Raw genomic sequence first — 288358 nt, 5'->3', positions numbered from 1 at the left:
CATGGTGTTTGTTGAAATTGCTGAGTCATCACATTTAATTTACCAATGTATACTTTTAATCCAAAATTGTTGCCATCTTCGTTCATCACCGACCCTCTTAGTATACATTATACAGTATTGTTATTAATATATTATTGTAATTTATAAAAGTAGGGTCTTGACAGTTTTATAAATTGATTAAAATTAAACGGTTTTAACATGTTCATTTTCTTCTTATATTTTAAATAAGATGGGTGTTCAATAAATTAGTGATAATGCGATACATTCTCCAAGGAAAGAAAAAATAGAAATATTGTCAGGCCTGCCCAAGACATTACATATAATAATAATAAAGAGAGCAATCAATTCTTTTTGTTTCCTAAAAATAAAAGGTATTTGTTTGTGTCACGTTGGAACGTTTAGAAATTGATAATATTTAACTTAATAAAATATATTTCCTTGAAAAAATTTACGAAGAAATGAAGATTTTTATAGAAGGTGTCCATAATATTATAACCATAAAATGGGTATAAGAAAAGTGTCAGCGCGCAGGGTGCCTAGAATGCTTTCTGAAGAGCAGATACATGAAACGAGGATTTCATAAGGTTGTTTGGATCTGTTACAACAAGATCTTCACTGATTTTGGCGTGATTTATAACTATAGACGAAACATGGCTTCACCATTATGACCGATGATAACGAATAAACAGTCAATGACTTGAAAAAGACCATCAACTGGTCTGATCATGGTCTGTTGTACTAGGACAAGCAAGCTAGGGGTGATAATGAGGGAATACCATACTAATGTAGTCACTATTACGGGGACTTTGTATGCAAGACAAATAGCAAAGTTGCGTGGGGAAATACACAAGAACGGCGTGGCAAACTCGTTAAAGTTGTTTTATTTCACCAAGATAACGCCCTCGCGCACAAGTCCAGAGTTGCGATGGCTGCCATTCTAGAAGCTTTCGAATTTATTGAAAATCCGCCATACTGGTCCTAGTTCCTAGTGATTTCTACCTATTCCGCGGCTAAAGCATGCCAGGGGGTCATTAGGGGCCATTAACTTGAAGATGACGCAGTCAAGTTAGTTTCGCTAATTTAATAGTATTTTTTTACCAGATCAGGATGATGTTTTTAACAAGGGAAATTTATGTTGAGAAAAAAGATATACAAGTATATATGACTACACAGAAAAATAAAATAATATTAAATTAAATATAATATTATCTTTTTATTGAACGCCCTAGCCCTATACCGAAGGTATCTGGAACATACACTTAAATTCTTTTAATATAGATAACCTCTAGCTGAGACATATATCTAGACTCTAATATCGATAAAACAAAATACAAAGTATAGACAAATATCTACTAGCGCGTTCGTAACCTTTTAAAGCACCTTAAAAACCAGAACATGTTTTAAGCCTGATTCACGCTACACCGTGTCTCGACCGGGCCGTGCCCCGGCCGGGGCACGGTCTAACATTATTGATATACTTTTGTATGAAGTAATTCATGCCTGACCGTGGCTCGGCCGGGGCACGGCCGGGGCACGGCCGGGGCACGGCGTTGTAATGTCGGTGGGTATTGTTTCCCGGCTCCGGCACGGTCCGGCCCCGGCACGTCGTAACATGAACGTAGGCGCCCGGGCACCCAACGTCAAATCTTAGTGAGGTTGAATTTTTTCTATGTACGATAAATATGGCTTTTGAAATCTTGTAATTTTTTTGGTTAGATCTGGTTTTAATTTTTCAAGTAAATGAGTAAAGCATTCTTTAGATATTCTAAAATAACCATAAAACTTGCTCTCGTCGTATATTAATTCTTTGTAAAGTAAAGAAAATTCCCCTTCTGCTTCTCGCTTTCTCCAGGTTGGATGTACACCCGATCTTCTTTTAGTACTTTCGCTTCGTTTTTCTAATACTTCGTCATTGATGGCAATTGCAATAGCTGCCAATTCAAATTGTGAAAATTGCATAATTACTTAAGCGTCAAGTCTATCGACAGATGAAATCACTAGCTGACAAAAACAGATATAGTGGTGCAAGCACGTACGTGCGTACACCCAAACAGCCCGGTGTAACATGAATCAATGTCCAGGACGGCGCACGGTGGCCGTGTCTCGACCGGGCCGTGCCCCGGCCGGGGCACGGTCTAACATTAATGATATGCTTTTGTATGAAGTAATTCATGCCTGACCGTGGCTCGGCCGTGCGCTTACCGTGCGCCGCCGGAGCACGGCCGGGGCACGGCGTTGTAATGTCGGTGGGTATTGTTTCCCGGCTCCGGCACGGTCCGGCCCCGGCACGTCGTAACATGAACGTAGGCGCCCGGGCACCCAACGTCAAATCTTAGTGAGGTTGAATTTTTTCTATGTACGATAAATATGGCTTTTGAAATCTTGTAATTTTTTTGGTTAGATCTGGTTTTAATTTTTCAAGTAAATGAGTAAAGCATTCTTTAGATATTCTAAAATAACCATAAAACTTGCTCTCGTCGTATATTAATTCTTTGTAAAGTAAAGAAAATTCCCCTTCTGCTTCTCGCTTTCTCCAGGTTGGATGTACACCCCATCTTCTTTTAGTACTTTCGCTTCGTTTTTCTAATACTTCGTCATTGATGGCAATTGCAATAGCTGCCAATTCAAATTGTGAAAATTACATAATTACTTAAGCGTCAAGTCTATCGACAGATGAAATCACTAGCTGACAAAAACAGATATAGTGGTGCAAGCACGTACGTGCGTACATCCAAACAGCCCGGTGTAACATGAATCAATGTCCAGGACGGCGCACGGTGGCCGTGTCCCGGCCGGGGCACGGCCCGGTCGAGACACGGTGTAGCGTGAATCAGCCTTTATGCGTATGGTTTTTGCAGGCGAATACAGCGTTCGTGTCCGTTAAATTGTTTCTAGATAATGTTGATTAATAATTACTGCTATATATCTAACTATGCAAGTCAAATAGGACAGAGAAATCCAACGAAAACAGAATGTTCACCTGTGTGTAATTTTAGCTTGGATTTGATATACGGTGAATGCTTATTTTAATAACTTTTATCTAATTTATATTTTATGATGTTTGAGATCCACAATTTCTACATAGAAACTTTGTAATTCAAAAACTTTTTCAACTAAGTATTTAAACTGTTTACTATTCCATTTTATGCAAAACCTCGTGTTACTTTGTTTTTTGAACAAAGAACACAGATTAAAGGAAACTAATATCTTCAGAAGTGACATTTATAAACTTTGTTTTTCGCAAATATCCTTAACTTGTTAATCACAATGACTTTTTACAGTTTCCCAATTAACGTCGTAACAAAAAAAGTAATTAATACTTGCAGTATTTAATGATAATATATGATTAAACATGAATACAAATTAATTCACAGTCTATTATGTATTAAAGGTATTGCCAGAATACCTATTAAAGATATTGCCAGAATATTCGAATATTCTTTCGAAATATCACGAGCCCGGTTATAACGTCAAACAATATCTGGATTCTGGATCGTAAAAATATTACAACGTAATTAAAACTATTTGTTGAGATTGCTGGTTAGACACAGTAATTTTATCGTAAAATATTTATAGGTTTATGATAGACTAGAACTTTTAGAATTTATACTTTGTAACAATGTTGGCATTTAAAAGTAAAGAAAGTTCAATGTTTGTTCTATTTTAGGATTATTTTATATAATAACTTTTTCTATATTTTAAATGGCTTTAACAAACTTATTTTGCTACAATTAAAAAAAATATTTCTATAGAAAAATAAATGGGCCGTGCTGAACGATAAAATACTAAAATGTTATTTATAAATTAAAACTTATCATGTATGATGTAACATAAGATGTGGATAACGAATAGTTAAGGAAAAGATGTGACGTGGTATTGACAACATTCAGGTTGTAGATAAGTTATTTTATTATTTATGAAAAACATCTTTAAAGTAAAACGAGTCTTATGATCTCTCGTTAAGGGTTACATCTTATGTTTATTTTTTAAGTATATTGAAATCTTTTATCAGATTTAATTACGTAATTTGACCACAATGATTTACTTTAAATTAAATATGTATTTTAATTTATTACATATTATCAGAGTACCGGTCTATTAAAATATTTTTAGATAATGGAAGATGAATAATCTACAAAATTTTTAGTCATAAAACACATCTGAAGAATTAGTAAGTTTGGTTGAAGAATTTTGGGTTCGAATTGAATTTATTTTTGGTTTAGTACTTATTTAGGATCGCTATATATAACATAACAAATCCAGGGCACAGCTAGTAAAACATATTCAACATTTACGGTTAATATAACCCACAAAACAATATCTTAGATAATGTCTTTAATAATCTACACCTAAATAAAGACGCAATGCGTCTATTTGTTTACATTATGCATCGTAGTAGGGAATTTTCCGATATCAAGGCATAATTTATATTATGATAGACTGCTTGATAAATAGGAATCTTACACTCGACTTGTTTGGATTGACAAATTTAAGCTGTATGAGATTATTGTACGCAAATTACTTCTAATAAGATTTCCAGAATTTTTATGAAGTCTTTGAGAGATAATGTGTGTGTGTGTAATAAGTATGCGGGTCGTGCGTAATGATCATCAATACGTCATCAAATTCTAAAGCGTTCTTTTCACGTGTTTGTACATTGAAAGACAACGTCGAGAGTACCGTCATAACTTTTACCTGACGCAGAGCGTATTGTCTTTCTTTATTGACACTGAGTTAAAGTTAAGTTCGTTGACACGTTAAATAAAACGCAGGACCTATATTCAGCTACCCATTGTAAATTAAACGTAAAATATTTTTATCTGTGTCCCACATATCAATAAGCTGTTAAGATAAAAAGGGGCACGGCATCGCGTCATTTCATTGATGAATGATATCATAATATTAATTTGTTTAGAGCAGAAACTTGATTATGACGTCATAGAATGTGGACAGATTTTGCAATGATGTCAAAGGGAAATTATAAAATTTTGTAAACGAAATTGAAACGTTATTCTACAAACGATATAGATGGCGCTGTTAAGCAATAAAACGCGGTTGTGAAGTGATTTCACATTGGTATAAGAATATTACGATCGTTTTCATCTGTATCGCTTCTCGGCCTTAAAAGTCAGATAATAATATTCAATTCGTCTTCTTGTCACATAATTTTCGAATCTAAAGTCTAAACGACACTAAATATTGTGTGTGTGTCTCACTGTGTTATTAAAATCTATACATTTTCTTATCTGTAACACAAAAATATTCCACTTGATTTGCGTGGAAATTATTTAGTATTTACTATCTCTCAGCTAATTATAACATATATTATCTTACGCAACGGCAATTATAATTAACCGGCCCACTAACATAGCGCCACTGATAACCTAAGGTTTTAATCCCGTTTATATAAAAAACAATATTTGCTATTCGAGAACAATCCGTCCCAGGTTCGTACTATGAAATAAATATATTAACTGGATAAAATCTTTTATCGTAGTACTTTTAAAATTTGTTTCATGTAAACCACATTCAAATGTTTCAATACCATTTCGGCATAGATCCTCCATAAACTTGAAATAAATATATAATTAGTGACTTAATCAACTCTCGGATAAGTTAGATTTCTGACGAAATTGGATATGGTGGATAAATTAACTTCGTAGGAGTTGACAATATGTATGTACATAAACATACATATTGTATATTACACTACCTGCCCCCGCGAACTTCGTTTCGCATTAATATATTAGGTACCTATTTCTTTTACTTAGCCTACCTTTTTAGTACCTATGTAGCAACATATGCAACATTTTGCTATGCTACCCAATAGACTGTTTGCTTTTACGAATAAAAAGATAAGTACTAAATAAAACAAAATTTATTAATTGAGTTCAAGGAATAAATAAAAAACTTACTCGAACTGGTCCAGCCGTCTTCGAGTTTTGCGCTTTGCAACATATTTTGCATAATTGCACTCTTCTAAAGTAGTATTTCATGTCATTCGCTAAACTTGTGTTTAGCTAGCTTTTAATGTTATGAATATAACTATCCAAAGAGGGCGCGGCCGCAGAGTTTGTTATCTTTGGAGTAGACTCTTGGGCCGTGGGGTTCAAGTGCACAGGCGTTAATTAAAGATTATAGTACTGGTGACCCCAGAGCTGGTGCTTTCCTCGCTCAACGAAAAAGTATCGCAATACAGCGAGGAAATGCTGCGAGCGTTAAAGGTACACTGCCACAGGGATTAATAATAATAATAAGAGGTTGTCCCCCTTTAGGTCTGGGCCTCATATTTCTGAATTTGTTTCATGATCATTTTTCAATCTATTACGTGTAGGTGATCAACCTCCAGTGCCTGACACACGCCGTCGACTTTTTGGGTCTAAGACATGTCGCTTTCCTCACGATGTTATCCTTCACCGTTCGAGCGAATGTTAAATGCGCACATAGAAATAAAGTCCATTGGTGCACAGCCGGGGATCGAACCTACGCCCTCAGGGATGAGAGTCGCACACTGAAGCCACTAGGCCAACACTGCTCCCACAGGGATTAAATTTTTTAAATTTGTTTTAATTTTCTATGTATTTTTTATATTACTAAGAAAATTCTATATTATAATTTATTTCTTACCGTTCAGTTGGCTCATTAGTGCCAGTTTATAAATTCCGTTAAAATTTAATTAAATTGATTTATATGATCAAAATATATTTTTTAATGTATTCAAAAAAAACACACCTTAAATAGTCAGTCCTATCATTTGTCAGCCAAAAGCAAGATTAAATTGGCTAAAATTGCTAATTCAATTGATGTTTTAATTTGTTTTTTATATTAATTGATTCCTCAAGTCCCTGTATTGCTATGCGGAAGCCGAGTGAACCATAGAGACATAGAATATGGCAACTAGTTCAATTAAAATAATTGTTTATCAAGACACTACTATAAAAACAAGGTTTGTTATCACACACTCATTCAATCATACAAATACGGTATAATTAAATGAAATCATGGATTTTAATGTCATATTTGTATCAGTATTCTTTATCCTCTAGTGCGATGCTGTAGACCAATACAATCGGTCACTATTCGATAATTGGTATTAAACTATTGAATGTATTTTCTTTAAATGTATGTATGTTTCATAATTCTTTGGTATTTTTGAACGCAAAGCAACGAGTAGTACAAATTACTATTAGTTGCTTTGAGGTTAAATAAATTAGCAAATTTTCAAGCGACTCTCCGACTGGAACCTTTTTTTAATTAATTGATATCTTAGTTGTACAATAGTTATAATATAGTTTAGGCGACAATTCCTTTGCCTGTTATGAAATCAATTATTATCAATTACATTATTTCTGCCTATATGATGTTGGACAAAGATGCTTTGCATACCATGAATCGCTGAAAGATCTAACCAATCAATATTGGATCAACTCAGAGTTCATACGAGACTCAACAACATGCTATAGAAGATAACTTACTATGGTCATATCACTCGTCGCGAACCAGTTTACCTGGACAAGCTGGTTGTCGTCGGTAAGGCAAAAAGACGCGGGGCAGATCGCCAACCTTCTGGTTTGACCAAGTCACGATTCCCCCCATAACAGCGGGGCTAAGGGAAGCTAAAGACAGAACAAAGTGGAGAGATACTAGACTACTGCACTACTACGCTTGTAGCGTTACCTAACTCGGAATATAGAATTTTACAAATATTACCTTAAATATCTACATTTGTTTAATTGATACTAGGCAAGTAGGTGATTAGCCATCTGTGCACACTCGTTCATTTTTCGTCTTTAACATGGAGGAATTCTCACGTTTTCCTTCATTGTATTGTGCAAATTGCGCATGTGTTACATAGCATGAATTGAATAGAAATCTCTTTGTGCATAGTCGGGATTCGAACGCATCCGGAAATGTTTGGCTAAGTAAGTATGTAACATAACAAAAAATTGTTTTTTATGACTATGTAGTTGTATTTTTGTTATAAATTTATTTTAAGCTGTATTAAGTATGTAACTAAAAAAAACTTCGCGAGTTAAGTTCGGTGGAGGTTGTTGTATGGAGATGTTTAAATAAAACTCTTTGTTTGAAGCTAGGTAACAGCTGACTTTAATTGTTTAAAATATGAGCTTATAACTAACACAAAATTAGGGGTATAGGGTTTGCGACTCTAAAAAAAAACCAACTTGGCTTATTTAAAGGTTCATAAATCTAAATGACACTTATGTTATTTAGACATCAGAAACGAGAATGTTAAATTACAATTAAAGAGTGGTTTAGTGTGGTACAAACTAATAGGCTCAATATTGGCTTCAAGTGAACAATCATCGTATGATTGTTCACAATTAACTCGCGCTACAATTTTTTACGTCTCGGCTTAAGATTTCTGTATCTACAAACTTTCATTTGTTTTTTCTAAAAATCAAGTACATGATCAGCCCCACACGCCGGCGAGTTTTTGGGTTCAGCAAACATACCTTACATGCTCACGATATTTTCCTTCACTGTACGAGCAACTTTTCCAAGGACCAAGGGTCTCGACACCGAATGGGACAAAATCATATTCGGAGCCTATACCCCTATATATACATTCTTTAGCTCGTTCAGATAATTCACAACTTCTTCTATCAACTATATCTCTTTATCACGTTTGCATGTTTTTGTTTCACATGTATTTGGCAATGGGCAAAAGCTTTTATATTATCGAGTGTCTAATCCACTGGTATTACATTGAATGTCACCGACAACAATGCACATTGTTCTGCGTTTTGAGTACGATGTTTACATAATACTACGAAAGTGCTCTAATTGTATAAATTTGAGTCTCATCATACCACAATCACTTTAAACATTACATTTGAAATAATTCTATATATTTTGCCGTCTAACGAAACTTTGAATTGCTATAGCCGTAATTTGTTTCCATATTATAGTGCAAGTCTTAGTATCATTAGCTTATTATAATTGATATAGTACCAATCGATTTCGATAAAGATTACTAATAGACCAGTCATTATAGACATTCGAAATCGAAAATTTGATAATAATTCCAAAAGTTTTCAAACTTCGGTCAAGTGAATGGTACATTGGGACGACAATAAATCTCATTTTGCAACCTTGTCCGCAGTCCGGAACATCATAGCAGGTTGCAAAATTTTATAGTTTGTTTTAATACCACTCCCGACCTTACATCAAAATTTGAAAACTTTTGGAATTATAATGAATTAATTGTCTTGACTGACTGGACTATTAAACGCATATGCTACAATAGATTTCATAGGATCATGGAGAATAGAAGTTTTGTAAACTGGCACAAAAATCTTGGTTAACGCCTTCCAAATTGCAACAATTATTCCTCGGTCGGGAATTAAAGAAGTGAAAAAAGCCTTCTATTCAGTTCTAGTCAAAACTATTATCAATATGAACAATAGATATTTTATGATCAATTATCATAATTCCGTAATACTTACGTAACATCTCTAATCTCGACAAAGATGACAAATTATTTTCAGGCACGTTTTCTAGTGATGTAACAATAATTGCAACTAGCGTCCTGCTTTGGTTTTCGATTCCATAGATAATATTTTTCGAATTTGAAAATGGAACACATCCTTTGCATTGAGGTTGATTTAAAGATAGTATTTTTGTAGCTCACCTAAAGTTAAGTGATACCGTGTTTACAATGTCAGGTTACCGGCCTTTTGAGAGAGGTATGGTCCTAAGTATACAATTTTTCCTAATAATCTCTTATAAAAACTTTATTCTATTAAGCTTCAATAATGCTATATATATGTTATAAGTTTTATATATTTTGAACTAAATCGGAATTAGTTAGTTTTTACTTGTTTCTATTCAATATACAAAAAAAATCATACAAAAAAGATTTGTTTAAATTACTGATATTGTAAATAAAACTTATTCTTATTTTTGTATCTTCAAAGATGATTTAGCTCTTTAAATATTTAATATTTTGACAATTTTTGCCTTATCACCCTAATTGATAGATTCATCCATCCATTGGATTTTCTCAATTAACTTTAATTATTATTAATAGTAGTTTCCACGTTGTTGTGCTAAGGTTGGACAATTGAAGGTAAATGTTTTAGGTTATATCTCTTATCAAAGTGCCTATTAGTATTACATATATTATTATAGCACCTGATTATCCTCAAACATGTACTGTGTGTAACTTTGTAGAAAGTTAATTTATTATGTTCGTTAATTATATTTTTTCTTTTCCAAACATTAAGTATTGCGGTACAATTCTCTACTATGTGTTTTACCTTCAAGTGAGCGGAATGGAGTAACATTAGGAAAACTGTGTGCAATCATAAAATAGCAGTTTTCGCAACATGTTTTAGTTTTATTGTCAACCTTCACTATTTCTGGTTGGATATGTAATTCTGCGGTTTATATTGAATATGGGTGTATAAATAAAACCACGAAATGACATTTCAAAACGCATTTACTTTTTTATACATTTATCATCAGGTAATAAAGTTCTCCGCTGAGCGGAAAGGTACTCGGACACAGTAATAAATATTCTTATGCTAAATCAGTCTAACAGTCGCGCCGAGGGCGGGGCGCCTTATCCTAGTATCACAGATTTGTAGAGCGGTGGGGCGGGGGGTGAATCGAACCCGCAAGATCGGGGCCTGAGGGGGCCCGCGGGGCGGCTGGGGCCCCAGATGCACCGGTCACTCGTCCGACGCAGAAGACAGCTGCGTGCTGCCTCCAGAACTGAAGGAACTGCGACACGCCCCCTCTGATCCGTTTCCCGACACTGAGGTGCGGGTCTCTCCACTCTCTCTTCTCTCGCTGGTTGGGGTCAACGTTCGCAGCAGCTCAAGGGCAGCACGTGCGCGTTGACCGTCCGCTGCCGCCGTTGACGCAGACGTTCTCTCCCACGCGCTCTTCTCGGGAAGCAAAAGTCGCCGAGCTTCCCGCTGAACACGACGCGAGCGCAGCGCAAATAGGAATGGTGACACCGCTGAAGCGAGTAACAATAACACTAACGCAGGAGTCCGTCCGCAGGACGCTAAGCCTGGCGCGACTGCTGACACAACAGCCACTGCCGCGTGCGGCACATGCAACATCACTAGTGCACCCGTCAATAGTCCCACTCGGGCTGCACGAGATTCTTCCCTATATCTAAACAATGATGCATTCGATATTCGACACCGGATAGACGTAATTCTTGAACCGTTGTTTGAAGGCGCTGGAGTACATGTTTGCACTGCTAGCAGAGGCACAGCAAGTGACGGCGCAGAATTAACCGCTGGCAAACCTTTTCTCAAATCTTCATTCGATTTTCCCTCCTTTCGAGAATTTCTCAAGCTTGCAATAGAGGGACAACGAAGCGGTCTTTCAGGTGGAAGAAGGAATGGACCAAATTTGCGCTCAGCCTCTACTACGTCTTCTGGCATATCTATTTTGAGAGTCAATCCTTCGCCTTCCTCAATGACATCAGGCAAATTAATATGAGGTTCATGTAGTTGAAGGGCACTAGCACCTTGTGCTCTGGCGCGTAGGCCCGAAGACCTAGCCGCACGATAAATTCTTGCGTACATGATACAAACTATAGCCACTGGGGTGAGGATACCAGCTATTAAATAGACGATGTAATACGCTAATTCCGCTGTTTGAACAGCCGGCAAGGGGTAGTAGTGTCGCACAACAGCAATGGTGGCGCGAGAAGACGCCGCTAAGGCCGCTATCAGCCAGGTCGCGGCGCACAGAGCAGCGGGGCGGCGCTGTAGCAGCCGCGTGTGGCAACGAAGGGGGTCGGTGACTGCGTGATGCTGGTCCACGGAGATAAGCATAACAGCAAGAAGTGCTGCCAAGCTATATGCCGCGGCGGCCGCGTCTCCTGCCTCGATCCAACCCTCTTTCTCCCGTGCGGTGTGCTCGCCAAACAATGCGGGCGCGAGCAGGGATGTCGTTACCAAATTGGTAGCCAGGAGATTGATGACAAATCTGTAACAACAAGAGAGTTTACTGAGTAAATTCATAACAAACTGAACATTAACGAAGGAAAACAAGCGTAGCAGTTTCAAAATATTTCCCTAACTCCATGGGAAGTGAAAATAGGTGTTGACATCATAAATCCTTCAACGAAGAGGACGTCAATTGGTTTTAGTGAATAGGCATCTCTGTTACATCATTGTCCTCATATGTTGAAATAATACCAGTGGATTAACGTTTTGGTTTCGTAAAGCAACGTGATGTTATGAGGCACGTTGTGTTATGATCGAGTAAGCTATTAGGATAGATTTGGATTGATTAGTTATATTGATAGTTATTAATGGAATGAGTGCATTGTTAATGTTCGTTTAATTTGTAAACTGTCGAAATTTTAGGTATAAATAAATTAAATTTCCCATGAACGACGAAGTAACTTAGTTATGCAATAAGAACTATTTTGTGATATTTTAAGAAGTCAACATTTAGCACCATTTCAAGGGCATCATAAATAATATTGCGACATATTTGAATTTGTTAATTTATATAAACGCTTACATAAGTAACCAGTTCTATGATATTTTTAATTTAGTCTTGTTAGACTTAATTCATAAAGTAAACTTTCTTTAAACGATTGAACATCGAAATAAAAATGTTAACTGTATATAAATATTATAGAATTTAGGGAAAGTGATGACGCACTTTTTAAAAATTATACTTGAATATATTTATTATTAGAATAAAAGTTGGTTATTTAAAAGTCATAAAAGAAACATGTTGCACAAGCTTTACAAAATTTTGTCGCGTCATGTCCAAAGGCTTCATCAAGCGTCAAACATAAATGAATTGTTCTTGGCTAAAACGAGTTCGTAAGTTGTTTATAGTCAAAAAATAATTGTAACTGTATAGGCGTTATAAAAGGGTTATAGTGAAAAGTTATTATTATTTTCATTTTTCTTTAGTCCTCCAAAATATGTTTATAGAACTTCTCTTGTATTCCAGAATACCATTTCATTAAGACAAGTCAAAGGCAAAAATCATTTATTCATGTAGGTAACACAATGTACACTTATGAACGTCAAAAATTAAATATACATAAAATGCTTCTAATTTTACATTTACTGCCAGTTCTCAAATCAAGGGCGTAAAACGGAAGACAAAAACTGGCAATAAACTCTCCGCCAAGTTTTTTGTTTTAACAAGTTCTATCGTATTTAAAAAATATACGCATAACTCATCCAGAATGTTCCTATTTACATATGCAAGAATGACCTTACTGCTGTGAGTTGTGACATTGGTTCCAGGACCTTCAAACACCATTAATTTGAAAAACAAATGTAATATATTCTAGGAATATATCATGGCAGGCGGAATCATTTTTAATCAATCTGTTACCAGTTGAATAATGCTATTCTGATTTTATTTGTGTCATATTATGCTGAGCTTTTTATCGTGAAGGACGTTGAAGATGATGATGACGTTGAAGATACGTCAAGTATATTTTAATTTATACAACGAGATTGATCTTTCCCTGTAATTAATTAATCTTTATGAGATTTCAAGAATGAGGTTTACATATAACTGTGAAGATAATAAGTCCCATTTTAAAATAATTATTTTAGATTTACTATGGTTAATATTTATTTTTATAATATATATTTAACGAACAACACTAATTATACATAGGTATTTGGAAGGAATATCTAATTGAGGAAGAATTCTCTTACAGCTATTAACTGCCAAATTTTGCAATCTGTCAAGGTTATCTTGGCCTAATAATGTACTCTCTAGTAACTAATATCATAAATTTATCTAGAGATAAATGTCGAAATAATTTATTACTTTAATTTCTTTTGAAGTACACTTCAGACTTTTATATTTGAATGACAAATATAAACACGACTTTGTAAAAATTGGGTCAGTGATAAATTGAATACTTAATGCTAAATTCAGAAGAGTTTAACATCAAGTAAAATTTTGATTTGACTTGACATTTTTAAGTAAGAAACAAAGAGATTTGGTAATTTAAAATTAAATTATAAAAAAGCATAGACTATTAGCATATTTTGTCTTAATAATGCAGGATGGTGAATTATGTCGAGGTCAGCATACAAACTCAAGTACGTGATTTAAGTATTATGTGAATAGGTTTTATAACTACATAACGTGAGTTTTACGATCTTAGAAAAGTACACACTCGGCTGAAAATTAAACTAGATATTCATATGATAGTTCTCGTAGGCATATGTTTTAAAATTGTCTCATAAACTTACTACAAAGCTCAATTATGTAATCCATGCTTTTGTCTTTAGAAATAAACATAATAAAAAATCATCTTATAATTAGAGGATTGATTAAAATTTAATCGCGCTATTGCTTTCAATTTAATTAAATCTCACTAAAGAGTTCGTACACAATAAAATAAAAATAAATATGTATGTAATTAAAACTACAATTTATCATTAATTTGTTAGCAACATTATAAGCAGTCATTACATTTTGTAATCAGATGTTTTTCCTGTTTAACGTATTCATAATAGAATATTCCAGTATTCAAACAATCAAAAAAATCGTATACATGTTTTCCGGCTGTCAATTTAAGTGACGCTATGATCGTAATAAAACAACCTAAAATCTCGTTTTGTTTTAAGCAAGTACTACTTATCTCCTACTAAAATCCATTAGCTAGGCAGGACCTATGGAATATAATACCTAAGTCTCGGAGGCGCTACTAACATCTTTCAGTACATATTTATTAAACAGGCTATGTATTGACTAATATTAATAAGATCATGCATTTTCTACACTAGATACTTAGGCATTTAATAATAAATTTTAAGATACTTTAAATATTATGACTTCATAATTCATTCAATAAGTTCTCTACTCTTCTAGGTCAAAATGCTCTACAACTGTGAAAATAAGTGTGTCAACTCATCCCATTTCAATCAAACCGTTCGTTGCTTTAATATATTTAAATCACACATATTGCCATTTCATTTAAAAAAAGGAGGCAATAACAAATCAAAACTGTTCTTGATGGAAAATTTTATACTGCGAACTTTATATCGATATCAAACATAACAAAACTTAAAAATAACTTGTGTTATATTTATTTATAAACACAATCTCACGTTTTAGTGTTACAAGGACCGGCAAACCCAAGACGTCATAGCAAAAAAACATTCTTGGAATGATACGCATGTTATTAGTGCCGTTCATAATTGATAAAACATATATTAAATATATATAGAGTATATTTAAATATTTCTTTATAGGATAAAGCAATCATTTTATCTTAGCGTTTATCTATACCAAATACACAAGTGTTAATACGCAAGTCGATTGACGGGAAACCCTAGTTATTAAAGTGTTCAAAGTCTAATCTTGCCTACACGAAAGATAAATTACATATTATTGAATAATAATGTGATAAACTTGAACACTTTTAAGTATGAGTATTTCTCTAAAATCATTACTATGTAAGTTTTATAGCGCGATATAATGTTACGATTTACTGTTAGCTCAAGTGACCGCACAATTGGGCCGATAAGGTCCTAGCTTTATTTACGTTTCAATATAATTTTGGTACAATAAGCACCTATGTATGTAATGATCTATCCATGAAATATTTAACACTATATGTATATACATTTAACTTTTTTGAGTTACAACACAAACAAAAGATAACAATGTGTTGTCACTACGTAAATAACTTTTTGAAATCATTATTCCAAGTCACCATAATATAAGAAATAACTCAGAATTGTCAATGTTTTATGCTCTTTTTAATTTTTAAATGTTTGCCATAAACAACATCCCGCCAAAAGAGCCAAGGTGACACAACATCCTCCAAAAAGGCCGCGACCAAATTCGCTAGATGGACGTCCAATTTTGTATCCTCTATGGCTTAATGAGTCATTAAAGTAATTTATGTGATTTCGTGGGACTCGGCCCAACCATTGTTTAATGTAGCGGTTAGTCACACATCAATAAATCAAAGCACTCAACTGTCAAACTTGTGACAAGGGTCTAGGCATGGCTTAATTTCTTATTACGAATTTCGTCTATGGTTCTTAATAGTTTCGTCCATTTGTTATCTGTAGGATAGCAATACTTATCATTTTTCATTGATTCCTTTGTATTATAATTTACTGACATTATTACATCACATCATAATATATTATCAGCAATAAAACCGTTAGAACTTCGGCTAAAGAAGTTTACAAAATATGTAGTAGTTTAACAGATGTTAATTATAAACGGTCAAACGTTAGTGCAGATTAGTAAAAGTCGTATAACCGGTTGATCCCACAATGGAAAGGACCCACTCTCTAACATGCCAAACCAAATTTACAAGGTATTTCCAGAAAGTTCGGCAACATTTTTTAATTTATGTATTCAGTTTTTACATGATACGTCAGCTGTTTATTTCTAGAATCGACTTTTCTGCATTTTTGACGTGATTACGTCTTTAAAATCGTTTTAGTCGGGTGACATGTTCAGAAACTTATGCCACACCAAAACCTCACGAGCGCGATCGCAGGTATAACGAGAGAGAGACGGACCGATCTCCCGTCTCATCTCGAGCGCTGCCAGTCATTCCGTGAATGTATGAAGAAAAATGTATATCATAGTCGAATAAGTAAACTTGTCATTTTACACCCGTAATTTATCATCAAAATTGTGAATAAAACGATAGATGTAATTTAAAATTTGAAAAAATTGTTATCTTCATTAATTCCTTACTTCCCAAAAACTTATATCACCAATAAGACGTTATCACGTAAACATCTCGATCGTAAACCTACTTTACAAACAACCAATATTTTTTCACACATCATTAACTTACAGCAATGGTAAATAATACCAATCAAAGTAAAAATAATTATTAAAAGCGCCAAAGGCAAAGGAGGTCTATCCAAAACGTCAATAAAATTAATTGTCTTTCCATCCATTGTAAACAATAAATTCGGGTAGGAACTGACGTAAAATAAAAAGGTGAAGGCTGGGAAAGGCAAGGAAGTTTGAACGACAAAAGCCTGCGCGTGAGTTTCTTTTTCGCTTTCCGGTTTCCGCGTCAAAGATACAATTGTAACAATGGGTGTCGTGAATTCAAATCGACAAATTAAAAAAAAGAACAACTTAATTACATTTTTATAAAAACTTTTGTAATTAATAAAGACCAACTAAATGAATTTTGAACGTCATTGGCAAAATTATTTTTTATTTATCTATTTAGTCTTTGGTTCAAGGAAATTAAAAACTGATAAATTACACGTGAAATAAAAACTTTCCTTTGCCTATAATAATTCAAAATGTAATGTATTTGGAATGTACATAAAACGCTGGTACTGGTTTAATTGTAATTCAAGAAACGTAAAGAGATATAAAGTGTTTGCCAAGAGTTCACGAACCACGAAAAAGTACAAATAATTTTCTTAAGTATTACTACAGTTATGAGTACTTTCACCTTTGCTCCTGAGAGCTCTGTGGGCAATATCGTGTCTGTCCCACGTTTAATTAAGAATACATCCCTACATCTCCTAGGTTAATTTCACTGTTATCCGTTGAAGATTTAATTCTCGCGTAAAACAAAGACGCACGCACAATCACGCTGACCAATCAGATGCAGGAAAAGCAGAATTATAAAATTTTATGAGTACACAGCATTATCAAAAGATCTTTTGTTACGTTTATAGAATGAATTTTGAATACAAACCAAGGATTGGCCTTCTTCGACGATGAACACTGAATAATGTAACATCCGTTAACCAAGTTATAATATCTTAGGTAGGCATAGAGACACTTGGTTTAAATGAATTTTAATTTTGTTGGGCTGATGTTTTAAATAACTTGTTTACGTTAAAACAAGAATATTTTACATAAACCTTTTTAGTCTACGGTCAGTATTGTTAAAGTTTTTTAAGATTTTTATAATTCGTGCTTGCCTTAGAAATTCGACCGTGTCCTCCATGTGCGTTTTAAGCACTCGCCCGGTACCGCACAACCCTCCCAAAGGCCGAGAACAAATTTAAATTAAATTAAAACTTGCCCTCGAACCGGGAATCGAACCCGGTACCCCTCACCTAGCTGCCACTTAATAAGACCGCTAGGCTATGAGGCCCTCATTGTTAAAGTTAACACGTTCTAAATTCAAATGTTACCACAGAATCAACAATTGACTGTTAATGTCGCATAGGTTTACCACAGAGATGACCAATTGGAGGACAGTTAAATAAAGCGTCACATTCGATTCCGGATGACATTATGGGATTAAGAAATTTATGACTATTCATTTAAATCGGAGTATATAAAATATCAGGTACACATACACATACAAACAATCATGCATCGAAATTTAATAGAACTGTCAAAATCATAATTCCATTTGGTCGATGACTAATGAGCAAATTAAAGCTAAGTTTAACACAGAATTCCTAATCGTTTTTGTTCAAAATATATTGCTAAGCGTAAACGCATCAGTCATAGTTTTAGATATCTCCCTCGAACCTGTTACATTACATGTTAGTAGAAAAGAGATATAAATACAGTCGACTCACGAGTGCTTCTCTAGAGAAATTATGTAAATACAAAACCGAACGTAATTTACTTATCATATATCATAAACAAAATTATTTATTTATTATTTAGTTCTAAATATACATACTTCATTTTTTTATCGAATGCATAATGTTTACCGTCTTACAACGATGTTAAGTTAGTTACTTCTGTTTAACGGGCTATTCACGGAATAGGTTAAACTTTAAAATTATATTGTTCAGAAAAACATTCTTTAATAAAGAGAAATTCGAAAAAAAAAACGATTCTAAATGCATAGGCAAAACAAACAAGTGACTTGTATTTCAAAATGTCATTGTTGTATGGAATTGCATTGTCCGTGACTGTGGTTAAACAGAGTTCTAGACAAAAGGCTAGTCTATGGTTTATGCATTGCAAGTTTTAACTAAAAATTATTAAACTCGTATACATATTGAAAACATTTTAGATTTCTCGGACTATGTTAATTCATAGACATATTTTGTTTGCTCGTGATTTAATATAAGTTGAAAATAACTTATAACATGTTTTGATTGAGAGTTCTCCAGCTCGAAATATCATAAAACCTTAGAATAACTACCAAGAATACTGAGTGATTCGTTTGAGTCTAATTTTAGAAAGACAAGTTTCAAAGACTTCAAGAAAATACCTGAAAATTGCGCCAAATACTTTATTACTTCTACAATATACCTACATATTCTGTGGTTGCGTCAATAGCGGGTAATTAGTAATAAAGATGGGCCGCCAGCCAAAATTGGTTTTCAATTGTATTACAATGAATATTAACGAAGTGACGTGAATTCGTAAATTATTATACCCAAGCCATTATTTTTGTAATGCAAAGGAAATAGATAGCATTAATAAATTATGAACCGACAAAAAATAGCTTTCTATGAAAAATTCGTGGAACTAATAAGTGGATCCAATTTGTTACCTATTAGCGACACGCTAAATGTATATTTCACGGTCAAGGTTTTAGCATAAAATGACATTAATTTATTATTTTCTTTTGATTAACGATTCGCTAAATCTATGAGATAAATATTAAATTAACAATGCAAAAGATGCAAGATAAGACCCGAATTTTACATTTTACGTTTTTTATTCTTTTTTTACGCATGAGTTTGATTACGTATAAAAGAAATGTCTGCCACGAAATAACCTCTCGAATGGCCTTACCTTCGGAATAAACCAATGTAATACAGATTATATTTGAATAGTTAACTTCCAATTGGCTGACTAATTGCTGTTTCAAAACCGTTACCTATTAGGAAACATTCAGGAAGTGATAAATTGCAATTTTAGCAGATTTAAGTCACGGCAAAATGTTTTAACGCCTTGACTACAAGCTCTAAAACCAAAAATCTAATAATATCGGTTCAGAAATTAATGATTACTTACAAATATAAGTTTCATATTCTTTAAAAGGTACATATATCATTTACAATGTCATGTAGTTACACATGTGATATAGATGACACAATACCTACGTTTTTTATAAACTTATGCAATAATTGTTACACGACTCATCTTATTTTCCTCTATTGTTCCGCCATATTATGTGAATGGTACATTAATTTTTATTATGTACTCATGAATATTTGTAGTAAAGTCCCGGACTATTTAAATCATTTTATACAGAACAAAATTTCGCTATAATGATCTTCATAAAATAGAGGTCGCACGACGAGCCTTGTAAACCCCAGAAATTAAGCAATTGTTAAATCGGTTAACATTCGTCTATTCCTTTACCCTTTATAAAAAAGTAATGATGTAATTTACCCATTGTTTGATCACGAAACAATAGCTGTAACACCTGTATAATGAATTTATTTATGAGTACATAACTTACAATTTTATGGTTGACATTGTCTATCTAAGAATTTTAAAAAGTGTGGAGTGATTTTCTTGGTATCTATTATTTATAATTTAATATTGCGCTACTGCTATATCTACCGACATATGTAGTTTTTGAAACTATGTTTTAATCTTAGTGTTACATCTAGAACAATTGAGAGTGTAGTTAAAGACAACACGTGCTGAAAATATATTATAATGAACCAGTATGTCTAAACTTAGTTGAATAAATTAATGTTAAAGTGGACCAGTTTCCTATTAGGTTTATGAATCATATCAATATCCAACCAAATTAATTTAAAGACTATCACCGAGCATACGACCTTCTTCAAAGTGACATTTATAAGAAACACATTGTCTGTGGTACAATCCTGAATGAACCAAAGAGGAAAAAGGTTATTGTACAAGTGATTTTGACTCGAATTAAGTCACGCGTACGGTTCATACCCGAAATAGCACTTTGGCTTTGAATGGAAGATCGTCTAACATGTTTCCGGTTATATTCAAATGCAAATTGCAACCAAGTCCCAAAAATACGCGCCAAAAATTTACAGGAACAAATAGATAAGTTGACCTCCAACGAACCTGAGCTTTGTTACCATAGATAACAATCTGCAAATAGGTTGTTTTAAGTATGATAGTATCGATTGGTACGTACACTAATTATGAAATGTATAATGAAATACTTTAAGCTATGGTCAAAAAATTTTAGCCTGCCCATATGACGACAAAAAATATAAAGCCTGAAACGATGAAACAAGTTTAGTGCAAGTCAAAGTTGTGTGACTAAATTATGAATCGCGATATGAAAATCGTTTAATGTGCCATTTCATGTAATCACAACGATAATTTGTATTTTATTCTTCCACATAGCTATTGCTTTACGAAACAATGTAAATAAGCAATCGGTAAACATTCTATGAGCATGGAAAGTGGCATTTGAAAGACAAAGAAAGTTACATCAGTAATTTGTCAACGTGAACTGGTTTGAGGCGGATATGTTACTATTTACGTTCCGTTTTTCAGTCTACAAAATACTTATTATAGGTCATTGAACAAATTGAAACATTTACAATTACTATAGGTTTATTAAATGACAACGAACCTTTGGTTTCCCCTATTACGTTTATTAAAATGATGGCGCATTAAAATGTGATCTAGGAATAAAAAAAACAAAGGCATGGTTTCATAACGACAATGTTACGTGATTTCGTATTCTTATTCAATCCGTATTGTTTACGAAATAATTACAATAATTATAATTACATTTGATTTGTAACCTTGTCCACTGCATCGGAGATTTTTCTTCCTTTCATAGTTTTATTTACACTTCATACAACTTCTGTTTATTAATAATAAATTTTACCAGATATTTTGATAATAGGAATAGTATATCGATTTATTTCAATAATTATTATGAAGTTAATGCTTTCCAAAACCATCTTATATCTTGCAAAATATTTAAAAGTTTAATATGCAGTCGTAAATATTTAATGATCTCTACCTCAAAAGGCAAACGTACTACTTATATGTAATACACGTGTAAAATATATTTCAGTATGGTATGGATAAATGTAATTTATCATTGATCTTCCTTTACAATGTTGCACATCGAAAACTACGCAAAATTCAATTTTGGCGCATAGTCTCATAAACCATTAAATCCAGTAATTCTTATGTTATTGCTAATTCACAAAAGTTGCATGCACATAAGATATAATCTCTCTGTATCTATGAAAATAAAAACAAAATAAATTATCTATGCTTCGTTATTTAATTTCCGTTCGGTGTGTTTAATTAAAACTTTTGTACTTAAGGAAAACAAAGTAAATGTCACTGAACACAGACAATTAATACGAGTTGACAAGTTGCTCTAATTTTCACGGCTCAATGGATTTACTACTAGAAAATTTTAAATTAGTTCAAAAGGACTGCACAGCTATTGTCTTGCTTATTGTTAAATGACGCGTAAGATACAATGCTACCAATCAAGAACTATAATTCATTTCATTGAAATAGTGGAAATATTGCAATACATCAAGTTAAGAACATTAATTGTAGCTATTTGTTTCTATATAATTACTTGGTAAATGTACTGAAAAACAATTGTGAACCTGCTCAAATAACAATTAATTAATGCGATAACCATAGTGTGTCATATATAAGTCTTAAATAAAAAGTTGGACTTTGGTCTTGATTTTTTCATGATTACTTCGGAAAACTGTGCAAAAATCTTTGTTTATAAAAAAATATTAAAAATAAATAAATCAGTGGGGCAACCTACAACCTTTTTATTATCATTAGACTGACAAAATTTAATAGGCAGGTAGATGATCAGCCTCCAGTGCCTGACACACGCCGTCGACTTTTTGGCATTAAGGCAAGCCTATTCCTGACCATGTTTTTTTTCACCGTTCGAGCGAATGTTAAATTCCCACATAGAAAGAATGTCCATTGGTGCACTGCCCGGGATCGAACCTACGACAGGGATGAGAGTCGCCCTCAGTTTACCATTTGTAAAATAAACCTTCACATTGTTATGACTAAACAGAATAAAAATTATATCTCACTACTAGTTCTTGACACAGTTTTAATCAATAGATAATATTCGATGTTCTGCACAATGTCTCTGTCAAGGAATTTTTATAGTCTGTTGTCTGTGTTATTATTGGTTTTTAATCTATCGACCTAATTTTCAGCGTGACCAAGATCTGTTCTTACTATTTATTTACGATTACGCACTCATTTACAACGTACTAACAATATATCAAAAGTTAAAGGTTGAAGTCCAAGTTTAAATTTAAAGAACTAATAATTATGTTACGCCGCGGTGAATAATAAAAGGTTGCTTAATACAATGCCTTTTACTGGAAGATTATTTATTTACTTAATAAACAATGTTTACATTAAGAAAATTAACTTTGTCTAATCTTAGTAAATAATAATAATGTTAATGACCTTAAACATCAATTACTAAAATAATTTTCACAACATCATTAAATCACAGTTAAGATTAATCACAGGTTAATAAATTAGAATTTGAACAGGCAATTGGTTTTTAATCGATGACCTACTATGATAAAGGTATCTATGATGAAGGTATGTACTCTGAAAACGGTAAGACTTTATGTAATTTGGTTTATTAAAATGTAATATTTAACACAAAACTAACGAAGAATTGCGTATATCTTAGCATCTTCCTTGAAAATTCAAAGAAAACTATTGTGAAGTAAATTCTGTCTAGAAAAATATAATTATTTTTTAGTATTGACCAAGGCTCATGGCAAGGTAAGGTTTATCCGTTTTCTAGTAATCAAGTTACCTTTACTGACTTTAATCTTAATTAAACAAAATTATTCATTACTTTTAAATGCAATAAATTTTCCAAATAATATGACCAGTTAAATAGAACATTAAAATGGCAATATGAAAGATTTGAAAAAAATTCAATAAATACAGTTTATACTGTGTATAAAGTAAATGATAAAAATTACAATTACACGGTGGCTAATAAAATGTCGATTACTTCGCCTGTTTATAATGCTTTATGAAAATGTGGAATTTTTCCCACACGTCACGGTCAGACATTACTTTTACTCTATACCTAAAGTGACCAGGCTAACAGCGTTTTTCATAGATAATAATATAAATCCTCTTTGGTTTAAACAAGAATGAATGACGCCATATCAAGATGGCGGTTTCTTCCATAATGAATAGATTCACGTAATTGATTTTAAATTAAAATAATTTCCTTGAATAACACAATTTGTGTAAATTTAAATTATATTTTCTTTATAACCATTTGTTGGCACAACCGGTTTCAAAAGGCACATTTTAATTCTTATTTGACAGATGATTTGTAGCCTTGTTTCGTACCCTCAAACCTAAAAAAATTATTTCAAAAAAATAATTTCCATTATGGAGATATATTAGAGTTATATACATTTAGATTCGAAAATATAAATGTAAATAACCTAAGCTTAGCTTTTAAGGCAGTGTAGCAAGTTATCGTTTTTTTTATATTGCTATAGTGCGATTTATTTACATACTACATTTTTCCGGCTGTCATAATCTAGACTTCCGGGTGATAGATTTTGACAACCGACAAAGACCTTCCCGCTAACTTCATCCTATTTTAGTGCTGCCGATCATTATAAGGCAATACAAGAAACTACATATTTTCAACTTCCGTATGTTTTAGACATTAATCATAAGTTCTTTTCCATAGTTGAAAGATTAGATATTAAATACGACGTTATCGAGAACTGACCGGTGAATACAAGAATTTTACTGTCATTGATAATAAAAATGTATGTAACGTTTGATTATGTACATATAACTATGACTGTAGTAGGAATAATAAACATCTGCTTAAGGTAAATTCATTAAAATTTATCAGTTGTCTACAAATAAAATTAATATTACGAATATATACCATGCGCTGACCAAATGAGCAATTGATAGTGGGCGGATTTTTACTGCGATCTAAATACGTGCAACGTAAAACCCGGAATTGATTTAATGCAGTGATAATTATTTATAAGAGAACAGAACTATTAGTATAAATTAACTTAGCCGTGTTCTTAACTCTACCTTTGTTAAGATAAATGATTTCTTTGTACAAATAACATATTATAATAACTCCTCAAAACATATTTAAATCGTTGATAAGATTACATGTTTTTATTATTCTCTTGGTCATTACCGCTGGTAACAGATAGTACTACGCTACAATTGAAAACTAGTACCTATCTAGGGTCAATTCATGACTCACTACCATGTGGAAACTTTATCAAAGTTCAAAGACCGCGTAGAAAGCGGGCATTTATATATTATGTCACAAGAACTATTTATAGGGTCTAAAGCCAGACCATGTTTTAATAATACAATAAAATCACTGGCGCTACAACATTTTTAGGTCTGGGCCTCAGATTTCTGTATCTGTTTCATGGTCACTTCATCTTTAAGTAGGTGATCAGCCTCCGGTGCCTGACACACGCCATCGACTTTTTGGGTCTAAGGCAAGACGGTTTCTTCACGATGTTTTCCTTTACCGTTCGAGAACGCACACATAGAAAGAAAATCCATTAGTGCACATCCGGCAATCGAACCTACGATCTCAGGGATGAGAGTTCCACGCTGAAGCCACTAGGCCAACACTGCTCTATGTTTAAATAATAACAAGAGAAAAATATCGAAAATATGACTCATCGCAGAACCATCTGTCAAAAACATTAATAGTGGATGACGCGGACTGTGCCGATGTTGCTTTTTGACCACCTTAAGATTATTTGAATTTCAACAGCTAAGCTAAAATAATAACCATATATTTAAACTTCTATTTTGAATTATTCCATCAATTGTCTAACCATTAATGAGTCCAAAACGGTATAATCTATATTACTTTTATTTATCATATAAATTATAAGTTTTTACTAATCCGCTTATCTCTAAATAATCTAAAGAATTTCAAACTCAAGTAGCTTGAAAGCGATAATTTCTTGTCAGTTCATAATGATTTTCCTTTGTATTGAATTGCTCGGGTATTTCCCTTTCTTACTGAACTACCAAAAATCATATGATTTTTTATGTTACTAATATAATTCGGCTATGTCAAAAAAAGAAATATGTCAATACTAAAAGAATTCTTAGTATAAAAAGAAACAGTTTGTCTTGATTTAGAAGTTTTGATTGAATTGAATCTTTGAACCGATTTCGATATTTTTTGCTAATGATATAAAAATGTATTTAATCCTGAGTGACAATGCGAATTTTGACATTTGATTTAGTTTAATATTTTAATTGTATCCATGCAAACGCGTAAGGTAAATATATTTTATTGCATAATACGCTTAAAACAAAAATAGCCAGTTAGACGAAATAAGCGCATTGCCAATTTGTAAATTACGAGACTACATACATCAATTACAAAATTACTACAAAAATTTAACGTTCAGTATTTGCCCAATATATTTGCAATAATGAAAGATAGCATTGACTTAAACATGTACCTACATAGTTACAACACTGCATTGTATTATACGGTCGGCTTAGTGATATTTTTGTATGAATTTCATCGCTATAATTAAGAAATGTTTTTTTCAGTATTAAACAATGAAGATAAAACTAAAACTATGTGAAGACTCGTTCAGAGTTTTCTAAATTCTTAATTTTATGACATAAACAGTCGAGGTGTTTTGTAATAATGATTTTAATGCATATAGTTTAAAATACTTATAGTGTTAATGGTTATATCTTGGAGCCATAAACATTTCAACTTGCGTTACCTACCGGAGTTATAAACCTTGATCGCTTTTCGCAGTTAATACTCGAACTCGTAATTAGGTTAATTTATTTGAGAATATCAATGACTAGTTACATACGAGTATAGTAGTCAATAGGAAAGTGATATAAAAAACACAGAAAGTCAACAATGCTTAAATATTTCATTTAGCATGCATTTATCATTATCTAATATGTATAAATATAAAATAATAAAGTAACCAATTTTCATAAAGAAGTTTTGTATTCACAATATATTTGCGTGTTTGAATGAAATTACAGTTCCTGATTACTTTAATCAGGGAAAAGTGTGAAAAGTAACATGTATGAAGAACGTTTGGAAGATTTTTTTATCAATCTAAATTAGTTACATCTTGTTTTTAATTCACGTACCTATTTTACGCATTTTAAACTAATTACGTTTTCCTTATGAATTATAAAAAACATTTTATTATTAATTTATCTTCACAATAAAGTATTATTTCCAGCTATTTCGCATGAGTTAACCGCACTTTTTCTTTTTAACTGTCGATGAATTTTACTTTTTAACATCAAAGTAGGTTTTAGTGCTTATCCGCGATGACCTTCTCAGTGTTGAAACACGAAATACATTGCAGCATTTGAATGTTTTGTCTTTTTAAAGTTACTCAGGTTACTGTCTTTGTTATCGATAGGCTGTCTCCAGGTAGATACACATCTAATAATAATACCGGGTTTGGCAAAGGCCCAACTGTAGCTAAGTTTGTCAAAAAATTTAAATAGATTTGAGTTAATGTACGCAATTTGTAAATAAAATCGCGTCAGACAGCTTGTATTTTGAAAGTGAAACAAATTTAAGAAAGTTTGACATTATCTGAAATAACGTATTTAGTTTAGAGGGTAATGTTTATACTTTAGAATTAAGATTTTAATTTAATACTGACATGTTAGGGCCTTTTTAGCGTGGGAACTACGAGGGTAAGTAACCGAGTGCATTTTAGAAACCAGTCAGCCTTGAATAAAATCCTGTAATATAGAAATGGTAAGCTTACCGATTTGAAATCGTCCTCAATCCTGGTCGTCGACAGAAAACCAACAGGGACAGCGAGTTGCCTGCGGTTGAAACCAAAAACAGTGCGAGGAGAAACACCTCCTCAACCAGCTGGTGGTTCGTTTCCATTCCCTCAGTCAACGCTCGTCTACTAGACAAGAGTTTAAATTGTTCCATATATTCATCACTAACACTGACACGCAACACTCTCAGTTTAACTGCAGTAATCGCGCAAAGTTTTGAGAACACGCTAAGCCGTTTGGCAGCGTCTTTCTCGTATCGCTGTCCGTTGACAACTGAACTAAACGGCAACGGGCAAATGCTGCCAGTATTACCGACTCTTCCATGAGTTGTTATGCCGCTCAAGCCGAAAAAGCGCTTAATTCAACCGGTCTGCTCTACATTATACTATTATTTTTTTTACTCTTTCACCGAAAGTTGTCTATTGGCACTGGCAGGCTTATCTCATATCTCCTGAGGTATAACATATAACTCTACCACAGCTAGTTTAATATATATATTTATACCAATAGAATTCGGAATTACTTCAATACTTTTATATTTAACGCTATTCTGAATACACGCTTAATTATAGTAAGTACTTTATTAAGTTCAAACTATTGAGAGTACCTACCATGGTTATTGCTCTACATCTAATATTTGTATAATTTCAGGAATGGGGATAATTTTTTTTGCCAATGTGCTTATTCAGTTAATTATTAAGTTAGAAAATCGTAATTATTGTACATATATACATTTTATAATAATACATATTGTATTATAATTTACATCATGACTCATGAACGTAAACCTAAGATGTAACAATAAAAACTTCCTGCGGGTTTTTGCGAGAAGGGACCGGTTAAATGCACAAATGATTTAGGTAGATGATACATATTATTTATGTATATTAATTGCTGTACCTATAACATTCTACTAGCCTACTGTAACAAAAGTTTATTCATTTAATGCATAATTGTTAATTATTTTATTACGCCTAGCTTTGTGACAATAATTCAAACAATGATACACTCTTACATACTTTATTCATTGAATGCATTAAATATTCAACAAGTTAAAGCGCTTTAGCGCCCACGATTCAGCACACATTAAACCAGTTAGTATGTAGTTGCTGAAGCGCTATATTGGTTATTATTCCGGTAAAGAAAGTAAGAAACCCAAAGCCTCATGCCACTTGTGGATTACAAACATGCATTCCGTAAGATCCAAGTCATTCGAACCGTTAAAATTTAAAAATAAAACAACCCTTTGACCTGAATCTACTTTTAAAACTTCACTGTTTATTATGAGAGTAATCTAATGGTAAACGTGTAATAAATCGCTTTGTAATTACAGTTATATTTTGCTGATAGACTTGTGTTATTATTATTTTTATTTAATTTTTTCTCTGATCTGAGTTCTTCTCCAAGATTCATAGCCTAAATTTAATTACTATTATTGAGACCAATTATAAATAATAAGATAAGAGAGATGTAGGCTCTTTAAGGAGAAACCTTATTATTTATATGGTCGGTTTCTATATTCACCGAACCTTCCTGTTTTATGTTATAGTTTCTATCTTTGTTCGAAGACTTAACATGAATTTGCAAATCCTATTGATATAGAATTTGTAAGTACAGCCGAGACCCTTTCGCGCTTTCATAAACTTTGTTGAATTTTATAACTTATTTGTTTCTAATTCTAGGTAGCAATGATAAAACTTAAACAATCAAAGGATTATGTTTTTCTAAACATTAGTTAATGGCACCCATTAGTTACGTTTAGGTGTATTTTTTAAAAGTTTCCTTATCGTTATTATCGTGAACCATTAAGTAATAAATCAATAGTCAATACTAATATTTTAAGTATTTTTTGAGTTAAAAGGTAATGTTTTCGTGACTCGACCATGACCCTTATCATGGAGACTTACCATGTACACTGGAGATATTATATAGCTTAGGGCACTCTCTATTATTTTTCTTAAAGATAATCTTGCTGTTCCCTCTGCCAGAACCAGCTTCATGTTAGGATTTTGAATGATTATGATTTTTTTCTTAGAACAATAAAAATTACATAATAATACGATAACCAACTGTAACTAATATAATATTATATATATAATATATATATATATATATATATATAATATTATATATATATAATATTATATTAGTTACAAAATAAATATGCGTCAATTGTTACTATAACTTTAAAGTTGACTTGGAATTTATATTTATAAAACTGTCTCAATTGGTTGGTCAATTAATTATTTGTTGAACTCTATTATATATATATATATTATATATTTAATATTATATTAGTTACAAAATAAATATGCGTCAATTGTTACTATAACTTTAAAGTTGACTTGGAATTTATATTTATAAAACTGTCTCAATTGGTTGGTCAATTAATTATTTGTTGAACTCTTATAATTTTATGCGGCCAATGTGATACTTTTAAGATTATTTTATATATAAAAACTTAGCTTAAATTAAAATAATGATACCTAAGTATTGCTATAGATAAAACAATAATTAATAGAGAACGAAGCTCGTGTAGGTGGTAAATTTATCATTTCCACTATTTCCGTGGAAACGGTTCTCTGTCTCTTTAGTCTTGGACAATATCCAAAATTGATTGTACACGTTTATTAAAGTGAATGAAATGCTAATAGTTGTTATTTTCGAACAAATTATTAACTGAATTCAATACGGTTTGGTTAAATTTTTAGGTACCTTTGATTTAGTAATTGCTTGTAATTGTACATATTTATTTTCTTACACAATATATTTACTTACTAAACAATTGATAAGCTTTTTTAGAATGTTGTGTTAATCTGTTATATTAGTTTCTGCGATTGCATAGCAACGCCCTTCACACAGTACGATGGATTAAATTGCATGTTTGATTGTCTGGCACGTGGTGAATAACATTAACTAAGGTTTTCCATATATATGTAGAGTTGTATGTTTTATCAATAATAACTAACTTGACTACTATATAATTTTTTCAAAAACCACTATAGCAATTCTGTCATTCTCTCCATATATGTGCATCATTAGTTTGTCTTTGTGTAGAATGGCGCTAAGATTACATTAGCAAATTTATTATTTTTATTTTGTGGTTGCTTGTTAAGTTTTTCTAATATAATTGATGTGTGTAAAATTTGTGATGTCATATTTTCTTGTATAATTTTATGCATACACGTTGTTTTAGAACTTATAAATAAAAATATATCTTAAAAGGTCATAATATTTCTTTGAAGGTTCAATAACTTTTATTTAAACCTTTAGAATATTATAAGAAGCTTCTATATACGTACAATACTAATCGTACATATATTCTGGCATAATACACAGTACATATATAGTACAAGTATTCTGATATAATTTATTTACAATAAGAATACTTCTCAGAGGTGTTTCGTATATATTATCTCTGACAATTCAAAAACTTTGGTTGGCTATTGAACCAATTCCACGATTAGGCCATGGACTGGATTTTTTAAACCCTCCATAATCCCCAAATTTACTAATGAGTTGCAGTCTTTATATCTTGTTTGGCCAATGCCCACGCATCCCACGCATGACGTCATTAAGCTCAATGACCAAAAAAAAATTAAAAAGTGGGAGATTTTCCATTTACGGGACTTGGCTTTGACCCAGACAGCCGGTCATTGTTCTATGAGTGTTCAAATGAACGACAAGTTCGTATGTTTTGCCAAATATAAATTCATGTATAAAGAGTGTCCATCTAAATGTACTATTAATATAATATATGCAACAAGAAATTAAATAAATAATGACAACAAGAATATAGAGGGGGTCTCTAAATAATTGAAATAATTTTTCTTAAGTAATTTACAGTCATCTTTGTAGATTTCTAATGTATATTCGTATTCATATTTTAAGTCTATCAAAGGTCCTACAGACTAAAGTTAAAAAAATATCCTTAAACATTAAAAACCATTTTAAAAACACCATGTAGATTACTGTTTCTATGAGTCATATCCTGGCAGCGATTCTGGTATTGCTCTGATTATAACAATGTCACCTGGACCTTACCAAAACTAGGTCGAAAGATGAACAATAATAGATTGAAATGAATACTACCTATAAATGGATCAAAATGGCGGAAATATTACCTTTATACCTAGTATTTATTCCATTCGTGGTACGAAGGTCCACATGCAAGAGCTAATTCTAATTTCCTTTACTTGGGATCATTAAAATATACCAACGGAATTTAGGTCTATAATGCCCGCCTTCCACTGCGAGCTGAACGGACCCATTACGGACTCCGCTATACTCGTAACGATGATTTTCAAATCCAGGGTTTTACCCATTATAATTAGTTGAAGGAGGTGGTAGCGGTCATGGCGCAACACGTGGCCCAAGGAACTTTCCGTTATTTAATGTTCTGGTCTGAAATTATCTGTTTAGTCTTGTCTAAAATTTTCTGCGCATCTTAATTTTATGCGCACCACCACCACCCACGATGGGTGCCTATCCCACATACGAAACGAAATAATTCTCAGGAAGACCAAGGAAAATAGGGAATCGGCGAAATATGATGTAAATATTGGAGTATTTGAAATTTCTGTGAAATATTGAAAAATAGTAGCGAAGATGAGAGATAAGTGGAAGAATTTGGAGGGGGCTTTCACTCCGTCGGAGGTCGTGTACTAATTAAATACAATTATAACATAACCTTAATGTATTCCTTATTATAGTGCTAGTATAGGTTTTTTTTAATAATGTGACATTTTCGTAATGAAATTCAATTAATAAAAAGAAAATGATACAACTGAATATTAATACAACCTTGCTACTAAGAATGAATCAACTCATTCATGCGAATTATATTTACGTTCATATGTTGTAACTAACAGCGATACGTCGAGGACATTTTCAAAGTAATATTGTGAGCTTCATTCATATTCAACGGTAAAGAAAATCATATAACTTTTTGCTAACATTTAATCAAAAATTTTTTTTAAAGTTCTTAATTGTTGTCAAAAAGTTAAATATTGTTATAAACAGGACGTGACCTTATATTAAACTTCGCACATATTTCTAATTTAATTTAACAAATAGTTATCTTTCGGTGGGCTAATTCTTATTAATCTAATAGTAGAACAGGGGTAAGCCTATTTGCTCCATTTCTTAAAACGTCCACTGACCAGCTAACTAATAACCTACACATTAAATTAAATACATAGACAATGACGTATAGATAAGATGCGCAGGCGCAGAAATTCTTTGCTAATCCCTTATTTAGCTTGCCGCGTCATACCACTTTGGTTGATTGTACCCTGAATATTTCCAACACAGCCTAGATTGCTCGTTATTTTTCTGAGTCAGTCTATTTCATACCTGATCTTGCGTCAGGGAAAAAAAACCTAACACAAATCATTATAAGCTACGTAAATAAGCGTTTTTGCGATGTGCACAGAGTATACGATAAAATCAGATAAACTAATGGGCAATGGTCATAATATTATGTACTAGTCACTAAATATGCATCATATCTATACTAATATTATGAAAAGGTAAAGTTTGTGAGGTTGTAGGGGTAATTTCTGTTTTACGAACCGATTTTGAAAATGCTACCAATATAAAGCCGTTATTTGAGAGTGTCGCAGGCTATAGAATAGTAGTCGGATTTGCAAAGTAAGTTAAACGTCAAACCAAAACGTTTCTTAAGGTGGGAACTGACCAACGTTACGAGGTGTAATGTAACATGTAATGTAATGTTACACAGCGAGCATTCGTGCAGTCAGTACGTCGTGTTACGTCGTGTTTCCCCGTAACACGACGTACTGAATGCACGAATGTTCGCTGTGTAACATTACATTACATGTTACATTACATGTTACATTACACCTCGTAACGTTGGTCAGTTCCCACCTTTAAGGTGGGAACTGACCAACGATACGAGGTGTAATGTAACATGTAATGTAATGTTACATAGCGAACATTCGTGCAGTCAGTACGTCGTGTTACGGGGAAACACGACGTAACACGACGTACTGACTGCACGAATGCTCGCTGTGTAACATTACATTACATGTTACATTACACCTCGTAACGTTGGTCAGTTCCCACCTTTACGAACGCGGCCTTAACGATGAGAGATATATAATTGAGTTTTAGTAAAGGTTGTTGAGCCTGATTATGCCTACTAAAATCTATCTGTCTCTTCGAGATAAACTCAAATCATAATTCACGACGAAGGTTTTATGATTTTTCAAAGTTTACCTGTCACGTGTACACTAAACAATTTATTACACATAAAAAAGGAAGTTTAGTTAAAAGAGTAAGTGCACACCACCCCTGTGTCGTGGGTAGCTAGTCTCTTCCATTTCATATATGTATTAATGATTTAAAATACATGACGTAATAATGTATAAAGTTCTGAATCGTTAGTTTTTTTTATTTTATGATTGGACAATTCACACCAATTGACCTAGTCCCATGCTAAGCTGGTGAAGCTTGTGTTATGGGTACTAGGCAACGGATATACATACATATTATAGATACATGGACATATAAATACATATTTAAACACCCAAGACCTGAGCACAACACCAAATGCTCATCACATCGATGTTTGTCTCAGCCGGGGATCGAACCCGGGACCCATGGATTCGCAGTCAGGGGTACTAACCACTAGACCAATGAGCCGTCAAAGTAGTGAAAATATTATTTTTAAGAAAGTGGTAAAGATGACTTGGCTAGTTTAGAACCGACATCAAAAAACCGGAAGGAGGATGTGCAACTCGACGTGTGCATTTTGTTTGTTATAATAGACCCCAAGAAGTCAAAATCCACGACACAGTAGCAAATTATATTTTCTTTTCAAAGGGGGAACGCTGCCAGTATCTTCGGAACCTTCCCTAAAGTGACTCCTTGTAATAATATATTTTAGTTATTATATTTTAAGGTTAGTTATTGTTTTTAGTTAAGAAAATATTATATATAGTATATTTGATTGTTAAATAAATACTAAAGATAATGTAAAGAATATTTTCTATTCTATCAGGCTGTACGCCAAATGTGCGTAAGACAATATACCTACATATATATAAGGAATAAGGATCGAAAATTTTTACCAGTAGTCCAAATAGTATGCACTTGTAAAATATCTAAAACCTTTTCAACGTCTCTTGATAAAGGTACATGTAATAACGTTTTTAATACCTCTCGTGACAAGTAAATATATATGAATGTAACAAATGCACATTAATCGTATGTTTCGATCACAAAACAAAAATCTCAAAAGTATTGTTGCATTGTGAAGGGAAGGTCAAAGAACCAGTTATAAATTGACTGTATTTTTAACAAGATTAAAATAAGAAAGTAATTAGCTTGAATTAGCAAATTAATCAATTAGTATAATATAAAACTGACCCTTCGAGGTAATAATACCATATTATGACCTCGACCGTCGTCCTAATGTGAGAGTGAGAGGGTAGAGGTGCGGGGCAGAAATGTAAGGCATTTTGCTACTTGCTGCTATGTGGACGAGGTAATTCCAAACCAATACCACATAGGGTCCTTTTAGAAAAGAGGTAACAAACATTCGCCGAGCGTACAACCCTGCAACGAATTCGCGAGCCTCTGGCATTAAGTCTCCATAGGTGATATCACTTAACATCAGGTGAGCCTCCTGCCCGTTTGCACCTGGTCCATGAAAAAATATTATAAAGAATTCGCATAGAGTTGCACATGTTTTTAAATCCGCTGTTTAATATTGAGAAAATCTATACGCTGTAGAGCAGTGTGGCAGTGGGGCTCCAACCTGCTAATCTCGTTTGAGAGAACTACATGATGAACTTTTCTGTCTTCATGTTTTAGCAGTCAGCTCGTACGGTGAATGAAGCGTCGTGAGGATACCGGCAAACATTCGACGGCGTCTGTCAGGCTCAAAAAGTTGCATATTAGAATAAAAATATATTGCGAAACAGATACAGAAATCTGAGGCAAGGACTTAGCCATTTGTTTTTTTAAATTTTGGTCAGCAAGGTAGTAAATTACCGGTCTTTTGTTGGTTGACAATATGTATACCAGCTGCGATTGTTGTCGCCTCACAGTCGAAAAACTACCCTTAAGTACTCAAAGATAACCACAAAAAAGTTAATTGTCTTTGACATGCTATTTTTAATCATTTTTCATTCATTGATGAAAATCCTTTTATACATATACGACGATTTCCCTTTAGTAGTGAAATCCCATATAGCTAGAATAATACCACAGTTTCTTTGACAACACCTTTTAAAAGTTGCATACAAAGTCTGATATTTTATTCATTCAAAAGATTGAATAAATAAAAATTCAAATGAGCCAACATCCGCCTTAAATCATATTATACACATCCTCTTATGAGGGGGATATGTTTACGCTGTGGCAAGTCGTGTGCCACTTGCTGTCACTCACACACCTGGATTATTGGGTAAACAAATAAAAACATTTGTTTTTTAATCAAAGTAAAGTAAACTTAATCCTATTATAATATTTAAAAGGAAATAAATTATACAAATTTATACGTGTACTATATAATATATCTATATATATAAAAATGAAACCCGTTTTCCGTTGTCACGACATCACATGAAAACGGCTTGACCGATTTGTCTGATTCTTTTTTTATAAAATTCCTTGAAGTACGAGGATGGTTCTTACGGAGAGAAAATTAAAAAAAATTGAGTGAAAAAGTCTAAAAACAACACTTTTCTATATTCCCATACAAAATATTCGTAATAATATTGAAAGGCAATTTGAACTTTAATACCATATCATAAAGTTCAAGTGTTAGTGGAGGGGTTCCGGGAAGGTAAATTTTTATTTTTTGAGTTAATGTATTTGTTGTATTATCAACTTTCTTTTTTTTATCTTACTAGCTAGACCGGTGTCCCGAATAGCAGAATAGGTATTTAAAAAAAATAAAGAATCGACTGTTAGGCGGTACGATGTTCGCCAGGCCAGCTAGTAAATTATAATTAGTTTGCAATAACCTCTCCGCCAGTGAAAGCCTACTCCAAGGATCTCCAGGTATCTCTGTTATGGTATCTCTGCATTCAACTCATAGTTAGATTCAAGAATCAAATATTTTTTATACAGGTAACAGTATACACCTTTAATTAAATGATTCTAAATTTAAATAATTTGCATTTGTTTTTAAATCAGGGGAGTAACTCGACGAGAACTGGTAATAAACTCTCCGTCACACGTTTTTATCATTCATTATTTGGTTAATTTCTCCAACAAAATAACCTCGCCATAATGTCTAGATGATTTTTGTTATGGTGTAATGTGTTGCTTAGTGCTACAAGTTTTGGGGATGTGAATCAAAACGTTTCTTCTTCCGCCGTTTATTCTGCCTTATAATTACGAAGCTTATAAACGAGATATAGCAAAAGATAATTAACTTTAAAGGAGTATACATTAATTCAGAAGGGTATAGACGCAGGGAATTTTAAAAAAGCCAATTAAACTTAATGATTCATGGTTTGAATAATAGACAGTGATTCATGACGGAAGGTTAGGTTTAAATAACGTCCATTGTTGTTCGCTGACTTCGGGTTGCCATGACTGTTAAAGCAAGCATTGTACCGATAAAGCAGTGATGTTTCTTTGTTATACCCCATATCCACGGGGTGTCACGTCTCATGAGAATGGCCACTCGTGCGCACTAATGCACCAGGAAGATCGATCTCTAGGACACGGAGCTTACCATAACTCAATTGATGAAGTTAGCGTCTACACGCCTTTTTTTAATCACGGTCAACATGGCCACGAATGATGTGGAATGAACCTTGGCACCACAAGGGCATTCACATCGGCTAATTTGCCCTGATTTGCAGGGATGGGTCGCATCCCCCAACAGGGGTTCATACGTCCAAAAGACCAAGGTGGTTCAGGAGACCAACTCTCGACGGCACAAGCCGCTGTCCAAGTCTTGCAGAAGGCACCCTTGCGCTAGTTGCGGGGAAAACCCCGGGCGACTACTTACTTTACTGGTTACGTACCAGTACTGGGAGTACCAATCGTTAACATTTTAATATTATTGAGCCACGTGTTTAACAACGTTATTAAATTTATTTAGTAAGCTTATACCTGGGGAAATTATTGTTTTATAATTTCAGAAATTATATAGCCTTAGTATAAGCGCGAAACACCACTGCCATCAGTAATAATGTAAAGAGTATATTGAGTTAATTCACGGTTAAACTAGTTTTGCATTTCGGCTATTACGTACTGTAAAGTAGAAAGGAAGTTAAGTTTAAGGCCACTTTATGTAAGAATATATCAATTGCACAAATCCTAATTTTTAACCAATTATTCTGAAGGCAGAGAAACAAAAATGGATATAATCCTTTGGTTAGACAATATTTGTTAATAATAATTGTATGAAAAAGATACGAAAAAATAAAATGAGGAAAAATATATCGACTTAATTATTTCAGTATTAATTAATTTTTCCTTATTAGACCAAATCGTAAAATGACTGCTTCACGAATCACGACTGATTTGAGCGCGACCGCCGCTGCGAAAACCGCTGTGAGAGTTCGAAAAGTGAGTTACAGAATCGCAAGGCAGTTTGATCAACTTCTGTACCCGATATATGTTGCCGATTTTCTTTACCATAAAAATGTTAATAAATGGAAAGACTACCCTGACTACTGGGATCCAACTCAAAATTCAGCACATTTTGACATAGGGGAGTCCAACTTAGCGCTAGCTCTTAGCTCTTATGTCTATGTCTATGCTGCATGTTTCGTGGTAGAATCCGTCAGCGATTGTTCAATTCCATGGTACAATCACTTGTTCATCAAATACTAAAATAAATGGCTCATAAAACCCTGAGGTTAAATAACGACTTCATTAAAATTAATTATACTGAGTGATGCCAATTCGCGTACAAGTGATTATAAGAGTTGTACATTTCCACTTAGGAACGTACGAATTACTAATTATGTACTTTAGTTCTTTGACGTAAGTCAAATTGAATAATTACTTAATTTTCGCATAACTTAAACGTATATAAATTGATTGCCTGCTTACACTTTGGTTTTTAAAACTGATATATCAGGGAGGTCCCAACTCCCATGGAACTATAAAAAATGTGAGATTTATTCAGTAACTATGACCAATTGACCAAGTATTATAAATATTAACGAAAAATACGTTTCTGTGTATTTTCTGTAAGAAAATGGAAGAGACTTTTAGCGCCCATCGTGGTTATGTTCTTCTTATTATTAGTACAAAAACTCTTAATATTAAGAATGTGTATACTAACTAATCCGCTTTTAAATTAGCCATTTAAACTATATAAACGTAAGACCTACAGACAGGGCCACAATTAGATTAATTATATTAATACGAAATATGTACATGTTAAATGAGGCTATTGGCGCCCTAAGCGACATTTTTAATGCAATCCATCTACTGGGAACGCAAGATTGTGCAACAGTTGATAACTACAATTAAAACAATTGCTTTGCACGTGTTATCTTTTATTATCTCACACTCTGTAGTATCACAGATTAATTGTGCTACAATTCATAGCAACACGTAGTAAAAGTGTATTTAAACAGTATATAATAAAGACAAATATGAATTATAGGCAATGGAATCATGGAACTAGGGAAAACTTAAAAAATCGTAAACGTAGTCGTAGTAGCTTATAATATTAAAGTTCTATTTTTTCAAAATTTTTCCGTTTCCATTTAAACAGTAAAACGATTTTGCCCACTTCTTTCCGTTCATAGCAGCCTGGTACATTGTTTTGGGTATCTCACTGTTTTTCATAACAAACTCGTCCGTCTGCCCGCACAAAAGAAAATATTATTATTATTTTTTATATTATATTATTATGATTTCTATCAACTCTAAGTAGGCGGCTCTTTAATAACAAAAATAAATAAAATCGTATACAATCCAAGGTAGGCGTTCCCGAATTTTCAAAAAATACTAAAATTTTATTTGTAAAATAAAAATAAAAAGAAGGAATAATAAAATTCATTAAAACTAATTTATTATCAGAACAAGGATTTTCACATGCAAATACGTGAGTGAGTCAATGTTTTTCAAATAGCAATAAGATAATATTGTTTTAAGTTATTGCAATACTATAAATAGAAATGCCATGAAATATTTTACGTAGACCATTATGCATTTATTCGATGTCATAATTTTATTTAAATGTATGGTTGTTGGTTGGCCCATGTTTTTAATTAAGATGTTATAATAATACATATTTACTTCAATCTGAGCCACCACTTGCAACGGTATAAAGCGCAAATTCCGTCCCAAATGGAGTACTGATCTCATCTCTGGGCGGGTACCAGCCATCCCCAGTCCAGCCCAGCCATCCCCACTCCTTCCACTTGACCGTATTCAACGAAGAGTGGTTCGAATCGTCGACGACCAATCCCTCTCCGAGCGGCTTAATCCCTTGGCATTGCGTAGAGATGTGGGGTCACTCTGCATCTTCTACCGCATTTACGATGGAGAGTGTTCAGAGGAGTTGTTCGGATTAATACCTGCAGCTGAGCTTCATAATCGGACATCGAAGGAGAATATGAAAGTCTACCTGTATCACCTTGACGTTCGTCGTTCCAAAACTGAGCGTTTTAAGGCAGTTTTTGCCGCGCATCACTGTGGAACCAGCTACCCACTGAAGTATTTCCGAACCAATTTCACATAGGGTCATTCTAGAAAAGAGCCGGCAACAGACTCACGAGACCCCAGAAGTCTTGATTGATAGAGTCCAGGGGTTCATATCACTTAACATCCGGTAAGCCTCCACTATATGCATAATATGTATAGTTTGATGCAATATTTGTTCCGGTAATCTATCTACACGTGGTTCTGTATTTTCATGAAACTTCTAAAATATGAAAAATTTTGCTTTGACTAACTATAACGTTAATAGTTAATAGGTTACATTAAACAAAAAATCTTCTGAAATGCGAAAAAACAAAATTCTCGCAAAATGTGCAACTTTCACAAAGTCTGCATATTTGTACGTTATCTAAAGACAAACATAGTAAAAATTGTGATTTCATGTGTTAGTTACACAAAAAGATATAGTTGAGTCATAATATGACAGTAATCCAATGCGACAATGACGGTTGTACCGTAATTATAATAATACTTCAAACTGAAGTTTCGTTTTTTAAAATTTAAATAAAAAAAATAAGTAAATGAAACAAAATTTAATATGGAATGAAACACTGCAAAATAACAATTTCTGCAACATTTTCTATAACGTTTTCAACTTTTTAAATTTATTATAGCCTGGTACAATGTTTTGAATTTCTGGCTTGTTTTATAAACAAAACCACGCCCATATCCGTTAGGTTGTCATGTTGCATAGTAGAAAAATCAATATACGCACACGTTTGCAAAATCACCCTTGTATCGTTTCAACTCTTTTTGTGTATGTTATCCTGGTAGCTGTTGTTTTGGTTTAAAGAACCATTTGCAACTATTCCTTACCTCCTCAGATTTTATTTATTATAATTATTTTTACTTATAATAAATATATTATACTCCCTCTATCAATCAAATAGAAAATGTGAAGATTTTATAAAATTGACAATTACTTTTTTCGCAGGGAATATTATAAAATAAAATGTATAAAATTATCTTCTGTGAAATTTGAAAATTTTAACAACAGCTACACCAGCAAAAATTATTTCCTATTTGTTTAAGTTAAGTATACTTTGAGTTAATCAAAACATTAAAATTGTTGTTTTAAAGTTTTTTTGTTTCTTACAAAAACTACAAAAATAAAGCGATCAAACTCATCGTATATCTTGTTTATTTGGTTTCATTTATTTAGTACAGATATTTACATAATTAATTCATCTAAGTGTTTATAGTACACGTTACCTCCAAGTGTTAACCGAATTAAATAAATAACAAACAAAGAAATAGCGTGCAATGAATGCTTATTCAATTGAGTAACCTATTTAAGGTTAACAGTTTTTGTGTGTTTTTGTTTAATTGAATTCCTTAAGTACAGTTTTTCCTTATAAGAATTGCGCAGTAAACGCATTTAAAGGAGTCCCTAAAATATAATCGCATGTTTAGTGTATAAAATTTATTTTGACAACTTTAACTTCGTAAAATGGAAACAAAATAATTTCTACACAGGTCCAAGGTTACGGTCCAAGTGTTAAAACGTTCTGAGAATCAGTTTTACTATGAAAATTAAAAAATTGCTTAGCTTAGTGATTACTACTGTCATAAAGGAACGAGTTTTAAAACAAATGATTGATTTACATACATTTAGATATTATTTTAGGAAAATAAACCTATTAACCGAACTAATTACTAGCATCTATTAGCATCATTACAAACTATTAGCATCGATGTATAATACTAATAAAGAACTTTCATAGTCTATAGACAAATCAGGTCACGAATGTCTTCATCACAAAGAAGTGAAAAAACCTAGATCACCACAAACCACGTGTTCTCAGAGCATTTAACACTATACCAGTTCGTTCGATTTCGCAACACTATGTGAACAACCTACAATAATAATTAAACTACTAATTGGGTTTGTCAAAGGATATTTCTAATTCTATAAAGCTTAAAAGACAAATGTAAATTTTCCTTTATAAGCTTTACACGTGACAACATCACGTTTTAAAAGGTTTTTATATTAATCATACGTCAGTGTTAAATCTCGTTTATTAAGTTTTATTTGAATTAGTTCTTTTGTTAGCAAAACTCGAATCCTTTTCCTGTACTATGTTTTTTGTATACAAATTATATTGTAAATTTTAAACATACTCTAATGTAATGAAACAATTCAAAATTCAATATCATGAGCTAAATTTTACATCAAGAAGAAAAAACAAACTTATAATATGAAATCCAAAAAGTAAGGTATTTTAAGTTTATTTGAGTAAATAAATACGAGTTGGGGCGTATCAAAAATAGCAAAAGCTCGACCAAAATAAAAACTTTACATGACCCCTCAACAATGACGTTAACCAACGTTCATTTCTGACGTCATTCCTTTTTAAAAATTGCGTATTATAATTATTCAAAGAAATTTCTTACCAAATACGACTTAATGTGCTCTCAGATAATTGCCATGTTCTTAAACGTACAATAATTTATTCTTACGATAATTTCTCAAGTGGGAAACGGGAAGAGTAAGTGATAAACGACGTATTATATTCGCTATTAATTATTAAGTTTTGAAGACTTTTATTCTGCGGTTTCACACGAATACGAAAACGAAAGAAACATGCATTTCCACAAAATAAACTTTGATGAGAGTAAGCTTTAAGTGTTTATAATACAGTAGAACCTCGATAAGATAAAGTCCAAGGGAAACACAAAATATTTTATGTTATAGAGGTTTTAAGTTATCAAGGTTCTATGTCAGGTAAAGGTTAATATAGAGGTATGTACATGTTTCTATGTACCCTTCCTCCCATTTTTACTTGAATGCATCAGAAGGATGGAAAATTAAATATGGAATCATATTTATTCACATTACTTACATTACATAAAAATAAAACAACAACTAAAGGTTTAGTCTACTTAAAAAAATCTGTGATTTTCTTTTGTTTTAAAAAATTCACTGTTTCTAAATCGATTTGATTTTCAATGACAAATAGAGAGGAGAATACATTAACACATTAACTTATGATGCAAGTAAGTCGTTGTCACAAAGCTAACCGCCGCAAAGCTTTGAAGAATTTAGATAAAGCAAACAATAGGTAATGTATTGTTTACGTTAACAATACATTAGTAAACACGTGCAAGCAATAAATACCGAAACCATTTGTTTTGACACTCTTATAAAATGACTCATTCACAAACAATTTTATGTTATAGAGGTTGTGGAAACATTTCTTTTAGTTACTGAGGGCCTATACAGAGATTATTTATTTACGTTATAGAGGTTGCGTATTTTAAGTTATAGAGGTTTTGGGCTCTGATGGGAAGGGAACATAGTATTTTTTGAAGTAACAGAGGTTTTTATGTTACCGAGGTTTACGTTATCGAGGTTCTACTGTATTTATGAAATGAACTGTTTGCAACGACGGTGCTTGGCGTATTCTCTTCTATTAAAAACTTTATAACATCCTTGACGACGCCATTGTCCAAAATGCAACAAGTGGGCACATGGAAATGGCGGAGAACGGAACCCTAAGTTTCTCTTACTGAACTCCTTGGTGGCAAGAGAAAACCCGGTAGACCGAGGCTGCGTTGGTGGGATGAAGTTAACAAGGACCACGAAACAAAAGATGTTCTAAGTTGGACACAAGAGCCACGAGATATCTTGCGATGGCGACAGATATATGGCATATATGCCGGGCCCGTATGGCCCATAACCTTCTCAAGTACCTAAAGTAATGGATATTGAAATGAAATAATTAAGATCAAGCACAATTTAGTCTTTACAGTATTCTATTCTGAAACGCATTAAAAACTCTTTTATTATTTTTAGATGTTAGAAGAAACTAAATAACCATATCGGATTCTTCTGGTAAAGGTAGGCGAATAAAACTGTAATGTGATCAGCAGATAAAGCACTTTAACTTAATATAAAACTATATTTATTTAATTACTCGAAGAATAAAGAATGAAACCCGGTAATTTTTCCACAGATTTAATACAGTCAATTAATCGAGACGTGTAAATCTTTTTAATCACTGTAACTGGACATCACAAAGGTAATAAAAAGTTCAACGTATTACTTGAGTTAATAAATGTAATTTTTAAGAGTTAATTATTGCCGCGATGGTTACATTACTCACGAAGTTTTGAATAAGTAGTCTAGAGGAGTTCTACTTACGAGTTCTAAATGGGACAGTTTGAAGGAACATTGGTAAAACTTTATACTTAAATAGGCTTCGCACAGTTTCCTAACATTTGATTATACAAGTAAAACCGATGAAATATGGCACATAACATATTTAAGTAGATTTATTTCGTAGTTTGATTCATACTATAAAACCTGCAGCTGATTTTCATTATCGGACGTCAAGGCACAATACAAAATACCATCAGTATCACCTCGACCACAACGAGCGTTTTTTAAGGCAGTTTTTGCCGCGCATACTATGAGGAACCAACTGGCCACTGAAGTTTACGAACCAATTCAACTTAGGGCCCTTCAAGAAAAGAGCGTACCAACTCTTAAATGGCCGGCATCGAACTAGCGAGCCTTCAGACAATGGGAGTGTTCATGGGCGGCGATATCACTTAACATCAGGTGAGCCTCCTGCCCGTTGGGCTCTGCTCCTCAATGGCTATAGTCAACAGGAAATCCGTATTTAGAAAATGATCTAAATTCATGATGATTTAATCGTCATGGTAAATATTTTTGTGTATAGAAAGCTAAGAAGTTCTTTTATACGAATGTAGCATTTACCTGATATATTATTAGTAAATTCTATCTAATAAAGTCGCAATCAAGGATTCTTATTGAAATGTATGTTTTGCTAATATTTGTGAACTATGAAGGCAATAGAAACGAGAAAATCTTTTTTCGCCCGCAAATTAATTGACTGTCAAAATAATTTTAGTATAAATTGTGATTAATTTTATTACATGACGCTTCTTATTCGCATTATTCGAATATGCTAGCAATTAAGGCATGTTACTAATTGGCTGACCCAGCTACACACAATTTATTTTCTAGGATATATATGTTATGCTTATTATAAGCTAAAATTACGCCCAGTACTGTTCGTTTAAAATGCACTGCCTTAAAAAAATGCATAGACGAATATTGTAAATGTGTTTAATAATAATAATAATACCACGACGCTACAACAGCCCTTCTTGGCCTCACATTACATCCATTTCTTTGATATTTTTTTATGTTATAGAAAAGAAAGAGCTTTCTGTCTGACAGATATCGAATTGTCAGTTTTTGGATTTGAGACATGCGGGTTTCCTCACGATGTTTTTCTTCAGCTTACGAGCGTTAGATGCACAGCCAGATATCGAACCTTCGACGTTTGGGATGAGAGTCGCACGCTGAAGCTTAGGCCAACAGTGCTTTTGAAATTACGTACAATTTCGGCGTCTTTCCATCATTTTTCTTTAGGGAAGTAGAAGACTAATTTGCCGACACACAGGGGCGTTTGAGACATCGTACAATGGACTTCTTTGGCGCGAACTGTCTAAAGAACGCGAAACTTAATAACGTCATCTGCCTTACTCTTGCGCTATTCAAATAACATTTACATGATAAATTGTTTTATTACGCCTGGATAAATATAACCGAAACTTAATTAATTATATTCTATACAATTTTACTGCGCAACTGCTCACATCTAGACTGAAAAAGATAAAAGTCTTGATAAAATTTTATTGTTATTATAATTTGGGCTTCCGTCTCGCCAAGGACATTCAACAATACAAGTCAATTACACCGAGTCGAAAATAAAATTAATATACAAGATCAAGATTATTCTAACCTTTGTAAGAGTTTTGTAAGTCACGAAAATGTAGTCATAACAAAACTTTACAAAAAACTAAATATTTTTGCTTAAAACTTTTTGAATGCGATTTTTTGACAGAATTTTATCACAGATAGTTTTGACTAATTCAAATACTATACCAAATTTAAGGACATAACATAAAAACATCGGATGACTGAAACTGAATAATACATAGTCTCTTTATCCTGACTTATATTTAAAAACACTGAGATTACAGTATAAAAAAATTTACACAAAATGACTTCCAGTTTTTTTGAAGTCTATTAAAAATGTAATAAATCAATTATTTTTAAGTTGTTGCAGTTAGCATATAAAACCGCAATCCTCGGTATCAATTCAAATAAAAAATCGGTTTACATACAAGAATAGAACAAAAGTTCTTTATCAAATTGATACCTTTTTGTCATATCCGCAGCTAGCCTGTGTTTGGAATATCGTACACACCAAGACAGGGCAAACATTTGACTATCGTTACTCTTTGATGTTCAGTTCAAGGTTTCGTCTACTTGACCTTTCTCAAAGAGACTGGCCAGACCATGGTAAACCTAAGGTTAGACGAAAATATGCGCCCTTATATCAATAAGTACTGGGCATGAGGCATAGCAATACTGTTTTGAATTTTTGAAGTTATACTTCTTTTGGCGCGTTAGGGAAAAATGATGACAGTAAATTTTTTATCTTGTTACGCCAAAGAAGTATAACTTCTAACGCGTGTACATAAGTACACACACGTTTTTTTTAATCTTCTAACGACAGCTTTATACGAATTGATGTATAGACATTATATATTACCTGTTTCGCATGTTAATTAACGCCCAGGTGGTTAAGGAAACTCATTATGTTTTAGTTGTTGTGTTGTCGTAGAATATATGAATAAAAGGAAAGGAATTTATCTTTATATACGACTTTAAGAGATCTCTTTTCATAAGTGCTGTAACCATTAGAAGCCTGACAATTAAATAAGCATCTTCCCAATAATATTAATTCACATGCGTTAAATATCTTGAAAGAGCCTCATACAAACTAAGTAGATGAACTGCTCAATATATTCATGTATAGTAATGTAAATTACATGTAAGTATACCTTTAAGGCGTACATATACAAACAATATGTTACGGAAGTTGGTCGAGGTCATTCCTGTCTATTTTCTGTTAGATCGTTTTACCAGGAAAATGTTAATTAATATTTAATTAATACATGATACACACTCTTGACAAAGTTGTTTTTAAATCGCCCGACTACCCGCCATCATCATAATGCTAAAATATTGTATCTCCTTATTGTGTATTTATTTATCTACATTGTGTATATAATTGCAACTAGATTATTTGAAATTCTACCTGTAATGGTATTAAAATCAGTTTACAACTAAAATAGGTATTTTTAGAAATAACAAAATGTTCGGTCAGATGTGTAAATTTTTTTCCTTTACATCAATTCAGGAATAAAAACCTTGACACGTATCATGGAAATATACTTTTTTTATGAATTACCAAATATGAACACCTGGATGTGATACACGCAAACGTGTTTCGTTACAAAGGCATCGATTCTTAAGATTAATAAATCGAATTTTACGTAAAATACAATTTTATTTCACTATTAATTAGTAGTTATTTAACTAAAACTGAATTTATAATAAATAACTATAACATTTCTATTATATTTCTCTCTATCTTTATTGGATTGCTCTAACTTTCTTTATTAAATTGTCAATTATTATCTCTAAAAAGTGAAAATGAATATCTTATAAACGTAACTTTATTACACGGCTTATTAAACAAAGAACTTAATTTCATTCTTCATTTGTGCTAGACTGTGTGCTAATTATTTTTGGTTTATATTTTTTATACACATTATTGCCCGTTTAAACTTTAAAGTAATTTGTATTTGTTTGTATATACATTTATTAAACATGTTTACATGTCTTATAATTTGACACTTATTTATTAGAACATTAGATTTTTTTTTGTAGCAATGTAAACGTAAGATAATACAAAATTATTTTCATTTAAATGAAGTAGTATAATATACATTAGTTTTTAATAATATCGGATTATTAAACTATTCGGTTTATTTAACTTATTTTCAACTATCTGTTTATACTCAGAAGTCTTCAGACATATCCCCAGGATTGTACACTGTACCTACATATTTATCAATAGCTCATTATAATTGAAAATATTTGGCCGTGACCATGAATTTTTATTGTTCAGCGCTTTCGTTTTGTAAAACATTTATGTGGATCCATTACAATACCATAGACAGTATCAGTAACCTATTATTTAAATCATTTTGACTTGGCAACACCACGTTGTAGCAGGGAGCATTTTTTTGATTTTTGATTTTTGAATTTCAGCATTACTAACTAGAGATAGAACGAATGTATATTTTATTTAAATATTATACTTTAGGCGATCTTAGTGAACCTTTGTATACAGTGTCCATTTTGAGTTTTTATCGTCATCGCGTGCCTTAAGATATTGGCCGGATACTTTTTTTGGTTGAAACATAATATAAGTTAACGAGGGGATACGAGCGCACCGTCCACACTCTCGCGCCCGCGTCCCCTCGTGCCGCCTCGTTAAGAGTGTGGACCTTGCTTAAGAATGAATAATGAAGGAATGTTAAACAGGTAATTGAACGTTACTGATGTTTATTTACGTGTTTACAAGAATGGTAGCAAGCATGGTGCAACGCCATTTTGTCTAGAGAAGCGTTTTGGCGGGCGGGATTTGATTATCTTATAATAATAAATAAATGTAATAAATAATTAGAATGGTTTTTAAAATCTTGTCAAATAGCCATAACGTGGATCGCCTATTATCCTTGGCTTCTGTAAACGGTACTACTTTGAGAAAGACAATATAACTAATTTTCTAAGACACGGTGTTTTTCAATGTTACACCCGTGTTAATAAAATTTACTTTAGACTTAATAGTACTACGTACAGTAAAAGATAAATAAACTTTATTTTAAAAGACATATGATTATTACATTAAAGAATATAGAGGTAAGTCGACATCTATATGCCCTCTCCAAAACGAAAAATGTTTTGTGACAGCTTTTAAGATTTATATCGATATTTATATGGTATGATTGTAGTATTATTTATTAGAGAGTTGAACATCAAAAGTCAAATTCAATTAGATTTTTTTTTTCAATAAGGCAGTTTAAAAAGTCAAAATTACAAATAAAAAATTTAAAAAAATACTAGTTTCCCCTTTCAAAAGGTAGTTTCATATGGAGAAGAATGGACAAGAAACTCCATAGTTACTCTTTTTAAATAGATTTTATAATATTTTGTATACATTGATTTCATAAATATATGAATAAAAAAATAACTATACTAAAATAAAAAAGGGGCATGGTGTTATAAAAAACAGCAGCAGAAAATAAATTATTATGTAGATACATGGGCTGAATTAATTTAATATTAATCGTATTAGGAATTATTGTTTTAAATTGTAATCCATTTCTTTTAAGTATTTTGCACATGAAAACAACACATTTTTGAGAAAATCTCGTAATTGTAATAAGATAATTAATAGTATAATAAATGACTGTTAAAAAGATATACAAACGGTTTATATATAAATCCGGGTGGCAACTACTGAAAAAAATTAACAAAAACTAAGAGATTTTAAACGCAATAAAAATTAATATAAGTAGGTTTTTGCTGATTTAATATCCGGCTCACACTGATGCTATAACGCGATAATACGGTACATCTTAATATTAATTACCATTTCCCCAGGTCGTGATTGTGATGACGTCAAACGGTTTTAACATTACCCAAGAGACGTAATTTTGAAAAATAAATATATATCTCGTTTTGTGAATATTGAATGCTTATGGTTATGCTGATGCTAAGTGATACCGCCTACGGACACTCTCAATGCCAAAGGGCTCGCGAGTGCGTAACCGTCCTTTTGTTACACTCTTATCTTGAAGGACCCTCAGTCAATATGCTTTAAAACTACTTCAATGGACAGTTGTGGAACAACGGACATCGAGGTGATACGGGTGGAATTTCGTATTGTATCGTAATTCGATGTCCGATGATGAAACTCAGCTACAGGTTTATATGGTATATGTCTCGTAACCTCAATAGTCTAGTGGCCACGTCTGTGGTCAAAGTTAATGAGGTTGCAGTCTCAAAAAAAACAACGTCTTTCTAGATCTTGGCCTCAGATTTCTGAATCTGTTTCATGATCATTTTTAAATCAAATAGGCAAGTAGGCGATCAGCCTCCAGTGCCTGACACACGCCGTCGACTTTTTGGGTCTAAGACATGTCGGTTTCCTCACGATGTTTTCCTTCACCGTTCGATCAAATGTTAAATGCGCACATAGGAAGAAACTCCATTGGTTACATTGCACAGCCGGGGAACGAATCTACGACCTCAGGTATGAGAGTCGCACGCTGAAGCCACTAGGCCAACACTGCTCTACAGTTACAGTACGGTTACAGTCTCGAGTCCTTCGTAAAGCCGAAAATAATAATAACGATTTATTCCAACCAAATTTTCAATGATAGCCAAGAATTCTTGAAGTTAACTATGGATCAGGACATAAAGCCGTCCGTTTTGCACCTGTGCTCTCGGTTCTCTCGACGCGTCGTATATCCGTCTCATCCGGGCATGCTTTTATATAGAGAGTGTACTTGTCTGCGTTAACTTATGCACTATAAAATTTCCTGTGTAAATTTTCCATTCATAAAAGGAATTTGCCGCCGATCTGGAAAACGGCAAAAATTTCTCATATATCGTTTATTCATAATTCACACGAGCAACATATTGTAGCGCCACCTACAATTTGTGCCTACGAATCATTATGACGATGTTGTCATACCCAGAAACGCGCTAACGGGTTTATTCCGGCAGCTCAACACCGTACGAGCCGTACGAGCTCTAAATTTCACCAACATCATCTTGATGGTTGGAAGTCTTCCACAGTCCGTTTCACAAGGCATTTTCTTTTGCGAACTAGCGAACTGTGGAATCGACTCCCGGTGGGGGTCTTCCCTCAGAGATACGACCTCCAAATGTTTAAAAATCGAGTGTACTCCTTCCTCAAAGGCCGGCAACGCACCCACAAAAATGGGTGTCTATGGGCTGCGAAGACTACCCTTCTTGGTCGTCCCGAAAGCTCTATTATATAAAAAAAAACCTAAGGATGTAGTCAGCAATATATAGCTATAGCCCTTTATCATGCAACAAGCCTTCAACCTACCTTCAGCCGCAGCAGCACACTGCATCATTCCGACCCACTGAAGCAACATGCCGTATTATCACACACAGTTCCAACTCACTGGAGTCTCCGACATCCTGGCACCAGCCGTTTCAACTCGATTAACCTGCGGTCGTCGGGGAGTACTGTAGCGACCTACAATCTGAGCCTACGAATCACTACTATGGCATCATACCCTGAAACGCGCTAACGAAGTTATACCGCGCTCTAATGATATATTAAACTTCTCAACCTTAGCCACTGGGTCGAGGATCCTCCCTTTAGGTTGGAGGCACCATCCTTTCTCCACAACATACAGAGAAAATATTCCTTCAAGTTTCTGATTGAGACTGTGTCAGAAGATTTTTATTCCTAATAATCTCTACCTATAGAGATTAGATGATAATGAGAATCTCTATTTCTGTTACCGTACAATATTATTTCGACTATGTATTTGCATGTTGTTCCCACGAGAATGTGAGTGTGTGCTCCTATTTCACCATGCCTCCTGCTGATAGAGGACAAACCTTTGTTTGTAATTTATTTTATTACTATTAATTACTTAAGATGTCATAGGAACATGGTGTAATGGTTACAGCTCCTTAATTTTACTTAAGATGTTATGTGGAACATAGTTGCAGCTCCTTACAAACGTTGTGTAAATCAAAAAACTTGGTGATTAAAAAGAGTGGCGGAGAGGTTATTGCCAGTTCTTCTTTTCCGCTCTACGCCCTTGATTTGAGAACTGGAAGAAAATGTAAAATTAGAAGCATTTCATCTAAATTTCTATTTTGACGTTCATAAGTGTACATTGTGTTACCTATATGAATAAATGATTTTGAATTGAATTGAATTGAAATAAAATACTACACAATAACTCAAATTATAAATAGTAAAAAGAGGACGATCCTCCCTCCTAACTGGTTTAAACATAACTGTAGCGATTACGGTAGAAAACCCTGTACCATCAAACAGAAACTTACTCAAATATTTCATTGTTATTTAAGCTTTGTGAAAAATAATTTATGAGCTTGCCACTAGAAAATTTACACACAATTTTATTTATAAGGGTATAAAATATAGTTATGAAATCTTCTAAGTCGGATTTTATTACTTGAAGTTTTTACGAACAGAGACAACCCTAAACTAAAAGTTTAAATACAAATTTGATAAGAATTTATGCCACGTCAATGTCCATGAGGTCTTTGGCAGGCGTGAAACTTTGGTTTAGTTGAAGACGGCCGCATTTTATTACCTTAAGTTTAGTACTGATTGTGTTGAATTATATAACCTATACAAACTGTTAAAAGAATATAAATTGGTTTTCTACTAATCCGAAATAAGAAGGTATTGGTTGGCACGGGCCATTTTATAGATATTAGAACTTTCAGAGTAACGCAAGTCGTCCTTCAATTATTAACTAAAAATATAGTACATATTGCAATAAATCATTTTTTTCAGTTTGGCGTACATAATAGTCGATAAAGACGAAGCCAGCCGTGCGATTCTGTAACTCACTTTTCGAACTCACACAGCGGTGTTCACAGCGTCGGTCGCGCTCAAATCAGTCGTAAAGCAGTCATTTTACGATTTGGCATTCTGATGATTCTGATGAGTTCGAAAAGTGAGTTAGAGAATCGCAAGGCTGAACTTCTTAACTTGTATTGCTCACACTGTGTTCAGAAGAAGCCAAGAAACTAGTAGTAGACTAATTTGAGAATATATTATGTGAAATCAACAAGTTCTTTATTCGAATAACTTTACAATTTTAGTACGAACAAATATTTTCAATAACTTAACTAATAATAAGAATGATGAACTTATATAATGCGGTTAAAACAGAAGCCGATAGATATAGTATAAAGGCAAAATTGTATTGAAATCATAGTTTAAACTAAAGTAGGTTTTATTCCAATAATAATCCTTGTTCTCTAACAAAGTGGACTGTTTGGTGAGTAAACAAGCAGTTCAGTTTAAGCACGCGGCAGTGCACCAATTACTGCACACGTGTATCTTAACCACGTGGAGGTCGTAGACCCTTGGGCTATTGAGGGAATTTCCACTGTCGCTGTGTACAGGACTGGATTCATGGAACTTTTTGAGCCCCTTACGCACGTACTTTAAGTTACAAAAAGAATGTGACACATCTTTCGAACAGGATTGCCAAAATACCTGGTATATTACTTTTATACCAGGTATTTTGGCAATTACTGCTAATGGCGAGCTATTAGGCTTTACGCGTTGAATTGAGCGTCTTTTATTTTTTATTATTATATTTTAACTATGTGTTAGTAATACAGGACTAACAATTAGGCATTATTTTATTGGATTTGGAGTGAAAATTAAGTTAGATCTTGTATGATATCGCAAATTGGCCAAACTTAGGGAGGTTACTTTTAAGTGTGTTCATTCCATGTTTTTACCAATGGCCATTTGTTGTATTTTATTCTAGCAATGACTGAGTTTTTGTCGCCCAATATTCCATGATAAACGTATGCGAAATGTAGCGGAGGTCTGAGAAATCAGTCCTCACCATACATACATATTTATTTTTATAACACTTTGTTGTAAAATAAGAACGTTATTTATATTAGGTATTTATTATCAAATTATTATTGAGTAAATTGAACAGTCTGATTTTCTTTTGAAAAGATATTTTCAATTATCCTACACGAGGCGTGTGAAAATAATTTGAAATTCAATATCTACTGGTCAAAGATATCTATTGCTTATAGAAATTTATCATTTATTACTGAAATTCTCAGACACGAGTGATAAGAAAACTGTAATATAATATTTTTCAAGATTAAAATCTATTATTAGTCTATTGTTAAATAAGAACCAGACTTTATTTTTCATGATACTTTGTTACCATGGTTACTATCGTAAGTCTACATAGTAAAGCTGTAGGTGTAAATACATATAAAATAAAATAAATAAGCGTTTATTCGATCCAAGAGAAGGCAAAAGGAAGAAGGAATGTCAAATAAAAAGATGGGCAGCTGGTCTGCCAAAGAGATGGTGCAGGCTAGCCCAGAATAGAACAGAATGGGCTAAAATAGGGGCCATATGTGTATTGAATATTATTAACATTACCGCTAAAAATTAATCTTCTATATGGTAGACCAAATTTTTAGTTAATCCGCAGTCTACCTTATATTCTCGTTTTACCTTTTTAAAGTATTTTACAATTGCTAACATCATTAGTCCCAAACACTTCGTTCGTTTAACCCAGTCATGAATTGAAAATTGACACACATTAAGGACATGCCATAGATAAAGACTAAAATTACACTGACTTTTTTCTGACAATTGACTTTAACGTTAAACCTCTTTGGGGTCATGTTTGTAAATATATTTGTATCATTCGTATTACTCGGACATGATGGATGTTGCAAGTGGAAGAAATAGTAATATAACATGTTTCCAATTATACTATAATTTTATCTCTAATTTTTGGCCGATATTGGTCAAATAATCCGAAGTATAGACAATTCTATGAGTTTCAGTGTTTTAGTTTTTGTCACCATTCAAGATTCAAGATTCAAGATTCAAAGCCTTTATTTTTAACTAATACAAGAGAACAAAATATAAATGTATATAAAAAAAGAAAAAAAAAGTTTAACAAGCACAGCTGTCCTCTTGTATAGCTTGCCTTTGTGGCACAAAGGCCTCCTCCAACTGTTTCCATTCCTTCCTATCCCTGGCAAGTCTTTGCCACAGAGGACCAGTGGCTTTTTTAAAGTCGTCAGCCCACCGGGCACATGGTCTTCCTCTCTTTCGCTTGGTGTTGTAGCGAGGTGTCCATTGGGTGACTTTTTTCGACCATTTTGCTCTCTGGCCTCTGAGCAGGTGTCCTGTCCATCTCCATTTAAGCCTTTTGGCTCTGGTCATTGCATCTTCCCAGTTGGTGATCCTTCGGAGATCTACAGCTCTTTTCCTATCATTCCGTGTGTACCCTAGTATGCTCCTTTCCATACTTCTCTGGCAAGTCACAAGCAATTAATTACGATAATTGTACAAAATAATTCCCGCAAAAGCTATCGTCAATAACTCAAGGGCCATAAACCCTTAAATTCCAACTATTTTATTTGTGATAAACATGATATAACGTATTATAATATTGAGTCTAATGACAATATTATAACCTTTTAAAGATTAAAAGGTTCATCCAGATTCTGAAGTGATAACTTCTTATGGGAGGGTAAAGCGTTTCGTTACGTAACGCGTTACGGTGCCAATCTGTATAGCTTCTCTTCTCCCCCGCAGCTAGCCGTAATTCGGACAGACGCTTTTCCCTGTCTCTACTCAGTGTTTAGTGTGCGTTAGACATTTATAGACAGTGAGCATATAACCTCAAACTATCACCATTTTGAAAGTGATTATAAAAAAATGATGATCCTCGGAACAATACAGAATTAAATAGTTCAACTTAGCTTAGTTTAAGTTATCATCGGGCGTCCCGACACACACACACATGTTCCTTTATTGTATAGGAGGAAAATTATTTCCGTCGTTTCGACAGAACTACATGTCCATAAAAACAATAAATAATTCAAATGCAGAACTTCCCCGCTTCTTTATAAATAGTCACACTGGAACGATATATGAGCCTGGAAAGCGTAGAAGTGTATTTACATTACATTTAAAATTATCAATGAAACAGAGAGAAATGTGTTTGCAATCTTTGTATAGACTTATGGAATTTCAATATATTTGCAAATTATTTCTGTTTTCCGTATTAAAATGACTACTTTCTGTTGCTTACCAATTACATAAATTAGTGTGCTCTAATAGGTATTTGAGAGCACATGTTTACAATTGAATCGTTGGAAATCGGAAAAGAAATTTTCCTTGATTCTGGCTTACGTAGTTCAGGATATGCCAACGATCTTGTAATGGTCGGAAAATGCCTGGTTTCATACGTGTTCCCTTAGGTGTGGCAAATAATATTTTCTACGTCATCAGACGAGAACGGTGAAGTTCCATAGTATTATTCGACTAGGCAATAACGCGAATCTTGGATTTAACACACATGGGACACAGTTCAATACATTATCGCTTAATGTTGATACAGTACAAAAAATAATAGCGGCAAATCGGTCAGGCGTAGAATACGTTTTACCTACAAAGGAAAATTATCTACAAATAGAAATTTGAGGTGAAGATTTTTATAGTTTAAATATCACCTACGTGGTGTAGGCATATTATAATTATATGCGTGATTTGCATCTGACCATGTTAACCACGGACGCGTCGCGTCGTATTGTCCGTGTTCATATGAATTAAAAAAAAATTAATTAATTAAAATAAAACACGAATTATGAGTAATTATGAATATTAAGGGCAGCGTTGGCCTAGTGGCTTCAGCCACTGCGACTGTTCGACTCTCATCCCTAAGGTCGTAGGTTCTGTTCCCAGCTGTGCACCAATGGAATACTCGCTCGTAAATTGAAAGAAAACATCGGAAGGCAACCGTCACATTAAACTACACAATAATGGATAGAATATTGTTCAGACATACGTGAAGTAACTAAGGAAACACGGCTAAATACATTTCTACAACTGTTTTACTGGTTTGTATCTAGTGGAAGAATTCCAAATGCACTAAATCTATTAGTAAACCAATACAAGATTTGTAGGTTCCCATTTTGAAACGAATATGACGCTCGAAATTCAATTTCTTCAGGAATGTCGCAACAACACAGATTACAAATTGCAATGTTTGACAGTTCTGACAGAAACGTGCTATTGCTCACGTGCTCGCTATTTTGGTGACGTCTTTTTATAATATGCGCAATGGGAAAATCTGTTTAAAACAAAGGGATATCCCTTAATTGTTCTGAATTGCACCCAGCAGGAAAACTTGCACATTTGCCACATAAGATATGAATCTTTTGTTTATTTTTAATACTTTTTAACCATTTTAAAGTTACTTAAAAAATGTTAACATTTAAATTCCGCTGATAGTGTTTACGAAGAATTCATAAGGAATGCGGACAAGTTTTTAGTGTTTGCGTAAACCGCAAATCAAAAGTTTTGTCTAGATTTTTTTTGTTAAAAACCCAAGTGTTTTTACGTCGAGTTACGTGTAGTTTAATATACAAAATAAATGCGAAATAAGTTATTGGTCGGTTAAACCTGGAGATTTTCGTTTAAACAATAAACTACAAGCTCCCACCTTATCAGAATGCCAAATCATAAAATGACTGCTTCACGACTGATTTGAGAGCGACCGCCGATGCGAAAACCGCTGTGTGAGTTCGAAAAGTGAGTTACAGAATCGCAAGGCTGTATTTGTGCTGTGATTGTGTGATAAGTAACAGATGTTTTCAGTACCAAATAAATATAAATTATACTGACATACATTAGTTTTATCAATGAATACGGATTTTCCTTAACACGTAGGCAAACAAAAGCAACCGCATACTCGGCCCTACGAATATGTAGTCATATTTTGGAGTTAATTTTCCTTATAATAAAAATAAATACTTAGGTATAAATTAAAGCAAGCTAACTTTGTAAATTTTAAATTATTTTTATTTTCTCGTATCAACTCATATATTATCAACTATGAATGAGTAGGGACAAGTGCCTTTAATCACAACGCAGACACGACCGTACAAGAGTAATCCCTGGGCAATGACACGGGATTCAAACTCGGCTCTTCAAAAATTTCTAAATATAAACCTATATTTATAAAAAATCGAAATATGTATTTCTAATTAATGCCCGGCGTCGATACCGCGACCTCATGGTCCACAGCATGCACACTAATATGGAAAGTAAAATAATATAAATAAATAAATAAAATAGCCTTTTATTCCTAAACGTAGGGTTACAAGAGATCCCTAAGTTCGGTGTGCCTTTTGGCAAAAGCCTCCTCCAATTCCTTCCAGTGGATCCTGTCCCTTGCTACTCTCAACCAGAATGGTCCCGCTGCCAGTTTCAAGTCATCTTCTCATCACCTGACTTGACCACCCCTACCTCTTTTGCCGTCTCTTGGTTGCCAGAGAGTGACTTGCTTGCTCCATTTGTTAATGGGGTGGCGTAGCAAATGTCCATTTTTGGACGTCTATCCGCGTAAGAATGTCTATGAGTTTTGTTCTTGTTCTATGTATAGGTTAACAAATAAATGGTATAAATAGCGTCACAGATACAAGGCTATTAAAATGATGACGGATTATTAATGGCGTCATTACAGCTATTATCGTGATTTTATAACCGCTTTATATCTAGAAGTAATTTTCACTTATTAGAATTAAAAACAATGGAAATAGTAAACCGGATTTGGTTTTAATTATAGAATGTTCACGACGGCGTAGAATTTATAAAAAAACTATATTAAAATATTATAAACAAATTCTAGTACATGTACCTATTATCTCGTTAAGGTCGATTTACATCAAACGAGCGAATGCTCATTCTATCCCCACTACATCAAATTCTTCTAGTGTAAACAGGCGCAGAGCATTCTTTCGTTGTTCTTAGTGCGTTCGCAAAGATTCTATAGAATATTCTAAGAATGCTCGTTCGCTTGATGTAAACGGCGCAAGAGCGCGCGAACAGTTGCTTAGAGCGTTCTAGCGTGTTCGGACGTGCTCGCGCCACTGAGCGGTCTTTTCAAAGCGTTCTTGTGTTCTAGCGATTGTTTACGTATCTTATCGATTAAATTATGGATTGGTCTCAAGAAAAATGTTTATTAATGATAAAAAATCGCAAAGTCACTGCTAGTTTGTCATATGCAGGAATCGAGTCTCTAAAATTCGTACTTGATTTTCGAATTTTTTCGATGGTCAGAGATAGTAAATGATCAAAATCCTCCGGCGCCATTCTACAAAAGTTTTGGAATTGTCCACTTTCTTCTTGTTTTCGCATATCCGTCATTGTTTCACCTACATTATCCAGTGTCCTTCGATGCATTAAATTTGTAACCCACCAACGTCTCTTCCTTCTTTTATTTTTGAGTTTTCGCGACAAAATAATAAATGCAGCACTTGCAATAATGATATCGCTGTCAGAGTCAGACATAACGAAGCACTACCAATACTAACCACAGAATTGACACGAATGAGCAAAGAACATTCGATCTAGCTTTTGTTTACACTAAAAGATTACGAAAGAATGCTCTCGTTCTAGCTCTAGCTCTATGTTCGTTTGATGTAAATCGATACCTCTAGCTTTCGTTTACACTAAAAGATTACGAAAGAATGCTCTTGTTCTAGCTCTAGCTCTATGTTCGTTTGATGTAAATCGACCTTTATACATATACAAGTCTTGTCTTGTCTATTTTTTATGAATTATGAATAAGGAATAGTATATAGAATAATGGGTGCTTCAGTAAGGGGTTTCTAGAGTTTACACACACGCTTTTTCTGATAAGCGAAATAAAATTACAAGACATTTACTATATATTTAAAGGTTTTAGTTGGCGTCTGGTATATACTACCGATGATTCCAGAACTGGTGCTTTCCTGGCTTAACGAATAAGTATCGCAATACAGCGAGGAAATTCTGCCAGCATTAAAGGTACACTACCACAGGGACCAAACTTCTTAAATTTATTTTAGTTTTCTCTGTCTCAATTTTTTATTATTTATTACATGTAGAATATTGTAAATACTCTATTATGTATTACTATTTGTGTGTTAATAAACACACACATCGATGTATGTTAAAACAATATTTAAATTAAATAGTTAAATCAATACAGAAATATGCCTTATTTTATAAATATGCATTATTGAGGTGTTATTAGACTTAGCAAATTGTGTTAGTTTAAGTTTAAAAAATGTCGTATTCTATAATGTCCGCTAGTTCTATAATGTCATCTATCCATCTTTTCTTTTGTCGTCCTATCCATCTCTTTCCAAAGTCTATTTCGTTATTTCAAGTGTCCATCTTTTATCCCGCGCTTTAGCAATTTGACCTGCCCATTTCCATTTATTGAGATATTATGGCACATTAAATATATAGTAATTTTATTTCCATACATCTGTTAGCAAATGTTTATTGTCTTTGTTGCAGCTGCTAACAAAAATATCACTGCAACAAACTTCGTTGAAAGCTTTTTCTGCGTGTATCAATGCAATTCCACATTATCCTTTGCGCGAATACTTATTCTGGATATTAAAAACACGAAAATATTTGGTAAATTTGGATACTATATTAAGTAATTAAGGTATGTATATATATGAATGGCAAAGCAAATATCAATGTTTAAACTAAATAATAATTAATCGACTAATTTTAAAAGAAAACCACTGCCTATTTTAAATAAATCATTACCGGGACTTTGTTTGCAAAGTGACAGATATTTTTTTTAAATAAATACTAAGATTTTAATGATAACTGTAAGGTTTTAAGCAACTCAATTATTAATGCTTAAATATTTTAAAGGAATTAATGGACAAACGTATTGAAAGAACTACTAATACTTGAAATATATAGCCGACTGGTGATTTCATAACGTTGTCCTATTATGTTAACAGTCATACTCAAAGTTGTTCATTACGTCTTAAAGAAAAGACTAGCGGAAGTGCATTTTCACTTACCTAAAAAAAGCCGCAGGAAAAGGTTTTAAATTACGTATGGTTTTTGTTTAATAAAAATAATAAATTTTAAGATTGAAGGTAATTTAAAAGACAACTCTGTGAGTAACTTACGAGTCCTTTAAAATTGTTAAAAATAAATAATAGTCAGTAAACGATAAATCATTTATGTCAGACCATTTGACTTCAAAACGAGACAGCTAATTTGTTCCAGAATAGGTGTTCGAGTAATCTGGAACGGTTGGAGCACTCGAAAAGCAGGGCCGCGCTATCGTCTTTAGTAATGGTGCTTTTATCGGTTTAGGGTTGTCAATACTGAAGTTTGTATCGATGAAATTATATCTTGTAGACATGCTGCTGTGGCGAAGCGGCTTTTCTGCTTTTTGCATCTATCAAAAGATGATTAAAATATACCTTTATTCACAAGAAAATGAAAAAAAAAAAATGCTTATTATGGAACATAAGATACATATGTTCCACTTATTCCACGTCATTAAATTTGAATTTGTAGGCATCCCTTCTCATCGGCAAAGAAGACAGAGGGTGTAGGCCGAGAGAAAAAAACTCTCGGTACTCTTTTAAAATAGCAAATCAGAATCCATTGGTGGACAACTGGGGTTCAAACCTGTAGGATGAGAGTCGCACGCACAAGCCACTAAGCCAACACAGCTCAACTAAAATTGATGCAATAATAATAATAATGTTATTGTATACGGAACATAAAACTATAATGATAACCCAAATCCATAACATTTTTAATTTAAATTATTTAATGACTCCTTAACTATTTGTGAAGTTTATAAATCATACATAATTTATGTAGGTTCGAACCTTACATAGGTCGAATATCTATTTTTAAAGTTCGCCCAGACGCAGTACAGTCGTATTTTAAAATCCTCATTTTTTCATCGACACTACACATCACTAGCACTAATCCAACAGCACTTGTGTCGAGGTTGTGCACAAGGCTCTCCCAGTGTTGTTTAACATCAGTTCTAACAATTATCCAGTATTTCCTTACATTTCAAGATCTTATTTACTAGGAAGTAGGTCATAACTGTTTTCTATCGATGTCTGAATATATTTACTGTTACACAATGACTTTACACTATCCTAATATTATTATAAATAGACTAAAGTCTTAGCCAAGCAATCTGATTTCGATCTTAGGAGTATATCAATCACTACTAAAATAAATATTAATAATAAAATAACTATTATTTCTACAAAGTATCCATGAAAAAAGCTATGTGCACTTGGATTGGGCCCGTGTGCCCACTGGTGTTCGAACTACCAGCCCTGCGATTCTGTAACTCACTACACTGCCACAGGAACCAAACTTTTTAAATTTATTTGAGATTTCTATTATCCATTTTTAATTATTATTGTTGTTGGTTAAGAATATTGTAAATACTCTAAATTTGTCGGTAATGATACGGGTTGCAGACCAAGAGCTAAGCTAAGTTAGTTTAGCTTAGCTCGCATAGCTGACGCAGTTTTCCATACTTGTGTGCAGACCGCAAACTATGCGAACTAAGCTATGTGAGCTAACCAAAATATGCGAAGCTAAGTTAGTTGTGTATGCCGATGCGCAGCTACACGAGCTAAGCTAAGCCCCTCCCGCTACCCCGCACACCATTTGCACATCCTTCGCCACACTGACTGAGCTTTGGCTTAGCTGTTGGTGTGCACGCTATTTATTTCTAGCTTAGCTTAGCCTAGCTTGCTTGGCATAGCTTAGTTTAGCCTTGGCATAGCTTAGTTTTCGGTCTGCAACCGGCTTGACGATTGCCATAGTCATAGCTGAACTCGAAACTAAATGTAACTGTAATGTTCTGTAAAGGACAAAAAAACTCCATATATTCATAGACAGTTTGGAAATGTGACTATTTTCTATAAATAATTTGGAGGCTGCTCCGACAGCTAGCTTTAAAGTATGGAAACAGATCACGGCGCGGGCGCAGGCAAATTAATGTTAAATCCCACAAACTATACAGCATTGACATTATTTTACTAATCGCAACGATGTTACTGCCCTGTTAAATATAAAAATACAGGTGCGTACAAAAGCTTTTTGATTAATTTTAACCTTATACCCCTTCCAGCGCGAAAGGTTTAGTTATTTTACATTATTAGTACACATTACAGACAATACTACTAAAAAGTAAAAACCGAATAGAAAGATAACGACAATCAGTTTTATAAAAACTTTACTACCAATAAGCAGTGTTGGCCTAGTGGCATGCGACTCTCATCCCTGAGGTCGATCCCCGGCTGTGCACCAATGGGCTTTCTTTCTATGTGCGCATTTAACATTCGCTCGAAACTGACATGTATTAGACACAAAAAGTCGACGGTATGTGTCAGGTACAGGAGGCTGATCACCTACTTGCCTATTAGATTGAAAATTGATCATGAAACAGATTGAGAAATCTGAGGCCCAGAACTATAGAGGTTGTAGCGCCACTGATTTATTTATTATTTTATATTACCAATAAGATCGTGTTTTAGACTCGACGTATTATTATAGATAAGATTTCTATATCTGTTTCTGGATCTTCTATTTTCTTAACAGACAAGTAGGTGGTCAGCCTTTTTGCCACACGCCCGTTGACTTTTTGACCCTAGTGTAGTGCATGTCTCACGATGTTTTACTTCACCGTACAAGCGAGTGTAAAACTTCCATTGGTGTACCGTAGTTGGAACTTACGATCTTAGGGTTGAGACTGGCACCGTGATACCTAGGCTTTTGATTATATTCGAATAAAAAAGGTCAAAAAACACATTCCTTTACATGAACTTACTGAGTTTTATTCCTGACTGTACATATCTGGAGAGGTCGGTGGTCTCGTGGCGAACCGAGGCCGAATTATAAAATTGCCACACGTGACTTTTCCTGCGTGTCTTCCACTGCTGTCGTATCAAGGATCACAAAATTAGATCACACCTCTTTGTTTTGTAAACGAGTAATGTATTGTGATATTGAGATTTTTGGATAACTGCTGTTCTGCGAACGTAGCGGTAACTTTAGCGTGTTTTTGTATATTTTGTGTTAACATTTTTTCTAGGACAATGCTAATGTTTGTATGGGCTAGAATGTTTATAATAGAGGTTTCAGCTTTCTGTTGATTCAGAAACGAATTTATCACTTTTGAACTTCGTGCTTTCCAAGAGATTTTTAGAAGATATTTCTGGTATCTATCAATCTATTAAGAATTTGTTTGTGGATAGAAAATGTAGATTGAACTCCCAACGGGACTGGGGGCCACAATAGAATCCTTTTTTTTATATTTTTTCTTTAATACCCACACATGTCATACGACATTTGGGGCTAAAATATACCAGTTTTAATCTTTTCCTTCTCCAGACAGAGAGCAGAATGTACGGTCGAAATCGCGTAATTAGTTGCTTATACTTTTTTGTAGATATTATCATTTAGTATTGTATATTGTAGTGTATATTTTTTTGTCAATTATTTATGCCTGGAAGAAACCTCTTATTAGGGCTAAGTCGTTGCAAGTAATTTACGTAACCTTACGTGTACGTTTAAGGTAACGAAGTGGAAATAAATATATTCAACATCAACCCTAGGTTATCCATTTGTCCTAGAAAATTTATTCCTAAAGTCACATTCCCAGTTGTAGTAGGCCACGTGAGGGGACATTGCGTCATATTATGAAAATTTTTATGTATGTACATACTAGTACATAATCGTCCAGCCACACGTCCGATTATGCATTCAACCGAGGGTGATATTCTCTCTATAAATGAAACCCGACTTATACAACAGATCAAACACACTACGCAAATAATACGTGAAAAGATTATTATAATATCTGGCTGTTACTTTCAGTCCAGCCTTGCGATTCTGTAACTCAAAAGGTGAAAAGGTGAAAAATCATAAAATGACTGCTTCACGACTGATTTGAGAGCGACCGCCGATGCGAAAACCGCTGTGTGAGTTCGAAAAGTGAGTTACAGAATCGCAGGGCTGAGAAGTGCAGAAGTCGCCCTTTAGTTTTTGACGCCCACGCTTGCAGAAATTATACCTAAAATACCTTTCAGAATTCATAAATTGGTTGTTGTATAGTTAAGACAAGATCTCCAAAAATAACAACAAATAAAAATAGACAGCATAAACACAGAATACTTAATTCATTTGACAGTGTTACGTGACCTATTTACTTATTAAACATAATAGGGGATTCAAGGGCCTCTCATTGTGTAAGGGCGCACACAAACTGCTTTATATAGCCTTTTATATAATATTCGTAACAATAACATTATTATTGATTATACTTTACAGCAGATTATTAGAGGTTGTCTAAACATTTTAGCCGCAAAAATATAACATAACAATTTTCAGATTAACAGTCACGATATTTTCATACAACGGATAGCGTAAAACTTTACTAACTAGTAAAATCACCTTGATTACTAGCTAATAATGTACTATTATAAACAACGTGTCAATAACATTCCTGTGTTCATTACAACACTACTGACCTCTGTCATGAGTAAGGAAACAAAATGGCCGCCATAGATTCCAAAAACAACAAACAACGGTGTGAAAAAGCCCTTCACGTTCTACGTTCTAAAAACAGTTTGTATATTCCCGGATTTCATTGAATATTTAAGATGATTTAGCTTGTACGGACCACTACAAAGAAATACTTTTATATAATTTAAAACAAAATATACTCTATAAAAATTCTTCGATTTTTTTTCATAAAAATTTGTGAAATGGTCATAAAGCCATTTTTATCAGGTAAAGAAAAGTTTATTTTAAACGTGTGGCACTATCAATAAAAGAACATACAGTTTACAAAAGTTATGTATGGAATTGTGAGTTTTAATTCGAAACGATCATGTTTCGAGAAAATAATGTGTTTATTTAACTATATATATAAAAAATTTATGTTGGTTTGTGTACGCTTCAAAAACTCAAAAAGTTCTGAAATTTTAGCATGGTATATAATCCGCATCAAGGATTGTTTTTATCAAATTTTTTATCTTTTTTTTTGTTTTTTTTTTATTTTTCATAATTTTTTTCCACAAGTATTGCAAAATTAAACTTATGTGAAATGTTTTCTTTGTTTTGTTTCTCATTTCTCAACCATTCAATCACAATGTGCCACAGCGAAGCGTAGCGGGGAACAGCTAGTAGACTAGTTTTTAGTTTTTAAACAACCCTACTTATATAGCTCTATATAGGGGTAAAAAAATCCTTGCCAATCCGTACTTCTTAAAATGAAGTCTTATTTTAGGCATATGATATTTAAAAATAGCTCAGACCGACTGCAAGAGAATGCAAGCGACCCTCTATTAATTAAATGGGATAATGAAAGTATGTCATCGTCAACAAAAGAGTCTGTTTGGACGTAACGGGGTTGCCGTATTTCATTGTGTTATATCAGGACAATATTTTGAAAAAGCTTTCAACTTTAATGAGTTCTAGTTTTGCAAGGAAAGATGCATTAAAGGCTTTAAAGTGATCATACTAATTCAGATTTAATACACAACAGATTAATTAACACATTTCAGTGTCTTAATTAGAGATTTACACAAATTTAGAGGTTAAAATTAAAAAAATAGGATAACAACAAAATTCTTTTTGCAGTAGTTTTTGCAAAATTAATTTTAACGAACATTAATTTTGCTGGTAGGTACTTTAATTACTACTTACTTATTGTTCTTTTATTGGAAAACACTACTTACTTACTTTGAGACTACGATTCGCGAAACAATAATTGTTTCAAACTGGACGGCACTGTAAGCTGCTGGTCTAAAAAAAATCCAAAAACAGATTCTTTAAAAATTCCAAACTTCTGAGCTTCCAGACCTCTCATTTGTATTAATATCAACTATTGTTTCGAAACCAAATTTTACTCTACAAAAATTGCTTGATTGCGTGACATAGGCTAGATTGAGGCTAGGCCTTGATTGACCTAGAAAGGTATGATAATGACAAACATGCATTAACAGCTTCTGATAAAACTTATATCCAAACAGTTATTTGGACATTTTCCTGTATCGTAATTCGCAAACAGGTAAATAAACCGTTGATGTTTTGAAATCGGGTCAGGAAGCGTGGCGCGAGCCAAGCCGCTCAATGTATTACGGTTACCTTCTACACGAAATTATATTATTTGAAGTGGTAATTACATAAACACTGTCATAGTAGCAACAGTAGTGGTACGATCATTCAATATTGAAATTGGCTTATTGCTTATTATTATAGCTTGACGGCTTATTGTGGTTAGTACCCCTGACTGCGAATCCATGGGTCCCGGGTTCGATCCCCGGCTGAGACAAGACATCTATGTGATGAGCATTTGGTGTTGTGCTTAGGTCTTGGTTGTTTAAATATGTATTTATATGTCTATCTGTCTATAATATGTATGTATATCCGTTGCCTAGTACCCATAACACAAGCTTCACCAGCTTAACATGGGACTAGGTCAATTGGTGTGAATTGTCCAATAAAAAAAAATATAAAAAAAAATGAGGAAATTTTCTGGTACACTTAGGAATGTTACGGTACTTTCTATATTTTTAGTTCAAGTAACTTTGCGGCAGTCTTCCTGCAATTGTTTTTCAATACAACAAAAACATTTTTTTATAGTTGTCAACATAAAAACCCAAGGCGGTTAAGGTGATATCAGACGGTTCATTTTTTGATCATTTACACGTTTCATTCGGTACATTTCACTCGAAATGAAATGTCTGAACAAAAAATGAAACACGAGTGCCGAATGAATTCATTAGTGAACCGATCCAACAAGGTGATATCAGACGGTTCACTCGGATGATTGTTCACTCGAGTGAATGCTTCAGTTTTTTTCATTCTATGTTCACACGGCTTAGACGAAATGATACAGAAATGAACATTCATTGTTCTTTCTTTTAAATATGTCATCGAATGAAGTTGTACGTCTTGGAAGTAGTTTAATTTGTGATCATTTAATCAAAGAATTGACAAAAAAGAAGCAAAGAAAACGTCGACGGTGGTGGGTGCGACCATGGATTGAAAGAAGAAATTTATTAAAAAAAAAAAGTAATTTATTTTGATCGTTCCACTTGAACACCATTTTGCCGCATGAAAACAATATAATAACACACAGAAAAAAAAAAGTTATAACTTCGCCGACAACGTGATGTCCGTCTCCGTCTCCGTCCGTGAATCCGAATGAACGTTCTCTCAGTGTTCAGACCGTTCATTTCTCGTTCATTCGGAGTGGGAATGAAAGATACCGGATGCCAATATCCAACACTGTTGGATCGGTTCACTAATGAATTCATTCGGCACTCGTGTTTCATTTTTTGTTCAGACATTTCATTTCGAGTGAAATGTACCGAATGAAAGGTGAAAATGAACAAAAAATGAACCGTCTGATATCACCTACAGTGTTGGATATTGGCATCCGGTATCTTTCATTCCCACTCCGAATGAACGAGAAATGAACGGTCTGAATACTGAGAGAACGTTCATTCGGATTCGGCCATTTTATTTCGAGTCCTGTAGCCGACGGACATCACGTTGTCGACGAAGTTATAACTTTTTTTTTCTGTGTGTTATTATATTGTTTTCATGCGGCAAAATAGTGTTCAAGTGGAATGATCAAAATACATTACTTTTTTTTTTAATAAATTTCTTCTTTCAAGCCATGGTCGCACCCACCACCGTCGACGTTTTCTTTGCTATTATTTTTGTCAACTCTTTGATTAAATGATCACAAATTAAACTAATTCCAAGACGTATGACTTCATTCGATGACATATTTAAAAGAAAGAACAATAAATGTTCATTTCTGTATCATTTCGTCTAAGCCGTGTGAACATAGAATGAAAAAAAAATGAAGCATTCACTCGAGTGAACAATCATTCGAGTGAACCGTCTGATATCACCTTTACGCTTCGCTCATTTGATTAACAGATGATCAAGACGAAACGATAAAAAACTAATTGTCAATTGGCTTTTTATGAGATTCTTAATAGTTTGAAGAAATGGAAAAACAGTTTACGTAATAAGGAAATCATTTCTAGAATGGGCTTTTTCTTAAACAGTGCGAATAATCATGAGGTTAAAATGATTCCATTTATCTATTGTTTAGGTAGTACGATAAATGTTTGACGTAATGGCTATGTTAGACTTGGACGCAGAAGAAATTATTAGTAGCTGAAAGAAAAGCTTTTGCAGAAAATCGTAGGCCCGATAAAGAAGATAGAAGCTGGAGACCTGATAGAAGAACCTAACATAAAGCCCAAATATCCACCGGCCGCCGGCCGTCCCGGCAGGTATCGCTGGAAAGACGCCTGGAGAAGGACCAATACGAGCTCCAAGTGCCCGATTGGCAAGCAGTAGAGCGCGATCTACAAAGATGACGTTCTCTAGTTTCGGAGGCCAAGGCTCGCATTTGGTTGCCTTGCCAGCAGAGTAAATAATGGCTATATTAAGTTTAATTAAGTACCTGCAATAAACAAAGTTTATTTTGTGTCTTGATACTTTTTTATGTTGTTTTTTCTAATAGTGTTGATACACCTTGATACTTCGTGTTGTTCCCATAGTAGTGTAAGTTCATGCTTCTATTTCACCGTGACTTGCTCATAGAGATGAAAGGTTTGGTATTCTTATTTATCTATTTTTCATTACAAAAATTAACTGCTTCAACATTTGATGATGAGCATGATGTAATGGTTGCAGGTGCTTACAAAATTTTTGTAATAAATAAATAAAAGTGTTTTTATTTATTTATTACATTTACATTTATTTCTCTTTATTGAGTGTTAAAACACAAACAGAGAAACCAGGAGCACTATTGTGCATCAATAATTTAATATATGTATATAAAATTCTTGTATCACAGTGTTCGTTCCCATACTCCTCCGAAACGGCTCGACCAATTCTTATGAAATTTTTTGTACATATTCAGTAAGTCTGAGAATCGGCTACTATTTATCTTCCAAACCCAAAGTGATAAGGGGTATCCACCCCAAAATTTGTTTTTTTAGTAAATTTTTTTTTGTTTTTATATTTTTATGATAAAACGTACAAAAATACGTACAACCCTTAAAACTATAGACTCTGAGGTTTATGTATAGAGAAAAATTTACTGAACAACCTAAAAAATTTTCATTCCAGAAAACCGAACAGTCTCTGGGGTAGCATAGCAAAATGTTCCATGTTGGTATGTACTAAAAAGGTAGGCTAAGTAAAATCACATTAAGGAGAAACGAAGTTCGCGGGGGCAGCTAGTAATTTAATATAATTGATTTTCGTCATCTATTTCAATATAGACAATACAGCCCATTATAACTCAAACGGAGTTTTAAATCCACAGATTAAAGCGAATTAAGCTTTGTGTATAGGTATGTTATTTAAAGCTGGGGGCTTCAACACATTTACACTTTGTGCTTGTGTAGTGTCTGTGAATAAGCGCGAGGCGTGATGTCAAAGTCTGTCAAACTGAAATACAATCACAAATACATCATGAAAAGACTGTCCGTCTCTCTCGCGCTCGGTCAAGCTTATGAGTATAAAAGAGACAGTTATTGTTTTGCTTTTGCTACTGTTTATGTTGATCTTTACTATACATGTTGATCTTTTTTCAAACATTACCAGGGCAATCTCGTGAAATGGTGCACAATGTTTTTAATTATTTTAAGCATCTTAATAAAAACAGTTTAATGAAAAAATGTTATATTTCATTTGACGTCAGTGCTGAAAGCTGATTTGATTTTTTTTTTTGATTTGTTGAAAGCTGGGTTCACCACCATACTCCTGAATCAAAGCAACAGTCCAAACAATGGAAAATATCTGGATCACCTACTCCGAAAACGGCTAAGGTCGTTTTGTCGACCAACAAAGTCATGGCTAGATGGATCGTATGTCGAAAAATGTAAAATTATTTACACGAACTACTCTTTCACGTTCTTGGTCTGGCTTAGAACTTTTGGATCCACCCTCGTATGCACATAATATTTATATGTATTTGACACATTTTTATTTATTTACAACCCACCCAACCTTACTAAAACCAGAGTGGACTAAAACATATAGCTAGGCAAAAAAATCATATTTTGAAACATACTGTATGTGAAATTGCATTAGTGTGAGTACTGTGAACCCGCCAGCTTTCGATAACCGACCTATACGTCAATGTTCTAAATTCGGTGAGGTTTCAGAAATCAGTACCACAATGCTTTGTCGTTTGATAAATTTACTAATTAATTGCTAATTGCATTAGCAATTTTCAATAGAGAGTTATTAAGTCAGAAAGCCAACGTTTATTGGTAATACATATATAGTAATATTCACTGTAAAAATATATGACTAAAAGCGATTAAATATCTTTAATATACTGAAACATTGTATTGTTTTCTATTGTAGATAGTTATTTTACTTACGTCATAACCTGTCGGCCACAGCTTTTATGACAACATCTTCATAAAATAAATATTATGGAAAGAACTTTTTATGGTATTGCTAGTTTCTTGTCCAGCATATTGGAATACAATTGGGAGAAAATAACAATTCAGTGTATTTGAAAATCAAGGAATATAATATCTCCACTCTTTAAATATCTCCGCTAAATGATTTTCCGTATTTAATAAAAAAAAATTAGCACTTTGCTTCATATGCTAAAAAATTGAATTAATTGTTTCTAGTTATTTCTGAAAAGTGTATACATACTATTTGAATTTTTCTTCAATTTGATGACATGTAATTTATTTACCTTGAAAATAATAATCTAGAATCTGGCTATCATATTAGTATACATTTGATATTATTTTTCCATCATCTGTTGATGCATTAGACCTGTTGAGTGTTTAAAACCCGTGAGCTGCATGACAACATTGTTTTGACGTCATAAACGTGGCTTTGATGGGAAATAATTCAACATTATTGTTCTGTCATAACTATTTGTAAACCTCTGAAGCGTGCAACTCGCGTGCAAAATTGCGTAGCAGGACATAATAGCATGCCTATAAAAGGCTGGGAAGACGCTGCGCTTGACGTGGACGGTAATTAGTCTGATAATCGTTTCTGGAATGTTCTTATTACTTAGGTTTTATTAAATAATAAGTAGTAATATGAGATGAGCGTCGTTGCGTCGCCGTAATGTTTCATTCTTACTCTACGAGAAAGACGTAATTTTTACCTATCATTTCTATGTTCTAAGTGATACCAAACCTTATGTCGTTTTTTATAAGTTTTGTATATTATCTAAGCAATTAATAGTGTAATTTGCTGGGAATAGGAAATTATTTATTTTCTCTTACGGCTATACATTGTTTTATAATGTGCGTCTGTCATCCTAAATTATTCCATCCATCCACAGGTGTCATAGAGCCTTGGTGTCACGATATATCCATAGCCATCTGGATCAAAACAATTCAGTATTACCATGTGTCTGGCAACGTATTGAAGGTTAACTATTTGTCATCTCTCATCAGTTCATAACTCATGGTTAAATAAAATAAACTGCGCAATTTGTGGTATTTCGGAATAGGAATTAGTTTGTGAGTTCCGCGTTTTCTTATTATTTTATCTAATGCTCTAATTCTCTAATGTATTTTTGTCACATCAGCTGTTTACAAAGTATGATGCGAGCGTTTTCAAAAAATACTAACTATACATGACTTGGCATATCTTTTTTTTATAACTTACTTGCTCTAATCTCTGACTTAAACTGTATCTGGGAATGAAACAGTTTTCTTTGTATACAATAAACCTAAGTTTAATAAATTTTTTCTCGTATAAAATTATTTTACATTATTTTCAAATGGCAATAATGCAAGGACAAAGGAGTACTCACTTTTCAGAAATAATATTAACAATAAAACTATCTGAGAAAGACTTTAATTTTATAAGAAACAATTATTCATAATCAATTTAAACCATCTGTTTACCTCGCGGAAGTCAAACTTTTCTTAATTGTTATGGCGTGTTTGTGCGATCTTGAACTCTGCTTTTAATTGTCTGTTGGTTTATATTTGACACAGACCAGGACAAAGTTCAACAAACTGTTTTATACTACTTGAATCAAGGTTTTTCTTAGTAATACGATAACAACCGCGTAGCACGGACTCCTTTACTAATTAATTATTATTGGGCTGAAGTATACCTTTTCCTAAAAAGGAATTAGTTAGGAGAGAGTGATCATTTATATACAAGGAGATATCCTTGTATATGATAATAGGGACAAGACCTTCATTAAGGATCACGTATAAGAAATCCTGAAATAAGTTATTGTCTATAAGCTCTTTTTTATACTTTAGAAGATGACCCGGTGAACTTCGTATCACCTACATATACTTCTGTAAAATGTGGTCAAACCTAAGTACAAAATGTTTATCTAAATTAAATTAAAAAAGTGATACACTGAATCAAATTAAATCTTTCTTTTCCTTTTTTACGGTGTGTAAATATTAGATGATGGTTTTCCGACTCGCGAACACGCGACGCATAATCGCCATGAATTTCGAAAATCACTTTTACACTTTTTTTCTTTCTAAAACAGATTTCATCTAAAAAAACTGCTTTCAAAACAGATTTAAAAGGATTAAACAGACAAATTTCAGTGACAATTTTTATTAAAATTTAGAAACGAACTGTCTTGGAAAATTCAATAATTTATGCTTATTATGTTTCTGTTTTTATGATATATAGTTAATTACTAATGTATTATTATTACACTGTATTAAACGGTGATACCGTTTAAACCTTCCATGAACTTCCACAAATACCTCAAGATCAAAATTAGCCCAATCGGTCCAGCCATTCTCGAGTTTAGCGAGGCAAACGAACAGCAATTATTTTTTTTGTATCTATGATAATAGAAATTTTCACTCTATAATATTTAGTCAAGGTAAATATTTAGTTATATTTGTATAGTTATACTAAGTAGTAAGAACATATTACCAACTAGTAATAACGGTAGGCTGAAACATAACCTCAATTAAAATTTAATTAAAAGATTTGATCCGATTGCATTCAATTTATCACGTTGTACTTTATATGGAATTATAATATAGCCTTTAAAATACATTTACATTTTAAATGCCCTTAGCGTTTCACGCTTTAAAAATTAATTCAATAAACAAACATCAGTCGACTCCTTCCGTCATCGGCTCTTCAGGAAAAACAAACCTTCGACGCTTTCATCGATCATATTCGACTTCCTTTTGCTTTTTATATTTCATGATTCACGCAAAAAATCGGTCATACTGCATTCATAATTATTCATAAGGATTGTGTAGAAGTCGTTGGCATTATCTTTTTACGTAAAATGTCTTCAAAATATTTAAAATAGCAGGAACACATAAAATAGAATTAAACATAATAGAACAATAAAAAATCAATGGGTTTCTTATCTGTCAAAAAATAACATCATCTAGTTACTATAAATTTTTTTTTAGATTTGACAAAACAATCGTTAAGTTAATTCTAATGAGAATGTTATACTTAACACGAAACTGTGATTGTAATTGGACATACGTACGAATCCCGTCGTGTCTACGCGTGTTTTTACGAATCCTGTTGACCAATCACAATCAAACGGAACGAGCCATCGTTTTCTCTTTTCACCCTAGGACATTTACATTATTAACCATAGGCTTTGTAAGCTTTATGGATGTTATAAGTAATGCACGGACATCCTTCTTGTCATGACAATGGAATAGGTTCCTAATGCTTACGATAGCGTGTAACACTGTTTTCCTGTAAATGTTACCTCGTTAAGAATGCTAATGTAAACAGCATCTTATTAAAAACAAACACTTTTTTTAGGGACATTGAAAAATTACTATTTACCAAAGAACTACTTATCACGTCTAACTATTTAAAAGCAAACATTAGCAATAGCTAAAAAGTAAAAAATAAATGTATTTTTCGGGTAACTTACGGCAAAAATAACTCCTGACTCACAGTAAATTTTGTATCTGGAAGTGCAATTTTGCACTCATCTGTCGTTATCGTGTACCCGAGTATTTACGAGGAGTTTTGTATTCCTTGGTACGCTTAAAGCTACATGAGAATTTTTTTGTAAGTGAGCACTATTCTCTAATGACCCCAATTAACATTTAGTGAAACAAACAAACTTCTGAAGGTTTATTAATAGTTAAAAAATGCAGCGCGTCCATTTGGTTAGCCAAATAGACCAGAAAGTTAGAAAAATTTATTTAACATTCTAAATACGTTCTTCCAGGAACTTCTTACAACATTGCAACTTAGAAGAAATCATTTATCCTATAGTTTTGACCGTGACCGAGGCTGAAATTGAAACTAATTGTCAATGTTTTAACCGCTAAGTGTTACTAGAACTTTATACTTATTGACTGTTATGAGTATATTAGAAGCTTGCTGCGTTACTTTAGTCGTAGCCTGATGTTATATGGACTAAAGGAATCCTCAAATAATGGACTATCCAACACTCAGAATAAATAAGCAGCAGAAATACAGTCCATACTTAATAAGTTAGATTCTATGTAAAATTCTTAAGGGAATTTCGGCCGCGCACCACCACCATGTGGAACTAGCACTGAAGTATTTCCGTATCAATTCGAGGGTCCTTCAAGAAAAGAGCGTACCAATTCTTAAAAGGCCGGCAGCGCAATTCTATGATTCTATGTATTTATGCGTGGCGTATCTCAATTTATAAACAAAAATTGGATTCAACATACGGACGTGAATGACCAATAGAATTTCAATTTCAAACAGTAGTTTCTGCGGTTCTCCGACTTCCAACCAAACAAATGAAATATAGATTTTCAGTCCAGTTTAAAGAGACCAGTATCAGAATTATCACTCTTAAACAATTTAACTAAGTTATATATATTATTATTACACAATCGTCTATGTAATTATGATTTTTTATACTACTTGTAGAAGAGGTGAAGAACCTCACCTCGTTTATTTTACTGTATCCTTGACATTACAGCCCAATTTATTTCGGTTTGAACAGTTAGGTTTACAATTCGTTCCGACGGTATAATCAAACAAACGTAATGAACATGGAAAACCGTTATGAAAGGAATCAAAAGATTAAATCAATATAACAAATGCTAAACAACTATCTTATGGGTCAAGTCTCTCAAGGTATAGGCATAGGTGCAATGCAAAAAAGATGAAAGTACAGTTAAATCAGAACTTGCACTAACCCCCACACTAGGATTCCCTGTGTCGTGGGCTCTCAGCTAGCAACTTTGACATACTTATGATTAAAAGTAATTATTTCTACATAACCCCTTCAACTACTGTTGCACAACAAGTATAGTTTCTGTTTGAGTATAAGACATTACAAGATGTTGCTTAAGATTGTGCTGTATAAAATTATGAATCTAGAGTGAAACTTTTGTTAGTGGTTAAATATGAATGGGCTTCTGAAAGAGAAAAGCGTTGGGCGAAGAAAGTACTTTTTTTGGGCGGCTCACATTTCGGTTTGCGTTGTGTAGACTAACCTAATGTCTTATTGTGTCGTACGATGTTGTTATGTAGGTGCTGTTTAAAAAATAGACGAACAATCATCAATCTTAACTCGTTGGTATCTTTGATTTCAAACTATGTAGTAACAATTTGTTATAGCGAGAACCGAACCCAAGATCGGCTCATAGCATTGAGCGTGTAACAACTAAGCCAATAAGGCTGTTTGTATATGATAATACATAAATAATACTTGTAGAATTTAATATATTCTTGGATTTAAACGCATGTTAGAAGTATAGAATCCATCGCGTGTTATTCAAGCAGTGAATTTAAAATTTTAACAAATTGTTTAAATCCGTTTATAAACAACTAAAAAAATACAATATAAATTCAATTGTAGCGTTTGCTTATACTATAACACAATATACGCAACGATAAACACAATCACTCAGCATATAGCGGTGCCGTCTCGACGCCCTATTTCGGTTCTATCTAAATTTATAATCTCAATCGAAAACCGTTTTTGTGCTAAATATTCAATTCAAGAATTCATTTGGGCTCTTCTTTTATGCAGGAGTTGCAAACTGTTTTGTTAACATATTTAGGTGTAAACAGTAAAACATCCACTGTATAATAAATATTTATAATATGAAAATGTTTATAGTACTTAAAAGTCGTCCTTTAAATTATCTAAAGAATGAACGCACGTGTACAAAATCTAATTCACGTATATTAAATGGCTGATTAAATTAAAAGCTAAAAAAGCTTTCCTATACCGATAAAACTATAGTAAACTCACATTATTATGCTTCACTTTAAGACGTTTTGACTTTGTGTAATTGTGGGCGTATTTTTGTGTATTTAAGCTTAATCGGCGTTATTTTAAAACGTAGATGAAAGTTAGAACGGTATTTGTTACCATGTATAAGTACTATTATTTTTATATGGGAACTTTGATTTGCCTTTTATAATAATTTTCTTTTATAATTTCTCCTTTTTTTGTTATAACAGCCTTGATCAAAATGCTTAAAAATCCTTCTTGGAAATTGACAAACTAATTAACTACTTAAACCTAAATTGTTTACAATTTGATGTGAATTTTTTTTGTTAGTTTAGATTATAAAATTTCATCAAACAAAATATAAAAAGTCTTACCTTTTACATGCTGTCACTGTGTAGCTTATATTGACATCAACTTAATGTACAAAAAATAAGCTAACGATAAAAAATCGAGAATGTATTCGGGTCGAAAGAACTCGAACGAAACTCGAAAACATTTCACGGACGAAAATTAGAATAATGGAGCGTTGACATGTTTGCCTGAAAAGCTGTGATTTGAAATTCTATTCACCGTTATTCTAAGTAAATTTATGCCAACGTAAGAGATGCCCTACAGTTTACGTAATTGCAATAATTGAATTACAAACTTTCCAATAACTTCTACAATATATGCCTTGATCTGATATAAAGAAATTTATGCCAAATCACAATGCTTGTGTTTAACTCTGTACAAAAGTTATGAAGAACTTTAAAAAAAAATTGATAAGCTTTCGACAAAAATCTGTAAGATTTTTTTAAACTATGTTAATTGTTAAAACTGGTTATTTAAAAGAAATTTCAGTCACATATAGCATATAATTTCAATAAATATATTAGCTGTTATATATATTAAACATTATAACTGTTTGTTGCAACATATAACAATTATTGTGTGAGATTGGCAATCAAATAAATTTACTTTAATCATTTTGCTTTTACATTTATATTTCTCCACGTGCCAATCAAAACCTTAGAATTTATATTCAAACGTAAAATATTTATTATAATTTTGGAGCAAATTGGAGTATGGACCACCGACTGGGATAATATCAACATTCACCATCAGTAGCACTTTATCCTTGAAACACGTGTATTTGTGATATTTTTAATTTAATTTAGAAACCCGTGTACACCTACTATGTAAGAAATTTGTTGTAACATTAATACATAATGTATCGTATTACCAAAGACATGTTACTTAAATTGTCTTTGTCCAATGTAATTATATATTTTTAATAGGTTTACATATAAATTGCTATAACATAATATCCTATTAATAATAATAACAATACTTAGGGTCTGTTTCACAATGTATGGATAAAGTACCAAATAGCTATGCAACACATAAATTATTTGGAAGATAAAAGTTCCGAATAAGAAACTTTGCGTTTCACAATCATATTTTATCCGGCACATAACTATCCGACACATAAAGAAGATTGTGGTAGCAACACCAAATTCGTATGTTCCGTTTTTTTGTTACGAACAAATAAAGTTACAAAATTCTATAGAAAAACATAGAACCTTAACCTTTTTGTTGGTCATTTAATATTACTTGTAATGAAACGGGCTGTCATTTTCACATGGTATTTTTGTTTGTTAGGTTATTGAGTATTTTAGTACATATTTTAGTTCGGTGCCTTCGGCTTGACCTTTCCGTTGTTTTTGTGATTCGAGGTGGATTCTTTAACTTAAAAAAATGTCTACGCAAAAACGTGAAAGAAGCGTCAATTTCAGCCGGGAAGAAGTTGAGCTTCTAACTTCGCTTGTTGCTGACCATAAAAATATATTAGAAAATAAAAAAAGTGACTCAGTCACCTGGCAGGAGAAAGAGCAGTGCTGGAAGACGTTAGAGGCGCTGTTTAATAGCACAAGTGGGAAAAACTTTCGCAGCGCTAAAACTTTAAAAGCTAAATACGAAGGCTTAAAGAGGGCTACAAGAAAAAAATCTGCCTTGATACATGCTGAAACGTAACGTAAAGGAGGTGGCCCTAGTGCTGCTACTCCTCTTACCCCTATCGAGGAAAAAGTCAAAGACATGATATTGTTGTCTGTCGAAGGAATTGAAAGTCAATTTGACTCCGATCGCATTGGTAAGATATACAATACAAATTACTTTATTTTCTCTCACAAATGAAACAATATTACATACATATTATGATATAATTTTAGAAAGAGAATCTATCCATTCAGTTGAGGCAGACGTTTGTACACAGAAGGAAGATTCTAATGAGGAGCAACCTCCAAAAAGAAAAATAAGTAAGTAATGCTTCAAATTGTTATGCCTCAGAGTTGTTGGTAAGTTAGTCGGACTTTACCTTTTATGTTTCACTTCAGGTGAATGTGGTAGTGCTACCCCAAAAAAATTGGCAATTGAAAAGTGGACCAACTGGAAGCCAAAATCTCTACGTTCCAAAAAACATCCCGCTTTATGTAAGTTATTTGTATTAAAGTAGATTTATTTCATTATTAGGTTTTGCCCATAGTCACCACGCTATATCTAAAACTCGCGGATAAGCCCTAAGTCGCTTTCATCGACACCCACAAGCAAATATTGGGTGGTACTACTCGTCTTTGCTGCCACCACACGGCTAACCAATCAATCTATTTTCAGCTACTCCGAAGATGAAAAGGCCATTCGAAAAAGTTGCTGATTCAAAATTAGAGATTGCGGATCTGCAAAAGAAGATTCTGGAGGTAGAGCTTCTAAATAAGAGAAAGCAATGGGCATTTGAAGAGGAAGAAAGAGAGCATAAAAGATAATTATGGGCCATAGAAAAAAATATGTTGTTAAATAAATTAGAAACATAATCGATTTTGTGCCTGGAGCGAGGATGTATTGTAATAAAAATTTGTATTTTTATTTTAATAAAAGCATTGAATGTTTATTTAATTTATCTCAAAAATTTTGTAATTTATAAAATATTATAGTAATAAAGCAAAATAATCACTAATAAGATTACTTCGCACACTTGCATTTCCCACGTTGTCAATTGCGCTTTGATCAATATCATCAGCAGGTTCATCTACTTGTTGTAGTAGTTCAAAATGTTCATCTCGCATATCAATAGCAATATTGTGCAACACCGCACATGCCACTATCACGGCTTGTACACGAGATACATGAAGCAAAATCTTTTTTGACAAAATGGGGAACCGGTTTTTCCAAACACCATATGTCCTTTCCACCACATTTCTGCTTCGAATTTGAGATTCGTTATATAGATGTGCTGCTGGAGTCGTGGGGTTTTGGAGTGGAGTTAGAAGGTATGAAGTATTTTCATAGCCTTTATCACCAACAATCAAAAGGTTTCCAAATTCTCCATTTATCAGTCTTTGTTTTAGGAATGAATTGTTGAAAATTGTTTGGTCATGTGCTGCTCCTGGCCATCTAGCCACTATGTCTAAAATCTTCAACTTTGCACTCACTACAGTTTGAACATTAAAAGAAAACTGTGACTTTCTGTCTCTCCATTCTTCTGCATTGTCTCCACCTAAAATGACAAAAGTTATATTATACAAACTAGAAACAATAATCGAATAAATAACAAAGTACAAACTACATAGTTTAATAGATATTATGTTTTTATATGGTTATTGGATCTTTTACCTGGAGATTTTATAGGAACATGGGTACAATCAATAGCGCCAATGAGTCTTGGAAATTTAGCTATGTTGTAAAACTCTTGCTGTATTTCTTGAGTATCGGTTGGAAATTTGATGAACTCAGGACGGAGCTGTGCAATAGCCTGTGAAATCAAGGTGACAATGCGACTGGCAGAAGCTTTGCTGACACCAGAGAAATCACCGACTACTGTGAGAAAACTTCCTGTTGCATAATATCTCAAAGTCAATAGTAGACGAGTAATCGGCATTATAACATGATTTCTGAAACAAACATGGCTTAGATTTGGTACATAAGGAATTCGTTGGTTAGGTAAATAGATTCCTATTCCTACTTATTTTGTCTAGGAAAACCAGACACAATAGAAAATCTATTGTTAAGTGGATCCAGCAGCGCTCATCTGGTAGCTAAACCAATCATTGCGGGTTGTATGTATGTAGGTACTTACCTTTCTGTAGGAGCAGAAATTGTTTCTTCAATCATTGAATAAACAAACATCACGGCTCCTTTAGTAAGTCTGAACCGTGTCCTAAAGTCCGTTTCGTCCAATGTCTCCATATAGTTGGTTCTATTCTGAAATACGGGATTCCTGCGCGGTGTTGTGATGCGATCAAAGTATTCATCAAACTCATCTTCAAGAGTTTCAAAAACGTCCATCATATTATTGAATCACAACGTTTTCTTGTCTGACATCAGTCAAACACACTTATGTTTCAGATAAATTGTGCTATTTGCCACTTCATCCGACATATAACTTATGATGGACTTTATGTGACGAATAGCGCTATCTGACAGTTGTGAAACGCAACAATAGTGTTTATCCTACCAATAAGTAATAAATAGCTTATTTGGAACTTATGTGGAACTTATCCGGACATTGTGAAACAGACCCTTAATAGTTTATTATAACATCTTTCATAGACATTAGCTTGTTAGGTCCCTATAAATTAAACTGATAAGTATTACTTACGTTTAACAAACACTTTATTTTTTGCATATATGTACTATTAAAATTACAATTTAATAGTCAACAGAGGAAACATAATCATCTATATTATTATTTAAGTCCTTATTAAATACTGAATAATCATTCTCATTGTCACTGTCTATTAAGCCGTTATCTCGTGTTATAACACTTTGTGGATATGTCATGATATTTCCATAAAACCCAGGTACCCTACCATATCCAGCTAACACATTTAAAGGTAATACAGAAACATATGTCCTATCTGCATTAGTAAAAACTTTCTTCTCTATTGGGTTATCATGAATCTCTGCAATGTTTCTTTCTTCATCATTATTTTTTATTTCACTATCATATTGCATATTATAATTTGTATCACTTTGAATTATATCAGAATCACTTTCTCTTGTTTCTTCGTTGTTTCTACTATATACATTTTTAGATGAACTTAATTGGTCTATATCATCATTATCGGCTTCATCTAAATCATCTTCATTTTGTTCGTATGTAAGACTCTCTGATTTGGTTATTTCTGCACTCATTTTTTCATCAAACCTTGAGCTAATAGACCCTTTGTCGACTTCTTCTGCACTATCATTTGTATCTTCCTGAACTTTATAGCCATCAGATATGCTTTTGCTTAATGGTTTATCATCATCTAAAGTTTGTATGGTAATCACTGTATCATATTGTTTTCCAGCTGCACCCATTAGAACCAAAACAACGTACCTATATCCAGGGCCGCCTTCTACAATACTTGCTTTCAGGTCAGTACCAAAATCGATTCCTGTAACTCTTACATGACCAATAATTGGACCATCAGTTTCTGCTGGATATTTGAGGGCTAAGACCCCTCCTGATACGGAAATCTTTATTTGTTCTGTATTTGCTGTACCAAGCTCTTCATTTCCCACGTCTAATAGAAATATAAATGGATATTTATGAAAAGGAGTGGCTAAACAGAAAGTAAATAAGGATAATAAAAGAACTAGTAACATCGTCGGTTCGCAGAGCACAGTAGGTTGAGAAACAATATCAGATCTTTTATAATCAATTACTTCATGGTTCAGTCACTCAGTTTTTGTTTGGCCATGATCAATCAATGCCGTTTTATTGGATCAGGAAGATGCATTTCTTTTGATGTTAAATGAATAGTCGTTTTTTTAAACCAGCTTTATTAGGTTTAGCGTATATAAATAATTTAACAGGCATAATATCACAATATAATGAAATCTAGCGGACTTTTAGCTAATGATACAAACTTAAAGTATTTTTTTTACATCGTGTACTTACACATTTTGTTGAGACTTATATTAAATGGAAAGACAACGAAATTTTATTTATTAGACTAAAAGCAACATACCCATTCCAAAAAAAACAGTCTACGTTAGACAGGACATAAACAATTTGTATTACATAGTTTACTGTGAAATTATTTAACCTATATAAATTCATACACATAAACTTAATATATTAATAAATGTTCAATTTACAAAAATACTATGTATAGTTACGCAATTAATAAATTATCGTAATAAAATATCTTCTAGGTAACAAATCACAGACTTTTCGATTATTCTAGAGGATATAAAGCGCAACTGTTTAAATAAATTTTTAATTTTATTTGACTCTTACAGTCATAACAATAGAAAATTATACATGAGTTTTATTTATTATAGCCATAAGGAATTTAAAATACATATTTGATTATATATTTATAATTTACATATTTATAATTTAGTGAAATTCTTTGAATAACATTTAGATTTTAAAAACGCGAAGCGATAATATTCTTTGAGGTAATATGACAACATTTTTAACGATATATACATTATACATATTGTTTTGGAAAAAAAAGTTACATACTTACCCAAGAACTTTTTTAATGTTACATATAATAAACCAACTCAAAGTTCTAAGTTATAATTGGAAAGTGCGATTGCTGATCTGTCTCTACATCGAGTAAAAACTTATTAGTATAAATTACACAACACTTCGAAATATACTCACATATAACAATTATCAACTGCAAAGCTTTAATATTTTTGACCATCTACGAGTATAAAGCTTTAAGCTTCGCCAAGAGAAAGCGACAAAACTAATAAATATAATTTACTTATCGCAACATCCCACCCAATGAAAAACTATTTTCCGCCTTTTCCATTTGTTTTAAATCCTCAATTGCGGAATTAATGTCACCACCTTTTTGTCTTTTTCCCGCCCTCGGTGTCATTTCATTGTCTCTGGATCCTAAGTCGGTGTTGACAGATGCATATTCCGAATTTGCCGACGGAACGAAATCGTTGTCATAATTCGTTTGACCGATGTAGCTTGGATCACTGGAGTATGATAAATCTTTAGATGCTAATTTCACTCGAAAATAATTTGTCACGGTACCACAGACCCCCTGAAATAAATATAGACTTTTTAGGAATTTGAATCAGTGACGTAATAAAGCTATTGCACAAAACAATCAATAGTACCTAATTGTAGGTATCATATTAATGAGCATCTTAAAGATACTAATAGAAAGCTCCGTATCACTTATTATTGAAATATTCAACAATATATATTAACTTGTTCTAATTACGTATGTTTTAATCGCATTTGTAGGTTTTCCGAATTCCGATTCAAGTAATAGTGTGTGTAAACTAAGAAATATAAGATCAACGAAAGAATGATGCTCACTATTCTATCAATTATAATTCAACACTAATATATGCATACCTTGAGACGATTTAATTTACTATGAGTGGAATTGAGAATATTCCCTAATTCGCTTAAAGCAGCCGATTCTTGAAGTCCATCGTTTAATATGGCTGTTTCCTAAAATATAAATGTATTCGAGTAAAAACCCAATATTATATAGGTATCTTGTCTGGTAAACATTGTGTAGTAGGAACATCAAATATTATTACCTCTGTTGACTTAATGTCAACTTCCTCGAATTCATTCACATCCAAATATTTGTGTTTTTCTAAAAACTCATCCTTGTCAGGTTTTTGTTGATTGAATAATTCTGCTCGCATACACGCATCTTCATAAGCTTTTAATGACATCTTTGTTCCTTATGGTTATAAGCACAACACGACTAAACGGACTACCAAATAAATTGTACAAGGCATTTTTACAAATAAAGTGATTTTAATGTCAACTGCAATTACTTACTTCGTACTATACAGTATTGATTTTTCGTTTAGAAACCGTATTATCACGATATTATGCATATCTGTATATTACTTAATACATCAAATTATATACCTATGCGCTTTATTTATTAGTAATAAAAACATGATAGGCTAGGCTTAGTATTATATTTCATAAATACAAACAATAAAAACCATATTATACTCTTTGATCTCACTTAGCACTACATTTTCCAATTTAAATTTACCGCCTTTTTCACATGTCACTTTGTTGCTAGGTAGATTAAATACAACAAATCTACGTTTTATTATATTTAATTTTTAAATGTATAACTAAATACTTATAAATATTGTGTTGATTAAATTTCCAATAGGTCAAAATTGTATTGCAATAAAAACTAATTAATATTACTAGCAATATTAACATTATGTTCTCAAGTTTAGTGAATATTTGCTCGAATGACATGTCTGTCTCAAGTATAATGACCTTCGTACGATAGAGATAAAACATATTATAATTTCTTTCCTTAGTTTCCGCCCATTTATGATTTTCACCCGTCATCGTGTTGCTATCTTTTTTTTAATGTTGATAATAACATAACATAATTTCAACGGCTATTCCTTGGAAATATTGTAGAGTAAATATAAATAATAATTAGAGACATGTATGTTTTTTAAACAGTTAAATTTCATATAAATACTGAGAAGTACTAATATCCCTTAATTACAATTGACGTCAAAATGCACTCGGCTCTGTAAAACAGCTGTTAGCGGTTACGGGGCTTTCGGGGGACGAGGAGCATAATATAAGCGGGAGGGGCCGCATTCCAATTACTAGTATAAAAATATTACGAACGGGTAAATGGTAATAATAACATCTGTTGTATTGAAGAGAAGTTTATTTCAACTTAACAGTGTCTATCGAGGTCAAATCTATCGAACTATGGCATCACGTAAGAACTATTTGTGTAATTTTATGATTTTAAGCAGGAAACTTTAAAAGAAATGTGAGTGTTTACGTTGTCAAAATAAAATTCAAGAAAATTTATTTTAAATAAAGAGTAAATGTTATAGTTTATTTTGTTAGTAAAGTAATTGTTTACAATGAAATGAATTTTACAAAATTATTGATATGTAAAACTTTTAACATACATTCTATAAGACTAATAAAAATAGGGTGTAGAAGTGAGTTACTTTCTAAGTAAAGTATTTAATTTCACCACAGTATTCAATCAATTACTAAACTGGAGCATTTTAAGTATGGAGATAACTCTAAAAGTCAGATGGCTGGTTTGTATTTTGTAAATTTACCTTGACTGTATACAGATAAGAGAGAAATTTTGTTATATGAGATAGTAGAGATCTTTTTGCAAATTTTTGCCTTTATGCCAATGAGAACATTATTTTTATATTTTTGGGTAAAGGACCATACAATATTATAATTGTGTTCTGTTATTGTGATGTCCAACTTTATCAAAATTAAATACATGTTCATATTCTAAAATTCAGAACCATTGACTTTGGAAAATATCAGCAAACTAAGAGATGACTTCTACAAATGCCCAAAAAATGAACTTGCGCAGAATGTATGCACAAGGTTTGATCCCTTTGAAGTTGCTATCAGTAAGAGAAAGACGGATACACAACTACATGTTTATAACATCAAGGTAATTTTTGGTTTGTTTATAATGTTTCTTTTCAGTGATATTATATGTTTATTGTACTCTAAAATTTGATAATTTGTTCAATAAAAGTATAAAAATGTACATACCTACTTAAAGTAAATTAAATATGCAGTTACAAATACATAATTGTTTTTATCATTGTGAAATGATTTATCAATACACTTGTGGTATGTTGTATTGGTTTGTGGTAAATAGATATATCACTCACAAGTTATAATTGTAGATAACAAATTAGGTATAAAATTGGTTAAAATATATGTATATATAAATATCATATACATGTATATAAAATATATCAATTTCTTCAAGTATCATATGGAAATAAAATTCACAATCTTTGCAATAAAGCCATTTTCAACCATATACTTTATGCTTATTTAAGCATATTTCTTACCAATGTATAGCAATATTTGTTATTAGTATAATGATAAAACATTTTATCATTTTGCAATATAAACTATCTATAGTGGGTTAGTTTCCCAATACACATACTATATTGTCTGGATTGATTTTAATAAAATTTAATTTTTAGATTACTTTACAAAGTGTTTAACAAAATACAAATATATTTACATACATTTTTTTGGCAACAAAACTATTTATGTAAATTTTTAATACTATATTATAGTGTTATTTTTAACAATATATGTACTTTGAATATTTTACATTAAAGCGCTTAAATTTATTCAGTGAATAAGTAAACATTTATTTGTTCCTGTTCAGTTTAAAGATATTAGTTCAGTTTGTTTAATAAACATAAGTTCAAAGATTGTTCCTGAAAGTATAAACAATTTTTTTTGCAAAATTAAACCTCATAAAATACGAATTTTATAATTGCAGGTTGAAAGTGAAGGAAAGCCGGTAACAAATCAAGAGAACTCTGGTCGCTGCTGGCTTTTTGCTGCTCTGAATGTAATGAGACTTCCTTTTATGAAGAAACATGGCCTGGAAGAGTTTGAATTTTCTCAGAGGTTGGTTTGGTTTGCAATGCATTGCAAAATAATGGTTTTGGCCATTTTTGTAGGTTATTCATACAATCACTCTATTGTGTTAAGTTAATGTTGTATTATTTTTTTTATTTATATGATATTTATGTATAAATAATATAAATAGAAAATGCCTTAGATGTAGGTATCTTGTGTGCTGATTACATTAACCATGAAATTTGAAAGGTATTTTTATCTTATTAAGTAATATTTATCATTAGATATAATATTATCAGTACAACAATATTGACAATCCTCAAAATACAGATAAAGCTAATAAAAGGCTTTTCTTAAAGGTTATCAGTATTTGCTGATAAATTGTTGATGCACGTTTCTACCCATACTAAACATTTGACTCTAAAAAAACAGTGGTGCATAATTATTTGTTTTATTTAATGGGCAAGTAGGCTCTAAGGCATGCCAATTTCCTCACGATGATTTCGAGTGTTAAATTCGCACATATACAGAAAGTCCATCTGTGCACAAGGAACCTATGATGATCAGGTATGATGGGAGAGTCGGTCGATGAAACCCAACACTGCTTTGATAATATGTAAAGATTCATATAAAAAATACTTTAGTTTCTAAACAATGCAGTGTGTTGAATTTCAAATACATATAATAACAATACCAAGGTTTTGTTCCCAATACATGTGGCTACAATGCCTGAGCTTGAATACGTCCTTCCTTTGTTGTAATCATAACTCAATTGAACTAATTTTGTAAGCTATTGGAAGTATGGCCAATGTCGATATTCTTTCAGTTACCTGTTCTTCTGGGACAAAATAGAGCGTTCGTACTACTGGCTCAACAACATTGTGTCAACTGCGAAGCAGGGCGAAACCCTTGATGGAAGATTAGTTAACTTCCTACTGAAGGTAATATTTACTCTTGATAAGATTAGATTTTTATGTTAATTTTATTTTACATTTTAATGCATGCCATATGTACAGAAGTAAACTTAATTAACCAATAAGGTTGCTAAAGCTTAGGTTTCGTAGAAAAGCGGTGCCGTTATCTAACGGCCGTAATGTAGCGTTGGGTGACGTCACCCATACGTTGTCTATAAATAACATCGGAGTAGGTTTCCTAGAGAACGACCGCATTTGCATGACGGCCGTCATTGCGGTGATAAACATTAGTTCAACGTTTTAGCGGTGCCCATATTTAATTAATACAATGAGTGGCAACGTGACTTGGACCAGCGAAAATGATGTTTTTTTGCATTATGTTAAAAAGTAAAGACGGCCGTTAGTTAACGGCACCGCTTTTCTAGGAAACCTAAGCTTAAGCGCGACCATATTCCACATTAACCATGACCATCAGTAATGAAGAATGCTACTAAAGAATATGAACTATTTAAAAATAATGTGTTTTTATATTGCGTTATCTAGACATTTATGTATCTATATCTGTATGTACTTTACATTTTTACCAGGACCCAATAAATGATGGGGGCCAATGGGACATGATTGTTAATCTGGTGAATAAGTATGGTCTCATGCCGAAGAAGTGCTTCCCGGAGTCATTTAGCTCACGGAAAAGTCTGCATATGAACGCCATCATTAAGACGAAGGTATATTTAAAATAATTTATTATTTGTTGTGTTATACATGATCATTGATCAGCGTTGGCATAGTGGCTTCAGCGTGTAACTCTCATACCTGACGTTGGTTCAAATCCCGGCTGTGCACCAATGGACTTTTTTGTAGCCGTTTAAGACTTGCTTGTACAAAAAAACATCGTATCTTATACTCAAAAAGTTGAAAGCGTCTGTCAGTCTGATCACCTACTTGCCTAGTATAAAAAAACAAAAAATCTCGAAAGAAAGATATGAGAGGTATAGACTTAAAATGTTTTAGCGCTGGTTAGGTGCGGTGGCGATTGTTAGGATGATCAAATATATTTAAATGAAACTCTTTGTTTTTTTAAGACATGAGCTCACAAATAACATAAAATTAGGGGTAGTAGGATTGCGATGCTGGATTAACAAAAAAGTAACTTGACTTTAAGGGTTCTTAAATCTAAGTGACACTTATACCTATAAAGAATATAAGTGTAGTCGATCTATCGGACCTTATCGAAAACGAGAATATTATGATTTATGATTGTGGGACAAACAAAGGGCTCATTTTGGCTTCAAGTGTGCGATGATTGCTAAACATTTGGTTTGCCCTTTTAATTATTAACTAAAATATGTATTTAACTTAACTAATTTTGGGTTACATAACTCGCCATACGTTTTTTGTGTTATACATAGTCTAATATCACTTAGAATATTTAAATATTGCTTTGCTATATGTGTCAAAAACAGTAAAAGTAATTAGTTTAACTATTTCAGTTACGCGAATTTGCTAAGGAGTTGCGTGAATTGGTGTCTAATAAGTCATCGGATGAGGAGATACAGGCAACCGTGAACAAACAGATCGCTGTTATATACCACATCGTGTGCACTTGCTTAGGTAATATCGCTTTTATTATCATTTACAAATTAACCAGAATCTCAGCTAAATTAATTTGAAGGTAAAATGAAAGACATTTAGTCTAAATGACAAAGGTTACAACCACAATGGGTTCTATCGCTATAAAATATGTTTTTGAAAATAATGCGAGAAAATATTACTGGAAAAATCCTTCAGGATAACTCTTTAAAAGCCGACCACGCACTTGTGAACCTTCCGGCAATGTAAATGTTCATGGGCGGTGGTTTTATCATATAAGTCCTGTATGATAAAAAAAGCTGGCTTGCTCCTCTCAGGATGCGGTATTTAACAGAACGTACCTATAAAGCTCATAAAAATTCAATCTCATTCCACTAAGTATTCTGTCTCTTTTTCTCTTAGCGTAAGCACAATTTGACAGAGAGAAACGAGTAAAGACTGCTATTTCTTCTAAATGTCCTTTCATTTATATCGAGATAATGTTTTACATAAAAAGATATTCTACTTCAGGAACTCCTCCGGATAAATTCACTTTTGAGTTTTACAACAAGGAAAAAGCGTATAAAAACTTCGGACCACTCACACCGCAAGAGTTTTACAATCAACACATACGTTCACTGTATAACGTAGATGATAAGGTATGGTTTTAAACGGTATTTAAACGATATTCTTAATTTAAATTTGTTTTTTGAAGTGAAACCTCTTTAGGCGCATCAGGGTAATTTATACGAAACGTCACGAAAATGTGCAGCGTTTTTGTTGAAGAAAAGGGAGAGAGTGATTGAGAGATAGAGTGAGAAGGGCGAAATAACCTTATAGAAATTCTATTTTTAAAATTCAAATTTTGTAAAGAGAATTTATGAAAAATTTGTATTTTATATTTTATGCAAAATAATTTGTTGAATTCTCAAATGACGATTTGTAAATTATAATGCCACGTGTTTTTTTATTATCCAAAAAAAAAAGAACTAGAAACTTAGAAATTAGTTTGCCAAAGAAGTTTCACTTCTGACATGTGTACTTTGTACGCACTTTTTTTTTTTAATTTTCTTGTGTTATAGGTGTGTCTTGTCAACGATCCACGGGAAACGAACCCGTTCGGTGGCCTATACACACTGCAGTGTTTGGGAAACGTTGTGGGAGGACGAGAGACGGCATACAACAATCAACCAATCGAGACTCTAATGAAGTAATTATTCTCCTAAATGCCTCCTAAATTATAGTTATAAGTAAATTTTTTAATCTTTGAAAATGTTTTAGAGTTGTAAAGGATAGTATAGCGGGTGGTGAAGCGGTTTGGTTTGGTTGTGAGGTGTCCAAACGATTTGAGAGGAAAAACGGGCTCGAAGATCTCGACGCGTGAGTTTTTTTAATTTATAACAAGTTTAAAGATAATATTTAAAAAATGGGTGCGTGTACTTAAGTACGCGCGTAAGAAGTTATACTTCTTTGCATTGCATTGCATGCAAATAATTACAATTAAATAATCAAAGACTGGAAAAGGAGTCATTATAGTCAATAAAGGTCAGTTTACATTTGAAAAATTAAATAAATAAATATTTATTATTATTCTCTTACATTAAGTGTAACATAAATTCTATTATTATTCGAATGTTGTTTTTAAATTATGTCCAATGCCGTAGAATCTTCCGTGGGCAACTTCATTCTGTTAATTTTGTGTCACGGTGTGCGCGCATCGTTAAATTTCACTCTCATAATTTTTTTATAACGCGCCTAAAGAAGTATAACTTCAAAAATTATAAGTAGAAATAAACACGCTTTTTATTAAGACTTTTGTCATGAGTGCTTGATGATCAGTGTTTTTTTATTATGATTTATGTCGTGTGGAGCAAGGTGTAATTGAATCTCCTTACATATATTTAGTAAAATAAAATAGATAAAAAGAGAAGCGGAGAGGTTATTGCCAGTTCTTCTCGTCCGATCTACGACCTTGATCTGAGAACTGGCAGTAAATGTAAATTTAATGTTATACAAATTTCATACGTTATCTAATTAAATTACTATATTTTGACATCTGACTGGTTGAATATTTCATACAAAATCTTGAGGTAAATAGTTCGTAGAATTGAAAAGCTTTGAGCTTCTTCCGCCAGTGTTTCAATAACAACTAACTTCACCTTTATTGCAGAACACTGCGAGGTGTTTATTTTTGTATAATGTAGATACGTTTTTTTCTTAATTGAATTTTCCCATTCGGAGAAATTTTTAAGATATTCAATCAATTCTTAATCTAATCAATTGCAGGAGACAAAATATATATTTCTCGTAATTAGTTCACATTTCATAACAGTACCCAAACGGCCTTATAAAGCCGTATCGTAACTATGGTAACAAGAATGGCACTAACTCCACGTTTTATAAAGCCAAATGAGTTTTGAAAAACGAAATCACATTTGAATATTTTCTTTTAAGCCAAGACTACAAGCTGGTGTTCAACACAGAGGTGCAAATAGGTCTCCAAAAAGCTGACAGACTGTTGTACGGGGACTCCTGTATGACACACGCGATGGTCTTCACGGCCGTGGGTACAGACGTAAGTATTTAATTATATTTTAAGCTATTGCATAGCTTTTATCGCGAAACTTTTAAAGAAGTGGAACTTCTTTGGCAAACTTATTTTTAACCCTTGTTCATATTTATACAAATCTAAAACTTTAGATTTCCGAGACTTAGAGGGAGGGAAAAAGAAAGATATGTTGGGAATTTAATGAATTTAAAATATTAAGTGTCGAAAATTAATACGAATTATAAATTTAAAATTTATTTCTCGTCATTAATTTAATTTACAATTCGTCATTTGAGATTTCAATAAATTCTTTTACATAAAATACTAGTATTTCATAAATTCTCTTTACGAAATTTTAATTTTAAAAATAGAATTTCTATAAAAAACTTTTTTTTGAACGGATTGAAGTCATAACTTCAATGTATTATTATAAATTTACAACTATTTAAACATAATTTTAAATTTATCCGACGTTTGTAGTTGTAACGTTAAATAGTTGTAAATTTATAATAATACATAACTTCAATCTGTTCAAAAAAAAGTTTTTTATTTAAATGTATAAAAGTTATGTCAATCAAAGACAATACTAATAGAATTTCTATGAGGTAATTCACCGTTCTGACTCTCTCAATCGTTCTCAATCGCTCTCTCCCATTTCTTCGACAAAAACGCTGTACATTTTCGTGACATTCCGTAAAATTTATAACTGCATTAGGCGCATGACCTAAAGAAGTTTCACTTCAAAAACACAATACGTGCATGTACATCAATGACAAGTGTGCACAACATTTAAATTGAGACATTACAATTATAAAAGAGAAAAGAAATAATACAATAGAATAAGAGACAATAAACTAGATTAAGAAGTACAAATATTAAATCAAATATGCCATTTAAAATTTTAATATATTTCTTCTTTGCAATTGCTTAGCTTAAATAGAGCTTATAGTCAGATTACTTGAATATTGTTTTCCAGGAGGCTGGCAACCCTCGTAAGTTCCGAGTGGAAAACTCGTATAGCGATAAGGAATACGACAAGGGATACTTACTACTCACTGAACCGTGGTTTAGGGAGTTTGTGTTCGAGGTTAGTATATTTTATATAGAAAACAATAAACATTCGATATCAAAAATACGACTCGCATAGGGAAAGATTATCCTATCTAGAAAGATGTAATATGGGAAAATTCTACAAAATATAGAGTGTAAATTTTATGGTCAGTTCTATTAATTCATTTTGGCTGTATAAAATGATCTTTCTCTTTACATTAGTTTTATCTTTATCAAGATTTAAAGTAAAATTAAAGACGGAAAGTTTCAGTCAAAAATAATTTATGGTACTCTGTAATATCAATACCGATTTCAATTATGGTTTTATTATTTAGTAATCAGGTAGCACTCTAAAGGCAAAACCCAATTTCGATGCAATTCATTCATTACAGTAGCGCTAGTGTCGCTATTGTGCAGTAAAATATGGGAATAGAATTCTTATTTTATTAAAGTGGTAAGCTTGGTGATAATCATTGCATATATTTCCAGGTGGTCGTAGACAAGAAGTATGTACCAACTGAAGTTCTGGATGTATTTAAAAAGAAGGCCGTGGTGCTGCCCGCTTGGGATCCAATGGGCACTCTCGCCTGTCCACTTTGCTCACAATAATTTTGTAAAGCATATCTTTTATAAAATGTAATAAAATAAAAAAGAAGAAAGTACTTTTATTTAAAGCTAGCTATCATTAAAAACTAGTAAAATTGGTGCTGCCTTGAACAAGACGTCAAAAATGTAATTATGAACGCTATCAAGTGTCAAACTTCATAAAGCAATAATTTCATGTTCTTTGTCTATTACGGTTAGAAAATCTTCAGATTCTCTAATAGTGTTTGTAAGTAGAGTTAAAACTTTGCCTTATTTATAACGTTTATAATTCTTTCTTGTAACGTTACTTGCTTGTAAATAAAGATTTTAAATTTTTAAAAGAATGTATCTAGGCACACAATGTAAAATCCATTGTCATTCCCAAGAGTGAACAAACGTAGATTACTCATTGGACGTCTTCTACAACCTGTATTTTTGCCATCTAAAGTGCGACATACATTTCTTGGCCGGTAAGCTCGCTGTTATGGAAATTTAACCTGATGTACAGATCTCCCTAGACTTAGTTCAGGGGCTCCAATCTATCTATATATATAAAAGAAAGTCGTGTTTGTTACAACACTTATAACTCGAGAACGGCTGGACCGATTGCCATGGTTTTTGATTTGTTGGATTTGTTTCCATCCCGAATAGCAGAATAAGCAATAAAATATCGGATAAGTTATCGAATAACAATAAATTAATTAATTAATTTTACGAATGCAAAAACCATATGGTGCCATCTGTTGACAAAACTACGCATCATTTTACGTCGAATTCGTGTCAGTTCAAGAAATTCCGATCTTGAGGTGAATGAGGAGATGCATAACCATGCTTTGATCCTGATCAAAAGATGTTGGATATCAGAAAGTGCTTAACATGCAGTATCACCATATTGACGCTAGAGAGAAGATGCCTAATGTGTAAAACTGCCATTCTTCTTTCGCAATGGCAAGCAATAAAACATTTCTGTATTTGCAAAAAAGTTGTATTAATGTAATACTTAACATTAATGAAATCCTAAAATAAGTTAAATTAAAGTAACAACGATATTATAAGGTTGTAGGGCGGAACGAAGTTAGCCAGGTCAGCTAGTATCTGATAAAAATGAAACTTGTTATTGAATAAAAAATTTTGAATTATGTTTTAATTTGAATTAGTATTGCCAGTAAATAAACATTAGTATAACCATTTTAAGAGGAATAATTTGAAGTGATGCAGGCTAACTTAATAATTTATTGAAATGTCTTAATAAAACATTGTATGCTAGAAAATACAGTTATAGGCTTAAATAATTTAACAGCTGATAAGATAGGTTTTGTTACCCGTAGTAAAATAATATACCGAATATCTTTTAAGACAAGGTATCTAGGCTGGGTAGGCAATAAGGATCAGTCTATAATTGAAACTTTTCAAGTTTCTATATATATTGCTCAAAACAATTAGCGGAACAAGATTTTTCTCCTTTCTATTGCTTAAACTAAAATTAGATTTAAATTAACTTGTACGCTATTTTTTACCTTGTTAATTTGTTAATTACTACAATTAATAAAAAAATTCAATTTGTATTTTTTTTTATTAAAAAAAAATAAATGTGCATTGTAGACGAAAAACTAATTAGTGATAAAAAAGGTCCATCAAAGAAATATTCTTATATCGTCTGAATATTCGTCTTTTGTGACTTTCAGTAACGTGTGTGGCCTCCATGAGCCCTAATCACGGCTTGAATATCTCCTTGTGGAATTCGCTCCTATTCTTCAATCAACGCTTCAGTGAGCTGCTGCAGTGTTTGAGGTGCAATCGGACGCTTCCGGATGCGCCTGTCAAGCAAGTCCCAAATGTGTTCAATTGGATTTAGGTCAGGGCTCATGGAAGGTCACTCCATTACACGGATTTCCTGCTGTCGTAAGTAACCTGACGTGATGGCTGCAGTATGCGGCCTGGCATTATCTTGCATTAAATGAAAATCTGGGCCCATACCATATGCTGCGGGCCAAACATGATCTTCGAGCACTTTTTCAATGTAAGTTTGAGCACACAAGCGCCCGGGAACAACGACGAGATCTGTGCGCTGGTCCAAACTAACTCCGCCCCAAACCATCACAGAGCCACATCCAAATTTGTCATATTCCTGGACTGCTGCTGCACTGTATCGCTCGCCTGGGCGTCTGTAAACACGGAGACGACCATCGCAACGTGTTAGACGGAATCGTGATTCGTCAGTAAAAAGCCTCCAATGTCGAAGTTGCCAATTAGCGTGATTTTGCGCGAACTGTCGGCGAGTTTTATTTCTATGTTGAATTGTTAGACGCACAGCCCGAACTGGTCGGCGTGATCTCAAATTGGCTTCCAACCTATTTCTTACCGTCTGGTCGGAAATTTCTGCACCAGTAGCCGTCCTTAGTGTATTTTGTAGATCTCTTGCAGTTGTGGTGCGGTTACGTAAAGCACAGTTGACGATGTAGCGATCTTGCAAACGTGTAGTTTTTCTCTTTCGACCTTGACCACGCCTTCGTGAGTATTCTCCCGTCTCACGGTATCGCTTCCAAAGTCTGTAGATAACAGAAGGGGCTACTCATAGATCATTTCCTACATAACGCATAGTTCGACCCTCTTCAAGCAAAGCTATAGCTCGGGAGACATGCAATTCAGTCAGATCTGGCATTATGACCTAAACTCACTCGCTTCAATGAATAACAATACTCAAAAGGCTCACTTCAATTTCTATTAATACTCAAAAGATTGAAAAAAACTACTTAAAGTGTGTTTTCTGTGATTAGAAAGTAATGAAAACTCAAAGACGTCACATTGTTTTTAGGTGTTTCTAGACACACTGCCACTTTATAACAGCCCGAGCTGAGCTGTCAAGGCCCTAAAGGCCAACAGCGAGATCCCTTTCAAAAAAAAAAAAAAAACTGCCACTTTATTATAGGACTGCTAACCAAAACGCCGATGCTCTTTTGTTTTTTATTTTCTTCGACAATGCCTTAACATTATCTAGTGGCCAGTAATAATTAAAACCTTAAGTAAAAAGTTTAGTTCTACTTTAAAGTTTTGTTCCCGTAATACGCGTTGCAGACCAAGAGCTAAGCTAAGTTATGCCCCGTATTCATGGGAAACATTTGTTGAGCAACAAAGTTGAATCAACGTGTTGCGGAGTTGCTGTCAACATGTTGCTGGCAACACTGCGTGTTGCAGAGTTGACAGCATCATGTTGACAAGCTCTCGCGACTCGCCCGACAAGCGTAAACATCAGTTTAGCGACAATTGTTGACGTGTGTGGACGAGTTTGCAACAGTTTATAAACATGGCAGTAGTGTGGAGCAATGATAAAATAATGCAATTAATAGAATTATTTCAATCAAAACCATTATTATGGGATTGTTCTATAAAACAATACAAAGATAGAAACAAAAAGAACGATGCATTCGAAGAAATTTCTCAAGTCCTAAATATACCCAAAAAAGACGTAGAAACTAAAATACATGTACTGCGTACTCAATTTACTAGAGAGAAAAAAAAGATGTCGGCAAAAAAAACTACAGGCAGCGGCGCAATAGAAAAATGTAAATGGATTTATTACGAGCCATTGGAATTTTTGTTATGTGGTGCAACTACTTCTGGTGAAACGGATACTATGAATAAAACAGTAAGTTGTTTTTGTATATAATTGTTTTATACTATTGTCTGTAAAATTATTACAATTACGCTACATTATTTTGCCATGGAACTCTTCCCTCTGGAGTTATAAAGTAATCGGCAAACTGTTCTCTAATACAAAGAGCTGATTGTGATGCAGGCCTGCCCCGTCTTTGCAAATCAATCATAGGAAACGAACTTAGTTCCCTTCGCCAAGAACCTTCTAATAGGTTACCTTCAGAGTCTTCAAAATCAAAAGTTTGTGGAGGTGTATATATGGATCTGGAAACTGAGTTACGTCTTAAGAAGTTATGTAAATATACACAAGCAATTACCACGAGTTCACAATTGGCTGGTTTTAACGGAATAGGTTTAGTGAATACACGGAACACCACACATAAAATGCCAAAAACATTTTCTATAATCCTCCTAGCTCTTGATAGTCTGTAATTGAATATACGCTTTTTGTTCCCACGTTCATGAATGCCAGGATATGGTTTCATGATGTTCTCCGTTAGCGCGAAAGCACTGTCACCTACAATTACATACGGCATTTCTGTTCCGCCTTGTGTTATTGGTTCAGGCCGTGGCAGTTTAAGTGAGTTTTCTAACAATGCATTATAAAACGGTGTTTCTTGAAATATTCCACTGTCGGACGACCGACCCTTAGCTCCATAATTTGCGTAAATAAAGTTGTAATTGCCATCTGCAATTGCCATAAGTACCATGCTGAACTGATTTTTATAATTGTAGTATTCACTTCCAGAATTATTTGGCGCCACAATCATAACGTGTTTCCCATCAATGGCCCCAATGCAATGTGGAAAATTCCATCGTATTTCGAATTCACGACTTATTTGTTTCCATTCTTGTTCCGAACTTGGAACCTAAAAAATAAATAAATATATAATAAGATAATAATTTACAGGTAGATGAAAACAATGCACTTGAAAGTGGTATGGAGTCAGAGCCATCTCAATCACCAAGGCCGAATGCTACAACATCTACATCTTCGAGGAAAAGAAATAAGACAGATGAATCAAATGAAATATTAGAGGTTTTGAAAAGTGCTAAAAAAAAGATGGATGAAAGGGAGAAGAAGGATCCATTTGATATATATGGTGAATATATTGCTGCTGAATTAAGAAGTGTTAAAGATGACCAAGCCGTGACACAGGCAAAGTACCATATTAATAATATACTGTATGAATTAAAAATGGGACGATATAATACATATGGATATCAAACGGCATCTTCTCATCCATCATCAACACCAAATAATGTTCAGGAAACTGAAATAAGGGAAATTGAGAGACACGAAACAAATAGACTAGATGCATTACGAGACGAAACAGAAGATTCGGCTATACTAAACTTAGTTAACTATCTCAGTGATGAATCAACGCAATAGCATACACTGTTTTTTTTTTGTGTTTTTTAATTAATAAAATACTTGATTACACAAATAGTGTTCTTGTACCTTGACATATCCTGCTAGTGAGTTAATTAGTTCTTGACATACATCTGGTATAATTTTGCTAATCAATTGTTTTGATACTCTGAATGTGTATGAAAGAGAACTGTATGAATCTCCAGTTGCAAGATACCGTAATGTAATAGCCAGCCTCGTTTGAGGTGAAACTGGCTGACGAATATTTGTTTCCCTTTTGGCTATTGATGGACCAATCATTTCTAGAAGATGTTCGAAATCACTTTTCGACATTCTCGTAAAGTTACAAAATGATCCATCTGTCATTCTGAGGTCACTCATCAAATTTTCTCTTTGCAAAAGATAATTTCGAATCCACCATCTTTTTCTCTTTTTTTTATTAGAGATTCTATACATCTGATACAGAGAACACAACAACACTACCTCCTCGGGCAACATTTTAACGCAGACTGGCGTGTGGACAACCTGTATTGATTTAAACATAGTTGCTAGCAACATTCTCGCCGCTCACCAACAATGTTTAGCAACTGTTGCTAAACAAATGTTTACCATGAATACGGGGCATTAGTTTAGCTTCGCTCGCATAGCTGACGCAATTTTCCATACGTCTGTGCAGACCGCAAACTATGTGAGCTAACTAAAATATGCGAAGCCAAGATAGTTGTGTATGCCGATGCGCAACTACACGAGCTAAGCTAAGCCCCTCCCGCTACCCCGCACACCCTTTGCACATACTACGCAACACTGACTGAGCTTTGGGTTAGCTAGCTTAGCCTAGCTTGCTTGGCATAGCTTAGTTTAGCCTTGGCATAGCTTAGTTTTCGGTCTGCAACCGGCTTAATTGTTTTGAGCAGTATATAAATAAAACACAATTTTGATGGAACATTTATTTTCATACATTACATTAGAAGATTTTCAAAGTCAATAATATCTTAATAGTTAGTAGCATTATCCCTTGAAATCCCATAAGAAAAAAAACATTGTGTGGTTAAAAAATCCAGAAAATGATTAATCATTTAATGAACACACTTATCAACTCATATGGCAAAAATGTTAGTTTTACGAAATGTGAAAAAAAAACACCATTTTATAAGCATATTTTAATCCCTCTACGAAAAGTGCGTATCGATACAAATTGATAATGATATCAAAATACTAAACTACATGTAACTACACATATTAGTTTTCTAGAACAGTCTGAGATAAGGCTATTGCGCGTGTACTATTTGTTAAGCTTTTGGACCAAACTCTGCTCTCTATGAACAAAAAAAATAGTGTTCACCTCATTCTTACTGTAGAAGTAAGTAAGTAAGACAAGATTTTGAGACATTCTCTACTAATTGTTTAAAAATAAAATTTATAACGAGACATTATAAATTGTTTGATTTTTCCGCTAATCGTTGACCGAGTTTGTACATTTGTACAATTACTTCAGTCGAACGAAATGTGGGAAAATAAATAATACAAAATAGCAAAGCTTGGCCCCAATTACCTAGAGATGGCGCAAAATATTTGTTTTCAGGACATTATATAACGATATATTTAAAACACAAATGAATATTTTGGGTTAAATGAATAAAATCCAGTTATCTTAACGCTTTGTGACTTGTTGCCACGAATCGGGGTCGCGAGCTGAAAAATAACAATATTTTAAAATTTACCCATTTTAAAGGTATCAACATAAAAGTCTTAAGTATAAAAATATCTGACAAAAGATAAATAATCTAGTTAGACCTTATAATATTTATTTCGAATTTACAATACAGAGCTAATTTAAGATCTAGTAGACTACTTCTTGACCTATTGACATAATTGAATTTATTGTAGAAAGCAACCAAATATTAAATAATTAATTCCTGTGTGAAGTGACCTATTTCTTTAGCTTTCAAAAATTATACTAATAATATATTTATAACTCACGTTTCTCTTCCCGGCGTGGCGGTGGACGGGAGTCACGATCTTCACGACGCGGTCCGTCTCGATCCATACGTTTTGGAGCATCACTGTGAAAATAATGTTCACATTTAAAAATATAATTAACATATTTTAACTAGAAATGAAATAGTATTTTTGTTAGAAGAGTGCAATTAAACTGATTATTTTTTATAAATAAGAGAGTTAAACTGTATCACTACAAATAAAACAAAAGCCAAATAAATCAATTAAGAAACGTTATTTTCCGTTATAGTTTACATAGACTTTACTATTAACGGAAAAAATATAAAATGCCGTATCCGTTTCTTACCGGTCGTCCCTCCTTGGCGGATCCCTGTCATCGCGTCGCGGGAAGCGATCACGGTCATCGCGACGCGGTGCTTCGCGGTCACGGAATCCTTCACGGTCACGCGGCGCGTCACGTTGACGATCGTCACGGGCGGAATCTTTGGATCGCCATGTTGACGAGCGCTCCTGAATAAATTTATTTAATTAGATTCATACAGATTATGTATATGTCTTAGATACGGCTTATCTCTATTTACACAGGAGATACAGTAAACAAAGATAACAGACAGAACTCTCATTTGAGGCCTAAGGGGCTACCAATCTTAGGGCTGTCTTTCAAATGCTTCACCTAGCTCTAGTCAAATTTGCTTAATATTACACCATTCACAAAATAATTAACTATCTATGTTTGTAATGCACCACGCATTCATAGTAATTTAAATACAGGATGTAATTTTAAAATCCATCTGGAATCAAATTTCCCATCAAAGAACCCATTTCACATTATTTACGACAAAACAGTTTGATGGAGTACTTTACTTGTCCTAAGTTTAAAATAGCAAATCGAAATTATTTAACAAAATATACAAATTGACAAAATTACCCTTGGCATAATATGAAATAAGCTCATTAGTTGTAAAAATATTAATCAAATTTAACTCACAGAAGTGGCCGGTGGAGGTTCCGCGGGTCCACGACGCCAGCTGTTGCTGTCAGATGCGGGGGGACCGCTTGAACGACCCGTGTAACGAGGCCTGCAAATTATAAATGTTACTTTTAATACGATAAACATCAAACCATCTCCTTATTCATAAATTCTCGTATCACTACAAAAACAATTAACGATTATCTAATTAACGCTTATGTTTCATTTATTAATTAAGTACGTCATTTTTATACGTACTAGTACGTCAAGGTTATGTTTCGGATTTAGAAGGTGTACAACCTATTTCAGATTATAATTAAACAGAACATTGGTAAAAAGTCTGCTAACGTAAGAAAATATTATAAACAGATCATTAAAATTATGACTATAGTCGTATTTTTAATTCGACGAAGCCAACTGACTGTAGCTAATGTCACTTTGTAAAATAATGATGCCATATTTAAAGTAATAGTGATACATTCAGTTCTTGTTCAGTCAGATAAATGAACAATGAGTGTGAATAGTTAATCATTTCAAACTATAAAAGAATATTATTTCTATTTCAAAATTGTATAAAAGTGCTCTGATATAAGTTAGGTACTAGTACTATGTAACTACAATAAGTTTTTTGACGGCTTATTACAAAACGCGGCGCGGCGACTAGTGCCATCACCGATCATTAATTCAGGGGTTTTTACCATCATTCACTTTGTCACAACACTATTTTTATTTCATTAAAAACTGACAACACCGTAAACGTCAGTTGACTTCGTCTAATTAAAAATACGACTATAGATGTGATGTCAGAAGTATACCTGTCCCTCTCTGGTTCGCGGTTGACGGACCTCCATGCTCCTTCATCCCTAGGTCTATCATCTCGGGGTCTTTCGTCACGAGGTCTCTCGTCACGTGGTCTCTCATCTCGTGGTCTTTCTTCTCGCGGTCTCTCTTCGCGTGATCTTTCTTCTCTTGGACCGCGGTCATCACGGGCTCTATCGTCACGGCGGCTGTTAATAGAAAATTGTTAACAAAATAAAGCTAATCTCGAATTATTCTGCATCACATGTAGAACAAAAAGATTATAAAACAGAATGCAAATCAGAATAATAGTGTAAAGACTTCAATTGGATGTAGATTGAAATAATATATTTTAGAACATTGTAAAGATGTTTTAAACATAATATAAGAAACCCATTTCTTTATACAATTTCATGGTTAACTAACGATTGCTAGGAAATTAACAATAGTTTATTCAAGTATAAACGTATCCGTTAATAAAAGATATGTGTCTTTTTTTATTTACATAGCGTATTATTTTAAGCAATATATATTGGAGTTTCTGTTCTGTTCCAATAAAGAAGAATTCTAGTTTTCCATACAAATTTACTATAACTACTACTACTTACTGACTTTACTATCTTACTAGTTCGTGTGATCATTTTCATTAGAGTTTATTACTGTTTAGCTAAAAAAATATCCAGGTACCGACTACAATTAATCTACTATTAAACTTGTAAAAATTACCTGTCATCTCTCGGCGGGCGATCGTCTCTTCCCGTGGAGCGGTCTCCACGAGGCTCGGGCGATCGGGCCGGACCGTCGCGGGGACGAGCTGTAAAAATAAACATTATTATTGTATTGAATTTTCTATGGTAAAATATGCTTATATTGAAGCTTTGTTTCGACATTCTATTAATACTGATTTGAATTTTGTGGCAGAGTAATACAATGTAAGAAAATCATTATTTAATTGATTATTCACAGATCACGACATTTGCGAACCTGAACATATTTTTCTTTTCTTTTTAAAAACCCAAACGTATCTCATTATAAATTTAATATACAATTTTATTAAGGATAATTGTAGAATTGTATTGTATGTATAAAATATATAATACATCACTATTTGCTGTCCATGTACATATTTGTAAGATTAGCTTTTAAGTTTTTAGTCTGTTGTTAATATTTTTTTATATAACATTTGGTTCTGCACTTCTCGCACGCATCATGTTTCTTTTTTTTTTTTAGTTTTTCTCTTTAACTAGGGTTGCCTGGAAGAGATCGCTTATTAGCGATAAGGCCGCCCGTTGCATCCCTTATATTTTTTTTGTATTGTGTTTCATTCTTTGTTTTTTGCAACGAAGTGTAAATAAATAAATAAAATAATACAATTATAAGTGGTTCACTTACAAGGTCTCCAAGGCTCTTTCTTTTCAACTGAAGCTTCGCCAGGTTTATTCCGTCTCCAGGTGGACTGAGTGGTCGTCTTCTGCTCTTCCAACTTGCGAGTGATCTCTTCCTCTTTGGCGCGAGCCTTCGCTTGAACGCGGGCAAGCATTTCCGCGTGTTCACTGAAAATTAATATATCACTTTTAATTAATTATTATAATTCAACAGATAAAAAAGTCATTCCATGAACTAATTATAAGACTGTTATAAGAGACTTTCCTAAAAAAATATAAGTATTGGAATTTAAATATATTACCGTTCCTCCTTTTCTTTCCTCTCCTTAAGCGCGGCGAGTTCTTCTTGTTTCTTTCTCTCCTTCTCTTCTTGTTCGCGGCGTTCCTCTTCTTCCTTCTGTCTAAGGGCCTCTTCCACGGCTTCTTCCTCTAAACGCTTCTTCTCCGCTAACCACTGTAAGGAATTTGAGATTTAAATGAGAATCCAATAAATAAGACTTCACATTACTTATCATTACCATTATTACAATCATTATTATTTTATTGTATTAAGTTTTAAGAGAGTTTATAAGGCTTTCGTTATCCATGTTGAGAGGGAACCTTTTAGCCTGTATATGTATATGACATAAGTGCTTATCAAAATAAAAATTGCAAAAATCGTGACAATAAAACAAATGGCGCTAAAACTTTAGTTACGGTAGATTAGTGTTGGAGTAGTAAGTAGACTTCTGTATCCGTTTCCTTGGTGATTATCGACAGTAGCCACCAAAACAGATTTTTGGGTCTTAGACGTGGAGGTTTCCTTACGATTTTTACCTTGACCGATGCCATCGATTTTATTTTATAAACAATAATAAATGATAAAATAAACTAAAAAATCCAGTAGTTTTACAACCCTAAACAGGTTTTGATCGCACATTGTATATGTTTCTATCAACATTTTTATTTTATAGACAAGTAGATGTCCAGACACATGAGATGAGATGTCCATCCCTACACCGCATGAGCTAGTGCTAATTGGGCACATAGAAAGAAAATTCCATTGGTGCACAGTTAGAACGTATGGCCAACCCTCTTTCTATTTTAGTACAAGACTTAAAAGAAAAACGTACCTCCTGTCTTCTCTCCTCAATACGTTGCTTGCGTCTCTTCTCAAGACGGATTTCCCTCTGCGAGGTGAGTTGAGCTTGGAACTGAGCGAGACGATTGGTGTACGCGGCCCCACGCTCGCTGCGTAGACGCGACATGAACTCATCTCTGTTCGCGTGCATACGGTTCATACGCGTTTGGGTCGCGACGTCGCGGGCACGAGCCTCTGTTTTCAATTAATAATAATGCTGATTTATTTACTATATTAATTAACTACCTAAAGAACATTCAAAGTGTGTTAAAGTAATTTAAAACGGTAAATTTAAAATACCTGCCAATAGTATTGTCTTTTATTAACATAACCTTTACACATTTAAAGAAAAAACTTTTTTGACCGGATTAAAGTTACTTTTTTGACATCCAACACCTTTTGTCTTCAGTCACCGTGACCATGCACGCTGTAAAGCACGCGAAACGTCAGCTAAATTTAAAATTATGTAAAATAATTGTAAATTTATAATAATACATAACTTTAATCCAGTCAAAAAAGTTTTTTCTTTATACCTGCCAATATTAAATATTTAACCTTCAGAAATGCGTGTATATCTAAAAAATTACTAAACCAATTTTGATGAAAGTGGAACTGTTCCCTAAGTTGAAATCATTCAGTTGGCATAGTCGCTTGCCTAAATAGATTATAATACCTTCCTAACCACTTTTTGAAGTTGGTTAAAATTAACTATTATAAATAACTGTATTTTTTCATCCATTCTTAACTAAAATAATACAGTAAAAGTCTTTTACATAACTGATTAGACATTTTATATAGATATATACTTATACATTATTAAATAAATGAAATCACTACTGTTCTAATATCTCTATGGTACTCACCAATAAGTTGTTCAATGCGTTCCTTCTCTTGCTGATCCCAAAAGACCTTGTCCTGTACCTGTTTATCTTCTAAGCTCTTTTGAAGCAACGGGATCTCTTCCAGGCGTTTAGCACGCTCGAAGTAATCGACCTACATAAATATTTTCTGAATTACGACGACATAATAAGATTGACTATTAATAAGATATGGCTTTTGGTTTGCATAATCTTTTAAAATCCAATAATAAATTATTAAAACAAAAATGTTTGTCATCACAAATTGCGTTGCAATTATAAAAATATTTTTGTCATAAATTTTACCTTCTTCTCTTGCGACTTGAGTCTGGCCTGCAGCTCTCGTCGCTCCTTCATCAGCTCTTCAGCCTCACGCTGAGCAATTGCCTCTGCGTCCATCTTTTTAAGATCCTATCAAAGATTGGTAACATTAGCCTTCTAAAATTAAATCGATTTATAAACTAAATAACTATTTTTATCAATCCAGCTACTAGCGTGGTTTAAAATCAGTTTATGACGGACCGTATTTCCTGAGATCCATCTCGCAATAGTATGCAACCAAAGAAAACTAAGGAATCTCTCAAAATTGTTTTTCTATCGAAAGTCATTACTTTCGATGTTTTCATATCATTATATGTACTATGTATTACGTTAATATATACAATTTAGGTAAAGATAGGCCGGTGGTGCGAACAACACAAAAATTCTAACATATGTAGTTCCCGTGGACAAGAGAATATTTACCTCCTCATCCAGCTTCTGCAGAACCTTCTTGCCGTGCATCGTCTGCGAGATGTGGGCGATACGTTCACGCAAGTGTCTCTCCCGCATAGCGGCCAATTCCGACGCATGGCGTTTACGTTCACGCTCTTCGCGCTCTTGTTCCTGGCGCTTGGCCTCGGCTGCTGCGGCTGCGCGAAGTTGCTCTTCTTGGCGACTGGAGAAGGTTAAAAATTAAATACTCATATTGTTTAGTTGAATGATAGAAAAATATGTTTTCTTAATCAGAATTATGATCTACAATATGTAAGACAAATGAGGTTGACATTTAACTTAATTTTCTTGTCAATCAATGTTTAAACTCAAACTAAAAATATCTTTATTCATATAGGTTAACAAGTACACTTATGAATCGTCAGAAAGTTATATTAATTGTAAATTTACATTTACTACCAGTTCGCAAGTCAAGGGCGTAGAGCGGGTAAGAAGAACTGGCAAGAAACTTTCCGCCACTCTTTTTAATCGCCAAGTATTGAGTCATACAAATTGTTTGAACTGAAGCAAATCAGTCCCAAGGATTAGGATCATTTAAGTATTCCTCAAATTTATAAAAACTCTGAATATTAACCCAAAGGTTTGATGGTTGACTATTAAAAGTGCTTACACTTTTAAAATAAATATGATATATTCATAGGGTGAATTTTCATAATAACCTTTATATTAAGACTGAAACAAAACGAATTAACACCAAGAAATGTTCTATGTGAACTGCATTACATACCGCAACTCTTCCTCCTCGCGAACAGTATTCAACCGCTCTATATACTCCTTGCGTTCCTCAATGATCTTGTGGCGTTGTAACACACGATGATGTTCCGCGTGTTTGTTCTCATGATAGTGTTGTACCATTGCAAGACGGGCTCGCTCTCTTTCTGCGCGACGACGTTGAGGGTACAGCACTTGTACTGCGCGAGTAAGAACTTCAGCTGCGCGTACTAGTTGTTCACGAACCTATGATTATTAGCTGTATATAAGTTAAAATGTTCGAAATTTTTGCAAAAAAAATATTGAATTGTTCAATGATTTATGAAACAATTGTCCTAGATATATAAATCTCATATCTTTAAAATGTGTCTAATCTTAATCTTAATATATATAAATTACGTGTCACGTTGTTTGTCCGCTATGGACTCCTAATACTGAACCGATTTCAATCAAATTTGCACACCGTGTGCGGTTTGATCTAACTTAAAAGATAGGATAGCTTACATCTCAATTTATACCCGCAATATTATTTTATTACACAATATTTGTTTATTATTTGATAGTCACAATTCTAACAGATGGCGCTGTGTTGAAAGTACCAACGTTTCGCATAAGCTACAATTTAATGGCATAACCACCAAAAAAGTATGGTGGTCCCCATGACTGGTGTTCTCCTACCGTTTCCCTTGAATAGTTTACTACTATGTAATATAACAAAAACCTTAGCCATAGCAACGCTTGGCCGGCCTGCTAGTTATTTATATATTTAATGCTAACCTGCTCAGCGGGTGTCGCCTGTAGGATGGCGCCGCCGCAAGCTTCGTCTGCGGATGAGCACCATTCATTACCACCGGCTTCTACGCCGAAGTGTACGCACCTTAAAAACGATGTTATAGTTAGCTGTTGGCAGAACTGACCGAGCCAAATCTACTCCGTAAGGAAAAGACTAGCTCACGCTTTATGACTTCACCCTTTCCTTACAAATTAGTTAGATGTTACTTAGTCACGCATGTCGCAGTGATTTTGAAACTAAAGTTCAATAGGAAATTAAAAGTTTTTAACCTTTTTTTATGCTTCATATTTTTTTAATAGTAGTAAAATATATTTTTATTTGAACACTACTAATTATATAATTTGCAATGTATTTCTTAATTCAAACTTTAATATGTACAAATTTAGTGTTAGTACAGTTATCCTAATTTAACTCTTGTGGACATATTGCTACTCAAATAGAAAGTTCTGGCCGCTAAGAAATAGTTATAGCTTCTCTTAAGAAACTTACTTGTTAGCATGGTCAACACGTATCTGCATATCATTATGCCGGACACAATCAACCAGCAGTCGCTCTATATGGAAGAAATTGTCGGTTCCAGCAAGTTCAAGGAGCCGGGAGAACTGAATACAATCATAGCACTGTGCCAATTGGCGAATCAGACGCACTAAGGCCACATCAGTTACGGCCACGGTGTACTGTGCTAATGGAGAATCTGTAAGTAATATTAACGTAATATTAAGCGGCACATTGTATTGTAAATATTTTTAACTGAAGTATTTTTCGCGACTTGCAAAACCCGTCACACCGGGCATTCAAAAATTGAAAAAAAATCATGTGTCCAATTCACACGTGGTAGAAGTGAAACCTTCAAAAACAAAGTTTTTATAATTAAAATATGTAAATTAGACTTTTTCTCTATCTAAATGTAGGATCTTTTCTTTAAAAACATATATATTTTAATATTAAATTTTTATTTATAACTTTAATATCAATCTTTAATTTGGTAAAAACTAAAATAATAAAAGTTTGAAATAAATTCACAAGATCCAACGTGGGATAAAATGAGATAGGAAGCATTATACAGTGTATAAACTTTTAATTAAGAGTAGTACGAAGTTTGCACTTCAAAAAGTTTCTATAACTAATGATTTGTAAATAAAATTGATAAATAATCTAATTTTACAATTAAACTACTTACTTGACTTACTTATTTAATTTTCATCAAATCTGTTTCTTCATTTCAGAAAATGTTCAAATACACACTAATTTAAAGTTTATACACTGTATAATGCCTCCTATCTCACTCTCCCCCACGCCAAATCCTATTAATTTATGTGTCTGTCTCTTTTTACTGTCGCTTTTTTCGTTGCATCCGGTTTGAAATCACAACGATTCTAAAGAAGTTTCACTTCAATATACTTACTAGGATCTTCCTGCAGAGCCTGTACGACTCCCTGTACATTATTGCAGATTGTGAGAGGATTGAATTCCACTTCCAGCCACGAGTAGAGCTGCTGCAGCTGAGGTGACGCCAGCGACACCACGTTCAGACGGACCACGTCTGGTTAAAATTATATTGAATTTTAACTTTCATTAGTCACGATACTTTATTATATCCCAATAAACGTGGTAAATAATTATTTTTTTATATATCAATATTATATACCTCTGAGGCCTACCACTTCACAACTATTGACTAGTAGGAAATGGGATTTATTTCAGAGGCCTAAAACATCTATCAATATTTCAATACAATTTATATTGCAGTCCAGTATTTTGTCTATGAACTAATTGTCCTTGTATGAGAGATGCATATGTGTGTTTTTCTATATACATTGCAAAACATTGTTACGTTTTGTAAAAACAAATAATAATTTACCATTTAAACATAGCAAGGTCTTTATCATTTTTTTTTTAAGTTCAATAAAAATAACTATCTACTATAATGAAAAATTGGGATTGATCGTAGATGGTTGAAAATTAGGGGTTGTATTTTTGCACCATAAAAAAATATATACAAAAAACAGTTTTCCCTTATCTCTTAGGGGGTTAAAAGACAGATAGTAACCGATTCTCAGACTTACTGAATATGGATAAAAAATTCGAATCGGTCGAGCCGTTTCAGAGGGGTATGGGAACAAACATTGTGACACGAGAATTTTATATATTAGATTAATTAATGTCTTGTGTGAATATATATTATATGTTACCAATAGGAAACCTTTATACCTTTCAGCAAGCTGACTCTAGTCGGTGGCTGAGCCAAACCGAGCAGTACAGCCAAACGCTGAGCCTTCTCAACGGGGCTTTTGTCAGTTTCAACAAAACGATCAAACTCTGGATGTAGAGATGGTAGTGGCACTGATAACACCGCCACTAATACTCGGCAAGCCATTCTAAAAAAACGTTAAATTTGTTTTATTCCTATAATACACCATCAAAGATGATCAATATACCCAGAAATGTAAATGAGCTAGTTTATATATGTTTTATGCCATTCTTTGGAGCTATCTAAGCCATTCATTTTTATATATTGTTCAATAAATATAATATGTAAACAATAAACCACTTCCAAATTCTTAGCAGACTTAAATGGTACCAGGTAAAAATGTAATCATTTTATCCACAACTTTTATTATAATACAATCTAGAGAACAGCGCCATTCTTATATTTGTTAAAAAGGATTAAATTAATTATTTTTGATGGTGTAAATATTTGTTCAGGAATTAATTAACACAGAAAATGCATTGCACATTGCCTGTCGCGTCATACCCAATATTATCTACCTCTGAGGCCTACCATTTCACAACCACTTATTAGTCAGAAATGGGATTTATTTCAGAGGCTCATGAAAAAAGTGTATACTTAATATTTTGACCTTTGTAAAAACTGGACAAAAAACACTTACTTTTGCAACTCCTCTTGGGTTATGTTCTTCTTCATCTCCCTTGACAGTTGAAAGAGTTTCAATAGTGCTGCCGCATGGAAAAGACAGTGTCCAGCCTTCCAGAAGACTAGAGCTAGCTTGCCATAGTAGTTAGCCATTGTTTTAGCTACAGGTGTCTTCTTTGACATGTTCATCAAGTTGTGGATGTCTTCTATTGCTTTGTAGGCTTCCTAATTGGAAAATCAGATCACTTATAAAGCAGGTTCAATTTATTCTTACTATTTTAAACTTAATTATAAAATTTTGTTAAGCTTTTAAAATTTTCAACAATTGTCTACTAAATACTACTTTATTATTATCTTCACCTCCATGATGTTTTCTTAAGAATTATTTAAAAATACTACAAACCTGCCACAACTCCATCTGAATTGCACTGTCCAGTTGGAACAGACGGGTCTCCAGATTCAATTGCTGGGTTTCTGGCTTAGAAATGCTGACATTGCCAGTTTGCACCTGTAAACAAAAACATTTTGATATAAATAAACAATATAACAAAATTTGAAACAAAGCTTTTCTAAAATAAAGCTAAATAAAATAGATTTTTATAAAAAAAATTTAATTTCATTTGTACAGGCATAAATTAACACAATCAGTGCATTGATCACTGTTTGTCGCGTCATACCCTATTTAATTTCCCTCTGAGGCCTACCAGTTCACAACTATTTATAAGTCGGAAATGGGATTTATTTCAGAGGCTTGTCGAAAATAAATCAATTTAAAATAGTGTTAAATCTTACGTTGGGTTTGCAGATATCCTCCAGATGCTTTCGTAACTTATCACAAAGTTTTCTAAACTCTGTTTTTCGAGAGTATTTTAGGCAGAACTGAAATGCCATACGAGCAATATCATGGTACAGAGTCTCGACATGTGCGTTAGTACGAAGGAGTTCAAGACACTGGCAATAAGACTCCCATAAAAATTTTACCTGGAAAAAGAAATAATGATGTCACAAGTAACACACATCAAACTACTTATAACACCTTGTAAAAAAAGTAATATATATATATATATATATATAGCATGTTTGACTGCTGGTCTATACAAGCTCTGTTAAAAAAACAAATCAATATTAAAGTATAAAACGATAATCAAAGATATATTTTGTGCAGGTATATATTAACACCAACAATGAAATGTACAGTGTTTGTGGTAACAAACCAACTTTATTATCTACCTCTGAGGCCTACCACTTCACAACTATAAAAGAAAGAAATGGGATTTATTTCAGAGGCTTATTCAATTGAACCAATGAAATTAAATTAATCCAAATTAATAAATATTACAGACTGAAGCTTGTAGTACTACTAACCCATGGAGTAAGTATAGTTCTATCGGAACGATCCTGGGCATCTTCTCCTGAAACAGCACTGAGTAGTATACTTTCAGGTGTAGCCAGATTATCAAGGTCATCAGTATCGATAACAGCTTGAGTTGACTGCTGACGGGCAGCTTCTGTTCTCTCCTCTGCCATACGCAAATAACCTCTGTAAAATAAGTTGCCTTTATATTTGAAAAGTAAATAAAATTATCTCCATATTATATCACTATCAAATTTAGGCTAATCAAGATGTATAAACCCATCACACCTAGAAGCTAAATCAAGTAAGAAAGCGTTGTCCTTTTTGTCACAAAAACAAACTGTCAAGAATTATACATATAACAGTGGTACCTTGACATACAAGTTTTATTTCTTCTGTAACCTTGTGTGTCAAAATTCTCATATCTCAAAACGATTTTCCCCTTTGAAATGAATTATTCCATTCCAGCACCAAAAACACCACCTCACTTGTTTTTGATATGTATATTTGAATAAAAAATTGATTTCACGCTTTAATTCAATAGACATCATCTTCTTCAGACCCAAAAAATTAATATGATAATGATTTGTAAATGAGAGAAACAAGCAAACACACTGAGGTCTAGTCTGAGGTTGGAGAAATTAGTGTAGGGCACCAGTATATAGGTGCCACTGTACTAATATATATTGAGTCATTGTTATTTATTGTTGCTAAATAACGCAATTACCTTATCACTTGCTCCAAAGATCCAACATTCACAGATTGAAACATATTACGATACTGGAAAAGACCTTCCTTAGCTATATGTGACTTGCGAAGATCGACACATAGTTCTAGATATTTAAACATGATCGGCTCTAACACCGATTCTGACCAATTGTAGGCCCATTTCTTGTTCCTAAACACCTCTTGTAAGGTGTCCAAAGCCCTGGAGGGCTTATCCAAGTCCATAAATTCTGAAATTAAACGGCTTGATGTAACCTATAGTCGAATTTTTAATTAGACGATATCAACTGACAGTAGCTAATGTCACTTTGTAAAATAATGTTGCCACATTTAAAGTAATAGTGATGCGTTCAGTTCTTGTTCAATCAGATGAATGAACAATGAGTGTGAATAGTCAATCATTTCAAACAATAAAAGAATATTATTTCTATTTCAAAATTGTATAAAAGTGCTCTGATATAAGTTAGGTACTAGTACTATGTAACTACAATCAGTTTTTTGACGTCTTATTACAAAGCGCGGGGCGGCGACTAGTGCCATCACCGATCATTAATTCAGGGGTTTTTACTTTGTCACAACACTATTTTTATTTCATTAAAAACTGACAACACCGTAAACGTCAGTTGATATCGTCTAATTAAAAATTCGACTATAGACGGCATTTTGGTTATATTATATTTGAGCGACGACAAATCACAACATAAAATATGTCAATACCAACTTTCTTTCAGAATAATAATTACATAAAATTTAGAATTAGGATCAGGGGAGAAAATAAAGCTATATATTACGAAACAGAGGTCATTTAATATTCATGCAACGTGGTAAGATAACAAAAACTACATACCATTTGCCCGTTTAAGGGCATTCTCTGGTCTTTGACCATATCTCGCCATTGTGTATTTGCACTAATCACTTCATTAACAGGATTAGTACATGAAAATCTGTTTTTATGGAATAATAAAAATTATTCCTCTCACCACGGACCACCGGTCTGTCACTACTCACTATGAAGCAGACCAAAATGGCCGACAACGACGTGGTGTGTTTTCAGTTTTGTGCTACCAACTCGAAAAAATAAATTACCCGATCTGTGACATCAAAAGCAACTAAAATCGCCAAATAAAAAAAATAATTACAATATAATTTACTTATTTAAATAAAATATATTATTAATAATCTTAAGAAACCAAAATAATGTACGTAAAATCGTTTTTAAATATTTTAAAGAATTAAATAAAGAATGATTTAAACGATTAAATTAAGCGCCGTTAAAGAAACAAAGCTAAAAGGTATCCGTTTCGTTTAATTTTATATTAAAATTAATACTAGACATTAGACTTTTTTTAATTGGCTTTATCAAATAATCGATTCTCTAACATTGCAAAATATCCATAACTCCAACTTAACCCAGGCAAATTCATGACTGCATTTGTGTATTATTAATAATTTAATGTTTAATTAAAGAGTTAAACTACGTGACAAAAATATAAAAAGTAGTTGAGAATACCCGGAAATATCTCGTATCTTACCTGTGTATGCCTGCCTATATTTAGTGGGAATCTCCTTACGTTGGGAACCCTGACATTTTTTTAGTAAAACCTTTGCATTGGAGTACATACTACATATTTTGTGTAGTATAGTTGGAAGATAAACTAACTGACATTTATTAATTTTTGACCATTAACATCTTTCGTAAAATTTTATCCTGAGTGACAAGCTTATTTGATGTTTTGTTTTATTTATAATTTTTTTCTAGTTTTATCTCATCAAGATATGAGGTAGTTTAAAAGTTAAACCAATATTAATAACAGTCTTTTAAATACAATGAAGATCAAAGTAGACCTCTTTCACACTCCTTTTCTCATTATTTATGTTACCGAAGAATGTGTTAGTTTCTCTGAAGAAAATACTTATTTAAGGTTATTAAGTTCCTTTGGCGATTTAAGGATTGCAAAAAAAATCAATACAGAAGACAGAAAAGGACGTCGTAAAAGTTTGAAGTTTATCCTAAGTGCTTTATACCTACAACCCTTTATGAAAATATGTGCAAATTCTACACTTTTTAGGAGAAATATCAATAATTTATACGAACTTAGCGGTAACAAGAGTGAGACAAGATTTTTAAAATTAATACTAGAACCACCTGATAAAGAAATTCTAGACTATGCTTGGTAAGATTAGTTACATATGTACTTTGCATTTTCTTATTATTCTTTCTACAGTAACATATTTATATATTTACATTTTACTCTGCTTGTTTCAGGAATGAAAGAGTTTCGTATTTAGTATGGAGTAAAATTGAAATAGAAAATGCATTTGCATGGCTATCTACTTTAGGAGGAGCATATTCTGCATTAGGTGACTACTTTGAGCACTGTGTAAGTAAAAAAAAATCCTATCTATCCTCATCCAAACACCATTATAATTTTTGTTATATCATATTTGTGCAGCCTTGTAGCATGTCTGCACAATTCATGAAACCTATTAAGAATTATTTTTAATAGTCTATAAAATTTAGATAATATTTTCCTTTTCAGGCTGAAGAAGCAGGCAGAATTTCTGTTAGACAATATAGACTATCACAAATGCTTGGAGATGAAAGCCTTGCTGCTCGAAGTAAACTATATTCAGCGCTGGCATTTGCACAAACGGGCAACTTGAAGTTATCAAGACAAATTGTTAGAAAAGTTGCAGAATTTGCTAGATCTACTAACGATAAGCGTCTCAATAGGATGTGTCAGGGTGTTTGGGCTAAACTGAAGTATCTACGGCAATTAAGTCAGGGTAATGTAAGGGCAAAGGTGTAAATAAATAATTTATTTTTTATTCCTACATGTTCATTTTTTATGCCTATGCATCCTGTAAGTTTATTCGTAGAAGTTGTATCATTTAGATATAACTTGACTGTTATTAAATAACTATGAAAAAAAGTAATATATTCAAAAAGTCACAAAATGCGATCCATTTTCAAAAAATCCTAAAGAAGTTTAATCTTTTTATTGTTATAATATATATATATATCGCCGCGGACTAGCTTAATGAGCTGTTTAATTAACAGCCTTAACTAGCGGCCTGAAACATATTCTGTAGCGTAACAACATTTATTAAACTGACTGGCTAATGCTTAGGCCATTTGTATGATCATGTGACAGAAATATCTGACATAAGAAGTTTGCCGACGCTTTATTGACAGTTTGGAGTAGGTGGCAGAAAGTGGAACTAAATTGAAATGAACTGGATAGGCAAGTAATCTAACGTCATCGATTCAAGTAATTTGCCTAGCTGTTTGATCAACTGGCTGAATATCTTTCAGGCCACTAGTTCAACGGAGCTGTTTAGTTAAAACGCTAGGCTGTTAATTGAATGGCTAGTTAAGCTAGTTGGCTGCGACATATATAACAATAATCGATATTTTAGCAAAACGAACGTATGAATTAACAATCACGTTCGGACATACGTGAGCGCCATTTAAATATGGCGGAACTAGGAAGTTGAGGTGTTACGGAAAACTGTGTTCCTAAAGCCGAGAGTTCTTTAAATGAGAGTCTCAAATTTAACTCAAACCATAATACAAACTTAAGACAAAAAGATTTATTTCCACAAACCTTTATATTATTTTAGTCATCCCCTGCCAAAAACATATTTTTTGATTGCGATGATAAATCCCGAAAATGCGAAGTAAACTCGTTTTATAAATGCTGATTAATTTGTCTGATCTATGGTACAGCTATGTATATGTATGTATCTGAATTTTAATATTGTTAAATGAAGTGTAAATTAAATATCGTACCTAATATAAATTAAAAGACTAAGAAAATTCTCCATCCGTAAAGGCCGATTTACATTATCTTAGTGTTTAGGAGAGTGCTTTAGGATAGTACTTTAGTTGAAACATGTAAACGCTATTTGCTTTAGTAAACGCTACGCTAAAGAACTTGCCTTTCAAGTTGTACTAAAGCACTCTCCTAAACACTAAGATAATGTAAATCGGCCCTTATAGGCGCGTTTATTCGAAATCTCGATACTTCAGTTACATTGTTTATAAATGATCGGAAATAATGAGAGAATGTAAACATCCAGAACAATGGGTGAAATACCTTGTATAGTTTATCTTCACACTGAAAATGAATATAATATTATTATTCAGGGAAATAAAACCTTTATAATAGATGCTATGTAAGCGTGTTTGGATCTATAGTGAGAATTGTTAGCTTCATAATGTGCTAGAAATTCATGAAAAATTTCATGAAAATCGGAATGTATTTGCTTGTAATAGAGCCATTTTTTATGAAGTTCGATTCGGCAGTTTAATTGTTAATAACTGAAACTGCTGAACCGAATGTCATTAAGACAGACCGAGAAAAGGAATAAGTTTATCCTAAATCCACGTGAACAAAGTCACGGGCCGCCGGAGAAAATATAATTTAACAGTTTCTTTATACACTAGAATCGTAGCATAGCGGGTACCTGTCTATTCAAGGACATCTTGTTTCTTCCCGTTGTTTGCACACCTAGTTTATACCTTCAAATTAATATACAGTTACTTCTGCGATTGTCTTGGTAGCTATGTTTTACGAATCCATAATTAAATATCATATACCTATCTTTTATAGAAGCTAGATATTTAATTTATTTTCAACACAAAATGGTGTGTTTGTTGCCCTGTTTTATAATAAAATATAACAAATTGTAACACTATGGCATCCAAGAGGCCATAAGCGAAACAGAGGTAGGCAATTTAAAAGGAAATTGCTGGAAAGACGAAGACCTGGATGAGATTGGATTCCTTATTGTATAAGGAAAAATGGAGGAGGCCTTTGCCCATAGTCACACAGAATCGGTTATCGTGGATTAAGAAAAACAATAACTATAATGTATATATTTTGTATTCTGATATAAGGCTATAAATAAATAAATCAAAGTTCCATTGAGTATCTGTTTACAATATCCTGAACAATACATTGAGAAGTTTATGAATTCGAGATCTGCATTCTGTAGAATTTCCCGAATTCGTAATGGTATTGGGGTTGCCTCTTAAGTGTAAAGAGGGAAATGTAATTTTTCGTTCTTCAAACCATTTTTAATACTGTATCTTTAACTTGCTTAAACTTAACTTGTATAAACTGGATGAGTATTTAATATTTCAAGATTCGTAAACTACTTATTTCATCTATCGAAATCTTTGTTACTGATAACTATTTAAATACCTTTTGCTCCTTTTGGGAAAGCAAAAGTGAAAGGCGTTCCATATTTATGAAACTCGTTCATGCAAAGCCACGGCAAAGGTTTACGCTGCCTTGGAAAATAAATCTATTGCCCTAGATTTTATAATTGTTATATTATCAGCATAACCTACGCAATGCAAAACCCCATGATGTTGGAGAGACAGTTTCAAAAACGCGGTCGTTTGAGAAAGTGTTATTTACATTTTTATTTTTACACCAGTTGATTGGTGACCGTCGAAGTGGTGAGACGTGTTCGCCGTCAAATAAGAACCAGTTCCGTGTTGTGATTAAGTTGAATTCCTAAAAAGAAAGTGGTGTGGCAATTTTTATGATAGTGGATACGAGAAAGCCTAAATATGAAAGTAAGTTTTTTGTATTATTATTTCTTTATCAGAAGTGCATTGACTTATTTCGTGGCATTGAAATAAATTGGTTTTAAGCAAAGTAGAACTTGTTTCGTTAAGTAGAATAGATTAATGTGTTAATTAATAAATGGTTTTGGCGAAAACATCTATATTACCTGTTATAATGGGTATAAAAGTTATTTGAAAATTTATCGATCCTTCTGGAAGTATTTACAAGGGTATGTAAGAACCTCTTTAAGGGTCTTGGCGTAAGATGTCTACATCTGTAATTGATCATTGTTCTGTCTAGGCTCATTAATGTGCCTATCATCGACGTTTTGGTATTAGACTTATCGGTTTCCGTTTGTTTTCCTTCACCAAACTACAATTGGTTCACTGTTGGGATTGGAACCCACGATAATGAGAGCGAGCACCCACTAGGCTAACCCTGATTTAAAGGATTCATACGGATAATATGATGCATTTTTAATTGCCATTGAGTTTATCTTACGAAATTACTAATGACATATCATTTAATATCATGAGCAACACTCACATATTTAGATATGTGATACTTTTTTCAATTTGTCGTTTACAAAGCTAAAGCATCCTATTACTAACAAAACATGATTACTATGGCACGATTTTTAAATTACAGACAAAACCTATATCGTGCTCGCAATAGCCTTATAATAAATGTCGATCTCACACTTCCAACTTCGAATTGATACTAACAACAAAATTTTCTATTAACCTATTTTACTCAAACATGTTATTTATAGACTGCAGTAACTGATATGCAAATTATACGTAATCGAGCTTATTTCCTATTTTCGAATTGTAGAGTTCTAAAAGATAGACTCTAAACATCAGTGGCGTAACAATAGGGTGGCAGGGCTGGCAAAAGTCCACGGGCCCCCGACCCAAGAGGGCAGGGGCCCTTGGATATTGTGTTCTATGGAAGACAGTGAAGTCTCCAATACGCATTGGGCTAGCGTGGGGATTACAGACCATTCCCTCTCGCCTAAGAGAGGAAGCCGATGGCCATTAGTGGGCCATATACAACGTGTAATTGAGTACTCTGAAAATCTCAAAGTTTAATAAAAATAAACTGAGTACAACGTGACGATTTTTACTGATAGGGCCCCATCAAAAGAATTTGCCACGGGCCCCAGATGGTACAGTTACGCCACTGTCAAACATGCTTATAGGGATAAGATTTAGAAACGAGACTAACTATGAATCCAATGCGTTTTTATATACCTATGGAAGTCGCACTTAGCGCCATGTTTTGTTTCTGAAGGATAAGAATTCTTAGTAAGTTTTTCTTTTTTTCACCGTGCGAATTAAGACTTTCATAAATACAAAGTTATTAAGGAATTAATTAGAAACGGTCGTATCGTTTACAAGTCGTTAAAGGCGAAATGCCATAACAAGATCTCATCCCTGATGTAAACAACCTTAAAGGTATGTAGAAAATCGCCTTAAAACGATATAGATGAAAGGCGTAAAGAATCTTGCACTGAATTTCTAAGTTTATGATCGTTAGGTTCTTCTCTTTTTTGGAATTCAGTGGGTGTAGAGTTTATACAAATATTGAGTGTGAAGAGAGGAGTGTATTTTTATTGCTATGACTCTATTTTATCGTATTGTGCAATAATTATTCAAGAGCAGTGTTGGACAAAAAAGTCCATTAGTACACAGCCGTGGTTCGAACCTACGACCTCAGATGCTCAAGCCATGATTGTCTACGTGCGCATTTAACACTCGTGCGATAAAGAAAAACATCTATGTCAATAGATGTTATCACAATATAATTCCAAGTTTAGGCGTGCAAAGAGGCAAACATATACAATATACATGCATGCGAGGACGTCTTCGGACCCACAGCCTAAGGTTACGTGCTAGTGTAAGAATAATAAAAAAAATATCCTTCTTAGTTTTACACTGTACTGACATTGCAACGTTTGCTGGATACAGCTGATAGTTTGCTACACAAATTCTGGGGGCCTACCATGAACTCTTATTGCGAGCCTATTGACAACCTACAACTGAGATGCATCGCTAATTCGTACCATGACATCGAAAAAACGAGATGGTTTAGGTTCCCACGTGACCTTAGCGGTTATCAGATTTCGTTCGTTCAATTTGTATGAAAATCCGTACCATGCCCGCTCGGCTGAACCGAAATTTGACAGTTGCGCCTTCCAACTATGACAGAATAAGCGATTCTAAAAAAGTTACTTTTTGTCCAACTTTTTTGTATCGAAATGTCCAAATAATAGTTAAGAACCTATAAATATGTATAGTATACATACATACTGTATAGTATGTATCTACTATGTCTGTTTCGGATAATCTGAGGTATTTTGAGTTTAGAAAGTGTCATTATAAATTAATTATTAAAATATCGACGGAGATGAGAAACAAGACGGCAATGCCCTTCTACCTACTTCGTAGATATCGAGTTTATAATTTGCTATAGATTAACGACTTTGATTCGTTGAGGATTTTAGTGTACCTAAATATAATAAATATTAATTGAATATTATTGCACAAGCTGTTCAATAATATTCAATTAATTATTTAGGCATGTCTAACACAAACATAATTCCCCTATATATCATATTTTATAATAAATAAGCATGCCATATCAGTAGTAGATATTTATTATAATTAAATTTTTCCTCATTATGTTCATGAATTGTATGATTATCCTCCGCTTTTTGTTGTTTAAAAAAACATAGGTATTTTTCAAATTTATAATGTGTAAATAATAAGCCAGTTGAAAATAATGTAATAACAGTATTTATTTAGTAGATCGAAAAAGGTGTCTTCAGGCAATGTTTAATTGGATATAAACATATATTCATATATTTCTTTATCTCAATTCAGCGAGTTTGTCAGGTTTAAGCTGTAAAGAAGATATAATTATGTATATTATATGAATTAGTTAACGTATAAACTAAATTTGTACAATTTGAAAAAAAAACAATTTGTAAAACTATATTTATAAAACTGAAATTTTGTAAACACCAAAATATTGAAAGCTCCTATCAAAATTTGACGGAAACGTTTAAAAATAATAAGTGTCAACTATCATAGCACCAGAAAACTGTTGAAAATATATCAAAAGAGTAGTTTTATATATTAAATAAATATAGGTATATATATTAAGACATAATAGCTTATTATGATTGATGAATTATTGAAAACAATTTTATATTTTATTTATTTTTAAAGATACATCTGTCAAAGAAAGTTGGACAGTTAAATTTCAAAACTTACATAGAAACCTCAAATAAAATTATCGTTCTTTCATTCGGTCTTGCGATGCAAATACGTTTCAGCTTATAGGCGGTCATGGTACGAAAAAATGCTATTGACTTTAGGTACCTAAACTCAACTGCATCTCAACTGGATTGTTTTAAGAAAGTTCATGGTAGGCCCCCTGTTCACAATATTCGTAGAAACTTGAATAAATTATTAGAATATCACATATATTAATCACACTTAGAAAGTTGTAAATCGGCTTCCATTTAAATATTTAAGAAAAACGGGTTTAAAATGAAACAATATATTCTCGTGTGAAATCTTATATTCATTGTGGTAAGACAAAGGCGAAGAAAGCGTTGCGACAGCGGCCTTTGCACGTCGCATTGCACCAGACTAGTAAATTGTGAATAAGTTATATTTCAGGAATTACGTAATTATATTGTGCAAATGTCAACATCATTATCAGTATAACCCCAGATGGGTCTTACCCTATCCATTATCTGTCGCTATCGCAATTAATGTCCTTCTTGCGTCCAACTTAAAACGCCTAATGTTTGAGGTCCGTGACAAGTCCACCCCGCCAACGCAGCCTCCGTTTACCGAAGTTTCTCTTGCTACCAGGTTGTGAGTAAGGACCTCATGGTTCTATTCTTCGAAGAATTTCCGCTCTAAGCAGGGTCGTCCTTGCTAAGGGCCGGTTTCAGGGCCATAAGTAAGAATTTGTGAAAATCTAGCACGTGATTTGGTTGCTTCGATACGAATATGCTTCTGAGTAATTTTTACAGGCTTTGTAGGCACAGAATACTGGTCGTATACTTGTCTAAGAAAAGAAAATCGAACTATGTACAGGTATACATATGAAACTACTCTAAATATGAAGATAAACAGTATCGAGCTAGAGTCTGTAGTAGATTTTCGCTGAGTGCAGTCACACAGTAACTTCTAGATACCTATATAATAGTATACAATAACACTAAACGAATAGTAATTTTCGTTAGGGACACAAATAATAAGGTCAAATATGGTCACGTGGACGGAAATGCTACTTCTGTGCTATACATGTTATAAATTATTATTGGACTTTGAATGAATTATAGGAGCTTGCAAAAAATTAATATTAAAATTTTAATTGCGGAACCATAACTTTAATTTCTTATTATATTAGTGTGGGACTGTTTTTTTGTTTCATTGTAGTAAATTGTTTATGTAATATGAACATAATAATTGTGTTATAAAAACACATCCCTACTGTCGAAACTTACTTCCTGATTTTGTTTTTGTATCGTCGTGACATCTAACAAAAAAACAAGTAGTCCAGAAGTGATTTAACTTTTTTCTTTTAATTTATCTTTTCTGAACATTAGGAACTCCAGTTACGAAAGAAGATAATGTCTCTCGCTGACCGCAAATGCTGAAAAACAGTTCTTATGTAATGTTAATTATTTTGTAACATTTGCCACTAAAGTAGTTTTATTTAAATAAGAAATTATCATGTGAATAATTGATCGGCAACACAAACAAACTTGCCTGTGTTTGCAGGAGCTACGGGATTTTCTCTCTTTACTAATGAGGATTATGACTATCATAAATAAATTTGAATATAGTGTCGTTTTCGATTCGTTAGATACATCTTTAAACATATTTCACTGGCTAGGTAATTGATCATCATAGATTATTTTAAAAACGCAAACTCATTAGCAAAATCACGCGAGGCTGAATTTAATGGAGGGTTTTTACAAATTGTTAAATGGCATTTATTATATTGCGTTATTCCCACTGCTAAAAAAACTTACAGCTTCTATTACTTGGTTGGTTGGGGATCGCTTATTTTTGTTTAAAATCGCAGATATATCATATACTCGCCTATAAATATTTTTTAACAGATGGGATGTGACAATAAGTATGTATCATGCTGCCCTAACTGTTCCTCAACTTATTAATTTATTTATTGTTTTCTTTGTACCAGTTACCCTGAATTAGAAGGGTTTTATTTGTACCAATGCGTACGTACAAAGTTGTTTATATTTAGTACATAATTTAGTTGTACACTGTAAATCATCTTAATATATAAAACTGTAAAATAATGTATGTATTCTTGATCCACTGCTAAAAGATAACATACCACGAGTTATTTAATTTCAAAATTAATTAAACGGTTTCCTTCCTTTTAATTAACTACATTTAGTTTATTTTTATTCATAGTTCAAAATTGATCTTATTGGACATGAAACTGCTATTGAAACAGAATTGCTGTGCCATTAGTAGATAGTAAGTAATTAACCATACTTAGGTAACTCTGCGTATTAGACATAATATAAGCCATTGAGTAATTATTTTAAACGAACTATTAAATTATTGGCAACGAAAAGTTGGTGTTAAACGTTTAGAAAGGATTATAAGTATAATAATTTATATTGAGACCGGAAACTTCGTATCTTGAAGTTAAAATTAATTGTAAATATTGTACAGGTTAAATAACACTGTTTTTCAACTTCCGTTGCTCATACATTTTATGTAACGGCTATCGTAAATATAATTTAAAGTCAGCGCCGAACTGGTAGGTTAAGTATTTGGTAATTATTTATCTAATAACGATATAATTGACGTGATAATCCAATAATGATTGTAAATTACATTCGTTAAAAAATTAAACTAACAACTTAGGGCTCAATTCATCCTCGCTGCATCTATAATTAAAATAATATGTGAAAACCATAGACGATTTTTAAAGTTGAAAGATAGCTTTCAAACCCCGGAAACATTGTAGTCCATTGAAAAGTTACATTTGGGGTTGCGTTTTTTAGAGGACGCAATTTTATTTATGGAACATGTAGGGGGGGGTCAATACAAGCTTAACTCCAAGTTTGTGGGATTGGCGTGCTTGTCCCCCGGCCGCCATCTTGGATAAAGGGGTCCAAAAACCACGTTTTTGGCTATATCTCCTAAACTATCCATCGTACATAAAACTTGTAAAGACACATTTTGTAGCAAATCGCTGTGTCTACGATTATGTCTATGTAACTTTTTTATCATAAATCCAAAATTCAAAAATTTATAAATAAAAAAGTGATAGCTAGCTACCATTCTAATAACTGATTGATAATAATATAATTATGTCGAAGATTACCATATCAGCAAGTTGTCTGTGGAATAGGCCTACTAGGAATACCAATAACTAAAATTGTAAGAATAATAAAAATAAAAATATAATTTATTTGGAAAATTTGTTTAAAATAAACGAGAGATCTTAAAAGTAAGGTAAAACTGCTGTTTTGATCGGCTTGTCATGAGCATTATTTGGTATTTATATTGGTCTTTTTGTTCTGCTGCTAAGCCTAAATAATTCGTTGGGTGAGTCATTGCAGTTACAACTAAATGACTCACATTTCAAATTTAATAAATATTCATACATCGATCCAGGTCTGCGGTCACCACTTTTGACTATTGACTCGTCATCCTCATGACTACCGCGATAAGCTTTGTAGCTTACGCTCTTTCAACTCTATCAACTTAATTAAGGATAAAATAACATTCAAGGTGAAACATTTGACCGTAAATAGAGCAATAAAAATTTAAGAAACGAAGTTCGTATTTAATTAAAAAAGCGTACCTAAGTAGTGCACTGATAATGTACTTTTACAAAAATAGTAATTATACTGTATTTGTCATACCACATTATTGTTCCCATCTTGCAGTAGACTAAATATATGTTAAAAAAAAGTATATTTTAACCGCATGCAATTTGTCAGTAACACGTTGTAATGAATATAGATTACTTTTACAGTTGCATAACATCAATAAAAACAGCTGAAAGAAAGCTATAGCGGTCTCAGACGTTCGTGGAAGCGGATTGTTCACGCTCAATGGTTCGCATTGCACGCTATATCCTTAACTATGTTGGGATGATAATTTATGATTAAAAAGATAAAAATATATTATGTAAAAAAGTTTCTATGGGTTTCAATAATTTAAATAAGTCAAAAGGTTAGTTATTTTATGAAAAATTCTGAAATAATCTCGGAACACAATATGATTAGGAACTGTTGTTGTGGTCTTTATATTTAAAAAAAAATATGAATTGATACAAGTCAATTAATATTTTTTAATTATAAAGTTACGTCAGTATCAAATAACTCAAAGCTTAGCTAAACTACTCTAAAAAGATTGTTTTGATCATGAATCTAAGTAAACATTCGATATTATATTTACTATACTTTATCAAACATAGTCTTTTATCTTTTTATTTGTGCTAAAGCGTTACTTTACGGCAATTATTGACTATAAACTTATTCCTTTTTTGACCTTCCTTTCAACTAACTCAATTGCGGAATTATAACGCGACATTCATTCATTGGTAATTCTACAATAAACTTTAATTCAGACCTATTAGGTTCTTATCTATCTAATCTTAGGTTCCTTTTACATAATAACACTTATTGTATAAATTAATAATAATAATAATTCAGTGGCGCTACAAACTCTAATCTCATCTCAGGTTACCCTTCCGTCTGATCATTATTTGATTTAAGGCATACCGGTTATTCTTCTAACCACACTGCTGTTTACATAAATTGTAAAGATAAAACCGAAAGTCTATATTATTTATAAAGTTATAAGTTATTTATAAATAACCTACATAACATAATACCTACTTATAATTGCTCATGTTGTTTCCGCGATCTTGTTCCGCTGTCTAAATACCACGTGATATAAACAGCTTATCCAACATTTATGATTTAAGTCCATTATTTTGTTGTTTTAAACCTGAGGCATTTTGAAACATTTCCCACGATTATAACGTCGTTTCGCTTTCACTCATTTGCTAATGCCGTGTTTAGTACACCTATTACCACAGTATGCATAATACTTAGTAGTAAGTGCTTAATTATCTGTGCGTCTTCAGTAGCAAGAGAAGCAACAAATACTCAAGACTTGGCCTAAAGGTCTAGATACCAGGCCATAAACTCAAAAAAAAAAAAGTGTTGTATTCGACTGAATATTTATAAAAAGCTAAGGCCCCGAACTATAGTACCTACAAACATATATACTACAGTAGGGATCATAAATAAAGGCTGCATTTTTACTGTTGTAACTCTGAGTTTTTACACCATATATACTATATTACGCGCTTTTATTTCTTTTTTCAATAAACTAAATGACAATTCTATGAATTTTAAATCAATTTTTGATACTTCAATTGGACATTAAACTACTGACATTGCGTTGCACGGTTACTGTAATAAAAATAACTTTATTAGAGTAGACGAGACACCATTAATTAACTACGTCATAGAGGCCATAGTAATACATAAGTATGTTATATTGTAAACAATGTGTATATGTAACTAAGTTAAATTAGTTGAAACATAGGAATTATCGGTTTCTAATGTCGGCAATTTGCATTTGTTTTACAATTGGTACCTTTCTTCACGAGAAACTTGCATTACAATTTCCTCTGTGGTAAATATATAATTTAAGCCTTATTCTGTAATCATATACTTGCTGTAAGACTATAAAATATATCTGTAATCTATATATATAAAAATGAAACCCTTTTTTCGTTGTCACGACATAACATGAAAACGGCTTGACCGATTTGTCTGATTTTTTTTAATAATATTCCTTGAAGTACGAGGATGGTTCTTAAGAAAAATTAAAAAAAAATGGGCAAAAAGGGTTAAAACAACACTTTTCTATATTCCCATAAAAAATATTCGTAATAATACTTAAAAGGCAATTTGAACTTTAATACCATATCATAAAGTTCAAGTGTTAGTGGAGGGGTTCCGGGAAGGTAAATTTTTATTTTTTGACATAATGCACGAGTAGCAGAATAAGTATTTAAAAAAAATAAAGAATCGACTGTTAGGCGGTACGATGTTCGCCAGGCCAGCTAGTTTAGTTTATTTTCGCGATTTTTCGTCCTGGCATAATCAATACGTCCTGGTAATTGTAAGCACAGGCCACACATGACTCATTGGAGCAATCGGACTTCAAAACCTACCAAAACTAACTGCAGAAACAACGGTCTATGTATTTATCTAAAATACTCAAAAGGGCAATCTACTAAACTGGTTGTACCAACCTAAGTCCGAAGGTTATAAGATCAACTAAGCTTATTACATATTTATGCTTTTTAAATCTTACATTTATAGTATGAGATATTCTGGGAATTAATATCTATTCAGATCATAAATTTGAAACAGAAAAAAAACATGTAAATCCGACGAAAAACATATTTTATGATTAATAAAAAATGCAGAATGTAATTTGAGAACAAGCTTTCGTTAGTTGGTAACTTTCACTTGTGATGTATAGGTGCATAAATTATTTAAAAAAATATATTGAATAAATATGTTTATAGTTATATGTAGGACGTAGGTATATAACAATAATAGATACTGGAATTTATAATACTCGCAAAATTAATGTGAGTTACGTTAAAAAAATATTTGCCAAAGCGGGAGCAGTATTGGCGGAGAGGCTTGAGCGTGTGACTCTCATCCCTAAGATCGTACGTTCGAACCCCGGTTGTGCACCTATGGGCATTTATCTAGTTAAGTAAAACATCGTGAGAAAATCTGCCTTAAACTCATAAAAGTGGACGGCGTGTGTCAGGCACAGGCCGATCACCCATTAAATAACACAAATGATCACGAAAGCGGTACAGAAATCTGAGGGCAAGACCAAGGGTAGCGCCATAGGTTTTTTATTAAAAGCGATAATATAACATCTCAATACATGTCAAATCAAAGACAATAATTTACTTGGGCCTCCATTTTTAATAAGGGTTACAAAAAGCAGTAATTAGTCGATTTAAGTATATAAAAAAATATTCGATTAATCGTTTCCTTGTTAATTATCATATAGCCATGACATATGATAAGACTAGTTTTATCTAATTTACCATAAATTATTAATTATCGTTTTTGATACACATGCGTCAAAGCATCCCACACAATATATTTTGCTACTATACAAGAATCTTCATTACGTTATTTGTGACCACTTAAAACAAGTTTTCTGATACATTTAACATGTTTTAAATGTTAATCAAAACGGAGTTTAGGATGGCTCCAAGAATATATCAAAAACAGAACGCAAAAAACTGCGTGCCACTAATTAATTTTATTGGTATATTTTAAGCTAGCGACGCAATAGGCTTAGTATTTGATTTTTGCGAATAAAATTAAACAATTTCTTTTGAAAATCCAAATTACTGAGAGTGTTTAAAAAAACGTAAAGAAATATATGCGGTGACAAAAAGTAGGTTACAGTCCAAGTACGTATCGCGGTGACATGTATTATATTCTATACTATTGTTTATACAATATAATATATCTAACAAGAACTCTTTCTCATAAAGTAGACAGATATGCCTCACGTCACTCTCACAAATTTCATTAAAAAAATAATGATAATGTAATGACAAAATAGATAGAGATTATTTGGTGACCATTGAACCTAATGTCTGTAATTAAATACTATTGAACTTAATATATCGGTCGGGGTCGTTTTCACTTTCATAAGCGATTCTCACCACGAAAGCGGCATTTCACGCATACAAATTATATATTGAGAATATAGCATTTATGACGTATTCTTTTCGTTCCGTTCGCTACATTATAGTTCTAGTATTATAGTATATATATTATATATGTTTAATAAATAGTGAAAATTTAGAAATAAGAAGGTCGTTGCGGAAAAGTTTACAATAAACCCCTATTCATAATGTATTAAAATTTTATTTAGCAATTATAGCATAAAGGCCGATTTACATTATCTTAGTGTTTAGGAGAGTGCTTTAGTACAACTTGAAAGGCAAGTTCTTTAGCGTAGCGTTTACTAAAGCAAGTAGCGTTTACATGTTTCAACTAAAGTACTATCCTAAAGCACTCTCCTAAACACTAAGGTAATGTAAATCGGCCTTAAGATAGTTATAAAAACGTCCCTGTTAATTACGCACCGCCTTATTTGTAGCACTATCCTTTCCATGTACCTCTAAACAAAAACTACTATGTGAATTGTAATGTTTTTGAACGTACTCGTATTATTTGTTCTGCAAATCTATTGTGGAAAACACTCAAGAAAGTTTCTGTTCTTCTTCTGTCTAATTGAAGGTTTTAGTATTTATTGAAACCATAAATCTTGTTTTGAATGTACATCACGTACCGGCTGACCGCTTGCCAAACACCAATTGTTGTTGAGGTGTGGCAACACCGTCTGGCGGCAAAATTAATCACGTCCGATACAATAGTGATGATGTATGCGTAGCATTATTTATTTAACATAGCTTTTTGTTTTACTTTACTAGATTATCTATTTTTATAAACCTCCGTAATTTACTTTGCACTAATGTTAAGTCTTACACATCCAAAACGCACAAATCTAAAACTTTTCTATAAAATCTATGAGTATCTAATTTTTTTTATCTATGTATAGAAGAGTGGGTAAAGAGGCCGGAGGCTCAGCCTGTAAGTTTGGTGCGCGTCATAAACTGCAATAAAAAACACTAAATTGTGGAACGACGGACGTCGAGGCATCATCGGCGACGATGCAGAATAACTCTACATCTCAACGCAAAGCCAAGGGATCAGGCCGCTGATAATTTTGTGCAGCCATTTTGGATTCCTGACGGCAGCTATTATCAGTTTAATAAATTAATGTCAAGCGATTTGTTTTTTATGTTTATGATGTTATTAGTATGAGTAATTGTTAAAATGTTACTGAATTCCGCCCGATAAGTTACGATAGTCGATACTTACACTAAAACAAGTGCCATGTGAAGTCACCGAGTAGCTGTTATGTACCTTGTCAAAGTAATAACGTTGCGTTTGCAAATGTGCATGACATTATAACGTTTGACTTTCTACAATAGTATGCAATCGGAAGGAACGATCGCACTTAGTTAAATGTCTATATATGACTATATTTTCGTAAAGAATATTCAGGCAAAAGTAAAAATAAATAAGCAACAATAATATCTACAATACTTATAATCGTTACATTACGCATCTTACTAGGAACTCCTAGACGGGCCATTTTTTCACGAAAATGTATAGCTGCAAGAGTGTGGCTGGTAGCATCAGCCCTCATTTACGGCTAGACTATGCAACACTCGGCAATATTTGTCGGAAAATTGTTCGAGTCCTAATTTCAGACTTAAAATCTCTAATTTATCACGCCTATTGAAATATGGTGGAATACACATTTTTCTTAGTTTTTGTGTTTTGACTTTGCTTTTAAAACGCTGCGGCAATGCGTATGAGTTCGTCCGCCATTGGAGCTATAGGTACTAGCCAAGCCATGTATACCGTGTAAAGACAAAATAATTATCCATATACTGTTGCAGAAATATACATTATTCAGCCATGTGCTGCATTAAAACGTTTTGTATTTTCGGGATATAGTCGGCAATGATCTAGCCACATATTTCATTAAAAGTGTAGCCCGTGTAGAGGCTCCTTCAAGGCCGTACATTACCTTTGCAGAAAGATATGGAAACATAATAGGTCCCAAATATCTTGTTTTACTGTAGATAAATGACTATAACTTTGATAACTGAACCATCAAAACCCATAAATTAATACATGCTAACTCTACTAAGATATTACCCTCAATTATTAAATGTATATAATATCTAAAATACTAATGAAGACATGTAAACAGCAGTCTGTAATGAAGTTTCTACACATAATTAACGGTAATTCAAGCCGGGGTTAAAGATTCACGTAGATGTTAATCGTGGCTTGGTTTTTAAGACTGAATAGTAACTGAGCTGAGTTGAACATGGTGAAACCAGAGATCGTGGAATATTTTACAATTTGTTGGGCTCATGTCGATGACTTCTCTTAATGCACACGCAATTGTTTCTTACTCGTTTATTTTTTAATAGCGGGCTGTCCCGGCTTCGCACGACTGGACATTTATTTGTTTTAATATTTTTGAAACAATACTAGGTACGTTAACGTTACCTCAAAGTATTAGTAAATTATTTCTATTTTATGTTCAATAATCATACATGATATAGAAAAAAACTGATTTATAATGTTCATTTCTATTCAAATCGGTCAAAAAGCTTCCATAATTTGTTTAATTACTTAAGATACATTTTAATGCAATCCGATTCTCAAGATTATGTACCATGAGAAATCAACTTACGAAATCGCGAAAGTAAATATTCAGAATTAGGTTTTTTACATAATCTTAAATACCGTGTAAATTGGGTCGCTTTAATGCCTAGTTGCGGTTTAAGCTTTATTAAGTAAGCCATTGCTTTAAAACTAAACACAAAGTATGAGAATTATGTTCTACTTATTAAACCATGGTCCGATAGCCAACGAAATTATAGTGTTATAAGCCATGATAATTATTTAATGATGGTAATTGAAATTAGGCTAAAACGATGTGTCTTCGTGAAGCTACGTACAAACTGTAGATAATGCATTATGATGTCACATAATGAATCCTTCTGATCTCGGCAAGTCGTGAGAAGATGTGACAAAAACTCTAAAGAAAAATTTAAACATAATACGTATTCTTTTATTTGGCTATCTCCAAGGCTAAATAAATTACGCAAGTTACGAAATACTTTTTTTAACATAATGCTATTTTTGTTTACAGATAATATGGTCTGGATTGGCAGTAGTTTTCATCCTGAGCGTAGAAGTGAGAGGGCATGGTAGACTAATAGAACCTCCTTCACGCGCTTCTGCTTGGCGATTCGGTTTCGATACACCACACAATTACAATGACCACGAACTCTACTGCGGGGGCTTCACCAGACAATGGAACAGGAACAACGGTAAATGCGGAGTTTGTGGTGACGCTTGGGATGCGCCTAAACCACGTGCGCACGAACTAGGAGGGCGATTTGGCCAAGGTGTCATTGTCCGCAAATACGCTCCCAGAGACGTCATCAGTATAAAAATCGAATTAACCGCAAGTCATAACGGATTCTTTGAGTTTCGCGTTTGCGAAGACCCTCGAGGTGAACAAGATTGCTTAGACAAACATGTGCTTTTACTCGACGGGAGACATGACTCAAAGTACTACCCCAGAGAAGGTAATAAAATTTACGAAATGAAGTACCAGTTGCCAGAAGGCTTGGAATGTTCACATTGCATCCTGCAATGGAGGTATATTGCTGGTAACAATTGGGGTACATGTGCAAATGGTACAGGAGCGGTTGGGTGCGGTCCCCAAGAAGAATTTAGAGCATGCGCAGATATTGCTATCGGCGATAAATTCACCACAACGACGAAGCGGCCGAGGCCCACTTATGTGCCACCCAGCAGACGCCCCACTACGCCAATCCCAGAAGAAACATCTGGAAGCGCTTGGTACGGCGTCGTTGTCGCAATCATCACGCTGCTCATCGCTCTCGTATTGCTGGCGGGAGTCTACTTGTACTTCTATGGAGGTGGTGTGAGGATAAAGAGCCTGTTAAAATCCAAAGCTGCCCCTCCCGCACCTGTTCCACCTCCAAGACACAAAAAGTTGTCGTTATCTAGAGAAAATCCGCCGATAATCTCATCGCCTAAATTAATATCGGAGTCAGGATTTGAAACTGTAGATTTACGGAAGTAATAGAGGCTGATTTGCAACTACCACTGCCGTTACTAGTGATAAGCGAACATTTTTTATGGGTCGGTTAATATATTTAAAATTATACTCATTTTTGAATCCAAAACTTTTTTTTATAGAATTTATAAATTATTTTTTTGGTATTACTACACCGTACCAGATTTAATGTTCGCTAATGTTAAGTTAAGCTATGTAAAAACTTGTGATTGATTTGTTTAGTGATTATATATTTTTAAAACTTTCGCGGCAATATTTAAACATTTACCTATTTATTCGTAGACGGTTGTGTTTGGTTCTTAATACGCAAATGATAACATTGAATACATAAAAATAATGTATAAAGACAGTACTTATTTATTTTTTCTAAGCATAAGTTATTTAGCTCGAAAGTTTTAATTTTATGTAAGTGAGTGCGCGGATGAATTATTTTAGGTTAAGTATGTCCTGTTTTTAGTATTTATGAAATTAAACGAAAGATTTATGTGGTTGTATTATTTAAATGCTTCTATTGTTCGATTTTTTATAAATGTAGCATATTTGAAGAGAATATTATATGTTTATTTTAAAAGGGCACATTAAAAATTTTATATCATTATATTACATGATACATCTTAAGAACAAAACCAAAAAACGTCAAAAAGAAACAAATTACAGCAATAAACTAGCTTTTTTCCTCTAAACAGGGCTTATAGCCCAAATTCAAGCATATTTTGTGCATAAATCATAATTAACCATTCTCGATTTTAAAATTATAATAATTCGATTTTGATTTTATTATCTATACTAATAGTATAAAGAGGAAAGGTTTGATTTTTTGTTTGTTTGAAATGAATAGGCTCCGAAACTACTGGACCGATTTCAAAAATTCTTTCACCGTTGGTTAGCTACACTATTCCCGAGTGACATAGGCTGTTTCATTTTCAAAAAAATTAGGGTTGCTTACTAAAACTTGAATAATCTAACCCAAGGTGTAAAAAAATAAACAAAAAACTTCCTTCAATCGTGTGCGCTGCGAAAACTATTAATGATAGAACAAAATGATGTATTACAATTTTTCAGGACACATCACTATCTATAAAAAAATGTCACGACAGCATGTCTCTATCTTTTATAGTAACGTCACATAAGCGTCCTTTTATTAATTTTTTTTATTAAAATACCACTGCTAGAAAAGGCTCTTTATTCGTACCTAGGTATTGATCCTTATCAAAATAATTACCAACATAAGCTACAATTTAATGGCATAACCACCAAAAAAGCATGGTGGATTGGTGTTCTCCTGCCTTTTCTCTTGAACAGTTTACTACTATGTAATTCATATACAAAATCTTAGCCACAGCAACGCTTGGCCGAGTCTACTAGTATAAAATATAATAAAATCGAATTGCTTCAATGTCTCCTTCTTTTCCTTCTAACACAAAATTATCAAATGTCATTGGGATAAGTTTCTTATATTTCGTCGAAGGCCTGGATCGTTTTACTGTTGCTGATATTTTTGTATTTGTACACATTGACGTTAAATGATTTGAACATACGGTCAGAAGTAACAAATTTGACACATGAAATTATTGTTTTTCGATATTTAAGCTGCAGCCAGGCTTGGAGTTTATATTTGGTTTAGTTTGTTGATTGCGTTCGAAGCTTAATATAAATTGTATAAAGTCGTGTGTTTGTAGAGAAAAAACATTCTTGAATAAAGTATGTACTTCCTAAGAATCCCCTGGACATCCAGATCTTGATATCCCCTAAATTTGGGGGAAAAACCCCCAAGTTGGCATCACTGACTCAGACGCCCACATGTTGCCTGAATCTGCCACAACGCCGCGCCACTAGCGTTATCCAAGAGGCCTATTCCATGAAAAAAATTGTCTATATTATTATTTTCGTTATATTATTAAAATTCTATAAATAACCAATTAAAAAAATCTGAAAAATGTGGTTCAACATAGCCTAGAGATACATTTTTTCCTAGGGCGTCGAAAAAATTACAACTTATTTACTAAACCATTTTTATTGATAAAAAATGTCGGCTAAGGATGATACTATTTCAGTCAAGCCCTAAAGTAAAATACGCAAAAGAAAACATGAAAACCCTTATTTTATTCCATTTTACTGATTAGCATGGCGTTAAAAAAATTTTAACCTATTTCTTAATTTGTTATTTATGCGCAGTTTATATGCTAGATAGTTCTTGTTCTTAGGATAAATAAAATTGATATGTCAATGTCAATGTCATCTTTGAAAAACCAAATGTCAATTGTCTTTAATAATTTAATATCGTAGTCCGTAGACAATCTCAAAACAAACGTGCTTGAAAATCGAAAAGTTAAATGACCGAAGGATAAAATTAATAAAATACAAGCATAAAGAAATAAACCATGGCTGTGCGGCCGCAGCGAATACAGGATGCTGTTGTGGAACGCCGTTTGCGCCCAATTTACGGTAATATATTAACCTTCATCGATTTCTCTTAATTTTCACCGGGTAATAATTAAATTTTATTTTTGCTCTTAGATTGGTTAGACAATGGCAATAATAAAAAAGCATTACAAGAAGCGGAGAAAGTGCTTAAAAAGAGCCCAACATTGCAGGCAGCCCGTGCATTGAAAGCTCTCGCGTTGTTAAGGTTAGGTAAAACTTCGGAATCCCATGCAGTGCTTGACGCTCTTGTAGAGGAGAAGCCAAGTGATGATACGACGTTACAAGCCATGACAATTTCGTATCGGGAGTCCCAACAATGTAAGTACTAGAGATTTTTCAATAAACCTTTCATTAACAGTTATTCTATCAACCTTTTGTTTCCATCAATTAAATTTTTACTACTAATTTTTAAAGAATAGAAATGTAGATTTCCTTTATATAGATATTTACTTTCATAGAAATAGAAAAGAATATAATAATATAGACTTGTAAACCCTACATTATTTATATATATGAATAACAGTTTTTCTCCCACTTAATATGCCAAATATTTCTAACTTTTTGACTCATTTTACTTTTCTAGTACACAAAGTATGTGAGATCTATGAAGCTGCAGTGAAGGTAGACCCTTCAAATGAGGAGCTTTATTCACACCTATTTATGTCTTATGTTAGAGTTGGAGATCACAAATCACAGCAGCGGGCTGCCATGGCCTTATATAAGTTATTACCTAAAAACCCTTATTTCTTTTGGGCTGTGATGAGTATTGTTTTACAAGTAAGTCATCTGTGATAGTGTAAATACATTGATAACTAAATTCCATCAAATCAAATTTGACAAGTGTGATTTGTAAATAATGTAATATATTAATGTTAAATCCCTATATGCTTTCTAATTTACTGTCCATTTATATAATTAAATATAGATTGAGAATTTTATGTGTAATATATAAAGTTTTGAAGAGGTGTAGATAGTATCACTGATTATACTTTTAGGCCAAAACAGCTGATGATAGTACAAAAAGGGGTATACTTCTTTCTTTGGCTCAAAAATTGGTTGAAAACTTTATAACTGACAATAAAATGGAGGCAGAGCAAGAGGCCCGGCTGTACATCATGATACTAGAGCTGCAGGAGAAATGGGAGGATATACTAAAATTTATAGAATGCCCTCTTTATGCTCAATTAGTCCCTGCGTCAACAACTCAGGCCTGCATACCATATTATAAAAAAATTGGGGAATGGAAAAAGCTAAATTTATTATGCAAAGACCTGCTGTGGGATAATCAAGATCGATGGGATTTCTACATGCCATATTTTGATTCCGTCTTTCAGTTGATGAATAAACCAGATAGTGATAACTCAGTTGATGATTCACCAGAAAAGTGTCATGAGTTTATTTGTTCTATAGTTGAAAATTCATCTGGTCGTGCGTTGAGAGGACCTTATTTAGCTAGGTTAGAGTTATGGAAACGTCTTGCAAAAGATGGTGACCCTACTTTGCTCCTAGGTAGTGGAGTGGCCTTATGTGTTCAATATTTACGGGTTTTTGCGAATAAACCGTGTGCTGTGCCTGATTTAAAACCTTATTTATCTATGTTACCTCAGAAAGAGAGGGAAGACCATAGTAGAGATTTTTTGACTTGCCTCGGATTTGATGAAAATAGTGAACCTGATTCTGTAAGTTCCCCAAAGTATAATTTACTTATTTAAAGGAAGTTTGGTACATAAATATTATATAGAGAATAGGATGGTTAATATAGTTGTCTGAGTAGATGCTAACTAAATCTTAAAGAAAATTATTTTTGTTTGTTTCACATAAACACTTAAATAGGACCAATTTTAATTCGACCATTAAATTTTTCAGAATTATATAATGAACAATTATACTCTATTTGTACCGTAATTGTACTTTGTGTTTATTTATAATTTTTTATTGTATTGAGTAATGCCAATCCGCCTGTATGTACTATAAAAGATATACTTGGCTTCTTTACAAAATATTTTCTTTCCAGATAAAAGATATTCAACGCCACATATCGTGCCTTTTAGCTTGGAGACTAACTGCTCCTATGGGGTCTGCAGAGGAGAACCTCAATGTGGCTGAAATGCTGAGACGGCACTACCTTCGATCACTCCAACGAGGGTTGGTTACCTCAACTGCTACTGAATTCTGTGCTACTGATAGCTATGGCATATTGGCAGCTCATCATTTTTTCTATGCTGGTAAGTTAACTATATAGTTCTGTTTTTAACCAGCTTAGTTTTTATTTAAATAAAGAAAAAATTTATTTTGCTACAAGTACCAAGTAAAGAAAATACCTTTAGTAAATGTTGTTATAAAATAAACTCTAATTTTTATTTAATAAAATTGCGTTTAAGTTTGTCTTGCCTTTAATTTGACTCAAGATTTGCACTTAATTGTGTTATATGTAGTGTCTTTTGAATTTTAGCTGTGGAACAGGAAAACTCAACTCCAATTATTGAGGCCTTGAACCTCCTGGAGCTGGTACTGCATCATTCCCCAGCCAATTTCCATGCTAAACTGCTGCTCATATCTCTTTACCATATATTAGGTGAGTTTTTGAAGACTTTACTTTTTGTTGTTTATAAGTGTATAATAATAGGAGTAAACATATTTTATTATTTTAAACATATTTCATTCTCTATACGAAATATGAGCTCAAAAATCTTGAACACAACAGTTGGTACTAATATTTTTAATAGGCCTGGATAAAAACCAATTTATCGAATAAAATTGATTGTCAAATTTTAACGAAATTTTACGATGCGCGCGCACCGTGACACAAAATTAGCAGAATGAAGTTGCCCACGGAAGATGCTACGGCGTTGGACATAATTTAAAAACAACATTCGAATAATAATAGAATTTATGTTCAAATGTAAACTGAACTTTATTGACTATAAATACTCTTTTCCAGTCTTTGATTATTTAATTGTAATTAATTATTTGCATGCAATCAAAAAATATTTTTAATAATGCCAAAGAAGTATAACTTCTTACGCGCGTACATAAGTACACGCACCCTTTTTATTTCATCAGTCCTCTAGGCTGTAAAAAAAAAGAAATATGTTTTTCTTGTAAATGCCAAAATGTAAATGGCCTGAAGTGAACATTAAGTTACAGATACTATCTATTGATTATAGGTAATGCAACAGCAGCTGATTCGATATACACCAAGCTGGAAGTGAAGCACATACAGTTGGTGTCGTTGGGATGGCTCCACGCAGCGAGACTTGCGCCTGCGCTGGCGTCGCCACGCGCTTTACGATTACTGGCTGATACTACAACGTTTCATAAGCATCACGCTAAGGATGTAATTAAATTATTTTGATAAGAGTCAGACGAATATCGAACTCTAACGAGTGCATAAACTTGATTGAAATCGTTGTTCTACACATTATAAAGGGCGCTGTAATATTTATCATACAATTATTATACACATATTTGTAAAACTCAACGGTAGAGACGGTAGTACTTGGAATATTATGCAATATTTTTTTCAGTTTGGATGTCACAAAATTCTTATCACAACAATCAATGCATCAGAAAAATTACTTTTATTTAATTATTTTGAAATTTAAAATTCCTTAAAAAAAATGAAGTACTCTATCGCCTCCTGTTAATTTGTGTTATACTGGGATGGAATTATACAGATACTTCAGTTAAATTGTATATTTAAATTAATTTAAACCAGCTTAAAAGATATAGTAACCTTTAAAAGGGGGGAAAATTTTAATGTGTATCTAGATGACATAGATTATGTTTTTTTAATGTAAATCAACTATTTCGTCATAGTCGTAGAATAGTGACGAGTCTGACAATAGTAAACTTTACAGGGCAGCCATTTCATGTTAGTTTTTGATCATAACTTTTTTAATTCATGTTCTGTAATTATGAAAATTCGCATACAAGCGAACAATGGGGTTTCTATTGAAACAAACAAAAAACAAAATAAAAATATTAAAATTCAATTACAAAGTTTTCTAGAAAAATCAATAAGCATCTATCATATCCGTCACTTTACCGACTGATTCATTTGAAATTTAAAACACATGGATTTTTTTTTAATGTAGCTGAAATATTTAGTCAATGTAGTATCCAAATATGATAAAAAGTGTATTTCGGATTTTTTTTCAAATCCGTAATTGATCATGACGAATTTTGACTATCTTAAACACTTTAACACGATTTAATTTATTTCAGAGCGTCGAACAAGTAACGTACGCATACAAATTTGGTACGTTTGAAAAAGTATTAGAAGTATGGGAGTGGGGGGGACGTATAGAGTCGTGTGCTTGGTGCGGCGCGTGCGCAAGAGAACGGCAGTTGCTGGCGCTACTTGCAGGGCCATCTCAAGCGCCGCAACATACTGTCAAATTGCCATTTATGCCTACGTAAGTGTTATACGTATAATTTTACGACTATATTTTTTAATCTGATAGCGATCGTCTTCCACTTTTTTTTATGTGCCAGTATGTATTTAAAATAAAAAACCTTTATAATTCTTCAAAGCGTCAACACGTAGCACTAAAGCTTTATATTAGTAAGAATTTAAAAAATACACATATAATTAACACAAACATAATATCATATATATCTATTCTTTTTTCTATTATATGTGTAGGTTAGTGATAATGTTACATGTATGTTGTATTTATGATGATACTGTTCAGTCGTTTCATGTGAAGTTAGTGTTGCTGTCAAAATATAAATAAACCTTTAAAAGAAGATAGAAGTAAATATTTAAAAGTATTAGACTTTTATAAAGCATCGCTTTTTTAATCTTAGTAGTAGCGTTTTATAATTTGAAATTGTTGTAATTAAGTAAAGCTAAATAAAATATTTACAGCGACAACCGCGATCTGAATGCAATTGTGAGCTGGTCGTCTACAGACAACGATCGCGCAGCGTACAAAGAGCGCTCCTTCGAAAAGGACGTTGCGTACTTGCGGCTTAAAGACGGGTTGCTCTCCGCAATAGGTATTATAAAATTATATTAAGATATTTCTTATTCATTAAAAAATATAAGAATTGTTGGGTTTTTTTTAAATATTGTGATAAAAACTTTGATATCTATCTTTCATTTAATAAAATTATTGTTTTCCAGTGTTATGTATAGAATGCGCAGATAATAGGAGTGTAGAAATGAAGAGTAGTCAGTTGGAACAGCTCCGAGCTTGTATTGATGCGTTTGGGTCTGCGCTTGACCGTTGCCAGCGTTTGTATGGCGAGAGAGAGAATCTTAATGTGACCGCGCCTTTGCCTTCTAGAATTATTGGTAAGATATTTTAGTAATAAAAATTATAATATTAAATTTATCATTAATAATATTTTATTTTGTAATATGTGTATATACCATGCATATGTATGTACTGTGTTTTGACGTGATAACGTCTTTAAAATCGTTTTAGTCGGGTGACATGTTCAGAAACTTGTGTCACACCAAAACCTCACGAGCGCGATCGCAGGTATAACGAGAGAGAGACGGACCGATCTCCCGTCTCATCTCGAGCGCTGCCAGTCATTCCGTGAATGTATGAAGAAAAATGTATATCATAGTCGAATAAGTAAACTTGTCATTTTACACCCGAAATTTATCATCAAAAGTGTGAATAAAACGATAGATGTAATTTAAAATTTGAAAAAATTGTTATCTTCATTAATTCCTTACTTCCCAAAAACTTATATCACCAATAAGACGTTATCACGTAAACATCTCGATCGTAAACCTACTTTACAAACAACCAATATTTTTTTAGATAATTTTCTGCGTGAGAGTGTATGAATAGAGTGTCTCATGAATAAATATCGTCAAGAATAAAATAGAATATTAATTAAATATTTATTGGGTAATTGGATTGGGTTTTCTTTTTATTAGGTCATTAATCAATACAGAGCGGTTATAAACATATATTCACAATTATAATGTAACAAAAATTGAATACTTGAATGAATATTTCATAATCTTAACTAATCTAAAAATCCCCAAAATTATTTAGGCCATGGCACCATGATGCAATGTGATGCCTCGATATATTATTTATGTTTTGAATATTTATTACATATACATATATATAGCCAGATTTGTAACAGATTATCATTCCTATAAACATATAACATGTTTTGAAACTGTAAGGTTTTGCATTTTGTCCCTAGGTGGCATTACTAATCCAAAAAAACTTGTTACTTATAAAGTATTTATAAATTTTTTGTTCAAAAAAATTATAAATATTGTTTAGTGTTAAAACAATACTAAGATTCCTTTTTAATTATTAACAAAAACATTGTAGCTTCACTCATAAATTATTTTCTTTACAGCCTTCGTAACATCACCGGTGCCATATCGGGAGTTATATACAAACACTTTAAGAATGGTTTGCGAGCTCTGTGCCGGTTCGTCAAACGCACAAACGTTTGCTGAACCCGTTCGCACAACGCTTGTGAAATCGCGTGAACATTTGGCTGCGTACGCCTCACCAACGCTTTGGCAGAATAGGGACGCTTTGGAGTTCTTCTCAAATTATTTAGAAGTAAGTCAATTAATACGTAGTTAGCTAAATATCAAGAATTAATATGTAATTTAAAATATTCTTATATTTTAATACTTTCTAATATAAAATTCAATAAGTTAACAGCATCACCACGAGTTACTTGTCTTAAAAATTGCTTTCATGCTGAGTCATCAAAATTTATTCAAGTTTTAAAGCCAAAATAACTAGAGACAATTAAAGATGTATAATCTAAAACCAGCGTTAAATTTATTTTAATTTTCAGTTCATAGGCGTAATAACATACCTCCTGGGCGTATGCAACGAACATCTTGCTCCTGCGCATGCTAAGAGAAACAAGAAAAAGGCGAGTCAATCGCCTGAACAAATTCAAATTATAGAAATTCTTAGTAAATTAAACGATGACGTCCAAGAAACAATAGCTATTTTAGAAGATATCTTCGAAAATTGGCCGAAATTTGACTATCAATCCTCTTTAGAAGCCGAATTAGAAAAATTAACGATTTCAAAATATCAAACTCCGGTTGAACAGAAATTGAAAAATGGACTAGATGACGTTCTCGCGGATGTCAAAAATATATTAAAGAATAAAGCGAAATACTTAAAAAGTTTGCAATAGTGGCCTTATGTGTGTTTTTACTCAGGTAGTGCTAGAAGGGATGAGCTTCCGATAATTAATATCGATATTGTATTAATAAACACTTTTAAAATGGTTTTAATGTTTAAATGGGAAAAAATAACTATCTTTCATTGTGTTCATCGAGTGATATTTATGTTACATAAGACAGTTGTAGGCCAGTTTCGTGAGCCTGCTTAAGTTGTCATAAGGTAACCAGAGAACAAAAGTATCGATATTTATATCGCCATCCCAAGTCATGTTTTTGCATAAGTCCTCATACAAAGGTGTGAGCAGGACAAAAGTACAGCTTTAAGACAAGACGTGCATTTTGTTTCAATTGAATATTTATATAAATTAATAAAAACAATATTTATAGGTATACTTATAAAATATACATTTTATTAACACAGTTCGTATCGTTTCCTTGTATTCTAATTTTAGTAAATCCATGTTCTACTACATAATACGTATAATGTCAAACGCGTATTCCATATCTTAATAAATATAAATTACGTGTCACGTTGTTTGTTCGCGATGGACTTCTTAACTACTTAACCGATTTTAAATTAAATATGCACACCGTGTGCAGTTTGATCTAACTTAAAAGATAGGATAGCTTACATCTCCATTTATACCCGCAATATTATTTTATTGCAAAATATTTGTTTATTATTTGATAGTCACAATTCTAACAGGTGGCGCTGTGTTGAAAGTACCAACGTTTCACATAAGCTACAATTTAATGGCATTACCAAGAAAAAAGCATGGTGGTCCCCATGACTGGAGTTCTCCTACCGTTTCCCTTGAATAGGTTACTACTATGTAATATAACTAAAACCTTAGCCACAGCGACGCTTGGCCGGTCTGCTAGTGTGTTTATAAAGTTTAACAACTCTTTGTGCTCGATTACGAGTACATATCATGAGTTAGCCGGAGATAAACATTTAGACAACTATTCAATCAACAAGGTCATAAAAAAATTACGCCTATGTTCTTAAGTACTTGTAGATTAGTTTTGTGTCTTTTCTTAGAGCTTTTAATTTCACGTTTTACAATAAAATAAGATTTTCAAAAAGGATGCGAAACAGTAAGTAATACAAAAAGATATATATACGTAAAAAAAACTTGGGATAATAAGTTTCTTTTTTCATATCTGTTGCTCACATACTAGGCACTTTTAATCCTCCACCAATAGTATTTTGGTTAAATTTAGTAATTGAATTTGTCATTGCGGGTTAATATTTTTAGGACGATCAAAAAAAACCCCAATTACTGACAATATTTATTTACAACTGCAAACATGGAATTTCACAGTACAAAAATATTCATTGCAATCAGTCAAGAGGCTAATATAAAACAGTCTGAAAATACGGAATGCGTTGTAATATGGAATAACATCTAGACTGAAATGTATAAAGTGTATCCGCTTAACTACACATTGAATAAAAACGTAAAAATGAATGAGCTCATGACCAAAGTCTTGGAGTCTAAGTAGATATACTTTATTTTCAGCCTTATACTTAACAAAATGATCGCTGCAATGTCACAGATTAAACTTTACTACTACAAATAAGTTTTTATGCCATTCCAATTCAACAGCGACCATCAAGTTTAGCCCAGTCAGTAGTATGAAACTTAATTTCCATATATGCATATATTTAACTAATTAAAGATTACACTTTATAAAAATAGGATTGGGAGTGCATAAGTTAATTTACTATTGAACATTACATTTCGCTAAATGTTTGCGCCTTTAAACACTTTAATTTCATTAAGAGCTTCCCCAGACACATGATGATTAGATGTATGAGGAAATCCTTAACCAATAAAACTAATGATATAAGTATTAAGCTGCTATACGAGGCCAAACCTATATCGTAACAGTAAATAAAAATCTTTCTACAAAAACACTACACAAAAACAATAAAATCTCTGATATTATTGCACGGAACTTGTCCACTCGAAACAATATTATGCTGAACCTCCCGTGTCTTTATTCGATATTAAATATCTTAATAAATGTAAAGAAAAGATACAAAGGTACAGGTTATTAAGTAGAAACGTGAAAACAAACCAACCGCACCAAGCAAATAAATTAATTAAAAAAACATTATGCACCAAACTTAATCAAATCATAGCCTACATTCGATTGTGCAGAGATTAACGACACTGAATGAAATTTCAATATTTTATTTAATACGCTCAAAACATATAAGATAACTACTAAACTTTTTATATATAAATTAAAAACATGTAATGTTTAATCTCTACAAACATAGATTTTATTAATCAATAAAGTAAAATAGTACTTAAAAAATAAAATGTAAAAATTTCATTCAACAGTCAACACTGAAGATTTCCAAAATCATATCATAGAAAATATGAAAAGAAATCCATCCTTCCATGCATATATCTAAGAACACAACATTGTATATTATTTTTGTGCAAATTATTTTTAATGATACACAAAATCACTAAAATATACAGACAAAAAAGCATATTGCGAATCAAAATCCCTTTCCATAGATTATTATAAAATGTATGTAAACGGGTGAAACTATAGTTATAAGTTGGGCAAAAATAGAAATAAATGACAGACAAAATCAGGAAATAAACGTTATTTTATAGAGAAACTTTTGCTTGCAAAATGAATATCAAAAGTATAATTTATATTTTAGCTTTTATCAATGACGAAAACCTTGTGTGTGAGTGTAAAATAAACTATCAAAAGTACATATTTAAATAGAATCTGCAACAATAATTTAATGTTATGTTTCACCCATTAACACAATCATTAACCTAATTGTACTTTCATATACCTATATTTTTATATCAACACTTACGACTAATATGACAAAATAATGGTTATACAGGATGTTTCAAAGTCGTACACAAAATACCTTGTAAACATCCTATATTGGATATGTAATCAAATAACGACTTATCACATTTTATTATAATTTACACTTACTCGACAATGGAAGTGCTGCAAATACAAAAATTCACATTAGAAAACGTGAAGCAGAAACGTTCACTTGGAAATAATTGTTGATTAATCACGAATATTACAATCATAAAATTTAAAATACATTACAAAATCGATATAATTATATTATTCCGTTAAACTAATAATACGAAAATGATTCGAAGCCTATAAGGAGACATTATAAATTAAAAATTGTGTGCTACAAGTTAATGCCAAAACAGCACATTTAAAACCAGATTTAAAAGTATAGGAATGTATCAGGCAGTGTAAATTCGACTCCTCTATCAACTTCAAATTTATTGCGCATTTAGTCCAAGACGAGTTTATGTTAAATGTGCTATTTTGCTAATTAATCTAACAGTTAATACTTTGAATGAGGCATATCGTGCTGAATAATACATTAAAACCATCACCACACACTTGAAACAAACAATGTTAAATACTATAAATTGAAATAATCTTTTTTTTTATTAAAATCATTCATAATTTGTTTTATTAACATTTTATTTGCAACAGTGTGTCCAAATAAAAATCTAATGAAAATGATGTTTTGTACGAAATATACAAATGTAAGAAATATGGAATAGAACATTAATTGAAAAATAATTCCGAAAGTTAATATACGAAAAGCGTAAGAAATGAATTATTAAATATACAGAAATATATAAATTCGAAATCTCGAAAGCTTAAGATTACGTAAAAGAAAATATACATATACTTTTTTCACATCGGAATCATTCCGGCCATAGAGCATAGTCCTGACAGACGTCACCATAGATAATAATACAAAACTTCATATATACAAGTCAATTCGATTTGGTCCTCCCACGCACAATCACATAGTCCAAGCACCTTATAGTGTATGAAAGATGTCCCTGGCGTTATTCTTCGAATAACGCTTGTAGGAACACTCGCTGAATCAGCTACCACTGTAAATAATTAATAATTTTATTTACCAATTTATACATTAATAGGTATTATAAACACTTAGGTACGAAGTTAATTTAGCGTGAACGATGAATATAATTAAAATATTTCAGTTAAATAATATAGCGACAATCTACGAATGTTGTATAAATATTATTTTTGCCATCAAATTTATCATCGCATTGAAAATGAAAATGGAACATTTTTTTGTTATCCTTCCATATTTTAAAACAATTGAGCATTATCGTTACCCCTTAATTTAAAAAATAAATCGATCTAATTATATTTTTAAGTACCCACTTTTTATCACAGCGTAAACAAACTTTGATAGAAAGAGACAAAAAAGTGCAATTTGACACTAAATGTGTCAAATTGCTATAAATCAGATCAAAAAATTGGTCTCAAAAGTCTTGTTTTGAATATGAGCCTAAAAGGAATGAATGATTAAGTAGTATCCTTACGACAAGATGATTTTATGAAATAAAACGGACGGCGCTGGCTAAAATAAGTGTTTTTAACCTAGGTATATAGAGATTTATTAGACGAAGAGAAAATTTTACATAGACATAGTCTATGTCTATGTAAAATAATAAAACGTGTAAATACATACAAAAACAATTATGAAATAAATATAGTTGACACTGGAACAAACTTAGTTACCACAATTTTATATTTGTGGTAAATCTCAAATAATTCCCGACATTTTGATGTCATTTAAATTCAAAATAAAAATTGTATTCTTAAATACGGGAGACAAAGCGTAATCTGAGGCTTAAACCTTACCTTCTATTAGCCATGGCCCGGCGACGCGCGGTCTGCCTTTGGTGCTCGAACTCAAAGTCTTCCTCAGTTAGGTTCAGCCTTTGCATGTGGTACATGAGGTATTCCTCCCCAAGTACGCTGTCCGGGGGATGACGAAGTACTTCCAGAGTCTCGCATAGGCCGTTCGCTCGTTTTCGGACCTTTGCGGGGCCTAGAGCTCCTGCTAGGACCACTAGTGATGCTTTGAACAAGACCTGGCACAAAGATATTGATTTGAAATAAAAATTCCAAAAAGCAATATTAATGCCATTTGGGCCTTAAAATAAGAATAAATACTTCTTTCGCGAAGACGTAGTAGATGACGTCATTAAACTGGTATTGTGGTTGCTTACTAGGTAAATATTGAATGACATCAATTTTAGGAGAAACGTATTTTTTTTCTCCTAATGCTAGAATCACTGGTTTTACTACATTTTAAGAAGGTACATACTACATTATTGTCAATTGACTATTTTATGGATGATAAAGTTATTTTTTAATTATTTCTTTACATCTTCAGACGTGAAGTAGCGAACGTTAACATAGGCGCGCGACTATCTTATTATGCCTTCAAATCCTCGCTGAACATTGAGAACCACGTCTAAGACCCAAAAATCGACAGCGTATGTCAAGTTTAAAAGGCTGATTACCTCTTTGCCTATTGCGCTTTTTTCCGTAGAGGTAACAAATTTCAAAACATAACTCTTACCTTAACGCCCTCGCACAAAAAGCAGTCCCACACACGTAGCAAACTGTCCCATGGCAATGTGCGCGTTAGAGCGCAAAGAAACCATTCGGTGGCGTAAAGAACTGGCTCCACGCGATGTTTCACCAAGTGTCGGTGGACAGCCGGTGCTGTCCGACGGAGTAATGCGTGGAGGATATCACCATCACGTTGGAGCACCTTTTAATATGAGATTTATTTTTGAAATCCAATTACTAAAAGTAGGTTACTATTATAAAAATAAAACTTTTGTATGTGCTCAAAAACCAAAATTAATAGAATATTTTTATCACTTATAGGATCGTTTGGATATAAGGAGATTTATATACATGTTCATTCCGAGGAATGTTATATCAAAAATCGATGACGTGCAGATTAATGAACCTATTTATATAAAAAAAATAATCAAACATACATTATTTGTCCTTCCGTTGATTCTTCCTTGAAATACTATGAACATAATTTAAAAATATTTTTCCTAGCACTTGTATGTACATTATATGAGCCAGTTATTCGACTATGATATATAATAATTTTGCGCCTAAGACTATATCTCACCTACTTACTAACTATGAAAGTGTATAATTTACACTAACCTCCAAGCCAGGATTATAATATCCACTAAGGTATTTGTCACTAATGCTGACCAGGCACCAAAAGGCCTGTACGGAGGGCATGTGCATCAGAAGAAACGCGGCCACCGGCGCCTGCGCTTGGAAGTAGCCCACTTTAGGGTTTAATACTGAATACGCCTTCAGTACTGAGAATAACTCTTGCTGACTGAAATAAAAAAAAAAACATCAAACAGGAATACAATTATTATTATAATTCATATTACTTATATAATATAAAAAGGCGTAAAAATGATTTACCACTGTATATAAAAGTATTAGAATAAATGCAGATAAAAAGTTAACGCCTCTAATATAATGTTGTATAATAGACATACTAGATGGCGCTACAGCTTTATAGGTTTGGGTTTCAGATTTCTGATTATTTAGTTTCTTTCTAATATGCAAGTTCTCTCCCGCCGTCGACACATCCCATCGAATTTTTGTGTCTAAGGCTGTGTGTTTCTTCTCAATATTTTCCTTCACCATACGAGCTAGTTAACATGTACATATAATATATAGACATAAAGTCCAATGGTGCTCAGAACACAGCAAATATTATTACACGACACGAAAAAATAATTATTTTATTTTTATCCCTGCATTTTTAAATATCTATGAATCAATAGTAGATATATTTAACATGACGTGAGTTAAGTTCGGTGGCGGGTGTTCTAGGGTTGTTCAAATGTATGTTAAATATAACTCATTGTTTCAAGCTGGAACTAGCTTTAGGGTCTGTTTCACAATGTATGGATAAAATACCAAATAGCTATGCAACACATAAATTATTTGTAAGATAAATTGTGCTATTTGACATTTCATCGGACTCATAACTTATGATGGACTTTATGTGACGAATAGCGCTATCTGACAGTCGTGAAACGCAACAATAGTGTTCTTAAATCTAAGTGACACTTCCATACAAGTATATTCGAGCATTTTGTACATTATCGGAAGCAAGAATGTTATATTAAAGTTTATGATAGTGGGAAAAACTTAAGGCCTCAATTTAGCTTCAAATGTGCTATTGCTAACATTTGGTTTATGCTTCTAATTATTTAATAAAATATATATATTTAACTTAAGTAACTCGTGACTCAATTGATAGGTTGAGTGAAATTACGTCATCGATGTAATCCCCCGTATCCTGTTCCTGGAAGCCCCCGCAAGTATATTTAGCGTAGCGCATAGTTTCATATTGATAAGTTTTATGTGTGTGAATCATATTATAATTATATATTATACGTAAAATATTAGAACCCTATTCAGTCAGTGCTATTTATTATATGTATTACATTCTATATAAAACATTTATGCATGGTGGCTATTACTTCTTCTCTATATGTCTATCGCTATTTTTATTTCGATGAATTTTGACGTCTCATTCCTATGAGACCGCGTTTTATACAACTCTTCGTTCTCTTTTATACTTTTCTTTCATACCAAGTCATGGCTAAGAGCTAGCAGATAATATTGTATCGTTCTTGTTCTGTTTATTATGACTTAATTACATTTTTACCATGGTCATGTAATAAATAAATGATATAAATAATCAATCATTACTTAATTAAAACATATAAAAACTTTTTTAATGGTTGACAGTCATTTTAAAAAACAAATTTTACGTATCAACAGGAAAAAGTACGATGAAAAAAGAGTAACATATTTGCATCAACTATTTATGCAAATAAATTCAGAATATAAAAAATAGATCATGTCATAACAATTGTATCAGAAACCCGATTTGTTTACATAAGATTAATTTATGACGCATCGTTTATTAATATTGTTATCGAGTATTTAAGGCGAACGACTGACGAATGAGAGTTTTTGAGAGCCGTTTAATGAATCAAACTCTTCACTATGAAGATCCTTGTTTTTAAGATACATAAAAAAACACACAACCAATTTATTTTTCAATACGACAATCCTAATACGACTATCGAAGAAGACATTAAAAGATCAACCGTGCGATACAAAATGAGACTTCAGCAACACGTCAACCCCCTAGCTTCGGGCCTCTTGGAAACGACGGACGGTGTGTATCGGCTGAAAAGGGCGACACTTGCCGCAGTCTGACAGTTTACGAATTACGGAGGGAATAAAAAAATGATTGGATTTGCGTTCCCTATTTGCCATAATTTCTCATAAAATCTGATAAAAGCCAGGAGGCTGATTGCAGATGGATTTAAAAAAAAATACGACAATACAATATAAATTTTCCTTTTAAAGTGTAGCGTTATTCATTTTTTATTCTAAAGTAAAAGCCGATATAATAGAAGTCAGGTGTGTTATCGCCCTAATGTACGCCGATTTCAGTCATTTTGTTCGTATGACTGCACAAAATGCAATAGAATTAACATCAATAAATTACACCGTCTGATTGGGTCAACCAGACAACTGACCCTCATACATTTCGTAGATGATTTTAAACGCGAAAGTTCTTTACACACCTTACACATTTATTATTCTACACATAATGTTAACTACGGTATTTCATTTAACACTAAGTTACAGCCAAAAAATTAATAAAACTGATTATAGAACAACTGGATTGGAAAACATTCTATTCGCGTGCTATGACATAGTATATATCAAGGAAACATTGGCAAGGCAAGATACAGTTTTGCATGCGAGATTACAATACACGCAATATTTCAAATTGAATCATTACAATTGGTAGCAATTACTTATGAGTTCATAAATTCAATTCCCCCCCACCCCTTCCTCTTGTCAGCAAAAGTAAGCAAATCTCTCAAATAATAGTACATAAACGTATTAATTGTTTGTAGGAATCCTCGAAAATGCATTTCGTTTTCAAGCATACACAATGTGTAAAAAGTAAATAAAAATAATTACTGTTGACGTAATCACCAAATAAGAAAATCATAGAATCACTGGATTTCGTGAAAATAATGATAGGGTTGGCAATCCACTACATATTACCGACTTTTACTTGACGTAAAAGAAACAATGAAGCAGACGTGGAAATGTGTCTGCCACTCTCGGAATACGAGAATTTCATCATGTTCCTTTGGCGTACACATAGTAGCATTCCGAGACATTGTGAAAGATAGTTTCTAGGAATTTTAAAAATAATTTAACGAACACGTATCCGTTGCTTTTCCCGGAATAGAATGAAAGAGTAAAAAACAAAACCTACGAACGGTTTGAAAGTTTTCTTCCTTTTTAAAGATTTCTTTATGCTTATGAATGAAGTAGCCAGTAGAGAACGCCAGAACTCTCCCCAATTTTTGCATAATCTTATAATTTCTTCTTAATATCAACATTTTCCGGACTCACCCATGCCCCTCTTCCCGGATAAACATCTCGTGGTAGGGGAATTGTCGGTGCAGGTCTTTCCTGATATCCTCCATGCACTTGGGGTCCCCAGGCGCCTGGAGGAGTTCCTCGTATTCGTTCGGATGTTTTTCCAGGAGTAACTGACCTCCGCAGAGGTACAGCCAGGCTTTAGGGCGGACTGAGGCCGGAATACCTATAAAATTTTAAATGTAAGGGACTTATTATAGAAGTAAATGGAAGAATATTAGTGGAATAATAGTATGACATATTACAGGCGAAAGACGCGTAACATATAATCGTTCTTATCTGTAATAATAAAAATTTGTCGCGAATATGGCGTGAAGTTGTTAACTGTAACGATGTATTTTATATATTTGCTATTTAAAATTGGGCAGGAAAAATAGAAAATTGGCTGAAAAACAATGGTTTTGTCTATGCTAAGTTTCATAGACTAACCAGACTGAGAAAACCTAGTACAAATTGGCTTTTCCGTGTGTTCCGTGTGTTGTGTAGGTTATGTACTATGTGAAAATACTTTATAATTCCAGTATTCCCACGATGAAAGACATAAGGAGCGTTGCACAACTGTCGGTTATTTACATACTGGAATGAGCGTATAGCTAATTAACTTTATTAACCAGGGCACGATAATTAAGTTGAAAATTTTAATTGAGTCTGTGAAGGCATTGTGACGTTTCATCAACTTTTTAGTGCAAGAATAATTGAAATAATCTTTATGCACTCTTATGTTTAGGCAGCTGAGTCACAGTTTTTATTCTATATGGTCATGGTTTCGGGTTTCTGCATCGACTTCACAGTCGAAATATAGAATACATATTCACTTACATTGCATTGCAACACTTGATAAACCCGACATTTCTTACACCCAAAATTCAACGTGTACAAGCCACTGAAGAAGCTTATATCTATGAAGGCGATACACAAATCATAAAAAAAAGGGTGCGTGTACTTATGTACGCGCGTAAGAAGTTATACTTCTTTGGCATTATTAAAAATAGTTTTTGATTATTTGCATGCAGCAAATAATTAATTACAATTAAATAATCAAAGACTGGAAAAGGAGTCATTATAGTCAATAAAGTTCAGTTTATATTAAAATTAAATAAATAAATATTTATTATTATTCTCTTACATTAAGTGTAACATAAATTCTATTATTATTCGAATGTTGTTTTTAAATATGTCCAATGCCGTAGCATCTTCCGTGGGCAACTTCATTCTGTTAATTTTGTGTCACGGTGCGCGCGCATCGAAAAAATTTCACTCTCATAAATGTTTTATAACGCGCCTAAAGACAATATAACATCAAAAATTATTTGGAAACATAGAACATCATAGAAGGAACAAATTGTGCACAGCCAGAATTCTAACCCACGCCCTGGATCTCCAGTTTAATCTTAAACAGTGCTCCTCAATCTAGTTCATTTGAAATACTTGTATGCTGAAATCAATCACTCGCAAAAGTAACGAGCTCAGATTAGAAAATAATAAAACTCACCTTTCCGACACCTCTCTCGGACTTTCTTGTAGTTTTTGCTCATAAAAGCCTCCCAATTATTAAGCATACGTAGCCATTTCTGTTCTCGCTTCAATATTGTACTCGGCGAAACAGTCCTCTTTCTGTAATAAATATAAAATCCCATATGTATTTAGAAAAAATATCAAGCTCATCCTCCGCACGTAGCAAGCTCAGACGTCGGACGATCTTAAAGTATTAAAGTGAAATTAATGTCATACCAAGTGTATAGCTACTTTATCATAAGCTACCGGTTTAAGAATGCTCCCCTAAGATTTTATTTACAGATTTATAAACAAAACACTAACGTCAAACACAGTGAAGTCAAGGACAACAAGGAAATTGTCGTCAGTATTTATATAAAAACATTATTAATTAAACCAATCCACTCGGACTTTCCTGTGTTGTGGGACAGAAATGGACACAACCATTCACATTCGCAATGATGTTAATAGCAGTAGGAATTCGGACCCACATTAGTCGAATCGACGTTGACGTACCATAACAGTATCCAGCATGTATATTGGGGTTTAATGTTTTAAATCATAAATAACATATGTGTATTTGTGTAATTAAAGAATTTTCTCGGGCTTGATGCGTCATAGGGAATGGTGCGACGCCATATTGCCTAGAGCGTTTAGCGGGTTCTTAAAATTATGAAGGTTTCATTTGAATTTTGAAAGCCAATATTTAACAGAATTAAATATGTATAAAATTTTGTATATGCTCTATAGCCACTAAAAAACAATCTGAAATACTTTTTTAAAACTTTCCAAATACCACATTGTGTTTACGCTATGATAAAAAAAAGAAAATATATTATGATATCGGTGAGCCTAATTCATTAAAACACCTATGCAACGATTGCGATTGATATATTATAACCGACAATGAAGGTGTGCCAAAAGCCGACCCATTTGTGGGTCTGTTTCGTTAATCATTTTAATTCGGTATCATTTCATCATAGGCAAGTAGCCTACGTTTTTCAACCGGAAACGACAACTATTGCGAGTACGATCACCTCATCGAAACTAGCCAAAAAATTTTTTTTTGTATAATGCCAAACTTTCCATTCTCGAATGATATTCTAAATATTTGAGAAAAATGTAATACAATAAATATAAACTATAATTGCATTGCTTGTTGATAGGTTATAATATTATCGCCATAAATAAACAATGCGTCACTGTTTATCAATGAATCGATATATCGTGGGAAGGTAATCAATATAGGTCATTCATATTTCTATACGATAACAATTATTGTTCTATCATTGATTTAGTCATCAATACTAATACAATTATAGTACAAAAATCGTGCGGAAAAGTATAATATATTCAGAATCTGGACTATAGCGGGCCATAGACGGACCCGCATGTTGCAGTCAAGACCGACTGCAATATGTTAAGTGGTCTCATATGTCAAAAACGTAATAGATTTGACATAAGGGAGTCTTATTAGCGCTAAGTCTCCACTCTGAATATAACCTTAAGCCCAAAAATGTCAGCGTATGTCAAACTCAGAATCTGATCAGACAGATATCATCAAAGCCTGAAAATGTGGCTTTCAAATAGAAATTTTATGTTAAAAATAGTTTACACAATTATATGAAGTAAATTTAATTATGTACATACTTCAGAGACGCGGCTTTAATCATGATTTACATATCATTGACCTTCGTCAAATTAATAAATGACTCAAACTGAACAAACTTTGCAGAACATTACAGTATTTATGGTAGTTCACTAAGGTAGTTTAAAATTATTGCGTAAACAATTATTTTTTATTCGACGGCTCATTGGTCTAGTGGTCCGATCCCCGGCTGAGACAAACATCGATGTGATGAGCATTTGGTGTTGTGCTTAGGTCTTGGGTGTTTAAATATGTATTTATATGTCTATCTATCTATAATATGTATGTATATCCGTTGCCTAGTACCCATAACACAAGCTTCACCAGCTTAGCATGGGTCTAGGTCAATTAGTGTGAATTGTCCAATTAAAAAATAAATAAATAACTGTACTGGGTTAAAAGAGGACGTAGTGACCAGTATACGAAAGCGAATGCTTAGTGGATTTAGCTAGGTAGAACGGATGAATGAAAACCGGGTATAAGTAGGATATGCTAAGCAACCATGAATGGTGAAGTCGGGTTGGGTAGGCCTTATCGGACATGGACCAAATCCAAAAGGGACACCTCAAAAGTTCTCCTTAGCTTGCATTGTGAATGTCATGAATGTGGAGGAAGCCAGAGCCACTACTTACTAATAATGGCACTACTAATAGTAGTTAAAAATTACAACCTAACTAAATATCATGCTTAGTTATCTCAATGATCATTTGAAACCATATTTATAATATAACAATTTAGCCAGTGTGCAGTACTCTATAAAGATAAATATACTTTACTATATTATCACAATATAAACTGACGGTAAATCTTATCTACTTTCGAATAAATACAATTAAACAATTAGAGCATGCATTTTCATTTCAAAAACAAGTGAAAGTAATTAAAATCTTTGCGTCTGCATTCAATTCATAATATTTCTCAGAATTTTATTACGACACGCGCTATAAGCCATTGAATGGTATGGGAATGGTTTTTATAAGCAATGGAAAGTAAATATACTGCATTAATATGTTCTAAGCAGGCTTGTGTTAGTAAAATATATATATATATATATATATATATATATATACTAGCAGACCGGCCAAGCGTTGTTGTTTTTGTTTTTGTTATATTACATAGTAGTAAACTATTCAAGGGAAACGGTAGGAGAACACCAGTCATAGGGACCACCATGCTTTTTTGAGGGTGAAACGTTGGTAGGTACTTTCAACACAGCGCCATCTGTTAGAAGTGAGACTATCAAATAATAAATATTTTGCAATAAAATAATATTGCGGGTATAAATTGAGATGTAAGCTATCCTATCTTTTAAGTCAGATCAAACCTCACACGGTGTGCAAATTTGATTGAAATCGGTTCAGTAGTTTAGGAGTCCATAGCGGACAAACGTGACACGTCATTTTTATATATTAAGATAATAAGGCTTTTGTACCTTTCTGTCAAATTGTGTTTACGCTGTGATGTAAGACAGGTGATTTTAAAACGGTTCAATTGTTAAACTATTTATGGCTAATCTTGTTCACTTGGTACTGAACTTCCGCCCTTGCCTACACCCGCATGGTATGTTGATCGCAAAAAGTCTATAATGGTGTACTAGTTAAAGTTATATTTATAAAAATGAACGATTTTCTGTTGAATCAATTCGTTTCCGATCAATCGCTTTTAAGTGTTTTTACCATTTACTTAGCAGTTTCACAAATATTTTCTTGATACGTATATTTATGAAGAAGAATCATTTTTCGTTGTTTTTCTGTTTGTGCTCATATCTCCCTTTCTACAGGTTTTTAGTTGAACTTGTAAAAATGAAATAAATATGACATAATAGTCAAGTTTTGAGTGAATCAAACAACCTATAATAATTTAAAACTTCAATAAAATAAGTCAATTATAATTTCCGCCGATTCTCATTAAAAATCTAGATCATTCCACTTCAAATTCCAACATGAAATATCTGCGAATATTGCAATAGTTTCAAAATCGGAAGCGGCACTTGTAACATTTTATAATTATTGTCAGTGACTTTTGAGTTACCGTAACTGTATAATGCAGGCAGAATCTGAGGCAGGAATAAACTTTAACATTTATTTAAATATAAGCTATTATATACATAAAAAACTATTATTATTATTTATTTATTTTATACATCTAAAACTGCTATTTCAGTTTTAGATGCCGATAAAGAAAATACATTTACTCCTATTAGATAATTTAAACGCTTGTATATATATATATATGTTTATAATAAATACCTAATGCTATTGTTCTGTTTTAACACAACTTTACGCTGCAATATCATATTCACTACATTCAAATTTACCTTACTTCTTTATAAAAGTACGGAACTCCTTAAATATAGCTATATGTACATACATTGTTTTCTCATTAACACTTCAAGAAAGAGAGACTTCAAGAATAAAATCGATACCTATACATATTTGTATAGAAAAATCACAATAGATACCTGCCTGTCGCTATCCGCTGGATGGGAGTTAATCTTAGTGATGTGAGATAAATATATTTTAAATTAATACTTATAATACGTTGATGTAATACGTCTTTGTCTTACATAAAACCCTCATAGTAAGGGTGAGACTTCCACTTGCGAACAATGTGTAAGTGCTATTAGGCATCAAGAGATCGTGTACAAGTGTTGGAACACGGAGCTTTGTTTTTTCGGTCACATTTTACCTTATAGTCTAGAGTCTAGACTCTAGACGATAGGTATGCATCGTTGCTGAAGCGGCGCAGAGACTTCCCCGATTTCCGCAGTTCTTTACTTTTGCATCGTAAATAATGTGTAACTAAATTGACCGAGTTATCTCATGTTTTATGAAATACATTTACTAAATATATAATATACAATATGTTTGATCTTTTTACTAGATTGAATACAAAATAAAAATTTTAATAGATACTCGCTAAAAATACCTATAAAACCAATAAAAAACGCGTTTAAATGCGCTAGCTTTTCACAAATAGGTTCCGAAACTCACAGTTTAAATTAGGTACGCAATACCGAGTTCAACGTACTTTAGATGATATTTCGTCGAGTTTCCTTCATGGTCATTTGACTTGTGAATTCTAAAGCTTTTAAAGTATGAAATTTTTTTCTAATTGGACTTAAAAGGAACTCCAAGTATGAAAATGTACCGCGTGGAAAGTTCATAATATATAATAACATACCAAACAAAGTAGCATAGTAAACATGAGTACACAGAAAGAATTTGGTGTAGTAAATTAAATTTTTTAATTACTAAATAGCCTTGAGACATAATATGTTCTAACAAGATGATATCACTTAATATGCACAGATTTTAGTAGAGAGAGATATGGCCTAGTTAGAAATCACTTAACTTTATTGCTATTTAGATAATTCTATCATGGAATAACACAACAACACACTAATCTGTTGCTAATCTCTTACAATTTTCTTAACAATTTATTAAAGTTTTGGGGAATTTAATACATCAAATTAAACCAATTAAACCCACTTTAATAACAATATATCAAATTAAATGACGTGGAATAAGTGATACTTGTATCTTATATTCCATAATAAACAAAATTTTTGATACTTTAAAAGCCACAGCCAGATTTATTATATATAATTTAGGAAGAAAATGTAAATGGACAGTAAAACTGCCCATTAACATTACAAGAAATTTATAATGGATTGTTAATAGAAGCTGCTGTATTGTTGCACAATTTGATAAGTTTGCACAGTGAATTATTTATAACTAGACATATTTACTAACCTTATCTAGTGATTGAAGGTAACATTAGAACATGAGGTATAACTACGTTACATCCATATAAGGACAGATATAAACGGAATTTATACAACATTAAAATACACTAAAAGAGCAGTTAGCTCAAAACAAAGATATAAAGACAATTCACTAACTCTTAAACCTTACAGATTCTAAATTAGGGCAGATTTCTGTTCTTTACATTAATTGTAGATCAATATAATGTAGATTCAAACTCCTTATTCTTATCAGTCTAATATAATTTAAAGCATATTCTAATTTTTATAAAAAATGCAGGTATAACGCCATGTAAAAACATCATTTGTGTTATTAGACTGGAAAAAACATGTCAAAATGTTGAGTATGCTGATGATTTTATAACAAGTACCATAATTATGCACATTAATAACACCATAACTTACGGTTCTGGACTATATTGTGCACCACCAAAGAATCCATGTCTATCTGGTTGCGTTGTGACAGAAGAGCATATTGATGTTGTATCTTGCTCACCACTAACACTTTTCAAACTCTTCTGTAGTGACATGTTTAGATCAACTTAACAGCTGTATCATCACTATTAACAACACCACCCAGGTACGACAGAGTGGGCGTGCGTAAAAAACAAGACAACTTATTATACCTAAGTTTTCGCACGAACAACACTCCGACAATATACGCACTAAACACTTACGAAAAACTAAAAAGGCAAAACGCGATTATAAAAAAAATGCATAGTATAACATTCTTCTATCTTAGCATTAAGAATTTAAAAGCAAATCCCACGAATTAAAAAACTAAAAACGCCAAAGCCCAAAAGATTACTATAGACAGTTGACAAACATGAAACAACTTGGTTATTAATCAAAGAAAAATGTCAACTTCAAAATACTTATGTCATGTCGTTATTGTCACTTTTGACGGTGAAAAGACAATTACATCGAAATTTTCTACATAATAATTATAAATTTTTACTTAAAATTAAAAATTTTGAGGTTAAACTTAGGAAAAACAAGACTTGTCACTTATTATATATTTATGATTTAAATTTATCCCTTTAATATAGGAGATATATATTTTGTCTTGAGAATAGTAGAAAAATATAGTAAATAATTAATAGCCGTTTCAAGTTTACTATTTTAATTCTTTCGACATGTTCGCTTTAAAAGATTGTTTCATGAAACCACTGGTAAGATTTAATTCATCGTCGGCTGCAACTGAGTTTTTTAATAGGAACCCTCGAAACTTGGAAAGAATGCGTATTGGACGAAAACCTGATGGATATCATTTAGAAAAACCTGGTAGAAAATTCTGGCACAAGTAAATATGCGTTGCGTAAAATGAAAAACCCTTTCAAAAAGGTAGCTGTAAATATCCTTATATTTATCTAAACTTTATTATTTTTCAGACTTGAAGTAAAAGGTTCTAATCGAACAGTAACAGCACAAGTAGTGCACTATCTTAATGGTCCAGTGGTTGAAGCTAAAACTTCAGAATGGGCCCTCAGAAAGCAATTATACAGTATGGTCGACACAAGTGCATATATGAACTTGGGAAGAGTACTTGCACAACGATGCCTTGAGTGTGGAATATCAGAAATATATTGTGATCTGAAACCGCAAGAAGGTAGTAAAATTGAAAAGTTCCTGAAAGAATTTGAAAATGGAGGGATCAATTTGTCAGAGTTAGATGTGTATAAGAATCCACAACCATGGGATCAATTTAGGCCAGAGAAGCCTTGGGAAGTCATAGAAGAATAATGGGCTTTATGTTACAGAATAGAAATTAGTAATACATAATTATTTGTTTTTTAAATTAGTTTTTATGTACCTACTAAATAACATAGTTCAGTAATTAAAGATATTGTTTAGAAATGAATTCTATACAATTAATGAAATCTACATGTTAAGGCAGTCTGTGTAAAGACTGAAATAGGTTAAAAAATTATAAGCTATTTTAAAGTTTTTGTCAAATATTATACAATCATGTTTATGGATACTCCAAGCTATCTGACTATTAATGTTATATACAGCAGGTATGTCTGTTATTCATAAGAAAGTAAAAATATTTAAATAATAGAGTATATTCAATTGTAATAAAATACAGTAAAAATCTGGCAAAACCAACAAGACATGAAAACTAAGTGTTCTGTATGTATTTAATATTATAAAGCTAAAGTTGGGTTGAATGTAGTAATATACTGCTGGTCTGAATTAAAAAAAAAAACATTTAAAAGCTTTTGAGCTTAATTTTTTTGAGAGGAGGCCTGCCAAGCACATCTTGACCGTAGGAGTACCTGTCGAGTGAGAGATGGAAAGATGGACCACAGAAGTGGTGGCAACCCTTTTGAGATTGGACATGTGCTAGAATACCGAAAAGACTGTGTTTTGTGTACTGAAATATAGTTATATCAAGGAAATAGGTGCCCTTCGCCGCTTCGTAACTCGTGTGCCCTTACTTAGTCATTTCAAAATTGTGAAATTATCCTCTAAGTAAATTTTAAAATCTGCACTTGAACCATTTACAGAAGTTAAAGAGCCTTAACATTGCATTTCCCTAAGTAATTGTTTTCGCAATCGTCAAATTTCATATCATGTAGATAGGTGTGATTCGCAGCTCGCGTGGAATCTCCTCGATCCCATTTTTAATCAATTGAAATAAAGATACCTTCACCTTTGAAGATTTTAAAATCCGCAATAGACATACGTGTGCAATTATTATAAATGCCATTAAATGCTCATTTTACAACGGACTTAGGCAGTATATTTTTCGGGCCTGGAACTCGAGCAGCAGAAGAGTGGCCTTCATTGAACATGCGTCATACTCGTGAACGGGTGCACCTTGTGGTGACGGGTCGGACTTGAATTCGTGTATGCGGTGATGTTTGTTATTTCGACTAGAGTCTGGCTAATGTAAGAAGATAACGAAAAAGCGCGGCAAATTCAAATAATTTAATTATCTTCTTTCATTAGCCAGACTATATGTATTTGCGTGCTGTTCCCACGATAATGTAAGGGCGTGCTCCTATTTCCCCATGCCTCCTGCTGATAGAGGACAAATCTTTGTTTTTAATTTATTATATTGTTATTAATAACTTAAGATGGCATGTGGAACATGGTGTAATGGTTGCAGCTCCTTACAAACATTGTGTAAACTGTAAAACAAATAACTTGGCGATTAAGAACAATTGAGGAAACAAACGACGACAAAATTAAAATTTCATGGAGAATTTATTGAAATTAGTATAGCAAAATAATTTAAAGTAATTAAGGGTTTGATTTAGAATTATGTCGCTCTGAAAGTTGTTCGGATGTGGCTACATTATTAGACGAACATCCTCATTTAGGAAAAAAAAAACAATCCGAGAAAAAATAAATGTTTTTAAAAGAAAATAAAGTTATTATCGTTTTTTTCTACCTTTTATCACGTATGAAATACTTGCAAAGTATTACTCTTTTAAAGTTAAAAATTAAAAAAATAGTTCGACACCTTAGCTTTATTGACTACACAAAAGCTTTTGACTGTGAATCCCTAACGACAGCAGCGCTGTCCCGAACAGTCGAAACGGTATGGCTAAAGATGCAAGTTTAAGCAACATCTAGAAGAAAAGGGGAATTATCAAAAAGTATCGTAGTAAGTATTTTCGTTATATTTCTATATGAAGTAAAAACGTGGACAATTCTGCCTCGAGAAAGGCAAAAGATTGATGCTTTTGAGCGGTGGTGCTGGAGGTAAATGTTAAGAATAGCGTGGACTACGTAGTGCACCAATACATCGATCTGTCTCAACTCCGCCTACGGACTCGCCTGTCTACCGTATTATGTCGAAAACAAATCATCTCATATTTCGGCCATACAATTGCGCAGAGGCGACAAGAACTTGGAGAAAGTGATATTGTAGCCTTATCAAAATAATTAATACCTAATTTACCACAAGTATTTCATTTTGAAGGATATTGCCATCGTCGTCATTTGAAGAAGTATCTTATAGTCTGATTTTTCATTCCTTAGAATTCTGACATTTCATAAGTGATGACTAGTGCTACTAACAAAGTTTTCCAGCGAAAAAGGGACAAATGTGACCCATTTCAGGGCAATAAAAAATAAAATGCTAAGTAATATTTATGTTTTACCTACAATAAGGTTAAAACCAAATATTACTTACTCTAGTGATCTAATTGAAAAATAACAAATATTTCTATATCACGAACAATACTTATATCGAATTAACTAATAACTTTATTTTATTCTTTAGTCAGTTTAGTGTGTAATGTATCAGGGAACTTGGATAAAACTATTCAAGTTCGCTGATGAGTCCGCGAGTAGTCTGAGTGATACTTCTTCAATAGCTCAAAACTTTTTCTCTCTCCCTCATTCAATCCACTTACCAACTGACAATATGAAAGTTACAACATACTTCGATAGCGCGTTTTAAGTAACAACTAGCGCCATCTAGATATAATCATGGAAAACCTTATATACTACATATTATATTAAACACCGCACTTAATAATATATATACATTCACTGACAAATAATATGTTTAGACCCAAATGTTCAGACTCGTATTGAAATTTAATGAAAAATGTGCCCGGCCAAAAAGGTTTGTAATCTCTGTCTTATCAAAAATAACGAATTTAAATATCTGTCAAAATTATTTACGTAGTTAAATTAATTTAACGAAAGTGGAATCGACATCAAATTACTTACAAAAACAGAATCTGCACTTTTTGCATCTTAATAAAAAGTCATTAAAAATTAGAATAGTATGTGGCCAATAATTTTTTGCGTTAAACTAGTAAGACTAGGGCACCAGATTATGTATAAAGAATTCATAAGATAGGACCTCTATATTATTTGAGTTAAGGATTATTTTACCACAACGAATTTGCTGATTTTGCAAGTTGCCATTATCTATGAGATAATTCATAATAGTCTCGTAGCCTGTGACAATAACAATTAACAGTTCGTCAATTGTCATATGTCAAAAAGTAATTGATTTTAATTAAGTTAATAAGTTATGCTTTCATGTCAAAGGAACTATGTTTATTGCTTACTTAAAAGATAATACTTTAATTTAATTCTTAATTTCTTAAATAATTGTCATTTCTCAACTTTAGTTTTATTAAAGTTTTTCTCGAAAGACATCGAAAATGGCGGAAAACATAATGGCGTCTGTTTTTTTCTATTTTTATTAGTGCTGACAATTATATACTCATCTCACTCTTACCTATTACAAACCTCCTTAGAGTGATGGGCACGCGTAGCAATCAATATGTCCACGTGACCTGTCGTCAGTCTCGCTCACGTCTCGCTTCATTCGCACCTCTCCTAATTGCAAATGCAAAATGTGGAATCGTTTGGAATTATATAAATTAGTTTCGTACTGTGGTTAAGTTTTCTTGATATGTGATTAAAATGCCTGCGTCAATTGGTGTTAATTTACGCGTTACTGGCCACTGTAGCCAAGGCGGGAGAAAGTACATGGAGGATTTGTTTTCCGTTGCGTATCAACAAACTGAAGATGAAAGGGATTTAGAGTATGCATTTTTTGGCATATACGATGGTCATGGTGGAGGCGAAGCTGCTGCATTTGCTAAAGAACATTTAATGGATTCTATAGTAAAGCAGCGCCAGTTTTGGTCTGATAACGATGAGGACGTTCTCAAAGCAATTCGCAATGGTTACATGTTGACCCACTTGAACATGTGGAAAGAAGTAGGTAAATATCACAGCCAGCTTTAAGTACAAGATGTAGACACTGTATAATCTTTCAGGACGATGTATCAACCTTGTAGAAGATATGAGTGATTGTACTACGAAACCTTACTTGACCTTGCTGAAATCATAATTTTTTATAAAGTACTTTGACATTGAGTCAACAAAAGCTTTTAAATGGGTGATCTTTGTTTTTGGGTATTAGATAATATTGGTTTGCAGCATTTATTACTAAATATTGTTGCACATGTTTTGAATTTTGTGTGGGATTTTGTTCAAGTGAAAGCTGTATTACCAGTTTTGATTTTTATGTTGTTTCATGTTTCCTCTTACCAAAATCTATGAAGTAAAAATGAGGTCAAGTATTGCCAATTAATAACAGTCAAGTATTTGTTTTCCTTGAAAGAAAATAAACAAACAATGGTTTCCGTTTTAAACTCATGTTTTTGAAAAAACTAATTTAAAAATTAATACTTTCCAGAAAAGTGGCCTAAAACAGTTACTGGTTTACCTAGTACAGCAGGAACAACAGCTAGTGTTGCATTCATACGTCGTGGTAAAATTTATATAGGACATGTTGGAGACTCAGCTATTGTACTTGGATATCAGAAAGATGGTAAGCTATCTCAGTAATTTTATAAAATTAGGTTATAGTATAATAAGTAAATAAAGTTATAAAATTAATAGACTTTTAAGTATTTTAGTGTTGTTGTAATGGCAAATAAGTAATAACATTATAATATATAAAACTTTATAACATAATAAATAACAGAAAATTTTATTTAAAGAAGTTTTGTTTAGTGTTCTTAAGCTAACAAAGGCAGTGTATACTCTGTAGTGATGTTGAGGGGCTGCACATTTGCTGGTGTTAAAGATTGTTTGATGTATGGAAATATACATTACAGTATATGGACAACAATGCAAACCAACCAAAGTCTAGTTTGAAATTGAGTAATGTTACATCCTAAGGCATTGATATGTTGTCTATGCTCCGCCATAGCTACTTTTGTTTAATAACCCATATAAACATAGCACCTTAGTCTGAATTCTTACTAACCCATTTACCAAATGTGGATAAGAATGAATATATTTTATTCTCTTAAAGATTGTGAAAAATGGGCAGCCAAACCTTTAACATTGGACCACAAACCTGAAGCCAGTATTGAGATTGAAAGAATCCAAAGATGTGGTGGAAAAGTTGTATCAAAAGCTGGAGTGCCAAGAGTAGTATGGAACAGACCAAGACCTGGTCACAAGGGACCTATAAAGAAAAACACCCCGATGGATGAGATACCATTTCTTGCTGTGGCAAGGTCATTGGGTGATTTGTGGAGTTATAATCCACAGAATGATGAATTTATTGTTAGTCCTGATCCAGATGTTGGAGTCTTGACAATAGATCCTGCTAAGTTTCGGTAAGAACATTGTTTTTCTATATTATAATAATAACAATATACTTATGAGAGATTCAGATATTTTTTTAAATACATTATTTTAATTAAATGAATCAGTTGCCTTGTTATGTACATGAAACATCAGAATAGTTTTTTTGTGTTGAATAGTCTTAACATCTAAGTTAAGACAAGGTTAAGACAAGTTCAGTGTTCTGCGACATCTAAGTTGTTTTACGGAGTTTGCATTTGAGATAAATGTTATATATTATAATAAGTATTAAACTCAATTAACAGGACTGTTTATTGAATTGTTTAAAAATTCTGTAAAAGTTAACATTGTTGTGGTGTAAGTTTGTTCAACAATGGGAAATGGCTTTGAATTCTTTTATTGTACTTTACTGCTGAATTAACTTAGAAATTAATAAAAAAAGTCATATCCCTAAATCTGGATATTGGCAGTGTTTAACACTTTTGTGCCTTTTATAATTATCTGACAGTGGTCCTGCTCCTTTGTTGCACACATTTAGCTCAACAGATACTTATGAAATATAAGGTGTCCCAAGTGGATGGTCAGTCTCAATATCGATTAGCCACCACGGTGGAAATAGCCTGATTTTGACAGATCAATTTAATCATCTGGATTTCTACCACATTTAAGAATTGTATGTAATCTTTTCAGATGTCTTATATTTGGAACTGATGGTTTATGGAACATGATATCCCCTGAAGGTGCTGTAAGTTTAGTACAAGCTACCGAGAAACACAATGAGGCCGCATTAGTGAACTGCGGGAACCAACCTCGGGATTGGCTAAATCCATCTAAAAGCCTTGTAGATCATGCTCTGGAGAGGTAAGCATTTACTTCTTAATAGATTTTAAAAAATTGTTCTACCTACACTACTAAACATTATACACTTTTTTGTTTATATTACTTTTTTTATTTTTTCCTATAATAAAGTTCATACAAAATTAATTAATTATTGTGACTTTACATAAATTACAATTTAGATTCTAGCCTATACAATTGCAATTATTGCTAATAAATAATATTACGTTGACTTAATTCTCTACAATACTGGTGAATACCTTAAACTAAGGTAATGTCCATTTACAGTCTTAGTGTTCTATATTGTTTTGACACTATGTTTGTGTGTCTGAGATGCACTGCACTTGCACTTATATTCACTACACTAGGTTTATTCAATCTTGTATGTTCTAAATAAAGGTTTCTTTTGCATTAACATGTTTTTAATATGGAATAAAAAGTACTATTTGCTGTTTCATCAAAATCTGGTTGTTAAAAAACCTTAACTTAGTTAAATGGGATTTTTAGCTTGTACTCAAATGAGTAATTGCACATTTCTTATTTAGATTATATTTAAAAAAAATGTTTTCAGATGGTCTAACACTAGAATGAGGGCCGACAATACTTCAGTTGTGACGTTAATGTTAGACCCTCCGGGGCCACCTCGCGCCGCCGTTCTCCGTTCCCGGACGGCGGGGCAGAAGCCTCAGTCGCCACTAACACACGCGACACCCTCTCAAACCGTCCCCACAAAACTTGAAGAAAAACCTGAAAATGGAGAAGGAGACAGTCCCGCAAAAGTCCCTCAAAACGGTCTCACAATTATGACGCGCTACTCCGATGTCGACAAACCGGTCCCCTCCACGAATGACGTCGAGAAAGCCCCGCTGCCCCCTTGTGCCACCATTGACGGTAGGTTTACGGTCCCTCGGGAAGTGTCACACGCTGAAGGCGAGAGCGATACAATAATGAACTACGGTAATCCGGCTGAGTCATATTTCATGGCGCGTTTGTTAAATCGAAGTCGCGTAGTGAACACCTTATCTGAAGTATATGACGAAATAGTAAAATCTACCCCGAAAGATCCCTCGGAGACCCGCGAACCCTCCCCGGGACCGACCGCGATACCGGAAGTAAAAACCGAGGAGCGGCCGCCCTCCGGTCCCCGACAATCCCTACCTCCGGAGGAAACTCCCAACGGGGACGCGCCTGCGGAAGCCGACGACGTCAGTATACAAATTAACGAAGTGTCGTCCAGTTCACCCACGGAGGGACCTGCCCGAACGCGGGGGCGACGGTTCCGGGATTTGAAGCGCGATACCCCTCCCAATGACCGCGTGCTTCGTTCGCACCACGAGCCCGAGCCCGAGCCGCAGCGGCCGCAGACGCGTCAGGCCGCCACGAGGCTGCGCTCGCCCGCCGCCCGGCCCGCCGAGCGAGTGGTTATCCTCACGCGACGGGAGCGAAGGCCGGCCGCGCCCGAGCCGCCCGACGAGCGTCGAGCCACGCGCTCTAATACCAAAGTGACGGGTAGCACCAGCGAAGAAGCGCGCGCGACGAGCGTTCCTCCCGCGGCGGGAAACTCCGCGCGCGCCCCGGGGCCGTCGCGGCGGGTCCCGGCGGCGCCCGCCCGCTCGAAGGAGAACCTCGGCGCCCCCCGGCGAGGCCGCGCTCGCGTCGACCGCGCCCCCCCGCCGCGCCCCCCGCGCACTCGACGCGCCGGTGACCACGAGGTGCACTCCACCACGGACGACGCTCGACCGCGTGCGCTGCGCTCCCGCAACGAGGCCGAGCCCCCTGGCAAGAGACCGCGCTGCGAAGAAAAGCCGGCGCCCGACAAGTGCGGCCGCGTGCTAGGTAAGCGCGCGTCGGGACCTTGGGCGCCCTCGCCGGCGCTGCGCAATCGCCTTCGGCGGAGACTCGTCAAATAGTTAGTGATAGTTACCTGTGTGTGTTACAACGGTGCCTTCAGTACTGCCAAAGTACTCTATCGACTGTCGCGGCCCGCGGCCCTCTCGCGGTTCGCGTATCCAAAGATGACTGCGTCGTATACGGTTAGATTTCTGTTGTTTTGTTTTTATTTTTTCGCTAGTTTGCGCTCGATCGGTTGGGGTCGAACGAGTTTGAAACGCCTCGCGGCGTCTCCGTCGTCTCCTACCGATTGCCGCTTTCGTTAATTGTAATATGACGGTAAACGTAAACAATAGTACAAAAATGTATCACATAGTTAAGACGAAAGCGTGGACCAGGCGACGTTAGCCCAAATGAATACATATTTATTTATCTATATTTAATACTAGGATCTGTGGTGTTGCATTTAACTTTAAATTGTGAAAATTTAATTTTCATAGAAAAGTCAGAGGCTACATTGTTGACCGGCTCCAATATATTTATATTGATAAATATCGAGAATTGCTAATTATGTAGCTAGAAAATGAATGCGTCAGGAATTATATATTGTACAACAGTACTGTCATAAAGGAAATACATACATATTTTATATAATCATGAATATTTTTATAAAAATTGCGGAAATAAATATATTGTTAGTGTTTTCCTTTGCAAGTAATTATTGGATGAGGTTATTCTTTTAGAAAAAGAATTATAATTTAGTAAATGTACTCAGTTGTTAAAGAAATTTTCTGTAAACGACGCAATTACTTTTAGAATCTTTATATAAGGGCAAAATTAAATTTTATATTTACGATTCACTCTAAAATAAATTAACATAAGTTTAAATTTAAAAAAAAATATCTTCAAAGCGTCGTTTTTATTGCATAGCCTTCTTAATAATAATTTGCTTACAATGTTTCGTTAACTCTTGGTGCTTTGTCTTACTCTAAATTTTTCACTACTCCATCATTTACTCTAATGCATTGTGATCATTAAACCATTGATTTATGTAAACCAAAAACCGTTATTTTGTTGATTACCCGTTATATAATCATAATCGTTTATTCAATAAAAATTTTATGTAAAAAATTTGCACTGATTCAAATTGATTTAGACTTAGCAAAAACATAAGAGCCAATTAAATTATATTCCTTTTTAGGTACAGCTTGTATCGAAAATGGTTTATTTCAGTATTTGGCTGTTTGTTTAAGGTCCATTATTTACAATTGTATATATAAAGACATGTGCCTCATTTGTTACCGATTTAAACAAATACATAGGTAAAGGTGTTTGATAAAATGAGATATTATGTATTTTTATTAAAAATAAAATTTTATGCAGTGTAAACTGTTAAAGAGTATAATATAATTTATTAAGCTAATTGTGTAAATGCGATTTTACCACGCACTTGTGTGCAATTTTTTTGTAAGTGTGGAAATCCCATAATTTAAATGTAAGTTTGTTTCTAAATTTTTATATTGTAATTGAAACAAGAAAACGACTTGAGCAATGTTTCTCAAGCTTTCTTTGTTTACCTTGTTATATAACATATCGTACACAGCTTAAAAGTATGGGATTTGCATACAATATTAGGAATGCAATTTTTGTTTGATAAGGTGCGATTGAATGTTAAGTTTTAAGAGTATGTATTTGATATTTTTTGTGTGATGGCCTTGAATGTACTAGATATAGTACGCTAACCTTGGGTGAAGCTGAAACAAATTTTAACTATATTAGTAATGAAGTAAAGAATAATTGTAGTCTTTATTTTTTGATTTAAATAAAATTTGTATGAAATTAAACATTGGTTTTATTACTATTAAATAGGCCGCCCAATACAGAACACACATGTTCAAGAATTAGGTACCCTGTGAACTCGTTTCAGTTTTCCCTTCAAAATTTCAGGGTTTCAAACTCCCAAACTCTACTGCACGTAACATTAGATAATTATAGTTGTATGCGGTGTTTACGGTTGAGGGGCGGGATGAATGCGGAAGCTGCGTCACGGTGCGATCCCCTACCGGCATGAATGGCCAACCCGTCCCGGCGCGGCTAGCATCTGTCTCGAACAAACGCCGGGCGCCCACCCTCCTATTCCAACTTGCTAGGTTATAGTTTGAGTGCGCCTTGCCGGCCGGTCGCTCAGTTACGCCACAATCGTAGTATGTGACACGTCTATTTAGAATTACTACGTATTTAAAAAGTGATAGAAATTAGGATTGCAACAAAGTGGTTTTGGTGTTTTAATTGTAAATTATATGCGGTGTTTAGACATGTAATTACGCGGGAAACATTTTTTTTGTCGTTGCGTGCGTTCGGTTATCGATCGGGCTGCACCGCAGTGCAACGGGCAACAATATAATATTGTACAAGGGTTTTGTTTACATCATGATGTGCTAGTCGCTAAAAATACACAATATTTCCTAAGTAATTATTTTGGGATAAACGTAGTACTGAAAATAAAGCAACTGCATTAACTCTTTTATTCCTGGACGAGATCTAAATATAATATTTTATCATACCATTTATGTATGGCCGGATCCTAAATTTCTTTTATTATTAAACATGTCCATAAGAAACCATTCTCCATGTTACGAAACAGGCTCTACCAGTTTTTTTATTTGCTATTGTAACGTATATCCAACAATTTGTTGATTATCTGCTGTCCATCATAATTCATAATGATTACTAGCTAGGTTTGTTGGACTTTTCTTGGAATTATTAGATTATTATTAATTATTAGATAGGATTATTTAGATTTGATACAATTTTTTAAGTAGTTATAATAACGACCAATCATTTTGTTTTAAATCAAATAATCTGAAATAGAATAAATACTAATTTAAAATAATAGTTTAGTTTTAGATAATACAATAGTTATATAGCAAAGATTGGTAATCGAAACAATGTTTTGTCTTACATAAAAGATTAGAGCAACTTACCCTCGACTTAATCACTATCAAAGTCGATTTAATATTCCGGTATTTGTGACGCAAAGAAACCTTATACAAGACTTTACAAAGATCTAAGAAATAATAGACGTTTCTAAGATTTAACTAGAATACTGAACAATGCGTTATTGTGCTTTTCCTATTGTTAGAGAATATAGCTCACAGGACACTTGTCATTTTTAAAAGGACACTTATAACAGTTTTAGCACCATCCATTGTCAGAAAGAACTAGACAGGCAATTTAATGTTAGAGGAAGGAGCTGTTTTAAACTGAGCTGACACTTTATTATTGTAAATGTGTTTTGTATTGTATTTAATTGTACATAAGTTAATCAATATTTGGTATATTGAAAATTCCCTTAAGTTCTTATAAAATGTTTATACATTTTTTTAAAGAATGCTTGCCGATTGAACAGTTGTATATTTTCGTATTTTGCCTACTAGCTAAGTTCTTAAAATATACCTTTCACGAATAATGCGACCTTTTATTCGACGAACTAACAGTTTTCTAAAAAAAGTAAAAAATTCAGGCTCCGTTTAGCAACGGTAGTTTATTTTGTAGTGCTGAGCAACCGTAGGCAATCTTGTGAAAGTTTCGCGATGTAGTTGTTTTTCGCTTAGCTTCGCCCGATTTCCATTGTTGGAGCTCATAACTTATTAGGGTGTCGCTCTATCATTCGTTTTAGTGTAACTGTGGACTGTGATTTTGAAACGTTAGAGTTTTAGGTTAGTTCCGTAAAGTATTTATGTAGTAGGTAGTATGATAATAAAAAAAATATTAATAACAATGAACAGCTAAATTGAAAATAAAATCCGCATGATATGAATATATTAAATAATTTGTATAAATCTTAAAATAATAAATATATTATTCTAAGATTAGATGACTCCCTTATCTTAGAAAACTTAGCAGTGCTGTTGGTTCTATTGGCCTATAGTAAAGTAACAGCGATTTATCGATACGATGCAGTTAATTGCAATATTTCCTACATAATTTTTAATTTAATTTGTCCTATTCGAGTTCGCTTATCAAATTAACAGCTTGTTTTGTGTTATCGGAAATTATTAAATTTTCCTCTACCATTTTAGACTCGAAACCACTTTAATATGTGAATTGTGACGGAAAATTGACGTACCAGTTTATAATGAACGTGAAAAGAGACAAGTGTGCTATTGTGACTGGAAATATGTGGATTAAAATGGGTATGTATTTTGTATCATTACTATATTTTACAGTAAACATTAGTAAATTCTCTGTTGTCACTTATTGTTTGGCCGTGTTCAACGTTTATAAAAAATTGCCAGAATTTACTTAACGCGTATTAATTTACACGATTATAAGTATACCGACTATGTCAGACAATTACATTTCATTTAATTAACTGAAATCGACATTAAAACGTAAATTTCCTTAGATGTCCCTTTTCTTTTCAAAAGAGTTTATATGTTATAATCTGTATAAGTTCTGCACCAATGGATTCTTTATGTGCTTCATTCGGATCGTCGACGGTCAGTCACTTTCCGCGCTTAACCCCTTGGTGTTGCGCAGAGTTGCGTCTTTCTGCATCTTCTACCGCTTTCGCTTTTATCATTGAGCGTGCTTGGAGCTGAGTTTTATCGTCGGACGTTGAGGCGAAATATGAAATTCCACCCGTATCACCTCGACTTCCGTCGTTCCATAACAACGTTTTTAAAGGAAAATATGAAATCTCATAATTCTGGTTTATATCACTACATACACATTTCACCACTTGGCTAAACTTTATAACTCTTTTATATTATATAGACTAAAATAATTTTAATACATACATTAACGTGACGACATAAGTGGGTTAAATTAATAATTTAATGTTAAAATCAAAGTAGGTAATAAATATAATAGTGGATATTTAGATTTTTTTTGTTTCCGAATTCTATTTAATTTATCTAAAATAAGTATAATTCTTATTTTAGATTCTCAGGTAACCCGCCAACAGAGCATGAAGCATACGTAACAGCAATATAGTCTAGCAATAATTGTTTCGGTAATCAAATCCAAAATTCTGTTCTGTGTAAAACATCCCACAGAGGTACATATACAATAAGCGGTAATAAAGTACCGATTTCAATATAAATCGTTAGCTAAACAGGACCCTAATTAGGCCAATGTCTGACCCGAAACGCCGACGCAACGCCTTTCCATACATTTGTGTTTTAATCGCACTTGCTTTCTGTTTACTATTAACCTTAATACTTAAGGTCTTATGTATTGAAGCGTTGAGGACGAACTGAGAATTGACACTGTATACGAATAGGATCTGCAATAATTAAAACAATAAATTTAAAAAAAGAACTTTATTTTCCGTAGAGAAATTCAATTAATAATATACAGACTTAAATGTATACTTTTTCCCAATATGTACTTTTTTGTAAGACGAAAAACGTAAACAATTTGAAATTTTATTGTACATCAATGAATAAATTCATAGTACATGTGTATATAATAACTAAATTAAATTATAAACTTACACTAAAACAAAATAAAAATAGTATAACATTCACCTACGCAATGCCACCCGAGTATAGCATTAGAGTTCTAAATTTAAAATTAAAGCGTTCCTTTTCCTGCTTTCTTATAAAAATAGAAATGTCGGTTTTTACATGATAAATAGCTAGCTTAATACATTTGTCTTTGGACTACACGAGCTTTGTAAAAGTTATTTAAATCACAAATAAAGAAGTTTTAAATGCTCATTATTGATCATACTGTAATGGTATATATGTCACCGTAAAATTGTAAACACCGTTAGATTGTAATATATCTCGTGAGATTGTAAACTGTCGAAAGATTGTGAACCTCGACGAACTGCTTACAATTTAAGGTATTATTATTCGGTAGTTATATGAAATTGTTGGGAAGTAAAATTAATCTGTAATTGACCAAAGAAGTTTGAATGATAACTAAGTTAGTGTAGTACAATCTACCGAATAATAATACGTTAAATTGTAAGCAGTACGCTGAGGTTCACAATCTTTCGACAGTTTATAATCTCGCGTGATAGATTACAATCTAACGGTTTTTACAATTTTACGTTAACATATATACTAAGAAACTGTTTGCTCGACTTGTTGTCCTCCTTGGTTCCAATTCGAAGCCGTACCTGTCTTCAATATTTGATAACCACCCACGTCTTGAATGTTATTTGATTTATTCAATGACTAGTCTAACCACGTGACATCAGTGGCTGTATTATGGAATGCCATAAATCTACAAATTATGCTAGCTTTTTGATACAACAATTCGGTGCGAAAATGAAGTATAGACAAGATTTTTTTCTGTTGTATTTATCTATTGTTTGAAGTATTTGAGCCGCATCGTTGAACGAGAGCTTTCGCAAAAATGAAATCCATAATATAAACTAACTTATATCCGTATAAAGGGTTGGTTTTTATATGTTTAGATAATCTCTTCCTACGCGTTATATTGATTTAATACATTAATTATCATACATTAGCGTTGCCACTGATATGCCTATCATAACATCGTCAACACAAAACAAAATTGTAACTTCATACGCCTTAGCTGCAATATATATATATACTAGCAGACCGGCCAAGCGTTGCTGTGGCTAAGGTTTTTGTTATATTACATAGTAGTAAACTATTCAAGGGAAACGGTAGGAGAACCCCAGTCATGGGGACCACCATGCTTTTTTGGTGGTAATGTCATTAAATTGTAGCTTATGTGAAACGTTGATGACTTTCAACACAGCGCCATCTGTTAGAATTGTGACTGTCAAATAATTAACAAATAATTTGCAATAAAATAATATTGCGGGTATAAATTGAGATGTAAGCTATCCTATCTTTTAAGTTAGATCAAACCGCACACGGTGTGCAAATTTGATTGAAATCGGTTCAGTAGTTTATGAATCCATAGCGGACAAACAACGTGACACGTAATTTATATATATTAAGATTATATATTGACTCTATAGGACAGGATATATACCTACGTATACGTTATGAGAACATTTTTAATCAAAGAAATTTTAACCAGAATAAATAAAAGAGACGAACCTAGAAGAGAACCTAGTTATATAGAAAAAAAAAACTTGAATGTATCAATGCTACAAACGAGGTGTTGTGAGTTGTCTCATGCAATCTAGTAAATTGCATAGAACGAGACGAGACGTAATTACAGTTTTGTGCAATGCATCCGTTCGTCTCGAAAGAACTACCGAGCCCGACTTGTTCATAGACTATAAATAAAGAATAAAAAATGTATCTGATTAATCCTTTGTACCTTTCCATGTGACTATCATAAATGGATGAACCAGCAAGGTCGGTGCAGGGTTAGTGACAGTTGTAATGAACAGAGGTGCCAAGGCGTCTGTGGGCGGCGTTGCGCAAACGCATTGTTATCCTGACAACTTCGCCTTTTGTTGCTTAATTCGATTCTGAGCTTTCTAAATACTAACATTCAAAAAGATTTTACAGCGACTCTAGCGAGCACTATCTGTCAAACTAAGCAGTACATATTTTATTAACTTTTTAAATGTTCAAATTCTCTATGATTGCAACCTTACCCGTACTTTGCACTTTGCAGAATAGTTTAACCAACTTTATAATTGTTTTAAATGCTATTCTTTATTATTATATTTTTAATATTATATTTGTGCATATGAAACTTCAATTGACTACATATTGTTAAACTTAAAATTATGTATTTTATTCAACATATGTTAGTCAAGAATAAAAATAATCTCTTTTTACAACCGAAATAAAAACCTTATCACGCCCACTTGTCGCAACGTATGGCATTCCCTCGCCAAAGTTAGCAGTGACAGGAGAAGCGTGCGAAAAGACACACGGCGGAATAATTCACGTGACTAAAAAAATAAAAGATTTCGATAGTTAATAGATAGTGTACCTGCCACTTATCAAAAGTTAGTCGAGCTGATAAGAGAGGCGAGGATATATTGAGGAATGTTTGAAAGTAAATTTTTCGTTTATAATTAAAAAACTTGTGGTGTGTATATTATAGTTATCGTGTAGTGAATTAGAATTTTAAGTTAAGTATTTAGTGAGTTAAAATTGGATTCCTATCAAGGTTAGTTTTTCAGGTTATTACACACGCTTACGTCTTATCACCTTATCATTTGTTAAGAACCCTGAAAATTGTTCAAGGCGAGCATTAGTTAACTAAAACGCGAGCATTTTGAGGTTTTATAAATGAAATTTTAGTAATTTTTCTTTTCTTTGTATATTATATAGGTTTTACTACATATAATTTATTTAGATAGAAGGAAGTACCTAGCTAATTAGCATGATCAAGATTATACGAAAATAGAGTTAGAATCTCTAGTTCAAGAATGTAAGTTACCACGAACCAGTTCTTTTCGAGTAATATAGAGGACAAGTCTTTATTTTAAAATTAATGTTATTATTAATTACTTAAGATGTCATGTGGAACATGGTGTAATGGTTGCAGCTCCTTACAATCGTTGTGTAAAAAAACATGGCGATTAAAGTGGCGGAGAGTTTATTGCCAGTTCTTCCCTTCCGTACGCCCTTGATTTGAGAACTGGCACTAAATGTAAAGTTAGAAGCATTTCATATACACTTTTTTTTTGACGTTCATAAGTGTTCATTGTGTTACCTATATGAATACATAATTTTGGACCGTAATACAAAATAGCCTCTCGGATGACTGCAATATTTTTTTTCGAATTATACAAACAATAATGTTCATAAAATTTTCTTAGAATAATAGTTACTGGAATATTAAGTTTTATACGTGAGAACACGATACCTTTTATGATACATGTAATGTAACGCCCGTCAACGAGTTTTGAGTCAAGTTTAACTTCTCATGTTACTACTTGGTTTAGAAGTATGAAATTCATTAAGCAGAAAAGGGACCAATATATAGTAAGAAGTCTATTACATATTGGTCCCTTTTGGATACTTTTTGACATTCAACATCTTTTGTCTTCAGTCACCGTGACCACGCACGCTGTAAAGCACGCGAAACGTCGGATAAATTTAAAATTATGTCAAATAGTTGTAAATTTATAATAATACATAACTTTAATCCGGTAAAAAGCGTTTTTCTTTAAATGTGTAAAGGTTATGTTAATCAAAGACAATACTAAGTCTATTACAATATTATAGAGTTGGTCTACAGTATGTCCAGGTACATCAGGCTCAACAAATTCCTGTCCCGGAACCGCTTACACCGCACTACCGCTGCATTGCTTGCTGGGTCGTTCTTATATCTCCCTTCCCATCTCTTGGTTGCCGAGGTCTCAGAGAATTATTCAATTTATCCGTACTTTCGTGTGATTTACCGCTCTCTTACCATAGTACAAGTGGTTAAGCAAAATTTTAGAAACATTATAAGGTTACTTTCTCTTTTATGTAAATATAGACAATAGTTTTTGCAAGTTATTTTTTTAACTTACTTGTCTTGTGTAAACATTTCCAGTCAAAAACTTACTATTGTGTAATTGTTTTAATATTCATGTCTTAATAGATTTATTTGGAGATGAATTGATGTTTTAAATTCACTTAATTGACACATTAATTCATCTCGATCAATGACATGAATTCTATGTCATTGGGCGTGTTTGGCCGAAGTAAGTACTTACTAAACTTAGTAAGCCAGTAAGCATAAAAAAATTAAAGTCTTACAAGCTGACTGTAGCGCTTTTCGGCCAGGACAGACTTACTGGCTTATTATATTGAGTGCATGTGTATCTGAACAATGACAGGTCTGTTCCTGTCCGTTTTGTTTACATCAACAATAAGCAAAATGGCGTCGTATATTAAGCCATACTTACTGCGTTAGTTTTGTGTCCCGGCCGAAAATTTTGTAAGCATAGTAAGTGACTTACTAAATTTAGTAAGTACTTACTTAGGCCAAACACGCCCATTGTCATTTTTATTCTATGTAGAACTTACAGATGCAGCTGTGGTTATCTTATTACTTTTATAAAATGTCGCATTTATTATCTCGAATACGGAAACAAACCTGACAAAGGCGATAACCGAAACTTAATACTTTAATTCTTTTTTATACAAAGAGGGAAATATTACAAGTAAAGCTTTTGTACCGTTTATTTATGTGCATTGAAGTTGTAATAATACCTCTGTTCTTATTGCTTGTGATGTTGTGTAAATTCGACTGCAAAACATTAAAGTGTCAAACTCATTACCTTCACGGAAGAAATAGTGCAAATTACCATATTTTTTATAATTAAATTAAAGATACATTTATTTAGGGCCATGTAAAATTAACTAATTTCTTTGGAGAACTAAGCAATATGCAGTCATGTGATGTTAAACACTTCGGCGTTATAGTATTATACATATTTACATAATATAATACTTATAAGCGTACGGTGTCGATCTGAACACCGCCGCTATTCTTGAAATGAAACTCGTGGAGTGGAGTTATGAATGTTACCGTTTATTGGTCGAACGTTAGTGATGGTGATACAATTATAATACAGCGAAGTAAGCTTACGACTAACGTCCGTCCGGCACGGCTGCTTAAATCTATCTGGTCGTTATACAAATAATAGCCTTAAACTAAACCTAAAACTACCACGCTGGTCAAAGGGACCGACCGGCCTTTCCGCTACCTGCGTCCCGCCGACCGTTTCCTAGAAGAACATCTGGCTGGCAGCTTCGTTCGTCGGCTTTCTTAACTGTATTGTTCGTTGTCCGTAACAGTCTCCCCTCAGCGAAACCTTCCTATGACGTGAAGCTTTCCGTAGGTAGGACAACGAAAATTCATCTGCTAATGCTTGCGCCGTCTTTGACGTTCTTTTGGTAACGTGCTTCAACGCAACTATCTCAATATTATGTACATCTCTAGTACTTAGGCACGTAAAAATCGCGCCCCATGGCTTTTCATTACGGCCTCCTTTTCTAAGCGTATGACACCCATCTAAAAGAATGTGACTCCTTGTCACCTCTGTTATCGATATTCTTAATCGCACACGTATACGCAGTAACCGATTGCTTACGCTTAATCGGCCACTATGATCTTTAAGCTTGCGTAAAAATAGTTGTACGTAAGCTGTGGCTCTAGTCAGCCGTTCATACTGCGAGAATCTCTCTATATCTGGTAAATCGTTTCTGTTGGCTCTCCTTTCGATGACAGTCAAAGTCAGCACTTGTGACTCACAGCTTTCTTTTGGCCATGTTTCTTCAGGCCCGTAAAGGAATGCTAGGCCCACAAACCACCGGTCATTGTTGGTTTTATGCTCCAACGTTATTCTTGTAGCATCATCCGCTACATTTTCCTTGGTTGGAACCCAACGCCATTGCCTAGCATCCGTCGTTACGGTTATTTCAGTTAATCTATGTGCTACGAATGGTGGATGTCTCGTTTTATCATTTCTGATCCACTGTAATACCGTCGTTGAATTCGTCCATAGCACGATCTTGTTTGGTTCAATGCTGTGACCTTCTCTAATGGCCACAGCTAATCTCGCTCCGATAAGGGCTGCCTGTAGCTCTAGCCGCGGTGTACTCTGTGACTTAATAGGTGCCACCCGTGCTTTTGCTGTGATGAGACTGACGTCAATTACATCGGTTTTAATTCGCCAATATGCCACGCTCGCATGTGCTTGTTCAGATGCGTCACAGAACACATGCAATTGTATCTCTCCTCCCCTCGTGTAAATATGCCATCTAGGTACCACTGAAGGCAGTGTTTGTATATTTTCCAACTGAGACACCGACTTTTTAAACTCATACGACTGATCCATTTTTCGTTCAATGCTTTTAAGCCGATTTAAGGCAATGTTATAGCTTTCTGGGAATTTCGTGTTATCAGTCTTCCACGGCAACCCCAGGTAGTAACGCCTTTCCCGTTTCTCTATTGTTGTATTGAACAATTGAACTGCACGTGCGTCGGCACTTGTTAACCTTTTTTTAATATTTATACCCAAGGCATCTATTACAAAACTTTGTTTTAATATCGCCTCTAGACGCTCATCTATTGTTTCTTTGTAAACGTCGCTTTCTGCCGCCTTTTTTATGCAGTGCAAAACACGTTCGTTGTCTTCCATTAAACTTCGTATAGGTGCTGTACCATGTAAAATCCAGCCTAATCGGGTTAAAGATGCAGCCGGTTCATTTTTCTTCTCACTGTATACTTTTCTGGAAACGATGAGATGCCAATTGTCTGCTCCAATTAACAATTGTGGTTTAGCTTCGCCAATAATTTGTTGAAGTGGTAACATAACGAAATGTTTGTAGCGCATATTATCCGCGCTTATTCTTTGGCTACCAATATCGAAATCACGCATCGTTCGCGCTTTCAAAGTGTAATTAGCACCTCCGTCGTAGCATCTGAAAGAACTAACTCCTTGAATTTTCTGCGGCTTGCTTGGCCCGCTCACACCTAATTCGAGGGCAAATTTTTCCTCGATGATTGTAATAGTCGACCCTTCGTCTAATAGGGCATGAGTTTTTACAACCTTACCAAGTAAGACGGCTTGACATTCATCCTTTGCCGTCACAGAGGTCGACATAACAACTTCAGCCTCTGAGTTGGATGTTGATGGTTTCACCAACAATGGTTGTTGTTGTGGCTTGTGTACTACCCAATGCAACAACCTATGGTGCGCTTTTTCACACCCATCAATACCACATCGCTTTATTTCTTCCAGCGCTTTATCAATTATAATCTGCGGTTGCCCATAGCACTGATCTAGTGCGTTGATAATAAGCTCGGGATCGCAAGCTGTACTCAATAATAAGGCGACTGTTTCTTTAGCGGCTCCCGTCAGACATGTGCGTAATCTTGCCATGTTTTCCGCTTTAGAGTATTTGTTGAGCTTTGTAGAGTCTTCATAAGCAACTTTAAAGTAAAGCCAGTCGGAGACATTCCCGTTAAACTGCGGCAGATCTTGAGCATGTCGTACAGGGGGTCTGTTTGTAGCTATTTTTTCAAAGGCTCCGATGAGCCGTTCCATCCCTTGATCTTGGGATCGCGTTCTCGGCATGGAGGCCTCTTCGATAGGTGATATGGGCCGTTCTATTTCACAAGACACATTCTGTGTGCATGGCTTCACGCGTTCTGCGAGCACTGTGTCTTCTTCCCTATCACCCTGAGATAGATTATTCTCGCCGCCATGCTTTCTTAGCCGTTTATCTACCATAACAGTGGAATTGCTTCCTTTCCGCTGTTCTGGCAAGCATTTGACGATCTTCTTTTCACCGTCTGCTCTGGCTAAGTCAACGGCGATTCGCTTCTTTAACAATTTCATTTCAAGCTCCATCTCTTGTTCCATCTCCTGATATTTTAATTCGAACTTTTTTCTTAAATGTTCTTTTTCTAATGCGACCAAGCGTTTTTGGACTTCGTATTCAGCTTGCCTTACACGGGATGCTTTCGACCTCATTGTATTTCTAGAGGTCTGTGATGCTGAACCCAACAACGTTGAATCAACGGCTTCATTCCTCCGTATTAATTCAACTGACTCCCTGTCGTGTGTAATATCGGCTAGTCCACGTTCTAGGACTTTCGATGGCGATTCTAACGGCACGCGTTCTGTCCGTACATCTTCATCGATTTCATCTGCCCTCCTAGCTTGTCGGCTTCTTGTGTTCATTTTGAAGTCGATTGTATTCTTCGCTTCAATGAACTGGTGGATAATGCTTTCCGTCGGCGACCCACAGCAGCAATACGTCGATGCGGCGAGTCACTTTGTACAGGCAATGAAGTCAACCCTCTGCACGTACTCCTGGGATCGCAGGTAGTACTGCCGATGAAAATCTTCCTGGGATCGCAGGTAAAATTTTCCTTCTTCTCGGCGTCAATGCGTAGAGTAATATTCTTCTGGTTATCCGGCTTCTCGAAGGACCAAACTATAAGCGTACGGTGTCGATCTGACCACCGCCGCTATTCTTGAAATGAAACTCGTGGAGTGGAGTTATGAATGTTTTGTTTATTGGCCGAACGTTAGAGATGGTGATACAATTATAATACAGCGAAGCAAGCTTACGACTAACGTCCGTCCGGCACGGCTGCGTAAATCTATCTCGTTATACAAACAATTAGCCTTAAACTAAACCTAAAACTACCACGCTGGTCAAAGGGACCGACCGGCCTTTCCGCTACCTGCGTCCCGCCGACCGTTTCCTAGAAGAACATCTGGCTGGCAGCTTCGTTCGTCGGCTTTCTTAACTGTATTGTTCGTTGTCCGTAACAATACTATAACTCTACTTTCTCTCTCAATCAACTTTTACGACTTAAATCATTCTTTAATAATTATTGATATGTACATGTATAGTGAATATATAACATTAAAAATCAAACATTAAAATGACGAAGCTGGTTATCCCGGATGGATTATTCTAAACCGCCGAGATACTAGTTAGAATTATTAATGAAAACTTGCAGTAATAAATGAATGCTAAAAGCCTGCGTGGGATGCAAGATCGCGGCCGATACCTATGTCATACTCAAATATATTTATGATCTGATATTAATATAAATTATGCATTTGACTGTTGCATGTTTTAGTTAAGTTATTGACAAATATTAGATCCGCTCTAGATCAAAGAGAAGTATTTCTATGTAAAGTACAGAAGTTTTGTGTACATTGCATTTCTGTTCGTATTTTGTAACAACCATCTTTGAACTCCAAAAGTCTATGTTCGCGATAAACGAAGTCAAAAAAAAAGAAACTATTGAGAGACTCATCATAATAAGAGGCTCGATAATCGTGTATTGTTAAGTAAAAAATATGTTTAATCAAAAAGCATTTTTAACAATTAGGTCCAAATATTTCCCCATTACCTTTGTTTTAGTTCAACAAAAGTCTAAAAGAAAAACATTTAATTCCAAACTTTGATCTAGTAACGGCTGTTGGGATGTCAACCCGGCAAAAGTGTATACAAAATTCCGAGAGTATATATATATTTTAAACCAGCCCTGCAATTCTGTAACTCACTTTTCGAACTCACACAGCGGTTTTCGCATCGGCGTTCGCTCTCAATTCAGTCGTGAAGCAGTCATTTTATGATTTGGCATTCTGAAAAGGTGGGAGCTTATAGTTTATTGTTTATCAGAATGCCAAATCATAAAATGACTGCTTCACGACTGAATTGAGAGCGAACGCCGATGCGAAAACCGCTGTGTGAGTTCGAAAAGTGAGTTACAGAATCGCAAGGCTGGGTAAAAAAGGCGATATAATGAACGAGATGTTTTAGAGGAGAGTTTATTATCTCAGTTTGTTACGTCTTAGTACAAATCGATATAGTTCAGATATAAATGAAGTCTTGACACGCTTGACACACTTGACCTTTGTCCTAATACTAGACAGAATAACAAGTTATCAAATAAATTACAAACTAATTCAGTTTTTTTTATGAGTAGTGTTGGCCTAGTGGCTTCAGCGTGCGACTCTCATACCTGAGGTCGTAGGTTCGATCCCCGGCTGTGTACCAATGGACTTTCTTTCTATGTGCGCATTTAACATTTGCTCGAACGGTGGAGGAAAACATCGTGAGGAAACCGACATGTCTTAGACCCAAAAAGTCGACGGCGTGTGTCATTCACTGGAGGCTGATCACCTACTTGCCTATTAGATTTAAAAATGATCATGAAACAGATTCAGTAATCTGAGGCCAAGACCTAAAGAGGTTGTAGCGCTACTGTTTTTGTTTTAATTCAGTTTTTTATTTTGAAGAAAACTCACTTTGAAATTACAACTTAGCCCCATTTCCTATCTAAAACGTTATTACTTCAACCGGATGCGAGTACTAAAGATAACTTGCTACTTTCATTCATAAATGAGCTAATTAAAAAAACTCTTCCATTCTCTTTTATTTAGTAAGTGGTTAAGTGTTAAGTACCTAACTTTACAAACCATATTTATAAAGTCACAAATAGCTGAGCACAGTTTTGTCGCATTTATTGATTTATAATAAGACAGGAGAGTGATAAGGACAAAACAACATAGTTGTGCCTCTAGCCCCCTTTATGAATAAGGGGATAGTACCAGACGCAAATTTTACGGACAGTTAACGACTCTAGTTGCCTATCTCTAGATTTCTTAGTATGTATAATTAGTTGAACGTACATGTTATACCATATGTTGACCAGATTGCCGTAAAATAATGAAGGAATTGTAAAAGTAAATAGTAGTATTTTGCGCGGGGGAGAGTTCGCTTTAAACTAAAAAGTAAAATCAAGAAAGCGTAACAAAAATATTCACGTTTGCAATTATTCATTTTTTATATGGATTTGTGTTACATGGCGTTAGAAGTTATATTTTTTATGTTCTATTTCCTATAACCATAACGTAGAGGTTTATGAAAGCCAGCTACTAAAAGCTGAATTGAACTGCAATTTGAATTTGATTCTCGTTTAAAAGCTTGGCCAGGTTTTGCGCTGTGGAGGAAAGTTTTGAATCGGTTGAAAATCTGCGCGTCCAATTACTGACCAAAATATACTAGGTATTTGTCCCATTTTAGCATATACACAGAGCGGGTAATTTAACTTTAATTACATATATTACAAAACAATTCGAAAATAGGATTTATCATGCGTCGACGTATTTAGTGTGATTGATTTATTTCTAGTTTTTTGTTGCAAAGAACATTTATATGGAAATGTTATGATATCACTTTAGGGTTCAACGTATTGGTATTGGGGGTGTGCCGTGTAGGTGGGGTGTTTAGTGTGATTCGTATGATGACGCGGTTTGATTACCATTATATACTTCAAATTGTAATTTTAACATATGCAAAGCGTGCTATTCTACATTTTCTGATTAATAGGCGAGTAGCATACATAAAAATCTAGTGCCGTAAATGCTTGATAATTAAATGCGTTTTATTAAATCTTTGAGCACCTTGGCACCTTAACAAAAACCTCTTCAATATTGCACTCTTTTTATAAACAATCCCATTTATGGAGAATATTCGATACTTATTAAGTGAAAGGATTTAAAAATACAAATTTCACGGCTTTCCTCATTTCTTATGGCCCTGTACAATGATTTCAAGAGCAGTTTCTTTGGGCACTTTCCTTTTTATGGCTTGTTAACACGCAACCTTAAGTCTAATTATTGACAGTATTTTCCATGAGAGGATTCAATTTTTTTATATAAAAGTTATTTATGCGCCTGGGGCGAGGTAAATCAAAATGAAACTCCAAATATACAAACAAATGTATTAAATAATCGGTTATTTTAATTTGTCTATTATGGTCACAACCATAATAGGTATTACTTATAACCGTAATATGCATAAAGCAATTAAATTCGGTCCATACTGGAAAAATTATAAATGGTAATAGAATAGCGGCGATTTATAAAGTTGTAATTGGTAGTCCGGAGTCATCAACATTATATTGCCTTACTGAGCATACCAATCATGGAGAAGATATCAAGATCCCATATGTTTTTCATAATCGGGAGTTACTTAACAATAAGTTACGTCTCTGAATCTGAGGATTAGCGGCTAATTTAGCTGGAGGAAAATTAATTTTTGTTTATGGTACTCTTTACCCACTGGTATTTATACACTACATATCTACCTATATATATAAAAATGAAACCCGTTTTCCGTTGTCACGACATAACATGAAAACGGCTTGACCGATTTGTTTGATTCTTTTTTTATAATATTCCTTGAAGTACGGGGATGGTTCTTACGAAGAGAAAAATTAAAAAAAATTGAATGAAAAAGTCTAAAAACAACACTTTTCTATATTCCCATACAAAATATTCGTAATAATATTTAAAGGCAATTTGAACTTTAATCCAATATCATAAAGTTCAAGTGTTAGTGGAGGGGTTCCGGGAAGGTAAATTTTTATTTTTTGACGTGTGACAATGTATTTGTTGTATTATCAACTTTCTTTTTTTTTATCTTACTAGCTAGACCGGTGTCCCGAATAGCAGAATAATTATTTAAAAAAAAATAAAGAATCGACTGTTAGGCGGTACGATGTTCGCCAGGCCATCTAGTATTTTATAGAATATATTCTTCCGATTTTCCACAGACACTACTATTAACTTGTATTAGTCTTTATTTTTTGACAAGTTAAGTCGATAGATTGACATGTTATGTCTGGCGGCGAAAAGGGAATTTGTAAAAAAAATTGCCAATTATCGCCAAGATTTTAATTTTTCTGGAAAACATTAGTACACAAACAATATTGAGATTAACTTAAAAGTAATATAATCATTAAAAGGAACCAATATGTGGACAGGAGTAAGACGAACTCGAGAGTACAAGTTTGTTGTGGTAAAACAAACATATTTAATATAGTAATAAAAAAAATAATAAATATTTATTAAATACCATTAGGTAATTGATAAGTTTCAGATAAGATAACAAAAATTATGGATTAATAATTGCAGTTTTGAACGATGCATCGAACCAAGTAGATTGTTCTTAAACCGGTGACATGAATTGTGATAGTGTACGTTCTAAGAGTCCTTTCGTTGTTATGTATTTTATTTTACACCTAACTTTGAAAATTGTTTAGTGCTCAAATAATGTTCTACATTTTCAGATCGAAGAGGTTATGCAGCAAAGGGCGCCTGTGGTGCCAAATAATATAAAATTCCAGTAAGTTCTTATAACCTTTTATTGAAATACGATTGTTATTACTAGATTTTGTATGGTTTTAAAAGTACAAAAAAATCTAACTTAATCTTGTTACCAGCGCCATCTAGTTAAATTTGAAGTAACTACGATAAAACAATACTACTCGTACATTGCACTAGGTTATGTATACTATTTTAATATAGAAGCGCATTGGGGATATAGCTCAGTGGTAGAGCATTCGACTGCAGATCGAGAGGTCCCCGGTTCAAACCCGGGTGTCCCCTAAGTTAATTTTTTTTTTCTAGGCAACCGCAAATTCCGCAGGCGACTCGAAGAGGTTTAGCAGCTAATTTCTTCAAAGCGACATTTAGTTCACGCAGCAAGGCAGTGCCTGCTGCATCTTCGTATACGGTTGAAGAAACTAGCAAAATAGGCAGCGCGGAGACCAAACCTGTTACTAGAAATCGCCCTAGGACAGGTGAATATTAATTTTATTTAGGAATCCATTTTTATTATAACTTGTTTGAAGTTTAACTTGTTTTGTTCATTAGGTCTCTCCAATGTCTTGAACTAAAAGGTAAAAAATAAAACTAGATACAAAGTAGTAGGTGCTTTTAACCCAGTTTATATATACATAGGTATATTCTGTTTTCTTCACATATGATGTCTTTTGAATCAATATGTAAGATTTTTCATTAAACTTAATTTTTGTTTATTCTAAGCTCCCATCGATACAAAACTAAAGAGGCGAAGCGGTGAAAGACCTCAATTAGTACTAAAACCTGACAACACTTTAGACCCAGCAAGACCTCTACGACACAAACCAGTAACCCCTGAAGCGACCCTAAAAACCCCCGACAAAAATGACTTAAAGTCCACAAACGTTGTTTTGAAAATAATTAAAAAAACACCGCAAAAACCGGTGCCAAAAGTACCTGACAGCATTTTGCCGCCATCTTTGAAGCCGAAGAATCAAGAAAAAACTCAACTTTCAAGGACGAAATATGTAAACAATAACAGCGTTTGGATCAACGCTAATGTCACAAAGGAGAGAAAATCACCTTTGAGGTAAGTTGACTTCTCGATATCCATTTTGATTTTATAGTAAGTTCATAAACAATTGTATTGTGCTACTGATTATGGTACAAATCTATAGATAGTATATAATAATATATACTTTATCAATCAGGGTCACCTTGATCTTGATTTTTAATATTATGAAACTATAATGTAATATTTTATATTTCCCGCCGTATTAGTCGTCAGTTTTAATTAACATTAGATTATAAATGCTCCGCTTTAGACATAAGGTCCAATTTAAGTTAGCATGGGATTATTGTCACTTAATACTAACTTGATTCATACTTCATAGTTCACACACGTGACGCGGTTTTTTACAATCCTATTCAATTCTTTGTCTCTTTTCCACACCCAGACTTATATATACTACGGTATAGCCATCTCTTCCTGACGGTCGGAATGTTTTCCTAATAGTTATAATGCAGCAACGTTAAATTGGTACCGCGAAGTCGACGTTATCAAAACTATAGTAGGGTTTTAAATTTAGTTGCATTATCTAAAAAGAAATGCACGACGGGTTCAAGCGAACAACTATCAAGTTTGCTTACTTCGGTTGGTCGCGGACGTGTCCGGTCGAGCCGGTGTTTTTAAACGAACTTTTATTTTTTAAACGAACTTTTTAAGTATGGTGTGTGTTGTGTGATCAGTTTTGTGTTTGTTGTATACGGTATTGTTGGATGTTGGTACAAGAAGTCACTTTACAAGTGTAACCCAGATGTGTTACAAATAAATTATGCCCAGTTCTTCGTTCGCTTTCTTGTAAGCGTTTGATTCCGAAGCAGCTGATATTTTGTTGTGAAAGTGATTCCATTACTGTATATTCTTTATATATGTATTTATATTGATCATTTACTTTGTAAACTTAAAGAGTTAAACTAAAAAGAATATTATAATTATTAATTGCTATATTCCAAATCCATAAAGGGATATCTTTAAAGATAACCAACCAAATATTAGATAATCAATGATGTATTGAGGCATTTCAAGGACATCAAAGTAAGCGTTTCATAAACCGAGGATTTTTTTCTAAGAGTTGTGCTAAATCTGTTGTCTAGGTCAGAGACATTATTGAATGTCTTAAAGTAACGATTTCTTTTAGGTTCACTGCACTATCATTTCTATTAGGGTTGGCTCTAGTGATTTAAAAAAAAGTAAATTAGTAACAGTAGTAGATATATAAATATGTAGATAGTTACTCTACGGTATGTTGATACTTAATACTCGCTTTAAACGTGTACGGTGATTATAGTGTACCTTCCTAGTACCGACCTATTGGTTACCTGAGAATTGTATGTTGAAGATATGAAAATGAAATTTTAATAGTACGTTCTTTTAGACAGTACCGCTTGAAAATGGCACAAAAAATACTAAGCCATGTTTAGTTTGAGACATCCTTGAGACATGACACAGATTAATGGACGTTCGACAACTATCATGAGGGACTCTTAAATTATTATTTACGAGTTGAGACGCGCCTATGATTAATATAAGTCTCGCAGGAAAACGTCCTGGTATAACACTTTACTGTTATTGTATTATTTGATTTGCTTATGTATAAAGGAGTCTTTAGTCTTTTGTTCGTCTAACTGAACTTGTATAAGATTATATAACAGTTAAAACTGCGCACCTTACAATCAAAGTACTATTTAATTAAATGTTTAAGAAACTTATATAAATTTAAACATCAATTTAAATTTTATAATTTTTATGAGTTGTTGAACGCGATAATCTGAGAAACTACTAACTTCAATTAAATTCGTGTGTTTAGTTGAATAGTTGGTAGCCTGATTTTTAATCACCTAAAATCTATTAGGAAAAATTTAAAATACCATTCGTTTAATTGGATTAAACGGATTACAATGCAATGGCACGATAGAAACTCGTAAGTCTCCAGACAGCATTGTGAAACAGGCTGGAATCAAATTGTTATTGATCGAATAAAACATACAGTACGAAGGCTTAGCTAAGGAAATGGAGGTAGACTATATATATGTACTGACTTCACATGCAACAAGACATTACTACTAATTTAGGATAGACTCTTTTCGTTGTAGTTCGTAGTGGACTCCTTTTGTCGAGGGAAAAACGTCCTTATATGAAAACCGTCGGTTACCACTAGATGATGTTCTTTGCAGTTATACATTTATTATATTAAATGACAAATATTATTTTATTTGTTATTATAATTGGAGAAATTGATCTATTAGAAACAACGCTTATCTGTATTATTTAACCACGTGTCTCTATCTTACAAATTGCAACATTTCTTAAGATTTTATTGCCGGATGGGACGTGATATTTATTAGGCTTGATTGCAAGCTGTGAATATAAAGGAGACGTTCATTTGTATGCTGAAAGACTGTCAGTTTCCGCATAACATATATAAGTTAGTATGATGTACAAATCACCTAAAAAGTACAATGTCTAGATCGAAGGATATGTCAATAAATTCTTACCACGACAACATAGTCGTGGAAAAATCACGTATAAAAACAGTAAACACGCAATTGACAAGCATACATTGCTATAGTCTTTGGTACGCCGATATGGCATCTTGATACTAACGTTGAATTCAGCTATTGTATATAAATTTATTTGTAGTCTAATCACCTCCATATGCAATTGCGATTATAATGTAATGCAACAATTGTACTCCCATTGATGTACTATAAACTAGATACACGGTAAAACGGTGGTTAAAAACAATGTGTCATACTTTTGGTGACTAAGAAATATGCCGTAAAACGATAATGTTATTGAAATATGATTTTCATCAGAACATGTTACATGACTTTTGAATTTGGTCGAACCTTGTTACAATGGCATTTCTGCGCACAGTTGTACAAATACATACCGTTTATTCGTTATCGAATATAGCCTATTTGTTGGTGACGTCGATAAACTCTTCGACGTTCTTAATTTATTTTTAATTGGAGCTGTGTTACTGGCTGGAAGTGAATTGTTATATCGTTATATGCGATTATAAATATTAACTCGTATGCATTTCATACTTAATTCGTACTCGCGGCGTTAAAATTTTTGTCGTTTCACTAGTATTAATTGTCTGCAACTATCTGTAGAGTATTATATAGTATTTTTATCTTATAACATAGCAAGAGCCTAAATAAAAATATTATGTTACTTTCGCTAAGATATTTTTTTTTAATTTTTTGTTCACACTACCACAATAAAGAATATATTTGCGTCAATGTGTGTACAAGAAATCTACGCAGATGCATTTCCTCTCATTGTATTTGTGATGATTATCGTGAGAAATGTTATTCATAACTTTGCCAATTAAAAATGTATGGAATACCTTGATATTAAAGCATTGTTTAAATCAAAACGTCTAAAGGGTGTTACAGACATCCTAAATAAACAGTATTTTTTAAATTATCTCTTTAACACAAGTGTCAGCCCTATGTGTTGAACAGTTTGCTGTGCATTTATCTATGCTCTATAGGTTTCATGGTCTTTATAAATGAGTCTGATGTGTGATAACCTTTAAAAATCCCCACGAGGTATATATTGTTTCACTACCAAACATTTAATAAAGTCGTTTATGGTGATAGCTTTATTAGCCAGCTGACATAAAAAGTAAGTGGCCTACTGAGCTACAGATTTATGTATGAAGGGATATAAAAAATCGTACCACCACAGTATTACTGCGGCCGTGACTGGTCATTCACCCGTGTAGGGTTAACGTATTAGGTTAATTTGATATTGTTTGATTACATTTATTTATTTAGATTTACCTGATACAATTAATATCGCGGCAAAATTAGTTTCTATATTGTTTTATTTATTTATTTATTACAGTTCACCACATCATATGCAATGTTTTCTAAAATACATGACAATTATGGTAAAGATAATTAGTGTTAGTAAAATTTTAATTGTAAAAATAATAAAAGTATTTCATTTCCAAAATTAGATTTAACAGTAAGTTTTTGCTTATCAATAAGCATTAAATATTCATAAATCAGCGGTTTTATGAATATTTATTGCCATATGTTACAAGATATTTTCAGATTAATTATTGCTGTTACTGTAGGACAGAAAAATATACTCTTACTAGCTGGCCTGGCGAACATCGTACCGCCGAACAGTCGATTCTTTATTTTTTTTAAATACTTATTCTGCTATTCGGGACACCGGTCTAGCTAGTAAGATAAAAAAAAGAAAGTTGATAAGACAACAAATACATTATGTCAAAAAATTAAAATTCTCTTCCCGGAATCCCTCTACTACGCTTGATATTAAAGTTCAAATTGACTTTTAAGTATTATTACGAATATTTTGTATGGGAAGATAGAAAAGTGTTGTTTTTAGACTTTTTCACTCATTTTTTTTTTAATTTTTCTCTCCGTAAGAACCATCCTCGTACTTCAAGGAATATTATAAAAAAAGAATTGGCCAAATTGGTCCAGGCGTTGTTGAGTTATGCGCTTACCAACACATTTTGCGATTCATTTTTATATTATATAATAGATAAACAATTTTTATACTTGAATTATATTAGTAAGCCCTAAACAAACTTGTTTACTAACTTACAAAAATATTTAGTTACCCCTAACGAGAAGGATCGGTTTAGTCATTGCTAAAAATAAATCTATCATATTTCATGTCAAAAAAGAAATGATCGTTCAAAATAAGTCAAGGGAACTTAAATAATTAATCCTTAAACACGTGAAAATCCATGCGTTTTTAGTGTATATCAATTCCAAGAATTTGAGCCCATCAAAATTTAAATATTCATGGGCGCAGGGTGTGGTGATTCCCCTTTATTTGCGTGGGGGAGTGTCCGCACAGGATAGAGGATTGAGGCGTAATTGACGAACGGTGTCGTAATTGAAATTCAAATTTGGAACGATGATTGGCGCGTTTTTTTATTTTCACAAGAGACGTTTATAATTTGAAGCAATTAAAATTTAAAAAAAAATTCTTACATATTTAACTAAACCCCATCTTAGATAGCATTTAGACAAATTCTTGCACGTTTTAATACTATATCGACTACAGCTGATTATTTTCAAGTCTTGCTCGTACGACTTTGTTTTAACGTTTAAATAAGAGACTATAAAAAATACTTTACAATATGGGTACATAAATTAGGATATAAATATAGAAATGATTTTATTTTTTTTCGATACCTATATATATACGTTAAATGTCAATAATTAATATTTTATAAATATTATGTACATAGTACATCTATGTAGCTATAATTAATGTTTCAAGTTAGTTACAATTTAATATGGTTGAGTTGTTTGATTTGATTGGTTATACTGTAGTAAATTTTCAGCCTTAAATGTAATTAGCCGAGTCTGATACGCAATTTTTACCGTGACGATGTCTAAGAGCGTATAATTTTATTTATATAATTCATAGAAAGGTTTTTAATAATATAAAGATACTAAATAGGTATCTATAAATTCTTTTGTTATTGTTATACCTCCCTCTGGCATGATGATGCCGCGAGAAGCTGATAACATTGTAATCTCATATCGTATTTCTGATCAAACTGACTGACATATTTAATCATTTGTTATGTAAATATACGCAACTGTTTATGTCTATGAATAAATGCAGTTTCCTTGTAATCATGTATATATACGCCAATATACAATATCAAAAACGTATACTTTATATTTAAAAAATAAAACCGTATCAAAGTTGATAAGTTGAGATTAAATTCTGATAGAGATTAAATAATGATTCAATATATTTTAACTACAATAGTTATAAAACATAAGAGCGATCAAGCCGCCCGCTGCACCATATTTTTTCAAGGACTTTATTATTTAATTCTGATAATAATAAAATTCTTTTCCTTATTTAATAATAATAATGTCCTTTTCGTTTAATACATTTTTGATACGAGTTATGACCGTCAATTCAACCCATAATTTTTCACTTTCAACTATTTCTTGATTAGCGAAACGAACAATTTTTTGCAATAAACATGTACGTCTTCCTCTTATTTGACCTTTTGGAATTAACTGTTAAAAATAACACGGTAATAATCCATTAATCCATTTGGGATTAGAGATTTTATGTGAAGATAATAGTGCAAACAATCTACGGTACATTGAGGTTTTCACTTATCTATAAATAGTGAAACAGCAATTTCCCCTTTTACGCATCGTTCATATTTAATTAATACGTTTGAAACTGTAAAATGTCGCCAAGTTATAAGACGATGTGTTACGAAAATAGGTTTGTTTATTAATAAAATTTCAGTAGTAATTTTAAATGTAATAATACCTTAATTAATCGGTCGCAAATGTAAGATAAAATACGTAGTTTTTTTCCTTATAAACACACTGGGAAAGATTATGCTAAAAGACACTCGCACTTATGTACCAAATTTATACCACTAAGGTAGTAAGGTACAGTTAACCAGTATGTCCTACAAAAACGGTGTCTTCTATATGATTAATTCAATACCTAAAATCCATCTGTGGCTCTGTACTTTTACGATTAACAACAATCGTTCTACGTCATACATTTGTCCTAAATTGTTGACTTATGTTTAGTGACCGCATCCAACAATACTTATTACTCAGATCACGAACAAAGTCTGACCGTTACGATACGCGAACGAATTCGAAAACGATGCAATAAATCAAAATGATGAAGTTCAAATCATTGTTCCGTAGAGGACCCAGTCAGGGGAAACAGGAGACCCTCAAGGGCGCTCCCTCTGTGTCCAGTCTCGACTCAAAACATCATAAGGTTGCCCCAGCCAGAGAAAAGACCCTTAAACTCTTTGGGTCGAAAGAGAAGCTAAATAAAGCGCACAAGAAGAAAGATTTGGGAAACAATAATGCCCTGCTAGAGGAAAGGGAAGGTTTTGAGTATGACGATGGACAACGAGGTGATTATGGGAGCGCTGAAGAGTTTGGACTCGGTTCCGTAGATGAGAGAGGATCTCAGGAGTGTATCAGCTTGCCGGTCAACTTGAATGAACACATGCCGGGCTTCCAGGACGTCGAATTGAGGCCGAGGGTCGCTTCCGAGGTACACTTTGCTCCTTATTGCTAAAGAAAAAAAAACTGTATTTCAACGGTTACTCTTCACTTCTCTAGAGCCTTTTAAGCTGTAGATATGTTTTGGTTGATCAGTACTCTGTTAAAGCGACCTATACAAATAGTATGCGTTTTGTTTGTTTTGATTAGACACTTAATAAAATGCACCAATTGCAAATTAGTTTATTAATTTGTTTGCTTAAGACTTAACTCTCTTCTTTATCAATGAAGTAACTATATTAGTAGTATTAGTCCTTTTTTAGCAGTGTGTGCTCATATTATTAGACAAGTGAAACAAAGTAATTAGGTTATTTATAGTCCAACTTTCAACCTCTTTGGAGCGAGGATGTAGCCAATTGTTTCCCAAGGCAATCAAAAATCGGTTGATTGGGTGAGAAAATACAGAAAATTATCTATTTATAAGTTTAAATTATCGACTGTCATTAAGACTTCTTCTGTTTCAGGCCTCGTTGACATCAGGAATACGTGAAATAGAGTCGCTGAGAAGGGAATTGGAAGAAAGTAGCATGGAGAGAATGGCGCTCCAGGCCCGGGTGGATGAGTTACTGGAGAAGGATGGGGAAGCGGAGAGACTCAGGGCAGAGTTGGAAAGGATCAGGGTACGCTTAAATACAGCTTATAATAAGATACATCATTTAGAATTGAAACTGTTACATTATATATAATATTAACATATGATATAGGTATACAAAATATACACCACTTAAGATAGCTGCAATGTTTGTTGACATTGACAAATTTTCGCGAATCTTTTATGTCTTTAAACTTTTAAATACGGCCATTAGAGCAATAGAATCAAAACGAAATTCTAAAATCAATTTAATCAAATTTCTTAGTGATCAATGATCTAATTAATTATTTTTTTCCTATTAAGAAATTGTTTATAATTTATTAATAAATTACAGAACCAAGAAGCAGAACGCGAATCCGCGTTGGAGCGGTTAGCGGACGAGAATGGCGCGTTACGCGCGCGTCTTCGCGGCGTCGCGCATTCGCCGCTCTCTGACAGCGAAAAACGTCAGTTACTGCTTGCGCCTGCGCCACGACGAATGCATTCTTCTGCTCCTGCTTCTATTGCACTCGCTCATAATGTAAGATTTGTATATAGTTAGTCAAACTGTTTTTTTTTATATATAACACTAATGTCATAAACTTGCTATGTTCAATAGGTTTTTGTCCCCTAAATGAGTTTATGTATTGAACGATTTATTAGATTTTTTTGTTTCTGTATAAGACACACTGCATGACATGCAGGAGTATTTCACAGTTATAAAGTAGCGTAATTCCGCTGTGCGTGATGAATGATGATTTATTATAAATGCATAGCATACAAGTGTACAAGGAAGAAAAATTGAAAAGTAACTAATAATGTAAACAAAACGTGATAAGAACTAAAACGAAATTAAATAATTCTTGACTTGTGCAACGTTATATTTATGTATTGAATATTATAGCAATTTTTAAATTTTTAAATTGTCGTGACCGCGTAGTAACAGGGTCCTAGACCCTGTTAAACAAGAAAGTACTTTGTATAAGAATATATCTATCCTTTCCGTCACATAACAATATCGTTGAGTTCATGCACGTAGCGTTGAGTTGTCGGCGAGAGTTTTGACGCTGCCCATACGGTCTGCGCTTGGACGTTACACCGGTCCTTGCAGACAATGTTGTGGAAACTTTAAGGGAACACTATAAATCTTATTATATATAAATCACGTGTCACGTTGGTTGTCGATTTTAAATTACATTTGCACACCGTGTGCAGTGATCCAACTTAAAAGATAAGCTACATCATTAAGCTTACATCTTAATTTATAGCCGCAATATTATTTTATTGCAAATTATCTGTTGATTATTTGACAGTCACAATTCTAACATATGGCGCTGTGTTGAAAGTACCAACGTTTCACATAAGCTACAATTTAAGGGCATAACCACCAAAAAAGCATGGTGGTCCCCATGACTGGTGTTCTCCTACCGTTTCCCTTGAATAGTTTGCTACTATGTAATATAACAAAAACCTTAGCCACAGCAACCGAGTCTACTAGTCTATTAGTAATTATTTAAAAAATAATAATTGGTATTTTCAGGGTGAAAGCGATACAGGCGATGCAAGCACTCCAGAATGGGATAAGCACTCGTCATCATCTCTTAGCGAGGTATCCGTCGCATGTTTGCAGGACAGGATACTGCAGATGGAGGAGCATCACTACAGGTTAGCCAACATTCTGCAAATGATATCTACCCACAAAAATTCTAGAAATTTGTATCTACCCTACTGTAATAAAGACCATAGAATATACACACTTGTACTCATGCCTGAAGTCATATCAGTTTGTTATGAGTTTCAAGGCAAAGTTTAGTAAACCTGTACCGAAATTCATCCAGATTGGTGCGCATAATATTTGCGTAATTTTAAAGGTTTTAACCATAGTAACAAAATCGATACTGTATCCACGTTTTAAAGCATGTGATTTATTAAAAAAATAATTAAATTATTTTCCTTCATACGTAGTCTATTGGATTATGATTATTGGTGAGTCGTCTCCCAGTGTAAATGTCGTGGTGGTGTCTTATCATTTCACGCCATTTTGTATAAATCACTAGTCATCTTGTTATCGAATCCAAGCTAAACTTCATGGGCTATTTCACATCTACATCCAATAGTGTAGTCGACAAGTTGAAAATGGTACAAAATAGAGATACTGCTCTTAAAATTATGTGCGATAGCTCATTGGATCCGGAATGACGTCTAGAAAAATGTGCCGAAAGCGTGTATTAGCACATAAAAAATTGCAAAAGTTATAGTTAGTTATATTTAATAAACTATTAATATTTAAGAAATTTCAAAAAAAGATTCTGAAAGAGGAGGAAATTTCCAATAAAAATCTCGTAGCTCTCGGAACTCTATCTCCATTATTTATAATTTTAATTTAACGCTGAAAATAGGTCTTCGCGTGACATTTTTAGGATTCGCGCGTGGCGTCAAAAGCGACTACGGCACATTAATTAATTTATTTAAGGTATTGAATATTTTTTTTTAAATTTGAAAAATAGAGTTCCGGGAGCTGAGAGTTTTTTATTGGAAATTTCCTCCTCTTTCAGAATCTTTTTTTGAAATTTCTTAAATATTAATCGTTTATTAAATATTGGCAAAAAAGGAAATGCCATTTTTTTTTCATCTTTAATTGTTTATAACTTTTGCAATTTTTTATGTGCTAATATACGCTTTTGGCACATTTTTCTAGACGTCATTCCGGATCCAATGAGCTATCGCACATAATTTTAAGAGCAGTATCTCTATTTTGTACCATTTTCAACTTGTCGACTAGACTACAAGATGTCAAAACTTATATTAATAGGTCGGGATTAACAAAAAAAAAATGTTAGGAACAACGTGTTAGAAACAAAAAGCGTAGTAATGTGACCCTTGTCATAAACATAAAGGCTGTTGATAGTATGTAGAATCGAAACTATCATTATAATGCCGTTCACATTCTCGGTCCGGTGAGATATTTTTCGTATATGCTTCGAACGAATTACGTGTAGTATGAATGCACGAATTTTTCAGTTAATAATATTTTACCAGACAGGAAGCAGAGCGCGAACGTACTGTGATCGAACTTATATTGTGGATTCAGTTGACTGTTCATATGTTATTGGTATTATTTAAATTGGTTATACCAGTGTGCTTTTTGACATTTTTTGGGCATACTAAAATCAAAAGATTATTTCTCATTGAAAAGCGAAAAAATAAGCAATGCCACTGGAGTATTTCTGAAGCAATTCGACTTAGGTTTCTTCAAAAAAAGAGCGAACCAAATTTTAAAAGACCGGCCACGGACTCGCGAGTCCTCTGGCATTGAGAGTATCCATGGGCGGCTGTACTAAATATCATGAATCCTGTCCCTTTATCCCCTGTTCTATAAAAAAAAGAAAACTGTAAATACTAGAAACGTTGGCAAAATTTGGCATCTATTAATGCTCATTACTTTTAACAGTACAAGCGAAGAGCTCCAAGCGACATTAGCGGAACTGACCGACTTACAATCCCAACTGGCTGACGCGCATGCCGACAATGAGAGACTGGCCGACGAGAAACAAGTATTACTCGAGTCGCTTTGCCGACAGACTGAAAAGCTTGAGGATAGTCGGACTAAGGTATGTTTTTTTAGATTCATTGGTAATTTTTGTATTAAAAATTATTTTACAAGCATTATTCAAGTAAAAATAATGGATCATTTAATGAAATATATTTCTTTGAATCCGTATTTTAAATGTTAGTATAGTTATATCAGGAACTGGTTCGATTCCCATCTCAGCAGTGGATTGATTGCTTATCACTACTTGATTTTATTAAATTATAATATATATATTTGATAAGCTTTAGTTTCATAAACAGACTATCTTATGCAGATAGCTAGCAGGAAAGTAATCTACGTATCTACGCGCACATGTACGTTTTGTTGTAAGTGTCGCCAGAAATTTTAAATTCTTACACTATTAAATGAATATTGCAGGTCGACACGCTTCAAGAGTTACTTTTAAGGGAGGGAATCGAACCGGAGACTCTCGGTCCTATCGACACCGATCAGCAGCTGTTCGCTGTACTCAAGGTAATTTATGCTAATATACACACTTCACTATTGTTATATGAACCATGGCATACTTTAATTAATCTCAATGTCAAATATTAATATGCTTTGTTTTGTATAGATTTTCAAAAGTTTGTCACGCACTGCTTTAGTCAATGGGTTTTAACAGATACAAAAACAAATATACCTTCTGTAAACGAACGTAAACTCAAGCCATAAATCTAACCTTATATATAAAATTCTCGTGTCACAATGTTACCATACTCCTCCGAAACGGCTTGACCGATTTTTATCAAATTTTATATGCATATTCAGTAGGTCTGAGAATTGGCTACTATCTATTTTTCATACCAAATGATAAGGGGTGCGCCCCAAAAATTTATTTTTAATTTTTTAGACAATTTTTTTTTGTTTTTATGATAAAACATACAAAAATACATACAACCCCTAATTTTCATCCCTCTACGATCTACCCCTATTTTTTATTATAGTAGATAGTTATTTTATTGAAGTAAAAAAAATGTTGTCTAGATATAATATAGATGGCAAAACAATGTTTGCCGGATGAGCTAGTTACAATATAATACAGAACTTATTTAGAACGGTTCGGTGGCCGTTGATACACAATTTTATCTTAAAATAACAAGCCGTTAGTACATATCTCATTTCCATATATTCATAACATGAAAGGCACACAATTATTTGTCAGTCGTAAGGATATGGAGAAAATTAGTTTGGGAACAATAAGAGAGGTTAGACTGATAATGTAGTTCGAGTCCGTTGCCCTTACACTCATTGAAAAATGATACAATTGAGGACATAACTAAAAAATAATTGGCAAAAAGGCAATCAAAATGTGACGATCGGCCGAGTTAAGTTAAAATATGTACATCAAAATGTATGAAAATAAAAATACAGTCAAAATCAGATCGAACATCGAAGGGACTACTCATATTTGGTCGTAACAGCCGATGACGTTGTTATTAGGTACCTAATACAGTAGAATTCCGCCGTGGGACCTTTGATTTTGGTCAATAGAACCGGTATGTTGTAAACGATGTCGTCGTAAACGGTTTTGACTGTATGTATTTCAAACAGCCATAAAAAAAGGGTGCGTGTACTTATGTACCCGCGTAAGAAGTTATACTTCTTTGGCATTATTAAAAATAGTTTTTGATTGCATGCTAATAATTAATTACAATTAAATAATCAAAGACTGGAAAAGAAGTCATTATGGTCAATAAAGTTCAGTTTACATTTGAAAAATTAAATAAATATTTATTATTATTCTCTTACATTAAGTGTAACATAAATTCTATTATTATTCGAATGTTGTTTTTAAATTATGTCCAATGCCGTAGCGTCTTCCTTGGGCAACTTCATTCTGTTAATTTTGTGTCACGGTGCGCGCGCATCGTAAAATTTCACTCTCATCCATTTTTCATAACGCGCCTAAAGAAGTATAACTTCAATAATAAGATAATATTTCAGTAATAGTAACCACGGCACTTATACTCTTTACAATAAACACACAGCTCGCTCGCATTTATTTGTTATTCGACGAATTTCACTCGGCTGAAATTAATTTCTTTGAACAAAAGAAAATGCATTTAAATAAATAAACTTTCGTATAATTAATATATATAAAATATGTATTGAAGGTGTCCCAAGAGGAGCGTCGGTTACTGCTAAGTAAGCAGGAACAGTTGGAGGCTGAATTGAGTGAGAGCAAAGCAGCTCTGGAAGATAAAGCCAAAGAGATTGAAGCTCTCACCGACAGGATTAGGTATTTTTATTTTAAATTAGCTTAATTTGAAAGTGTATTCAATAAAACATTGTTTAATAAGCCTGAAACTATTTCTTAACTAGACGTTTCGATAAGTAAGAGTTCTCGCTGTTATATCCGTTAAAGTAGAACAGTGAAATCTCGATACAAAAAAATTCGAGTTAACGAGTTTTTGACTTAACAAGACCTTCGCGATACATATGATTTAACTGCTGAAATTTCGACTTACAGAGGCGCGATTTCTAAGTGTATTTTTCGATTTGAATTTGAATAACAATTCAACTTAAGTTTTGTAGTATATATTTTATTATTAATGTATTTATTAGAAGCCCCGAACCCAAACATTCCTGTTGGATTTTTTTGCTATTATTTCGGGGAATTCCAAGTAAAACGTCATTATGTTTTACTAACTACTTTTTGAAATTCGAGTTATAGAGTATAAATATGTATGTATTATCAATACTTCGTAGGGAAATAACATTTTGTTCGTTATTTTATATAAAAGGCAATGTTTTAATAATTCTCCAACCTTTTTCAAAACTGTTTTTATTTATATATACATTGCTTTTAACAATTTCGATTAGAGATACGTTTTTAAATATGGAATATTTCATTTTGTCATTTTCAAAAGGGCCCTGGAAGGAAGCCTTGACCGAGCCGAAGCCGAGAAGACCCAATGGGAGCATGAGGCTGGATCAGCTAGGGAAGTAGCTGCTGCGAGACAGCATCAGGTCACTACCCTCACTGAATTGCTGGATGCTGCTAAGGCTAAGGTATTAACTATAATTTTTTTTATAAAATATAAATTCAATTTAAATTTATAATTTTTATTTACTATTAGTAACTGTAGTAGGCTTTATACTTCGTAACATTTCGTTTGGAATAAAGAACAACTTCTAAAAAATATTAAAATAAAATAAAAATATTAATTTGACTACAACATTTCAGTTGGCTGGAGCAGCAGAAGGTGCAGCACAAGCCGAAGCAGCATCAACATCAGCAGCGAGGCGAGAAGCTGAAGCCGCATCTGCGCGAGCACACGCTTTAGCTGAACGACTTGCGCACGCGCAACGCCAATTAGATAGAGCGCATTCCGATGCTAGGAAATTGCACGATGATGCCTTGGTAAGTGTTGGTGGTAGGGCTGAAAAGTTTCGTGAACCTCTTGCTTTGGATGTGCACGTAATGCAGTCGTCCCTTTGCCCCTCGATATATTCCGGTTGTGTCTGATATCATTCCCATTGGAATTTAATAATTATCAAATAGAAAGTGCACCTTTCTCCCTCATTTTTAATGCAGTGCGCTACTAGATGTAAGATTTTAGTCCGTTGGTAGACTTTGTTTTACTAAATAAATCTCTGCAAACAGACTTGACCACTAAATAATGCATAGCCAAAAAATTAGCCATCGTCGTCTAGAATACTTCTGCGAGTGTAGTATTAATTTTGAACTGATTTATTACGTTTACTTGAAACGTTTTCGTAAACAGGTGTCTCGCAATAATGCAAAGTCGACCATATCTGAATTGGAGTTCCAGCTGGAACAGATGCGTCAAGAGAAGACCGCTCTGCAGGGGGAATTGCAGACCTTGCAGGAGAACACGTCGGAGCTACAGATTCAGGTGAAAATGTTATTCGAAGTCTTAAGAAAATGTGGGATTGTTCCCTGTTGTTGGGATACATTCAATGACTATCGTTCGTCCATTAAAGGGTAGTTGGAAATTAAATTTAACATATAAATGATCGTACTATTTATTTTTACTTGTTTTATGCTACTAATATTTTTTTAAATTATCAAATATTAAAAATTGAATTAAATTATCGTTAATACCGAATAAGTGTTTATTACGGTTTCGATATTTGTAAATATGTGAGGAACATGTAGTTTATTCTAAGAGTACATTGTCTTCACATATAATTATTTAACAAATGTAACAAAATATTGTAAACCTATTTTAAAAGAGTAAGTGTGGAGTTTCGTGGAGTTTCTTGCCCATTCTTCTCCACACGAAACTACCTTTTGGAAGGGGCAACTAGACAATTAGACCATCTAAAAGTGCCATTTTAGATGGTCTAATTGAAATAAATGATTTGACTTTGACTTTGACTATAAGTTTCCTCTCTTTAATAGTCGTAATTATTCCAGGTACAAGTCGCAACAGATGAAAAACTGGCGCTTATGTCCCGAGCCGGGGAAGCGTTAGCGCGAGTCGCGGATCTCGAACGTCAACTTCAAGACGTACGCGCAAAGAACACGCAACTCACACGAGATAGGGAACGAGACGAGACAGAATGGAAACAGTTCCAAAGCGATCTGTTGATGACCGTACGAGTCGCGAACGACTTCAAGACCGAAGCTCAACGGGAGTTGGAAAGGCTGGTCTCTGAAAACAAAATGGCGCGCGATCGAATCCGTCTTTTGGAGGATCAGATGCATTCGCTAAAAGGTATTTTGATCATGTTAATAATTTCAAATATAAACACACCAATATTGACTGCATTGGGTGAAAGATGTTTGAAATGTTGAACCCGTTTTGAACAAAAGTCTGGTTGAATGAACATGGCTGATGCATGTGCACGATTTTGAAGTTATACTTCTTTAGGCGCGTCATGAAAAATTGATGAGCGTGAAATTTTACGATGCGCGCGCACCGTGACACAAAATTAACAGAATGAAGTTGCCCACGGAAGATGCTACGGCATTGGACATAATTTAAAAACAACATTCGAATAATAATAGAATTTATGTTACACTTAATGTAAGAGAATATTGATAAATATTTATTTATTTAATTTTTCAAATGTAAACTGAACTTTATTGACTATAATGACTCCTTTTCCAGTCTTTGATTATTTAATTTTAATTAATTATTTGCATGCAATCAAAAAGTATTTTTAATAATGCCAAGGAAGTATAACTTCTTACGCGCGTACATAAGTACACGCATCCTTTTTTACATAGTAGGTTATCATTAATTTTCATTTAAAGTTAATTTTATCATATCTCGTTCTGCGCGAGAGATTTTGAAACATTTAGTTAAAGACATCAGTAGTATGTGTAAACACGTACTAAACCAGCATAGTTATGCACTAATATTATGTAAAGCTTTGCGTAGTAGCAATCATAGAACTAACAAATGATATCATCCGAAATTTACCTACTGTATATATGTTTATAATTTTGTGTTTAATAATTCTTTGAATTGCTAAAACAGGTATTAACAGGTCGGAAAGCGATGAACAGTTAAGGAATTCGATGGCTGATAAAAACTATTCAGACGGTCTGGATACACCAAATGGTTCAACCGCTGATATTTTCCAAAATATCAGATCTAGATATCTTTCCCGTGTACACAGTGTTACAGAGTCAAAAGAGAGCATTGTTGATCAAGCTTTTTTTAAAGTAACGCCAAATAAAAATGATGATGGCGCAAATGAAAATTACAAAATGTCTATTGAAAATGTTACTTTAGACGAAACAAATGATGACGAATCCTTTTCATATAGCGATCAATTTTCAGAAGTATCAACACCGAAATCTGCTCGATTAAAGCGTCAAAATGCTTTTGACTTTTCCACTAACAAAATAGTGCGACAAAATGCTATTTATGATAGGGAAGAAGTAGACAGTGGCTCATCTCCTAAAAAATTACCTAGAGTTAAAAATATTTTTAGTAAAAATGTATCAAACATGTTAAATGGTAAACCGAAATCATTTAGCATGGATAATCTCAATTCAGGGGAGGAGTACAAGAATGCGCTTAGCGAATCGACTAGCATTGAATTCTGTGTAAACCGTAGCGCCAGTGATTTGTCGCTGTATTCCGAAGGTTCTGATAGTGTGTTTATATCCCCTTTCGTCAAACATGATATTGTCGTTCGTGAAGATTATAACCGCCAGAGTCCACCTTTGACATTAGAAACATTCAAACCGGTCAAAAATATTATCAGGCTTAATAATTCGAAAGATGAAACAGATGATATTACTGTCGTCAAGGCAGAGTCTCTTCTACCTTACCCATACCCAGATACTGGTAATAATGCTATACAACCTTTTTTTGCTCAACCGTCTCATCTAATAGAAAATGATAAAGTAGAAAGTGATTTTAAAAAAGTAAATGAAGAGATAACCATAACATTTAAAAGTGCACTAGAGCGAATCGAATCCCCAAAAGCTATTGATCATAAAGGCATATCAAATGAGGATATCTATACGTTAAGGCCTGGACCAGTTTTATTAAGTCAAGATATCACAAATGACACTCATCCCGGAAGCCCCCCAAGACCCGAAAGAAGAAAAAACATTATCAAAAAGACTAATCGATATAATTCGTTTGAAGATATAACACCATTTAAAGATAAAGCTTTGTCAAACAACTTGCAGGTTGATAAGAAAAACACAAATGCTTTAATGCAGGCTAATATCGAACAAAACCTATCAAAAGATACGATAAATGATAACGTCAGTTATCGATTAAAAATAAACACTCTCAGTGATTTAGTGCCTACCGATGTGTCTAAACCAATTTCGATAGAACATAGCTCTAAATATGAAAAAGACTTGCCAAGGTTAAACCAACCAGTGAAAACCATTGAAGAAACATCGCCAGTAGTTTTGAGTCCTGTCTTAATACATCCGATATTTTTCACGTCAAGCTTTTTCTCTGGAAAAGAAATTCAGCAGAAAGAAAAAAAGAAAACGACAATATACTATGATGACACAGATAAAGTTTTAAATTCCGTAAGTACAATTGTTCCCACAAAAAAGGGAAATAGCGTCAAAAATATACAATCTACGACTGAGCCTTTCAAACCAGACCCAAAAAATAAAAAGACAGGTCTGTACCAGAAGAACCCAAAACCAAAACATCTGGATTTCATTTCTAATAAGAATGAATCGAATGAAAATTTGGATCGATCATCCTATTCAACAAACGCTAACATTATACCAGTAGTTAAATTGTCGAAATCACCGCAATGGTTAGTAGATAACAAATACTATCAGCCAATGGAAAATGTCCCCTTTGTCATAAATACAGTTCAATTCTTCAATCCCCACTCATATGAAGCAATCAGTCTAAAAAAAGACAAAAACATTAAAAGACAAGAATCTGAAAATTACTATGAAGAAATTGGGGAACCGATTAATTACATTATCAACAAAAACGTAGCGGATGAAGATAAAATCTCAACTAAAACGAGTGATGAATTTGAATCCATACAACGTGAGGAGCTATTAAAAGTTCCACGAAAACCCAAAAAGCCAAAATCTTATCCTTCAAAGGTTCCGAATCCCAAAACAACAGACATTATTAAAGAAATGTCCAAAATTACTAAATCTGTAATATCTTTATCCCGATCACCGAGCGCTAATAGTTTGAAGAAACCCTCAGCGATAGGACCGATAATTCAGACTTTAGAAAAGAAACAGCCGGAACCAAGAAAAAGCCCGATCCCATTACGGAAGTTTTCGCTTCAGGTACAGCCAGCAAGTTTAGAAACCAACACAAATTCTCTTCCACGAGACAAAAAGTACCATTGGAACACGTTGGAACACAAAAGGCTGTCGCACCCAATAAGGTCTCTAAATGACACATCGAAACCTCTACGTAAGTTAGGCTTCGGATCGTTCCGTGTGATGTGACGTCGTTAATAACAAGGAATAAGACTTAGCTCTACTATTGGTGTTAGTAAAACAGTGAGAAATAGGACGGTGATTAATAGACTGTCCAGCTCTTCCTACTTCACTCCTTTTGCTATAGTCCTGCAATTTCTCACTATTCTAGGGCAAAATTAACACCAATATTACGGCCAATAAAGTCTTGAAAACGTGTGTTTGTTTTTGGTGATGGTTATGTGTGGTGCAGGAGTTGTAGGACGACCTCATTTGTTTTTGTGTGTCCTTAATGTGAGCTTGCCATCTCGAAATTAAATCGAGGTTACACGAATATAATAGCGCACCGCTTTACTGCTGTTTGAGAAATAGGCCCAAGTAATTATATAAAAGTTTTTAAATTCTAGTCGGCTGCTTATAGCTTGTGACCTAATAATTGAATTACATATAAAATAAAATTGGTTTTATTAAATGATTTTAATTAATGACAGTGATGATATATAATGATTCTGTTTATATGAATATAGTTATTGTTTTAAAGATAATTATTTAAATCACACGCATTTTCGAATATTTTTCAGCGTTGCCTCCGCGCACGGAAGAAGTGTCCACACCTCCACCATTGTTATCCAGCGCATCCTTACAGGATATTATGGCGACTGCCGCGTCACATCGACGAGCTAAAGGTATTTTACATATATTTTTTCAATTTGTTAACATACACACTTCGAAATAAAACCTATTCATATATTCTGGCGTGGTCTGTATGGGTGTTATCTGGAGCGGACGATAAGCCTCCATCAGCTTCTGTTCTGCACATTTTATAGTTCTGTATTTAGTTCTGTTTAAATAGAACGAACTCTAGTCTTTCGACTTGGTTCTACTCTTGGTTTGGCTATGTGGAATGCGAATGTTGTGCTTTTTGAGGAAGAAAACAACATATTCTTGAATATTGTTCATTACGTGTTCTATATTGAATCTTTTTCGCATTTTTACTTTAGCCTCTCTAGTAATGTACGGATGTTTGCAGGTATAAACCGCCAAGATTCGCGTCTATCAGTAAAATCTCTAATAGAGAGTATTGAAAACGCGGCGAAGGCGGCAAAACAATCGCCTGCCACCACTCCAGTCACCGAGTGGCCACAGGTAATTTAGTCTATAGTAAATAGCCATTCTTTCAAAAGATTCAGAAACTAAGCGCTAAGTGTTTCTGTGAGAACAGTTACGGAATACAAAATAATTCTTGTCAAATGAGCCCTTTAAATACAGTATAGGTTTTTCGAATGTATATTATTAGTTAACACAAAAGATTAGAACGTGTAGGTACTTTACACTTTTAAAATTTACTAAGGGGAGGGTAAGTAACACGTCCGTTCCGCACGAAGTCTCGAAAGAATAATAATATTATTATTGAAAACGTCATTTTATTATATATGTTAAGACCATGCTTAATTTTTTAGCCTGATTTAGGCAGTTTTTGAGCAGACACAAACATATTTATCTTTATAATTTAACGTAAATGTCAATTTTGTGAACAAAGTTCTTTTTGACTGTTCTTCATATGTACATGACGTATGTACATAAAAAATTAATATTTAAATAACAAAATTCAAAAATTTCAAATAAAATAATTCACTTGAATGCACACAAACAATTCATCAAAATCAGCCGTATTATTATTGTTCGTACATAATACATATTTATATATAGATATACTGATAACAATTACTTATTTAGGTACAATCCACAACACCAACACCACCAATTAAAAACGGAATTTCCGAAACAACGCCATCTAACGGTCATTCGCCGCCGAGTTTCCCCACAAAGCCTCCTGCGCCGAGAAATAATAGGCCTTCGCCTATTCCAGCAGGTTAGTCTCTATAAGGATTCTAATACATGTCTTACGGATAACGGAGCGTAGAAAGAATAAATGGTTTGTAGATTGTGACCGATAATTATTATATTATTTATATCAATCATTGTTGTAGATATAAATAATAAACCTTATAGTTTATGTATAGTAACTAGAATCTATTATATTTAGAACTATATAGTAACATGTAATTTATAACTAAAATTCTAAAAATATAGCATGTAAGTATTTGCTTTATATTTTCTTTTACAGCATGCCGGCATGAGAATGGCTCTTAAACCTTCGCATTTACTAACTATCTATCTGTTTGTTTGCACATATTCGTTTACTAACTGAATTACATTTTTTTCGATCGAAAAATAAGGCATACTTTACACTATAGTATAGTCATGGTTTGGCAACATTATTGCAGCTAAAAAAAAAGTTTCCTGATTAACGTTAGTTTGTTGTTTTAGTTAAAGTCATATTAAATCTTTTCAATAAACAATAATAGTTTCTAGCTGTTGAACTATATTTGTTCTTATTTATAGACAATTTTACTAGTTATTTAATAATGCCTATTTGTAATTGATCTTGCCTTTCTCTAAAATAGTAATGTTATTTCATCGTATTTATTGTTGAGTATGATAATAATTTGTTTTTAATTTATTTTTGTGTAAGTTGATTGGTTATTAAAATAAATATTAAAAAAATATGTGTTTAGTTACATCACATTTACATATTATTGCTTATTATCTCACAGTTATTTCCTTATTGTTTTTTACACTTTGCGTGAAATGGCTATAATGACATATACGCAAAAAAGCATATCCCTTCCAACTATATGATAGAGAGGAACAACTTCCTCTACGATTTTTGGTCAACCTTAGGGGTCAAAGCAGGCCTTCGAGACAATTAAAAATATTATTAAAATATAAATAGTCGACGAACTGGCAGATATATCGTATAGGTCACAGTAAAATTGTAAAACCGTTAGGTTGTCTCGCGAGATTGTGAACTGTCAACGTACTGCTTACAATTTAACGTATTATTATTCGGTAGATTGTAATCTATCGAAGTGAAACCGTCAAATTGTGAAACGGAACGCACCTCGCGCGCTTAACGGCATACATTCGACAACAAACGAATTAACAAACAAATAAGGTGGCGCGGGGCATATGCCTTTCGTCAGTTCACAATGTCGCGAGATAGATTACAACCTAACGGTATTTACAATTTTACGGTGACATATACATTTCACACTGATCGATCAGGAGACGGCTTATAGTAGTATTAAGTTTCTATATGTACATTCTAACTCTTTCATATGATTTGTTTCAATCACGGTGATGGAAGTTTTGTATTCATCTTGCACTTGTGTATTTCTTTAGCCGGGATGTGACAGTTTCAATATGTAGGTTTTATGCTGAATTTAAAATTATAATATAATAATCAGGTAAATAAATAAAAATTCGATTATATTCCGAACATACCATTCAACAATCGTAATGAATTTTTTGTAATAAACTATTTTAAAAGAGCAGTTATAGGTTCCATACTAATCAATATACCGCTATTTGTTTCTGGAGTTAATTTTACTTTGAATTTGACACATAAAAATATAGTCTATAGTAAATTTTTTTTAAAATAAAAATCCATCCGATAGTTAAATTCTCTTTAAATAATAATTGTCACATCGCGGTTATGGTACGCTTGCTGACGTGTCTAACTGGGGCCAGAGTCGGGCGGTGTGGCGAGCATCGCAAACATTCCCGACGAGCAGCGAGCACTGGCTTCACTGCAGCAGAAAGCTATCGAGTCCTTCGTCAGACGGAACAGCTATGGAGATATCTGTGAGTATCATAAAATCATCATAGTTTAGATGGGAAAAGTATCTATCGCCTTTTAAGGAAGAGAGAGGTGAAGATCCGTGTCTATCAATGTTTCAGTCACCTCATTGTAACCCAGTACTTATGGAACATCGTACTATCACATAAACTTTACACGTCTTGGGATTTGCAATTCAAAGATTGTCTTATTACTTTACTCTACTTACTATGTGATAGACCCAATTTTTGTACATTTTTGTATCGGCCACATTACATAAACATTTTGATTCACATTCTTAGCTCTAAATTTCATTACATACTGACATTTTTTTAATAAGTAATATATTCTTAAGAACATACAATTGTTTTAAGGTGAAAGAAAAGATCCCCTAAACGCATTACAAGTAAAGAACGGAGGATCGAAACGCAACGCTCTTCTCAAATGGTGTCAGCAGAAGACGATGGGATATAACAACATTGATATTACCAACTTCAGGTTAGCTATTTACGTCCAAATTAGTCGGGTTAGTTACACCATAACTCAAAATTAATGATTTTTATTTTGTTGGATTCGTATCATGTTCAGTAGAAACTCGATAAGTTAAGTTCCAAGGGAAACACAAAATATTTTAAGTTATAGAGGTTTTAAGTTATCAAGGGGCTAGTAGCCCTTGATACACTAATGCTTTTTTTAGCAAATTCTTTGATAAAATATAGCGTATTAAACAATTCAACACATTTGGTGAACTAAACTTTTATGCTGTATGTCAGAAAAGTTCTGACATACAGCATAAAAGCGTTCTCCTCTTCCGTTCTACGCCCTTGATTTGAGAACTGAGCATTTCATATATATTTATTTTTTGACGTTCATAAGTGTACATTGTGTTACCTATATGAATAAATTATTTTTGAGTTTTTTAATAAGATTACAAAATTTCAGCTCGTCCTGGAATGACGGTTTGGCCCTTTGCGCTCTTCTACATTCGTACTTGGGCGAAGGTCGTATTCCATATTCTTCTCTCACTCCTAACGACAAACGAACCAATTTCTCTATGGCCTTTGCCGCTGCTGAGTCTGTCGGAATACCTACTACACTGGTAAGTTTCAAATTCTCAACATAAATAAATCTCTACATACAATCAATTTAGTCATACTAAAGTAATCTATACATATATTAACTTATCTTTTATATGGACTACTGTTTTCTACGGCTTTTATATATAAATATATATATATCAAGAATTTAAATTAACCTAAAATTTACGTAAGAAGTTATATGGAATGGCTGGGATAAGCTAAAACCAAAGTCAACCAAAATTTTCAAAAAACTTCATTTTTGAATACCTACTAGAAATTATAGTTTTTTTTTAATTTTGAACCCAATTCTCATAAACTAGGACCATTAAAATAAACCTAGGCACTGGTTTTCGGGCCCTCCAAAGCACTTTTTTACGCTTGTTTTGATATGAATAATATTATGCTTCCTGACAGTTTGACTTACATATTTCCAGAACATTCAAGACATGATACAGCAAGAACGACCCGATTGGCAGCAGGTGATGGCCTACGTGACCAGTATTTACAAGCACTTTGAGACATAGACCCAATCACCACACAGAGGTCAACATTACTAGCCACTTGTCCGACGGTAATTTTTGACGCCAGCTGTCAAATGTGTATTATAAACCGTCAGTTTTGTCTAACAAATATAACGATTCTGTAGAAATTCCATTTCTCCATCTGTTGCGTCAGATATTTTTTGGATATAAGGAAATGACCCTAGTGCTGTTTTTGTGTTTTTTATTACTAGAGGCTGGATAAGTTAGTGACATTGCCTTCTATACGATAAATGGAACAAAACTAGCTTAGGAGAATTTATTTCGATTCTCCGATATTCGTGAAGCTCGTTTCTACTGAATAATCTCTTGTCTAAAAATGTAATTATACATTATAATGATTATAAATATGATTCTCCGAAAATCTTTTTACGCTTTGCATTTTGTGGTCCAATATATGTTTAAGCGGACCATTTAGGTTTAAAAATGTTTCCAAATAAGTTGAATTGATGCCAGCTTATTTCAGGTCTCCGTAGGTTGTATTTAGCTTGATTATTTTTCATAGCTTACAAAAGCAATTAATAATTTTATGGTTATTCAATAATATATTGGACTATGAATAAGCTTACAGGTTTTTAAATAAAACTTGAAGTTTCATATCCAAAGGAAATTATGATAATAAAACTTCTATCAAAAAACCTCCTATTAAAAATTGATAAGATTTCTATTTCTTCATCTCATTTCATATTTATATATAACAGTCAAGATAATATACGGACTCAGGGAAGTGTCAAAGCTATCTGTCAAATGTGACAGATGACATTGACAGATGGTTGGTCGGAACTTGTCTCTGACATTAGTTCAAGAGTTACATAGGCTTCTTATAGAATGTATCAATTTCATTTAAGAACTTCTAGTAGTACATCCAACATTTCCATATTCAATATATTCCAACAGTTCCTAGGTACACTTAACAAGTCCGTCGTTATCTTGATCTATATTGCTTTTGTAAGCTTATGTAAATACTGCCATTAAACATATGCCTTGAGACGGCCTTACGGTGTTGTGTATGTGCAAGGAATTGAATCCCGTCTTTCCAATATAAAGACTGATTGATAGGTAAGATTGGTAGGCTAACATCATAGGAGTGAGATAACTTTAGGGTTGCTAACTAGAAAATAGGTCATGCTAAAATTGAAAATCCAACAAAAATTTTGCTGGCTGTTATGAAAAAATGCTAATTATTTTGGAAATTTGCTATAAAATTTAATTTTATACACGTAGTAAGTTGTAATAAGGTGGCAACCCATAGAAATTGATAGTTGATGTTATTATCTATGTATTTATTAGTGAAACTGTTTTCGATGTCTGTTTATCAAATATTACTGATCTATGTCCATTAAATTATTTACGTAGTTCGTCTTCATATTAAAATTACATGTTTTATTATAAATACAAATTTTTGACACAAAAATGGTTTTAGAATCTTACATGAATATAAAATTGTTTAATCTATGGTCTATTCATTATTTACCATAAGAGTGCCATTTAAAAGGGATTAAATTTCTGTTGTTGTATGGCAAAATGGTGATCTCCCATAAAGAACGCGTACATTTTGTGTCAAAACATTGTAATATAATAGTATATTATATTAATCTTGAAACTAGCAAGGAACAATTGGCTGCAAATTTGCGAAATCAGTGTCTTAAAGTATTTAGATTAAGACAGAACTTGTGTTATGTGCGGCTATTGATATATGGTGTTAACCGAAGTCGGGGTAATAAAGTTAGGTCGTAGAATTTGTTTATATTCGGGTTAATTATACCTGTAGTTGGTATACGCAAGTACGTAAAAAAATGTAATGTTTTCAAGTAATGCCCTTAAAAATAATGCTTCAATATTTAAGAATTTCGTTTAATTCGAATATGTCTTGTTTCCTCTGAATTCGGTTAATATCTTAGTGATATTATTTAAGTTCGCATTATGACTGGTTGTTGAAGCTATAGATTATATATTTTCTGATATTTTGTATTCTGTAAATATAGCTTAAATAAAGTTCCTGATTTATCGAATATCGTTTTTTAATTATAAAAATAAAACCAGATATGTTAAAAAAAATATTGTATATTATTAAATTGATATAAACTAGATTAAGTATTTAAATAAAAATGTCAATCAAAGACAATACTAGATTAAGTATGAAATGCCACTCTTATGATTGTTAAATTACATTTTTAAGGCACTTTTTGCCGCGCACTTTGTGGAGTCAGCTGTTCGTCAAGGTAATTTCCAACTAATTTGACTTAGGTTCCTCCAAGAAGAGTGTACACTTTACGACAGTATCACTTAACATAAGGTAAGCGTCCTGCCCGTTAGCCACCTGTTCTATACCTTTTTAATTATATGAATAAAATGAAATAACCTATAAATAAAGCTTAAGAATATTTATTTACAATAAAAATTACGTTTTCTTTTACTTTCAACTGTTTTCACCACTCCAACACTCCGGGTATGTACTTATCAATAAGACCCTCGTAGTAAGGCCATAAGGCATCGATGTCGGGTACCACTGTGCTCTTTGTGTATAAGTCGTATTGGCTGAAAGGAAATAGGATGAATTTAGAGATTATTTAAATTCTACTTTACATTTTATTTATTTAGTCAATTGTATTCACTATAGAAATTGCGTGGTCCAAATATTTATCCTCAAAGAATTTCCGTAAATCCTAACCAATTGATCAAGTTTTTTTTTTTTGAGTAAGTTGATGCACAGAGCATTATAACATACAACTTACTGCAAAGTCTATTATCTATAGCTACAAAAGCTTCAATTAACCGATAGAACAAATGAGCAAAGTTATGAATATACTTACTTGAATTTGATAACGGCTTCCTTTATTTTCTCATCTTCCCTTTTTGTGAGGTGTGCGTAATCACCGCCTGCATGCCATGGGTAGAATGAATGATATCTGGAATATTAAAAATAATTTCTCGATATTTTAAATCTTGTGGAGAAAATAACGAGTTATTCTTAAAAAAGTTATGATTCTTAAATTATAACTCGTAGAGACGAATTTACTTTTTTAAATCATTATACAGTACCGTATCATCCATAGTCCTTCGACGGGAAACTTCGCTCTATTGTGAACCAGTACACGATACAAATACTCATCGTGGCCCCAAGATATCATGAGATTTTCAATGCCACGATTTGGTTGGTACATTCCGTGGAGAGTGCTGTGAAAATATCAATCTCAAAATATCGATCTAGTATCTATTTAATCAAATTAAATTTTGTTGCGTATTCGTAATAGTAAGAAAAAATATATTTAATACTTTTTCATAGCATCAAACTAAGGTCAAAGGCCAGATAAAAGTTCACAAATTCTGTATGTTTTTAGATATATTAAAAACGCATCCTTCAAATTTGGTTGTATACTGAATATCAGGGCTTAAGTAACATTGGCCTTTCGCCTAATTCCAAATAACCAGGGTTGCAGCTAATAGTTTTAATTAAGCAAAACCTACTTATAATTATTGTTATAGGTGTCAGGGTTGTCCTTGAAGCTGTCATCTCCATAAACAATATTCTTGCCCCATTTGCATCCCACAGCGAACGTGTCTCCTACAACACACCATTGTGGCTCATCATAGAATGCCATAACCTAGAACAACGTAACATTAATTTTATAATTGAAAAGTGACACGAGAGTAACAAAATCTGATTCGCATATAATATACGTCTTACATTATTTGGTAGAACTTTGAATTACGTATTACATTATGACACAATTATTATTTATTACCTATAATATTATCTCATAAATACATCATCACATTTTTAAACAACATTATAAAATAATACAAGTTATAGTTAGTTGTGCTCTGTATGTTAATAACGTATATATAGTTTCCCCCTTATATATCAACATGGAGCAGGAACTATACAGATAAAATTATCGTATAATTATTTAATACGTCAAATAGGTTGTGCTATTAATGATACGGCTTTCTACGATAATCCTATTTTGTTAATAGCGAATTCCAATACATTAAGCAATTGATGAGACGAAGTTTTCGATAAAATCATTAGTTAAGAACATCCACGTTTTGTTATATTTAAATATTCTAAAGAACCAAACATTTTTATGCAATTTAGACGGTTACCTTGCCAACATCATGTATCAATCCAATAAGATGGAACCAGTCGTCATTTGGATGGTCCTCCCGTATCCTCTCTGCTGTTTGGAACGCGTGTACAATGTTGGGCAGGTCTAAATCGGGATCCGATTCGTCAACCAATTCGTTCATTTTGTATAGCGCCTCCTTCATTGAAGCTTTGAAGTGGTTAAACTTTAACCATTTGTCCATTTTAGCTGGAAACATTACGTTATAAGTAATTAATAAATTATAATTAATCAATAGCCTAACACACGCTGTCGATTTTTGGATCTAAGGTATGCCGGTTTCCTCGCGATGTTTTCCTTTATCGTACGCTGATGCTACTAGGCCAAAACTGCTATCCTACTAATATTATTATATACCCAATACCCATGGTATATGACTATGTCTTATGTAAGCCATCATAGCCAAAATAGAGAACCATAACTACAATAAAAGTTGATAATTTATTTCTAATGTACATTTGGTAGTAATAAATTGATTCCTAAATGAAAATATGTAGATACCTTTATCTCTTCTGGTATTTAAAGAAAAGAAAATATGTCTTTCATGCTACATCATTTAGACATATTTTAATCCTGCGCAGATGAAGTCGCGGGCACCACCTATTAAGAAATATAATAGAAACAACTCCTAAGAATATAAAATTAATAACGCAACTGTACCTATCTAACTAAGCAGTGAGAAAACCCACATACTCGTAGAATTTTTAGTGCTCGTGTTATATTTCTTGTTCAACTGTCTATATACATATATTATATAACGTCTGGAACGATTTAGCTAATTATGATCTTGAATTATTTCTACTAGTTTAAGGAAGGTTTAAACGATGGGAAAAATAAATACCTATATATAAGTAAAGAAAAATACTACGGTAATTGACCTTATAAAAAACGTTCCTAGCTGGGAAATGTTTGATGTATTTTATTTTTTTAGAAATAAATATTAAAATAGCTGTTTGAGGTCCGGTCTCTGCTCTGTTTTTAAAATTTTCTATTAAGATCTGACACAAATATATTATGTAAGTGATACGAAGTTCACCGGGTCACCTAGTATTTTAATAAATTATTTTAACTATTAGTGATCCATTTAAAGGAAACAATTTTTTACCGGATTGCAGTTATGTATTGGTGTATTATAAATTTACAATTATTTTACATATTTTTAAATTTAACCGACATTTCGCGTTCTTTACAGCGTGCTTTTTAAATTGTTTCCTTTAAATGTGTAAAAGTTATGTCAATAAAAGACAATACTATAGTATAATAATATATAAGTGATCAGTTCTTTTGTAATTTTCTTATAACCGGCACTCAGTAAAAAAATCCACAGTCATTGTTTCTTTACTCAAAGAAATATTACATAAGTTCAAACAATAACAAACAACAATAATAGCAACATTAACAGTCCAATTTAAATAACTTCTATTTAAAATCTGCTTACATTGCACGAAGTCCACGGTCATATTTGTATGCATTGTGTAATAGGTCCTGCGCACGCGCTCCCGTATTGGATCATTGTCGTCGATGGTATAATCGCGGAAATTTGCAACTGGCTTGTCTTCGTACACTGTCTCCGGCCGCAGGAGAAGTGACGGGTCTATCATACCCAGTGTCTCCTGTAAATATTAATGGTTTAGAAGATTTTTTTGTCAATAAACAGTTTGGCGGCAATTAATCCTATATAGAATTCATTATTAAAATATATTTTTTTATATTACATACATCTAAAATAAGCAAGTTTTATAAAGTATACAGAAATGTATTTTTGTAGGTTTTTATATTTTGAAGATTCCCATATGCGTATCCTTTGCATTATTTTTGAAGTTATACATTACACTTTACTATATTCTGTTCTATATTATATAGTGGTGCTATGTTGAGTGAACCCTATTTTTTTTTGTTGTTGTTGAGTTTAAATACATTGAAAAAAAAACTACTATAAAATGCTCAGATAGTTTAACATCAATTATTAAGTATTTTTACCTTCGTTTTGTATTTATGGAAAAATAAAATACAAAGCATATCCACTTAATTAAAAAAATTACAATATATTCCACTTTAAACGATTATTTACACACAATTATCAAACCTATAATAATGCCTGTAACGAATTTAATCGTAATATATTAAAAGTTATACAACATGCATAAAAATTTAGTAAAAATACTCACTTTAAGTCTGTCCTTCATGGCTTCTTGGAGTCAAAATCACGACTGATGTTCTTTCCTGAGGAGCAGCACTTTAAATGTCGTCAGACATTATCTTTGGGTCAAACATTGCTATTATAATGTTATCATATTTAGATAATTATGGCGAATAGCAAAATTTCCAAACCCATTATGGTTTATTGTTACTTTCATATTTTATTGTCTACGAAGCTTGCTCTTTTAAAACATAACAAAAGATGTACACTACTTTATCAATGATACAAGTAATCTTAACTTTGTCTCATTTATTTTCTATTGTTACTTGAGGAATGCGAATCTGTGTTGTGGTACAGTTAAACTTTTTTTTTTATCGGACCTTTATTAAGCTATCTTAAAAGGTCAGGGTTACCGCAAATAATAAAACGTAATAACGATGTACATAATAACATTATTACGTGAATTGAGATAAAATTATTAAGATATGATATTGAATACCCTATAGAGTACCAACGAATTTACTCGTATAAAGCGTCATAATTACTCATGTTTGCAATAAAACTCTTTTCGTGCTCTTTCTTTCTTTATTATGTTCTTGTACAAAAAGTATTTTTTCATCATATACTACCTCTATTATAACTCTTTACTTAATTTCTTTAAAGAAATTGTAATTACATAATAATCCTTTGATAACTATGTAATTGTTTTATTTAATGAACGCCTTCCTAATGTGTATTACATTAGGAAGATGTTATTAATTCTATTTAATAGAAAAATAGTCATTATATAATTAAAAAAATATATATAGGAATTAATTAACAACAATCATTAAAAAATATAAATCAGTAATTTTGGGTATAGAAAGTAATTACAAGAAAAATGTTAAAATATTTTATTCGAAATTATTTTTAATAGTATTACAGTGATGGTACTTTTATTTAAATATTTTCTTAAACTAACAATAAAAACTATATATTTCTTTGTATTCCCACATTGAATACCTACTAGTAATATTTCTACCATTCGCAAACACCTGGAATATATTTCTCAATCAGTTTCTCGTAGTACGGCCACAATGCTTCGATGTCTGGTATCTTTTCACTTTTTGTGTAGAGGTCGTATTTACTAAAATAAAAATTAACGTTATTATTCAACTCGTAAACGCAACATTACTATTACAGCATTAACATTTTGTTTAAAAAAGCTGGCGGTGTTTGAATAGTTTGGAAGAGCACGTAAAGTAGTTTGTGCTAATTTCCTGATACTCCGGTCGCGGAAAACATTCGTCCCATCCCAATTCAAGTGTATCTACTACGCACACACTATGTAGTATCGTCCCAGGCCCAATAGGACTTGGCCACAATGACCTTGAGAGATTATAATCATAGCCAGATTTATAAGTATGGAAGTGTTTTTGGTCGTATATTGTACTAGAACGTGTTGCCACATTAACTCCGACGACTTCATATCAACCTTGCGATTCTGTAACTCTAAACCATAAACTACAAACTCCCTCCTCATCAGAATGCCGAAATGCGCCGCGCCGCTGCGAAAACCGCTGTGAGAGTTCGAAAAGTGAGATACAGAATCGCAAGGCAGACATCTAAAATCAAAGAAGTACGACTATTTAATCATATTTTACGTTTTACGCTTGTCCTTTGATCCTATTGTATCAATTTCGATGTCCAAATAAAGCTTTGAAAAAAGGAATATTGTACAATTAATAATGACAACCTTGATTGTAATGGGACAGAAATAGCATCAATTGAACGCGTGCCACTGATTTAATGTTTTGTAATTTGTGCCTAAAGACGGAAATAGTGTTTCAGTGCAGTCATGTGTTCTTCCAGTGCCTATTTTCAAAAGCAAATTCATTTATTTTGATCTTCAAAACAAGTTCTAACTTCTAGTATTGCTTCGAGATATCTATTTAAAATCATTTATTATTTAACAATAAAAATGCTTTATTTTGAGTCGTTTTAAATGATTTTTTTAGGACAGTGTTGGCCTAGTGGCTTCAGCGTGCGACTCTCATCCCTGAGGTCGTAGGTTCGATCCCCGGCTGTGCACCAATGGACTTTCTTTCTATGTGCGCATTTAACATTCGCTCGAACAGTGAAGGAAAAAATCGTGAGGAAACCGACATGTCTTAGACACAAAACGTCGACGGCGTGTGTCAGGCACTGGAGGCTGATCACCTACTTGCCTATTAGATTTAAAATTGATCAGAATTATAAAAGATTGAAACAGATTCAGAAATCTGAGGCCAAGACCTAAAGAGGTTGTAGCGCAACTGATTTTTTAACATGATTTTAAACTGTACGACGTAAATAAGTTTCTTAAAAAAATATAGTTACAGTCTATAGGTACATAAAACATAAACAGCCTAAACATAGACATTTTCTTTAAAAACTTACTTGAATTCAGTGACGTATTTTAATGTCTCCTCGTCCTTTTCGTTAGTAAGCTGACGGTATTCTCCACCGGAGTGCCATGGGTAAAAAGAGTGGTACCTAATAAACGTTTAAATTATTAACCTCACTTAAGTCTATAGGATAGCTCCAAAACCTCGTAACTCTCGTATTCATAGCAATTTCGTTAATTCATATGATTTAAGTTAAAGAAACGCTTGCATTGGCACTCTATAACCGAGAACTCCAATGATCTAACGACGAATTTCGATGTAGCGGTGATGTACCAAGTTTAGAATAATATACCTGATCATAACCAATCCTTTTTCAGGCAGCGTACTCTTGTTATGTTTAAGAAATTGATACAGATATTCATCGTGACTCCATGATATCATCAGATTGTCCAGACCACAGTGAGGTTTGTACATACCGTGTGGAGTACTGGAAATAAAATAACGCATTAGACACACTATAAGAAGGAACCGGTTATATTTGGTTTACATTGCGAATAGCCGATGCTTCGTTGCATTAATAATAACATTTTGCTTAACAATATTCACTTATTTACATACAAAAAGCTATAAACCAAACATGGTTGTAAGGGTTAAGTGTTACGTGTTACGAGTAGTCTTTTCGCTCCTGGTTCAGGGGACATTTCTAACTATAGATCAATATTTATTTATATGGACGGCTCATTGGTCTAGTGGTTGAACCCTGACTACGAATCCATGGGTCCCGGGTTCGATCCCCGGCTGACACAAACATCGATGTGATGAGAATTTGGTGTTGTGCTTAGGTCTTGGGTGTTTAAATATGTATTTATATGTCTATCTTTCTATTATATGTAGGTATATCCGTTGCCTAGTACCCATAACACAAGCTTCACCAGCATAGCATGGGACTAGGTCAATTGGTGTGAATTGTCTAATCAAAAAAAAATTATATTATTTTAGTATAATATAGGTACTCGTACGTATCTTTACCAGCATTACATAGCACCTGAAGAAAGAGTTTTATTTACTTTCGCGTAGTCATTCCATTGACTTCAAAAGCACCTTCGACTCGATAAACTACTTATAACTTGAGCGTGCAGAAATGTCATATCCGCTTATAACTTTACATTAATTCCTTCTTTGGGTACTTACTTGTACTTAGGATTGTAGGTATCGGGATTATCTTTGAAGCTTTCTGGGCCGTAGACGATGGCATTAGCCCACTTACAACCCACGGCGAACGTGTCTCCTACTACACACCATTGCGGTTCGCCATACAGCGCCATCACCTAACATAAAGTAACCTTCTGTAGGCATAATTTAATAACGAAAACAATGTACAAAACATTCGTATGAATCTAATTAAGGTAAGATTCAGAGCTGACACTTTACGTACGTCAAAAAACGTTTATGACATATAGGTCGGTTATCGAAAGCTGGCGCGTTCACAGAACTCACACTAATGCAATTTCACTATACAGTATGTTTAAAAATATGACTTTTTTGCCAAGCTATATATTTTAGTCTACTCTGGTTTTAGTAAGGTTGGGTGGGTTGTAAATAAATAAAAATGTGTCAAATACATATAAATATTATGTGCATACGTGATACGACGGTGGATCCCAAAGTTGTAAGCCCGACCAAGAATGTAAAAGAGTAGTTTGTGTAAATAATTTTTCATTTTTCGACATAAGCTCCATCTAGCTCAACACACTTCACTTTTACTTCACTAACTATTCTTTCAATACTCCTCTTAGAAACCCCAGTCGCATCTGATGTCAAATTAAATATAACATTTTTTCATTAAACTGTTTTTATTAAGATGCTTAAAATAATTAAAAACATTGTGCACCATTTTACGAGATTGCCCTGGTAATGTTTAAAAAAAAGATCAACATGTACAGTAAAGATCAACATTTTAGTTTGACATCACGTCTCGCGCTTATTCACAGACACTACACAAGCACAAAGTGTAAATGTGTTGAAGCCGCCAGCTTTAGATAACATACCTATACTTTGCATTAGGTTTCGACTCTGACATCCGTGATCTCTACATTCCCTCTACTCTCTTTTTCACATTTACCTTTCCCAAGTCATGTATCAGGCCAATAAGATGGAACCAGTCATCATTAGGATGATCCTGTCGTATTCTCTCGGCAGTCTGGAACGCGTGTACTATGTTGGGAAGGTCCAGATCGGGATCAGACTCGTCCACCACCTCGTTGAGGCGGATGAGAGCCTCTTTTACGGTCGCCTTGAAGTGGTTGAATTTTAACCATTTCTCGCGTTTTTCTGGTACAAAATATTTTTGAATATGTCAGAACTCTTTTCATTATTCAAAGGACATGAAGACATTTTCTATAATGATACTTTAGTGATATTGACCTAGCACCTTCATACTGCATGCTCAGAGATCAAAAACAAAATATAAATTAACTAAAGATCTATAGAATAATACTATTTATATAAAAATATGTGTAAAATAAAACCTTTAGCGAGATCGACGGTCATTTTGGTGTGCATCTCGTAGTATGTTCTGCGCACGCGCTCCTTAATAGGATCCGTGTCATCAATGGTATAGTCACGGTATGCCTGGATTGGCTTGTCGTTAAATGTTGGTTCCGGTCTCAACAACTGAGACGGATCAATCATAACTACGGGTCCCTTCTATAAAAAACATTTGGTTGTTTTTGTACGAAATTAACTAAATTCACCTAAGCAATTTTATTATTATAAAAAAAACAGATAATATCTCTTCTCTCTATCTCTCTCAGATATTATCTCTTTAGAGATATTTAATTTATTTACCAATAAGTTTAGGTAGTTAAACTAAACTAAATTAAACAAAAAAGATTAGTGTAATAAAAAACTTCTTTTAAAATCGGTATCTACTCTAATTAGGAAGACTATAAAGTCTTTTTAAGGTTCCAGCTATAAACCAGTTTAAAAAATATATTTTAAACATGTTATAACGAACAGGTGTACTTACGTCGGTCATTTTCTTATGTCGTGTTCTTTAACGAGTCTTAACTCGCCAATAAATAAGACGCCATCTCGTTACATTTATATACCACACTCGTGTGATATCTATTGACATAGCATTAATTTTATTTCAAAGATTATCTTAATACCTTTCGGCACTAGTGTTATAAACAAGGGTAAGCATACGCGAACCTAGGAATATTCTAGAAATTATTCATGTGAGAAAATCCTATATATCCTATATTTATAATCCAATCTTGAATATATTTAAACTCTTGCAAAAACAGGCAACCAAGGAAATTGACGCTCCAAGGTCGATTTCAGTAAATTAATTGAAATTTAATCATCTGACGTAGTCTAAATAATTAATTTACTTATTATCGTCTAAATAAAAAGGCACAGTAAAATAGGTAGTTAGGAATTGAGAATCTCCTTTTAAAATTATAAACCGGTTTAACACGTGGTATCTATTAAACTATTTATTTTTCAATTGTCCCCGTTGCGATAACTGCTAAGCTCTTTAGAAACCGTTTGTATATGGCGATGTTCTGAAACTTACAGAAATCCATATAAGAGAAGTTTTTATATTATATTTATTTAGTTTCGTATACCATAGTCCATTTTCCAAATTAAAATTCTTTGTAATGATGTTTTTTACTGCAGAAGGTAATCTAAAAATGCTGCTCAATACCGTCTTCACCATAACACACGCAGGCACACACGGGGCCCGTGCCCAGGGCCTCCATTTTCCGGGGGCCCCGAAGGACCGACAATTTCTCTCACGCATTTATTCTCAAAACATTTCTGACGGGGACATTACACTTTTTTCACAAATCAGTAATCTTATCAGAAGGTATATACTACGCCATTGTAGTATATACTGTACTAATTAATATGGATATAATAGAATACTCAACAGAAATCTCGAAAGAAACCGTTATCGTAATCGTAACCAAAAAACCAGCAGCATTCTAATATCATTAATGACATACCTAATATATCATACTGTATTTGATGACCTATAATAAATGGTCATACTTAGTAATTTTTTAAAATTATAATTAGCTTTTTTTTTACTTTCCAAAAGGGCCCCAAATTCTTGTGTGTCCAATGGCCCCAGCCTAGTTTAAGAGGGCCCTGATGCTGCCTGTCGAATTCAGATGGCAAGGTGTCCATGACCGCGAACTATTACAAAGTCGTAGCTATACTCGTGTCAAGATAACTCCATTATCCAATTGATAAATTGCAATAGACTTTTGGATAAACACAAAAGGATAATACTGGATTATAAGATTTACGGATCACACTTTAATCTAATATCTTATCTATGGCAAATATATTCTATAGAATTCAAGTTTACCGCTAGGCTAATTTAAACATGGTTTTATCTAAAATTTCAGCACCGAATTCTATGAATTATTCATTTAAATGTGGCGTCCATGAAAATATTTTTGTGTAAGAAACTAGTATCTGTTTTATATGTTCAAATAGTTTATTAATATGTTCTTTTCTAATTAAAACACAAGTCCATAAACATTCGTACAATTTGTACAGACATTCACATACAGCCGTATAGTAGTATAGACTACACAGATAAAAATTATTACTGACAATAAAAATCTAGATATAGAATATAATCTTTATTATTTAAGGTTGTAATTTATTATTTATATAATAGTAAATCAAATAAGTTAAATTATATTATAAAATAAAATATAATTTACATCTCTGATTAACAAAATAACCCTTGAAACTGTTATAAATATGGTATTTTAATTTCATAGAACATGCTCAATTTATTTATATTTATATCAACACATTTGAGTTCTAATGTTTATTCATCAGTTCATATTTCACCAGGTTGCATAAAAAATAATAAATTTCTATAATTAGAATTATTTTAATACATATAATAAATCTTAATCTATTCACTAACATCAGATTCAGAGTCCTCTTCACTGTCACTCGACCACTCTCCCTCACTGTACTCTCTGTCCCTTTTCTTTTTGACCACTTTATCTTCCGACTCTTTCACATCAACACTTAACTCCAACTCTTTCGTAGGAGAGGCGTTTCTTAGCTCCTTCAATGTGTTTGTAAGGTCTATATTGATCGGTTGGTCTTCGTCCAAATCGGACTCATGCTGTCTTTCTTTTACCTTTCTCTTACCCTTTGAAGAATGCTTTTTCTCTTTTTTGCGCCGGCGTTTCTTGGTACTGAAAGGAAATAATATACTGATGCAGGTTACATATTTAAAGTTAAATAGGAACGTCTATAGAAAAGTCAACAATAGTAGAAATTACGAATGGTAGTTGATTCATCGTTGGAATAGAATGTCTGTTGTAAATACTACAAATTGCTTTAAAAATCGATGCATTAGAATTAATAATAATACAATTTATTCATAACAAAATATCGTCATGATCGTAGAACAATGTCGGATTTGAAAATAATCCAAAATCCACTTTTTATCATATTTGGATACTACATTGACTAAATATTACGGCTACATTAAAAAAAAATCCATGTGTTTTAAATTTCGTAAGTCAGTCGGTAAAGTGACGGATTTGATAGAAACATGTGATTTTTCTAGAAAACTGTGTAATTTGATGTTATTATTTTTTTTCAAAACAAACCCTTTTGATTGCTAGTATGCCATTTTCATAATAACAGAATATTAATTAAAATAGGTCTGACATAAACTTAACCTTAATGTTGAATTTAATTAAACAAAAAATCGTGTAAGAGTATGAGTGAGTGTATGAGTATGTGAATGGGTGTGAGTGCGTGAGAGTGTATTTGAGTGTCGAGAAATGTTATAAGCGTGTCTGGGTTAGTTTTTGCACAGTCATGCCAAGACATGCAGTAAGGTTTCTGTAGTATCGAAATCGAAATCGGCTAGCAATTAGCTAATTGTCAGCTAACATACTTGAGGGAACTATGAACAATTAAATTTCATGTTAAGAATACTGAACAAGTTAACAAATTTTATTGCTTTTAATAACAAAATAAAACATACGCACCCATCATAATCCGATTCGTCCTCATCCGATGATTTGCTGAAAAGTTATTTACATTTATTATGTAATTCAATATACTCATGTAAAATAGTGAATACGAATATCGATCCCGACGTATTTGTATGCAATTTCGATATAGACTTGCGGTATTTAAGCTTATTACTGAGATTGGGATCGCTATTGAAAGATTTAGGGCTCTGCATACAGATTTCGAGATCAATTTTGAGAAAATTATATATGTTACATTGTGTGCATTGCGCATAATAAATAATGCGGTAAAGACATATTCAGTTTAACACTGAATTTTCTTTTCTATTAAATTAGGTATCATATTATATATCCACATAAATCATATCGTTTTGCTAGACTAAGGTGTCTCTGAGAAATTTCAGAAGAACATGCACTTTTTCATTTGAATTATGCCATTAAACTTTGTAAATATTTTTTTAAATTTCTATATCGTAAAAGTATTCTTAAAGTTAAAAAATAACATTACAAGAATGCTTTTTCTGAGTGAGAGTGAGTAGTACTTTTAATACCGGAGATAACAATTTTACTCAAAAGAAACATATTTGCTATATTTTGTGATGTTAAAAATACCAATAAAGAATATATACCTGCTCTTTTTTCTTTTTCTTCTATTGCGATCCTCATCATCGTTATCTGAAAGAAAATAAAATTAAAGTCATTTTAGACGTAGTTGCATGAATCATTCACAGAAATCGAAACTTGCATTGACGAGAGTCAAATAATGTAAATAAAAAAAAACATGATAAAATCGTCTAAGAAAGCATAGGTCCTACACTACTATAATAAATCAAATTAATATACTTTATGAATAAAGGCTGTTGTCATAAAATACAAATTTAGTAAATAATATATAAAAGCGATAAATCGACCTAACCATATTTCTCTCGCCTCCTTCTCTTCTCTCTTCTACGCCGTTTATCTGCTTCCTCTGCCTTCTTTTTTCTTATTGATTCCAATGTGTCAACCTGCACAAGTGAATATTATTTAGAAGTAAAAAATAGTTTCAATAAATAATAATCAATTCCACTAAGGGTCTTTCAAGAAAATAGTGTACCATTTCTTAAAAGGCAGGCAACGCACTTGCGAACCGGGGCGGTATCACTTAACATCAGATGAGCCTCCTGTTACTCAAAAAAAATCTAGAGGTAGGGGAGAGATAGGGGATAGGGGAGGTCTTATCGGTGTCTGTGGATAGACCTTTGTATGAAAATGACAGTGGACTAAGGCTTGATTTCAACAGTTAATTATTTTAACAGATTTTAACTTACGCCAGTTTTTTAAATAATTAAAAAAACTGTTTGTTATGTTTTAAACACACACATGCATATTTTAATGTTATTTGTACGGTTTTATTTACTTTGTTTGGTTTACATTGATTATCAAATATGAGGGAAAACTCGGTAAAATGGAACGACAAGCATTTCATCCGTCGCCAAAAATGGATTGTCTTCGTAGGGTTTGGTTATTGGGTTGCAGATAGGAGATCGATCGACTGTCACGCTCCGATCTCAGATTGTTTTCACTCTGTGGATTGATTATTGGGTTCGAGCGTTGTACTGTAGGCAACAGTCGTTAAAACCCAAAACAATATATACATACCATAGCACTAGCCAGCGAAGTAGTGGGAAGGGCAGCAGCAGCTGGATCGACTCCAACTTTCTTAAGAAATTCCGCCGCGCGACGTCTTCTTTCCAGTTGTTTGGTTTTATCGCCCTCTGACTCTAATTCACCTAAAAATTTATAAAAATACATTTAAAAAAATATTTCCTGTTTGAATACCACTATCAATATTTTTCGATTTCTGAAATTTATAGTTTCTGACTATAGATAGGATTTTTAAAATCTTTAAATAATAAACATAGCATTGTTCTTCTTTATATCAAACTAATTATTGCCTGTTAATTAGTTAGTATAATTATAATATATAATACAAACGGAACCCACCGTCATTGTCATGTACGTCTTAAATACAAAATTTTAAAACATACAAAAAAATCATCTACTTGTAAATCTGAACCATTATCGATCCACTTGAACACACACAGAAAATATGAAAATCGATGCAGGAGTTTACGAGGAGTTTAATTACAAACACACGCACAAGATATATATATAATAACAGGAATATAACATTTATACAGGCCTATGACAAGGTAACACCAGGGAAAATGATTTAAAAAGAAATTAAGGAACTTCGTTAGTAGAAAAGTACGGTCGATAAGAGAAAATTTATTCAGTAGTTAATATAAAAACAACATCAAATACGTTATTATTATGAGCAAAATAAATGCCAGACCAGAAGCAAGTAAATGGCATTAGATAAAAAATATTTTCATATTTTTTTACTTACCTTTGCCATCAGACAAATCACCAGTCAAATCAATCATATCATCAGAATTGTCTTCCAAAGTTATAATCTCCGAGTCCACTTTCTCATTACTACGTTTCCGTCTCTTTCTATGCCTTTCATTGTCTCTTTTTATTTCCTTTTCTTCTCTGTATCTCACCTCACTGTCACGATCTCTTCTTTCAGTATCTCTGTCCCTCCTCTCTTTTTCCCTAGCTTCCCGGTCTCTTCTATCTTCATCGTGTCTGTCGCTATCGTCTCGTCTATAATCTTTTTCTCTTCTCCTCTCGTCTTTCCGATAATCTCTGCTTTCAGGTTTTAATCTCTTCTTTTTATCCCTTTTTCTTGTTTCTCCTGTATCTTCTTTAACTTCCTGTTCAGGCGTTTTTTCTTTAGCTGTCTCTACAACAATTGGTTGCGGTAATATTTCTGGGAATATTTCAACTGGTTGTGATTTTATTTCAGTTGGTGGTGTTGGAACTTGTGGTTCAACTCGTTTAATTGGTAATTGTTCGATAGCTCTAACTTGAGGAAGACTGTTTGCTTGAACACTTTCCATTTTGTACACAATTACAGGTGGCATATTTGGTGTTGGTATTTGTGGAATGTTAGTTTCCTTGCTTTCTGGAATATTTTGTGAATCGGTTTTCTCGTCATCTTCTGAACTGGACTCATAAGGAAGAGCCGGTTTAGGTAGAATCGGGTCTGGTTCTTTGTGTTTCTTTATTGAGAAGGAAACAGGTGCTGTAATTAACATTTTAATCATCATATTGGATATTTAAAATGATTATTTAAAAACAAATAAGTGGGTCCGAACTTATCATTTTTTACTAGCAATAAAGGTGATATATTTTTAGCTTTCCTAGGAAGACCACAGTAAGATACATTTTTTGGCTTTCTTAAAACATTTTGTATCTGAATGTTCGAGCCTAATTAATCTCTACCAAATAAGTCAAATTATATTATTTTAAGTACAGTACTGCTATCTTTTTCTCAAAATGTATATATATGCTGTGAAGAACTGTAATTAAAAACTGGTACAATAAGACTGATTTAGTTTTTATTAATAGTAAATTTGTACTAAAGATGTTTAAAAAAAATTAACCTTTCTGCTTCTTCTTTGGTTTCCCATGAATAACCCCCCTCTTCTCTTGCATAAGTTGCAAATAAAATGTATGAAAGACATGTCCAGGATCCAGGAAGGTAAACCGCGGATCATTCTTAGCACGCACGATGTCAGCAAACTCGTCGCCATTTCGCGCCACATAGGCCGCCATTTTGTCAATGACGACGACGACATCATCCGGCGGCATTACTATTGGCTGCTTGTCTTTACTGTCACAGGACGATGAGTCATCGAAATCTACATAGAGAATAGTAGGTACTTTATCTATAATATAAAAATGAATCGCAAAATGTGATGGTAAGCGCATAACTCATCAACGCCTGGACCAATTTGGCCAATTCTTTTTTAATAATTTTCCTTGAAGTACGAGGATGGTTCTTACGGAGAGAAAAATTTAAAAAAATTGTGAAAAAGTCTAAAAACAACACTTTTCTATATTCCCATACAAAATATTAGTAATAATACTTAAAAGTCAATTTGAACTTTAATACCATATCATAAAGTTCAAGTGTGGAGGGGTTCCGGGAAGGTAAATTTTTATTTTTTGACATAATGTCTTTGTTGTCTTATCAACTTTATTTTTATTATCCTACTAGCTAGACCGGTGTCCCGAATAGCAGAATAAGTATTTAAAAAATTAAAAAATCGACTGTTAGGCGGTACGATGTTCGCCAGGCCAGCTAGTTTAGTATAAAAGTAGTTTTTTTTTTCATTAAAAATGAAAAAAGAAAGCAATTAGCCAATTTGTTTGTATAGTTTTATATATTGTTAGCATATGCTGTGCACTAGTTTAGCTATATCAACAGATTTTAAAGTATAATAATTTTTTTATTAAATATAATATAACCAACACAACAACAATAATAATTGGGTCATATATTTAACACTTTACATGAATTCCTGAGTATATGTGGAAAATAATACTTTAAAAAATTAAAGACCTGATTCTTCACTATCGCTGTCCGAATTGTAATGTCTCATGAGACTGAGGCCAGTGGACTTGGCTGGGACGATAGGTGCCGCCACCGCTTCTTGAGATTGAGCTTGCGCCTGCGCCTGTACCTGCGCCATGTATTGGTGGTAGTATGCTGCGTACTGTTGGTAGGCTAGCGTCGCTGTCAAGAATTATATTTAATGAAAGAAATATCTAGTTATATAAATAAGAAATAATGTTTAACAAGTAAGTTCTAATTTAAAGCTCTGTTCATAGATAAACATATGATACACTATGTTTATGGATTGTGGACTCAGTTTCTGCACTTAGACGCTCAATAGGTCCGTTGTACGTAAAGTCCTGGCTAACTAAGCCAGCCTAACTCCTCCCAAAAGCACAGAAGCTTCCTGGACACTTCGCAGGCTTCACGGAGCGACTTCACTGTTCTTTTTTTTTATGATTGGACAATTCACACTAATTGACTTAGTCCCATGCTAAGCTGGTGAAGCTTGTGTTATGGATATACATACATATTATAGATAGATAGACATATAAATACATATTTAAACACCCAAGACCTAAGCACAACACCAAATGCTCATCACATCGATGTTTGTCTCAGCCGGGGATCGAACCCGGGACCCATGGATTCGCAGTCAGGGGTACTAACCACTAGACCAATGAGTCGTCAATGTTCCGAGGATTTCTTTCCAGGACTACGTGGGTTTTATGAATTGTATCATACACTATACATGACATGGCCTGCAACACCTGGACAAGGGACGCTCAGAACCGACACAGATGGCAAAATATGGAGGCCTTTACCCATAAACGGGTACCCAACTAAATAAACAGTTATTTAATATAATACTAACAATAAATTAAGAAAACTAAATACTAACACAGCTAAAGTAATGTTATTTAAGGTTGGCAATCATTGATATATAAAAAACCCAAGATGCACAATCAATGTCCTACCGACCACGGTCGGTCGTATTATTTTATTATTAAGTACGTATACACTGCGTTGTAATAACAACTTTAAGAAATTCGCGTAAGGTTGATTTTGCAATAATATATGCTTGTAACATATACTGTTATAGACATACTGTTATAGAAAATGACAGAAATAGTGTTTCGGGACACTTTCGAGCGTTACTTTTATTCGAGACTGTGCATCTTGGGTTTTTTATATATCAATGTTGGCAATAAAAGGCATTTGAATTTGAATCATACACTAATAGAACTTATGAATATGCTAGAATACCGTGCATGCTATTCTAGATAAACTTAAAACAACTAATATGAAAGGCTGAAGCTGTTACAAATTGGCTGTTATGCAAGTCAGATGAGTAAGCACTACATATGACACTCAGAGAAATAAAAAGTTTAGCATTTTAAGAAAAAGACAGAGGTGTCTCTTACTTTTGTACTGTATACACATACCTTGATTATTTTGATTATACATAACTGGAGCTTTTGAGATTTCAGCATTTCCCCGAGGCGGGAGTGGCTCTGTCCCCGGAGGAGCAACTTCTCCAGGTGCTAATTCTGGGGCATATTGTTCATCTAAGGTGGTCTCACCCCTCATTTTCGATATAAGCATAGTGTAATCACAATCTGCTGACGGCTTGTATTGAATGCTTGGTATGGAGGGTGCCTGGAATGGTAAAACATGAGTTCAAAAGTACTTTCACTATTATAACTAGGGTATATCAATGTTAAATTACAAATATCAGCCCTCCAATAAGCATTGGATAGTTATAATTGATATTTTGGATAGTTATAATTTAAGAAGTAAAATTCTAACATAGTATGTTAGAGTCAAGTTGTATATATTTTTTTTTTTTAAAGACAATTCACACCAATTGTCCTAGTCCCATGCTAAACTGGTGAAGCTTGTGTTATGGGTACTAGGCAATGGATATACATACATAGACATATAAATACATATTTAAACAACCGAGACCTAAGCACAACACCAAATGCTCATCACATCGATGTTCGTCTCAGCCGGGGATTGAACCCGGGACCCATGGATTCGCAGTCAGGGGTACTAACCACTAGACCAAAGAGTCGTCAATATCTTTATCAATATTCCATACATTTCAATATCTGTCTCATAAATTGACTAGAATGTTATTAGCCTTGTGTACAAAAAGCCACTCACCAATTCAATTATAGTTGATGCCAGACTGGGGTGCAAATACTCATCATGCATTTCCATTTGTTTTTCTATAATATAAACAATAATTATATTAAAAATGTTAATTTTTAGAAACATTCATATATTACATTAGAAATTCATGATTAAAGCCTACTTCCTCATTGAAAACACAAGTTAGTAACAAATACTATTAACATTTTTATAATGAAAATTTAAATACCTTCAACAGGTTCTTGTTTCTTTTCAGGCCACTTTCCACTTTTACACAAACTAATAAGTGTTGTGTAATATGAATGTAATGTAGAATCTTTATTAAGAAATTTGAACTGTGGATTGTCCCCTTGTTTTGCCTTGATCAATATTTCCATTTGAACACCTTGCGTTGCTATAAAATTTGCTGTCTTCTCTATTATTGCATTCTGTTTCTGCGTCTCTGGCTGAAATTATATACAACTTAGGTAAGATTACATTTTAATAAAACTGTATATTTATAATATTTAACAATAACATTGTAGTTGGCTACCTTTATGGATTAGTAATCGGTAATGAACAATACAAAACATTAAACAATTATTATAAAGAAGCATAAATTAAAAATAATAACACAGAAATATGTCCACTATTTCTTAAACTCTAAACTACACTAACAAGTAAGATTGTAATAAGAAAATATCAAATTTAATTACAATTATGATACATAATTTATATAAAGTAACCCAATGTAGAATATATTATGTATAATAGGTATAACCAAGAAGCTATAATAAATTTTATGAGGTTTTAAATAATATTTAGAAATTATCTTATAATTATAATTCTGCCAAGTTACTTTACTTTCCAACATACGATGGCAAGGCAAAAAAGATACTACAAACTTAATATGTGGTTATGCTCACCAAAACAATGTCTATTGGTAGTAATAATTTTAATTCTTCAGGTGGAATAAATGGTTCTTCAATTTCCACTGTTTCAGGTTCTGTATTTTGTTTCTGCTGACTCTCATAGTTAAAGCCCACTTGTCCATAACCAGCTGCATGTAGGCGTTTTAATTCTTCCTCTTTTAAAAAATAATAACATGAATTTTCATAAAAATTATTACAAAAATTATATTTAAAATTAATGAGTAATAATTACCTTTGTACATTTCCTCTTCATCTTCATCAGTATGCAGAGCCCTATAGCGTTCTTCATCACAAAGCTGTTCCACGTCAAGCTCAGTCCTGGTGAGTTCAACTCTCCAGTCATATCCCCCAGGAGGGGCCTCAAGGGGAGTCAGGTCATGTAGGGCTCCTCGTGCATCATACCTGTCAATGTATTTTCTCTTAGACTACACCATGTGTTGTTATGAATTCGAAGGCTTGTTTATGTCTAAAATTTATAAAATTGTTTCTTATCAAATAGTTATCAATATTGACCTAATGCCTTAATTCAGATTACAGGCAGCTTCAATATCAATTGTCGTTTTAATAAATAACAGAGAAATTAAATAACAATATGAATAGAGAATCAATAAAGGTTAAGACATTTCAGTTGGTCTAGTGTAATTAAAAACAAACTTAAACACAGTACTATTCTCTGTATTCCTCCGGTACTTACAATTACAAATTTTCCTTAATACTATCATGATATTACATGAGAGAACACACTTGACTTTGTAATTTTGTGCAGAATACATACGCAATCAACCTTTTCAGTGTATACATACCACAAGGTGAAGTCACCATAACTATTGCGAAGCCGACACCGACCAAGTAGACTCGTCTTGATGTCGACACCATCACTTCTAATGTTTTCTGCGAAATACTTATGGTCTTCGGAAAAATTAATATTGTTCTGATAATTAATAATTTATAACTCTTTAGTGCACATTTAGCAGTCTTATAGAAAAAAACGTATCGAACCTGTCGATTTTCAAAGATTCATCCCCCATCCATGGTATGAGATGTTTTCCTTGATCAATATGCAGGGCTTTTTCATCGTCCCGAAACAATTTGCACGAATAACCGAACACGAATAGCTCTTCTTTCTTCTCCTTGAAATCACTTCTTCGAAGAATACCAGTTTCACTACCAGTCCATTTCAAAGACATTTTAATAAATTAATTCAAAAGAACATGCAAATTAGTTTGGAACAAATCTTTAATGCTTAGAAGTATTACGATATCAGTAACAAAGCTAACACCTCTACGGTCTACCTCTAGGCTCTAGTCTCTACCTCATTTTCAAGAATTTCAAGTGTTTTTTTTTTAATTTCAAGTAATTCTCACAAGTCACAGACTCACGGACCTACAGACCAAGGACCTGACAGTTGTAAAGCATAGATTATGATTACTACACTTTAGAATATTTTTAAATTATTATATTTTCCACTTTGGTATTTGGACTTTGAATGGCCTAGTAAATTATGGGATATAGAGCAATGGCTAATGCCTTATTTACTAACGTCATGTTATTTCATCATTGTTTGGAAATAGTTTAGTTAGTAGTAATATTTTTGTATAGAACAGAGGGTAAATGGGCAGGGGGCTCTCCGGATGTTAAGTGATACCGCCCATGGACACTCTCAATGCCAGAGGGCTTGAGATCGAAACCTATTACAAGATTTTAAGTTATTCAGCGCATCGAACGCTGATACTCCATTGCGGAAACGTGTGGGCTCCCTCCTGGGGTAATCTTTGTTCAAACTGCACCTTCACACTTTTTTGGGTGGATGGGCTTATCGATATACTTTTTTTATAGATAATTTGATTTAATATCAAATTATCTATAAAAAAAGTATATCCTTACTTGACGTCACATCCTGTGGTTATTATATCTATGGAAAGATGTTGAATAGTCTCCAGAGTATATTATCATATGTGACAACATAAAATAATTACCAAAAATCTCACATACGAAAACGGTCTTGTAAATTGCTCTATCAATATTATGAGTAAAATTTGTGGAATTTATGGATTATAGTTTAAAAATGCAGGCTGTTAACGAACCGAAAAAAATATATTCCTTCTTGACAACTGGCAACTGAATATAACCCTTACAATTTATGATGTACATTCAATCGATGTGAAGATTTTGTACAATTTAATATCATAAATTTTCCGGTTTATATGGTCTCAAAAAGCATATGGCGGACGATTTATTTTGCATTGAAACCTGATAAATTCTTTTAGATAAAATATGATCAGATTGTGACCGCTAGAGTGTATTTGTTATATTTAGCTGATAATCGTTAGTTTTTAATGTGTAAATAAGTTTATTATACTTGAAGTTCTGTACATAATATTTTTGTTCGTGGACGTTTTCCGTATTGTATTGTGAAAAACGAAAAGTCTGTGATATAAACAATACTTAGGTGATAGAATAATTTTTCTCTATACTTTTGTAAATATTGTATGAATATTATAGAATTTTAGTAGAGTTAATATATTGAACGAAGACTGAGTTTTTTTGTGCGAGATTGCGAGCTATGTCAGCAGTGAGTTTATTGTCTACACTTAAGGAGAAACCAACGGACGACAGCCAAAAAGATGAAGTTAACCAGTCAGGTAGATAATTGTCTTTTATTTTAAATGCTTGAACCCCTCGTAATTGAGAAGTACAATGTTGTCAACACTTTCTAATTTAGGCGTCCTAGAATATTCTTAACTGTCCAATTAGTTTTTACCAATACTAGCTTAAATTTTTGACAAATATTCAGGTCAACTAACCTTGCCAATTTTTTTTTAAATTTACTAACCATATTAATTATTTCAGTAATCAATCATGTTTTCTCTAGAGGATATCATTGTAGTTTGTTATTTGGCATATTTACATAACCTGCCATTGATATTATATTTTTTAATGAAATGTTAAAAATACATAAATCCAAAGCTTTTAAATTGGTAAACTGTATATGGAGAAAGTTTCATATTTATTTAAACAATCTTAATCATTAATTTCAGTATTTTTTATGGATCATGTTGTTGAAAATAATCACTTGATGCAATATAATAGATAATATGTTTTTTTGTTATTCAAATTAATTACAGGACAACAACATTATGATACTGCACCATAAGGATTAATGGAAGGATACTGTTGGATTCTTGTTTTTGCAAATGAAGTAGTCTAAATTAGCTTTTTTATATAAGTGGTTCATAAAGTGACACAAGTTGCTGATGCCTAAGTTATTTTGGTTCTTCTTAGACCAGTGTAAATTCTTTAACATACTTTAAGCCTATAAAGAGACAATCCACAGACAATAATGTAAAAAATTTTTGATAACATGGGATAACAGAGGTAGTAAGTACCTTAATTATGATTACAAAAACAGTTTTAGGTAAATAATGTAATTTAACACATGGTGATCTTCTCTTCCATTACATATCATTAAATCATTGAATATTGAAAGCTCATAAATTTTACCTCCGGACTGAATACTTAAAAAACTCATTAGGGGTACATAACATAAGTTTTTTTCATTTTATTTAAGAAATTTATGAAAAACCAATATTATTTTAAGATATACAATATATGTATAAGCATCCTTAAATAGATTTATTTTACAAATCATGAATTCAACAATGAATGTGAACTCATATTGAAAACTGAGGGTGATACTCATGATAGTACACTATGAAAGATTTACATACAAATATTATAGAGTCTGAAACCTTATTATATTTGTATATTATACAGTTGACTTACCTAATAAGGTGATTTAAGCCTTTTTTTTTTTAAACCAAGCTTATGATCGTAAGAAATTTATAAGATCAGAGCAATTATTATTATAGATATTCTGTTACAAATAGATATCGATACAAAAAATTAAGTTTGTGTTTTTAATCATAAACAGTATAACATTATCAAGTAACATTATTTTTCCTGTGGTTAGTGGGATAAAGTGCTTATTAAAAGCAAAATCAAAATATTTTTTATACTGGATAAATATATATTTATGTCCATATGAAATACATATAATGTTTTATGTAAACTTAAATTATGAAAACTCATGCCCAAATTCACGGACACTTTGTGAAACAATTGTTTAAATATGCATTTAATTGATGATGTTTATTATATTACATATAAAATAAAACGGTTACTTTGTACATGTTTTTGACATTATGGTGGTTCACTTTGTAACAGCTTCAATTTACAGTTGACCTAAATATACCCCTTATAGTTAGTATACTATAGAATGTCATTATGTACAAATGTGTACCTTATTGTCTATTTTATAGACTATGGACTGGGTGATGTAGGTTCTTGATACAAAGTAAAGGGATTAATTCCCCTGCCGTGATTGAAGGGTGCAAGCGAGTGAAGGTCAAGGGTACTCTCCCCTAGTACGACATAACAATATATATTTCTGCAAGCTTCATTTGCACTGCATTAACATAACAATGATCAATAAAAAAGTATAAACGTAATAAAAGTAATATTTAAATACGATTTTAAAAACTACTGCAAGCATTTACTTAATCCCACATTTTAAGTCAAAAAGTGATGTACAGCGAAAACAGATAATGATTGCTAATATTCATGTTACATAGTTGTAACAATTTCTCCAAAACATTTTTTAATATTATTTCGTTAACGCCTGTAAATTGCGTACATATTGACAATCGCAATTTGCTGCTTTGGCATATTAAGTGCTGATTTTAACGATTTTTATTAAAGAATAATGATAATATGACGTGTAGAATTTATTTGTCTAAGAAAAACAATATCCAATATTTAAATAAAACCGTTATCGTACGTATCGTTGTGTTCGCGATGAATATATATGAATTTCATAATTTACGCCGTCATGACGGTGGTTTAAACTTGTTTCCAACATTTTGATAATTTTTCTTAAATATGACGGTAGATTAAAAAAGATGAGTAGCTTTGGCCGTTGCCATTAGAACTTTCAGTCTATAAGGCGTTGTCTTTGTGCGTGTACGGATATTCTAGCTTAGAAATTTTTGCGTTTTGTTGAATCGTTTAGCATTTTTATAACTGGATTAGAACCTATTCGTGCTTTTGCGCATATAGCAGCGTTTTGCAGACAAATTTATTTATAGTTTAGTGTTAGTGTACATTGTTAGGGTTTACTTAATTATAGTGTTAAGTTTTATTTTTTAAGTAAATTTGATGATGGAGATAAAGAACGCTATTCGCAATACGGTTAAGAAGGGTCGGGCTCGTAGAAAGAAAGAGAACCGTAGCCGCAGGAAGCGTAGCCGTTCAGCTAAGGCCAGGGCTAAGATGGCTACACAAATAACAACTAAAAATAATATGAAATCACCAGTGAAGTGCGCTGTTCATGCTTTTCTACTACGTTATCAAAGTGCGTTAAGGAAGGTGCCTTCTCAATTGCCACCGAAAATACACGCCGGCCCGCCTTCTAAAAGGGTTAAACGGGTGTCGTGGTGTAAGTTTTGTTTTTGATACGTCCTTGTGACGCAACCATGCAAAATGGCGTCCCTGAAAATTTTCCAATCTTATACGCAGTTTTTGGCTTCCTATCATTTATTATAGAATACGATTATACACACTTAATTGGATCATACAGACAATAGTTTATAGATAATTCCTTTGCCTGTTAATTTACTTAGCTATTATTATGCAATGCAACGCTAGGCAATTTAAAATACTTATTTCTCCGACTTTCTAATTCAAATTTTTATTAAAGTAGTTTATAAAATGATTTCTACAGCACCTACATTTTACTATTAAGCACGACTATGCAAGAATAGAAAGTTAAATGCCCTTTGCTATAAAACTAACTAAATAATATACATTTTAATGCATTTGACCTCGAAGTGTCCTATGTGTCTTTGGTGATCGACTACGTCTTTGGATGCGACGCCCAAAGTTTCCTTATATCATATATATACCATATTAACAGGTCATGACGAAAATTCGATCTCGGGAGGCAATGGCGACCCGGCAGTGTTGGCGATGGGCCCGGTACGGAAGACGCTGACGTACACGCGCGACGAGCTGATGCGTATACGCAACTCGCCGCTCGTAAAGCAAGGTCTTGAGAACGCGTTCGCCGGGAATGAAGTGATGGCGCTGTAAGTAAAATTAAAAGAAAATTAAAAAATTTCACTAGAAAAGAATATAGACAGATAGGCAGATATAGATACAACCCATCAACTCCTCACACTATAAAATGGATTTTTGTTTAGTTTTTTGTAATTTGAATTTTTTCTTTGATTAGTAATTGTTTTTTTTTTGTAATGTTTGTTTTGTTTAATAAAAGGTTATAATCTCTATATGTATGTCATGTTTGCCTTTAAGTGCTTGTCACATTAAAAATTGTATTTTGTGATTGTTTTTACCAATGTGTCAGTGTGCCGAGCGTTGGCAAGTTTTTTCTCAATAATAAAAAAAACCCCCGCTGCAGCGAGCCTTTAGCAATTTTATAATATTCACAACTCAATATTTACAGAGTATTAAAGAGACGATCAGATTCACCCCACGAGGAAGAGAAAGGAGCGAAGGGTGACGCACCCAATGAAAATCATAAGGTAAAATATACTATGTTTAACAGTATGTAAGGGGGCTTCCATAAATTACGTGAGGTGTTTTTTTTAATTTTCTGTAGGGAGGGAGCCCCCTGTCGTGAGATTTTATTCAACCCCCTCCCCCAGACCCCAATCTCACGTGAGATTTTTCAAAATGTGGGTTTCTTAAGTAAACGCGTTGGATTGTTATTGTAAAAAGAAAAAAAATTGCATCGTGCTTTTATTTTCGACTGAAACAAAATAAGTGAAATGTTGAGCGTTTAGGTATGGAGTTAGCGGGAAGTTGCAGAGATGGCCTTTAGGGTCAACCGTTTTCCTAATTTTTTGTTTTTCAAACAGAAAAAATTGCGTAATATTTGCTGAGACCCTCTCTCCAACATAAGATTAAATGAGATTTGACTCGACCCCCTCCCCCCCTTAAACACCTCACGTAATTTATGGACGCCCCCTAATGTCTTAATCAAAATAGTCAATATTTAGTACAAGTACCTACATACACATTTTTAATTCTATAAGCCTATTAATATTTTGTGCGTATTTAACAACAAAAATTTAGTTTACTGTTAAGCCTTTTTTACGTCTATGCTTAAACTTTGCTTTCTTACTTAGGGTATCTTTAGTCGTGAGCGTGATCGCGAACGGCGTTCGGCCGATCCGCGTGAGCGAGTGCGTAAAGAGAGTGAGAGCGGTGGGGGGATAGTGTTGTCTCCCCAACGCCGTTTGTTCACCTCTGGTTGTGGAGCACCGGGGGCACCAGTCGCTCAACCGCCCCCCCAATTGGCTAGAACGCGCCCGGAGTCGCCCTTGTCTGCCACTGCCCCCCAAACGGTGCAGAAGACGGAGCAAGGTGAGTTGACAAAGCACATTTAACATGACATTCACAACATTTATAACACAAACAGTTTTGTTATGCATAACGCAGGTTTCCTGGCGGGATTGTAGAATTTATAATTTCATTAAATTGCGGGGCAAATGCCCTTTTCCTAGTTTATTATCACGTATTTCTTTTTGTAGCTGCTAGTACTATTAAATAAACAACATCAAAGTTACTACTCTGTTTTGAAATTTATATTAGGATTAACTAATAAAAATAAAATAAATAGCAAAATGATTTACTAATGTTTTGCCTTTCGTAATTTTAAAAATTTTATTATTTTGTGTAACGGAACCTAACCTACATGGCCTTTGAGACGATGACTTTATTGCTGAATAAAAGCCATTAACAAAAAATTAACATAAAGGCCTATATTAATTGGCAATTCCAGGTGACACGTATTTTAAGTTATAATACGATGTTGTATAGGTTTGCCTACATTTATTTAATTTAAAGAAATATCCGATTCATAGTCAATCATTGTTTTAAATCAGTTCTCAAAATCATCATCACAATCCCATTTAGCTGGTCGTCGAATCGGCTCGGGTAGGATAATGGTCCGCGACGTACCAACAAGTGGTTGGGAGGACAACGAATATCGGCCAACAGCGGAGATCTATCGCCCGCCCGGCGCGTTGCGCGAGCGTGAACGCGAACGCGACCGTGATCGCGACCGTGGTGAGCGTGATCGTGACCGTGACGACCGGCGTGATGACCGACGAACCAATGGTGATAGGTGAGTAGAAAATGTTAAATGACCAATGAGTTTTCGTGTTATTGATTTCTAATTCATTCAAAACCTGACAATGCACTTTTAAAATTTTGTTAAATTTTTAAAGTGAAACTTCAACTCAACTCTCGTAGATAGTTTTTTTCTGACTCCGAAAATACTACAAGTTTCAATATTATAGTAATATTAATTAGTCATGAGCGTTTTCATATTTACATATTATGGTACGAATCAAATTACTTAATAATACATAAAAATGCTAAAATTAAATGGTTAATAAGGCATAATTTGCCGGCTAAAAAACTAAGAAATTACCTGTGTGATCAGTATGATGACTATTATAGATAAATAAAATTCTTCTTTCAATATTATTCAAAGCAAAAATTGTTTTTGAGATGATGCCCAATACATCTTTGAAAGCTTGAACATCTTTTACTTTGCAGGTTTGAGCGACGTTCATTCGGAAGAGATTCTTTCTCTTCTGACATGAAACGGGAGAGAGATGACAGATTTAACAACGACAAGCACCGAGACAGGTAATTTGACATTAAATTTTAATTTTTTGTTCAGACTTGGCTTGTACCAGTTACGACTCGTTTTTGGATATGAAAACGGATCGCTAGTCTTTTTAATAGATTCACATAACGACAGAGGGTTTTATGTATCCCGTTCACTACGACTGAAAGGGTATAATTGCCAGCATTTTTTTTTATAACTGTGTATAGTAAATGCTTTGGATAGTTAACAAATGTTTAAATAAATAAATGATCATCTAGGCATATAACAAATATGAGAAAAGATGAAAACAATTATTACTTAATAATTAATGGAATTCAAATTTACGATAGTTGGAAAGCGAAGACAACGAAATGAGTCAAGTTATAGATGGCGCAATTACCATTATGTAGTAAATTTTGTTTATCTCTCAATTGTGTAGTAAATCTTAATATTTTTTTAAATTACTTTTATTTGTTATTTTATGACATTAAATTATTAATTCCTTTATAAAATGGACCATTTATGCTGTAAACTAACTTTACAGTATTGTAAAAACCGGATCAATAAAGTTGGCGATATTCATTTTGCCAAAACTTCATTGTTGATTTCATTATTGAGAGTTACAGATGAGGGCTTTCATGATAGGATCCTGGACAAAATTAGGAAATTTAAATATAGGCATACATTAGATTCTAATAATTCCTACTTTTTTGTCAGGGAGGACAATCGCAGGTCAGGACGATACGGTAGGCGGTATGACAAAGAAGATGAGCCCGAATGGTAAGTTTTACAAAAAACCTATATTGAATTAACCACATAGTGATCGTCAGTGACAGACGTGACGTCATCATTTTTAAAAAAAAATTAATACTCCTACAGATCTTGATTCATATTATGACAGTTAACTGAATTTTGTCAATAGGTTTTGGTCTTCCACAGTCCGTTTCACAAGGCATTTTCTTTTGCGAACTAGCAAACTGTGGAATCGACTCCCGTTGGGGGTCTTCCCTCAGTGATACGACTTCCAAATGTTTAAAAATCGAGTGTCCATCAAAGGCCGGCAACGCACCCACTAAAAATGGGTGTCTATGGGCTGCGAAGACTGCCCTTTTTGGTCGTCCCGCAAGCTCGTTTGCTCCCCTATTATAAAAAAAAAATAGGGCTTATATTGAACATAAACAATTTTTTCCTACAACTACTATCTATATAGGTTTAGCGGAGGGCCGACATCTCAGTTGGAGACGATTGAGTTACGGGGCTTCGATGAACCTGTTAAGAAGACTAATGGCAAGGAAAAGGAAAAGGATAATGAGGTGAGAATGTTTTTTATGTATTTGAGATGACATTTTAAGGTTAGGTATATCAGTTAAGCTGACCAGTGTAAATAGATGCGCAAGAGTTGGTTTTAGGCGATGAGCAATCTTTCCCCCACAACGCAAAATTTGGCCAAGTTACGTAAGCTATAGTGGCTTTAGCGTGCGACATGCCTGATGTCGTAGGTTCAAACCCTGGCTGGGCATCAATGAACTTTCTGTCCATGTGCGCAATTAACACTCGCTCGTACGGTGAAGGAAAACATCGTGAGGAAACCGCATGCCTTAGATCTCAAAAGTCGACGCCGTGTGTCTAACACAGAAGGCTACTTGCCCAATAGAAATATGAGGCTGAGATCTAAAAGGTTGTAGCGCCACTACTGTTGAAGCTTATTTAAGCTAGAAATCACTAAAACAATATACCTATTACCTATCCTTTAATTTTTTAATACAGTAGAACCTCGATAACGTAAACCTCGGTAACATAAAAACCTCTGTTACTTCAAAAAATACTATGTTCCCTTCCCATCAGAGCCCAAAACCTCTATAACTTAAAATACGCAACCTCTATAACGTAAATAAATAATCTCTGTATAGGCCCTCAGTAACTAAAAGAAATGTTTCCACAACCTCTATAACATAAAATTGTTTGTGAATGAGTCATTTTATAAGAGTGTCAAAACAAATGGTTTCGGTATTTATTGCTTGTACGTGTTTACTAATGTATTGTTAACGTAAACAATACATTACCTATTGTTTGCTTTATCTAAATTCTTCAAAACTTTGCGGCGGTTAGCTTTGTGACAACGACTTACTTGCATCATAAGTTAATGTGTTAATGTATTCTCCTCTCTATTTGTCATTGAAAATCAAATCGATTTAGAAACAGTGGATTTTTTAAAACAAAAGAAAATCACAGATTTTTTAAGTAGACTAAACCTTTAGTTGTTGTTTTATTTTTATGTAATGTAAGTAATGTGAATAAATATGATTACATATTTAATTTTCCATCCTTCTGATGCATTCAAGTAAAAATGGGAGGAAGGGTACATAGAAACATGTACATACCTCTATATTAGCCTTTACCTGACATAGAACCTTGATAACTTAAAACCTCTATAACATAAAATATTTTGTGTTTCCCTTGGACTTTATCTTATCGAGGTTCTACTGTATAACATTTATGTACAAAAGAAAACTTATTTATAATATCATTCTTTTGTTGTTTATACATTTTTTCGTAATTTTTTCACATCACAAGACATCTTAATATATATAAATTACGTCTCACGTTGTTTGTCCGCGATGGACTCCTAATCTACCGAACCGATATCAATCAAATTTGCACACCGTGTGCAGTTTGATCCAACTTAAAAGATAGGATAGCTTACATCTCAATTTATACTCGGAATGTAATTTTATTGCAAATTATTTGTTTATTATTTGACACAATTCTAACAGATGGCGCTGTGTTGAAAGCACCAACGTTTCACATAAGCTACAATTTAATGGCATAGCCACCAAAAAAGCATGGTGATCCCCATGACTGTTCTTCTGCTGTTTCCTTTGAATAGTTTACTACTATGTAATATAACAAAAACCTTAGCCACAGCAACGCTTGGCCGAGTCTGCTAGTACAAATATATGTTAATGTTAAAATTATTATAGAAATGGAATAACAACAATGGGTCTCAATCGCCTGTGGAGAAGTGGAGAAAGGAAACGTCTTCCCCCAATCAGACTGAGACGGCAAATACAACTAGTGTAAGTAATTATTATCTCAATAAGGCAATTATTGTCTTTACTAACCCATTAAACGTTATGAGAATTTAAAGTAAATAAAAATACATAAGGTATAATAATATACAAAAAAAAGACGGGTTTGTACTCCGGGATTGCCGGCAGAAGTGAAAACTTAAATATTAACGTTGTACATTTTTGATATTTTGGAATGGTTAGGGAATAATTTTGCACGAATTGCTTTAATTATCAGTATAAAAGTACTATCATTTATGTGGAATACAATATTTATTTATTGCGCTATCGTACACAAACATGACGATTTATATTACATTAAATACGACGCGCCAGCTGTCTACTCTCCATCCGTCTTACGGATTTTCGATCAGGTCACGTGTCCTGACGCGAGTTTAACATTTTTTACCTATTCCAAAAAAAGTGTACAACGCCGCTAAAGAAGTTTTCACTTCAACAAAACAAGTCAAAATAAGTGTCTATCTAGTGAAGGTGTGGGGATGTAAGACTGTTATTTATTTTCCTTTTAAAATAAGACTCGTATCACAGACCTGTTGACCAGCTGGCTTGAAATTATAATAACCAAGTGAACTGGGGTCGGCTTTATTACGAAACGTGGATGAAAGTACCGTTTTAGTTGCCATGGTTACCATTTTGTGTATAGGTATGTTAACTAAAGCTGGCGGCTTCAACACATTTACACTTTGTGCTTGTGTAGTGTCTGTGAATAAGCGCGAGACGTGATGTCAAACTGAAATACAATCATAAATACATCATGAATAGACTGTCCGTCGTGTATGAGTGGACTAAAATGTATAGCATGGCAAAAATATCATATTTTGGAACATACTGTATGTGAAATTGCATTAGTGTGAGTACTGTGAACCCGCCAGCTTTCGATAACCGACCTATATAAAAATTACATCGTCGCTTGGTAATTAACTTTCACTTTTAATAATAAGGCTGGATTTGTTAGTTTCAAACAGGAAGATAAAACTCTGTTTTGTAAAAGTTTTTTACTTTAAGAAAAATGCTATAAAAAATTAAAAACGTTATTAGTTGTTTCTCACGTTACATATTTTTTAAAATACTCGTTATGATTGATTTCTTCTGATTTTATTTCGATATAATTGAAATATCTTTACTTTTTGTTGAACAGGATAAGGATTCAGGTGTGGAGTCCAAACCCGAGGAACCGGCTGTCAATAATGATCAACCCGATTTTAATTTGGATGAATTCCTCCAATTCGACCAAATACCCGAAGTGCTTACTGTAAGTGGCTTTTACTAAGTAATTTTGACTTGGTGTCCTGACACCTATTATTGTTAATTCAAAATAAATAGTTACGTTATAATCCAGCAAAGTGTATATACCTAATACTCGGTATACAGTTCGTCAGTGCATGCAATTTATGATTTAAAATTAATTTCAAATTATTAAGTTAAATTTCAAGAAACACATCGACCGGTCAACTTTGCGGTTTTGTGGTTTTTTTAAATCAAACCATAAATTACGAGAGCTGTTTTTTTACTATTTATAACTAATGAACGGGTAGATTGATGTTTTTGTAATGATTATTATTTTCTGTATGAATATCATATTTTAATCTTTATTATCCTATTCCGGATATACGAATCCAACAATCTAAACATCTTAAAAAGCCAGCCTTTCTGAAGTTGTAACTCACCTGACTTTGTTTTATATATATATATATATAAAGCAATGATATTAATCGAATTTATTTTCCGTCTTGCTTGCATAGAAGTACCTTATATTATTTATATAGAAAACAATAATTTGAGTAATAAGCTTATTAAAATAACTTTCATTCTTTAATTTTTTCATGTTATTGAATCGTATACAAAGTTATGTTAAAAACTTTCGTGTATAGCTGATAGGATTACAATAAATAATTTCATTGAAGTTTGATTTTCGGCAATCTGAATATAATGTCCAAAAGACGTTAATTACTCTTTTTAAAGGTATTTCAGTTACAATAACTTGTTAATAATTTGTTGGTAGAACGGCACAGGAGATACTGAAGAGAGCAGATTCAGTCGGTGGTTCCGGAGAGAGAGTCCCACGAATGATTCGAAGCACTATGAAAGGCTTATGCATAATATGGTTGATGGTAAGATAATTTATATAAGTTAATTAAACACCAAGATTAATGAGCAGGATAATTTAATTAACTGTCAGTTAAGATCTTTCTTAGTTGCTCTGGGATATATCAAATTATTTATGCAAAGTATAAATCCCGAGTTTGTTCGTTTAACCTTGAAAGTCCTGGGTTTAATTTTTTTTTGAAGCTGAACAATAAAGATTTATTTAAGAATAAAATTTGTTAACGTTTGTCTAAACATAATTAAATCCCCATCGCAAGGTTTATATAAAAGGTGAATATCTCTTGAACTGAGAAAGATTTGTGGTTTTTATTGTATATTATCATGAAAATGAATTTCCACCAGATCTCGATAATTCAACAAAAATAGAACCGCCTACTAGTACTATGAATATGAGTGGAATGCCCATGGGCGGTATGCTTAATGGTGTGACCGCTATGAATAACTTGCCCATGGGCGGCTTCATGGAGCAGCCGTTTAATCCACCTGCCAACACGCCATCTTTGTTGGATCTGCTGAGGGCGAACCCATATCCGGATGAGAGACCAGGTAAGGCATTTGGTGCCTTATTATTTAAAATATGTTTTTTTTGTTTCTTTTATAATAATATCAGTTTAACAATCATTGTGTCTTTCAGAATTGAATTCGAACGTAAGCGGTAAGATTCACAGCTTAGAAGAGCTTGAAGCTCGTCTGCGACCGCAGCCCCCTGCGCATGCGCAGCCACCGCCAACTGACAGAGACTTGTCTGCCTTCAAACGACTCGTGAGTGTTTATGGTTATAAATACAAATTAATTTTTATATAAAACTAGCTGACCGGGCAAACGTCGTTTTGCCATGTACATCATTTATAATAAAAAAATAATAAAAAAATAATAAAAATAAAAAAATAATAAAAATAAAAAAATAATAAAAATAATAAAATAAAATAAAATAATAAAATATTTTTTTTGTTTAAATAGGGGTGAAAGTTATGGGTTGTATGTATTTTTTTAATGCTGTATCATAAAAAAATAAATACAGAAAAAATATTTTGAGGGATGAAAAATTGATGTTGTCCGATTCTCAGACATACCCAATATGCACACAAAATTTCATGAGAATCGGTCGAGCCGTTTCGGAGGAGTTTAACCACAAACACCACGACACGAGAATTTTATATATTAGATTTTAATCCGGTATGCTTATTAATTAAGCTAACTAATTGATTGTCTTTAAACACATTTAATGTATTTTAATTTAACAATTATCAAATCCCAATCCCAACGTAGATTAGAAATCGAGACTTAATATTTTTAAGACCTTGTGACTATAAATTACTTGATTAAAGTGATATTTGTATTTTTAGCTAGCGCAAGTATCAGGCGGTCACGTGGTTCCCGCGGATCGTGCGCGTGCGCCTCCACCCGCGCATCATGCTCACCACAATGCGCCTGCGCAACCCATGAGCCTTTTGCAGGTAAAATTTAGCTTTTTTCTGATGTATAAACGCTTTGTTATTAATTTATCCTCTAGTATGTTTAACACTGAATGTTCTAATGGTTTATAGATGTTGAACAAAAGTTTGGAAAAGCAACAGCAGCAACAACAACAACAGCAGCAGCAGCAAAAGGTGCAGCAGCAGCCGCACATCCCACCGGAGCTCCTATACAAGCTCCTACATGTACAGGTTTGAAATTTATAGTTCCTTGTGTTGCTGTGATGGAAATGTATAATTATTTATTATAAATTAGTTAAAACATACCGAAGAACGTCGATAATTTTAATTGATGAATATTATTCCTTCAAGATCAGAGCATAACAATTCTTTAAAGTTACCATACCTACCCATTCTAAAAAACCGACCCCCTGTTCTAAAAAAACTAAAGATTTCTTGTTTTACACATTTTAATGATATTGTTAACAAAATGTAATAATTATGTTTGTAATATTATTTCTTAGACAAGTGAAATGCGTAGAAAAATCGGAGATATTCCTTTTTTCAATAATCAAAACATTGTGTAACGTCGTTTCTGAAAAGCTCTTTAGCGCAACATTAGCTAATCAAATATCTGATTAAGTGTAAAATGAGTAGCTTAAACCTGCATTTCTGCCAAAATATACAAAATTTGTAATCTTTTATGTCATTGTTCCACAACTGAGCATTTTTAAGGCACTTTTTGCCGCACACCACCACTATGTGGAAGCAATCTGCCCATTGGCCTTCAAGAGCGGATCATTTTTTAAACGGCAGGCAACGCACTCACTATGTGCAATGTAAGTGTCCATGGGCGGTATCACTTAACATTAGGTAAACTGCTTGGTCTATATAAAATTGGGAACCTAATTATCTGGTTACTTACTGATTAAATAAAAAGAATTTTTACGTCAACATTTATTAGGTTCCATCAAATGCTTCTAACTAATCTAACAAAATATTAGTATTAGCATTAGTATCTAAATGTAAGAAATGTTCCCATATTTCAGCGGCAGCAACAAGCGCCGAGTAGCGAGATGGGGCCTGTGGGTCTTTCGAACGCTGATAGAGAACTGCTACAGCGGCCTGAAGCCCAAGCTATCATACATGGTAAGGTTTTTTACAGCAAGATTTTTGAGTTCGAGTTGCTATTAATGTTATTATTATTCACTAAATTGTGTTTGCTGTTCTGTTGTAACTATGTTAGTATATTAGAAGCTACAACTTAACGATAATAGTAAAAAAAAACGACGGGTTGCACTCCGGGAGCCTCCTAGATTTTTTATATTTTGGAATGGTTAGGGAATAATTTTGCACGAATTGCTTTAATTATCAGTATAAAAGTACTATCATTTATGTGGTAGAATACAACATTTATTTATTGCGCTATCGTACACAAACATGACGATTTATATTACATTAAATACGCCGCGCCAGCTGTCTACTTTCCATCCGTCTTACGAATTTTCGATCAGGTCACGTGTCCTGACGCGAGTTTAACATTTTTTACCCATTCCAAAAAAAGTGTACAACGCCGCTAAAGAAGTTTTCACTTCAAAATCATCTGATTTTGTTACCTCAAAATCTTTTGAAATAGTCTTAAGGAGCTAGCATTTTAAACAAATAAATGATTTCAGGTCTAAAAGCCGGTGAGATTACAGTTCAGCATCTGATGCAGCAGCTGGGTAACCCCGGTCTGCAAAGCAGGCACCGGGAAGTCTTGCTCACCATACTCCGGCTGAACCATCAGAGACAGGTAACTTTTAAGGACAAAGTTTACTAACAGACATAAACGGAATGCCTTTTCTTTAAAACTAAACGTCATATTGTGAGCATTTACTGGTCTTTTGTGAATCAGGGTTTCCTTTTCATTCCAACATGGAAAAGTTTCATTAAAATCAGTTCAGTCGTTTTTTAGTTCTTTCATATACAGGGCAAATATTATTTTTTCTGTAATATTTAGCATATCAAGTCACTGAAAATCTCATATGTTTTTTCAATTAATATGAGCACGAGATGTTTTCTGCGATTATGATGTTAGATTTTATTTAAAAAAATATTCCATATTGGGATAATATTATGTGAAACTATTTATATATTTTTTTTTAATTGCAGCAAATGGCCGGTTCCCCTCTTCCGAACGTGAACCCTCATCTCGGAGTCTCTCATCATCAGCCACTGAGGCTCTCACCAGTGCCGCAGACAGGTCAGTTCTACTAATTGTAGTTGAATATTATTTTATAATATTAAATATTACTGTACTTTGCGTGTCTCGGCTACAGAATATCACTTTAGAATGAAAAAATTCCTAAAAATTATTATTTAGTAACCCGTTGCAAAACAAAATACTTTTTTCCTCTTAATATAGAGCTAGGTCATCAATATCTTCATCAATAATTACCCTTGTACGGGCACTGAATAAAGCAGTTTCAAATTTGTCATTGGTTGTATTAACATATACAAAATATGTTAATAATGTATGAAATGTTTCAGGCACATTTGCAAACATTTCCCTTACAGCATTATCTATTGCGTGGCCATTAATATAGATTTTTAGAACAATTCCTTGTAGAAGTAAAATTATGTCAGTTTTATCTCACTGGACGCAGCTTTTTGCATGTCACCGATGATGGCTAGTCCCAACCCGCTCGGATCTCACCAACAAGGTAGACTAGAAGACTTAGATCTAGATAATTCCAAGTATATTTAAAAAATACGCAATAAAATAACGCACAGTAGTATAGTGTTAAAATGCTATTTAAGACAGTTAAAACGTTTTTACGCGTGTGCTAGTTTACTCTAGTAGCTAGTAGCTCAATATAACGACTTCCTCGATTTAACAAATTCTTCGTAATCCCCTTGAATTGTCCATAAGAGTCAATATAAAATATACCTTTACATTGCGAACATTCTTTGCGTACAACCTCTTTATAACGAATTTTCAACTATCAAGAAAAAGTATTCATACCTCTAATTAACGAATTTTGCCAACCCAAAACCTTTATATAAAGTTTCCACCAATAATATAACTCTTAATCTTATAATGTGATTCATGTCTCGACATGTTTCGACACGCTATTGTTTGTAAAGTAATCATTGTTGTTTTAATGGAAAGTAATGTAAACACCTCTGCTCGTCACTATTGTTAAAGATTTAAGTTAAAATGGCTCAGAAACGTAAAAGGTGTTCTAAAAAACTATTCTTTTACCTCTTTATAACGAATTTTAGACCAATCTAACCTCAACATAACAAACCTCAGTTCAACGAATTACTTGATATTACGAATATTTTCTTGTTCCCCTCCGATTTGTTATATCGAGGTCGCACTGTATAATGTATGTATATATTGAACAAATCCTATTTTTAGCGTCAAACCATAGCTTAAACATTTAAAGAAGAATGAAAAAGTACTTGATTGATAGAAAATACTTGCTGTCATATTGGTCAGCTCATTCAGCTGTTTGAGCCATAGTTGGTAATGTTTCCAGTATTTGTAAGTTAAGAAATATTTTACAGGAATTAAACATGTTTGATTAAAAGATGTTATATCACGTTGGAACATTTTTATAATTAATTAATTTTTAGAACATTAATGGAACGCTCTATTTAATATTTCACTTGATGACACAAAATACTAAATCACAGGTCGTATACCGTCCCCAAGGGAAATGATCCACTCGCAGTCGCTGATGCAGGGCGCGATTCTCAAGAAGAAGTTGGAGGAACGCCATCGACGTGAGATGCAGCAGCAGCAGATCAAGCATCCCACACCCATCTCGTTTACACCCACCTCGGTAAGTTACGGCTACAAAGATTCAGCAGTTTCAGAGTGAAAAAGATAGCTCCAATACTTAGCGTTAATGTAATATTCGTTGAATCATTTAACTTCCTCCTCCATACACATAGTTGTTTACTTTTCTATTTTATAATATCTATAGAGTATGTTTGTTTAGGAACAACTATTAAAAGGTAGTCCATTAACCAAATATATAACAGTACATCTGAATTGAGTTTCTATGTAGGCCTTTATCATTCGCTCGTACGGTGAAGGAAAACATCGTGAGGAAACCGGGCACGCCTTAGACCCATAAAGTCGACAGCGTGTGTCTGTGTGCCAGAAGGCTGGAAAACCTTGCCTATTGGAGAAAATAAAAAGATCACAAAACAGATACAAAAATCTAAGGCCCAGACCTAAAGAGCCGCTAGCTTTTTATCGTTTGGATTAAAACAATTGAAACTACATGGCACAGTTTTTCCTTATAATGAGAATTTAAAATGAATTGCTGCTTTGAGCTGGTATTCCTGCTTTTATAATGCAATGCTAAGTAAAGTCCCAAGACAAAGTAATGAATAATACCGCCTATTATGTTAGAACAGTTAGTTAGCTTCTTCAGCCTGGATCTTTTATTATCTGTTACTTAAAATAAACGCAGCTTTTAACTGTCAGTTTCGTCGTCAATCTATTTTTTGTCTAATATGTTTTTCTTGTGTTAACATTTGTTTCTTTAATTAAAGTACTATTTATTCAGGTGTTACGTAAGATGACAGCAGAGAAGGAGTCGGACTCGCCAAGCCCCAAGCAGTGGAGCCAGCCCCACAAGCTACCTCAAGGCAGGCCCATTGTTAAGGTACTAATAACTTTGAACAATAATTTTACTGATTGTTGTTTAAATATTACGTATATAATGATCTCATTCATTTATTTATGGGCATATTAAAAAATACTAATTCTACAATATATTTATTGATTTACAATTTATTGTGCATAATACAATCTGCAATTAAAAACATCACAGTAGTTAAGAAAAAAAAGATATAAAACAGCCGAGATATTGTAAAGAAGATAATGAAAAGTAATAATTGTTCAGAACTTAATGTTTGTTGTGTAATGTTTTGTTAATGCAACTAATAACATAACTTACCAAAATAGAGATAAAGAAACAGATTATCGGATAAGAATGTCAGTGGAATTAGCAATTTGACTTTGAATGGCAATGACATTAGCAATGGTTTATAAAGCCAAACGATCGGTATCAATTTAAATATTACTTTTAATAATTGCACTGTAAGTTCATTTCATAATAAAATTATATATTTTCAGGGAAACCAAAGCGGTGGAGCGCCCATGGGTTATGCTCCTTCACCCAGTGATTATCACTACATGAGCCAACAGGTAACTTAACTTTATTATGACAAAAAGATATATATGATTATATATTTTTTTAAATAAGTATAGAAAAACATGTCTTTTCTCATTTATATATATTATATAAGCCCATCCATTAATATTGAAGGCTTTCTGGTATATTTGTATTATTCTTTTTTTTAAGTAATACTACTAATGCACAAGAATTAAAACAATATTTAATGCGTGTATTTCAGCCAATGAGTGGTGTACGTCAATTCCCCCATCAACAACCGAGACAACCCGTTAATAATACGGTTAGTTTATGGCAATTTTTATATTAATAGATTAGGCGTTATAATTGAAAAAATATGTATTATTATCGGCCTGAGCTAATACAGCGAGACTGAACAGTATACATAGAACTAAATTAGTTAATAACTAAAGTACTGGTTTGTCTCTCTTTTTAAGGTTGTAAATAAGTAATAACCTTAAGGCTGTAATTTTATTGTAGATTTATTAACCTGAGTGTGGTTGAGTTTTGTTGTCTTTGCTATTTTTAATGGTCGTTAAATTTTTGGTATCTTTTCAGTTTAACATGAACATGAGCCGAGGAATGTCGGGCGGTACCACGCTGCATCAGCTTCTAGTGAATTCGCACCAGAGGTCGTTGAATGGTCAGTTACCTACGTCGCCTCCTGTTAGTGATATAATTGATTAATTCCTTCATTGTTAATGACAATGTTTGTATATATTGAACTTATTCTAAATAACCCTTTTGGTTCTTGCAGAAGTGAACAGCGGTGGTGGTGACAACCAGCTAGCCAAGTGGTTTTCGCCGGAATTGCTTGCGCGTGCCTCCGAGGGCAAACTTCCATCAGTGCACGTTCCTAATGCCCTCTCCTTAGAAGACCTCGAGCGACACCACCACTCACCTGCGCCGCCGGTGCGCAACTGAGTCAGATGACGCGATATGTAACTCACCTACCCTCCATTTTGTTCTATTTTTTAAAATTTATGCGGGTAGAACCGGCATGACTGATTTTTGACGGAATTGGACAATTTCGATAGTGAAGAATTCGAAATACCGTTTACGGAATATTCTCATCTTTTAATTTTAAAAATATAAATCACTCGTTGTGGCCGGAATTTACAAGCCAGAATTCGTAAAAAGTTGCAGTTACCATTTACAAGCGAAATAACAGCAATAAAATGTGTCTTATATTATGAATTTTACAAAGAATAAATCTAGCGATGGTTTGAATTTAAACGGTCTCAAAATTACTATACATATTTCAAAATGAGACGTTAATCGAAAAATGGTAATGAAAAATTGGCCAAATGTTGCAAAAACGAAGATTAAAACAACTCAAAGATGGAGAATAATTGCTGGTACAATTAGTTTCGTTCCGGTTACTTTTTTTTGTCAAATAGGACTTTTTTCTGTCAAACGAAATGCTCGTTGATAAAGTTTTGACAATCTTGTGTTTTTGAGGGAGATTCATTGCATAATCATAAATTGCTAAGAAATTTTGTAATGGTTTTGCAATTTTAAAAATTATTTTGTTTTCTTAACACGATTTTTATTAAAAGTAGTTGTATTAAGATTTTGGCAGAAATATTTCAATTATCAACGATCGTAAAACTTGCTACTTGCGTTGTTTGACAATTTATTGTGTGGAATGTTGGAGAAATCCGTCGACAAATAAATTGACTAAAGAATGTCTTTATTTATGCCTTTTGGTAAAGTGATAGTCTCCAGAATACGAAATGTTTATGTAACTCTTACTAGTGTACTTTTTGATATAGCATGCTACATTTAAACGAACAAAGTTTTTACATTCGGGTACCGCTGACAAAGTCCGTTGAGCAATTGGGCAATTCATATAACAATGACTTCTCGTTAATTTGTCTTATTCGAAACTTGCATTCGTCTGTAATGGTAGTGCATTGTCGAACAGATGTCGAAATAAATTCGGCGCCATTAACTATTATTTATTTTAATATTCCCAAAATTAAAACAATATTTTAAATACTGTATCGATGCAGATCATAAACCAAGAGCTAAACTTATGTTTAGCACCCCTACATGCATGGTGTAGTCAGGCGGTATTATGTAAGTTTAGCTTTTGGTCTATAATAAGCTGACGAGTTGAGACCTGCGCATGTCAATTATATTTTTATTTTGGTCTCCCGTCCAAAAGTTTTGGCTCAACTTTAGCACCCAAGGTCATGAGAAAGAAATAACTAGTATGTATAGGCGATTAGACGGAAAAGTTAAATTGCTCTAATGCAGCCTGCATTAGAGCAATTTAACTTTGTTTGTGCTGTTTTATTAGATGTTAAATTTCAATTTAACATCTGATAAAACAGCGATCCAATAAGCTCACATATTCTTTAACCCTTCAGTTGTTACACAAGGGTAAAGTAATTTGAAATGTAGAATATTATCTGGTAATCTCCAAACACATACTCGATCCAGTTTCAATTTCCACATAAAACGAGAGACCTAAATTACATAGCGTCAAATCGCCTATGCTCTGCCTGCTCAAGCGCAGATTTCGATCAGTTTAAACTTTGAGATTTCGGTCAATCATGTGTCCTTTGATACTATTTTTTTATTAATTCACATCTATTACATGAGGCTTTGGTTTAACCAAGATATATTAAAGTAGGTCTTAGTGATAAATGGAAATGTATAAAATGTCTTGATATTATTGCAAAAAGTCAATTTTGCGGTAACGTAATTTAAGTCCAATTAGGAGTTTGAAATGTTCAAAGACTGGCATGTTTGCGTTGCGAGCAAGTTGACTTTTAAGGGAGTAGTAATGAAACATTGAGAAAGGTTTAAGGCGCTCTGAAGTCGCTCAATAACACAGATTGTCAGCTTTAAATTATTAAAGAAAAATTCAAAGTTTTATGATGTTTTATTTTTGTTCTCCTCTTATACTAAATTGTCTGTATTAATTTTTAGATTACCATCATATTTTTTGAATATTTTATCATTTTAAAGTTAAAATGCCATGTCATTTACAGAGGACGCGAGTCGCGACCTGTGTTAGGGCCGATTTACATTATCTTAGTGTTTAGGAGAGTGCTTTAGTACAACTTGAAAGGCAAGTTCTTTAGCGTAGCGTTTACTAAAGCAAGTAGCGTTTACATGTTTCAACTAAAGTACTATCCTAAAGCACTCTCCTAAACACTAAGATAATGTAAATCGGCCTTTAGCATGAGTTCTGACCTTGATTTCACAATCCCCGCCAGCGAGTCAGTGAATAAATTTAACTACTATGTCTGACTACTATTCTATATAGGTAGTATATATAGTATACATGTTGTGGTTATATCAACTACTATTATTTTGCAGTTGATAGAAATATGTAATGTAAGTAGGTGATACAATTCGTTTGCCACCATCAAGGTCATGTAGACGTATGTAGGTTAATGGATTCTTCGCGTTTCGGGCATGCGCAGTACAATCATTCAATACATCTACGTAATGATTAAAAATGACACGAGTGTCCAAAGTCTCCTCGTTCAGTCGACACGCCTATAGGTACCCTTTTTATCCAACGAAATACGTAATTCCAACTTGTGCTAGTCTTGTTTATGAGGTCGGAGTTTCTTTTTAATGAAAGTGAGGCTTTTCGTACTATAACCAAACTATGGTTATCTGTTTATTTATTTGACGTAATCAATAATCTTTTCTAGTTGATCATCGAGCATAACGAAATAACCACAAAATTAACATTTATGGCTCATACATAATAAAATACACCTAACATCTTTTAAAAATTCAACAATTATTTCAAATATTTCGTTTGACTGTGCTTAAAAAGGAATACTGTACGTTTTTAAGCACTTTAAACGAATAACGCTACAGCTCCCGCAACTAGAGACAATGAATTGTCTTTGCTACAACTGAAGGTCAGGAAGGAAGTAACTGCCAAAAAATATCTCAGGACAAGGAGTGATGGAAATTCCTCATATAATTGGTAAAGACCAAGCACATTTTGCGTAGCTGAACAAAAAGTTGAAGTAGTAGGCACTAAACATACAAGTTAACATATGTAGAGGTACTCGTGTTAAGCATAGAATTTAATAATTATTTTTAGTAAGAACTTTGAGGCAGAACGCCGCGGCTACACTGTGTTTATTGTTTAAAATCCCTGAGGCTAGAATACCTTATAATTATTATAATTAGAAGTTATATACATAAATGTTTCCACTCCTTTTTTATTTATTGCACAAGATTAGTTTTGGGTTTTGGACATTTATTAATTCACAAGAACTTTAATGGATTTTATTGACATATTTTTCTTTTTACTAAATAGGTAAGTGTTGTCATAGTGCCAAAATACATTGTGTAAAGGGAAGTTTTATCTGAATAATTCACATACATATATTCAGGTTCTTTGATTATATGGATTATAGTTTTAACTAAAGTCATGAAAAGATAATAATAATAATGTAAAATTTTATTGTATAAAAGATTACACATCACTAGTTTGTAGGTTTACATATTTTTATACCTAATTTGGTTTACTATTACCGTGTGGTTTATTATTACTGTAAGTGATGGGAAATTACTATTATATTAAGATAATATAATTAACAATACATATAGGGTATTGTTTTTGTCAATACACATCAAATATCTTTTTGTTTTGCCGTTCTATAATTGATGAAATATTTGAATTCCATATAAATATTGAATTTGTTTGATGTTACAGTTGTTATAAATTATTGTTAAGTTTTATCAAGTACAAGTACATAGGTACGTGTACCTATGTATTTCATAGATTCACAGATTAAGACACTTAGTGATACTTCCCGTGCTAGCACTTGCCTCCAATCTTAATCAAAAATCAATATTAACTTTAAAGCCTTCGCTGCAATTATAATATATATGTTTAAATTTTTAAATTTTTGTATTTTATTACAAGTAACTCACTACACATGACAAGGATGACGTAACAACATCACCTCGTGAAAATAATATACGCATTCCTATCCAAAGCAAAGAAATACTAAATGATTATCAAATTTACCAAAGACTCAAAATCACTAGAATGTTTAAATTAGATAACAATATTTACAACACTACTTGAACATTCCTATGTATTCTGTCGTCGTATAATCACAAATCGTATGAAAAATGCGGAAGACACAGGCAACCTATACAACTGTAAGCCGATTGCCGAGTGAATCAGCTGCCGAGTGTCGACCGCCGGGCGCCGCGCGGTGGGGCGTGGTGCCTGCGTCCCTCGTCTCGTCTGCATTCTCCGTGGCTGTGCAAATCGAACAGTTTTGAGACTCAAACCGTGAACTAAGGAGTGCCTAAAGCCAATGAGACATAAAAATATTACATAAACTAAGACTAAAAATAAATTTATTAAGGTTCTAGTGATGGTTCGACGTGAATTTTAAAAGATTAAGTAAAATATAGTAACTATCGGTATAATTAAGCAGGTTAGTAGCAATTTACTAAATGATACTGGGCCGTGGCGATATTAGGTTATTATTTCGTTGTACATTAAATATGGCGTCGCATTGAAACAATTGTATTGTGACGCTGCAGAATAATAATTATAATTCGAGTTAATATTGTTTTCTTCTTAAAACTAGGTAGGTATGTTAACATTTTTGTATCCAAAAATGTAATAAACGAATTTGTACCTTTCTACTACTTAGTTTACTTTTTTAAACTGATAAGGTAAAGGATCCTTAACCTCTTGCGTAACATACAATGATTTAGCTAATTAGGTAGATATGTATGTTATATAACTGCCTATAACCTAGATTATAGTTTCTACATCACATCTAAAGTTAAGTTTAATACCAATAAATTTACCTGCTAGGCGTTAAAAATTGGTAGTCATTACAAAGATTATACTAACTAAAAATTAAGAAGTTTATACTAACCAGATTTCTTAAATGTTTATATTATTTTACTAGAAAATAGGTTAATTTGAAGACCTAAGTACATTGAACGTAACTTAAGTTACCTAACTTGCTTACAGGCTAGAAAGACTAGATGTCGACTAAAAATCGGTTCAAAATCGACTACGTTGTTTTTATTGCTAACATCTGGCAACATTTAAATTATTGATCATTGATGGGTTATAAGTTAAATTAGATATCTTGCATGATGTTGCATAGAACTATCAAATATCACGCATTCATGCACATTTTATGAAACAAGAAGCGTTTCTAAAATAATAATCGCTAAATTCTATTGTATCATGATAATGATATTTATTTATCCCTAATGGGAAAGGCAAAGGTTCTATTGTATCATTTACAAAAGTTACAAGTTTACAAATAGTTCCTACGTAGGAATATTATTGGTTAAAACAAGTCACGTGACCATGATGGGAGGTCGCATAATTTGTATTGTGCCGCGTGAGGGCTGTGTTCGCTGCGTGCTGGCCGCCATTTTGATGTTCAATGTTCATTTCATTTGAGTTACGATGCCGTGTGGTTGTGAAAAGAAAACGAGCACGAAATCTTCAGCGCCGGCGCTTTTATTTAGAATAAATGAATAGCAGCTGTTCGCAGTGTTGAAATTGTTGTGTATATTGACAGGTATCTACGCTTAATACTTAAAATCAATGTAATCTTAAAATATTATGTTCATGTTGAAACGGTTGTGTCAACTTGAATAATTTTTAATTGTGTTGTGTGTATATCAAAATCTCATCATTTATACTATTTACTTTTATTTCAAGTGCAGTGAAAATCTTTATTCCTATTAATTTCGAATCTTGACTAAGTACATGCCAAGAATGTTCAAGAAGTACTAATTTGGCAGTTTGCCGGATGTGGTATTTTTTTATTTACACGAAGGTAATTTCGAGAGTTTTGACAAGCTCTACTGGTTATATTGTTATCTTTGTGGTTAGTTAGCCTATATAAATTATGAATATATATATGGTATATTCCTTTGCCCATACGCTCTCCAACTTAAACCTAAAATTACTATCAAACCGAATGTATTATAAATAAAACAACTTCGGAACTTATTACCTAGTAGACAAGATGGCGGATGTGTATGAGTTTTCATAAGGCTCAGAAATACTATATATTTTACTTAATATGAAAAAGATTGCAGCCCACGTTTATATTAATAACATATTATGTTTTCAAAAGTTATCTTTCGCGGTTGAGAACGGTTAAATTTAAGTGTGTGAATAACTAGTTAGTACCTATATCGAGATATGTTTCTCGTGGTAATTAATTATAATTACGAAATATATAATTATATAGTTATTAAATAGCCCAAAATTATGTTAAATATGCTTTTTGCATGGTAAATAATAGTAATTCATCGATGGTGCAGGTATCTGGGATCTACATATCTTTAGGCTCTGTCTGAATATTTATATATTACTAATAAAATCTTTTAAAATAATAAAATATATCTCTTATTGATGAACGTTTTTTGAAGTTTTAAAAAAGGTGACGTTTTCTACGATCCATTTTGCTTGTCACGAATTAATAAATTTTTAGGTTACCATCAGGTCAATAAATACGTGTAGTTGCACGGTGCAAAGGGCTCACGTACAAGTTGATGTCCGGGCCCTGGTCATAAAGAATAATATAATAATTAGGGCAATAAGTAGAAATTTACCTAAACTTGCATGTATTGTTATAACTGACATACCTTTTCTTCATTTTACTTTTATCAAACTCCGGACAGGCCTCAATGTATGTTTCGGAAACTTTAAATAATAAATACACATTGTGTGTGGACCTAAAATGTGTATAACTACCTATTTATTAAAATCAATAATCAGATAAAGACAGAATTACTAAATAACTTCAATAAGATATAGTATTTGTGCACTTAATTTAAAGGTAATTCTAATTTCCTATATTTCAACTGTGCTAAAAAACTGATGTGTCAGGGCAAATGGTCCATACTTATTATGTGTTATTTAAATTTCTAACTAGAAATTTACTAACTTTCTATTATTATTATCGCTAGTTCATTAAATAAATATGTTTTCTGAGATCTACTGCGCTCTATTTTAATATCGTTTCCTCTTATTATTATGTATATTATTTTATTTTATTCCTAATTTCATGTAAATTGATTCGGGTTTTGGTGCTTATAAATATCGTTATAATTTATAACCAACCACCAAAAGCCGAATTAATTTGCATGAAATATGCAATGCTATTATTTTTTAATGGGGGCAAACGGGCAGGAGGCTCATCTGATGTTAATTTATACCGCCGCCCATGGACACTCAATACTAGAGAACTCGCCAGTGCGTTGTCGGCTTCTTAAGAATTGGTACGCTCTTTTCATGGAGGACCCTAAGTCGAATTGGTTCGAAAACATTTCAGTGGGCTGCTATGCCTAAGTATAATGTATTAAATTGCCTAGATGTTACTAGCTGTTAATAAAATTATGATAAATTTATAGCTAAATATGCTTTAGTCTAACTAGAAACCTTTGAAAATGCACGTCACTTTTAAAACAAAATGCACAATATACATGTTTTTTTATATATTAATTATATACCACATACTGTTCAACCCGCGCGATTGAGTAACGTAACCAGACAATAGTTAGTACCTTTCTATATTTCTTGTTACATGGGTCGACTCATATTAAACGAAACGTCAAATCGTGTCTTTATGATTGATTAGTATTTTATGGCGTCTACTGCTACCGAACGAACATTCTCATTTACCATTGTCTCAGGTATCCGAACCAATTTTTATCTTAAATGTGATCTTCAATTTTGGAGATACTTAGGATTCTACCTCTTTCTGTTAGCTACTGTAATATTAGGAATCTATAATATAAAAATGAATCGCAAAATGTGTCGGTAAGCGCATAACTCAACAACGCCTGGACCAATTTGGCCAATTCTTTTTTATAATATTCCTTGAAGTACAAAGATGGTTCTTACGGAGAGAAAATTTAAAGAAAAATTAGTGAAAAAGTCTAAAAACAACACTTTTCTATATTCCCATACAAAATATTCGAAATAATACTTAAAAGTCAATTTGAATTACTATACCATATCATAAAGTTCAAGTGTTAGTGGAGGGGTTCCGGGAAGGTAAATTTTTATTTTATGACATAATGTATTTGTTGTCTTATCAATTTTCTTTTTTTTAATTTACTAGCTAGACCGGTGTCCCGAATAGCAGAATAAGTATTTAAAAAAAATAAAGAATCGACTGTTCGGCGGTACAATGTTCGCCAGGCCAGCTAGTGCTATATAAAATTATTTATAAAAATTAAATGTAAAATTTGTTGAAATATTAATTCTTGAGAAAAGATGTTAACGGTAAAATTCATTAATATTTGGTGTCAGAAGTGGGATATCTGAGATGTGATGTGATGAAGACTTTTTGATGGTGTTAAAAACAATATCGACAGTCAACGGAAAGGATTAGAAGCTTTTCTATAAACCAGTCTTCGAGACGAGGTACAGCGGAGATAAAAGTGGTCTCCAAATGGTGTTTCCTAAACACGCCAGTACCACAAGTTGGCCTTTATTGCTGTGGCAGCAGCAGCAGCAGGAACTGCTTAACATAGCGAGTTCGTCGGTTTTACATAGCGGGTGGCTGGCTATTAATGCCACGTCCCTACGCTTCGTGCTACAGGATCTTCACTGGTACAGCAATACTAAAAGCCGATTTACATTATCATTAGTGTTTAGGAGAGTGCTTTAGGATAGTACTTTAGTTGAAACATGTAAACGCTACGCTAAAGAACTTGCCTTTCAAGTTGTACTAAAGCACTCTCCTAAACACTAAGATAATGTAAATCGGCCTTTAGATAGCAATCGCGCTTTCGTCGCCACATCACGTCGACACAATCACCGTTAACTCTTGAGCTGACCACTGCCTCACATCATCTACGCACTCCCGAGCTACAGTCAAGATTTTAAAAGAAACTTAGTATATAATAGGTTTATGTATTTTATATTGTTGTAATTTTTTGTGTTAGGTATCTTTCGGAATGGAAAAATCATAAGGTTGTACAGGATTTATGATACCATACTTATTAATAATTTAGTGGAGTGTATGATACAGAAATATGACGGCGATAAATATAATTTACATGTTTTATCGACAATAGCAATAATATATACATGCTCTTTTGAATCCGGTATTAAGAATTGCATGTGTTTATCTAGTTTTATTGAAAATAGAATGATCTGACTCTTGAATCGATCGTTTACTTCGTGTGATAATTTACAAGAACATCTTATACAAAATTATTCTGAAAAACTTAATTTTTCTCAATGAGAAAGTTGAATTCATATACATATATATAATCGAAACGAACTAGTTTTTAAAATTCAAGGTTGACAATTGTTAATATTTATTGAAAAAATCTAGCCTTAAATATTTTGATTATTGGTCTTTTGTCTCAATATTTAAGATATTATAAATATATGTATTATTAAAATCTCAAAAACCGTCAACGCTCGAAGTCGTTCTAATAAACAAGAAATAAATCTAGGTAAGAATGAAGTAGTAGACACTTTTAACGTGGGTTTACCTAATCACAAACAGTGGAAGTAAATTAACTTTTTGTATCGATTATATCTTTAATTTTTATGTTCATTGTGTGTTGTGTCATGGTCTTGTCTTTACTTTAAGACTTATGGTTACCTTTATTTTTTTTCCTTAGTAAGTATTTAATAATGTATATTAGATGTAAGTGAGCTATAAAAATTTTAGCAGTTTTGTTTTATAAAAAAGTAAACATTGTGAGTAATGTAATCAAAATAAATAGTGTTGATTTTCTTAAGATTGTAATATTCTTAAAAATTTAAGGGGTTTGTTAAAATATGAATTATAGTGAAAGGATGTTAACAGTAAAGTTTCTAAAAGGATGTCGATTCGAAAGTCACAATCCTAACAGTATTTTTTTTTGTTTGTATACCTACCTACCGTTGTATATCGTTAAATTACCAGATAATAGAAATAACCCTGCTCGCTATTATTTGGTAGTGTTAGTTATGCACAAGATTTATAGAGTGGTTATTTTGGTAGAGCATTTATTTGTAAGAGTCAAATCAATGTCGAATTAGTTATATTTTTAGTGTGTAACGTGTGAATAAACATTTTAAAATAAAAAAAATATTATATTCAAGCTCTCCGAATAATAATATTGTATAAACATTCAATGCTAATTTGTAATTTGTTATTTTTATTTTGTTTAGTTACGAAAATGGAGTCAGATTACGATCGAAAATTCGAAGAAATGAAAGCTTATATTCCTTTCTTGGAAAGAATGATAACAAGGCTGGACATTGGCGACACACCGAGAAACCCGCGGCAGGCGCAGCTTGATAAAATCAGATCTCTAAGAGATTTATTACTAAATAAGAAAAAAAGGTTAACTATTTCTTAAGAATTTGATATCGTGTTCAATGTACTGTTTGACACTATAGTTACATTTTTCTTCACAGAATGAAAATGGAAAACTTATTAAAATGCGAACAAGTCTTGATAACTCTCCATGCAAAAGTCGAACAGGTATGTTTAAAAAATGTATTAAAAATCGATGTTTTGATTTTATAAATTCAAGTTAGCATACATTCGTAAAACATAAATAAACATTAATAATTTTGTGGATGTTGGCAATAGAACGTACAATGTTAGTATCATTTATTTATAATATTGTGTTATTGCAGAGAGATGCTGTAACGGAAAAAAGAGAATTTGAAAAAAAAACTGAAGCATCCGATTTAAAAGAAGCTAGAAACAAGTTAAAGTCAGTTGTTTCAAGACTGAGCCCAGAAGTAGATACAGATGGTGGTATCGTAGAAGTAGAATTGAAGAGAAATACAGAGCAAGTATTGTTTCAGAGAAGACCTAAACAAAAAACAATATCGCCCATTAGGGGCTTAAGAAGTGACGATAAAAGTTGTTTACCACAGTCATCTAAACGAAACTATACGCGAGTTCTGCATTCTCCCGAAAAAAGTTCCAGACATTGGCCTGAGAGTTCGAAAACAGAGCTGCCTCTTATTAGCCATAGGTCACCACGAAAGACCTCACATAGATATTCTCCTTCGTATAAGAAAGAAAAGAAGAAGTCAAAAAAGTCTAAGCAAACTAAGCTAAGGGATCATCTTAATATAACCCTGAAAGTTCCTGAAGAGAAGTTGAATTCATTGAATACGGACGACATAATAACAAGAATTATCAATTGTAGTGACAGTGACGTTGATATTACTACGCTACGTGAATTGCATTCACAGATTTTAGGAGAACTGAAGCATACTGGAGTGAAGGATGACATTTCTGAACTATTGCTGAAATCTTGCAAAACAAACACTAAAAATAAAGTTGCAATGGCGACTGAAATTGAAGAAGGTGAATTGTCTGATAGTGAAAGTGAAGCTATAGAAAATATTTATGGAAGTTTAGTTATTACGAATAAAGACACGTCCACGTCAACTGTTATAAATGCAGAAAAAGATAAATCTCGAAAAATACAAATATGTCTTGTAATTAATTCGGACAGAAATGAACAAGATCCATCAAAACAAGAAGTCACTGAAAATAAAAATGCTACGATTGTTGATAACTCGGAATTTCAATCTTTTTCTCAGACTGATGCAAATTTGAAAGTAAATAAATCATTGGAAATCGATGAAAATCAACAACATGGAGTTCTGGATGGTATAAGTAAAACTCTTAATTCTAATTTATTCAAAAACGAAGATAAACAACTACATAACAGGCAAGAATGTGAAGCTATGCTGTTACACGGCAAGCCAATTGATAAAGACAAAAAAGTTGCGGACAGAGATATCCCTGAAAAAGTCAACGAAGTTGATGCAATTTCCTCAAAAGGGACGCAGTCTACATGTGAGAAATCTATTAAAGACGGTAAAGCTACAGAAAAAAGTGTGCTACTAAATACTGAAATTAAAACTGAAACATTGCCGGATATAAAAGGCATTGAAGAAAGTAAAGCAAAATCTTTTATTCCTAACTTTTATAAGTCCGATAAAGTCAATGAAGCCAGCGAAGTGGAATCGGTTGTGAAATCTAGTACTTGTCAGGAAGTGGTGGATGTGCAAATAAACAAATTAAGCAACGAAAGAGAATCTGTTAAAAATGTTAATACGAAAAGTTCTGTTGAAATTCCGCTTTTAGACTTAGAAGCATCTAATAAAAAAGACATTGTCTCAGAGATAGATATTTTACAGGCTTTAAAAAAGGAAATATTAGGCGAAACGACAATTGCACCGATAATAACATCTACTGATGATACCAATACTCCGGCTCTTCATCAGCCTAAAATAACCAAAGTAGCGAGAGCCCAAGAAATTGTGAAAAAGAGAATATCGATTGAAAATTATAAACAGAAATGTAATGAACCTACGAAACCATTGTTTTTCCGCGATGTTAGTCAAAAGAGTTCGAAAGAAGATCATAACAAAAAGCAAAGCTTAAAACTAACAGAGAAAGAATGTGAACGATTTAAATTGCCAATAAAATTACCTTTAAACGATAGTTCTGAAGATGACGATGATTTAATGGAGTCGTTAAATGTTTATTCTGATTTGGCTCCGAAGTCGCCTGATCACGAAGACTTTGCCGATTTGGGAATAAAACCACCAGTTATAATACCCTCTGACCCAGTTAAACCTATCGTAGTCAATTCTTTTCTTGATGTCGATATGAGAAATGTTGATGATTTTACTTATAAATCTGCGGAATATACCGCAGATTTGAATATCAGCACTGAAAAACATTTAAAACTATCTAACCCTCGCAGAACAAATTCTCGTTGGGAAATCCCACAATCTGACGAAACTTATAAGCCTGAAGGAAAAGTTGTGTTACCCAGCATATCTTCAGACGGCCAACAACCTAGTATGATCGCAAGTAGAAATACATCGGGTTCACACATGACGCCTAGTCGACTAAGTGCCACAAACGTAACACAACCTACATCAATTGCATCTGATAGTTCATCAATATTTATGCCAATGACTCCTAATGCTAGGACTTATGAAATGAATTCATCTCGTGTTGATTCAGAAGATATTTCAGGTAGTAAGCATGTTTATGCTCCTATGTTTTCAGGAGGAAATAAAGGTGATAGAAATGAACAACGTAACAGTGAATCATATATATGGGAAATGAATACTATGTCAAAAGACATTGAATTCGACTCGAGAGATTCGTTTGGAAGATACCAACGTCCTAATACCCCTATCCAATCATTTCCCAGGCACGAAGGTAAGTCTACGCTGTTACCATCGTTTGGAAGAATAGAATGCCCATCTACTCCATTGCCCTCATTTGGAAGAAGAGAGTGCTCAACACCCTTGCCATCATCATTCGGAAGAAACGAAAGAGCAATGACACCTGTTAACTCGTTTACCTGCATGGACGGGTCTAGAACTCCCGTTCATTCTTATGGCAGGACTGATGAGGCAGTAAGTTCTACTTATCAATATAACAGATCAGAACGTTTAATAACACCGGGTCATACATTTTCTCAGTTTGATGGTTCCTCAACACCGATTCATGCATATGGTCGAGCAGATGCGCCAACAACGCTCGCTCATCCCTTTGGCCAAGAGGCTAGTCAGTTAGATAAACGGTCTTATTCGTTTGGGAGATCAGATGATCGAGGAACACCTACCCATTCATACGGGTCAGGAACATGCGCTAATTTATTCGGACAAGATGGTTCGGGTACACCGGGTTATTCAAATTACTCAGAAGGTTGCACAACACCGTCTCATTCGTTTGGTAGAAGTGATTATATGAGACAATATCAAGTCACAAAGCCAATCCATGGAAGAAACGACCCAAGACTTAACAGAAGTTCCGATTTTGACAACTATAAGAAACGAGAAGACAATAGGGAATATGGATTTTATAAAGAACAAAAGTATAATCCTGATTATGGTTCTGATCGGCGAGGGCCAGATGATTTCAGGAAATATAAACAGCATTTTGGGAGAAAAGATATGAACAGGGTTCATGATCGGAAAAAAGAGGGATATTTTAAAGACGTTGTGTCGGGTAAAGATAAATTTGACAAACGTTACACTAACAGTAAGGAAACGTTAAGCTATCGTGATAAAAAAGAATATCAATTTCATAATGACCGAGCACCATGCAATACTTATGAAAATGATAGTGATTTGGATGGTAGGTTATTTAATAAAGATAGAAGTGAAAATACATATCTTCAAAACATAGAACAAAACAAAAAATCGTTAAGTAGTTTTGATAATCGAAGACGGCGGGCTCAAAGTGTTGGTAGAATTGATAATTTTGGTAATCACCAGCGAGCTACTAGTGTTGCTAGACTTAATAATTTTGATAATCGCCGACAACGAGCTTCTAGTGTTGGTAGGGTTTTAATTCGTGAACGCAGCCTTGATCGAACTACTCACGATAATAAACAAACCACAAATAAATCTGATATTGTTAGTAAACGCAAAGATTTTCGTCGGGCATCTAGTGTCGGTAAGGAATTGCACATTCCTCGGTCTGAAAGCTTTAAAAATATAAAGGACGATTTACGTTTATTTAAAATAAAAAACGATCACAATATTGAAAAAAGATTTGGGGCCAAAAGTAACGTAAAAACAAAAAATTTTCAAAACAAAAGTGATACTAGTACTGATACTAGGAAATCGGACTTTAATACCCAATTTCAAAAGACACAATCGATTAACCGACGTTCTCCCAGAAATAATTATCAAAATCCTAAATCGCGTCGTGATTCAAAGTTGCAACATAAGGAAAAGCATAAGAACAAATCGCAATTTCGCTATCATAAGAAACCTGGGATAATATATTCCGATGCTAACATATCGAAAGGTACTATTTTGGGTCCCGGTTGTGGTGTTAAAAATTACAAAATACCAAAAATTAAACGGCCTCTGGAAATCGACAGTGACAATGTAACTGATAATATCAAAGAAAAAATTTCAGAGGAAATGAGGGATAGGAATAGCACGAACTGGTCAGGAATTAGGATTGAACGTATCGATTCAGATAAACAGAATTTTAATATCGATAGAGGCGATAATAATAGCGATGCAAGTAACGACAAAAAAGTTAAAGCGAACTTAGATATTAATAAAACTAAAGATGAAGAAAGTAATCAAAACGTTATGAAATTGAGTTCAAATAGACGCATAACCCGTTCTTCTGTAATAAGCACATCCAGTACTGACAGTTTGAATGAGGAGGTTATTGTAAAAAGGACTAAAAAGTGTAAAACAAAACAAATGATTTATGATGAGTCAGAATCCGAAAATGAAGAAAACGTGCAAAGGCATGTCACTGTTCATAGCGAATCCATAAGAGTCAGTAAAAGCTTAGAGCATAACCCATTGGAAAGTTCCGATTTACCTTACAAAGACGTTTATTTGGGAGATAATGCGTCAACCCAAAAATTTACACATAATGAAGAACTAAACTTGAATATTTTGGATCGAAATAATGAAATGGATAAAAAAGGATTTCTTTCGACTGAAGAATTGAATATCGATATGGAAAACGCAAATACTAAAAAAATTGAACATAGTGACAAATATAATGTTACTCAAGACATTAGTTTACCAGCTGCCGAATTAAATATACCAAGTAGTATTTCAGATTCAACTAACAATTTACAACATCTTAATGCTGTAAATGAAATTAAGAAAAATATTAATCAAGAAGTTGTTAGTACAGTGAAGGAAATAATTTCTAAACAACCCGTTATAAACAATCCTGGTAACGAAATTGTTAACTCTAGTTTTGGAGATCTTGAAATCTTTTCAGATACTATTGCAACTGACCCTGTACTAGATAACATAAATGCGCTAATTGCAGATTTAGATCACGATATCGATACTGTAAAAAGTAATGAAGATCGCGGTTCCTTCAAACAAGATTTCTTGTTAGATCATATGTTCGACAGTATTAAAGAAAACCCTTATATGGATGGTCAAAACATAAGTGTAGAAAACAACATGGATTCTACGTCCAAAGAGATGTCTCAAGACCAAAATACCGATGAGCGTACTAAAACTCTTGCAGAAGATACAGATATGTCGTGCAAAAATGAAATTGTACCAGAAAATAAAAATGTAACTATGGCTGAATTAGATGTTATATCTAAATTAACTTCTATTTCCTCTAAACGTGAAATGAAACCGAGTGAATGTGTTCCTAAAAATATAGATGTGGACAATAATAGTAGTGACGCAATAGTGTCCACAACAAAAGATGATATAAAATTACTTTCACATGAACAAAATACATCGACAGAAAGCCACGCTAATTCTACCAGCAGACCAGATAGTACAAACAATGTTGTTGATCAACACAGAATAACGAATGCAATTGCGCCGGACAGTACAAATGAGTCAAATGAATCTAATGATCTAATTTCTAGTTCAAATTCAGAAGTTCAAAGTGCTACCCTAACTGTTGATTCATCACAAAGTGTTGATAAAAGTGACAGTATTGGTAATTTTTTGTCAATACTTCAAGATAAAACTAAAATAAGAGAGTTATTAAGTATGTTAGGAGAACAATCATCAGAAAATGAAAAAATTAAAAAGAAATTAGAGAAGCTCAGTGCAATTGTATCGGACGATGAAGATGATATTAATAATGACTGTAATATTACAAAAGGTAGTTCAGGGAATACGACTGAAGCAATACAGTCGAACGACGAAGTAGTTGAGAGTAAATCAACGGCGCATCCCGATGATACTGGTGAATTAAATGTTCATGGACACAAAAGTGATAAATTAGATTCCTCTGTAGAAATGAAGAAGCATAATGATGATACCACCGAAGGTGCAAATGCTAATGATAAAGAACTTTGCAACAATATAAATAAAAATACATCGCCTAATGGCGAAACTGAGTCTGAATGTGCAAACGGTACGACAGTTACTAAGAAAGGACGGGGAAAGAAATTTGGAAAAGGTGGTACAGCAAAAAAACGATTAACAAGATCAGTTGCTGTAGCAAAAACAAAGACAAATAAACCATCAAGAGAGCTCTTAAATTTACAGGCGGACATAAGAGAAATGTTTCTGAAAGATGACGAAGACATTTTGGGAGGTACCACAGGTTTGAGAATGTGCCGCTTAGCTAAATTAGGCGGCGAAAAATCACAAAGCCAATTACGAGAAGAATCGCCGAAAACTGATACAGTAGAAAAGTCAAAAAATAGTGAAGATTCGATAATAGTAGAAAAAACACCGAAAAGAAAATATACTAGAAAAATTAAATCTGACAGGTATAATAAAATTAACGAAGATTCACTTAGTGTTGTTAATAAAGAAACAGCATCTGAAAAAGATCCATATATGTTTGAAATAGAATCAGTAAATGAATCTATATCAACTGCGGAAAAGAGAGAACATTCCCCTGAAAACGACAGTGATTCAGCCGAGTCATCTCAATGTGAATCTTCCGAACGACTTTGCTCCGGACTGAAGAAAAAGCCAAAACGTAAGCGTAGTGCTTGGCAATCTGGTATAATTCTAACTAAGAATAAGAAAAAGAAATTGATAAATACAAAACCGAAAATGATCGCTGCAGATTTTCTTGAAAATGCAATGGATGGAGAACGGAAAGCTAAAATTCCGAATCTTAATTGCTATGTCGATAAATTGTACTGTTTTTCTAAAAGTATCGCCGAATATGACTGCAAATTATGTGATAAAACTTTTACAAATATTGTATGTCATTATAGAAAAGAACATCCACATAGCGAAATACCCTTATCACGTATGAGCCCAGACATAGCCCTGGAAGCTATTAAACAATGTGAAACAATAGACTTTCGAGCTATTTGTCAAATACCAAGCTATCGTTATGTTTGTAGATTTTGTTTTAAAGAATTCACAAAATGTAAAACATTAGAAAATTTCTTTTGGCACATAGTAAGTGCTCATACTGGGGAATATAAAGAACCATGCACTGTTTGCGAAGATAATGAGAAATGTCCGCTCGCTTTAGATATACCCCCACCTCCCTTGAAACAGAAGGGGCAGTTAATAGGTTACATATGTGGCAATTGTAATTATACTCAGTTATCGTTAGAAAATTTGAAAACACACGTAATTACTAGGCACAACGACGAACAAACCGAAGTTTACACAATCAATATGTCACACTTGTCAGTAAAAGCTTTAAATTCTCTTTTAAAACAAACAAAGAAGATAACTATTAATAATGAATCAGAAGAGCAACGAGTTCTGAGAAGTACCCGAATCTGTGCTAATTCGGCCATGAACGATGAAACAAGTGACATTGCCGATGAAAGCGATAATGCCTCGAGAACTGCAATTTGTCATGAATCTAATTTAGGGAATTCAAAGAAAATCACCAAGATACATTCTAAAATAACATTTGAAAATGATACTGATAACGAAGAAATCTTACATGTCTCAAAGAGCAATGTTACAAGTTTAAAGGTAAAAGAAGAACCGAAAGACATAGACGAAATTAGGGAATCTGAAAATGAATTGCAACAACGAAGTGAAACTTTAACACCATTCGATGAACCGAATGTTCAAATTACAGACGATAAAGAAACTGAACGCGGTAAAGATATTAATGAATCGCCACATCTTAAAGTTACTTACACCGATTCAGGTTCTAAGCTCTATGTTTGTTGTATTAACGGTCATCCACATTATAGAACAGCACTTATGATATCCTTTAAAAAGCATATACAGGTAGCTCACATAGATGATAAATGGGATGGTTATTGCTGCATTTGTAAAGTTATTGTAATGCCCCAAGGACTCCATAGTTACAGAAGTTGCTTAGACCATTTGATAGATAATCACTTAGATAATTTCCCAGTGTTAGAAATACCTACTGAATACCCAACAGAATGTTGTGCAGAAAAACCAATAGAAGTTCAAAATTCACCAAAACCAATTTTGTCTGTTCGACCACTATCCGAACTCCTTCCGACTACCGCAACTTATGCAAAGAGCGATCAATCGCCACTACCAGTCATAGAAAATATTGTAAGCTTAGGGAATTCAACAGAACCTCGGTTATCCTATCCAACGCAAGAACCAGTTCAAGATAAGCATAAGCGTTATCTGTACGAAGAGGCTCAAGCTGAAATCATGTCAAAGAAACACATAATTATTTTAGATGCAATGATAAGTAAAGACAAATTGGTTCAAGTCTTTAAATGCGCGGGTCGTTTTTGTTCGTACACCACAAATAGCGCTGAGGACGCATTGCTTCATGTATCTACTCATTCTCGTATAGGCGGTGACAATGCTTTGAAATGCGCTTATTGTGACTTTGATTGTTTGGACAATGCGATTGATTTGGTTACACATGTGTTTAAATATCACGGGTTCTGTCAGTATGTGTGTGGCTATTGTTTCTACAGAGCGACCGCTAGCCAACTTGTTAATACGCATATTGGTAGAGTTCACGAAAATGTACCGGTAAAAACTATTCTAAAGTCATCGTTTACCACTGAACCAATAGAAGCAAACATGTTATCAAGGGAAGCCGCTGTACCGACCTATGTTTGTACTTGTGGTAAGTACATGTGTATAGTCTATAACTATTATTATAACATGTTTAACGTGCAGGTTTATTATGAATCATCAATATATAGTACTTAAAACTCATAATGTCGTTAAAATTACTGTTGTAACATGTAAATATTATTTTTAGCATATTGAAGTGATTTGATTGATTTGTTGAAGTGTAGTATCTCAAAGAATTTTCATTTTCAATTTCATCAAATTGTTGAAATGTTCGTAATGTAGGAGTTACTTGACATTCTAACTCAGAGTGTCTCAATTTCAGATGATGAAGATGGGGTGAAATGTAAATTCAAGACTTATACACCGGGAAAACTTTGTGAACACATTAAGGGCAGACACAAAGATGTTACAATCCATGAATGTTTTGTGAGTTTCCTTCTATTCGTTTTGTGTGAAGTAATTAAGTAAATTGTTGATAGTGGCTAAAAAATTATATTTATATCTGTCCCGTACAATATGTCTATGGTCTAAATTCTTTCGTGCAGTTCTCAGCTTTTCAAAATACTGTTGAAATTGTTAATAAATCTCTACAAACAAATAGAATGACGATAAAACAAGTGCTTTGCGTATAAAGATTACGGATCCATGAAGATAAAATAGATCCATCCTGCCTTCTAACTGGGAGTTAAGTATTTATCCTCCAAATTTTTTTTTTAATATTGCAGATCTGTAAAGCACCATCAGACTCCGTTGCAGCATTAATCCATCATTATAAGTCGCACGGGCTTAAACTTTATCAATGCGCGTGGTGCGTATTTGGTGCCGACAGTGAGAATGAATTATTGACCCATTCGTCAATCCATCACGCCGTCTGTCAGCCAAAAGCATATCTGAGAGTCATTACAAATAAGGTAAATAAAATGTAAATTTTTAACTATTAATATTATAATTAATTATTAAACCTTGCTTCGTTCAAAGTCAGTTCATTAGTATGATGTTCTAACATTTTCTATTCCTATTGCTAAGTTAAAATTCAAAATTTACTGTTTATTTCACCCTAAAACAGCGGCGGCTTCTTATCCTGTTGATTATAGGATATTCTTGAAACTGCTGGCACTAAGTATTTTTATTTAAAAAGTATGCAATTTGTTTTCAAAAGGCACTTATTTGTGCTTGTAAATTTGCCAATGATACGAAATAAATTATCATCTATACCAATATTATAAAGAGGTAAAGTTTCTGAGGTTGTAGGGTGTAATCTCTGGATGAACTGCACTGAAAATTTCTTTTACCAAGGGAAAGCCACTCTATTCGTGAACTCTTAAGCCGAAAAGTTATAAAACTTTAGGCGGTAGTCCTATTTACACAGTTGTAGAGTATTACAATGACCACGAAAGTCAGCGACAGCATATATCTAACATTTATATTATATAAAAAACAAGCCCTCCGCCGCGTCTATCAGTCTGTCTGTTAAACTCGAAACTACTGTACGGAAATTGCGGTTTTCACTAATATTTTCGGATCACAGTTATCCGTGTGAAGCCTGGAGGAAGGGACGAGTCGCTAGTTAGCTACTAAACCTTAACAGTAATAGATTATATTTCACGCGCTTGTTTTATGTTTTAGGAGGGGACTTCAGAATTTAGAGTACTGCCACTAGCGCAATTGAATAAATCTAACCTACCTACCAAATCCAACATAACGGATGTGTCTCCAACTGGAGTGAGAGAAAACCCAGTCAGGGAAGCGGAGAGATCTATGGATTTGGAGAAACTAATAGGGCACACAACATCTTTCAATGAGTCTACAGCTATCATAGAAAAGGAAACACCTAATGAAGTATCTTCAGATGAGCCCAGCATTGCCGAATCAATGCTCAACTTTACCCCAGAGCCGCAATCAAGGTCATGCACCTCACTTGCTGCAGTGACCATAGACCATTCAACACCTATCGTCAAGAGCGAGGTGGTAACTCCAACTTCACCAAAACCAGGAACCTCCACTGATGTCATTTGCATAGACAGCGATGACGAGGTTCTCAACACATCAAATGTGTCCAGAGATTCTAACTTATCAAATACCCCAAGCATACAAGAGCCACTGGGCTTAGAAATGTCTAACCCTTTGGATGACCCAGTAAAATCACAGTTTCGTTTGAAATCTTTGTACAAATGCGCCACGTGCTCCGTAATATCAAAAAATGGTCTCGTTTTTAAAACTCATTTATCAAAGTGCTTCCCTAACCAAACATACCACATACCATGTGCGTTCTGTCCTTTTAAAGGTACGAAAACTAAACTTCTCGCTCATTATACTCAAAATCATCTATATAAACCTAAATCAACGGACCGAAATGATTCTCTTGACTCGATTGGACCACAGGATAAAGCAAAACAACAATCAACCGAAAATTCTTCTAATATCGTTCTTTCGGCAAAAAAAGTGGGAGGAGTGCCATTTAGAGAGCTAACTGCTAAAAAGAATTCCAAACGAAAAACATCTCCTGAGAACAGCCTAGGACCACCTGTGAAAGTAACTAAGTATGGCCCGCACGAAATCTATAAACTACCTATAAACCCTATTTTTGAAAATTTTATATATTGTTCACTTTGCGAGTTCACCACTAAAGTTCGTTTGAATATGGTACGTCACTTGCAGTTGCACGCGAGTCAACAGCCTGTACCGCAAACGGCTCCCGTGAACCCCGTCCCGCATTTAGAAACCAACGAAATGCATTTTGATAAAATGCTTAATTTAGCTTCCAGCTCGCTTGCCAACAGACAAGATAAACTCAACAAAAACGAAACCCCGACCATCCCTATTCCTCTGGAAAGGGCATCTTCCTATCCCAAATATGTTCCAGAACGAACACGCCATACATGTGGCGCTAAAGGCTGCTCGTATATTTCAGTCGATGAAAATATGTTGAAATGTCATTGGGAGACTTTACATTCGGGTAGCAATGATTTCCACTGCGTGCATTGCCCTCCTTACCAAAAATTAGACACGACAACACCGCTGACAGCTTCTCGTATAATCGCTCACCTGAAAATGCACGATGCTAAGCTTTACGCTTGTTCCCAATGCCGATTCTATCATTTCAAACAAACGATAGTCGAAAAACATGTCAATGAAGCACATAATCGCGGTGACGTCATGGTCGTCAGAGAAGAAGTAAACACTGTTCTTCAGATAACCCCTCCCGTGTCTGCCTCCACAGCACCGACTATGGACTTGAAACCTTGGCAATGTGGTCTTTGTGAATATAAAAGTTTATTGCGTCCCGAAGTAGTCGAACATTGCGCGAAAATACACAATTCTAAAATGCAATTTAAATGCGTTTATTGCGCGTTTAGAACTTCAAATGAAGAAAATGTCACCAAACATCAGTCGCAATCGCACCAAGAGGTTCCTGCTGCGACATTTTATTTCTATTATCGTGAAGGGTCAATGCCTAATCAAGCCGATGGGACTCCATTTTGGAAAATTCAGAAGCAAAACTATGGTACTTCCGAAACCAAGATTAAATCTGAGAAGGGCGAGGCAGTTTCTTCAAGCACAACTCCCGTTACTAATATAACACCTCCCGATGTCAATCTTAGCATCGTAAAGCAAGAAGTAGTCGAATCGATCGAAGAAAGCATTGAAGATCTTTGTAAGTTATTTGGTCAGTTTTGCGAGCCGAATGGCTTAAGTTACAAATGTCCATTGTGTAAAATTGTAATCGAAGACACTAAAGAAGCCATGCAGTCTCATCTGTATGAAGAGCTACAATATAGAAAGTAAGTACATGTGTTCACACAAATCACAAACTTGTTCTATTAAATAATTAGCTTAGCTTGGGAGATAAAAAACGTTAATCGTTTAATGGTAAAACCAAAACGATATTTAATGAAAAATATGTTTTAGGTGGAGTTGCAGTATCTGTTTCTACAAGGCATTCCATAGGCGTGGTCTAAGCGAACATATGACATCAGAGCATCGCGTCAATCGAGACCCCGTGGAGCTACCTGTTGACACTCGGGTCGAAACTTGGGTCACGGGCCTTCTCCAACATCAAGAGGCCCATATTGATAACTGTAGGGAAAAATTGGCTAAACAAAAAGCTGAAATTATAAAAAAATCTCAAGGCGCTAGTGAACTGAAATCTCTCTTGATTCCTCAAAATACAACTGTAAGCAATGTGACAAACATACCCAGTAAAGAAGAATTGGAAAATAAGTTTGGTGCTCTGGGTGTCTCTAAGGACATGGCTTTTTGTTGCCCAAAGTGCAACGAAGTTATTAGAGAAGAATGTACAATGCGTAACCATTTGGAAAGTGAATTGAATAAGATACGGTAAGTACTAAACATATATTTTTTATTCCATTTTATCATAGAGTGATTTAAAATAAACTTAAATAAAAACTATATTAAATAATTAATTCTTATTCTATTTACTTATGTTAGTTTGGCACATGTATTTCAGATGGTGTTGCAGTATTTGTCCTAAAACGTTTACATCCTACCATCAGGCACAGTTTCATTGTAAGACCCACTCAGGGCAGTCGTCTCGTCCGGTGGAAGCTCCTCGAGATTCGGCCGTCAGGACGGCCTGGGTTGATGCTGTACTAGAGGTTCAAAAACTTAGTATGAACTGTGCCCCTCAGTCAGTCGACCAGCAACGTCGGTCTATTTCACCTGACCCTTCAGACAACTCTTTACTAGTAGTACGATACGAGGAAAGAGTTTCAACGCCTGAAAACCAGTCAACGTATTCGAGAGAGTCCTCCGATAGCGATGTTGATAGGCTCGTTATCACTGAAATCAAACATAGAAAGCGCAAGGCAAACACCAGCTGCAAATATTGCGACTTTTCATCTAACAAGAAGAAAATCTTAAATGAACACATCCTCCAAATCCATTATGACCTAAAACCGTATACGTGTGAATACTGCAAGGTGACCGGAACTATAAGTTATCTTAAAAGACATCAGAAAGTCTATCACGCGATGAAACCTATAAATATAATACCTACCCAAGTTCCAACTGAATCGCCGTCTGAGTGGGTTAAAACAAAATTGGACGTGCCGTCAATTGGAATCATTTGCCTCACTTGTCAGTCACCTGTGTTACAATCGGAGATTTCCGATCATGTACATGAAAATGCTGAGACGGAATTCGGTCGTATAGGCGAAGTAATCATCAAATGCTCCACTTGCAGTACTTTACACAAAGACATTCATAAGTTCGAAGAACATAGGAAAAAAACACATTCAAAGGATGGCAATTATGTGTTTTATAAACTCACTAACCGGCGAGTTCAGGCGAAATGTTCATACTGCCCACAGAAATTTACATTAAAGAAAGATTTGAAAGCGCATACAGAAGCTTCTCATTCCGAGCAGATGAAATATGCGACTTTAGAACCGCAATCATCGAAGGTGATAGTTTTGGATGACGAAGAAACGATGGGTGAAGAAGTAGCGTTGTCTCCTACAAAGCGAGTAGCCAGGAAGTCCACTTCAAAGCTGCCGTTTTTTAAAGCGGTAGCGCGAAAGTCAACCTCGAAATTGCCGATAGAGTATCAGGAAGAGTATTCTTTCTATGGTACAAAGCCTCGTTTAGACAGGTTGGAAAATGTCACTACTATGATGCCATTCTACAACTCCTATATGCCAGTTACCTTTGAAAAGCTAAGTGGTGTATTAAATGTCGATCCAAAAGTAGTGATAACCAAACTGCCAAATTAAATGTTAAAATAAGTGATTGTGTTAAAATGTTGTGAATAAAACGTCGTAGGGACGTATAATCTGTGATTAAAGTATTCATAGAAATATATTTCTTAACTCATTCTTTGTAAGATTATCAATAGAAGACAGGTTTTTAGACTGATTTGTGACTGATTTTTTGTTGATGATAAACAATTTTTTCGAAATTGAGTGTTTGCCTCTGAAAGTTTTTTATTGTGTTCAGAGAAAGTCAATAGAGTCTTGGAGAGTTTAAGTTGGTAGCTTATTTTCTTTTTAATTTATAGTTTATAAGTTGATCTATGATAGTCTACAAATGAATGCTGTCAAACCTAATTTTTAGATTAGGAAATTATAGTCGGCCAGAAACTATGTTAAAACTATTGGATTCACAAGATACAATTATATTTTTTTTACAGAATCTTTATTGTTCTTAGATTTAGATTGATTTAATTCATGTAAGTGCAACATTTATTATGTATCTTAACTTTTGTTCCTGCTAAATTAGTACCATCTTAACAATTACTTAGATATAGTATATTTGTAATTAATAAAATAAGACTTCAAATTACTCATGATTTTAATAACAATAACAATTTGGGATTTATAATGTATATGTAAATTCAGGCTATAAAAAAGCTCGAGTGTAACTTTTTTCTTGTTTTCTAATGAGAAAAAATATTGCATTTATAAATCAATAAAACTTTTATACCATGTGTTTTCTTATTATTCAAATGTTATGAATATCTCTAGGGTGACGACTTGAGACGGTGACAAAGTAATGCATAATATGAATACAGTTTTCCAAACGAACAAATGAAGAGTTAAAAACCGAGGTGCTTTGTAAGTACCAACAAACTTGTTAAAATTTGTTGCAAAACGAATCTTGTGTGAAAAATATTTAACACAACAATACTAAAAACAAAGTTTATGTATAGAGGCACATCTATTGTTTCCATTTTCAACGTGAAAGTTCTGTCTGAAACTCGACTACAACTCACGGAACCGTATGAAAGTGGACTCGCATTACTTTAACAATGTAGATCATTGTCTTGATAATATCATACATGCTAGCATCTAGAATAAATAGTTAATACTGAAAGTATTAAACAGATCCAATTTGTCTTTTTAATATCCATTTCCTATTCAAAACTCGTAAAAATCAACTAAACCAAATATATGCTTAAATAGATTCTTTTTGCATAATTAAAATCTTGTCTACTAATGTATTATCACTAAAAATCTGTATCACATTGCGCTACTAAGACTACAAAGAGAGAGAGATGTATTTTATTAAAAGGGTTAAAATAAATTAGATCTAAGAAGATCTAGAACTAAAATCAGAGGTCTTTAACCTCCGGATGAATATAGTAACACAGGCATACAGGTTTTCAATTAAAGTGTAATTAATTTTTATTGAAACTGTATTAGAAAATTACACTGCAAAATTGAGATTTTCAAAACAAACAATGGAGTATAATTAATAATACGTTAGACAATCCTTGTTTTTTTTTTATAAAATCGTTCTTTTTTTCCCTGAAAACTGTAGTTTTCTTTTTGTGGATTTTTGTAAGCGAGTCCCTCTTCAAGGTAGCAGTAATCAGCCATCATGCTAATATCCCATCTTTCTTGGTAACGTTTCTCCATCTCCTTTACGTCATGATGGTACCTCTCCCTGTTCCTCGCTGACTGTTCCAAGATTTTGATGAAGTATGACGCTCCTATTGATTCCCAGTTTCGTTATAATTTTCGACCATGTTGGCTACAATTCCTTTGTACAATCTGTTCGAATTTGAGGGCCTACAAAAATTTCTTCTTTCCTTCATTGCTCGTGCAGGAAATTTGTCGCAAAGGTATTTAAAGCAGTTACTTTGTTTATTTAAAGCTTTGCAAACTGCTTCATTAATACTAACTTTATTTGAAGAAGAGACAAAAGAACTAATTTAGGATTAACTCGTCAAAAGCTTGAATATGATTTTGAAGTCTCCAGAGTTGCCAACAATATAAGCTATATTTTATTAAACGTACAGCTCAAGATTTTCACACGCTTCATTGAGATGCGGAGTGAGCAACAGGCATCGAGGCATACATCCTTCAAACTTCTCTTAGAAGAAACAATAAGTAACCTCCATGATGTGAAATCATAATTGTCAACTCCCAGTTTCAGGATTTTTGAGATTGAGAGGATTGAAAGAAATATTCCGCGAACTCTTTTTCACGATGCCTGCCTATACCACGATGTGGTTCCTGGAGCTAACAGATTTTTGTCTTTTAATTGTGATCTTAAGATTTGTGCAGCATCCTTTGATAGGCCCAAGTCTCTCACTAATTTATTTAGTTCAGCATGAATAAACTGTTGACATACTCGTATCTATATATTAGGATTGAATTCGTCTTCATTGGTTTTTTTCGTTTGAACTTTCGTCTGATGATTGTTGTTGGATTGTATGAAGAAAAGGTGGAGGAATGGAAATTCCTGATCCATAAGATACGGTAGGTCGGTAAGCAGTTTGATCAGGATACTGAATATTATGTTCATTTTAAAGAAATAATTTTAATGCAATTTTGGAAATATCAATAAGGGAAGTTACTTTCATTTGTTCTAGTACAAAATATTTCACAAGGTTTTTTTTTAATTTTGTAAAAAACTTCACGTGATGGGCTCAAACCAAATTTAACTTCAGAATCAACGTCCCCATAATAGCTAAGGACAATTATCAAATTCGAAACACCAAAAATTGTGTCGGCCTGTGTGATTGCCTGTACAGCGTAATGTGATGTCTAAAAATTATATTTGTATTGTCACCGTATTCTATAATAATTAATTCTACCGGACATCTCGAATATCAAGAATATATTTTCATATTTTAAAATTCGAAGTTTCCAGCGTACAGTAACTTTTTCGCAACTTTCAGCCACGCGATATAGAATATTTCGAAACGACTGTTGAAATAGAAACAAAAAGTTCTCTTTTTATTCCAGAAAGTTTGCCAAGAGTTTAGGGTTGGCACAATCATTTTTATAATTTTAATTTTCTTATATCCTGTGGAAAAATGATTTATTAACTGAATTCCCATGGTAATATGGTCTCTTATTATTTAAAATGAAAAATAATGTTAAAGTCTAGAGGAATAAACAACACGTTACTGTATATACATATATAATATATCTATTATCTACGGTGTATTTTGCGTTCCTTTTTTACTTTTCAGCTAGATTAATCTGTTCTGTTGTTGACAACTACAGGTTTGCATAACTAAGAATTTTAAATGAGTGATAACCCTAAAAAATTAAGCCTGATTTTTATGGAAAAAAACGTTCACACGAATTACGTCGTATTTGAAATATACCGTTGAAATCAAATGCATTCAGTGAACTTTGACTACGTTCACTTTCAGAGCTGACTGAAACTAAATTCAACATTTCTAGTTTACAATTTTTGTAATATATGGATATGTCAAAGCCCGCCGTTAATAACAAAATATACCATTGTCAATCCTAGTATTATAAAATCAACGTCTTCGAATAATCGCGCTCATAAAAAATAAATTGTTTTTTTTTTTCATGAAATCAGTACACCGTAAAAATGCGCTCGACTTCAATTTTGGAAATACACGCCAATCAATTTAGTATATTCTGAAACAGGTTTCATCCATACTTTATTTTATCTGCATTTTACAACTTCGTATTTATATTTGGAACTTTATTTATAAACTGTAAGCATCAAAAAAGCGTTAAAAAAATAAACATATTTTCATAGTTTTAAAAGTACGGACAGCAAAATGTAATCATTCTCAAGTAACGCTTTAATGACTGAAATTATATTTTAATGATTAAGAGTATGTCTCTTTCGTTTTCTACATAGTACCTAATTTCTTTCCGTGACCCATTCATTTATCATTATTAAGCCCTTTCGACCGAGATTGGTCAGCCGCAGTTTCTTCATTAACTAATCGCTTCATCAATCACTAACTAAACGGCAGATTGATAAACTGGGGAACTTTATTAATGCAATGACTCAAATGGTCTTATTTTTTATCAAAAAAGTGTGATTGTGGCGTAAGTAAGGTATGTTTAAAGTTATATGTTTTACTGCACTCTGCAGTAGATATATTTATTTAACAACAGCCTATGAATTCCGAAATGATGAAGCCCAGCTGGCATTGTTACTCCCTAACCAATGATGACGTCATGTGTCGTCAAACAAACCCTAAGTTTGCGTAACGTTGATGTAAACTTGGATTTTATCTATGAACAGAAGTCGTGTTTAGGTTATTTTACTTGTTAAATATATTATGTAGTGTATAAAGTTTTGCACGAGTGTATCTAGATGGCACTAGCTGTTATTTAAAACGCGCTTTCAATGTGTTTGCAAGATTTATATTGTCAGTTAACATATTTAGATTAAATGAGTATTGAGCTATCGAAGAAATTTTTATTCAGTTTACTCGCGGACTCACCAGGGAGCTTGGATAGAATTATTCATTACTATTACGAGAACATACGCGGACTCTTTCCCTCCACACTCCACATACATACATCATTCCTCTCTGCTTTTTGGTGTTATATGACATCGTGATCGATGGGTAGGCAACAGAAGCCAAGCATATCATACCAGAGCGACTTAGACTGCTTATTATTCCTAAACGTATAACAGCATCTTTTCGCGGTAGATTAAGCAACAAATGCAACTAAATGCTGAAACAACCTGCCACCTCCAATCCGCGACATTACGTCTTTCAAAATAAAATGTAAAAGTTATCTTTTGGAATGTCAGTTAGCTGAGTTGCGAATTTAGCTACATTGTCTTCATATTTCATGTTTGTTTGGGTTTGTAATTTGATGTTTAATGCTTTTAAATAATTTTATTGTTTGATTGTGTTTGTTTCTTTTTTGTATATGTCATATGTGTGTGTGATTTCATCAAATAAATGTATTTTCTTTCTTTAACTAAGAATGACATTCAGAAACGAGACGGCGCGAACTATGATTTTCGTATAATTCGCGTCAAAAATGAAATAACAAACAATTTCACGTCATCTGGCAAAATTACTCGCGAAAAATAACATTTAGGCCCAGTACACATGGTGAAACGCAACTGCAACTACTAGTTACTTTTGAGTTTATGCCATAGATACCTTTGAGAGACAACACACGTCGCTACTATAGTCGTATTTTTAATTAGACGAAGCCAACTGACAGTAGCTAATGTCACTTTGTAAAATAATGTTGCCACATTTAAAGTAATAGTGATGCATTCAGTTCTTGTTCAATCAGATGAATGAACAATGAGTGTGAATAGTCAATCATTTCAAACAATAAAAGAATATTATTTCTATTTCAAAATTGTATAAAAGTGCTCTGATATAAGTTAGGTACTAGTACTATGTAACTACAATCAGTTTTTTGACGTCTTATTGCAAAGCGCGGCGCGGCGACTAGTGCCATCACCGATCATTAATTCAGGGGTTTTTACTTTGTCACAACACTATTTTTATTTCATTAAAAACTGACAACACCGTAAACGTCAGTTGATATCGTCTAATTAAAAATTCGACTATAGTTTGAAACCGGTTTGAAACGCGTTGCAGATCAGTTGCTTTGAAACCAGCGTGCAGGAAACTCGTGTCGGATTTGGTTCCGTCTGGTCTCAAAATCGGAATGATTGTGACTAATTTCATCATATTTAGGTTGCGGCGTGTGTGGAAAACGTTTGAAACTGGTTTCAAACCTATAATTTCAAAAGGGTTTCGTTGCAGTTGCGTTTCACCATGTGTGCTGGGCCTTAGTGAAATTATTGGCTGATTTCATGGTTTAATAGAAACTCATTTGACTTAGACTAAGTCACCTACTTATGAAACAAAACAAACCAGTGA

General features: G+C 33.3%; 20 protein-coding genes, 2 long non-coding RNA genes and 1 other non-coding gene across 36 annotated transcripts; 12 read left to right on the top strand and 11 right to left on the bottom strand.

Annotated features, from left to right (window-relative positions):
• Positions 1 to 10444: 10444 nt before the first annotated feature.
• LOC125062293 (5-hydroxytryptamine receptor 1A-alpha) lies at positions 10445 to 28008 on the bottom strand. The gene is made up of 2 exons (XM_047668102.1): positions 27690 to 28008; positions 10445 to 11973 (listed from the first exon to the last, which is right to left on the bottom strand). The coding sequence occupies exons 1-2, from the start codon at positions 27863 to 27865 to the stop codon at positions 10695 to 10697; spliced, it is 1455 nt and encodes a 484-aa protein (XP_047524058.1). The 5' UTR covers positions 27866 to 28008; the 3' UTR covers positions 10445 to 10694.
• Positions 28009 to 78494: 50486 nt separating this feature from the next.
• On the top strand, positions 78495 to 80096 carry LOC125062010. The gene is made up of 4 exons (XM_047667626.1): positions 78495 to 79303; positions 79383 to 79469; positions 79548 to 79643; positions 79825 to 80096. The coding sequence occupies exons 1-4, from the start codon at positions 79249 to 79251 to the stop codon at positions 79971 to 79973; spliced, it is 387 nt and encodes a 128-aa protein (XP_047523582.1). The 5' UTR covers positions 78495 to 79248; the 3' UTR covers positions 79974 to 80096.
• LOC125062002 (putative nuclease HARBI1) lies at positions 79360 to 81653 on the bottom strand. The gene is made up of 3 exons (XM_047667621.1): positions 81284 to 81653; positions 80821 to 81098; positions 79360 to 80704 (listed from the first exon to the last, which is right to left on the bottom strand). Exons 1-3 carry the CDS (start codon positions 81493 to 81495, stop codon positions 80136 to 80138), a joined length of 1059 nt encoding a protein of 352 aa, XP_047523577.1. The 5' UTR covers positions 81496 to 81653; the 3' UTR covers positions 79360 to 80135.
• A 2082-nt stretch (positions 81654 to 83735) lies between these two features.
• LOC125059887 lies at positions 83736 to 84998 on the bottom strand. The gene is made up of 3 exons (XM_047664564.1): positions 84718 to 84998; positions 84527 to 84625; positions 83736 to 84206 (listed from the first exon to the last, which is right to left on the bottom strand). Exons 1-3 carry the CDS (start codon positions 84856 to 84858, stop codon positions 83916 to 83918), a joined length of 531 nt encoding a protein of 176 aa, XP_047520520.1. The 5' UTR covers positions 84859 to 84998; the 3' UTR covers positions 83736 to 83915.
• Positions 84999 to 85735: 737 nt separating this feature from the next.
• LOC125060372 (bleomycin hydrolase) lies at positions 85736 to 94560 on the top strand. Its single transcript, XM_047665253.1, has 12 exons — positions 85736 to 85898; positions 86455 to 86612; positions 87471 to 87601; positions 88380 to 88494; positions 89055 to 89192; positions 89958 to 90078; positions 90568 to 90695; positions 91119 to 91246; positions 91318 to 91416; positions 92491 to 92611; positions 93561 to 93671; positions 94124 to 94560. The coding sequence occupies exons 1-12, from the start codon at positions 85808 to 85810 to the stop codon at positions 94241 to 94243; spliced, it is 1461 nt and encodes a 486-aa protein (XP_047521209.1). The 5' UTR covers positions 85736 to 85807; the 3' UTR covers positions 94244 to 94560.
• Positions 94561 to 97454: 2894 nt separating this feature from the next.
• LOC125055994 lies at positions 97455 to 99872 on the top strand. Its single transcript, XM_047658801.1, has 2 exons — positions 97455 to 97865; positions 98784 to 99872. Exons 1-2 carry the CDS (start codon positions 97524 to 97526, stop codon positions 99264 to 99266), a joined length of 825 nt encoding a protein of 274 aa, XP_047514757.1. The 5' UTR covers positions 97455 to 97523; the 3' UTR covers positions 99267 to 99872.
• On the bottom strand, positions 97871 to 99803 carry LOC125055984 (protein ANTAGONIST OF LIKE HETEROCHROMATIN PROTEIN 1-like). The gene is made up of 2 exons (XM_047658790.1): positions 99336 to 99803; positions 97871 to 98742 (listed from the first exon to the last, which is right to left on the bottom strand). The coding sequence occupies exons 1-2, from the start codon at positions 99801 to 99803 to the stop codon at positions 97921 to 97923; spliced, it is 1290 nt and encodes a 429-aa protein (XP_047514746.1). The 3' UTR covers positions 97871 to 97920.
• A 305-nt stretch (positions 99873 to 100177) lies between the features above and the next one.
• LOC125055979 (eukaryotic translation initiation factor 3 subunit A) lies at positions 100178 to 114583 on the bottom strand. Its single transcript, XM_047658777.1, has 23 exons — positions 114415 to 114583; positions 113569 to 113797; positions 112853 to 113027; positions 112280 to 112468; positions 111891 to 111995; positions 111504 to 111712; positions 110824 to 110990; positions 110018 to 110155; positions 109102 to 109306; positions 108597 to 108696; positions 107836 to 108065; positions 107079 to 107271; positions 106641 to 106745; positions 106341 to 106470; positions 105470 to 105672; positions 104660 to 104811; positions 104365 to 104525; positions 103699 to 103786; positions 102990 to 103181; positions 102193 to 102283; positions 101551 to 101714; positions 101226 to 101308; positions 100178 to 100937 (listed from the first exon to the last, which is right to left on the bottom strand). Exons 1-23 carry the CDS (start codon positions 114461 to 114463, stop codon positions 100897 to 100899), a joined length of 3399 nt encoding a protein of 1132 aa, XP_047514733.1. The 5' UTR covers positions 114464 to 114583; the 3' UTR covers positions 100178 to 100896.
• Positions 114584 to 115199: 616 nt separating this feature from the next.
• Positions 115200 to 116399, top strand: LOC125062299. The gene is made up of 3 exons (XM_047668116.1): positions 115200 to 115741; positions 115834 to 115948; positions 116108 to 116399. The coding sequence occupies exons 1-3, from the start codon at positions 115395 to 115397 to the stop codon at positions 116375 to 116377; spliced, it is 732 nt and encodes a 243-aa protein (XP_047524072.1). The 5' UTR covers positions 115200 to 115394; the 3' UTR covers positions 116378 to 116399.
• A 2595-nt stretch (positions 116400 to 118994) lies between these two features.
• Positions 118995 to 134482, top strand: LOC125061780. The gene is made up of 2 exons (XM_047667384.1): positions 118995 to 119157; positions 133039 to 134482. The coding sequence occupies exons 1-2, from the start codon at positions 119152 to 119154 to the stop codon at positions 134002 to 134004; spliced, it is 972 nt and encodes a 323-aa protein (XP_047523340.1). The 5' UTR covers positions 118995 to 119151; the 3' UTR covers positions 134005 to 134482.
• A 1786-nt stretch (positions 134483 to 136268) lies between these two features.
• LOC125060899 (phagocyte signaling-impaired protein) lies at positions 136269 to 143984 on the top strand. The gene is made up of 12 exons (XM_047666017.1): positions 136269 to 136443; positions 136516 to 136740; positions 137006 to 137199; positions 137418 to 138101; positions 138437 to 138647; positions 138875 to 138997; positions 139590 to 139759; positions 140650 to 140840; positions 141296 to 141426; positions 141554 to 141724; positions 142765 to 142976; positions 143221 to 143984. Exons 1-12 carry the CDS (start codon positions 136380 to 136382, stop codon positions 143572 to 143574), a joined length of 2730 nt encoding a protein of 909 aa, XP_047521973.1. The 5' UTR covers positions 136269 to 136379; the 3' UTR covers positions 143575 to 143984.
• Positions 143985 to 144843: 859 nt separating this feature from the next.
• Positions 144844 to 160675, bottom strand: LOC125060122 (TBC1 domain family member whacked). The gene is made up of 7 exons (XM_047664854.1): positions 160270 to 160675; positions 154449 to 154570; positions 152930 to 153122; positions 149609 to 149792; positions 148998 to 149192; positions 148271 to 148503; positions 144844 to 147489 (listed from the first exon to the last, which is right to left on the bottom strand). Exons 1-7 carry the CDS (start codon positions 160392 to 160394, stop codon positions 147480 to 147482), a joined length of 1062 nt encoding a protein of 353 aa, XP_047520810.1. The 5' UTR covers positions 160395 to 160675; the 3' UTR covers positions 144844 to 147479.
• A 128-nt stretch (positions 160676 to 160803) lies between these two features.
• LOC125061715 (39S ribosomal protein L18, mitochondrial) lies at positions 160804 to 161662 on the top strand. Its single transcript, XM_047667289.1, has 2 exons — positions 160804 to 161167; positions 161256 to 161662. Exons 1-2 carry the CDS (start codon positions 161001 to 161003, stop codon positions 161605 to 161607), a joined length of 519 nt encoding a protein of 172 aa, XP_047523245.1. The 5' UTR covers positions 160804 to 161000; the 3' UTR covers positions 161608 to 161662.
• Positions 161663 to 164873: 3211 nt separating this feature from the next.
• On the top strand, positions 164874 to 171458 carry LOC125058801 (probable protein phosphatase 2C 71). Its single transcript, XM_047662955.1, has 5 exons — positions 164874 to 165568; positions 166046 to 166180; positions 166670 to 166979; positions 167638 to 167808; positions 168356 to 171458. Exons 1-5 carry the CDS (start codon positions 165265 to 165267, stop codon positions 169692 to 169694), a joined length of 2259 nt encoding a protein of 752 aa, XP_047518911.1. The 5' UTR covers positions 164874 to 165264; the 3' UTR covers positions 169695 to 171458.
• A 330-nt stretch (positions 171459 to 171788) lies between these two features.
• Positions 171789 to 214231, top strand: LOC125057548 (cytospin-A). Of its 10 annotated transcripts, XM_047661325.1 has the most exons (24): positions 171789 to 171905; positions 173697 to 173810; positions 188140 to 188195; positions 188480 to 188652; positions 188897 to 189242; positions 195917 to 196277; positions 196750 to 196905; positions 197212 to 197397; positions 198397 to 198521; positions 200308 to 200467; positions 200827 to 200922; positions 202563 to 202687; positions 203319 to 203460; positions 203636 to 203812; positions 204177 to 204308; positions 204833 to 205133; positions 205902 to 208295; positions 208882 to 208986; positions 209331 to 209446; positions 210038 to 210173; positions 211895 to 212008; positions 212357 to 212480; positions 212925 to 213081; positions 213496 to 214231. In XM_047661325.1, exons 3-24 carry the CDS (start codon positions 188152 to 188154, stop codon positions 213583 to 213585), a joined length of 5760 nt encoding a protein of 1919 aa, XP_047517281.1. In that variant the 5' UTR covers positions 171789 to 171905; positions 173697 to 173810; positions 188140 to 188151; the 3' UTR covers positions 213586 to 214231. The 10 variants fall into 10 exon arrangements, with proteins under 10 accessions (XP_047517281.1, XP_047517288.1, XP_047517274.1 ...); XM_047661332.1 differs by lacking the exons at positions 171789 to 171905; positions 173697 to 173810 and adding an exon at positions 177489 to 177699; XM_047661318.1 differs by lacking the exons at positions 171789 to 171905; positions 173697 to 173810 and adding an exon at positions 188017 to 188046.
• Trnac-gca lies at positions 188387 to 188458 on the top strand. The gene has a single exon. It is a non-coding gene; the product is annotated as a tRNA-Cys (tRNA).
• A 1738-nt stretch (positions 214232 to 215969) lies between the features above and the next one.
• LOC125060009 (inositol oxygenase-like) lies at positions 215970 to 220027 on the bottom strand. The gene is made up of 7 exons (XM_047664755.1): positions 219896 to 220027; positions 219166 to 219340; positions 217708 to 217916; positions 217069 to 217205; positions 216643 to 216777; positions 216414 to 216509; positions 215970 to 216138 (listed from the first exon to the last, which is right to left on the bottom strand). Exons 1-7 carry the CDS (start codon positions 219911 to 219913, stop codon positions 216030 to 216032), a joined length of 879 nt encoding a protein of 292 aa, XP_047520711.1. The 5' UTR covers positions 219914 to 220027; the 3' UTR covers positions 215970 to 216029.
• A 793-nt stretch (positions 220028 to 220820) lies between these two features.
• Positions 220821 to 225382, bottom strand: LOC125058746 (inositol oxygenase-like). Its single transcript, XM_047662898.1, has 7 exons — positions 225262 to 225382; positions 224762 to 224939; positions 224356 to 224564; positions 223425 to 223561; positions 222586 to 222720; positions 222286 to 222381; positions 220821 to 220993 (listed from the first exon to the last, which is right to left on the bottom strand). Exons 1-7 carry the CDS (start codon positions 225268 to 225270, stop codon positions 220885 to 220887), a joined length of 873 nt encoding a protein of 290 aa, XP_047518854.1. The 5' UTR covers positions 225271 to 225382; the 3' UTR covers positions 220821 to 220884.
• Positions 225383 to 226308: 926 nt separating this feature from the next.
• On the bottom strand, positions 226309 to 237103 carry LOC125058734 (protein suppressor of white apricot). Of its 2 annotated transcripts, XM_047662883.1 has the most exons (15): positions 236780 to 236880; positions 236584 to 236689; positions 236013 to 236182; positions 235775 to 235935; positions 235099 to 235315; positions 234882 to 234946; positions 234158 to 234371; positions 232719 to 232892; positions 231757 to 232014; positions 230655 to 231395; positions 229904 to 230034; positions 229179 to 229269; positions 228892 to 228937; positions 228278 to 228313; positions 226309 to 227470 (listed from the first exon to the last, which is right to left on the bottom strand). In XM_047662883.1, the coding sequence occupies exons 3-15, from the start codon at positions 236020 to 236022 to the stop codon at positions 227179 to 227181; spliced, it is 2436 nt and encodes an 811-aa protein (XP_047518839.1). In that variant the 5' UTR covers positions 236023 to 236182; positions 236584 to 236689; positions 236780 to 236880; the 3' UTR covers positions 226309 to 227178. The 2 variants fall into 2 exon arrangements, with proteins under 2 accessions (XP_047518839.1, XP_047518831.1); XM_047662875.1 differs by lacking the exon at positions 236584 to 236689 and having other exon boundaries at positions 236780 to 237103.
• Positions 237104 to 237967: 864 nt separating this feature from the next.
• On the top strand, positions 237968 to 258485 carry LOC125057960 (eukaryotic translation initiation factor 4E transporter-like). 3 transcript variants are annotated; one of them, XM_047661952.1, is made up of 25 exons: positions 237968 to 238422; positions 241752 to 241923; positions 242301 to 242379; positions 242986 to 243223; positions 243776 to 243986; positions 244424 to 244516; positions 245196 to 245258; positions 245689 to 245791; positions 247460 to 247555; positions 248706 to 248819; positions 249570 to 249678; positions 250016 to 250219; positions 250308 to 250435; positions 251020 to 251130; positions 251221 to 251340; positions 252138 to 252237; positions 252765 to 252883; positions 253243 to 253333; positions 253737 to 253793; positions 254773 to 254921; positions 255657 to 255755; positions 256229 to 256300; positions 256510 to 256569; positions 256845 to 256929; positions 257044 to 258485. In XM_047661952.1, the coding sequence occupies exons 1-25, from the start codon at positions 238344 to 238346 to the stop codon at positions 257208 to 257210; spliced, it is 2919 nt and encodes a 972-aa protein (XP_047517908.1). In that variant the 5' UTR covers positions 237968 to 238343; the 3' UTR covers positions 257211 to 258485. The 3 variants fall into 3 exon arrangements, with proteins under 3 accessions (XP_047517908.1, XP_047517891.1, XP_047517898.1); XM_047661935.1 differs by lacking the exon at positions 237968 to 238422 and adding an exon at positions 239938 to 241274; XM_047661942.1 differs by lacking the exons at positions 237968 to 238422; positions 253737 to 253793 and adding an exon at positions 239947 to 241274.
• On the bottom strand, positions 256744 to 257144 carry LOC125057977. The gene is made up of 2 exons (XR_007118294.1): positions 257027 to 257144; positions 256744 to 256950 (listed from the first exon to the last, which is right to left on the bottom strand). It is a non-coding gene; the product is annotated as an uncharacterized LOC125057977 (long non-coding RNA).
• A 2020-nt stretch (positions 258486 to 260505) lies between the features above and the next one.
• Positions 260506 to 261455, bottom strand: LOC125062358. The gene is made up of 2 exons (XR_007119243.1): positions 261304 to 261455; positions 260506 to 261144 (listed from the first exon to the last, which is right to left on the bottom strand). It is a non-coding gene; the product is annotated as an uncharacterized LOC125062358 (long non-coding RNA).
• Positions 261456 to 261559: 104 nt separating this feature from the next.
• LOC125062061 lies at positions 261560 to 283198 on the top strand. 2 transcript variants are annotated; one of them, XM_047667666.1, is made up of 9 exons: positions 261560 to 261724; positions 267454 to 267628; positions 267703 to 267769; positions 267928 to 276802; positions 277076 to 277179; positions 277479 to 277664; positions 278380 to 280535; positions 280663 to 281091; positions 281222 to 283198. In XM_047667666.1, the coding sequence occupies exons 2-9, from the start codon at positions 267462 to 267464 to the stop codon at positions 282483 to 282485; spliced, it is 13248 nt and encodes a 4415-aa protein (XP_047523622.1). In that variant the 5' UTR covers positions 261560 to 261724; positions 267454 to 267461; the 3' UTR covers positions 282486 to 283198. The 2 variants fall into 2 exon arrangements, with proteins under 2 accessions (XP_047523622.1, XP_047523625.1); XM_047667669.1 differs by lacking the exon at positions 261560 to 261724 and adding an exon at positions 262631 to 262840.
• The last annotated feature ends 5160 nt before the right edge of the window (positions 283199 to 288358 follow it).

Source organism: Pieris napi, chromosome 2, assembly GCF_905475465.1.
Source record: "Pieris napi chromosome 2, ilPieNapi1.2, whole genome shotgun sequence".
Classification (NCBI taxonomy): Eukaryota; Metazoa; Arthropoda; class Insecta; order Lepidoptera; family Pieridae; genus Pieris; species Pieris napi.
The sequence above is the reverse complement of the archived record's forward strand: the minus strand, read 5'-3'. Positions and strand labels throughout refer to the sequence as shown.

Excerpts from the sequence above, each read along its gene's own strand:
- LOC125062002 (XM_047667621.1), bottom strand. The coding sequence starts at position 81,495 with ATGATGGACGTTTTTGAAACTCTTGAAGATGAGTTTGATGAATACTTT. Across the intron at positions 81,099-81,283 it reads ATTTCTGCTCCTACAGAAAG|AAATCATGTTATAATGCCGA; the intron begins GTAAGTACCTAC and ends TGTTTGTTTCAG. Across the intron at positions 80,705-80,820 it reads TGTTCCTATAAAATCTCCAG|GTGGAGACAATGCAGAAGAA; the intron begins GTAAAAGATCCA and ends TTGTCATTTTAG.
- LOC125061715 (XM_047667289.1), top strand. The coding sequence starts at position 161,001 with ATGTTCGCTTTAAAAGATTGTTTCATGAAACCACTGGTAAGATTTAAT. Across the intron at positions 161,168-161,255 it reads GGTAGAAAATTCTGGCACAA|ACTTGAAGTAAAAGGTTCTA; the intron begins GTAAATATGCGT and ends ATTATTTTTCAG.
- LOC125060372 (XM_047665253.1), top strand. The coding sequence starts at position 85,808 with ATGGTAATAATAACATCTGTTGTATTGAAGAGAAGTTTATTTCAACTT. Across the intron at positions 88,495-89,054 it reads TAGTTAACTTCCTACTGAAG|GACCCAATAAATGATGGGGG; the intron begins GTAATATTTACT and ends CATTTTTACCAG. Across the intron at positions 93,672-94,123 it reads TTAGGGAGTTTGTGTTCGAG|GTGGTCGTAGACAAGAAGTA; the intron begins GTTAGTATATTT and ends ATATATTTCCAG.
- LOC125055984 (XM_047658790.1), bottom strand. The coding sequence starts at position 99,803 with ATGTTGCTAGCAACTATGTTTAAATCAATACAGGTTGTCCACACGCCA. Across the intron at positions 98,743-99,335 it reads CACTAGCAGGATATGTCAAG|GTTCCAAGTTCGGAACAAGA; the intron begins GTACAAGAACAC and ends TTTATTTTTTAG.
- LOC125062061 (XM_047667666.1), top strand. The coding sequence starts at position 267,462 with ATGGAGTCAGATTACGATCGAAAATTCGAAGAAATGAAAGCTTATATT. Across the intron at positions 267,629-267,702 it reads TTACTAAATAAGAAAAAAAG|AATGAAAATGGAAAACTTAT; the intron begins GTTAACTATTTC and ends TTTTCTTCACAG. Across the intron at positions 277,180-277,478 it reads TTACAATCCATGAATGTTTT|ATCTGTAAAGCACCATCAGA; the intron begins GTGAGTTTCCTT and ends TTAATATTGCAG.
- LOC125059887 (XM_047664564.1), bottom strand. The coding sequence starts at position 84,858 with ATGTCATTAAAAGCTTATGAAGATGCGTGTATGCGAGCAGAATTATTC. Across the intron at positions 84,626-84,717 it reads TTGACATTAAGTCAACAGAG|GAAACAGCCATATTAAACGA; the intron begins GTAATAATATTT and ends TTTATATTTTAG. Across the intron at positions 84,207-84,526 it reads GTAAATTAAATCGTCTCAAG|GGGGTCTGTGGTACCGTGAC; the intron begins GTATGCATATAT and ends TATTTATTTCAG.
- LOC125060009 (XM_047664755.1), bottom strand. Across the intron at positions 217,917-219,165 it reads GACCGTGGACTTCGTGCAAT|CTAAAATGGACAAATGGTTA; the intron begins GTAAGCAGATTT and ends TAATGTTTCCAG. Across the intron at positions 216,139-216,413 it reads GAAGCCGTTATCAAATTCAA|CCAATACGACTTATACACAA; the intron begins GTAAGTATATTC and ends ATTTCCTTTCAG.
- LOC125062293 (XM_047668102.1), bottom strand. The coding sequence starts at position 27,865 with ATGGAACAATTTAAACTCTTGTCTAGTAGACGAGCGTTGACTGAGGGA. Across the intron at positions 11,974-27,689 it reads TTGAGGACGATTTCAAATCG|ATTTGTCATCAATCTCCTGG; the intron begins GTAAGCTTACCA and ends TTGTTGTTACAG.
- LOC125060899 (XM_047666017.1), top strand. The coding sequence starts at position 136,380 with ATGGCTGTGCGGCCGCAGCGAATACAGGATGCTGTTGTGGAACGCCGT. Across the intron at positions 138,648-138,874 it reads TCATCATTTTTTCTATGCTG|CTGTGGAACAGGAAAACTCA; the intron begins GTAAGTTAACTA and ends TTTGAATTTTAG. Across the intron at positions 141,427-141,553 it reads CGGGTTGCTCTCCGCAATAG|TGTTATGTATAGAATGCGCA; the intron begins GTATTATAAAAT and ends ATTGTTTTCCAG.
- LOC125057960 (XM_047661935.1), top strand. The coding sequence starts at position 240,995 with ATGATGGAGATAAAGAACGCTATTCGCAATACGGTTAAGAAGGGTCGG. Across the intron at positions 252,884-253,242 it reads GGCTGAACCATCAGAGACAG|CAAATGGCCGGTTCCCCTCT; the intron begins GTAACTTTTAAG and ends TTTTAATTGCAG. Across the intron at positions 256,570-256,844 it reads GACAACCCGTTAATAATACG|TTTAACATGAACATGAGCCG; the intron begins GTTAGTTTATGG and ends GTATCTTTTCAG.
- LOC125062299 (XM_047668116.1), top strand. The coding sequence starts at position 115,395 with ATGAAGATCAAAGTAGACCTCTTTCACACTCCTTTTCTCATTATTTAT. Across the intron at positions 115,742-115,833 it reads GAAATTCTAGACTATGCTTG|GAATGAAAGAGTTTCGTATT; the intron begins GTAAGATTAGTT and ends TGCTTGTTTCAG. Across the intron at positions 115,949-116,107 it reads GTGACTACTTTGAGCACTGT|GCTGAAGAAGCAGGCAGAAT; the intron begins GTAAGTAAAAAA and ends TTTCCTTTTCAG.
- LOC125062010 (XM_047667626.1), top strand. The coding sequence starts at position 79,249 with ATGATATTGTTGTCTGTCGAAGGAATTGAAAGTCAATTTGACTCCGAT. Across the intron at positions 79,304-79,382 it reads ATTTGACTCCGATCGCATTG|AAAGAGAATCTATCCATTCA; the intron begins GTAAGATATACA and ends ATATAATTTTAG. Across the intron at positions 79,470-79,547 it reads ACCTCCAAAAAGAAAAATAA|GTGAATGTGGTAGTGCTACC; the intron begins GTAAGTAATGCT and ends GTTTCACTTCAG.
- LOC125055979 (XM_047658777.1), bottom strand. The coding sequence starts at position 114,463 with ATGGCGAGATATGGTCAAAGACCAGAGAATGCCCTTAAACGGGCAAAT. Across the intron at positions 113,028-113,568 it reads TCTTTGGAGCAAGTGATAAG|AGGTTATTTGCGTATGGCAG; the intron begins GTAATTGCGTTA and ends CTTATTTTACAG. Across the intron at positions 111,713-111,890 it reads TTCAGATGGAGTTGTGGCAG|GAAGCCTACAAAGCAATAGA; the intron begins GTTTGTAGTATT and ends TTTTCCAATTAG.
- LOC125055994 (XM_047658801.1), top strand. The coding sequence starts at position 97,524 with ATGGCAGTAGTGTGGAGCAATGATAAAATAATGCAATTAATAGAATTA. Across the intron at positions 97,866-98,783 it reads CGGATACTATGAATAAAACA|GTAGATGAAAACAATGCACT; the intron begins GTAAGTTGTTTT and ends AATAATTTACAG.
- LOC125058801 (XM_047662955.1), top strand. The coding sequence starts at position 165,265 with ATGCCTGCGTCAATTGGTGTTAATTTACGCGTTACTGGCCACTGTAGC. Across the intron at positions 165,569-166,045 it reads GAACATGTGGAAAGAAGTAG|AAAAGTGGCCTAAAACAGTT; the intron begins GTAAATATCACA and ends AATACTTTCCAG. Across the intron at positions 166,181-166,669 it reads ACTTGGATATCAGAAAGATG|ATTGTGAAAAATGGGCAGCC; the intron begins GTAAGCTATCTC and ends ATTCTCTTAAAG.
- LOC125058734 (XM_047662875.1), bottom strand. The coding sequence starts at position 236,967 with ATGTCTTTGAAATGGACTGGTAGTGAAACTGGTATTCTTCGAAGAAGT. Across the intron at positions 231,396-231,756 it reads ACCAAAGAAGAAGCAGAAAG|CACCTGTTTCCTTCTCAATA; the intron begins GTTAATTTTTTT and ends TGTTAATTACAG. Across the intron at positions 228,314-228,891 it reads AGAAAAAGAAAAAAGAGCAG|CAAATCATCGGATGAGGACG; the intron begins GTATATATTCTT and ends ATAACTTTTCAG.
- LOC125057548 (XM_047661318.1), top strand. Across the intron at positions 198,522-200,307 it reads ATGGAGGAGCATCACTACAG|TACAAGCGAAGAGCTCCAAG; the intron begins GTTAGCCAACAT and ends TACTTTTAACAG. Across the intron at positions 205,134-205,901 it reads TCAGATGCATTCGCTAAAAG|GTATTAACAGGTCGGAAAGC; the intron begins GTATTTTGATCA and ends TTGCTAAAACAG.
- LOC125060122 (XM_047664854.1), bottom strand. The coding sequence starts at position 160,394 with ATGTCACTACAGAAGAGTTTGAAAAGTGTTAGTGGTGAGCAAGATACA. Across the intron at positions 149,793-152,929 it reads ATCCGGGAAGAGGGGCATGG|TCAGCAAGAGTTATTCTCAG; the intron begins GTGAGTCCGGAA and ends TTTTTATTTCAG. Across the intron at positions 149,193-149,608 it reads ATTATAATCCTGGCTTGGAG|GTGCTCCAACGTGATGGTGA; the intron begins GTTAGTGTAAAT and ends TCATATTAAAAG.
- LOC125058746 (XM_047662898.1), bottom strand. Across the intron at positions 223,562-224,355 it reads TGATACATGACTTGGGAAAG|GTGATGGCGCTGTATGGCGA; the intron begins GTAAATGTGAAA and ends ACTTTATGTTAG. Across the intron at positions 220,994-222,285 it reads AAATACGTCACTGAATTCAA|TAAATACGACCTCTACACAA; the intron begins GTAAGTTTTTAA and ends TTTTTATTTTAG.